The sequence below is a fragment of the Bufo bufo genome, chromosome 4, assembly GCF_905171765.1.
Source record: "Bufo bufo chromosome 4, aBufBuf1.1, whole genome shotgun sequence".
Lineage (NCBI taxonomy): Eukaryota > Metazoa > Chordata > Amphibia > Anura > Bufonidae > Bufo > Bufo bufo.
In genome coordinates, this window is record NC_053392.1 from 346921363 (window position 1) to 347175364 (window position 254002).

The window sequence follows — 254002 nt, forward strand, 5'->3', positions numbered from 1 at the left end:
ATATGTACATATATATATATATATATATATAAACATCTCATGATTTTCCCAAAAAGTTGTTGTTTGTCTGCAAAGCAAAGCCGAAGGTTTTTGATTTGCTTAGGATGAATCGCATAAAAATGGAGCCCAGCGCTATTTTACTATAGGAATTGGCATGGGGAAAACACGATGGAGGAAAAATAAAAATGGTTATGATAACACTGGATGTGGAGTAGAGGGCTTTCCCTGATTGGATCAGATGCCGACATACTGCTGATCAGATGCTGATCAGGCAATCGACAGTGGCAGCAGGTCGGGAGGCGCTTGGGCAGAATGCGCAAATGCCATACTGTGTTGAAGTGCTGATGAGGGTGGATAGGTTAATTGCATTCCCTGCCAAAAAAAAATATTTTGGAATATACAGAAGCACAATGTCACCGCCAGTTCTGTGAGAAGGTCTGGCAGACATCCTTCTCTACCTCTTGCATGATGTTCTTTGTTTTGGTTTCACTTTGTCATCTCCTTTACTTCTCCCAGGTGTCACCTATTTAGACTAATCGTCTCCCTTTATATTCCCTCCCATACTGCCTCACTTTGCGGTTTATACTACTTCCTGGATGAAGTGTTCACTGCTGGAGGCTGCTGCTGCTGTTTGCTCACATAAGTCTTTTCATGTATTGTGTTTCCTTGCTCGCTTGATTCTAGGTGACCCTGACTCCGTCCGTATTAAGTGCAGGGAGTCGGTGGTCGTGTCCCCTCACTATTATAGGGTTTTCAGGTGTCATACAGTCTTAGGTACGTGGGCATGCAATTGTCTACCATTGAGACCCTTGCATGGGCATAGCAGTCAGGGAGAGCTCTTAGGGTTTTATAGGGCTCACCTATATGCTCCTTAGTTTGGGATCAAGCCAGTCGGACGTTTATTCATAAGTTCCAGCTATCTGCAACATCATCCGTGACATTATAAACCGCCATAACCGTCTTAAGCATGGATCCGGTTTCAGCCTTGATTGACTGCATGCAAGGTCTTTCCCTGAAGGTAGTAGATCTCCGTAAAACTGTGTCTCAGTTTCAGGTGACCGGTTCTGCTGGCGTTCATGGAGTTTGTTCCGAGCCTAAGATCTCGCTTCCAGATACGTTCTCCGGGGGTAGTGAGAATTTTGATCTCTTTAGAAAGGCTTGCAAACTACATTTTCGCCTATTTCCCCATTCCTCTGGTGATGAGGCGCAGAGGGTGGGGATCATCATCTCGCTGCTCAGGGATAATGCTCAGTCTTGGGCCTTTTCGCTGCCGATGGGGGCACGGCCCCTCCGATCGGTGGATACATTTTTTGTAGCCCTGGGGCAGATATATGATGACCCGGATCGTATGGCTCTGGCTGAATCTAAACGGTGTCTTTTATGCCAGGGTAAACAGTCTGCAGAGATATATTGTTCTGAATTTCGGAGATGGGCAGCTGATACTGGTTGGAATGATGCTGCACTCCAAAGTCAATTTACCCATGGTCTTTCGGAAAGATTGAAAGATTCATTTGCTTTTCATGAGAGACCAGCCTCGTTAGAATCTGCCATGTCTCTAGCTGTTCGTATTGACAGGCGTCTTAGAGAGAGAGAGGAGACTACTCCTTCCTGTCATATTCAGCCCAAGGACAGTGGGGCTGTCTCATTCAGTGCGCAGGGGTCTCAGTCACTCTCAATCCCCTCTGAGGAGGAGGCCATGCAGCTGGGTTTGCTTGCCTCTGATAGTAGAGGATTCAGCTCTCAGAGGAGGGTTTGTTTCTGTTGTGGGGATATAAATCATTTGGCTAATGTTTGCCCCTCTAGGAGAGATTCATGGAGTTTTCTGAGGGTAATAAAAAAAAAAAAAAGAGAAAAAAAACCCTCTAAAAACTTTCCATTTGCTACTATTGGCAAGGTTGATGCGGAAATTGAAGGTTTGCCGTTTGCTTGTAGTTCCCGTTTTCTCCTACCTGCCAGGGTGGCGCTAGACAGCAAGAACATTGTTTGTGAGATTTTTGCAGATAGTGGAGCAGCTGTCAATCTCATTGATAATCAATTTGCAATAATGCATGGTTTCCAGGTATGCACTTTGGAAAAGGATATACCTGTTTTTGCTATTGATTCCGCTCCACTTTCTCAAAGATCGTTAAAGGGCATAGTTCACAATATCCGTTTGACTGTGGGTGAAGCTCATGTTGAGGATATGTTTCAGAGGTTTCTACCAAGACTGTACCATCTTTTCTCTCTGAATTTTCGGATGTGTTTTCCGAGAGTGGTGTCCAGGAGTTCCCCCCTCACCGGGAGTACGACTGCCCTATTAATCTCATCCCAGGCGCCAAGCTGCCAAAATCACATTTATACAATCTCTCCCAACCTGAAAGAGTCGCTATGCGTACTTATATCTCTGAGAGCCTGAGAAAGGGACACATCCGACCCTCGAAGTCACCTGTTGCCGCTGTTTTTTTTTGTTAAGAAAAAAGATGGTTCTTTAAGACCTTGTCAGCATTTCAGGGAGCTGAACCGTATTACAATATGTGACCCATATCCGCTTCCTCTGATCCCGGACCTGTTTAACCAGATTGTTGGGGCTAAAGTTTTTTCTAAGTTGGATTTAAGAGGGGCATACAACCTAGTAAGGGTCAGGGAAGGGGACGAATGGAAGATGGCCTTCAATACCCCTGAGGGTCTTTTCGAGAATTTGGTTATGCCCTTTGGTTTGATGAATGCTCCGGCCGTCTTCCAACATTTTGTGAAAAGCATTTTTTATCATTTAATGGGGAAATTTGTTCTGGTGTATCTAGATGACATTTTGATTTTTTCTCCTGATTTCAAGACTCATCGGGACCACCTATGTCAGGTCTTGCTGATTCTGCGGGAGAATAAATTGTACGCTAAACTGGAAAAATGTGTGTTTGCGGTTCCGGAGATTCAATTTCTTTGTTTTCTTCTCTTCGCTTCTGGTTTTCGCATGGACTCTGAGAAGGTCCACGCTGTGCTTGATTGGGAGCTTCCTGAGAATCAGAAGGTGCTGATGCGGTTTTTGGGTTTTGCCAATTATTACAGAAAGTTCATTTTGAATTATTCCTCTGTTGTTAAGCTACTCACTGATATGACTAAAAAGGGGGTAGATTTTTCCTCGTGGTCGGTAGATGCGCTTAAAGCCTTTTCTAGAATCAAAGAGAGTTTTGCTTCCGCTCCCATTTTGGTACAACCTGATGTTTCTCTACCTTTTATTGTTGAGGTGGACGCTTCTGTGGTGGGTGTGGGTCCGGTCTTATCTCAGGGTCCCTCTCCTGCCAAATGGCGACCGTGTGCCTTTTTCTCAAGGAAACTCTCCTCTGCAGAGAGAAATTACGATGTGGGAGATAGGGAGTTGTTGGCCATCAAATTAGCTTTTGAGGAATGGCGCCATTGGTTAGAGGGAGCCAGACACCCTATTACCGTGTTTACCGACCATAAGAATCTGGCCTACTTGGAATCGGCAAAGCGTCTGAACCCGAGACAGGCCAGATGGTCTTTGTTCTTTTCTAGGTTTAATTTTGTTGACACGTTCCGCCCTGGGGTTAAAAATGTGAAGGTGGATGCCCTGTCACGTTGTTTTCTGGGAGGGGGGAACTTTGAAGACCCGGGTCCCATTTTGGCTGAAGGGTGGTCGTCTCTGCTCTTTATCCTGATTTGGAGGCAGAGGTTCAGGCAGCCCAGGCAGAGGCTCCTGATCTTTGTCCCCCTGGGAGGTTGTTTGTGCCTCTCGCTTTACGACACAAGGTTTTTAAGAAGCACCATGATACTGTCCTTGCCGGGCACCCGGGGAGTAGAGCCACAGTGGATCTCATTGCTCGGAGATTCTGGTGGCCGGCTCTTCCTAAGACGGTTGAGGGTTTTGTGGCAGCCTGCGAGACCTGCGCTCGTGCCAAGGTCCCTCATTAACGGCCATCGGGTTCTCTCCTCCCGGTACCCATTCCTTCCCGTCCTTGGACGCATCTGTCCATGGACTTCATTACAGACCTGCCTTGTTCCTCGGGGAAGACTGTGATTCTGGTGGTAGTGGACCGTTTTAGCAAAATGGCACATTTCATTCCCTTTCCTGGGTTACCCAATGCTAAGTCGTTGGCGCAAGCGTTTGTTGATCACATTGTTAAATTGCATGGCATTCCTTCAGACATCATTTCTGATAGGGGCACGCAATTTGTTTCCAGATTCTGGAAGGCCGTCTGTTCTCGCTTGGGGATTCGGTTGTCGTTCTCTTCTGCTTTTCACCCGCAGTCGAATGGTCAGACCAAACGCGTCAATCAGAATCTGGAGACATATCTGCGCTGTTTTGTGGCGGAGAATCAGGAGGATTGGTATTCTGTTTTGTCCCTTGCTGAGTTTGCTTTAAATAACCGTCGCCAGGAGTCCTCTGATAAGTCACAATTTTTTGGTGTATATGGGTTTCATCCGCAGTTTGGGACATTCTCTGGAGAGGGCTCTTCTGGTTTACCTGATGAGGAGAGATTTTCCTCATCTTTGTCATTTATTTGGCAAAAGATTCAGGGTAATCTGAAGAGGATGAGTGAGAGATATAAGCGTGTGGCGGATAAGAGACGTGTGCCTGGTCCGGACCTGAATGTGGGTGATCTGGTGTGGTTGTCTACAAAGAATATCAAACTGAAGGTTCCATCCTGGAAGTTGGGTCCTAAGTTTATTGGGCCTTACAAGATCTTGTCCGTCATCAATCCCATTGCCTTCCGTCTTGATCTTCCTCAGACTTGGAAGATCCATAATGTTTTTCACAGGTCCCTATTAAAACCTTATGTCCAACCCACTGTACCCTCCTCTTTGCCTCCTCCTTCAATTGTTGTTGATGGTAATCTTGAATTTCAGGTCTCTAGGATTGCGGATTCTCGCATTATCCGTGGTTCTCTCCAGTACCTCGATCATAGGGAGGGTTATGGTCCTGAGGAGAGGATGTGGGTCCCAGTGGCGGACATTAAGGTCACTTGTCTCATCAGGGCTTTCCATAGGTCTCATCCTGAGAAGGTGGGCTCTGAGTGTCCGGAGTCCACCCGTAGAGGGAGGGGTACTGTCACCGCCAGTTCTGTGAGAAGGTCTAGCAGACGTCCTTCTCTACCTCTTGCATGACGTTCTTTGTTTTGGTTTCACTTTGTCATCTCCTTTCCTTCTCCCAGGTGTCACCTATTTAGACTAATCGTCTCCCTTTATATTCCCTCCCATACTGCCTCACTTTGCGGTTTATACTACTTCCTCTATGAAGTATTCACTGCTGGAGGCTGCTGCTGCTGTTTGCTCACATAAGTCTTTTCATGTATTGTGTTTCCTTTCTGGCTTGATTCTAGGTGACCCTGACTCCGTCCGTATTAAGTGCAGGGAGTCGGTGGTCGTGTCCCCTCACTATTATAGGGTTTTCAGGTGTCACACAGTCTTAGGTACGTGGGCATGCAATCGTCTACCATTGAGACCCTTGCATGGGCATAGCAGTCAGGGAGAGCTCTTAGGGTTTTATAGGGCTCACCTATATGCTCCTTAGTTTGGGATCAAGCCAGTCGGACGTTTATTCATAAGTTCCAGCTATCTGCAACATCATCCGTGACACACAAGCAACTATTCTAGTGTAACAGGGACAGTCTAGGGAAGAAATAGAAAGAAATCTTTGTGTAGATTTTTTTGGGACATTAAGCAGAGAAAGCTTTGAGGAAGTGAGTGGCTGAAGTGCTGGGCACACTGCTTTACACAGCTGATGCTGCTGCAGCACCTCATTCTAGCAGTCCTGCATTGCAAAACTAAAACTTTTTTTTTTTATTTAAACAGAGAAACAGCTTCTTCTTTTTTTTTTTTTTTTTAAATCTCAAGTTTCTACATACTGCCATATTATTTCCAGCACAGCACCCCAATAGCATTATGCTGCTGAGCAATTGCACTTTTTTTTCAGTCATTATTATTAAATGTGTTGCATTATAACAAAAGCATTTTATGTTAAAAACCCAATTTTTTTATGCCCATGTTATAGAATGCCTAGTTCACTGCATTTTTCTATCCATGTTAAAGGACAAACTGCTGCATCAGATAGTATTTTCATATTAGTCCAATAGTTTCATTGTTGAATAAGTGTTATTTCAGGCCTAGTGAAAAAATATATAATTTGCCACAAGCACAGTTTTTTTAGTGTTAGCAGACGGATTACTGTATCAGATGTTTTTTCCGACAAGTTAGTCCAATAATTTCGAGTTCACATATGCACCATGTCCATATTGTATAATGTGACATGCTTGTTTGAAAAAGGCTGTTTAGCTGAAATGTGTCACATCTGCCTGTATTGTGTTTATGGCAATAAAGTGAAGATTTATTAGCATCAAAAAGTGAGTGCTAATCCACTTCTTCTACCTGGATGTATGGGTCTGCAACCCAAGATACGAGCAGCACCTTCTTCTTGTGTTATTATTTCTACAAATGATTTCTGGTTTAGTGAAAAAAACTATTTGCTGGAAACACTGCGTTGTATTATTCGCATTAGGGAGGCATCAGAGATCAGATTGTGTGTTTCAAAGAAATTCTACTACAGCAGTTTTATTGTTGACCCAGATATTAAACACATAGTTGAAAGATATTTCACCACAAAAATTGCCTATTCGCAAAGTAAATTACCAGTGTTCAGTGTGTTTGTAGAAAGGGAGGGACATTTAATAGTGCCTGTATCTTTAAATTACTGAAAAAACATTTGCAATTTTGCTTGTACAGTTCAATAATCTGTGTGTACCAAACCCATGACTTTTCATTAATAGGAAACTAGTGACTTTTCATGTATAGGCCTCATAATAAAATGTTTGGAAAATAGAAGAGTGCAAAATGAAAGACCCATGCTTAGTCATCTGAGAGTCAGAATGTGTAGTAGCAGCAGTAACAGCACCACCCACCCAGCCAGAAGGAGTAGTAGTGGGTGATGAGGGTAGGGACAGTGGTAGCGACAGTTGCACTTGGAACAAATACAGAAAAGGGAGTAAGGAGGGAGCCAAGGAGCCCATGATGATATCACAGTCTGATGAAGGTGGCAGAGAAGGTGAGGACTATAATGATGATTTTGTGTTCCCAGGATCTGGGAGCTGGATTGGGGTGCTGAAGAGGAGGTGACAACAGAGGAGTAAGTTGGTGACTGTGGAGGCAATGAAGAACAGAGGCAACATACAGCCTAAACCTTCCAAAAAACTGGCAGGGCCAGATCTGCTTCTACTGTGGTCAGGTTAGGAACTGGTGATGCTGCTGATACTGTGGATGCAGGCTCAAAGCATGCCAGACCTGGGCCAACCTTGGCTGCCTCCATCTGTGCAAGCATCTCCCCCATAGCAATTTTTCTCCAGAAGGCTGACACACAAAACCACAGCTGTGGGTGTTCAAACACACATAGGTACCAAAGCTCTATTCCAGCACATGAGGCGGCATAACCAAATCCTGTGGAAAAATAGAACTGGCCAGCATTCCAAATCAGAACAAGTCTGTTCTTCTTCTCCTGGACTTCCTTTTGACAGCCAGCCCACATCCCCAAGTAGTATAGTGTCCTTGTCCTCATCATCTCCTGCTCAGAATCCTCCTTCTCCTGTGCTCCATTGTGAGACATCCATAACAGAATATGTGGCCATGAGAAAAGTATTATCAACCAGCAATTAGCTTGTGTGCAAATTGAACCCCCGCCTGGCCAAGATGTTGACATTGCAATAGCCGCTGTACAACTTATTAGTGGTAATGGTGGTGCAGTTCTGCGCCTTCACCAAAATTTAATTCTACTGTACGATATTCATACTTCTGCCCAGCTGGATATTTTTTTGGGAAAACATTTCTTTAAAATTGAAATTCTCACTGTGCGGCAAGGTGGTCATGCACCAGACCACCTCAGCAGGTGTTATTTCGAGGTATACTGAAGCCCTTTGAAGAGGCCTCAAAATTAGTCAGTAGGGACAATTGTGGCATAAATAATGTCGTCCCCCTAATATTTATCTGAGAACAGGTGCTCATGCGGGCTTCCTTGTAGTTGTTGGGGACCCACAAGGAGAAAGCCCCATGGAGGATGAGGAACTACCACTGGAGGTCCAGGAGGATGATGATGACCAATCATCTCAGTGGGAGACGAAGCCAGAAAGAACTGGTTACTCTGGCATGCTGGCCAGAATGGCAAGCTGTCTGCTTGCCCTCTTATGTAATGACAGGCATATCATTAACATTAAGTAGTCTGATGATTACTGGATAGCCATGCTTGTAGACCTTCACTAAAATGGGGGCATTTTTTATTTTTGCCAAAAGGGAGGCCAAATTATTAAATTACCAGGAAACACTGTGTACGCAGCTTGCCGTAGCTGTCAGCAAGCAATAGCCCACCACCCACTTGTCTGAGGCCCCTCTCTGCCCCCCAGAGTCACCAACCTCCTGCTGTCTCCACTGTCACAAACAGCAGAAGCAGCAACAGTTAGTTCAGTAAGATCAACACGATGAAGTAATTCTTTCATGTGCCACACCAGGCTGAGGCAAATCAGCAAATGGAGATGTTCAGTCTCAACACCCAAGTTCAGTCCTATTTGGACTCTGGCCTTTCTCCGGCACATACTGTGTTCCCTGACCCTGTGAACTTGTGGACAGGCAGATTTGAAAAAGTGTCCCGAACCTGCTCAGCATGGGTTTTCTGTTCTCTCTTGCAAAGCCTCCATGGCCACCTCATAGAGGATTTTCAGCATGGCGGGGGAATTGTTACTAAAGTTGAGCGAAGAGAGCTTCGGATGTTCAAAACTTCGGAATAATACTGTACAGAGATTCGCCTCCATACAGTATTAGAATGCATGGGCTCAGGTGAGCTGAAGTTAGTTATTCATGAAGTCGCGTGTGACTTCTTGAATAACTTCGGTAATTGATTTTTAAAGTGGAAATCCACTTTAAAACTTGAAACCAAACTTGTTTTTTTTTAACTTTTTTTGCTATATTTTAAATCACCCTTGGTGACTATAACTGGGAGTCATTAGATTGCCCATTGTGTTCTGTGATGGCTAAATAGCCATCATAGAACACTTAATTTACAATATACGAACATAGTGCTGCCACCTGTTGGCCTATATTTGTATACTCTAGTAATAGCTACCGAAGCGTGCTTGAGGTTTCTGACTATTACTATTACTATACCGCAACAGCAGTAGGGGCCCATAGAGCGCGCTCAGCTATAGGGGCCCATGTAACCATGTTTGCTATTGATGTCAATGCATTCAAGAGCTTGAGGAGAAGGGGGGGGGGGAGAAATACCAAAAAATCATAAACAATTAACAAAAAGAGATAACATTGTTCCATAAAAAATCTAGTTCTAGGAGATTAGAAGGTGTTATATACCTATTTCCAGGACAATTGGAGCAATTTTAATTCAATTATTTTTGCATTTACAGAATAGATATATACTGTAATTTTCAAATTATTCAAGCACAAAGTTTTTTCATTATTATTTTCCTCTTCCTCATTCAAATGAACATTTATTGGAAGTCAGGCATGATAATTGTCCCAGTCTCAAAGTTCTTGAGATTTTCTTTGTTGACAAAACAAAACCCTGTTTAATGTGATGATATTCAATTTTATGAGCAATTTTAGTTTGCATAAAGTTCATATCAACATTGTAAGCTGTTTCCATAACAATCGTGGTCATTGTGAAATAGGTATTGTTTGACATTTTGGATGTATTATAATCTCTCTAGTGTTTAAGTGAATTTCTCATTTAAAATGATAATGAATTATTAGTATTTTGTGTGAAAAATTCAGCTGCTAAATGCTCAGTAGTTATCATGAAGTATTGCTGCATGTGCTACATAAATGATTGTATTCTGAATAGAGTATTGGCTTGCCTCCTAAATTTGTATATTAATAAAAGGAGCCCTTGTTGCACGTCTCCTATTCAAATCAAGCATTGTAAAAAGAACACCTACACTAAATACAGAACCTTGTTCAGATTTAAAGGCGTTGTCCCATTACAAGAACTTATTGTCACAAACGTACCTGTCTGGGCTCCAGTGGCAAGATCTCTACTGCCAGGAAAGATGCGCTGTGAAGCCATCCCCCTGGTGACGCGACAGTGTCCTTAGCAACAGGATGCAATGCTCTGTTTCTCCCCACAGTGTTAGACGAGACTAGCAGTCGGTTGAAGGCTCAGCTGATCTATTCCTGTGTGCTAGTGTTCTGACTAAGGGTCCATTCAGACATCTGCAGTGTTTTGCGGATCCGCAAATTGCAGATCTGCAAAATACCGGGCCGGCACACCAATAGAAATGCCTATTCTTGTCCACAGCTGCGGACATGTTCTATTTTTTTGCGGAGCCGCGGACCGGAAATGCGTATGCGGACAGCACACTGTTCTTCTGCTGCACTGAAATTTGCAAGAGCACAGTGGCCTCCATATTTCTTAAATGGAAGAAGTTTGGAACAATCAAGGCTCCTACTAGAGCTAGCCACCTCACCATACTGGGACAAGGGCTTTAGTAAGAGAGGTGACCATGAATCTAATGGTCAATCTGACTAACCTCCAAAGATCCTGTGTGCAGATGGGGTAAAAACTTCCAGAAGGTCAGCCATCACTGCGGAACTCCACCAATCTAGGCTTTATGGCACAGTGGCCAGAAAGAGGTTTCTCCTCAGTAACACATGAAACACCTGAAGCCCACCTTAAATTGGCAAAAAAAAACACCTAAAGGACTCTCAGACCATGAGAAACAGGATTCTCTGGTGAAACCAAGACTGAACTTTTTGGCCTTAATTTAAGCACCATGTCTGGAGGAAACCAAGCACTGCTCATCACCTGCCCAAAATCATCCCTACAGTAAAGCAAAGTGGTGGCAGCATCATGCTCTGGGGGTGTTTTTCAGCAGCTGGCACAGGGAGACTGGTCAGAGCTGAGGGAAAGCTAAAAGGATTAAAGTACAGAAATAGTCTTAATGAAAACCTGATAAAGAGTGACCTGTACCTCAGACTGAGGCAACGTTTCACCTTCCAAAAACATAGTGACCCTAAGCACACAGCCAAGACAAAACAGAAGTGGCTTAGGGACAACTCTGTTTTTGAGTGGTCCAGCCAGAGCCCTGACTTGAACCCAATTGAAAATGACTGTCCACTGAGAGTTTCCTTCCAACCTGACAGAGCTAGAGAAGATCTGCAGGCAAGAATGGCAGAAAATCCCCAAATTCAGGTGTGCAAACCTTGTGGCATCATACTTAAGACTGGAGGCTGTATTTGCCGCAAAAGGTGCTTCAACTAAGTACTTAGTAAATTGTTTGGATACTTATGTCAATGCAATATATAAGTTTTTTCCTTTTAAAAAAATTTGCAAAGATTTTGAAGATTCTGTTTTCACTTTATCATTATGGTATGTTGATTTCAGAAAAACTTTATTTTATTTTTATTTTGTAACAAGGCCGCAACATAACAAAACGTGAAAAACATGAAAGAGTCTCAAGACTTTCCAAATGAACCTTATAGGGGAAGATAAAAGGTAACATAGTAGAGAGAAATTAAACTTCTAAACTTGGTACCAAAGCAGATGAAGCATGAACCAGATGTAATTTGTGCTTGTGAGAGATAAGTAATGAGATACGTATCACTAAATGTCTGGGATAATAGTGTATGAGGGCTTCTGGACTGGACCAAAAGATTTTGATCAGATTAGAAATCTAGGTTGTTGAATGGCAGACCCTGAGAAAAGGTATTAAAGGGGTTTTCTGGGATTTTAGGTCATCAATATCAGATCCCCACCAATCAGCTGGTTAACCCTTGGCCATACTAACACAGTGCTTGTACTGCGCTGACTGGGTCTTTAAAGATGGTGCATGCTCCTAAGCAGAGTGGGCAGCATAGCCACGCGGTGCCTGCTGTCTCATACAGCAGACACCCGCGGCTCATGTGCAGACAGCCGCGCCATTTCCACCGGTCGAGGACATTTACCACTTCAGATGCCGTGGTCAATCCTGACCACAGCATCTAAGTACTCTAAATACCAGAAGAGCGCGCTTTCTGTACTGCTCCGGCTCCCACGTGTGGCGATCAGAGGTGCCAGAGCTTGTGTGCAGCAGCCCCTGTGATAGTGAATGACAGGAGGCTGCTGCTCAGTATTTGCTTTGGAGCCTTTGCCTGTAGCAGGGCTCCTTGGAAAGGAGTCTATGAGAATAGCAACTTAACCACCTCCCGTCCGCCCATAGACTAAAAACGTCCGGGAGGTGGTCCCCTATTTCGCTAATCGTGCAGCTGCAGATCGGGTTGCCCGCTGTCAGTGACAGCAGGGCAACCCTTAGAGAAGGCAGGGACAGTGCCCAGGTGTCCCTGCCTTCTAGATCGCTGTATACACAGCGCTCGCCGAGCGCTGTGCATACAGAGCAGGAAGCGCTACGCGCTTCCTGTTCCGGCCCAGCGGTCATGTGATCGCCGGGACTGGAGAGTGCAGGAGCTGTGTGAGGTCTTTCAGAGACCTCAATCAGCCCTGCTCTGAGGCTGTACAGCGCTGTATTGCGCTGTACAGCCTCTCTGGGGGGATGGGGTGTATTTCTCCTGTAACTGGGGCTACTATGTCAGCCCCAGTTACAGGAGAAATCAACAGTGAAAAAAAAAAAGGGGAAGTAAATGTCCCCCAGAGGTCTTGTATGACCTTATGGGGGATGAAAAGTGTAAAATAAAAAAATAAAGTGTTAAAAAAATAAAATAAAATAAAAGGTTTCACATGTAAAAAAAAGAACATGGACACATTAAAACATAGCATTTTTGAAACCCAAAAAATTATTATTGTGTTAAAGTGAAATAAATAATAAAAAGTATACATATTAGGTATTGCCGCGTCCGTAACAACCAGCTCTATAAAAATATCACATGACCCAACCCCTCGGGTGAACACCGTAAAAAAATAAAAACGGGGTCAAAACAAGCAATTTTTGTCACCTTACATCACAAAAAGTGCAACACCAAGTGATCAAAAAGGCGCAGGTCCCACAAAATGGTACCAATAAAACCGTCACCTCATCCTGCAAAAAATGAGCCCCTAAATAAGAAAATCTCTCAAAAAATAAAAAAATATAGCTCTCAGAACATGGACACATTAAAACATAATTTTTTTGTTTCAAAAATGCTATTATTTTGTAAAACTTAAATAGATAAGAAAAAGTATACATATTAGGTATCGCCACATCTGTAACGATCTGCTCTATAAAAATGTCACTTGACTGAATCCCTCAGGTGAACGCTGTAAAAATAAATAAATACTGTGCTAAAACAACCAATTTTTTGGTCACCTTGCCCCATAAAAAAAAATCATATGTACCCAAAAATAGTACCAATAAAACTGGAACCTTATCCCCTAGTTTCCAAAATAGGGTCACTTCTTGGGAGTTTCTACTGTAAGGGTGCATCAGGGGGGCTTCAAATGGGACATGGCATCTAAAAACCATGTGGAGTTCCTTTTCTTCTGCGCCCTGCCGTGTGCCCATACAGCAGTTTATGACCACATGTGGGGTGTTTCTGTAAACCGCAGAATCTGGGTAATAAATATTGAGTTTTGTTTGGCTGTTAACCATCGATGTGTTAAAAAAAATTGGATTAAAATGGAAAATCTGGCAAAAAAGTGAAATTAAAAAATCTGTTAACCCTTTAGGCGTTCCACAAGAATTAAAGGAAAATGGAGATCAAAGTTTGTAAAATTGGTTTTAAGTAACTTGAGAGGTGTAGTTTCTACAATGGGGTCATTTATGGGGGTATCCACTATGTAGGCCCCACAAAGTGACTTCAGACCTGAACTGGTCCTTAAAAAGTGGGTTTTGGCAATTTTCTTAAAAATAAAAAAAATAAAATGACATTTCCAAAATGATGCCAACATAAAGTAGACATATGGGGAATGTTAAGTTATAAATATTTTATGAGGTATCACTTTCTGTTTTAAAAGCAGAGAAATTTAAATTTAGAAAATTGCTAATTTTTAAAAATTTTGGTAAATTTGGGATTTTTTCATAAATAAAGGTGAAATATATTGACTCAAATTTATGACTATCATGAAGTACAATGTGTCACGAGAAAACAATCTCTGAATGACTTGGATAAGTAAAGGCGTTCCAAAGTTATTGCCACATAAAGTGAGATATGTCAGATTTGCAAAATTAGGCCTGTCAGGAAGGGGGCAAATGGCCCAGATGGGAAGTGGTTAATGATTGCTTGATATAGTTCCCTATGGGATCTATAAAAAGTGCTAAAAAAAATGAAGTTAAAAAAACCCATAAACATTCAAATTGTGGCAGGCACAGCACTATGAAGTGCCTTGCGCTGTGGCATTAGAAGAATTTTGATATCTCTGACTTTTTAGTCTAACCAGACTGTCTATTACTCTGTAATTCCTCTAACGCAGTTCTATGGAAACAGTAGGTTTAAAGAGCACACCAAATGCTTGAAATAACTTCTTTATTAACGTCAACTTTTTTCATATATAACACTGCCACCTCTGCAGCAGATAGTCCATGTAACATAACATGTGTTGAAAAGATATCACAAAATGGCGTTATGCATAAGATGGTGGTTCAACTGTTCAATCTTGTCATTCAACATAAAATGGTGGATATATTTCTCTCTTCAGTATCTGTACTCTCACTTTAAGTTATTTAAGCACTTTATGATCTCTCTGAGAGGTACTGTATATCTGAGGTTAACCAATAGTTCACTTGCTCTACTTGGTTTGCAGTTTGCTCTATACAATTGCTTATGATCTGGTATGAGCAGTTCGCATTTGTATGCAATTTGTTTGGTAGTTCGTTTGTATGGTGGAACTGTAAGTAAACATATATATAACCAGTTCAGTCTGCAGTTCTAATCACTATATTAACAATAGGAACATTATATAACTGTTTTAAATAACTATTTTGGCCTCTCTGCTTCCATAAAACACAGCTCTTAGTGAAGTGAATGTCTGTTCAGCTTCTCTCCTCTGGTGTAATGATTCTAATTTCCCACACAGGCTGTGTGTGAGGCTGGCTGTGATTTGTCAAAACTCCTTCTGTATGTGAGGCTGGCTGTAATTGGTCAAGACTCCTGCCCAGCAACAACAGTTTAACTATACTTTCTGTTGTTTCTGATGTGTCATTGAGCTTACCTTACATTATATAATGAATCTTAAATGCATACTATCTTTTCTGCTTCTGTGAACACAAATTATAACCGTTATATGACATCCAAACATGAAGTCACTGTAAATAACTCTGCTTTGTCTTTAACACATAAACATAGGAACTGTATTAAGGTTATTGGTAGGTTTAGCTGTATAAACACACAAGCTATATTAGCAACCTAGGACAGGTTCTAGCTGGCCAGTTACACAAATCATCCCCCTTTCGCCCAAAAAAACTAGATAAGACATGTGTAAAAGCACCCATACTATAAAAATATATTCCCCAGACAGCGAAATCGGAAAAAAAACATCAAAATGGCTGATTTGCCGATTTTGGTCACTTCATTTCCCCCAAAAAAATAATAAAAAGTGATCAAAAAGGCATACACACCCCAGAATAAGGTATCAGTGAAAAATACTGATCGCCCCACAAAAAATTAGCCCTCACACAGCTCCATACACATATTTACAAAAAAGTTATAGGGGGTCAGAATATGGCGGCCAAAAAATAAAACAAATATTTTTTATTATTATTTTTATTATTTTATTAGTATCAAAATGCAAGAAAACTATACATATAAGGTATCACCATATTCGTACTGACCTGTAGAATGAAAGTAACTGGTCAGTTTTATCGCACATCGAATGTCGTAAATAAAAAAACATAAATGTGTGGCAGAATTGTTTTTATTTTCCAATTTCACCCCATTTGGAATTTTTTCCCACTCCCTACTACAACATATGCAATATTAAATGGTGGAGTTGGAAAGTACAACTTGTCTCACAAAAACAAGCCCTCATACGGCTATGTGAATGGAAAAATAAAAAGTTATGGCTCTGGGAAGGCAGGGAGGGCAAAAGGAAAATGCAAAAACAAAAATCCTCCGGGGTAGAAGGGGTTAAAGAGAAGGCTGCGCGCCATGCCAGAGCTGCCTTCTCTTCATTGTTTAATATATACACATGAATAGGAAGGAGCAGTCCCAAAGAAGTGAATGGCACAGCTTCTTGCAATGTCAATGGTGAGCAGGTAAATAATGAAGGGAAGGCAGCGCTCGCACAAGCACCGCCTTCTCTTTAAACAGCTGATCGGCAGGGGTGCCATGTTGGTGAATTTGTGAAATGTTGTTAGTGCAAGAGTGTTCCAAAAGAGAGGTCAAAGTAGTTCAATCCCAGGCGAGCAATTTATTTTAAGCATATTTTTGAAAGCAAATGTAATGTTAATATCTATTGACATAAACTGCATTTATTCCTGGAATAAATAATATTTTATTTGACTATATAGTTCATATATAGGTAAATACAATAGTAAAACACTTTAAAGAATATTACAATGAAACATATAAGACAGCATTTTTAAACTTTATTGGAACCATCCTATGCCTAGATAAGACAAGATCTATAATCGAACTGAAACGCAAACAACAACTAAAACACAGAGGAACCCAAGCACATTAAAGGGGACATGTCACATTAAAATAGTCTGTTCTGCATTCAGCAGGTAATAGAACAGGAGAAGATGAGCAGATTGATACGTAGTTTTGTGGGTAAATATTCAGCAGAACTTGTAGTTTATTGAGCTTAACCTCTGGTCATTTTTGGCTTAGGTGTCTATTGGTGGTCCTATTCAGTGATTGACAGTCTTACTTATAACTGTACATACAAAGATAGCTGTCAGTCACTGAGCAAGGCCACCCTCTGGAGCTGTAAGGTGAGATAAAGCAAAGGTTTAAATGAATACATTATAAACTATGGTAAATCTTTTCCCACAAAATAAGTATCATTCTGCCCAGCTTCTCCTGCTCAATAACATGCTGCCTTCAGATTGTACTGCATTTACATTGTGACATGCTCCCTTTAATAGCATATAAAAAAAACTGCATTGCTACAAATGTCTAATACATTGTTATCAAGAGCAGAGTAGTAGTAAATGGAATACCAGTTTTAGCTGTCTGAAGTGCTATGGCCTGCCTGCTATGAGCAGTAGTCCATATTCTACTGATGGGATGTTAAAGGGGTTGTCAAGTTTTTTGGACTTCGTTTTTACCTTTCAGACCCAGCCTGTTGTACCTTTTGAAAAATTCATACTCACCTGCTCCCTGCCAATCCCCGCCCTATTTGCTTCTAGATGCATGGGTTCCCATGTGCCACGGCAGCCAATAACTGGTCTCAGCAGTGACGTATCCCCAAGCGGCATGTGACCCAGGAGTGATTGCCCTCTCTTGGGGATACATCACTGCTGAGGGCAATCATTCCCCGTCGCAGCACGGGGGATCCTATCATCTGACAATTTACATGACGGGGACCAGAAGACTGCTGTAGAGGACCAGGGACTCAGGGAGTATGATTTTTTTCCCCAACAGGCTGGGGTTGAATGGTAACAAAGTTTATATATATATATATATATATATATATATATATATATATATAAGATGGACAGCACTCCAAAACTATAAAATATAAGAAAATGTATTCACCCATGTGGAACAAAATAGCAGCAGCGACGTTTCGGCTCATCTATAGAGCCTTCCTCAAGCAAATAACACATGTGTCTAGTGACATATACAGTATATAGGCAAATCAATCAAAGAGTATCACAAGTGCACTCTTAGGAAGGCTCTATGGATGAGCCGAAACGTCGCTGCTGCTATTTTGTTCCACATCGGTGAATACATTTTCTTATATTTTATAGTTTTGGAGTGCTGTCCATCTTTCCATTTATATATTGGGCTATCAGCCTATGCCCTAGGACAGTGATGGCGAACCTATGGCACGGGTGCCAGAGGCGGCACTCAGAGCCCTCTCTGTGGGCACCCGCACTGTGAAAAAAGTCTATGGTGTACCAATATGCCTTAGACTTTTCCTGCCATTCATCAGCGCAGGGCGCACTATGAACAGCACAGGCAGGGCACTGAATGTAGGCAGGCTTTAATAGCTAAATGATAAAGTACATGGAATATATACTATATTGAACTATAGTATTCAAGTTAAATTGCCGTGTTGGCACTTTACGATAAATAAGTGGGTTTTGGGTTGCAGTTTGGGCACTCGGCCTCTAAAAGGTTCGACATCACTGCCCTAGGACATAGCACCCGTCCAGTTTTCATTTTTATTTTTTTCGGTGCTGCCAACTTTTTCATTTTTTAATATAAATATATATATATATATATATGAAACTTAATCGCAAAAATGCTTGTCATACATTTATGACATTACTCTTTTGACTCTGTATGCTTTCTTTTAATTGTTTATCTCTTTTAAGTACACTTTGAACTGATGTTCTGTGATATAAAAAAAAAATAATCAAAGCAGAGGAAGTAACCATGTACTGTATAAACAAATAAAGTTACAGAATGTACACCCTATGCACTACTTAATTTTCCCATCATTCTAGCACAGTGATATTTTGTTGCTAAAGGATTTTTTCAAGTACAGCGTGTGTGTTATTGACATGAAACACATTGCAAAGAGGCAATGATCTCTTCTCACGTTATATTTGCAAAATAATTTTTAGGCTTCATTCATACGGGCGATGTTCCAATCCATGTGCCGTCTGTAAAGACTAGACTCTGACAACACATGGACCCCACCTATCCATTCCTGGCAGGGGGCAATGGTGCCCTGTCCTGGAGATAGGAGTGGGTCCCAGAGGTGGCGCCCACACCTATTGGATATTTATGACATATCCTGTCCCACGTGGGACAATATCCTAACCTGCATTGACAATGATCAGAATACCAACAACATATTGGCTTTAACATGTACCAGTAATTTCATAACATTTTGAATGTTGTTATAACATATCAAAGGTTTTGATTGTGGGGTCTGAGTGCTGAGAAAGAGGAGGTCACACAGGGCACTGTCTTTCCTCACTGCTGAAGATGAACTTGAGATGGGCTCATGGACTTTCTCTTGAGCCTGTTTTCAGCAGAGAGGAGAGACAGCATCTCTGTGTGATCACTTCTTTCTCCTCATTTTAACAATCGGCAGGGGTTTCAGCATTTGGGCCTTCACTGAAGAAAACCTTTGATACTGTAGGTCACAAATCAAAAGTTTTATGAAAGTACAGTTACAATTTAAGTTACACTTTGTTGCATTTACACATTTCAGATCATCCAACCATTTCTAATATAAGATAAAGAGAACACAAGTAAACACTGGATGCAGCTTTTACATGATCATTTCATTTATTGATGATAAAGATTTATTTAAAACCTATATCACACATGTGGAAAAGTAATTGCCCTCTTAAACTTAATTACTGATTGTGCCTGCAAAGAGGCAATGATCTCTTCTCACGTTATATTTGCAAAATAATTTTTAGGCTTCATTCATACGGGCGATGTTCCAATCCATGTGCTGTCTGTAAAGACTAGACTCTGACAACACATGGACCCCACCTATCCATTCCTGGCAGGGGGCAATGGTGCCCTGTCCTGGAGATAGGAGTGGGTCCCAGAGGTGGCGCCCACACCTATTGGATATTGGTCTAACAACTGCAATTAAAGGTTTGCAATAAGTTGCAATTAGTACATTGTTGTGGGAGAATTTTGGCCTTCTTGTCTTTGAAGAATTGTTTTAATTCCACATTGGAGGGTTCTCAAGCATTAACGCCTTCCTGACTAGTACAGCGCTGTCCGGGTCTTTAAAGATGGTGTCCGCTCCTGAGCGAAGCTGGCGCCATAGCCACTGGATGCCTGCTATTTCATACAGCAGACACCGACGGCATACAGCAGACCACAGCATCTGAGCGCATGCCAACCCAAAAGTATGCGCTTCTGGTTATGCTCTGGCTTCCTCTTATGGCGATTGGAGGAGCCAGAGCTTGTATGCAACAGCTTCTGTCATAGAGAATGACAGTAGGCTGCTGCATAGTGTTTCTTATGGAGCCCTTGTCTGTAGCAGGACTCCATAGAAAACTAGTACATTTGTCATAGACTCCAATATGAAAACATTGGAGTCTGTGACAATAGCAATCTAATGATTGCTTGTTATAGTTCAGTGTAAAAAGTGTAAAAAAATTAAATTAAATATATACACTCACCTAAAGAATTATTAGGAACACCATACTAATACGGTGTTGGACCCCCTTTTGCCTTCAGAACTGCCTTAATTCTACGTGGCATTGATTCAACAAGGTGCTGATAGCATTCTTTAGAAATGTTGGCCCATATTGATAGGATAGCATCTTGCAGTTGATGGAGATTTGAGGGATGCACATCCAGGGCACGAAGCTCCCGTTCCACCACATCCCAAAGATGCTCTATTGGGTTGAGATCTGGTGACTGTGGGGGCCATTTTAGTACAGTGAACTCATTGTCATGTTCAAGAAACCAATTTGAAATGATTCGAGCTTTGTGACATGGTGCATTATCCTGCTGGAAGTAGCCATCAGAGGATGGATACATGTTCTCATTCTGTTTACGCCAAATTCGGACTCTACCATTTGAATGTCTCAAGAGAAATAGAGACTCATCAGACCAGGCAACATTTTTCCAGTCTTCAACAGTCCAATTTTGGTGAGCTTGCGCAAATTGTAACCTCTTTTTCCTATTTGTAGTGGAGATGAGTGGTACCCGGTGGGGTCTTCTGCTGTTGTAGCCCATCCGCCTCAAGGTTGTGCGTGTTGTGGCTTCACAAATGCTTTGCTGAATACCTCGGTTGTAACGAGTGGTTATTTCAGTCAACGTTGCTCTTCTATCAGCTTGAATCAGTCGGCCCATTCTCCTCTGACCTCTAGCATCCACAAGGCATTTTTGCCCACAGGACTGCGCATACTGGATGTTTTTCCCTTTTCACACCATTCTTTGTAAACCCTAGAAATGGTTGTGCGTGAAAATCCCAGTAACTGAGCAGATTATGAAATACTCAGACCGGCCCGTCTGGCACCAACAACCATGCCACGCTCAAAATTGCTTAAATCACCTTTCTTTCCCATTCTGACATTCAGTTTGGAGTTCAGGAGATTGTCTTGACCAGGACCACACCCCTAAATGCATTGAAGCAACTGCCATGTGATTGGTTGACTAGATAATTGCATTAATGAGAAATAGAACAGGTGTTCCTAATAATTCTTTAGGTGAGTGTATATATATATATATATATGATGCAAAAAAGGGCAGCACTCCAGAAAGTAAAAAGTGAAAAAAAAAACTTTATTTACCCATATGGGACATGCAACGTTTCGTCTCTATGCAGGAGCCTTTCTCACTGCTTGAGAAAGGCTCCTGCATAGAGCCAAAACGTTGCATGTCCCATATGGGTAAATAAAGTATTTTTTTTCACTTTTTACTTTCTGGAGTACTGCCCTTTTTTGCATCTTTATCTATTTGGATTGACTTATATCCATATTGGGCCAGCTGCACCCGCCTCTACACCATTGACGGTGCTGCCACTGAACTTTTTGTTTTTATATATATATATATATATATATATATATACACTGCTCAAAAAAATAAAGGGAACACAAAAATAACACATCCTAGATCTGAATTAATTAAATATTCTTCTGAATACTTTGTTCTTTACATAGTTGAATGTGCTGACAACAAAATCATACAAAAATAAAAAAATGGAAATCAAATTTTTTAACCCATGGAGGTCTGGATTAGGAGTCACACTCAAAATTAAAGTGGAAAAACACACTACAGGCTGATCCAACTTTGATGTAATGTCCTTAAAACAAGTCAAAATGAGGCTTAGTAGTGTGTGTGGCCTCCACGTGCCTGTATGACCTCCCTACAACGCCTGTGCATGCTCCTGATGAGGTGGCGGACGGTCTCCTGAGGGATCTCCTCCCAGACCTGGACTAAAGCATCTTCCAACTTCTGGACAGTCTGTGGTGCAACGTGACGTTGGTGGATAGAGCGAGACATGATGTCCCAGATGTGCTCAATTGGATTCAGGTCTGGGGAACGGGCGAGCCAGTCCATAGCATCAATGCCTTCATCTTGCAGGAACTGCTGACACACTCCAGCCACATGAGGTCTAGCATTATCTTGCATTAGGAGGAACCCAGGGCCAACCGCACCAGCATATGGTCTCACAAGGGGTCTGAGGATCTCATCTCGGTACCTAATGGCAGTCAGGCTACCTCTGGCGAGCACATGGAGGGCTGTGCGGCCCTCCAAAGAAATGCCACCCCACACCATTACTGACCCAATGCCAAACCGGTCATGCTGGAGGATGTTGCAGGCAGCAGAACATTCTCCACGGCGTCTCCAGACTCTGTCACGTCTGTCACATGTGCTCAGTGTGAACCTGCTTTCATCTGTGAAGAGCACAGGGCGCCAGTGGCGAATTTGCCAATCTTGGTGTTCTCTGGCAAATGCCAAACGTCCTGCACGGTGTTGAGCTGTAAGCACAACCCACACCTGTGGACGTCGGGCCCTCATATCACCCTCATGGAGTCTGTTTCTGACCGTTTGAGCAGACACATGCACATTTGTGGCCTGCTAGTGGTCATTTTGCAGGGCTCTGGCAGTGCTCCTCCTGTTCCTCCTTGCACAAAGGCGGAGGTAGCGGTCCTGCTGCTGGGTTGTTGCCCTCCTATTGCCTCCTCCACGTCTCCTGATGTACTGGCCTGTCTCCTGGTAGCGCCTCCATGCTCTAGACACTATGCTGACACAGCAAACCTTCTTGCTACAGCTCGCATTGATGTGCCATCCTGGATAAGCTGCACTACCTGAGCCACTTGTGTGGCTTGTAGACTCCGTCTCATGCTACCACTAGAGTGAAAGCACCGCCAGCATTCAAAAGTGACCAAAACATCAGCCAGGAAGCATAGGAACTGAGAAGTGGTCTGTGGTAACCACCTGCAGAACCACTCCTTTATTGGGGGTGTCTTGCTAATTGCCTATAATTTCCACATGTTGTCTATCCCATTTGCACAACAGCATGTGAAATTGATTGTCACTCAGTGTTGCTTCCTAAGTGGACAGTTTGATTTCACAGAAGTGTGATTGACTTGGAGTTACATTGTGTTGTTTAAGTGTTCCCTTTATTTTTTTGAGCAGTGTATATATATATATATATATATATATATATAAAAATTCACCCGAGAAACCCATCAAAATGACCAATTCACGGTTTTTGGTTGCTTCATTTCCCACCATTTTTTTTAATAAAAAGTGATATAAAAAGTCATACACACTGCAGAATGGTATCAATGAAAAGTACAGATCGTCCTGCAAAAAGTGAATGCTCAGACAGCTCCGTACACTTAAAAGAGTTGTCCAAGTTATTTTTATTGATTACCTATCCTCAGGATAGGTCATCAATATCAGATCGGCGGGGGTCCGACACCCGGCACCCCCGCCGATCAGCTGTTTGAAGAGAAGGCGCGCGCTGTACCAGCGCTGCCTCCCCTTCACTGTTTACCTTCTAGCCGTTGCATCTGCAGTGGTGAGCAGGTGTAATTTCACCCAAGCCGTACCATTCATTTCAATGGTACGGATCGCTTCTATACACTTGTATAGGAGCGATCCGTACCATTGAAATGAATGGGATGGCTTGGGTGTAATTACACCTGCTCACCGCTGCAAATGCAACGGCTGGAAGGTAAACAGTGAAGGGGAGGCAGCGCTGGCATGGCGCGCGCCTTCTCTTTAAACAGCTGATTGGCTGGGGTGCTGGGTGTCGGACCCCAGCCGATCTGATATTGATGACCTATCCTGAGGATAGGTAATAAATAAATATAACTTGGACAACCCCTTTAACTACAAAAAAAGTTATAAGGGTCAGAATATGGCGACAAAAAATAAAACAGATTTTTTTACAAGGCTTTTATTATTTTATCAGTATCAAAACGCAAGAAAAACTATACATGTAAGGTATCGTTGGATTTGTACTGACCTGTAGAATGAAAGTATCTGGTCAGTTTTATTGAACATCGAACGCCGTAAATAAAAAAAACTTAAAACTGTGGCGGAATTGCTTTTTTTCCCAATTCCACCCCATTTGGAATTTTTTTTTCCTGCTTCCCACTACATCATATGCAATATTAAATGGTGATGTTAGAAAGTACAACTTGTCCCACAACAAACAAGTCCTCACACTGCAATGTGAACTGAAAAATTAAAAAGTTATGCCTCTGGAAAGGCAGGGAGTGCAAAATGAAAACGCAAAAATGAAAAAACCTCCGGGTAGAAAGGGGTTTTCCGAGACTTTTTTTTACTGATGACCTTATCCTCTGTATAGATCATCAGTATCTGTTCGGTGGGGGTCCGACGCCTGGGACCCTTGTCAGCTATTTGAGAAGGCGCCGACACTCGCATTAGTGTAGCAGCCTTCTCTAGCTTTGCCTAAGCCATGTGACCTCACGTTCATCGGTCACATGGCCAAGGCGCAGCTCAGCCCCACCGAAGTGAATTGGTTTGAGCATAATACCAAGTACAGCCGCTATACAATGTACAGGGCTGTGCTTGATAAGCTGAGAGAATGCTGTGGTGCTACTACAAGAGTAGTTGCATTCTCAAACAGCTGATTGGTGGGGATCCTGGGTGTCGGACCCCCACGATCATTGATCAGATACAGATGACTTATGCAGAAGATAGGACATCAGCAAAGAAAAGTCGCAGAAAACTCCTTTAAATACCCGTTTTAGGTCTTATCAGTACATCTTAATGGGACTCACTTTGACTTGGTCACTCCAAAATGTTAATTTTGTTTATTTTGTGTCGTTCAGAGGTGGAATTGCTTGCTTGCTTAAAAACATTATCCTGCTGCCTAATCCATCTGCCCTTGAGCCTTTATGGGCAGAATTAATGGCTTCATCAGTTATGACAATTCATTCAGGACCTGCAGAAACTGAGCAGCCCCATAATACCACCACCATGATGTCTGACATTTGGCATGAAATAGTGTAATGCGATGTTAGCTTTATTCCAGGTGTAATGGAGCCCATGTCTTCCAAAAAATTATATCTTTGTCTTATCAGAATATTATCCCAAAGGTTCTGGGAGTCATTTAGATGTTTTTTTTCTTGGCAAATGCAACACATGCTTTTGCTTTCTCTTTTCACAGCAGTGATTTGCCTTTTTTGCCGGTGTCTTTTTTTATTCTAGAATCATGTACATCAACTTTACTGAGGCAAGTGCAGCCTGCAGTTCTTTAGATGCTCGTCTGGGCTCCTTTGCTACCTTTTGGCTGAGTTATCAATACACTCTTGGTAAAATTTTGGTAGGAAAGATTCATCACTGTTCAATTTTTTCCGTCTATAGATACCAAGGTTTGCTGGAGTCCTAGAGCCTTAGCAATGGTTTTGAAACTCAGACTTGTAGATTTAAAGTACTTTACTTTGCATCTGACATCATGTGCTATTTTTTAAAAGCCTCTAGCTTGCTTCATATAGCCTGGGTGTGGACAGTAAAATCCAACCCAATTGTAAACTGAATTTGCTAACAGGTTGATTTAGTAGCTAACAAGGCAAATCCCTTATTTTATTTTATTTTTTTACATGGGGCAAGTGGGGCTGAACAGCATTTTTTCTTTCATAAATTAAATCATCATATTAAAACAGCACTTTGGTAATCTTAGTCGAATTTTAAAAGTAGTCTGATGATTTGAAACATTCAAATGTGACGCATATGCAAGGCACTGGAGATATGTAGTATTAAGTGACATTTAAAGGATTTTTTTTCAGGACATAAATATTGATGACCAATCCTTAGACTATCTCAACAATATCAGATTGGATGTGGTCTGACTCCTGGCAGCCCTGCCGATCATCTGTTTGGCAGGGCAGTGATTCTTGGACAAGCAATGCAGCCTTGTTGGAGTTTACCAAGCACAGTGACGCATATTACATGACAGCTGTGCTTAGTAATAGAGCTCAATCTTATTCATGTGAATGGGACCAAGCTGTACACAGACTTTGTGACTGATGAAAGTGACAACACAGGCCAAGGAAGAGGCTGCAGTGGTCGCCCAAGCCCTGTGGCCCCTACCAACAGTTGATCAACGGGGGTGCCAGAGGTAAGATGCCCACCTAACTGATATTGATGACCCATATCTGATAAATGTATGGGTCAGGTCCTCATTATTAGATCTGCTCTTTGTTAGCTGCCTTTCTCTATGGCTAATAGATCAGTATTATTTGCACAAGATGTTATCTAAAGATAACGATTACAAACAAACTGCAAAATTTACACATAAATAGATACACATTGTAAAAGGTTCCTTGTTTGTCAAAAGTTTCCTAAATCTTTGAAAATTATTGCTATGTAAATCTGGAGGTAGTAAAACAACTGGTTTGATTCATCTTGGTGACCCACTCCCTTATAAGCCACACATGGCTCTAATCGCATACAGTACTTCCAAAGTTAATAGTGTTATCAATAAGCATACTTCTAACACTAGATTTGTAAGAAGCAGGCATAAGTTAGCTAGACATTTGAGTAATGGGCTTCTTTAAAGTGATCCTCCAGTCCCAAACTGAAATTTGACTATACATTGAAAAGGTGTCAACGTACATAGTGCATTCTGCTGGAATTATAATGCCTTGTTGCCAACTTCTGGTCCCCAACTCATTCTTTACAAATTGTCCACCAGAGTGTTAGACCTGCAGATGGAGTAACTCTCAGCAAGTGGAGGCCATCTGCCTTAGAAGTTGGTTGACAGTTGAACAGTAGTTGAACAAACAAACATCTGGTGAATGTTTATTTCCAAGACATGGCCATACACATTCTAGACTATATTGGCTATTACAGTTGTTCAGACTACCCATACACATTCAATGAAACCACTTGATGGACGAAATATCTTTTTAAGAACGTTCTTTCAAAGAAAGATCTTTAGTTCTTGAATGATATAGTTGAAATCATTTGTATGACCACCTTAAGACATACTCCCCTCCATTGCCCTTGACCGATTATTTGCTGACGATGTTGGTGCTATGTCCACCCAATATGTGTCTTCTCCTGCAGGTGTAAGCATTGCTTCATCCTAAAGCAATCGAGTGGCAGTTCTAAGACTCCAGCGATGATTTTATGAAGTAGAAGTTGGGACATCAGAACTTGGCAATAGAAGTACCGTAATCTCAGAGGAAGCCACCAGATACATTAACTATACATTTCCAATGTTTTGTTTGGGACTAGAGGGTTATTTTAAGAATTGTCCATTCTACAATATAGTTGTCTTCTGTTTTCAAGTTGAAAAATGTACATTTTGTTACTGGTGCATCAAATACTAGACAACCTTTTCCTTGTGAGGGTTCTGTTTCTTGTAGTAGGGATGTCTGTTTTCACAAGCATCTCATGAAAGGAAAAGCTATTACTTATACAACTCACAGACGATATACCTGGTCTTTTTGTTTCATCTTGTATGGGACCATACCGCTCAGGTAATGCCAGAGAACTGGAAGGAATCTGACTTACTGTAAGAGTGCTAGCACTTTTGGAAGAATATTTATAGATCATTTTGAGGAAAGCAGACTTTGTATTGGTGTCCTGTTTGTATAAGATAATGTAACACTTTGGTAAAAATGTACATGACAAAATTCCATAGCTTGATATAAGTATTACTATCATTTCCACAGCTGGTAAGTAGATACCAAATGTAGTAACATATATTGGAATAAAGGTTATCCATGCAATGAAGTAAATCAACATACCAAATGTAATAAATTTAGCTTCATTGTAGTTTTCTGGCAGTTTTCTGCCTCTAAATGCAAAAATAAAACATGCAAAAGCCAAGACAGCAACGTATCCTAGCATTATACCAAATGCCACTGTAGAGCCTTCATCACATTCCAATATGATTGTTCTTGGAAGAGAAAAATTCTCTTTGATATAGGGAGACCAAAATACCAGCCAAGTGGTGCAAATAATCATCTGAATTCCAGTGCAGAAAAATACTAGAGTAAATGGTCTATATAGAAATTTTAAAATGCTGTGAACTCTTGGCTCAAACGTAAAAGCCAACAATATTTTGATTGACTTAAGTAAAATACATGCCACTACTACTGTAAAACTAATACCAAACATAGTTTGCCTCACTTTGCACTTGAAATCAACTGGTTCGCCAATAAAGAAGACTGCACTGACAAAACTTAAAAGGATAGAAATGAGGATGACATAACAAAGAATTCCTCCAGATGCCTTTACCACTGGTGTATTAAAGTTCTTAGCAAACAGGAATGCTATTGTGAAAATAAGAAAAATTCCAACAAATGAAATGATAAGCAGGATAATGGCCAAACCGTCATCCCAGCGAAGAAATTCTATTTTCTTCAAGAGACATACAGAGCTGTTGACTGGAGACCAGTGAGTCTTGTTATTACACTGGATACAAAAGTCCATATCTAGAATGATTACAAAATGGAAGACAATGAAACAAAATTTGTACTGAAATTAAAACTTTATTTTATTTATATTTGAAGCTTAAACGAATAACATGTTCTTCTAAACATACAGGTATCTAAGGGGGTGTTCCATCAGAGACAACCTTTATAATTTAGGAACCATGACAATAATGCACCGATCAATCGATCCTGCTCTGAAGACAATAAAATGTATGTAAAGAGGCAGTGTTGTAATCTACTGTGAGCTACCACAAGAGAATCAGTCTCTGTAGTCCAAGATGAAAAATAACTACATATAAAATCAGTGTTGCAGTGCTGTTTTCGTAACAAAATTACAGGGTTATTAAAATTCTCACCATTCCCTTTGTATGTGTTTAGATGCAGAGTAGTTTGGACGTGAAATAGTCCTTGGTGCAAGATTTCAGCTTGGGCCCTCCTTCCCTCGGTGCTTTGTGGCGAGGGGCAGTAGTGTACTTAGCCTTTCTGCTGCCTGAGGTAAAAATTTTAATGACACCCAGATTCTCAACCTTACCCCTTCCCACAAGCCCTACTGTTAGGAAATACTTGGAAAACTTAACATACAGTGATACAAAACTTACAGGGTAATACAGCGCCCCATAACTCTTACATCCAGTGATGTCTCCTCTGATGTTCTCTTTCCTCATCTTCTCCATTCAGACTAGACCGCCATGAAGATTTATTTTAGCTATATCTTGTCTCTGCAGAGTTTGACAAACAGACATCTTAGTTTCCTACTTTTCCATCATCATTCCACCTCCATAACACCTCAATACTGTTCCCACTGTGCTCCCCAATACTATTCTATAGAAACAGATAATCCCCCTGAAAATGCTAGTACCACACAGGTAGCGTTCCCTTCAATAATTATTGGCACATGGTGCCCTAAAAAAAGAAGTGCGGCCAGCAAACAGTGTCTCTGACACTAATAGTGTAAACATAATGTCCCCCAAAATAATGTGCTAAGCTGATACTGTGCCAGGGTGCCCCCACGGTAAAAGGTCTCCCGAAAATATCAACAATAGAAATAATTATCTCCCAGAGTGCATAGTGTTAACAGTGCCCCAAAAGTAGTAATGTCCCCATTGAGTTCATACTAATAATAATGTTCCCCATAGTCCACCAGTAGTAATACTTCTCTTTATAATGTGTGCCAATAGAAAAATACCACCTTATATTATGGACAGTACACAAAATACCCACCTACCTATCAGAACAGATCCCCATATCAGATCCTAAGATCAGACTTGAAATCAGACCCCCATATCAGACCTTAAATCAGAACCCCCTATCAGACCTCAAATCAGACCCCCATACTAAACCTCAAATTAGACCCCCATATCAGACCCCAAATTAGACCCCCATATCAGACCCCCATATCAGATCTTCAGATCAGACTCCTAATCAGACCTCAAATCAGATTCCCTGTGTCATATTTTAAATCAGACTCCCATATCAGATCCTCAGATCAGTCCCTCATCAGATAATCAGATCAGACCCCCATATCACACCTCAGATCAGAGCCTCATATCAGATCTTCAGATCAGACCCCCATATCGAACATCAGATCAGAACCCATATCAGATCCTCAAACCCCCATATCAGATCCTCAAATCAGACCCCTATATCAAACCTCAGATGAGACCCCATCAGACCTTCATGTAAGTTCCCCATATGAGGATCAGATCAGAACCCCTTTAGAACTGCATGTCAGACCCTCGCATTAGACCTCACATCAGGCTGCCATGTCAGACCCCCACATATCAAACCTCAGATCAGACCCTCTTTAGACCTCCCTATCAGACCTCATATCAGACATTAAAATAAATAAATTAACTTACTTCTCCTGCTCTGCCGCTCCTCTCCAGGCCTGACTTCCACTCCTACGATCTCTTATTTCTTCTGGCCAACATTGAACAGATCATAGTGCGCACACTACGTCCTGACGCTGTACACAGGACAGTGCAACATGGCCCGAAGTAGACCAGAAAGGAGGGGTGAGTACAATGATTCACTCCCCTCTCCTCCCATCTCTTGCATAATGCAGGAGTATCAAAGTATTGAAAGAGTATCGAGAGTTGCAATCCTACTAGGAGTGTATAGGACCTGTGATACTGCATACAGTGAAGAGACTATATGACATCCAAACTAGTCTGAGTCTGCACACATACAGAAGGAGGAGTAAGAACTTTTTAGCCCTTTAATTTTGTTATACAAAGAGCTCTAGGACATAGATTTTATTTCCCGCTTTCAAAACCCCTGGGAAACACCACTGACATTGCCTCAAAAAAAACAACACAGTTTGTAGTGTGTTTTATCTTTCCTTATTGAAAAAAAAGGCAGGAAATACAATGCAGAAAACATCGCATTTGGCATTTTCCAAAAAAAAAACACTGTGTGAAAACTATCCTAAGACTAGGCAATGGTTAAAAATTCTCACATTAGTGACATGGATGGACCTATTATGAATTCAACTGAACTGTATTTATAGCAGTATGGCACACTGTGTTAGGCCTTATTCACATGTCAGTGTTTGGTCAGTGATTTACATCAGTGATTGTGAGCCAAAACCAGGAGTGTAGGCTACACAGAGATAAGGTATATCTGCACCTGTTCTGTGTTTAGACCTGAACCTGGCTTTGACTCTCAATCACTGATGGAAATCACTGACCAAACACTGACTGGGTGAATAAGGCCTTAGGGTGACATTGCACAAGCACATAAGCGTCCATGGACAGTGCTCGCGATTCACCGTTAATTTCCAGCTGCACATGGATATCCCATGGCTACAGGTTGCAAGTCCAGTGATACTTGTGGCCACTAATGGTCATCTGATACCACCCTAATTCAAGCAATTATTGGTAATAATGGGAGCACTTGGCTTTATTAATTTCAGATGTGTTTTTTGTACAGTACCTGATTCTCTGGTATAGTGATTTTCTGGACATGCTACGCATTCATAACAACATGTATGTTGACTTGCTGATGTTTTCTTCATTTGCCCGGGTTTACATTCATCTGAACATCGAGATTGGATCTTCTGTAATATCGGGAAGGATTCAAAATCATCATAAAATCAGCTATTCAGGACTATTATTCACGAATATTCGAATTGCGAATTTTAATCGCGAATATCGGCACTTCGAGAATTCGCGAATATTTAGAATATCGCAAAATATATTCGTAATCGCGAATATTCAATTTTTTTTTTAAATACCAGTTTATGCGAATTTTATGCGAATTTTTGCAATCAAGAAAATAATGCCTGGAGATCATGAATTCGCGAATTCTCGAATATATGGCGAATATTCGCCCAAATATTTGCGAAATATCGCGAATTCGAATATTGCCCCTGCCGCTCATCACTATTCAGGACTAAGGCCAAATTCACACCACAGAGTTTATGAAGGAGTAGATAGAAAATATAGGAGTAATGTCTAAATCTTTCTTTTAGACTTTTTCTCCATTTTGGTCCAATCCTGTCCAGGGCCACAACTACCATCATGGCAGCCATAGCAGTTGCTATGTGGCCCGCAATGCCACTGCCTAGCAGATAAGACAGCATCAGGAAATTGTGTGCAGCTGCAAGACTGCTATTAGGGCAGTACTGCTGGTGCTGATTTATGGACCCCAAAACAAGTTAAAATAGAAAGGGGCCGTGAAATCCCAATCTTAATCGACACGCTGACCAGCTCAGCCATGCTGCATTCCTCCTCTCCACATGGACTTGAAAGAAATGCAGAATGGAGCTGAAAGGAGGAGAAAAGCACATGAAATCTGAGGCAGCGGTGAGAGTTTTGAGCCTGCCTTTCATAATTTGAACAGGATAGAAGCAGGCAGGAGCTGAGAAGCAGCAGTGCTGATACACTGAGTACACTAGGATAGTCGGAGGAAAAGTCTCTGAAGCTGCTGCATGCCTCTTTCCAAAATGCAGGCCACACCTTTAGTGCAATCTTATTTATGAATTATTTTTCAAGCATTACTTATTTTCAAGCTCACACCTTTCCCCATATAGCATAAGCTAGAAAAATTGTTTTTATTTTAGTCATCTTCTCTGCCCCCTCCTCCTTAACACAGTCCCTTTTCAACAAGCTATCCCAGTATCCCACATACCACCTCACATAGACCCAGCAGTGCCATGGTGTGTCTTCACTATACCGAGATCTGTAATCAAGTGTTTCTCCTTTGCTGTTTTCTAATATCAACTTCTATGCTGGCCCTTGGCACATGTGCAGGCCTCTTTTTAACTTTATATATTTACAAATGGTCCATAAGACCAATAATCGCCCGATTATTTACACATTGGCACATGAAATAATAGTGAGACCATTTGTAAATATATAAAATCTCTTTTGCTGTTGCTCCCCTTCTTGCTACTATGTTTTGGGGGTTCCCTGTAGAGCCCCTGCCACCTTATGCCCCTCCAGCTTCCTTTCTCCTACAGACCCATTGCTACTTTGTGCCTACCCTTCCACTCCTATAGAGGCCCTGATATTTCGTGAACCTCTGCTGCTGCCTACTTGCCCCCATCAACATCCTGCTACCTTGCAACTATAATAGTGCATTCAGAAAGTCTTCAGACCCTTTCACCGTTTTCACATTTTATTTTGTTGTGGCCTTGTGCTAAAATAAAAAAAGTTTAAAATGTTCCCCATCATTCTGCCCTCAGTGCCTTATAATGAGAAAGTGAAAACAGAATGTTCTAAATCTGTGCTAATTTATGGAAAGCGAAAAAACTAAAATATTGCATTGGCATAAGTATTTAGACCCTTTACTCAGTACTTAGTTGAAGCATCATTGTCAGCGATTACCGCCTCCAGTCTTCTTGGGTATGATGCTACAAGATATACACACCTGGATGTTCTGCCTTTCTTCTCTGCAGGTCCTCTCAAGCTCTGTCAGGTTGGATTGGGACCGTCGGTTGACAGCTATTTTCAGGTCTCTCCAGAGATGTTTGATTGGGTTCAAGTCAAGGTTCTGGCTGGGCCACTCAAGGACATTCACAGAGTTGTGCATAAACCACTCCTATTTAGTCTTGGCTGTGTGCTTAAAGAGGACCTTTCACCAGAGGAAAGCCTCTAAACTAACTATACAGGAGTGTAGAGCGGCGCCCAGGGATCCCGCTGCACTTACTGTTATCCCCGTGTGCCGCTCCGTTCGCCGGGTATAGCCTCCGGTATGTAAGAAGTTAGGCTCCACCCACTTGATCCTGCCGGCGTCTTCTTCTCCTATGCTGTAGCGCTGGCCAATGGCAGCGCTCAGCTCATAGCTATACCGGGCGAACGGAGCGGCGCCCGGGGATAACAGTAAGTGCAGCGGGATCCCTGGGCACCGCTCTACACTTCTGTATAGTTAGTTTAGAGGCTTTCCTCTGGTGAAAGGTCCTCTTTAAGGTCATTGTCTTGTTAGAAGGTAAACATTCAGCCCAGTCTGAGGTCCAGAGCATACTGGATCAGATTTTCATTAGGATCATCTCTGTAACTTTGCTCCATTCAGTTTACTATCAAATCTGACCAGTCTCCCTGTCCCAGCTGCTGAAAAACATCACCGCAGCATGATGCTGCTACCACCATGCTTCACTGTAGGGATGGTATTGGGCAGTGCCTGGTTTTCTCCAAACATGATGCTTAAAATTGAAGCCAAAAAGTTCAATCTTGGTTTCATCCGACCAAAGAATCTTGTTTCTCACAGTCTGAGAGTCCTTTAAAGGCTATGTACACCTTCAGAGGCAATTTTTTTTTTATTAGACTAAGGGCGGTGGCTCACTCTAGGCGGATTCTGGAATAGGTGCTGCTACCCCAAAGATAGAGGGACACCCACCCTCTGGTAATGAATAGTTAGTTAAAAGCCAAGATTATGGGCAAGCACACTGCACTTGGACTACAGTAAAATCTAATAGGATTATGAATAAAATTTTATTAAATCACAATTTAGATGAACACGTGTGTAATATGTAAAATGCAAACAATGCAATAAAATACAATAAAACCAAAAATAAAATGCAATACTTAGAAAATCCAAAGTTCACACAGATTGAGTTCATAGGTGGAATTGGTTCCTTATTGTCACAAAAACGCTGGAGTATGTATGTAACTGCACAGTGATAAAGTGCTCTGCAGTTACTGAACTCCTATATAGGGTGTGCGGATAAGCATACACAGAGAGATATAGCTTCGTACTCCTGCACAGTAATATAGTGCTATGTAAACACTGGACTCCAATATAGGCAATGTGGGAAACCGAGGTAAAAATCCTGCTGTATATAGTGTCTCGAGTAGCAGTCTTATTTCCCCTAATCTTGTGCACAATAAAATGGATATTACAATGGTTCTAATCCCATGCCAATAATATATATAGTTCCGCAGATTGGATCTTCTTACCTTCCGTTTACTTTATATCATGCATGTATGTCTTTTCAGTCGTTGGACGAGAGACGAGCGGCGCGGGACACTGCCGGCGTCTCGCTCTGTACTCCTCCAGCTCACTTACCCGAAATCTCGCGGGACTTGGAGCGATGTCTTGGTTTTGCCTGACATATAAGGAACCAATTCCACCTACGAACTCAATCTGTGTGAACTTTGGATTTTCTAAGTATTGCATTTTATTTTTGGTTTTATTGTATTTTATTGCATTGTTTGCATTTTACATATTACACACGTGTTCATCTAAATTTGATTTAATTAAATTTTATTCATAATCTTATCAGATTTTACTGTAGTCCAAGTGCAGTGTGCTCGCCCATAATCTTGGCTTTTAACAAAAATTTTTTATGATTGCATGTTACAAATTTTTGGCTAAAAATAACTTTTTCAATTGGTCTTTATTAACAATAATGAGCTGTTCTGTCACAAGAGGTTAAGGGCTGTTTCACACTCACTCGGCCGCTCGCTCCTCAATGCGCCTGCGCCGGGTGTAGATGTGACGTCATCGGCGCAGGCGCATTGAGGATGGAGCGGCCGAGTGAGTGGCCGCCTCTCAGTGCGCCTGCGCCGATGACGTCACATCTACACCCGGCGCAGGCGCATTGAGGAGCGAGCGGCCGAGTGAGTGGCCGCCTCTCAGTGCGCCTGCGCAGATTGAAGAGAGGTACGGCCGCGGCGCAGGCGCCAGATATTGAATCAAAACAGGCAGGGCCAGCACAGAACAATTCCGTTCCCTGGCCCTGTCAATCAACAAGCAGAGGGGGCGTCATTACCATCGGAGGATGCGGCTGCTACCAGCAAGTAGCCGCCCTACTTGCTGGTAGCAAGGTAATTTACATATTATAAAAATCGATTTTTAACAAATTCTACTGAACGAAAATCATTAATTAGCTTATGTATGATGAGATCGCAGTGTAGGGATTATTAGTAAAGAAAAAAAAACAAAACGGTTTAATGGGGTGACAGAAGCCCTTTAACATGACTGATAATGCTCCGTGCCTCTCTGTGATCTCTTTACTACGAAATCACAGTGACAAGTGTGATTTTGTAGTAAAGAGATCACAGAGAGGCACGGAGCATTATCAGTCATGTTAATGCTCCGTGCCTCTGCAGTCTGCATCGGGTCTTGGCACTCTTTCACTGAGTGGATGCCACGCACGGCATCCGCTCGTGTGAAACAGCCCTAACTGTTTTTCTTATTGTGTGACTGGTACTTTCACTTTGTGCCAGTCATCTAATAAACCTTATCTCTAAACTATCACCGAATGAGCGTGAGCCAATAAAATAAACCAATAAAATATTATATTGAATCACTGCCCCTTTGGATGCCCCCTTTCCCTGCACCTATTCTCTATGTATGGATTGTCTCTTATGTATTGTGTTAATAAAATTTACCTATATTGTATACGTTCTGGTAGTTTCTTGATAGGTCTTAGCTCTAAACTACTGAGAGGTCATAAACACTTATTTAAGCCATATTCTTATCAGTAAGAACTGAGCCATAATGAGTGTTTAGGAGGTCATAGAGCAGAGATAAGGAGTCCGTCTGCTCCTGGTTTGACAGAAACAACAGAAAATCCAAAGGGTGCTTCTAGAGCATGTCAGCTCTGTATAGAAAAAAAGGAGGCTATATTTTTAATAAAAAACAATAAAAAAATTACTTTTAGCTCAAAATGAATAAAAAAAAATGCCTCCAAAGGTGTACATAGCTTTTAAGTGTTTTTTTTTTGCCAACTTTCATGTGCCTTTTACTGAGGAGAGAGAGGCCTCTTTCTAGCCACTCTGCCATTAAGCCCAGACTGGTGGAATGCTGCAATGATGGTTGACCTTTTGGAAGTTTCTCCCATCTGCACACAGGATCTTTGGAGCTCAACCAGAGTGACTGATTAGGTTCTGGTCACCTCTTTTACCAAGGCCCGTTCTTTCAAACGTTTTCCATTCAAGAATTATGGAGGCACTGTGCTCTTGAAAACTTTCAGTGCAGCAGGAATTTTTTTCTACCTTTCTCCAGATCTGTGCTTCCACAAGACCATATCTCTGGGCTCTACAGGCAATCCTTTCCTCCTCATGGCTTGGTTTTGCTCTGATATGCATTGTCAGTTGGGAGACCTTTTATAGACAGGAGTGCATCTTTCCAAATCATGTCCAACCAACTGAATTTACTACAGTTGGACTCCAATCAAGGTGTGGAAACATCTGAAAGATGATCAAGAAAAACAGGAGACCCCTAGAGCTAAATTTTAAGGTGTCATAGCCAAGGGTCGGAATACAGTCCATGCAAAATGTTTTCCTTTTTAATAAATATGCAAACATTTCTAAAATTCTGTTTTCACTTTCTGATTAATGCATTATTCACACAGTCAGTGTGCAGTCAATGATTTCCATGAGTGACTGTGTGCCAAAACCTTGTGCGGTCAAAAACACAGAACAGGTACAAATCTTTTCATTATACCTTATGTCTGTGTAGGCTCCAATCCTGGTTTTGGCTCACAATGTGGTTTTGGCTCACAACGTGTGACTACGGCTCTAGGGGTATTGACCGCAGGTTGATGGGGAGAGTTTTTTTTTTTATTTCAGCACAAGGCCACAACATAACAAAATGTGAAAAAAGTGAAAGGGTCTGAAGACTTTCTGAATGCATTGCAGCTTTGCATGTTCTGCCGAACTAATCTGAAGTCTGGCCTGATATCTGTTGGCTTAATGTCTATGTAAATAACTTTCTTAGAGTGCCTCCACACACAACAGATTTTGTTGCAGAAATTCCTGTGACTGAAAATAAGTTCCATTAATATGAATGGGTCTTGCAGAAATCCATGAGCTTACCATCAAAATAACTCCATTCAAATGAATGGAATTGATTTATAGTCACAGAAATTTTCTGCAGCATAATCAGCTACATGTGAAGACACCCTTATTTTCTGGGTCACTCAGGGTTTGGATAATAAAGTGTTTTTGTGTGGCACAGTGTATGCCAGAATTCTGTCACATTGAAATCTAATAAAAAAATTTGAATTTTCTCAGTACCTTCAAATGTTTAAACTCATTCTTGTTATCCTGGCTGTTGAATAGGAAGATGTCGTTTTCGTTATCATATTCAGCAAATATAGTGAAATTAATCTTTCCATCAGGACCCACTTTCCAGATCACTACATCATATCCAGAATTTGCATCTCCTCTGGAATCAAAATTAACAGTCCTTCCCATATAGGTAAAGTTTACAGTCTTCAGTGACTGTAGAAGCTATGAGGTGGAGAAATATATAGAAAGATATTAGAAGACATAGAAAAACACCTGAGAAGTGACAACATGATGACATCAGTATGCGCTTACAGTTCACTATCCTTAGAATGAAACCAACTAACAATAATACTTTACTGTTTGATTCCTAGAAGCAATTTCTGATTTTAACAAATTTAACAAACTTTAAATGCAAATTGTACTATCAGTGAGGTTTGACTAGTTATTTATAGAGAAATAAAATAAGTTTTCATTCTATAACCTTATTATGCATACTTAAATTGTACAAACCGGATTCCCAAAAAGTTGGGACACTAAACAAATTGTGAATAAAAACTGAATGCAATGATGTGGAGATGGCAAATGTCAATATTTTATTTGTAATAGAACGTAGATGACAGATCAAATGTTTAATCCGAGTAAATGTATCATTTTAAAGGAAAAATACGTTGATTCCAATTTTCACGGTGTCAACAAATCCCAAAAAAGTTGGGACAAGTAGCAATAAGAGGCTGGAAAAGGTAAATTTGAGCATAACGAAGAGCTGGAAGACCAATTAACACTAATTCGGTCAATTGGCAACATGATTGGGTATAAAAAGAGCTTCTCAGAGTGGCAGTGTCTCTCAGAAGCCAAGATGGGTAGAGAATCACCAATTCCCACAATGTTGCGCAGAAAGATAGTGGAGCAATATCAGAAAGGTGTTACCCAGCGAAAAATTGCAAAGACTTTGCATCTATCATCATCAACTGTGCATAACATCATCCGAAGATTCAGAGAATCTGGAACAATCTCTGTGCGTAAGGGTCAAGGCCGTAAAGCCATACTGGATGCCCGTGATCTCCGGGCCCTTAAACGACACTGCACCACAAACAGGAATGCTACTGTAAAGGAAATCACAGAATGGGCTCAGGAATACTTCCAGAAACCATAGTCAGTGAACACAATCCACCGTGCCATCCGCCGTTGCCAGCTGAAACTCTACAGTGCAAAGAAGAAGCCATTTCTAAGCAAGATCCACAAGCTCAGGCGTTTTGACTGGGCCAGGGATCATTTAAAATGGAGTGTGGCAAAATGGAAGACTGTTCTGTGGTCAGACGAGTCACGATTCGAAGTTCTTTTTGGAAATCTGGGACGCCATGTCATCTGGACCAAAGAGGACAAGGACAACGCAAGTTGTTATCAACGCTCAGTTCAGAAGCCTGCATCTTTGATGGTATGGGGTTGCATGAGTGCATGTGGCATGGGCAGCTTGCATGTCTGGAAAGGCACCTTCAATGCAGAAAAATATATTCAGGTTCTAGAACAACATATGCTCCCATCCAGACGTCATCTCTTTCAGGGAAGACCCTGCATTTTTCAACAAGATAATGCCAGACCACCTTCTGCATCAATCACAATATCATGGCTGCGTAGGAGAAGGATCCGGGTACTGAAATGGCCAGTCTGCAGTCCAGATCTTTCACCTATAGAGAAGATTTGGCGCATCATAAAGAGGAAGGTGCAACAAAGAAGGCCCAAGACGATTGAACAGTTAGAGGCCTGTATTAGACAAGAATGGGAGAGCATTCCTATTTCTAAACTTGAGAAACTGGTCTCCTCGGTCCCCAGACGTCTGTTGAGTGTTGTAAGAAGAAGGGGAGATGCCACACAGTGGTGAAAATGGCCTTGTCCCAACTTTTTGGGGATTTGTTGACACCATGAAATTCTGATTCAACATATTTTTCCCTTAAAATGGTACATTGTCTCAGTTTAAACTTTTGTTCCGTGATTTATGTTCTATTCTGAATAAAATATTAGAAGTTGGCACCTCCACATCATTGCATTCAGTTTTTATTCACGATTTGTATAGTGTCCCAACTTTTTTGGAATCTGGTTTGTACATGCCGTGGCAAAAGACACCTGACACTGGCTATTTTTTACTAATATTTGTTCCATGTCAGTTTTACAGAAATGTACAGTTTACATACTGTGACAGCACCAGGGGGAAAGTGGTAGAAGGAGTCTACATTTCACCTAGGTTCCTGTCCTATATGTTCTAAAATGCAGCCAGGGAATTGACAGCAAGGAAAAGTCTACTTTCACACTAGCGTTCGGGGCTCCGCTTGTGAGTTCCGTTTGAAGGGGCTCACAAGCGGCCCCGAATGCATCCGCTCAGAATGCATCAGTCTGGCAGCGTTCAGCCTCCGCTCCGCTCAGCAAGCGGACACCCGAACGCTGCTTGCAGCGTTCGGGTGTCCGCCTGGCCGTGCGGAGGCAAACGGATCTGTCCAGACTTACAATGTAAGTCAATGGGGACGGATCCATTTGAAGATGACACAATATGGCTCAATTTTCAAACGGATCTGTCCCCATTGACTTTCAATGTAAAGTCTGGATGGATCCGTCTGAACTACTTTCACACTTAGAATTTTTTCTAAACTATAATGCAGACGGATCAGTTCTGAACTGATCCAAACGTCTGCATTATAGGAGAGGATCCATCTGTGCAGACACCAGACGGATCCTCTCTGAACGCAAGTGTGAAAGTAGCCAAACTAGGTTTTCTCTTTGCAAGGGTTTTGTTAGAAAACCTGGTTAGAAGGGCCTGGCTGCTTGGAGCAGGGAGAGTTGGGTGGGTCCCTGCTCCAATTAGCCACTCCAGGTATTCAGGGTAACTGTGGCTAATCACCTTGGAACCTGGGTGTGCTATAAAAGGGCAAACAGCTCCCTAGCTGAGCTCTCTGCTCCTAGGAAGAACCCTGCTGTGTGAGTAAAAACAAACATATGTTTTGTTGATGGAGCTAGGCACAAGGCTCAGTTTCATGTAGTTAGGGACTACTGCTTGTTTAGATGTAGTGGCCAGACGGCCAGGTATTTCATTTGTTTTGAACAGTTTTTGTTTAATACTTTTATCTGCAAAAGTCAATAAAACTGGCTGAGGCCAGTTGCACCATACTTGCTTGGACTGGACTGTGTTTTATGTGCCTATAGCACCCGTCTATCCCAGGAGACGGCAGTCCCATGAGATAATCCCGTTACATATGGTGGAGGATGCGGGCAAAACAATCCAGCAAGTTTCATGTCCTGGGTTAAGTCTGCTGTTCTGAAAAAAACAAACAGTGCAGATATGGAGGAAGTGCTGAAACAGCTGATCCAGGCTAACATACAGCTCCAAAAGGCGAATGCTAACCAGCAGGAAACCAATCGGTTGTTCATGGAGACTACGCAAGCTGGTTTCAGAGAACAGCAATCGCTTAATAAAAGTATGGTGGAGCAGATAGCGGTGCTGGCTAAAAGGCCCCATGTCAAGGAGGAATCCATCTCTGCAGGGAGGAGAGTGCAAGCTTCCCTTCAAAAAAATGGTCGCAGGGGATGATGTGGAGACCTACCTCACCATTTTTGAAAGAGCCGCTGAAAGAGAGAAACTCCCAGCAGAACAGTGGGCAGACACCCTTGCTCCATTTCTCAGTGGGGAGTCACAGAAAGCCTACTATGATCTGAGTGAGCAGGATACCAGAGAGTACCCTAAACTGAAAGCAGAAATTCTCGCTCGCTTAGGTGTAACATCTGCGGTCAGAGCCCAGCGAGTGCACAACTGGACTTTCCAAATGGATAAACCAGCGAGGTCGCAAATGTACGATCTTTTTCACCTGGCTAAAAAAAGGCTACAGCCAGAGGTATCTACAGCCACTCAGGTGGTGGAAAGAGTGGTCCGGGACCGGTTTGTTCGTGCTCTACCAGTTCGGATACAGCGCTGTGTGGGACAAGCGGACCCCAGGGATGTCAGCTTGTCGCCCTAGTGGAGCGGTATCTGAACACCAAGGAGTATCTCCAAGACCTCTGTCCTACTTGGCTGGCCCCAAGGAGCCAGAAGTCTAGGATCGCAGTAAGACTGTTCCTAATCTAAAGGGGGCGAGGGAGGGCCGTAAAGTAGAAACTGAAACTGACCTATTAGCCAGACTTCTTAGGCCAGTTAGCCCCAAATAGCCTTGGGCTGTCAAAAACATTGTTTGCTGGCGATGACAAGGACTAGGCCACGTGGCTGCCAACTGTCTTTTGGCTGATGAGCCTATGGAGTGTGACAGTGGGCGGAGGAGGTCATTGTCTGTGGGACCTGCCTACTCTGCCTTGCCGACCCCAGATATGGAGCGACAAACTTGCAGCTTGGTGATTGAAGGACACTCAGTTTAAGCTCTGTTGGACTCTGGTAGTCGAGTGACTCTTGTGAATGGCAGCTTGGTGGACACTAGGAAGCTGCAAAAGAGACAGATGGGGGTCATCTGCATACATGGGGATACAAAAGAGTACACCACTGCTATAGTCTCTTTTGAAACCCCATGCGGGAAAGTAACCTATGAAGTGGGGGTTGTAAACAGTCTGATTCATACTGTCATTGTGGGGTGTGATTTTCCTCCATTTTGGCAAATGTGGAATATGCTTGATAAGTGTTTAAGTGGGTCTGCTGTAGATCCTATTCCCCTGGCTGAACCTGAAAATGTGCAAACAGTAGGGGTGACCCAGAGTGAAACCGAGAGTTTTCCCTTAGCAGTGCTTCCAGGTAATACTGATGATGTTCCCGAAATTGGTCTCCCTGACTTGCCAGTCTTCAATGATAACTTTGGGACAGCTCAACTCCGGGACACTACATTAACCCACGCACGGCAAAGTGTGAAAGTAGTTAATGTGGTGTCTTAAGAAACCGGGGTAGAGAAAATATTTCCCCATTTTGCTTTAGAGAATGAACTCTTATATAGAGTTGATGAGCAAAATGAACAAGTTGTGGCACAACTTGTGGTCCCAAAATCACATCGCCAAAAGGTGATGGATCTAACCCATTTGTTACTGCTGTGTCATAATCTGGTGTAGTGGACCATGACACTTTTGCTGTGCATGCTTGTTGCTGGTTGCAACATGTTGTTTTGCATGTTTTGAAACTTCCCCTTTAAGTTGTGTGTCCCTTCCCATCCTGGTGTGTTCGGGGTTAAGATTTGTCTTCCTTGGTGTGGAACTGGGTGTGGTCTCTAGGCTCTATTTATCCTTGTGTTTTGAGCCTGAGTTCTAGTTTTGTCTCCAGCCTTGGTGTGTGTGTTGGAGTGTGGATGTTCCTGGATTCCATCTGTCCAGTCTTAGGGCCATCCTAGTTGAACATCTATGTCACCCCCTTGTTTCTATGTTCTATCCCCTACCCTTACCTGTTGTGTTTGGTGTGGGTTTATGTTATGGGTGTGTGGTGATGTCTTGTTTGGTGTTATGCCTGGCATGTTTGGTGTTATGCCTGGCATGGTTGCTAGACATCCCCTTGTCTGTCTTCGCCTTCGGAAGGGGGACCCATTGGTTTCCCAGAGGGGTGAACCTAAAGCTTAGGAGCAGCCTTGCCTGGAGCCAGCTTGCATCCGGTGTTCGCAGGAGGTTCCAGGTTGTTTGGTTGTCGTTGTTCCATCTTTGCTGCAGCAGGTAAATGTTTGTTGTTTTACCTGGTGCTTACCTGCCATTCAGTTGCAGCTCTATCTATCTTTTCCCTTCTGATACTAGGCCACTGGAGACTCCGGTTCGTCTGTGTCCTTGAGGAACCGGTTGTCTCCTATTCCTGACCCCTATGCAAGGGACCGTTAGGGTCAGCAGTATCTAGGTTCCAGTGTATGAGTCCTCCCACCTTTAGGGGGCAATCATACAGTCAGGAGATCAGGATAAGGATTAGGGCAACTGTAGGAGGTGACCTGCGCCATTTCCCTGTTTCCAGGCTTAGTATTAGCTCTCTTAATTACGGTGGGGAGTTTCCCCCACTCCCCACTGTGACACTATTCACATGTGCTAGGAGGGCACTTGGCTTATGAAAAAACCAAAGACCGGATTTTGCAGAGGTTTAATTGGCCTGGGGTACATAAAGAGATAAAAGAATACTGTGATTCATGCCCAGAGTGTCAATTACGCAACCCCGGCAGCGACCTTTAGGAGTCCGTTAGTGCCACTCCCGATTATTAAAACTCCATTTGAGAGGATTGCAATGGATTTGGTGGGACCTCTTGTTAAGTCTGCCAGAGGTCACCAATACATTTTGGTTGTCCTTAATTATTCTACCCGCTATCCTGAAGCAATACCTCTAAGGAAAACCTCTGCAAAGGTGAGTGGGCATACCTAAAGAAGTACTCACTGACCAGGGAACGCCCTTTATGTCAAAGGTTATTCAAGAGTTGTGTAAACTGTTGAAAATAACTCACTTGCGTACCTCAGTTTATCATCCCCAAACGGATAGACTAGTCGAAAGGTTCAACAAAACCTTAAAAGGGATGCTCAGAAAAGTGGTGGCACAGGATGGGAAAGACTGGGATTGTCTTTTACCATATCTTATGTTTTCTGTACGTGAGGTGCCTCAAGCATCTATCGAAACAAAATAATAGCTGATCTTAAGGAGACCAGCTAAAGAAAACACTGTGGAGCCTCATTTAAGAGTCTCCACACAGCAATCCAAAATGCAAAGCTCCCTGGGAAACAGTAATATGCAAAATAACTGTGGAGCCCCAGTTATGGGTCTTCAACACAGAGAAAGCCAGATATCCTTCAAAGGAAGGAAAACCGAGCAAAGGGGTGTCTCCATTACAGAGATCACCAGATCCATCATATTAAGTGGCCCCTGTGTCAAGATCCCGCTCTTTTACAAGCTTTAAGGATGTGACAGTGAAGACCTAAGCTGGCTTTCCATCCACAGACAGCTGTTTCGGGGTGTTGCCCCTCATCAGTGTGGAGTAGGATTCTGTCTAACCGGGAGCAATGCCTTGGAGACTACTGAAACAAAACAATAGCTGATCTTAATGAGACCAGCTAAATAAGATTCAAGCATCTATCGGATTTTCTCCCTTCGAGCTAGTGCATGGTCGGCACCCTCGGGGTCTTTTGGATATTGCCAAAGAGACCTGCAAGAGTGAGTCTACACCCTACAAAAGTGATATTGAACACTTGTCCCAAATGCAGGAAAGGATTGAAAAAGTAATGCCCATTGTAAAAGAACGCTTGCTGCAGGCCCAGGAGAGTCAGTCCCGGGTTTACAACAGATCGGCTAAAGTAAGAAACTTCAACCCTGGGGATAGGGTATTAATCCTTGTCCCCACAGTAAAAAGTAAATTTTTGGCCAAATGGCAAGGACCTTATGAAATAGTCGAGAAGGTCGGAGAGGTGAATTACCGGGTTCACCAACCAGGTAGACGTAAGCCCTACCAAATTTATCATGTGAACCTAATCAAACCCTGGAAGGACCGAGAGGTGTTAGCAGCTTACAGCAGTGGAAAAAAGGGATGTAGTGTTGAGATACCAGAGGTAAAAATTGCAGACACTTTGTCGGGATCTCAAACCCACGAGGCAAAGGAGTCAGAGTCAACCAAAAGCCTTTTAGAATACCTGTGGCTAGACGTAAAGCTGTCTCCCAAGAAGTCCAAACAATGCTTCAGTTAGAGGTTATAGAGGAGTCCCATAGTGACTGGTCTAGTCCTATAGTCTTGGTTCCTAAACCTGATGGCACCATACGTTTCTGTAATGACTTCAGGAAACTGAAAACTGTCTCAAAGTTTGATGCTTACCCAATACCTCGAGTGGATGAGCTGATTGATAGGCTTGGTAATGCTAGGTTCCTTACCACATTAGATCTTACAAAAGGTTACTGGCAAGTACCGTTGACAGAGGGGGCCAAAGAAAAAACATTCCAGAGGATGATGGACAAAATTTTAAAACCACATCGTAGATACGCAGCTGCCTTTTTAGATGATGTGATAATCCATAGCACGGATTGGGAAAGTCATCTACCCAGGGTACAAGCCGTCCTGAATTCTATTAGGGAAGCGGGTTTGACAGCGAATCCAAAAAAATGTGCCATTGGGCATGAAGAGGCAAAGTACTTGGGGTACACGATTGGGCGAGGGGTTATAAAACCTCAAAAAAACAAAGTGGAAGCCATCCAGAGCTGGCCAAGGCCTTTTAAAGGGTTTCTATCACTTCATATGACATAGTTAGCTGGCAGACACTAGCGATCTGCTAGTGTCTGCTCTGGCCAACCATCCTACTATAATCACTTGTGGGGCAGCGGTTTTGCTAAAAAACTAACTTTTATAAATATGCTAATGAGCCTCTAGGTGCTATGTGGGCGTCATTAGCACCTAGAGGCTCCGTCTACCTTCATACACAGCGGCCGCCCAGCACGTCCCTCCAGCCCGCCCATGTCCTCCTCCGTGTGACGCAGCGGCCGAATTCTCGCGCATGCGCCGTGCGCGGCTGTATTCGGCGCATTAGAGATGTCTGAGCTCGGAGCGGTCAGACATTCAATGCGCATGCGCGGCTGTTCGGCGCATGCGCATTGAATGTCTGACAGCTCCGAGCTCAGACATCTCTAATGCGCCGAATACAGCTGCGCACGGCGCATGCGCGAGAATTCGGCCGCTGCGTCACACGGAGGAGGACATGGGCGGGCTGGAGGGACGTGCTGGGCGGCCGCTGTGTATGAAGGTAGACGGAGCCTCTAGGTGCTAATGACGCCCACATAGCACCTAGAGGCTCATTAGCATATTTATAAAAGTTAGTTTTTTAGCAAAACCGCTGCCCCACAAGTGATTATAGTAGGATGGTTGGCCAGAGCAGACACTAGCAGATCGCTAGTGTCTGCCAGCTAATTATGTCATATGAAGTGATAGAAACCCTTTAACAAAAAACAAGTCAGAGCATTCCTGGGTTTAACTCGTTATTATAGGCGTTTTATTGAAACTTTTGCCAGCATTGCGAGCCCTTTAACAGACCTTACAAAAGGGAAGCAGGCTCTATGTGCCCACCCAGTGTTAGTCACACCAGATTTTAAAAAGGAGTGTTTGGCAATTAAATGGGCCGTAGAAGCTCTCAGGTATTATTTGGTAGGGGGAACATTCAAACTGGTAACTGACCATGCCCCCAAATGGATGTGCCAAAACCATGAGAAAAACAGGCGAGTGACCCGATGGTTCATGTCTCTTCAAGATTATAGTTTTACAGTTGAACATAGGCCAGGGCGCCAGCTTGAAAATGCTGATGCCCTGTCCAGGGTGTACTGTTTAAGGGCACAATGTGTTCCTAACCCGAGGTCAAAACAGGGGGGGAGGATATGTGACAGGACCAGGGGGAAAGTGGTAGAAGGAGTCTACATTTCACCTAGTTTCCTGTCCTATACGTTCTAACAAGCAGCCAGGGAATTGACAGTAAGGAAAACTAGGTTTTCTCTTTGCAAGGGTTTTGTTAGAAAACCTGGTTAGAAGGGCCTGGCTGCTTGGAGCAGGGAGAGTTGGGTGGGTCCCTGGTCCAATTACCCTCTCCAGGTATTCAGGGTAACTATGGCTAATCACCTTGGAACCTGGGTGTGCTATAAAAGGGCAAACAGCTCCCTAGCTGAGCTCTCTGCTCCTAGGAAGAACCCTGCTGTGTGAGTAAAAACAAACATATGTTTTGTTGATGGAGCTAGGCACAAGGCTCAGTTTCATGTAGTTAGGAACTACTGCTTGTTTAGATGTAGCGGCCAGACGGCCAGGTATTTCATTTGTTTTGAACAGTTTTTGTTTAATACTTTTATCTGCAAAAGTCAATAAAACTGGCTGAGGCCAGTTGCACCATACTTGCTTGGACTGGACTGTGTTTTATGTGCCTATAGTGCCCGCCTATCCTAGGAGACGGCGGTCCCATGAGCTAATCCCGTTACAATACTTAAAAGGGGTTGTCCAACCTAGGAGCCGAAAAAAAACACACTCACCTGACCGCTCCTTCACTGTGCCTGTGCTGCTGCTCCATACTGTTCAAGCAGATCTGACTGCTGAGGCCTAAGACTGGCTGCAGCCACTTCTTAGTCCTATAGGGACTGGAAGCAGCTGGGTATGGAGCAATGCCACAGGCATGTCGGACCTTGGACAGGTGAGTTGGGCCATATGTTTGGACCATAAGGATTGTCAGCTATTATTCTTTTAATGTTAGTTCTTTTTTATCTCACCCAAAGTACTGTACTTACATAGCTTTATAATTTATTTGCTGTTTCTATGTCCAACCTACCAAAATGTACAGTGTATATATCTGTCTATAACATATATCCAGAAAATTGCGGTGTTTTTTGGTACCCGTAATATTCCTGCAATTAGCTTTAACTCTCTAAACAATCTCTCCATGTTCAAGATCATAACTAAAATAGAAACAACACAATCTCAATATGATAATATTCGAAAGCTTTGAACACCTTTTTAAACATTTGTATTTTTAAAAAATCTATTTTGTGGAAGAAAAACTTTTTGCAATTTGTTTTTCCTTGAAGTCACTTTGTATTTTTATTGTCCATATTGCCTCCTTTGCTGGCTTGATTTGTTTTTCCATCACTTTATAAACTGCTTGTTTCCATGGTTATGACCACCCTGCAATCCAGCAGCGGTGGTCAGGCTTGCACACTATAGGAAAAAGCAATAGTCTATGTGCACTACCACAGTCCCAACCACCAGAGAGGCCGACGCTTTGTCCTATAGTGTGCTAGCACGACCACCACTAAATGGAATGTAGGGTGGTTGTAACTGTGGAAACAAGAAGTGTACAATGTGACTGAAAAATGAATCTATCCAGCAAAGGAAGCAATATGAATAATAACAACACAATAGTAAGTGGCTTGTATTAACTTCCTCTACATGATAAATGCCACTTACTGAAGTGAGACAACACCTGTAAGATCTTAAAGGGGTTGTCCGGGTTCAGAGCTGAACCCGGACATACCCATATTTACACCCAGGCAGCCCCTCTGATGTTAGCATCGGAGTCTTGTCATGCTCCGATGCGCTCCCTTGCCCTGTGCTGTATCGCGCAGGGTATTCGGTGACATCACCGGCTCTGATGGGCTGGCTTTAACGCTGCCCTAGCCGTTTTACAGGCTAGGGCAGCGCTAAAGCCCGCCCATCAGTGCTGGTGACGTCACTGCCTCCGCCTGGCAGCCCTATGAAGAGCTTGGTTTGTCACCGGAACTCCTGAAAATGCCTTTGCCCTGAGAGATTCAGCACAGGGCAAAAGAGAGCATCGGAGCATGAAATGCTCTTGTCAGGGGGGCTGCCTGGGTGAAATTCTGTGTATGTCCGGGTTCAGAGCTGAACCCCTTTAAAGCATTGTCATATTTTGTTCAGATGAGCTCTCTGACAGCTCGATCTCCAGTGCCTCCTATAATCTCCTGAATTCTCATCTAAGCTGAGTTCAGGAGAAGACAGGAGTGGCTGGAGATTAAGCCACCGGAGAGCTTGTCTGATTGGAACTGTCAATTGCATTCTGCAGCCTGCAAAGTATTGGAATACATGCAAGCTGCAATGGATGCTTCAAACTTTTTAATAAAAAACTGTTGCAAAAAATTTCTTTTTTAAGTGCAAAATAGCTAAAATGCAATCTGTCTGTTGCCTTTCAATAGTAAATTTTGTAATAATGGAAAGAATGTAGCCTACAATTACACACTGGTTTCTCATGTGTAACATCAAATATGCTGCTGCTCTGAAGACAAATAGGGACTGTATTGTCAGATCTTGGTACATCACCATTCCCAGTTGAATACTAATACTGTATATAGGCTAGTGTTAAAATGTGAATTAGATACAAAGAACTTTTGTTTTTAGGAAGAACCAGAGCATATGCATATCCTTTATATCTTGAAGTGAGGGTAGCTAACAGACTTTCACATTTTGTAATTTTATGTTTTAGGCTACGGCCACATGGTCAGGTTTATGCATGCAGTTTTGGAAGCCAAAGCCAGGAGTGAATTCAAATAAGAGGATAAGTTGTATCTGTTGTTTATGCTTTCTCTCTTTTTATGATTGACTCCTGATTTTGGCTTCCAAAGCTGCATCATGAAACCTGACCCTAAAAATGAAATGATTGTGGCTTAAAAAAAATCATAGTTCTACACATATTGCTATGTAACTATACCTCCCATGGTGCAAATGCATTAGGATTTTTGCAGTTCCGATATAAACATAGCTTCTGAATTGCATGTCCTATAGCAATCACTGCCAGCTGAGTACTGTAGACAAAGCCTGGGTGTATGGTAGCTGAAAGAAAATCAACTCTGAGAGACTTGGCTTTCACTGTGCGTGTCCTGAACATGGCTTCCTTGGAATAATTGGTAACACAGCCATAGAGATCGTTGTATTTCACTGTAGGACAATCAGACATAAGTACTGCATACTGGTCCAATAGACGATTCATCTCAAATTTTTGCTGATTTAGATTTTTGATGTAGTCCTGAAAGGATGTAGTATCTCCACTCTTAAATGTAAATCCAATGACTTGTCCAATGTTCTGAATGTTTGGTATGCTACTGACTCCTTTGGCTATAGACCAGCTGTCACTAGCTATCCATGTCCTTTGTATTTTCTTCTCCATGACCTTTATAAAAAGTTTTAATAAAAGTGAAGGTTTCAAAAAAGCCACAATGACATTTACTCTAGTTTCACTTAATATTTTATCGATGGTTTCTTCTATGCGGACTTGTACTGTGCCGTCAGATAAGTGAGCAGGGATTATTTCTTTGAAAGCAATGCAGACATTGATTTTATCAGCCTGGATGCTAAAGCTCTCTAGAGCTGATCGCCCATAGTCATCATCCATAACTATAATTCCAATCCAATTCCAGCCAGAGAAATGAATGAGCTTTGCCATGGCCCTAGTTTGGTAGGAATCATTTGGTATTGTCCTCATGAAGGCAGGAAAACGAAATTTATCACTCAGTATTTCAGCAGATGATGAATGGCTAATCTGTAGGAAAAAAATATTCACGTTTATTTTCTACAAAATCAAATAGTGCCAATTGGCCTCTTTCACACTTGCGTTGTCCGGATCCGTCGTGCACTCCATTTGCCGGAGGTGCCCGCCGGATCGGTAACACCGTAAGTGAACTGAAAGCATTTGAAGATGGATCCGTCTTCAAAATGCGTTCAGTGTTACTATGGCACCCAGGACGCTATTAAAGTCCTGGCTGCCATAGTAGTAGTGGGGAGCGGGGGAGCAGTATACTTACCGTCCGTGCGGCTCCCGGGGCGCCCCAGAATGACGTCAGAGTGCCCCATGCGCATGGATGACGTGATCCATGCGATCACGTCATCCATGCGCGTGGGGCGCCCTGACGTCACTCTGAAGCGCCCCGGGAGCCGCACGGACGGTAAGTATACTGCTCCCCCGCTCCCCACTACACTTTACCATGGCAAACAGGACTTTAGTGTCCTGGCAGCCATGGTAACCATTCAGAAAAAGCTAAATGTCGGATCTGGTAATGCGCCGAAACAACGTTTATCTTAAGGCCGAATCCGGATTAATGCCTTTCAATGGGCATTAATTCCGGATCCGGCCTTGCGGCAAGTGTTCAGGATTTTTGACCGGAGCAAAAAGCGCAGCATGCTGCAGTATTTTCTCCGGCCAAAAAACGTTCCGGTCCGGAACTGAAGACATCCTGATGCATCCTGAACGGATTTCTCTCCATTCAGAATGCATTGGGATAATCCTGATCAGGATTCTTCCGGCATAGAGCCCCGACGACGGAACTCTATGCCGGAACACAACAACGCAAGTGTGAAAGAGCCCTCAGGCTTTGTTCACAACTCCGGCAGCAGATACGGAGCAGCCTGCAAGATTTCTCAGTATCCAGTATTGCCAGATTCTATAGTTCACTGCTGGATTCCCTTTGACTGTAAAGAGGTCCAGTGGTGATATGGCCGCTTTCTGGCTTGCCACAGATGTGAATGCATCCTAAAAGGGGTTATCCAACCCCTATAGTTACCCCCACAATGCCTGGGGGCCTCATATATAATATACTTACCTGCTCCCAGGCACCCGTGGCACTCCAGATCCCTGCACGGTTGCTGCTGAATCTCCCGGGTGACGCTAGGGAAGCTCATCTCTGTTGCGGCCTACTATTGGCTGATCTCCCCGTTGCTCAGATCAAAACATCCAGCAACGGGTGGAGCAGCCAATAGTTGGCCGCAACAGGGATGAGCCTCCCTAGCGTCACCCGGGAGATTCAGCAGCAACCGTGCAGGGATCTGGAGTGCCGCGGGTGTCTGGGAGCAGGTAAGTATATTGTATACGAGGCCCCCAGGCATTGTGGGGGTAACTATAGGAAGTGTGCAGTAATCTGGAGTGACGCGGGTGACGGGGAGCAGATAAGTATAATTTATAGGAGGGGTCCGGGCATTAGGGGGGTCATTATAGGGGTTGGATAACCCCTTTAAAGTACTGCTTTTACACCATTTTGTTCTCCACTATTCACAATTTCTTTTACCCAAGCAACTACTCTGCAAATATCTCTCCCTCCCTTAGATTTTCTCGAATCAAATAACACAAAATTTGGGTTTGTTAGCATAAGAATTACGGTAGGTTGGAATTTAACAGTCGATTAGTTAATGTTTGTATATGATGTTAAATCTTTCTTTGTAGAGTTAAAGGGGTTGTCCGGGTTCAGAGCTGAACCTGGACATACCCTTAGGCCTCTTTCACACGGGCGTTGCGGGAAAATGTGCGGGTGCGTTACAGGAACACCCGTGATTTTTCCGCGCGAGTGCAAAACATTGTAATGCGTTTTGCACTCGCATGAGAAAAATCGCGCATGTTTGGTACCCAGACCGGAACTTCTTCACAGAAGTTCGGGCTTGGGATCGGTGTTCTGTAGATTGTATTATTTTCCCTTATAACATGGTTATAAGGGAAAATAATAGCATTCTGAATACAGAATGCTTAGTAAAACAGCGCTGGAGGGGTTAAAAAAATAAAATAAAATTTAACTCACCTTAGTCCACTTGATCGCGATGCCAGCATCTCCTTCTGTATCCTTTGTTGAATAGGACCTGTGGTGATCCATCACCATGGTAAAAGATCATGTGACGTACCATGTGATGACCGGAGTGACGTCATAAAGGTCCTGTTCCTGTATTTAATGCTCACCACAGGTCCTATTCAACAAAGGAGACAGAAGGAGATGCCGGGCTACGCGATCAAGTGGACTAAGGTGAGTTAAAATATATATATATATTTTTTAACCCCTCCAGCTCTGTTTTACTATGCATTCTGTATTCAGAATGCTATTATTTGAAAAACGCAGAATATAGAGCATGCTGCGATTTTCACGCAACGCATAAGTGATGCGTGAAAATCACCGCTCATGTGAACAGCCCCATAGAAATGAATGGGTCGGTATTCAGTGCGGGTGCAATGCGTTCACCTCACGCATCGCATCCGCGCGGAATACTCGCTCGTGTGAAAGGGGCCTTATTTTCACCCCGGCAGCATCCCTGAGGCTAGCATCGGAGCATCTCATGCTCCAATGCGCTCCCTTGCCCTGCACTAGATCGCGCAGGGTAAGGGCTCTTTTGTTTATCATAACACACGGCCGGGCGGAAACTTCTGCCCGGCAGTGTGTTCGGTGACATCACCGGCTCTGATGGGTGGGCTTTAGCGCTGCCCTAGCCATTTTACTGGCTAGGGCAGTGCTAAATAAAGCATGCCCATCAGTGCCGGTGACATCACTGGGCTTCCTGGCAGCCCCATGGAGAGCCCTGGTGTTCCGTGATATATTTCCCCTACCCATGAAATTTCCCTACCCTCGTCACTTCCTGGTGTGACGCGACCGCACTGGATATGACGTTCGCTTTGGAAGGAGGTGTGCCATGCCGCGCAGGCGCACAACGACGGGTTAGGGAAATTTCACACCAGAGTTGGGGAGAAGGGGCCACCTAATGCGCTTGCACCTTACCTCTCAGCTGGACACCGGCCGACACTGCGCATGCGCCGGGAGCCTCACCAGCGGTTAGAGGGTAGGGAAAAATTTTGGGCCAGTGCGCAAGCGCGGCTAACTACTCCCGTCGGGATACACCGCGCGTGCACACCAGCAGACAGGGAGATCTCTTATACCGAACATCCATCCGATCACCGCGCCAGCACAGTGTGGGGGTATGAGATCTGATGGCCATTTCTTCTGTTAAATCTCCCTACCACTCACTGCGCACTCGCAGTGTCTGATCATCTGGAGCCAGCTAAGAGGTAAGGCGCAAGCGCATTAGGTGGCCTTTTCTCCCCAACTCTGGTGTGAAATTTCCCTATCCCCTCGTTGTGCACCTACGCGGTGCGGCACACCTCCTTCCAAAGCTGTGAACGTCATATCCGGTGCGGCCGCTTCACAACAGGAAGTGACGAGGGTAGGGAAATTTCACGGGTAGGGAAATATCACGGAACACCAGTATGTCAACGGAACTCCTAAAATGCCTTTGCCCTGCGCGATTTAGAGCAGGGCAAAGGAGAGCATCGGAGCATGAACTGCTCCGATGCTCAAGTCAGGTGGGCTGCCTGGGTGAAAATGGAGGTATGTCCGGGTTCAGCTCTGAACCTGGACAACCCCTTTAAGAAATACTACTTAGTGATTCTGAATTCTCAGGATTATTTGGAATTTAATTATACTTCATCCCAAAATAAAACAATTAAAATAATCTCCCATTATGGTACTGAAGTCTTTTCAGATGTACACAATTTCATTTTATATCACTATTGGGATTAAGATCAGTACTGCTGCCAAATCAAAATTACATTTTGTGACTATTTTTGCCTTTTTCAGACTTTTTTTTCAGACCATTATTACAAGAGCTTGAAGAATTCCCATAGTTTGGAGAAAGCAACACAGAATATACAATGCTTTAGGAAGATTTTTTTTTGTAAATTGAGTTTAAATAAGAAATGACATATGCAATTTGAAGGGGTTGTCTTATTAGAGAAAACCACTTTCAAAATGCAGCCCCTGGGGACATCAACTTACCACACACTTTAACAGCTAATTAAAGGGGTTGCTAAGATATGTCATTAATGTCAGATGTGGGTCTCACCTCCGGAACCCACTTCTGTCTCCAGAATGGGGGCCTGAAGTGAATGGAGAGCACACAGCAAATATGCAGCATCCTTTACATTCATTGCTATGGGACGTCTGAAAATAGCACTGGCTAGGCTATTTTCTGAAGTGTCATTGCAGTGAATCGTGAGAAAGGCGCACAAGCATGGCCACTGCTCCATTCACTGCTATGGGATCTCTGTAAATAGGTGAGCCAGTGCTTGGCTTTTTTCAGAAGTCCCAAAGCTGTCAATGGATGGTGGCTGCCCATTCGTGGATTGCTCTCCCTTCACTTTAGGGCCCCATTCTGAACATAAGAGCAGAAGTGGGACCCACATTATAACATTCTATAAATTCTGGGAGTTCTATGTTATATCCCTCTCCATATAATAACCACTGATGCCCCATAATAACAGTCTTGGCATGCTGCAATTTGTAGTTCTCTCCTCTTATATCCCTCTCCATGTAATGGCCATTAATGCCCCATACTAACAGTCTGGACATGCTGGAAATTGTATTTATGTCCTCTTATACCCAGCGATGGACTGGCCATCGGGAGTACCGGGAGAATCCCGGTGGGCCGATCGAATTATGGGCCGGCCAGGGCCGCCATCAGGGGGGTAAAGCCGATACCCCAGTAAGGGGCCCGGACCCCGGGGGGGCCCGGCCGGTCCCGAGCCATTTTAATTTTTTTGCTGTCAGTGTGTTAACTAAGTTTAAAATCAGCGCTCATCTCTTTACTATCTTACACTGACTCAGCTCCAGTAACAGCAGGCAGTGTGGGGGCGGCGCTCACTCACTGACGTCACACGCCTGCTCCTCCCACTAGGCGGCGCAGGCGCGTGACGTCAGTGAGTGAGCGCTGCCGCCCGCACTTGTTACTGGAGGCTGGAGGCGGGAGCTGAATGTAAGGTAGTAAAGAGATGAGCGCTGTGTTAAAAAAAATTAAAGTTACTGTCTGCAGCCTGCAGCCAGGATACCGATTTATTAATGTATACTACTGTGAGTGGCGGGGAGGGGGATCTATGGATGACGGCACTGTTATAGGGAGGGGGAGATCTGTGGATGGCACTGTTATGGGGGGGGTCTGTCATGTGGATGACACTTATGGGGGGGGGGTCTGTGGATGACACTTATGGGGGGGATCTGTGGATGGCACCATTATGGAGGGGGATCTGTGGATGACACTGTTATGGAGGGGGATCTGTGGATGACACTTATGGAGGGGGATCTGTGGATGACACTGTTATGGAGGGGGATCTGTGGATGGCACCGTTATGGAAGGGGATCTGTGGATGGCACCGTTATGGAGGGGGATCTGTGGATGGCACCGTTATGGGGAATCTGTGGATGATACATACCGTATATAACATCTTATGCTATATGTGTCATCCACAGATCCACCCCATGACAATGTCATCCACAGATCCCCCTCCATAACAGTGTTCTGTGGATGACACTATTATGGGGGGGATCTGTGGATGACACTATTATGGGGGGGGGATCTGTGGATGACACTGTTATGGGGGGGATCTGTGGATGAGCATTTTTTTTTTTTCTAAATTAAGAGTAAAAATAAAAAACCTGTTTATACTTACAGTGGAATGTTTTTACTTATGTTTTTTTTTGAGTGTGTTTGGGAAAAATAAAGTGGGCCGGTCTGGCTGAAGTCCAGGGCCACTTTATTGTCCCAGTCCATCCCTGCTTATACCCCTCTCCATGTAATTTTTTAACAATCTGGACATACTAGAAGTTGTAGTTCTCTCATCTTATAGCCCTCTCCATGTAATTTTTAAGAGTCTGGACTTCCTGGGAGTTTTAGTTTTCTCCTGCTATACTTCATCCCTGTAATGTCCTCTGATATCACATAATAACAGCCTGGACATGCTGGGATTTGTAGTTCTCTCCTCTTATTCATCTCTCTTATGATGTCCACGGTTGCCCCATAATAATAGCCTTAGGCTACATGCACACGACTGTGTGCCCCCCGTGGCTGTATTGCGGCCCGCATACAGCAGGTCCACAATACATGGGCACTGGCCGTGTGCAATTCCGCATCACGGATCGCAGACTCATTCACTTGAATGGGTCCGCAATCACGGAGATGCGGAACGGAGGCACGGATCAGAACCCCACGGAAGCACTACGGAGTGCTTCTGTGGTGTTTCTGGCAGTGCCTCCGCACCGCAAAAAAGTAGTGCATGCACTACTTTTTTGCAGTGCGGACCGTCGGATGCGGATCGCGGACCCCATTCAAGTGAATGGGTCTGCGATCCGCATGCGGCTGCCCCACAGTCTGTGCCCGTGCATTGCGGACCGCAATTTGCGGTCCACAGCATGGGCATGGAGCCCTTACATTCGTGTGCATGTAGCCTTAACCCCTTAAGGACAGCCCTATTTCACTGCAAATCTGACCAGTGTCATTGTAAGTGCTGATAACTTTAAAACGCTTTGACTTATTCAGGCCATTCTGAGATTGTTTTTTTTTGTCACATAGTGTACTTCATGACACTGGTAAAATGAAGTAAAAAAAATTCATTTTTATTTATAAAAAAAAAACGAATTTACCCAAAATTTGTAAAAAATTGCAAGTTTCAATTTCTCTACTTCTATAATACATAGTAATACCTCCAAAAATAGTTATTACTTTACATTCCCCATATGTCTACTTCATGTTTGGATCACTTTGGGAATGATATTTTATTTTTTGGGGATGTTACAAGGCTTAGAAGTTTAGAAGCAAAAACCCAATTTTTAGGGACCAGTTCAAGTCTGAAGTCACTTTGCGAGGCTTACATAATAGAAACCACCCAAAAATGACCCCATTCTATAAACTACACCACTCAAGGTATTCAAAACTGATTTTACAAACTTTGTTAACCCTTTAGGTGTTCCACAAGGGTTAATGGCAAATGGTGTTAAAATTTCAGAATTTAGATTTTTTGGCAAATTTTCCATTTTAATCCATTTTTTACAGTAACAAAGCAAGGGTTAACAGCCAAACAAAACTCATTATTTATGGCCCTGATTCTGCCGTTTACAGAAACACCCCACATGTGGTTGTAAACTACTGTACGGGCACACAGTAGGGCGTAGAGGGAAAGGTGCGCCGTATGGTTTTTAGAAAGCAGATTTTGCTGGACTGTTTTTTTTTTTACACCATGTCCCATTTGAAGCCGCCCTGATGCACCCCTAGAGTAGAAACTCCCAAAAAGTGACCCCATTTTAGAAACTATGGGATAGGGTGGCAGTTTTGTTGGTACTAGTTTAGGGTACATATGATTTTTGGTTGCTCTATATTACACTTTTTGTGAGGCAAGATAACAAGAAATAGCATTTTTGGCACCGTATTTTTTTTTTGTTATTTGCAACATTCATCTGACAGGTTAGATCATGTGGTATTTTTATAGAGCAGGTTGTCACGGACGCGGCGATACCTAATATGTATACTTTTTTTTTAATTTATGTAAGTTTTACACAATGATTTCATTTTTGAAACAAAAAAAATCATGTTTTAGTGTCTCCATAGTCTGAGAGCCATAGTTTTTTCAGATTTTGGACGATTATCTTAGGTAGGGTCCCAGTTTTTGTGGGATCAGATGACGGTTTGATTGGCACTATGTTGTGGTGCATATGACTTTTTGATTGCTTGCTATTACACTTTTTGTGATGTAAGATGACAAAAAATTGCTTTTTTTACACCGTTTTTATTTTTATTTTTTTTACGGTGGTCATCTGAAGGGTTAGGTCATGTGATATGTTTATAGAGACGGTCTATACGGACGCAGCGATACCTAATATGTATAATTTTTTTTATTTATGTAAGTTTTACACAATGATTTCATTTTTGAAACCAGAAAAAATCATGTTTTAGTGTTTCCATAGTCTAAGAGCCATAGTCTTTTCAATTTTTCAGTTTTTGGGCGATTATCTTGCGAGATGAGATGACTGTTTGATTGGTACTATTTTGGCGTACATGCGACTTTTTTGATCACTTTTATTACCTTTTTGGGAAAGTAAGGTGGGCAAAATTTTTATTTTCTCATAGTTTTTATTTTTTTATTTTTGTGGCGTTCACCGTGCGGGGAAAGTAACATTGACCGTTTTATAGATCAGGTCGTTACGGACGCGACGATACCTAATATGTGTAGTGTATTTTTTTTAATTTTTTTTATTCAGTGATAAATGTGTTTTTTTTATCTTTACTTTTGTCACTTTTTTTTTACATTTTTTTGACCCAGACCCACTTGGTTCTTGAAGATCCAGTGGGTCTGATGTCTGTATAATACAGTACAGTACACTATATAGTGTATTGTACTGTATTTTACTTACACTTTGTCTGAACAGATCTATGCCTTTAGCACAGATCTGTTCAGCACCATGGACAGCAGGATGCCTGAGAAGGCGTCCTGTTGCCATGGGAACCTTCCCCGTCTGCTCAGTTGTGGCCACAACTGAGCAGACGGGGAAGGGTAAGGAGGGGGGCTCCCTCCCTCTGTCACCCCATCCTGTCTGGGGGCTGCAAAGGCACAGCAGCCCCTCGATGGGAGAGGGAGGGAGCTCCCTGACCCTGACTGTTAACCTTTTCCATACAGCGGTTCGTATGGACTGCGGTATGGAAAGGGTTAAACGCCTGACATCTGCACAGATGTCAGCCGTTTATACCAGAGTGTCAGCAATGTGCTGACACTCTGGTATACCCACTGGCAACCAATGATTATTCAAGAGGAGGCGGGCGGGGGAAGGGATCGCGATCCCGCCTGCCGCACCGCCCGCCTCCCGCACCACCCGCAACCCCCCCCCGCCCCCACGCACCACCCGCCGCCATAAAATCACTCAGGGGTGCAGGGGGGGTGAAAATCGATATTTTGGGCATGTTAAAGTTTCTGATCCCCGCGGTCAGGGACCGCGGGGATCAGAAACTGCAGAAAGCGCGGCAAACCGCAGGTCTGAATTTACCTGCGGTTTGCGACGATCGCCGATACGGGGCGGTCACATGACCCCCCGGCGTTGTGACAGGATGCCGGCTGAATGAATTTAGCCAGCATCCTGTTCGGATTAACCCCCGCGGCGCTGCAATCGCGATTTAAACTTAGGATGTACCGGTACGCCCTGAGTCCTTAAGGATTCAGGAAATAGGGTGTACCGGTACGCCCTAAGTCCTTAAGGGGTTAAAGAGGATTTTTATTCCTGCCAATTTACAATGGAAATTCTGGAATGAGCGCAAGAATGGACAGGACACTAGTGTTGAGCGTGAATATTCGAATCGTGAATTTTAATCGTGAATATCGCCACTTGTAGAATTCGCAAATATTTAGAATATAGTGCTATATATTCGCGAATAGTGTTGATCGCGAATATTCGAATCGCAAATTTATTACGAATATCGCCACTTAGCAACATCCCTAGCAACCAGTAGGAAAGTTGCCTACCCCTTAGTGTTGATCGCGAATATATTACATTGCCGATTTTCGCAATCAAGAAATTAATGACTTGAGATCACAAATTTTTGAATTTTTGAATTTATGGCAAATATTCTAATATTGCCTATGCCGCTCATCACTACAGGACACTTCTTTTTTCTACAGAGTGGCTTTTAAAACTGAAAGCGGAGAAAAAAAGCCCTGTATGTTTTAACATGGGGATTTCCCATTGAAATCAATGGGGAAGTTCTGCATGCATTTTTGTGCATATTTTTAGCATGGAATCTGTGCCCAAAATACCCCACTGTCAGGTGCAACCGTCTGGCCCCATTCACTACCTCTTGAAGCTCATCAAGAGAATGCCAAGAGTGTGCAAAGCAGTAATCAAAGCAAAAGGTGGCTACTTTGAAGAACCTAGAATATGACATATTTTCAGTTGTTTCACACTTGTTTGTTATGTATATAATTCCACATGTGTTAATTCATAGTTTTGATGCCTTCATAGTCATGAAAATAAAGAAAACTCTTTGAATGAGAAGGTGTGTCCAAACTTTTGGTCTGTACTGTATATATACAGTATATATACACAGGTTGTATGTGGTGTGGTGAATTAGAGTGTGGTGAATATCCTGACCTCACTCACTCCTGCTGTTTGTTGTCATCACCTCTAATATTGTCCCAATCACAGACTGTATAATGTGCAGTGACATGGTGATTCACTGCTAGAAGGGTTAATGCTGTATTGTACTGTTGTTCACTGCTAAATGGATTAATACCATACTGTAATGTATACCTTCCAACTTTTAAAAGACCTGAGGAGGGACATTATCAGGCTAATTTTATGACACTAAGCCATGCCTCTTTACACGCCCAATCCTGCCCAGTCCTCTTAGTGCCCCCACACAGTAGTTATGTCTCCTTAGTGCCCCATACACAGTAGAATGTCCCCTTAGTGCCCTACACATAGTTGTCATGCACCTTGTGAGTCCTCAAACACAATAGAATGCCCCCTTACAATGATAAAGCCCCCTTAGTTAGTGTCACCTTACAACAGTGAAGCAATAAAGTGACATCATCGCTCCTGATGAGCTGAGCATAAGAGTGGACAGGCCAGAAAATGATTATCTGTGCACTCCCTTACTCATCTCAGCAGACGTGATGATGTCACTTCCCTGCTTTACTATTGCATTCAACTATCTCAGCTTACTTCTGACAGAGAGACAGTTTAAATCGAAACATACCTCAGCTGTCCTGGATCAGATGAGGACGGAAAATATTTTTGTGTGCATGAGGCCATGCTCTGAAATGGTTCAGGACAGCACTGCTCTGTCGTTATGACAGCACATGCTTTAGTTGCATTCTAGTAGGGGACAGCAGGGGATCTCTGTAATGGCACCATTCAGGTCAATGAAACTTTGGGAGCATGTACAGTGCCATGACTTTGGCCAAAGGACTAATTTTAAGTTTTTGGCTGGAGTGATGACTTTATTGATTTGAGCCACTTTTCTGGCACAAATAACATCCATGTGTTTTTTGCACTAAAAAATTAGCAAATTCTGTTTGCAATTTTCAGCTGCGTAGTGGAACTATCCTAAGAATAGTATCATCAATATCTGTCAGTGGGATCCAACTCCCAGCATCGGAGCCTCTTCTTAGGCCAGGGACATCACGTTCATTGGTTACATGGCCTAGTTTCAGTGAATGGGCCTCCGCTGCAATACCAAGCACAGCCACTATACAATGTATGGCGCTGTTCTTGGTAAGCTAAGTTATGAGGAGGTTGCGGCACTCACCAGAGCACCACGATCAAACAGCTGATCGGCGGCGAGATTTACTATTGAGCACATACAGTACACCATATTTATCAAGAGATATAGACAATTTTTCTTTTGCATCCAACAAGGAGGTGTGGCCAGGTAGATTTACTAATACTATCTGAAAACATATGTAAATACAGTGCTTCCTGTTTTATTGGTACTGTCAAAAATTAGCAGTTTCTGGAAATCTATGCATTTGGGAATTCTTGGAAGTGATTTTATAAAATAATCGACCTAGAGGAGAACGGGCTAACCCGTTATCTGTAGCCTGTACCTCACTAAATTCAATATGGCCGCTCTCATGGTGAGACCCTGCTTGTGATGTCATCATTAGAATCCTGCAGATGACTCACTTACTTGTAGTATCATGATGGGGGCCATGACTCATTTACTTATGATGAAAACATCGGAGGTGGGTATAAATTGAGGTGACGCACTGACCCTAGCCTCAATCTAGAGGGCTGGCTCTCACCATTAGGGGGTATTTGATGAGCAGTAAAAGAACAGATTGGGTAAATTTGACTGCTTTTCTCCTCATGTGTTTGGGAATTGTTTTTCTGATCTTTATTTTGTTCTGTTTCAATACCGTGTGAGAGTTGCATCTGACCCTCTCTGGCCCCCGAAACTCTGTCTGAGGAGCAACACTCTACCTCCTCCGATTGAAGAATCCCAAGAGAAAGATAAGATGGAGCCTTCACCTCACTTAAAGGGCCAGAGCCACAGAAATCCAAGACCATTTTATAATAAATAAACGTTTTTGTGTGTGTTTCTTTAAAAAATGCAATTGTGTTTTTTTTTCTTAAATATTAAATTGCAACATTTCTTCAGTGATCCTGTTTTCTATAAGTATCCTAGGGGTGTATTGACCGGGTATAGGAATGAACCCTTGAAGGATTGGTAGCCAATAAACTCCTAGTGCTGTGCAGTGAAAAGAAGGTGTACCCTTTCAAGCCTTGGGACACACTCTGATTCTGGGGCTCCTGCCTGATGGCAGTTGGGGTATCCTTTATGTTAGGTGTCTGGGTGGGTACAATGCAAGGCCTGTAGAGCATAATGGCCAGTGTATGGAGATAGGAATCTGAAAAATAGGCCAGAGGTAGAAAAATAAATGTCTTACTTTACTATACAGCAAAATGGGAGTTGTAGTACATCCAACTATAGCAAAACCAAGTCCCAACTGTACACAGTGCAATGTGGATTTAGGCAAGGTCATGAATCTCTTTGTACATTATCTTACTAGTCTCTCTCAGTAGAATCTATGGCTGGCAAAAGTAGCTTGGTAGTAATGGCTGTAATGGCGCTGTGGGATAGAGGGTTTTCATGGCACATCGTTCAAGGAAGTGTCTGTACCCTATTACATTCAATATGGCCGTTCTCATGGTGAGACTCTGCTTGTGATGTCATCATTAGAATTGTGGCAGATGACTCACTTATGTGTGGTATCATAATGGGGGTCATAACTCATTTATTTATGATTTAATAATCAGAGGTGGGTATAAATTGAGGTGATCCACTGACCCAAGCCTCAGTCTCCTGGGCTGGCTCTCACCATTAGGGTAAGTTTGGCCTCTTTTATCCTCATGTTTGGAAATTGTTTTGCTGATCTTTATTTTCTTTCTCTTCAATACAACGGAAGAGCTGCATTCTCTCCAGCCCCCAAAATCTGCCTGAGGAGCAACACTCAACCTTCTCCAATGGAAGAATCCCAAGAGAAAGTGAAGCAGGAGCCTCCCCCTGCCTATAAGGGCCAGAGCCACAGCATTCCAAAACCACTTTATAACACAGTGCTCAGCAACCTCAGGTGCTCCAGGTGTGGTAAAACTACAACTCCCAGCATGCTCCATTCACTTCTATGGGAGTTTTAAAAACAGCTAAGCAAGTGTGCATGCTGGGAGTCGTAGTTTCGCCACAGCTGGGGTGCCAAAGGTTGTTGATCCCTGTTATAATAAAAGTTTGTTGGTGTGTTTCTTAAAATTTTTTTTCAGTAATATTATCTCTTAATATTTCTCCTGCGCACCTTTTTTGGTATCCTAGGGGTGTATTGAATGGGTACAGGGCTAAATCATTGACGGATGGCTAACCAATGAATCCAGAGAGGAAATTTATTAAAGGGATATTTCTATCTGGGACATTTATAGAATACCGCTAGGATATGCCAAAAATGTCAGATAGGTGTCGGTCCCACCAATGGGACAGACCCTGAAGTAAACCCAGAGCCATTCACTGCTATGGGACTTCCAAAAATTGGCAAGCAGGTACGATATGTATTTAATCCCATCATGTATGATATTGTCGGCTGAGATGCTGTATCTAATCCTCTCATATGTGATACTATCTGCTGAACTGTGTATCTAATCATCTCCCAGAGTACCATCATTAGTAATGGTGTCCACATTAGATATATTCTCCATTGTAGTGCCCCAGTATTTATAATACCTCCTGCAGTTTCCTCAGTATTTATAATGACGACATGTAGTGCAGTGAATAGTTATAATGCCACAGTAGTTCCCCCAGTATTTATAATGCCCTCTTAGTGCTCCAATAGTTATACTGTCTCTTGTTGTACCCCCAGTATTTATAATGCCCCTTATAGTGCCCCCAGTATTTCTACAGATGCGCTCACATCTTTGCTCCATAGGGCCGTGCAATGAAAGGAGGGTGTACCCTTTCTTCTTCCAGGGCACACCCTTATTCTGAGGCTCCTGCCTGATGGTATCTGGTGTCTGGATGAGTTTAAGGCAGGGTGTGTAGTGTGCAATAGCCGGCATTTGGTGTAGAAGTCAGAAAAATAGGCCAGAGGTAGAATAGGAAACCATTACCAAGAGATTTCTATTGGACATTACAGGGAGGAGGTATAAGAGGAGGGGACTACAACTCCCAGCATGCTCAGTACATTATTATGTGACATCAGAGGACATTGCAGGGAGGAAGTATAAGAGGAGAGAAGTACAGCTCCCAGCATGTCCAGACTATTATGTGATATCAGAGGACATTACAGGAGGAGGTATGAGTGGGGAGGACTAAAACGCTCAGCATGTCCAGAATGTTCTTATGTGATATCAGAGGACATTACAGGAGGAGGTATAAGAGCAGAGAACTACAACTCCCAGTATGTCCAGGCTGTTATTATGTTATATCAGAAGATATTACAGGGTGGAGGTATGAGATGAGAGAACCATAACTCCAAACATATCCAGACTGTTTATGTGATATCAGAGGACATTACAGGAGGCTATATGAGGAGAGAACTATAACTCCCAGCATGCCCAGTCTATTATGTGATATCAGAGAACATTACAGGAGGAGAAATAAGAGGAGAGAACTACAACTCCTAGCATGTCCAGGCCATTATCATTTGATATCAGAGGGCATTACAGGAAGAGGTAGTATAAGAGGATGGAACTACAACTCCTAGCATGCCCAGGCCATTATTATGCTATATCAGAGGATATTACAGGAAGGAGGCATAAGAAGAGAAAACTACAACTCCCAGCATCTCCCTAGCTCTTACATTGAGTCCATGCATCTTGACTTTCTTCTCCACACATAGCTGGGCCCCTCCTGTCACATGACACCACCTTCCTCACCTCTTGGTCTTCTGCACTGCTGAGTTCTTCCCCCTCCTGCACTGATCACATGATGCTGATGTTCACAGGTCCTTCAGCTCTTCCTAATGGCTGTTATCAGCCATTAGCAAAGCCCTCTTACTAATAAGGGCTCATTCAGACGGCCGTATGCTGTCCGCAAAAATACTGAATGCTATCCGTTTTTTTGCGGATCCGCAAAAAAACGGATCTGCAAAAAAACGGATAGCATTCAGTATTTTTGCGGACCCATAGACTTCAATGGGGCCATGTCCTGATTTTCACGGACAAGTATAGGACATGTTTCATTTTTTTTGCGGATCCGCAAAAAAACGGATAGCATTCAGTATTTTTGCGGACAGCATACGGCCGTCTGAATGAGCCCTTAGGGACAGGCGGGCATACTGGGATATGCAGGCAACTGCCAAGGACAGTGGTGAAAAACCGGGACTGTCCTGCCAGACTCAGGAACATTGGGACATATGCTTTTATGTGGTTCGTTGCAAAATGGTTAATGTGACTTTACTGTATACTGTTTCTCACAGGCTGTGTATAGGAGAAATAGTTATTTTTTTCTTGTCCTGGACTGGCTTCACCCCTCTGAGCTAGGAGATGTAGTGTGGAGAGTGTACAGCTAGCAGCTGGAGAGTGAGCAGCTAGTTTTGTGTAGCTGGTGCCAGAGAAAAGCGACAGGCAGTTTACACCAGCCCTGCAAGCTGATAGATTCCAGAAAAATACTGTGTCCCCTTGGTCAATTTGGGAAGTGTTTGGATTCATTGGAAATAGACTCAGAGAGGTATTTATTGTGAGGCTTATATCACCATATACAGCGTTGGGAAATCTGTGCCTGTAACCTGAGACTGAACTTATAGGGGTTCACCGGGAATTGAAAAAACAAAAATACTTAATTACGTTATTATAAATATATTCCTAAATACCTGTCATTAGTTATAATGGTTTGTTTTGTCGAGGGAACAATAATTAAGAGAAATAAAATGGCTGCGGTCCTATTAATATACACAAAACCTGTCCAAATTTTGCAAGTGCCTGTGTGTGACATATTTATTAACTTTATTCACTTATATAGTGCTGACAAATTCACCAGTGCTAAACAGACACTATCATTGCTTGCCGTCTCCAGTGGAGCTCACAACCTAAGCTCCCTATCAGTATGTCTTTGGAATGTGGCAAGAAACCAGAGTAATTGCAGGAAAGCCACGCAGACACGGAGAACATACAGACTCCATGGAGATATTGTCCTATGTTGGAATTTGAACCCAGGACTCCAGCGCTGGAAGTTACCATTGCTAACTACTGAGCCATTCTGCTGACCCATATGTCCAAAGTACAGTGGACTTGATACTTCAAAAAACTGGCCTCCTCATTACCTTGCATCGCTTACCTGCACCCTATTGCCCCACTTTTCCGTTACTTCAAGGGAGCACTGCCTTGTACCCAGAAATCCACCAATATATTCGTAATGACGAATATTTTTTTAACACAGTACACATCAGGTGATCATACCTCACTTCTTCTAGCTTGTGGGCCAATGAGAAGGCTTTGTCACAGCTTAGCAACATCCCTAGAAACCAATAGAAAAGTTGCCTGCCCCTTACTATACAAGTTGCACGTATTGCGAAAAAATATGCACATCATTAATTGCCGAAAATTCGCAAGCGCAAATATATTGGAGCACTCTATCTGCATTTAAAGCTATTCTAATGTTCTGCCGTGCCAACCATTTTCTCCAGTCTTAGGAAACTTATAGCAGCTTGAAAAATGTAGCATAAGTGACCCACGCCGGTATTTCGCGCGCATTGCGCAAATAATACATTGCCGATTTTCGCAATCAAAAATATGATCTCGAATTCCCGAATATATGACAAACATTCTACAAAATATTCGCAAAATATTGCGAATTCGAATATTGCCCCTGACGCTCATCACTAGGAACTTGACACTGCCCACTTCACAGCATCTTGAGCACACCTGTGGAAAGAGCAAGGGTGGAACCACACTTGGCAGGTCCACTGCAGCTTTTCTGTAAAGGAAAATGTACATCGGCAAATCGTGAAGATTTTGCTGTAGATTACAGTGAGGAAATTTAGTAGATTTGCCACAGATGCATTGCAAAAGGTTATCGCATCAATTTTTAAAAAAACGGATAAGACCTTTAGGGAATATTTATGCTGAAGCAAGTTTTTTCCCACCCAGGTACAAAGCAGCCTAAACCTCGCTCTTTTTTTCTAAATGTATTGTTCACATAGCTGTAGCACTACACTGCAGTAGGGATAAGGAAGGTAAAAATGTCTCTATGTCAGCCCTAATAGGGATATATTCACAAAAAGTTCTATAATGTTTCATTAAGTACAGTACTTGAATGAGGATTGCAGAAATGCATGCATATACTGCAGAAACAACCCCAAACTATTTAGCCATGTGTTATTATACCCTAATAGCATGATTGCAGTATGGTTCCATTATATGCTTTCTGCATAGCAATAATTATGCAAGTGCTGTATGGCAATATTATTTGAGTGGTATTTTGGCAGTATTACTCTCCATTTCCAGGTATATACCAATACCAGTACAGGTGTAAAGGCTATGCCAGGAGATGGTAAAGAGATATTGGATACCATTGATATAAGGTAATGTCGCACTCGAATGGGGTGGTGATCCAAGTAGAGGTGCTCCCACTAACAGACAACACCCAGTCTGAAAAATGTGAAATAAATATAAAAATGGAAGTGGGGCACTCTCTTAAGCAAGGGATCTTTAATACATATTAAATACAATAAATTGACAATATAAAACAAATACACGATTTTTCTATGATAGCAGCCAGTAAAAATGGGGTGACAATCCTAAAGATTATTGATTAAAAAGTTATTGATTAAAAAAAAAATTTGATTGAAAATTTTTTTACATTTTTTTTATAATCAGCATAAATGTAGATCCCAATTTGCGATAAAAAATATTAATATTCCAATTTTCGAATATATATAAATATTAGTATTCGTCACATAGGAAATATTGAAGAGGTGAATGCTCATATAATTCCGAATTGTAACCAGTCTCTAATATACATCAATTGATGGTTGATTCCAGAGTTCTCATATTATAAATAGTCGCAAGCTATGAGTTGGTAAGCTTACAATTTATATCAGAAGCGTATGCATATAGTAGCCAAAGTTCCAAGCAGGTGTAACTTTCAATGGTTTATACAGACAATGTGGTAACTGTTTTGCGATTTGTAGCAAAAGCATATGCGTGTAATAGCCAAAGTTCCAAGCAAGTGTAACTTTCAATGATTCATGCAGACAATATGATAGCTGCCAATGCGTACAGCGGCGTCCCGCTGTAATAGAGACAGAGCGATCGCTTGTATAGGATATATGTACTCTTACCCGGGGGTCTTAAAGCTGGACGGTGAGCCCTCGGTTCGGCGAGTTGGATTGGTAAGCTCCCGGTCTCAAGGGCTGTTGCTTCAGGTTTGAATTGTGGCGCCAGAAGAATTGTTTGTTCTACGTGGTCTCAGTATCACCATTAGCGTGGTTGGTTAGCTTGACAATTCCTTATTCTTATGGCGATATCCAGGCCTGACCGGAGTTACAGTATCCTTTTCTTCCTTAAGGGGGGGATTCACACCAGACGCGTTTCGGGGATTTTAAAGCATTGACCCCTTCCTCAGTGGTACTGAGGAAGGGGTCAATGCTTTAAAATCCCCGAAACGCGTCTGGTGTGAATCCCCCCCTTAAGGAAGAAAAGGATACTGTAACTCCGGTGAGGCCTGGATATCGCCATAAGAATAAGGAATTGTCAAGCTAACCAACCACGCTAATGGTGATACTGAGACCACGTGGAACAAACAATTCTTCTGGCGCCACAATTCAAACCTGAAGCAACAGCCCTTTAGACCGGGAGCTTACCAATCCAACTTGCCGAGCCGAGGGCTCACCGTCCAGCTTTAAGACCCCCGGGTAAGAGTACATATATCCTATACAAGCGATCGCTCTGTCTCTATTACAGCGGGACGCCGCTGTACGCATTGGCAGCTATCATATTGTCTGCATGAATCATTGAAAGTTACACTTGCTTGGAACTTTGGCTATTACACGCATATGCTTTTGCTACAAATCGCAAAACAGTTACCACATTGTCTGTATGAACCATTGAAAGTTACACCTGCTTGGAACTTTGGCTACTATATGCATACGCTTCTGATATAAATTGTAAGCTTACCAACTCATAGCTTGCGACTATTTATAATATGAGAACTCTGGAATCAACCATCAATTGATGTATATTAGAGACTGGTTACAATTCGGAATTATATGAGCATTCACCTCTTCAATATTTCCTATGTGACGAATACTAATATTTATATATATTCGAAAATTGGAATATTAATATTTTTTATCGCAAATTGGGATCTACATTTATGCTGATTATAAAAAATGTTTAAAAAAAATTTCAATCAAAATTTTTTTTTAATCAATAACTTTTTAATCAATAATCTTTAGGATTGTCACCCCATTTTTACTGGCTGCTATCACAGAAAAATCGTGTATTTGTTTTATTTTGTCAATTTATTGTATTTAATATGTATTAAAGATCCCTTGCTTAAGACAGTGCCCCACTTCCATTTTTATAGATATTGGATACCACTGTATGGGGGAACAACTTATTATTTCTTTGGAAGTAGGGAATAGCTGTAGTTCAAGAGGAGGTGACTTTGGTGTCTCTCCAAAGCCTTCTGACATATGCCTATGAAGAGCTGCCCTTGTACACTGGTGAGGGAATGAAGGCCCTCCAATGGTGAGGAGAGACCCTAAAAGCCATTTCCAATAAAGTCCAAGGGAAGAGGGTGTCAGTAGGATGTTAAAGAGAGCTGCAGAGGCAAAACAGCCAGAAACTGGTTCCTCTGGACCAACACACAACATTTAGGTCTTATCCACAATGAAGTTTCTACTTTCATAATATGCCTGTGATTAGTAGAAATAGCAAACATATTAAAATAATATTTTACATTTTATCTACCTGTGGGATGAGTTGAGTGTTAAGCAACCTTGCAACAGCAATAGAAACTTCTGAATAACTATCTCCAATGACGGCTTTAACCTTGGGTGTATAATCGGAATAATTGCACTTGAATGTCAACAGTTCCACAGAAGAGTTGTATGTAGACAGGAAACGTAGTGCTGCTGATACTGCCAATGTGGCTTCCGAACAAGTATCATAAATTTCATATCCAAGTTTTATTCCAGGTATGAGTGATGAATTGTTTACCATATCTATAGCATGAGCCATGGCCAGTAATTGTAAGAACCCCTGCATCTCAAATCTGAAAAAAAAAGAAAATAAATATTATTATGACCAACAGAAGTGCGCAAATGTGACTTTGAGAGATATTCACAATGGGAGTACAAAGTGATTTTAGTACCCTCATTAAGAGCTCTATGAAAGAGCCTCCATTATTAATATAACAGGACTAATAGAAACATTATTTTCCGATTCCTCCTATTATGTTATGACCCCAGCATGCTCATCTGTTATTGCATTCATTGCAGTGTATAGTAATACTCTGATGAGCAAAAGGTTAACAATGTTTTGAACTTTTGATTTTCAGGCTCAATATCTCACCATCCACTACAGCTTTGAACTTGAGACTACCATCATTTTATAGACAAAGGTGGCTATCTCATACATAGGCCTCATGCACACAACCGTTGTGTGCATCCGCGTCCGTTCCGTCATTTTTCACAGTTTAGCAGAGATGCCATTCATTTCTATGGAGCTGTGAAAAAAAAATGATAGTCCTCAGTTTTTTCTCCGCGTCAGTGATCCGTGATTCCAGTCTGTCAAAAAAATATAACCTGTCCTATTCTTGTCAGTGGAAAACGGAGGACGGACCCATTCAAGTCAATTGGTCCGTCAAAAAAAAACGGATGCACAACTGCTATGTCATCCGTGTCCGCGTCCGTGTCAGTTTTTTTCTACAAGACCTTGGTGCGATAAAATTACACTTTTCATTAACCTTCCTTTTTTTCCCCCTGTCAGACAAAAAAAAAGGAAGACACAAGGAAACACAACTGAAGCAAAATCGGACACGGATCACTGAAGCCAAATCACTGACAGTGAAAAAACACTGTCGTGTGCATGAGGCCATTAGGTGGCTATCTCATACATAAGTTGGACTTGCAACTATTTAGCATATGATTAGTTATGCAGATTCTTGTCATGTAACTGCATCGTTACTGTTCTTCTCCTGGTGGTGGAACTATTTTTTTCTTCTTGTATACTACAAATTACAACCTGTTCTTTACATTGCAACTTTACCTAATAGCTCAGTTTATTAGGTTGATTCCCAAGCGAAAGGTCATTGGTTGAAATCCAGGAGCAGCTGTGAAGAAGATTTTCCAAAAAAAGAGAAACAGCATCATCCAGCTCATCGATAGCGGTATCTCAGCCAAGAAAATTGTCAAACTGCATCAAGTGAGTGCAATGACAGTTGGAAGAATATGAAAGGAAGCCTGTCTATACATTCTAAAACCAAAAGGTGGACGTTCAGGCAAAATTTCGGAGTCATTAATTCAGCTCATCACAAGTTCTATCAGTTCTGGTGTGGCACGGCAGTGGAGGTGGCTTGTATGCTTTGTAACAGTGAGATCACACAAGTCTGGTATGGTGGTCCGAAAAGAGGTGAAGAAGCCTCTACTTCAATATCATCATAAGAAGCGTTGGCTCGAGTATGAACAGTGGACAGTAGAAGATTGAAAATGGGTGATTTGGAGTGATGAGGCAAAGTCAATAGACTGGGGTCTGATGGGTGCAAATGGGTCTGAAAAAACAAGGGAAAAGGGGGCTAATGGATCAAGAAATTGAAGGAACTGTCAAGTTCTGTGGAGGAAGCCTGATGATATGGGGTTGTAGCCAAAGGCATTGGATACTTCACCAGAATCGATGGTGGTCTCAATGCTGAGTGTATGTGAGTATCCTACAAGAAAAGTTACTTTGTACAGTCGAGTACTATGGGTATGAAAAGGACAACAAAGTGTTTCAGCGGGACAATGACCCAAATCATATGTTGAGATTGTCGAATAAATGGTTCAATGACAATGAAGTAGAGGTGCTGGATTGTCCCCACAGTCCCCAGACCTCAATCCAATCGAACACTTGTGGGTAGAGTTGAAGAAAAAGATGTATTCGTGCCCAAGTGAGTCTACCAGTATGCACCAACATTGGGAATGTATAGAAGAGACCTGGGGACAAATTTCAGTCGAGACATGCTTGAATCTGAGAGCATGCCCAGAGGGATTCAGAGTGTTGAAACCCAAAGGTGGATTTACAAAATAATAAAAATAAAAATTTAGAATTTTAGGAGCAAAATAGTAACAATCCAGTTACATGACAATAATCTGTATAACTAATCATATGCTAATTAGTTACAAGTCCAATTCATGTATGAGATAGCCAAGATGATTGTCTATAAAATGATGGTAGTCTCACATTCAAAGCTGTAGTGGATGGTGAGATATGGAGCCTGAAAGTCAAAAGTTCAAAACATTGTTACCCTTTTGCTTGTCAGTGTATCTAAAGGTTACAACTTAGTTAAATTAAAGTTGTTTTCCCAGGAAAGTTAAATTCAGGCGGCAGCTGCTTGTGGGAGGAATTGGACCCGAATAATGCACATTTTTAAATAATTTTTCATGGCAGTTTTTATGACATGAGTTGTAGGTGGCAGTCCTAGGAATTATTAGAATGTAGGTGAATTTGATAAATGTTGTCCAAATTAGTTGACAAAAATTCAGTGTTTTTGCCATCCTGAAGAATGTATTATTCAAAGTAGCAAACAAAACAATTTTAGAAAGCAAGAAGAAAATCCATAGTAATGGAATTTAGGTGATATGTTGAAATAAATAATAAACCAAATAATGTGGGTATAGGCGCTAAAACAAAATAACAATAACTTTATTATATGTTCGATTAAAATAAAGGGTATCACCTGTCAGTGTAGCAGTCAGCAACTGACTAATACTAAATATGTGAGAATGAAATAATGTCTCCAAACAGCGCAACCATCTGGAGCACTAAATCAGTCTCACAGACTAAACCCACCAACACATAAGGGGGCTCAATACACCACAGGGTACAGGGTGTGTGACCCAGGGTGAAGACTACTATCCAGGGGATGTCTGGTGCCGGGAAAAACACCAAACAACACTCCTAACAGTGAGAGTCAGCGCGCAGACTCTCACTGCACTAAGATAGTCATGGTGCAGGACTATGGCAGAGCATATAGAGCGTATGCTCTGCCATAGTCCTGCACCGTGACTATCTTAGTGCAGTGAGAGTCTGCGCGCTGACTCTCACTGTTAGGAGTGTTGTTTGGTGTTTTTCCCGGCACCAGACATCCCCTGGATAGTAGTCTTCACCCTGGGTCACACACCCTGTACCCTGTGGTGTATTGAGCCCCCTTATGTGTTGGTGGGTTTAGTCTGTGAGACTGATTTAGTGCTCCAGATGGTTGCGCTGTTTGGAGACATTATTTCATTCTCACATATTTAGTATTAGTCAGTTGCTGACTGCTACACTGACAGGTGATACCCTTTATTTTAATCAAACATATATTAAAGTTATTGTTATTTTGTTTTAGCGCCTATACCCACATTATTTGGTTGATTGTGTAAATAGGCGTATATTCAGTACACCACTTCAGCTTTTTGAAATAAATAATAAGGCACATTCTGCACAGGTAATGTTTTCCAGTAACTAAACAAAACCTCACTGCAATGACAAGACTGCCTTATTTGTAATCTCCCTAATTAATTAGTGCTAACCACTAACTGGTATACATACTGAAAAAGCATTCAAAAGATGACATAAAAGCTAAGGCTACATTCACATGATTATATTTATTTGGTGGTCTACAAACCACTGATCCTGGCCATGTGCATGCCGTATTTTCCCAATAGAACTGCCTATTCTTGACCACAAAAACAACAAGACTAGGAAATGTTTTATAAACTGTGGAACGGCTGCATGGATGTGGACCCATAGAAATAAATGGGTCCGTGTGTGATCTGCAGAAAATACGGATTGGACACGGACCAAAACAATGGTTGTGTGCATGAGGCCTAATTGTAAGAATATAGCAATAGAAAGATAAAAATACAAATTATTGGATTTCTATTCTTGGAATAGAATGTTCATAAAGTGGAGTTTGTAGGAGTAAAATACACAAAAAAATCTCCTGGGCAAACTATGAAACATATATCTGATAAAAGGTATACATAATGGAACACTAAGCTTGGTGAATAAAAGGCATAAAAACTGTGACCATTAACAGTTCTCATGATATGTATCTGACTACTAGTAAAGTCCATGGCTCCTGTTGTTCCAACTTCCAACCTAAACTAAGTCCGTTTTACACGGAACCTGTGTACACGCATGTACAGTTATGGTTGTCTTTTTATTTTTTAAAAAATTGTGCAATTTGAATGGACATATTTATATTTAATGATAATACTCACCCTTCACAGTTCTGGATAGCAGGCTTTTGGGGATATCCCTTAGCAGAGTTGACCATTTTACCATGTACTGCAAACAGACCACCAATTATAATATCACCATGGGCTCTAGCTCCTACAAAATCATCAGGAATCAGGCAGCAGTGTAATCCACTGATCAGTATCCCAAAGGTAATAGTCAGTCCATATAGTGCCATGTCTGTGGTTCATACTCCTGCTTCTGGATGTGAATTGAGATTAGGACTTAGTCAACTTGAGCTCTAGTAGTATGTCAGCTGCTAGCAAGCAGTACGAGCCGGATGCACCTTGCTGAAGTTAATTCTCTCTGTTATGGTCACAGCTGCTTCTGGGTTTCAGTGTGGCTCGAACGATTCTAGATTAAGATAACTCACGCATAAAAGGCTCTATTTACAAGTACCAGGACTACAGGAACGTCATAATGGCTATTGAATATTACGGCATCTGTTGCATCTTCTGGACATTGCAGACAGTATACTAAAAACGTTCATCTCTTCTGTTATCTCTTTCACATTGATTTTTTTGAGGATTTTTATGCATGCCATAAATGTTAGTATTAGTTAAATGCAGAGCTATAAAACAGTATCTGCTTAATCCTTGGAAGCTAACACCGTGTCAACAATGATCAAGCAATGACAGGTACCAAATCAATAAGTATATATATTTATGATCTCCTTACCTATGGCTTTCATGGTATGCCATATCATACCTATCACTAGAAAAAAAAAAACTTGCCAGACATTTTGTAATCAAGACACAACATATTTAATTATATATCCATACAGAATAGTCTTTTTAGTTTATTGTAATTTGTTTCATAAATGGATTTTCCAGCAGTAGAATATTATAATTATAATATACTATCCTTAGAATATATAATCAATAGTGATGAGCAAATATCTTGAAATTCGATTTGGGTTTCCATTGTGGCGGATGTCTTTTATGAGATTGCTCTTCAACATGGGCTTACTGCTTTTTTAATGCCTATCAATAAATGTCATTAATTGGTTGTATAAAACAAGAGGGCAGAGATTAATATCAAGCACAGCCACAATACAATACAACTGACGAGCAAAAGGGTAACAATGTTTTGAACTTTTGACTTTCAGGCTCCATATCTGACCATCCACTACAGCTTTGAACGTGAGACTACCATCATTTTATAACCAATCATTTTGGCTATATCATACATAAATTGGACTTGCAACTATGTAGCATATGATTAGTTATGCAGATTCTTGTCATGTAACTGCATTGTTACTGTTTTGCTTCTTAAATTCTTAATTTTAATTTTTTGTTATTTTGTTAGTATTTTGTAAATCCACTTTTGACTTTCAATACTGCCTGAATCCTTCTAGGCATGCTCTCGATCAGATTCAAGCATGTCTGTCCCCAGGTCTCTTCTACACGTTCCCAATGTTGGTGCATAGTGGTCGACTCAATTGGGTACGAATACAACTCTTTCTTCAACTCTACCCACAAGTGTTCGATTGGGTTGAGGTCTGGGGACTGTGGGGGACAATCCAGCACCTCTACTTCATTGTCATTGAACCATTTCTTTGCCAATCTCGACATATGCTTCGTGTCATTGTCCTGCTGAAACACTATATCATCCACTATGTCGCCTATAGCAAAGGGCTATTTAAACCAACGTTTATTAGTAGAGATGAGCGAATTTTTGAAAAGTTCGATTCGGCCGATTCGCCAAATTTTACCAAAAAATTTGCTTTGTGACGAATAACTTTATCACAAAGCACATCTTTTTGTAAGTAGTGGGTGCAATGACAGGGAGCAGCTATAGCGTCGCCCCCCATTATTGTACCCCTCAGATGCCGCGTTCATACATGATCTCGGCATCTGAGTGTAAAAACAGTGTGAAATGAACATAAAAAAATATTAAATCAATATTACCGCCTACATTTGCTCGTGACGGGCTGGCCGCCGCCATCTTGCTTGAAGATCTGAAGCGAAATCTCGCACGGCGCGATATTACATCATACGTCACCACGCACAGAATTTTGGCCGAGATCTTCACTCAAGATGGCGGCTGGCTGCCCGTCGTGATCAAATGGAGGCGGTAAGTATGATTTTTGTTTAGTTTTTTACACTATTTCAGGTTAATTCGATTCGCTGACATGAAGCACAAGGAAATTTGGCTTCAAGGCGAATTGAATTTATCCTGAAATTCGGATCGAATTCCACTTCATGGGATTCGATTAGCTCATCTCTATTTATTAGCTTAGAATGTTTTGTCAGAGATTTTCATAGATTTGAAAATCTAGTACAGTGATACAAGCTTTGGGACTTCTGCTTTGATACTGTCACGAGGGTATCGAGAACCACGCCTGACTCCGTTATACCCGGGGTCATGAAGTCGCAGCGGTTGGCTGCACGCTCTATTTAAGATAGGGCTGTTTTCCTTATGGTAGCTTTCTGGGTTTGCTTTGCAAACCCTTTTGGCTCACTCAGGGATCCGTAGCTCCTTCTCCTCAGCTGTTCCTTGTCCAGCACTCCCAAACCTCCTTATATTCCTCTCTCACACTTCTCTGGTTGCCAGAGATAGAACTTCCTGCCTGGACATCTATTCTGACCTTCTGGAGCTGTGTTGCTGCGTTCTCTGGTAGTTGGTCCAGAACGCTACCCTCCGGATCCCTGTTGGACCTTTGTGGTCTATTGTGATCGCCCACCTGGGTGTATGTGTTTGTCTGTTTTGTCTGTCCTCTCCCTGGTGTTTCCCTCTTAGTGATAGTGGTGCGACTATCGATCCCATCAGCCCGTTCACTATCTAGGGCTCATTTTAGGGAAAGCCAGGGTTTAGGCACGTGATCGCCGCACGGGTGAGGAACCCGTCTAGGGACGTCAGGGCAGCAGGTGAGTTAGGGGTCACCACCTTTCCCTCTCCCTTGGGCAGGGCTTTCCCTTTTATCCTCCCTGAGCGTGACGTCGGTCATTACATTATCTCTGGCCCTTATTTGGTGTAGGTAAAAAAAAAAAATATATATATATTTTTTTTACCTACTTAGAATCCAGTATGGATCAAATTGCTGCTCTGTCCAATCAATTTCATGGCCTGTCTTGTGAGGTGGCAGGATTGAAGGCGTCGGTCCTCCAGCAACAGCAGCGATTACAACTGACCGCAAGCCCAGCGGTTGCTACTGGTAACCAGGTTTTTGCGGAACCCAAGGTCCCTCTCCCTGACAGATTTTCTGGGGGAAGGGACAAGTTTTTGACATTCCGTGAGGCCTGTAAGTTATATTTTAAACTGCGCCCTTACTCCTCAGGTAATGAAGAACAGCGGGTGGGGGTTGTTATTTCCCTGCTGCAGGGAGACCCGCAGTCCTGGGTGTTCTCTTTACCTACTGATTCCCAGGCTCTTCGGTCAGTGGATGAGTTTTTCGGGGCCTTGGGTCTCATATATGACGACCCTGACCGAGTCGCACTGGCTGAATCAAGATTACGGAGACTCTTACAAGGAGAGCGGCCGGTAGAGGAGTATTGCTCTGAATTCCGTAGGTGGGCTACGGATACCCAATGGAACGACCCGGCTCTCAGGAGTCAGTTCTGCTCTGGGTTATCCGAAAGGGTTAAAGATGCGCTTGCATTATATGAGACCCCCTTTTCCCTTGATGCGGTTATGTCCCTTTCTATCCGTATAGAGAGACGCCTTAGGGACAGGTTGAAAAACCGGAGCAATTGGTAACCCCTCCCAAGCAGCAGTTAGTCTGTACGGACTTAGACGAGCCTATGCAGCTAGGAGGAACTACTCGTCAGGTCCGTCCCCCAGAGGCTAGCCGTAGGCGTGGGTTTTTTTTTTTTTGTGGGGAGAGGGGTCATTTTATTAATGTCTGTCCTTCCTTCCTCAAAAACAAAAGACCGTCGGCAAAACTACTAACCCCAGGCTGTGTGGAGGATGTCAGCCGGGGGGTATACGTTTCCTCCATACGTACATCGCAATTTGTGTTGCCAGCGGTTATTATTTTTGGTGATAAGACGGAGACTATTTCTTTCTTTCTAGACAGTGGAGCAGGGGTAAATTTGATAGATGCCCATTTTGCCCGCACTATGGGTTTGTCTCTCTGTACGTTACAGAGACCCATTCCCATATTCGCTATTGATTCTGCTTCCCTGTCTCAGAGAAACCTCACCCACATTGTTCATAATTTACACCTTCGGGTAGGGGACCACCATAACGAGATGCTTTCAGGTTATGTTCTGGAGGGGCTTCCCACTCCGGTAGTGCTGGGTCTTCCCTGGTTGGTAGCGCACAATCCAGTGGTGGATTGGCAGGCCAGGGAGATATCGGAGTGGAGTGAGCAGTGCAGAGAAAATTGCTTAAATAGCAATTGCTTAGTCGCCTCCATAACTACCCTACCTACATTTATTTCGGATTTTGAGGATGTTTTTTCTGAAAAGGGTTGTCAGAAGTTACCACCTCATCGTCCTTATGATTGCCCGGTTAACCTTGTTCCCGGCGCAAAATTACCCAAGACCAGGTTATATAATCTTTCGGGTCCAGAGAGACAAGCCATGAAAGATTATATCTCCGAGAGCTTGGCTAAGGGACACATCAGACCCTCTTCTTCACCCGTGGCTGCAGGGTTTTTCTTTGTTAAAAAGAAAGATGGGGGCCTGCGTCCTTGCCTAGATTTTCGCGAATTAAATCGGATAACCATCCGAGACCCATACCCTCTTCCTCTCATTCCTGACCTGTTTAACCAGATTGCAGGTGCTAGGTGGTTCTCCAAACTTGATCTTAGGGGGGCCTACAATCTGATTCGTATTAAGGAGGGGGATGAGTGGAAGACAGCGTTTAACACCCCTGAGGGGCATTATGAAAATCTAGTTATGCCTTTCGGTCTGACCAATGCTCCTGCCGTCTTTCAACATTTCGTTAATGACATTTTTAGTCATCTAATCGGCAGGTTTGTGGTAATATACCTAGATGATATTTTAATTTATTTGTCTGATCTGAAAACACATGAGGTGCATGTCAGACAAGTACTGCAGGTCCTACGGACGAATGAATTATATGCTAAAATTGAAAAATGTGTCTTCGCCGTTCAGGAGATACAATTCCTAGGTTATTTTTTATCTGCTTCAGGTTTCCGTATGGATCCTAGGAAGGTCCAGGCAATTTTAGATTGGGATCTTCCTGAGAACCTCAAAGCACTACAACGGTTCTTGGGCTTCGCAAATTACTATAGGAAATTCATTAAAAATTATTCACTTATTGTAAAACCGCTTACTGACATGACTAGGAAGGGGACTGATTTTTCTAAATGGTCTGACGCCGCTAAAGTTGCTTTTTCCTCTCTAAAAGAGAGGTTTACCTCAGCACCTGTACTAGTCCAACCTGATGTCTCTCAGCCTTTTATTGTTGAAGTCGATGCGTCAGAGGTGGGAGTGGGGGCGGTGCTGTCTCAGGGTCCGTCTCCTGGCAAATGGCGTCCTTGTGCTTTCTTTTCTAAAAAACTATCTGCAGCAGAAAAGAACTATGATATCGGCAATAGGGAACTATTAGCTATTAAACTTGCGTTTGAGGAGTGGCGTCACTTCTTAGAGGGGGCAGTCCACCCCGTCACTGTGATTAGGGACCACAAAAATCTTCTGTACCTCGAATCAGCTAAGCGTCTCACCCCTAGACAGGCTAGGTGGTCGCTATTTTTTACCAGGTTTAACTTTGTGATTACCTATCGTCCTGGGGCAAAGAACACCAAGGCTGATGCACTATCTCGTTGTTTCCCTGGAGGGGGTAATGTGAGTGATCCGGTGCCCATTCTTCAAAGAGGAGTGGTTGTTTCTGCGGTACACTCTGTTCTGGAGGGGAAGGTGTTAGAGGCCCAGGGGGACGCCCCGGTCTCTTGCCCCTCAGAGAAATTGTTTGTACCGTTGAACCTACGTTTCGATTTATTAAAGGAACATCATAGTTCGGCACTTGCTGGGCACCCGGGTAGTAAAGCAACCTTGGAGCTATTGTCTCGTCGTTTTTGGTGGCCAAGGTTGCGTCAGGATGTATTGGATTTTGTGTCTTCTTGTTCTACCTGTGCGCGCGCAAAAGTTTCACATACACGTCCTGCAGGGTCTCTATTACCACTCGTCATTCCCAATAGACCGTGGACACATCTGTCAATGGATTTTATCACTGACTTACCTTTGTCTGCGGGTAAAACAGGTATTTTGGTAGTAGTGGACAGGTTTAGCAAAATGGTACACTTCATTGCGTTGCCCGCACTACCTAATGCCAAGAGTCTTGCTCAGGTATTCGTCAGTGAAATCGTGAAGCTTCACGGGGTCCCCTCCGATGTTGTTTCGGATCGGGGTACCCAGTTTATTTCTAAATTTTGGAAAGCTTTTTGTTCCCGTTTGGGGGTACACTTGTCCTTTTCCTCAGCTTTCCATCCTCAGTCGAATGGACAGACTGAGCGTACCAACCAAAACCTTGAGACATATCTAAGATGTTTTGTGTCTGAAAACCAAGAGTTGTGGTCATCATATTTACCGTTAGCTGAGTTTGCCATAAATAATCGTCGTCAGGAATCCACTGGCAAGTCACCATTTCTTGGTGCATATGGTTTTCATCCCCAATTCTGTACTTTCAAAGAGGGGGGGTCTTCTGGGGTTCCCGAAGAGGAACGGTTTTCGTCATCTCTTTCATCTGTATGGCAGAAGGTGCAAGCTAACTTGAAAAATATGGGAGGTAAATACAAATGCATGGCTGATAAGAGACGGTCGCCAGGTCCGGACCTAGGAGTGAATGACTATGTGTGGTTGTCTACTAGGAATATTAAATTGAAGGTTCCCTCTTGGAAACTGGGTCCTAGGTTTATTGGCCCTTACAAAATTGTAGCCATCATCAACCCCGTGGCTTTTCGCCTGGAGTTACCTCAGACTTTTAAAATTCATAATGTTTTTCATAAGTCGTTACTCAAAAAATATGTTCCACCTCTAGAACCGTCACCGCTGCCACCCCCTCCTGTTGTCGTGGATGGTAATCTAGAATTTCAGATATCCAAAATTGTTTATTCTCGTCGGGTCCGCCGCTCTCTTCAATATCTGGTGCATTGGAGAGGTTACGGTCCCAAGGAAAGAATGTGGGTTCCTGCGTCTGAGGTAAACACCGACAGGCTAGTTCGGGTTTTTCATGCCTCTCATCCTGAGAGACCTGGTCCTGAGTGTCCGGAGGCCCCTCGTAGAGAGGGGGGTACTGTCACGAGGGTATCGAGAACCACGCCTGACTCCGTTATACCCGGGGTCAGGAAGTCGCAGCGGTTGGCTGCACGCTCTATTTAAGATAGGGCTGTTTTCCTTATGAAAAGTTGAGGAAGGATCCCGGAGACAAATAGAGTCCTCTTTCAGCTCTTCTTTATTATTCATAAGCAGTTGACAGACAAAACCATCAGGTACACGGCAGGAACATTGACGCGTTTCGGGTGAGTACCCTTAGTCGTAACAAATTGCTGAGTGTGGCCCCTCGATATAAAGGAGTTGAAAACACCCCTCCTCCAATAGGGAGGAACTGGTTTCAAGCAACATAGGTTGCAACACACCTTGACACACCTTTTTTCTTTTTTGCATCAATCAGGTTGTAATTGATGACACACTGTGTGGACATGCCTAAGGCTTGTTAACACCGGGTTGCCCCGTGTCTTCATTTATTAGCAAGCAAGCCGCACAGTGTGAATGCTCCATTGGTTCATCAATTAAAAACATATAGTATATGTAAAACCAAATACAGAAAAATACAAAAAAAAAAATTATACAATAACAAACACAAATGGCCCCTTGCCACCCGACATATTCAAATCCATTATCTGGTACCAGCAACCCAAGTCAGACTTATCTGAACATTGAGAAATAAGTAGCAATAGCAGAAATGCAATAACCCTACAAACCAAATAACAGGCTGAGAATGTTGCCACCTACAAATGCTACAGATTGAATATATGTATCAGATAGAGGTAGCTGGTTGCCAGAAAAGATTACCTGGGTGCGCTATATTGAAGATTATCATGCACAACTAGAATGAATGGGAGAAACCGCCCTGTCTGACCAGCGTTCCTGAGAGCAGATGAACAGAGATGCGTGCAAATCCAGATAATATAGACAACCAAGCATTGCATGATATTGCTTGGATCATGGTAAACTATCCTATCACATTAGATATTAATGTCATGTACATTGGGAGCAACCCCATAAAATATAAATATAATAAACAGAAAATGTTAAAGTGATAGACAGTAATTGCACACCACTAGGTGTACCAAGTACATTTACTGATAAATATATATAAGTTCTTTTTTCAGGTTTAGACCCACTGGAACCCTAGTGCCCAGTCTATAGATCCAGTAGGCCTCACGAAGAAGAATTTTCTTCCGGTGGTCTCCGCCCCTTTTAGGGGCCAAAACTCGCTCAATGGCGTAAGCCTGAAAAAATGATACCTGGCGGGCATGTGCTTGTATGAAATGCCTCGCTATATTTGAAATGTTTAGAATATTAGGGTTACTGATATAATTGAGATGTTCGAGAACCCGGCTTTTGAACCTGCGAGCTGTGCTTCCCACGTACATCAGATCACAGTGGGTGCATCGGATGACATAAATGACACCCTCCGTATTACAATTGATGTACGTACGGATCGGAAAATTACATGAATGATCTGCATTATCAAACGATCTCGTAAGGAGCACATAGTCGCAGGTCTTACAGCGATTATTTCCACATTTCGTAAATCCCTTGTAAATGAGCCAACTTGGCCTAAAGCTTGTTCCACTGCTGCTGGCAGTGTAAAGAGACGGGGACAGCGAACAGGACAGGGTAGGAGCCCTTCTAGAGACAATTCTGCAACCTGATTTGAGTGCTTGATATAGGATATCATGATCAAACAAAATAGGTAAGCACTTCTTTATTGCAGAACTGATTGTATTAAATTCATTGCTGTATGTCAAGGAAAGGGTAGGAACACTGTCCCGGTCGCCGTCTGGCCGTGTCTCCACACTGCCAGCAGGAGTTTTCATATTTGACCTATATTTAGGTTTCCCAAACAGCATATCCTTTCTCTCTTTTTGCAAGGCTATCTCTCTTCCTCTATTTATCATCATCATGATAAATAGAGGAAGAGAGATAGCCTTGCAAAAAGAGAGAAAGGATATGCTGTTTGGGAAACCTAAATATAGGTCAAATATGAAAACTCCTGCTGGCAGTGTGGAGACACGGCCAGACGGCGACCGGGACAGTGTTCCTACCCTTTCCTTGACATACAGCAATGAATTTAATACAATCAGTTCTGCAATAAAGAAGTGCTTACCTATTTTGTTTGATGATGATATCCTATATCAAGCACTCAAATCAGGTTGCAGAATTATCTCTAGAAGGGCTCCTACCCTGTCCTGTTCGCTGTCCCCGTCTCTTTACACTGCCAGCAGCAGTGGAACAAACTTCAGGCCAAGTTGGCTCATTTACAAGGGATTTACGAAATGTGGAAATAATCGCTGTAAGACCTGCGACTATGTGCTCCTTACGAGATCGTTTGATAATGCAGATCATTCATGTAATTTTCCGATCCGTACGTACATCAATTGTAATACGGAGGGTGTCATTTATGTCATCCGATGCACCCACTGTGATCTGATGTACGTGGGAAGCACAGCTCGCAGGTTCACGAAGCCGGGTTCTCGAACATCTCAATTATATCAGTAACCCTAATATTCTAAACATTTCAAATATAGCGAGGCATTTCATACAAGCACATGCCCGCCAGGTATCATTTTTTCAGGCTTACGCCATTGAGCGAGTTTTGGCCCCTAAAAGGGGCGGAGACCACCGGAAGAAAATTCTTCTTCGTGAGGCCTACTGGATCTATAGACTGGGCACTAGGGTTCCAGTGGGTCTAAACCTGAAAAAGAACTTATATATATTTATCAGTAAATGTACTTGGTGCACCTAGTGGTGTGCAATTACTGTCTATCACTTTAACATTTTCTGTTTATTATATTTATATTTTATGGGGTTGCTCCCAATGTACATGACATTAATATCTAATGTGATAGGATAGTTTACCATGATCCAAGCAATATCATGCAATGCTTGGTTGTCTATATTATCTGGATTTGCACGCATCTCTGTTCATCTGCTCTCAGGAACGCTGGTCAGACAGGGCGGTTTCTCCCATTCATTCTAGTTGTGCATGATAATCTTCAATATAGCGCACCCAGGTAATCTTTTCTGGCAACCAGCTACCTCTATCTGATACATATATTCAATCTGTAGCATTTGTAGGTGGCAACATTCTCAGCCTGTTATTAGGTTTGTAGGGTTATTGCATTTCTGCTATTGCTACTTATTTCTCAATGTTCAGATAAGTCTGACTTGGGTTGCTGGTACCAGATAATGGATTTGAATATGTCGGGTGGCAAGGGGCCATTTGTGTTTGTTATTGTATAATTTTTTTTTTGTATTTTTCTGTATTTGGTTTTACATATACTATATGTTTTTAATTGATGAACCAATGGAGCATTCACACTGTGCGGCTTGCTTGCTAATAAATGAAGACACGGGGCAACCCGGTGTTAACAAGCCTTAGGCATGTCCACACAGTGTGTCATCAATTACAACCTGATTGATGCAAAAAAGAAAAAAGGTGTGTCAAGGTGTGTTGCAACCTATGTTGCTTGAAACCAGTTCCTCCCTATTGGAGGAGGGGTGTTTTCAACTCCTTTATATCGAGGGGCCACACTCAGCAATTTGTTACGACTAAGGGTACTCACCCGAAACGCGTCAATGTTCCTGCCGTGTACCTGATGGTTTTGTCTGTCAACTGCTTATGAATAATAAAGAAGAGCTGAAAGAGGACTCTATTTGTCTCCGGGATCCTTCCTCAACTTTTCATTGCCTGCCACGGGAACACTTCCCCAGGGCCTCTGGAGCCGGGACTATACACATGACCAGAAAGGTGAGCTGGAATAATTTTTCTCTGTTTTCCTTATGGTAGCTTTCTGGGTTTGCTTTGCAAACCCTTTTGGCTCACTCAGGGATCCGTAGCTCCTTCTCCTCAGCTGTTCCTTGTCCAGCACTCCCAAACCTCCTTATATTCCTCTCTCACACTTCTCTGGTTGCCAGAGATAGAACTTTCTGCCTGGACATCTATTCTGACCTTCTGGAGCTGTGTTGCTGCGTTCTCTGGTAGTTGGTCCAGAACGCTACCCTCCGGATCCCTGTTGGACCTTTGTGGTCTATTGTGATCGCCCACCTGGGTGTATGTGTTTGTCTGTTTTGTCTGTCCTCTCCCTGGTGTTTCCCTCTTAGTGATAGTGGTGCGACTAGCGATCCCATCAGCCCGTTCACTATCTAGGGCTCATTTTAGGGAAAGCCAGGGTTTAGGCACGTGATCGCCGCACGGGTGAGGAACCCGTCTAGGGACGTCAGGGCAGTCAGGTGCCAGCTGCAAGGTGAGTTAGGGGTCACCACCTTTCCCTCTCCCTTGGGCAGGGCTTTCCCTTTTATCCTCCCTGAGCGTGACGTCAGTCATTACAGATACTCTTTCATTGCCCTAGACTTCCAAGGATTGGGACATTACGTCTTTCACAATAACCTTAGCTTCCTCCACTACCCTGTTCAATGTTCTATGCCAACAAGGAAGGCTCCATTAAGTGTTTCACTCGCCTACAGAACTAAGAAAATCACCATTAACCCTTCATTGCTTTCAGGCACCAAAGTGGAAGTGTTTAGGAACCACAACAAATTGACCCCGGAGTGACAGACCACGTAAAATTAGGTGTGACCGAGTGCTGAGGCACACAATGCGATGAAAGATCACATATGGAATTAAGTAGTAAACAAAAAAACTGAATGTTTTTTTTTTTTTTATATTATCTCTTTATTGAAGAAAAGAGACATGCTACAGTTGCATTTGTGAAGCATAATGACATCAGAAATCTAGGATGCATCGTAGACATGCCACCATTCATTTTCTATTTAAAGTTGTACAAACAAAAAGCCAAAAAAAAGCCCAAAACATCCCCCCCTCCCTTCCCCCCAACAGTAGAGAACTTATCAGGATGACGCCTTATTTCTGCACCATTCCAATGGGTCATAATAAGACAAGAAAACATAATTCACCAGGAGGTCCTCTGGGGTATCAGACCTCCAATTTGCCTAGCTTTCCCCCTAATTGCGCCTCTAAATACCATGTGGTTTGAGGGAAGGGAGACATCAGTTCCTTAATCTCTCCCGGTGACAAGGCGGCTTCTATGAATTTTCAATTTTTTTTGACAAAGTTGCTTATTTTATTTAAGTGGAGCACTTGTTTCATGGTCCCTAATACTTATTCCCATGCGGGGGATGAGCTCTGTAGCCAATGCCTTAAAATGGACTTCTTAACTGACATAAGCAGTTCCTTCTGCTTCTGTTCGGTCCCTTGCTATTTACTGAAAGATACATTGTTGTGGCTTGAGTGATACTTGTACCCCCCAAAGAGTATCAATGTATTTCACAGCCTGTTCCCAAATGGGCCTTAAGTTTGGGCAGTCCCACAAACCATGTAAAAGTCCCGCTTTAGGTAGGGAGCACTTACCAATCTCTTTGGGCTGGGTGTGGAGGACTCCCACCCTATCTTTCAGGGGATGTAAATGGGGGTGGTTTGCAAAGATTTTTGACAAGTTTAATAGCAGTTTACCCGCCTTATTTCCAAATCGGAGAAGGTCCGCCTTTTTACGTTCACCAAACCATTTAGCCCTGTTCTCTATATAATAATCAAAATTATGTTTGTCCGTTAACCAGAGCAGTTTATGTGCCTCTGTTGGGTTCTGGACAAATGGAGTGTATGTTTCTCTCAAGGACTTAACAGCTGCCTCATAACTCCTCTGCACATCCCTCTTTTTCCCTGCTGAGTATGCTATTATTTGTCCTCTTAACACCACTTTGGCTGTGTCTAGAATAGTTGAGGGTTATTTTTGTGGGATTCATTATCTTGGGAAAATTCCCACCACCAGCCCTTTAGTCTGTTTTTAAAATCTTCGTCCATTGTCAAGTGATATATATATATATATATATATATATATAGTCAGTACCTTTCTGTACTTCGTCTCTCACTTCCATTATCACCGGGGCATGGTCTGATATTACTAGGTCAGAAATCTCTATATGTTGGACCCGCGATAAAATATCAGGAGTCGTTAAAAAATAATCTATTCTAGACCAAGATGATTGGTCATGGGAAAAGTGTGAGTATTCCCTCCCCACTGGGTGTTGATGTCTCCACACATCTATCAGGCCTGTTGATTGCAAGAGTGGGTAGAGAGTATGTACACCCCTGGGTTTAGGGCATGATCTGGGAATCTGCTGTCACCTGTCTTCTCTTTCATCATGTACCCGATTAAAGTCTCCTGCAATTATCAGTCGACTTGTCCCCTCTTGTATTATAGTTGTTTCTAGCCTGCGATAAAAAACTTGTTGGGTTGTTATAGGAGAGTAGATGTTATATATTGTAATTGGTCCAGGCGGTGAGTCTAGTTGTATTTTCACCAGCCTGCCTTCGTCATCATTAGTAGTCGATTTAACCTCACTTTGCAAGTGTCTGTGTAATAGAATGAATACCCCTGCTTTCCTATCTTGTGATGGAGAGCCTATCACTTGTCCCACCCATTGTTTCCTGAGCCTCCAAAAATCCTGTTCCCCTAGGTGCGTCTCCTGGAGAAGGACCACATCAATCTTGAGTTTTTTTAAGTGTTTAAATACATTTATGCGTTTATACTGGGAACGCAGACCTTTAACATTCCATGTGGCTATTCTCATGTTGTTTAAAATTTAAAGGTCTTTACCAGAGACGCTCCCCAGAGAGAGAGGATCCGTTCTTGGTGTTTCTTTACAGGTGTAACCCCTACGGTGCAGATCAAAGACATATCTCTTTTCCCATCCCCCCTTCCCAAATTTCCCCCCTTAAACGTTAAACAATAAAGTCTTAACTGCAACGATAGCATACATTTTCTGAACTTCTCTTTTTTCGCGCAAGTCATGGTGAAGTCATTGTCGCTTCCCATAACTTTTACCTTCGTTATCTCCTCCACCCTTAAGTTAGATTCAAAAAAGCTGCTAACCCGGCACCACACGCTGACAGTGGCTTTGGTTGGGTTTCCCTCACAGCCATTCCCTTATTTAAACTCTGTATAAGCCCGTAGCCCTTTGAGAAATGCCCTAACATAAAAGGCACCCAACAAATAGAAGCAAAAACATTAACATGCTCCCCCTTTTGTATCTCACATGTCCTTTCTGGGGTTAAGTCCTCTGTCAATCCCACTCTGAACTTTGGCTTGGAGGATTCATCATTGTTGGTCCCGGTGGTCTTCATCGGGGGTCCGCGGTGTCCCTGTGTCTTTTCTCTTCGTCCCCTGCCTGAGAAGAGATCTCTCTGTGATGGACTTGACTGTGACGGGGGGAGCTCACTTTCTAGGTTCAATGCTTCAGAGGCCCCTTTGGGGGTAAGGAAGGTCTCTATAGTTCCATCTGGCTGGAAAACTCGCAGTGTGGATGGGTAAATTAGCGCAATCTTGGTTTTCTGTCTGACCAGAGCGGAGCAGATGTTTGAAAAAGCTCTCCTATGCTTCGTTACCTCTGCAGAGTAGTCGCTGAACAGCAGAAGTTTATTTTCCCTGACTGTTAATGGCAGCTTGCTCTTCCTATAATTACGTAGGATGTCCTCTTTTGCCGCATAATTAAGATACTTCACAATGACTGCACATGGCCTATTGAGGCCTGGAGTTTGATCAGTCCTCCTTGGAGGTCTCAGTCTATGGGCTCTTTCTACTATGAACTGGCCTTGTAGCCCCAGGGCCTGCGGTATTTCTGTAGCGCATATCTTGGCCAAATGGCTTGGCGGTACTGACTCTGGTATGCCCACAATTCTGAGATTACTCCTTCTGGAGCAGTTTTCTAGGTCATCAATTTTTTCCTTCAGGGCCTGGTTGGATTGGAGTGCCTCTCGGGTTTGATTATGGACATTCTCCAGATCTTCCTCAACTCTGCACAATATAACTCTGCAACTCTGCACTTATATTTTAGATTCTTCAGAGTAGCCCATTTTGCTTTGATCTTTTGCTTTCTCTCAATTAGCTTCAGGAGGAATTTGCCTGGAATGTTTTTACTTACGAGGTACAGTATGCCTTGTCAAGGGTTAATTTGTGGATTTTCTTCCCTTTATCAGGTGTTTGGGACCATCAGTTGTGCTGTGCAGAGGTAGGATTGGTACATCAAATGCTATGATGAAACTGGCTCTCATGAGGACTGCTTCAGGGAAGGAAGAGCAAGAGTTACCTTTGTTACAAAGAATATGTTCATTTGTGTTACCAGCCTCAGGAACCCAAATTAATAGCACCTCAAATTAGATCCTGCATAAATGCTTTACAGAGATCAAGTACCAGGCACATCTCAACATCAACTGTTCAAAGGACACTTTGAGAGCTTTAATTGTCCCAGAGAGCACCAGAGGGAGGACCGCCACAGTGATCTGTGAGTATGACTACCAGTCTCAGAGCCACAACCACCATTTCCATCTGCTCTGCACAGTGCTCCCACTCCAGGTCACTAGATAGAAACATAGAAACATAGAATGTGTCGGCAGATAAGAACCATTTGGCCCATCTAGTCTGCCCAATATACTGAATACTATGGATAGCCCCAGGCCCTATCTTATATGAAGGATGGCCTTATGCCTATCCCATGCATGCTTAAACTCCTTCACTGTATTTGCAGCTACCACTTCTGCAGGAAGGCTATTCCATGCATCCACTACTCTCTCAGTAAAGTAATACTTCCTGATATTACTTTTAAACCTTTGCCCCTCTAATTTTAAACTATGTCCTCTTGTAGCAGTTATTCTCTCCTCTTTTACCTTGTTGATTCCCTTTATGTATTTAAAAGTTTCTATCATATCCCCTCTTTCTCATCTTTCTTCCAAGCTATACATGTTAAAGTCCTTTAATCTTTCCTGGTAAGTTTTATCCTGCAATCCTTGTACCAGTTTAGTAGCTCTTCTCTGAACTCTCTCCAAAGTATCAATATCCTTCTGGAGATATGGTCTCCAGTACCGCGCACAATACTCCAAATGAGGTCTCACTAGTGCTCTGTCGAGCGGCATGAGCACCTCCCTCTTTCTACTGGTAATTCCTCTTGCTATACACCCAAGCATTCTGCTGGCATTTCCTACTGCTCTATGACATTGTCTGCCTACCTTTAAGTCTTCTGAAATAATGACCCCTAAATCCCTTTCCTCAGATACTGAGGTTAGGACTGTATCACTGATTTTATATTCTGCTCTTGGGTTTTTACGCCCCAGGTGCATTATCTTGCACTTATCAACATTACATTTTAGTTGCCAGATTTTTGACCATTCCTCTAGTTTTCCTAAATCCTTTTCCATTTGGTGTATCCCTCCAGGAACATCAACCCAGTAGATAGATAGATAGATGCATATATAAGTGTGTGTAGCATATATATGGTGTATGTGTAGCATAGGTAATGAAAAGTATGTGGGCAGACTGCTGAGTAAAATTCATAGCATATATTCCAGAATTTAACAGTAGCTATATCCACATCAAAATTGGTGTGGAAATGCTGATTTTTTTAAGCTGTTTTCACCTACTGCATTGCAAAGACTGCAATTCAATGCAGAAATTGACATAAATTGACATGCTGCAGATTTAAAATCTACACTTCAGTCATCAGGCAATTCATGTAGGAATTTTGCTGCAAAAGTTTTCCAGAGCGTGTTGATGAGATGTCTTAAAAACACATTCACTCTGCTGTTACTGTACTTTAAATGCTCTAACATCTCCTAGTTGAAAGAAAGAGAGAGGAGGAATAAGGAGAGAGAGGAGAGCGATAGAGAGAGAGAGGAGAGCGATAGAGAGGAGAGAGAAGAGAGGAAGAGAGAGAAAGAGGAGATAGAGATGGAAGGAGAGAAGAGAGGCAAGCGATAGAGAGATGGAGAGGAGAGTGATAGAAGAAATAAAAAGGGGGAGAGAGACATAGGAGAGTGATAGAGATAGGAGACAGAGTAAGAGAGGGAGAGATAGTGATGAAGAAAGGGAAGTGAGGGGGAGAGAGATAGAGAAAAAAGAGAGATCCACAGCTATTCAGGGCAATTGAAGCATTTTCGATTTAGGTCCAATCAGACCCAAATCCAATTTACAGAAATGTGCTCATCCATATTCTCTAGTTATGCTACTGAGTATATTGTAAGAAAGTACAATGAATCATCGTGGATGATAGGTACGTGTCAACGAGGTTCCTGGCCTCGGTGGAGTAAGAGACGGTTTTTATGTGTCAGCAGCAGTCGCTGTTTTACACCTTAATACTTAGTATGGATGTATAGCTAATTCGGGACGGCTCTTACTGGGAGTAGTCAAAGTGCTGGGTGGGTGACTACTCCCCATGTTCCAGGCCGGTTTTGGCCAGGCCTAAAAACCAGCCAGCACTGCCAGGTGAGAAGGATTACCTCAGTCGGACAGTGGAGCTCAGGAGGTGTGTGTGTGCTGGGGTCTGAGGCTTGGGCCGTGCTGGAGGGCTAAGACCCATCTGTAAGGGAAACGGGCCCCCTAAAAGCCTGCTATGGACTGCTGGAGGCAGAACTGCCAGCAAGGTGATTTTTTGCTATGTGGACTTTCCATTGTGTGTGAACTAACACCAAGACTGCAAAATGACGTTTTGTTTTTGCTTTATGTGTGAATAAACACGGAAGTTTGATTTAAGAACTGGTAATCTGCCTCTGTACTGCGTCCGCACACCCTGTCTACCAGAGCGAATCCCCACAATATGTAATGAGTTATATAATGCAGGATGCATAACAATTGATGTATAGTTTAATATTATATCTTCAACTGTGGATACAAGTCTAAAACTGGTGGGAAATAAAAGGAACATTAGTCCTATACTTTACCCAAATGTGTAATGGTGATACCTCCTCTCTAAAAGTGCAGGCTATTGATCTGGTCACTCAACCTTCAAGAAGTGGCAATAATTAGAGTAAACTGCTCCAATAGTTAGAGATCCAATTTTCTATCTTTGAATATGTTTGTGTATATTATCCATGTATTTTATATATTTTTTGTATTTCAATATGTAACACGATTTCCAATAGGATCTTTTTCATTTCATATTGGTCTATGCAGTTATGTAATTACTATCCAATGTTTGATGCTTTTATCAGTTGCTAGATTTCCTCTTTTCCATATCACATACCGTATTTCAAGTGCATCTGGTGCCTGTCACGGACGTTCCCGCGACAGGTGTCAGGAGATCGCTGAGACTAGCAACACGTGGTTTGATCTGACATGTTTTCCGTTTGGATCAAATGACATCTGTGTTGTTTCTTGTGCTTTTCACACATTATTTCCCCAGGTGTGGCTATTATGGTCATTTAACCTTCTCTATTTATTGTTGTTTCTCCCACTATGCTATGCAGTTTATAGCTTCAGTTGGAGTTGTGGATAGCTTGTGGTGGATAGCTGATGTGTGGATCTCGGCTGAGTTCCTGGTGCTGCCGTAGCCACTTGAAGTTAAGTGTTTTCTTTCCCTTTTGTATTTTGTTTGGGTTATTTTGTGTGTTGTATTTCCCTGTCATTTGTATTAAGGCCTGAGGGAGACTCCTGTTCGTCCTTCCTTTTGGAGGAACAGGTTGTCCCAGTCCTGACATTAGTACCAGGGACCTATAGGGTGAGTTAGGACACTAGTTATTCCTGTGTATGAACTCACCTACCTCTGGCGTCTGTTCACACTAGTAATTAGTCAGGACTTTGATTAGGGTTTTACTAGGAGGTGTCCATCTCCTTTCCCTAGTTTCCAGGCCTTATTCCCTCACCCCTTTCCCTCCTATGTTCGGTGTGGTGTTTCCCTCCCACACCTGAATGGGACAGTACCGTTTTGATTCTGTTTCATGTATGGACAAGCTGGACTTGGTTTTCCATGTTTGGAATAGCTACTTTTGTGATCTTCAGTTCATGAAGGTATATGGTATGTAGTAATGTCTCTTTATGTAATCATCAGGAATCCTGCCAATAAATACATCCTATTAGTGACCTATAAACATACCATGAATTTAAATCTTGATATACTTCCTGAATGACAGCAAATAACCTTAGAACTTGTACGATGAGGCTAGACATAGTCATGTCAACTTTCAGCTTGCTGATTTTTGCAGTGATTTCCACAAACCTGTGGAAACTCATTTTAACCTGTGATACTCATGATCATGCCGTAGCACGTCTCTCTGGTGACTATATCATAGGAGGCCTCTTTCCAATTCATGAAGCTGTTTCCAACTTAAAAACCCGCCAATATGCAGATGACTTTCACTGTTCTGGGTAAGTTGTTTTTTTCTTTTTACTCTAGTTTGGTGGGTGACTTAATTTCCATTCAATTTGTTCTATCAATGACACTTTTTCTCATGACAATGTGGCATGTCTCTATTGAAAAGCTCTGCAATATTTTTGATACCCTTTGTGTTTTAATTTAGTATTTTTAAGATCTTTGCTTGCTATCAGGTGAGTGAGCCTAATGCGGCTCCTCCAAACTGAAGGCTTGTTATATGGTGTCATCTTATATGATTGTGGAATATGTAGTGTAGGGTAGGAAGAAGCTGTCAGCTTGGACTCTAGAAAATTAGAAATGGTTTGTGCTGCTGCTGGATTACAGATCCTGTAACAGAACTGTGTGAGCAGTTTAGTGAAAAGCAAAAATCTTGAAAATTATCTAACTTTGGAACACAATTGACTAATTTTCTGTATTGTGCAGTGATTAACCTTCATTTTTGTTAAAACCAGATGTCCCTAACTGTTTGTCCATTCCAGCATAATTAATAATAGTCATATATACAGTATGCTAATGTTACAACTACAAAATGTTATAGCAGCCCAATCACTGTCTTTAAAGGGGCTGTCCAGCCTTTAGTAAGCGATAGTCTATCCTGAAGATAAACCATCACTTAAGCTACTTTCACATTTGCGCTTTCCCTTTCCACTATTGAGATCCATCATAGGGAAACGCTTCAGTTTTGTTAATAGGGACAAAACTGAACTGAAGGGAATGGAGTGCACCAGAATGTAAGTCAATAAAGACGGATCCGTTTTCTCTGACATGGCTATGGCTGTTTTAGAGATAACACAACCAGATCCATTCATAATGGATGCAGACGGTTGTATTATCGTGATGGAAGCGTTTGCACCGGGGCCCATAACACTCTAGTTATGCCACTGATTATGGTGTTACTTGGTTAGCGCTGCTGGGGGTAATATATATATGAACTGCACATTGGTGTTTGGTGGGGTTGTACTACTTCGGTGGTGAGGTCCAAGCATCCCCATGGATGGATGGGTGAGGCCTGAGTAGCAAAAGTTTCATAAGCCCTGATCTATTGGATTTATCGAACGGATGACAAACTAATGACACATTCTCTATGCTACTCTTTAGCTCAGAGCACTGATGCACCGAGTCTTAACACCATCCAGTGTCAGAAACATGATCTGGTCTCAATTTATTTAGGATTCTGGTTCTGAAAGGGTCATGTCTGGTGTAAGCAAAAAGTTCTACCATATAAAATAACAGTAGGTGGTTGTCAGTGGATAAATTAGGTTATGTATGTTGTATTTTTGCATGGATTTTGATATAAAAAAAATACAAACAAGCAGCATAAACTATTTGCTTTCTATGTTATTGTGCTGACACATATTCAGTTTTTTTTTAATGCCAAACAAGGAGTGGATTGAAAAAAGTTAATACTATCTCTCCTCCTATGATCCACACCTGATTTTCGCTTCCAAAACTGCATCAAAAAGTCTGAGTGTACGTCAGCCCCCTTAGGTATATAAGGCTGTGTTAGGTATTATTGCTGATTGCTAGCCTATTAGCAATACACACATCTTTACTCTAAACTTATCTGACTGCTAAACTAGCCATATAAGAGCTATGTTAGAAATGTCAATAAAATGCTTTTTTTTGTGTTGTGTAAAAGTAGTAAAACGTAAAAAAATTTAATAAAATTATAAAATTGGTATCTCTGTAATCGTACTGACCAGCAGAATAAGGCTACATGCACACGACTGTTGTTTTGGTCCGCATCCGAGCCGTAGATTTTGCGGCTTGGATGCGGACTCATTCACTTCAATGGAGCCGCAAAATATGCGGACAGAACTCCGTGTGCTGTCCGCATCAGATGCTCAGTTCCGTGGTCCGCAAAAAAAAATAACCTGTCCTATTCTTGTCCATTTGTCTTGTTTATATTAATGGCTGTCCGTGCCGTTAATGCAAATTGCGGATTGCACGCAGATGCCATCCGTGTTGTGCAGATCCGCAATTTGCGGACCGCAAAACACACAATGGTCGTGTGCATCTCCGTGTCCGTTCCGTTTTTTTTTTGCGGATTGGATGCGGACCCATTTATTTCAATGGGTCTGCAAAAAATGCGAACAACACACCGGGTGCTCTCCGCCTCAGTATGTCCGTTCCGTAGCCCCACCAAAAAAATAGAACATGTCCTATTCTTGTCCGTTTTAGGCATTGTTACGATGGAGCCGCAAAAAAAACAAACGGATGGCAAACGGATGTCATCCGGTTTTTTTTGCGGATCCGCAATTTGCGGACCGCAAAAAACACATATGCATGCTGCCTAAGGATAACATGTCAGTTTTCCAGCATGGTATACGCCGTAAAAACAAACTTCAAAAAGCAATGGAAAAAATTGTTGCATTTCCTTTATCCTGTTTCACAACAAAAAGCAAAATAAAAAGTCATATGTACATCAAAGTGGTACCAATACTAATGGCAGCTCATCCTTCACAAAATAAGCCCTTACAAAGCTCCGAAAATAAAAAAAAAGTATGGTTGCCAGAAATAGCTGTACTTACTGGTATGCCCCAGAGGCTATTCAAAAGCAACATGGCACCCGTAAACCAGTCCATCAAAATCGGTGCAGAAAAAGTCAAAAGGTGGATTTCTCCTGCAGTCTACCCAAACAGCAGTTTACGTCCACATTTATGGCATTTCCGTTCCCAGTAGAACTAGCCTATCAATTCCAAAAGAGTCTCAGATGGCACCAGCTGGACACAAATTATTGGGCACTGAAATGCCATATCTGTGGAAAACTTGCAGTCCACTAGGCATTCATTTCTGCAAAATACCTGTGGCGTCAAAATGCTCACTTGACCCCTTAATACCATGAACAATGGAGTTTCCAAATTAGGTCACTTCTCTGTGGTTCCATTTATTATTTCACTCAAGAGCCTCTACAGTTGTCAGCAGAAGCCTGGTAAAAATGTAACTTTTTCATTTTTATAGCAAAGTGTATCTAAATTCTTCTATACAACACCTGTGTGGATGTAGCTTCCAAATTGGAGTCAGTTTTTGAGGTTTTCCACTGTAGGGATATCTCAAGGTCTCTTCAATTCCAGCAAAATCTGCTCTCCAAAAGCCTTATGGCACCCCCTCCTTTCTGAGCCCTAAAGTGTGCCCATACAGTAGTCTACAATCACATATGTACTATGTTACTATGTTACTATGTTACATACGGAGTATTGCCGTGTTCAGGAGAAAATGGGGAACAAATTATGGTGTCCTTTTTCTGCTGTTGCCCCTTTTGAAAATGAAAAAATCTGTGGCTCATGCAATATTTTATTGTAAAAATTATTGTATGTAATTTTTCATTTTCACGGCCAAGTGTTTCTACATTTTATATTATAGTACTTCAGAGTGTGTTCAAATGCTAACGTATTCAGGAGAAAATGGCTAACAAATTGCTGAGAGCATTTTTCCTGTTGCCCCTTGTGAAAATGAAAATGTTGGGGCTTATGCAACATTTTATTAAAAAGAAATAAAAATTTTCATTATCACATCCAAGTGTTTCCAAGTTCTGTAAAACATCTATGAGGTCAAAGCACCCAGTTCACCCCTCCATAAATTTATCTAGGGTTATAGTTTCCAACATGAGGTCACTTTTGGGGGATTTCTACTGTGGGCGATACCTCAGAGTCTATTCAAATGTGATATGGCACCCAAAAACCATGCCAGTAAAATTATATGGCACTGCTTCCTTTCTGTGCCCTGCTGTGTGCCCATACAGAAGTTCATTTTGCTGTTAAGTCTTACTGTGTTACATAAAAAAAATACATTTTTCCTCCATTTTCCTTTCATTTTTGTGGAAAGGGTTAACAAACTTTGTAAAATCAGTTTTAAGTAATTTGAGGGGTGTAGTTTTTCAAAATTTAGGGGTGTATCTATTATGTAAGTCCCCTTCAGAACTGAACTTCTCCGTAAAGTGTAACTGTTTTTTTTTTGTAATGTGTAGAGGAAGTAACAAGGAAAGTTTTTCTAATACCATTAATTTATAGTATAATAAGTTAATTTGTATATTTGTATAAAAAAAAATTAGCTCTGGTGTCCCTTAGCAGCACTCTCTAAATGAGTGTTGCTACAAAATATCCATCTTCACAGATCTATAGAGTATACAGTCTCCCTATTTTTACACTGTCAGTGTGGCGAGTACTGACAGCGTATGATCCTTCTGTATCCCGCTTCTGTGTGCGCTGACTAACTAACCAGCCGCCAAGAGATGCAGGAGCGCGAGCAGTCATTACTCACTATTGTCAGTAAGTACAGAGACAGGGAGACAGGGAGAAGCTACAGCCTGCCTGTGTGCAACGTGTGCTTGGGCGCCATGTGCCGAGACTCTGCACCATCTAGGACATTTGCTAAACTTGGAAGGGTCGTTGTTGTCAGTGCCACCTTCCTTCTGGTAGAACATCTGGTTCCAAGTGTCTTTTTTACTTTTGAGATACCAACATGGTGAACTGAGGCCTGCACTACCTACTGAGAGTTGCTCCTGCCATATAATCATTGTCTAACCAGCCAACTTCAGTAACATTCATACTGTTAAGTGACACTGTCCCTTCCCACTGCCTGAAACTATCCAACATTACACATCCCCCCAGAGAACAAGGAGAGAAGATGTGCCCAATAGTTGCTAACCCTGTGTTATGTTTGTTTCAGTTGTCTCCTGCTCTTCTTGGGTATTTCTTCTTTGCATACTGTCATTCAGTATTTCTGGTGTTGCAGCTCCACCTGCTGGCCTTAACTGGAAATTACAAGACCAGTATACATTACTATTAATCGAGCATGCTGCCATCTGGATTTTTATTTTATTTTATAACTAATTTGCCCAATTGGACTATTTTGCCATTGGAAGTCTCCCAGACTATGCATATTACGGAACTTAAATCTTACCAACATGCCCAGACACATCCATGCCTACAAGTCACATAAAAAGACATTCTGTCACCAACTTAGGCTACTTTCACACTAGCGTTCAGAGAGGATCCGTCTAGTGTCTGCACAGACGGATCCTCTCCTATAATGCAGACGTTTAGATCCGTTCAGAACGGATCCGTCTGCATTATAGTTTAGAAAAAATTCTAAGTCTGAAAGTTGTTCAGACGGATCCGTCCAGACTTTACATTGAAAGTCAATGGGGGACGGATCCGTTTGAAAATTGAGCCATATTGTGTCAACTTCAAACGGATCCGTCCCCATTGACTTACGTTGTAAGTCTGGACGGATCCGTTTGCCTCCGCACGGCCAGGCGGACACCTGAACGCTGCAAGCAGCGTTCGGGTGTCCGCCTGCTGAGCGGAGCGGAGGCTGAACGCTGCCAGACTGATGCATTCTGAGCGGATCCGCATCCACTCAGAATGCATTGGGGGCTGGACGGATGCGTTCGGGGCCGCTTGTGAGACCCTTCAAACGGAGCTCACAAGCGGACCCCCGACGCTAGTGTGAAAGTAGCCTTACTTGTCCAGGCTCCAGTGCTGCGGTCTGGGGCTTAGGCATGGCCGCACTGTGACAGAAGCGCTGCTGGGCCATGCCCCCCTCCCCGATGCATTACCTGACTACTCCCCCTGGTGATCCCAGCGCATCCATAGTAACAGAGCGCTTGCTCACCTCCTCCACATTCTGGGGTAGATAGGCGTTCTAATGGAGTTCCAAGTCCCTGTACCTATCAGGTTCTGATCCAGGGACTCGGTGCTCTATTTAAATCCCCTGCTGGCTATACATTCTTGCCAGTTATAGGTTTATCTCCCTTGCTGTGCTCCTGGTTCTGTCTGTGTGTATTTGGATATCTTGTTATATTGACCTCAGCTTGCCTTTTAACCTCCCTCTGTCTTGTGATTCTGTACAGTGATACCCATCTGCATTTGACTTTGGCTTGGCTATTTTGACTGCCCTCTTTCTCCGATTTTGTACTGTATGGTCCTCTTTGCTTTTGACCTTATTCCATACGACCCTTCATTGTGTGGTTGCATTCTGTCTGTCTTGCACTTTAGCAGTACAGGGAATGTTGACCAGTTGCAGACTTGCTGCTTACGACTTGCACTGTAAGTAGGCAGGGAAAACGGGTTTGGTTCAGGCAGGGATTACTGTGCCTGTGTGTTTTCCTGCCTACTGTGCTGACACATTCAAAGAGAAATGTTGCGACTGTAGATGGGCTTGTATTTTTCAGTCCTCTTATTTTTTATATAAATAAATCGCAACAATGCATAGTAATTCTGAGAGCGCTGATTAAGGGGGCATGACCCCCGAAACATCGCGCATCATGGGGTAGCAATCAGTTCAGTGCTCTCAGGATTACTATGCATTATAGCGATTTATTTATATGAAAAATAAAAGGACTGAAAAGTACAAGCAAATCTTCAAAAGAGTGAGTATTATTTATACCTCATGAATAACCTTTTTAATAAAACTAATATGACTGAGTGGATTATGTGGATATAATTGTGGAGCCTGAGTGAAGTTCTGAATCAGGTCGTGGTATACTACAGGTGAAGCAACAGTTGATGATTAAAACAAATGTAGGTAGGGACAGACAAGAACAGTGAGCCCTAAGGCTAGAACACAGCCCACTTTCCCTACCTACTTGCAGTACAAGCCCTTAATAGCTAGACCGCAACTGGTTGACGGACCCTATGCTATTTAAGTGCAGAGATGGACTAACAAATAAAGACAGACAAAAACAATACCAGAATCATATGAAAATGGGTCAGAACCAGATGGCTATGCAGTACCAAGTGAGAGACAAAGAGTGGTCAGAAGAGAAGCCGGGGTCAGAAGCACGAGCAATCCAAATAAACACAGAAGCAAGAAATAGGAACACAGCTAGTGAGTCAAAAATGATCACTGGCAATGGTGTATAGCCAGGAAAGGATTTACATAGAGTGCTGAGGTCCCTGGATCAGATAGGTCCATTGACTCGGCTATCCATTAGTGAAACATAGAGCAGCTGAGCAATCAGCCCACTGATAATCTCCCCCAGCACACACCCGCTGCGGGGAGAAAAAGGGCATTGTATACTGTTACTAAGGATGCTGTCACATCACCAGGGAGCATGACTAAGCAGCACATCTCTCCCGGGGCAGCTGTGCTGAGGCTGAGGATCAAGTCGATGGAGCCCGGATAGGTAAGTTTGTTACAAGAAATTCCCCTCCTGGCAACAGCTTCCTGAGTGTTTTTGTACACCGCACCCATCTGAAATGGAGCAGAAAACTTCCCAAGTGGTAAAACAAGTTAATTGTTACCTTCTGAACCTGACCCAGCCATGAGATCCCAAGCCCCAGTGTTTAATCTCGCTGTGTTTTTCACTATTTGGCTAAAGTAATCAAGGCAGTTGCTGACTTTACTAAACAAATACAGAAATTAGAATCCCGAGTTTCTGACCTAGAAAATAAAATACATGAAGTGGCAGACACCATGGCAGAGGATAAATCTCACTTGGATGACCATGTGTCACGAGGGTGTCAAGAACCACGCCTGACTCCGTTATACCCGGGGTCAGGAAGTCGCAGCGGTTGGCTGCGCGCTCTATGTAAGATAGGGCTGTTTCCTTATGGTAGCTTTCTGGGTTTGCTTTGCAAACCCTTTTGGCTCACTCAGGGATCCGTAGCTCCTTCTCCTCAGCTGTTCCTTGTCCAGCACTCCCAAACCTCCTTATATTCCCCTCTCACACTTCTCTGGTTGCCAGATATAGAGCTTCCTGCCTGGACATCTATTCTGACCCTCTGGAGCTGTGTTGCTGCGTTCTCTGGTTGTTGGTCCAGAACGCTACCCTCCGGATCCCTGTTGGACCTTTGTGGTCTGCTGTGGTCGCCCACCTGGGTGTATGTGTTTGTCTGTATTGTCTGTCCTCTCCCTGGTGTTTCCCTCTTAGTGTCAGTGGTGCGGACTAGCGATCCCACCGGCCCGTTCACTATCTAGGGCTCATTTTCGGGAAAGCCAGGGTTTAGGCACGTGATCGCCGCACGGGTGAGGAACCCGTCTAGGGACGTCAGGGCAGTCAGGTGCCAGCTGCAAGGTGAGTCAGGGGTCACCACCTTACCCTCTCCCTTGGGCAGGGCTTTCCCTTTTCCCTCCCTGTGCGTGACGCCAGTCATTACATTATATCTGGCCCTTATTTTGTGTAGGTAAAAAAAAAATATATATCTATTTTTTTTTTTTACCTACTTAGAATCCAGTATGGATCAAATTGCTGCTCTGTCCAAACAATTTCATGGCCTGTCTTTGGAGGTGGCAGGATTGAAGGCGTCGGTCCTCCAGCAACAGCAGCAATTACAACAGACCGCAAGCCCAGCGGTTGCTACTGGTAACCAGGTTGTTGCGGAACCCAAGGTCCCTCTCCCTGACAGATTTTCTGGGGGAAGGGACAAGTTTTTGACATTCCGTGAGGCCTGTAAATTATACTTTAAACTGCGCCCTTACTCCTCTGGTAATGAAGAACAGCGGGTGGGGGTTGTTATTTCTCTGCTGCAGGGGGACCCGCAGTCCTGGGCGTTCTCTTTACCTACTGATTCCCAGGCTCTTCGGTCAGTGGATGAGTTTTTCAGGGCCTTGGGTCTCATATATGACGACCCTGACCGAGTCGCACTGGCTGAATCAAGATTACGGAGACTCCTACAAGGAGAGCGGCCGGTAGAGGAGTATTGCTCTGACTTCCGTAGGTGGGCTACGGATACCCAATGGAACGACCCGGCTCTCAGGAGTCAGTTCTGCTCTGGGTTATCCGAAAGGGTTAAGGATGCGCTTGCATTATATGAGACCCCCTTTTCCCTTGATGCGGTTATGTCCCTTTCTATCCGAATAGATAGACGCCTTAGGGACAGGTTGAAAAAACCGGAGCCATTGGTAACCCCTCCCAAGCAGCAGTTAGTCTGTACGGACTTAGACGAGCCTATGCAGCTAGGAGGAACTACTCGTGAGGTCCGTCCTCCTGAGGCTCGCCGTAGGCGTGTTTTTTTTTTTTTTTGTGGGGAGAGGGGTCATTTCATTAATGTCTGTCCTTCTTTCCTCAGAAACAAAAGACCGTCGGAAAACTACTAACCCCAGGCTGTGTGGAGGATGTCAGCCGGGGGGTATACGTTTCCTCCATACGTACATCGCAATTTGTGTTGCCAGCGGTTATTGTTTTTGGTGATAAGACGGAGACTATTTCTTTCTTTCTAGACAGTGGAGCAGGGGTAAATTTGATAGATGCCCATTTTGCCCGCACTATGGGTTTGTCTCTCTGTACGCTACAGAGACCTATTCCCATATTCGCTATTGATTCTGCTCCTCTGTCTCAGAGAAACCTCACCCACATTGTTCATAATTTACACCTTCGGGTAGGGGACCACCATAACGAGATGCTTTCATGTTATGTTCTGGAGGGGCTTCCCACTCCGGTAGTGCTGGGTCTTCCCTGGTTGGTAGCGCACAATCCAGTGGTGGATTGGCAGACCAGGGAGATATTGGAGTGGAGTGAGCAGTGCAGAGAAAATTGCTTAAATAGCAATTGCTTAGTCGCCTCCATAACTACCCTACCTACATTTATTTCGGATTTTGAGGACGTTTTTTTCTGAAAAGGGTTGTCAGAAGTTACCACCTCATCGTCCTTATGATTGCCCGGTTAACCTTATTCCCGGCGCAAAATTACCCAAGACCAGGTTATATAATCTTTCAGGTCCAGAGAGACAAGCCATGAAAGATTATATCTCCGAGAGCTTGGCTAAGGGACACATCAGACCCTCTTCTTCACCCGTGGCTGCAGGGTTTTTCTTTGTTAAAAAGAAAGATAGGGGCCTGCGTCCTTGCCTAGATTTTCGCGAATTAAATAGGATAACCATCCGAGACCCATACCCTCTTCCTCTCATTCCTGACCTGTTTAATCAGATTGCGGGTGCTAGGTGGTTCTCCAAACTTGATCTTAGGGGGGCCTACAATCTGATTCGTATTAAGGAGGGGGATGAGTGGAAGACAGCTTTTAACACCCCTGAGGGGCATTATGAAAATCTAGTTATGCCTTTCGGTCTGAACAATGCTCCTGCCGTCTTTCAACATTTCGTTAATGACATTTTTAGTCATCTAATCGGCAGGTTTGTGGTAATATACCTAGATGATATTTAAATTTATTTGTCTGATCTGAGAACACATGAGGTGCATGTCAGACAAGTACTGCAGGTCCTACGGACGAATAAATTATATGCTAAAATTGAAAAATGTGTCTTCGCCGTTCAGGAGATACAATTCCTAGGTTATTTTTTATCTGCTTCAGGTTTCCGTATGGATCCTAGGAAGGTCCAGGCAATTTTGGATTGGGATCTTCCTGAGAACCTCAAAGCACTACAACGGTTCTTGGGCTTCGCGAATTTCTATAGGAAATTCATTAAAAATTATTCACTTATTGTAAAACCCCTTACTGACATGACTAGGAAGGGGACTGATTTTTCTAAATGGTCTGACGCCGCTAAAGTTGCTTTTTCCTCTCTAAAAGAGAGGTTTACCTCAGCACCTGTACTAGTCCAACCTGATGTCTCTCAGCCTTTTATTGTTGAAGTCGATGCGTCAGAGGTGGGAGTGGGGGCTGTACTGTCTCAGGGTCCGTCTTCTGGCAAATGGCGTCCTTGTGCTTTCTTTTCTAAAAAAACTATCTGCAGCAGAAAAGAACTACAATATTGGCAATAGGGAATTATTAGCTATTAAACTTGCGTTTGAGGAGTGGCGTCACTTTTTAGAGGGGGCAGTCCATCCCGTCACTGTGATTACAGACCACAAAAATCTTCTGTACCTCGAATCAGCTAAGCGTCTCACCCCTAGACAGGCTAGGTGGTCTCTATTTTTTACCAGGTTTAACTTTGTGATTACCTATCGTCCTGGGGCAAAGAATACCCCTGGAGGGGGTAATGTGAGTGATCCGGTGCCCATTCTTCAAAGAGGAGTTGTTGTTTCTGCAGTACACTCTGTTCTGGAGGGGAAGGTGTTAGAGGCCCAGGGGGACGCCCCGGTCTCTTGCCCCTCAGAGAAATTGTTTGTACCGTTGAACCTACATTTCGAATTACTAAAGGAACATCATAATTCGGCACTTGCTGGGCACCCGGGTAGTAAAGCAACCTTGGAGCTATTGTCTCGTCGTTTTTGGTGGCCAAGGTTGCGTTAGGATGTATTGGATTTTGTGTCTTCTTGTTCTACCTGTGCGCGCGCAAAAGTTTCTCATACACGTCCTGCAGGGTCTCTTTTACCACTCGTCATTCCCAATAGACCATGGACACATCTGTCAATGGATTTTATCACTGACTTACCTTTGTCTGCGAGTAAAACAGGTATTTTGGTAGTAGTGGACAGGTTTAGCAAAATGGTACACTTCATTGCGTTACCCGCACTACCTAATGCTAAGACTCTTGCTCAGGTATTCGTCAGTGAAATCGTGAAGCTTCACGGGGTCCCCTCCGATGTTGTTTCGGATCGGGGTACCCAGTTTATTTCTAAATTTTGGAAAGCTTTTTGTTCCCGTTTGGGGGTACACTTGTCCTTTTCCTCAGCTTTCCATCCTCAGTCGAATGGACAGACTGAGCGTACCAACCAAAACCTTGAGACATATCTAAGATGTTTTGTGTCTGAAAACCAAGAGTTGTGGTCATCATATTTACCGTTAGCTGAGTTTGCCATAAATAATCGTCGTCAGGAATCCACTGGCAAGTCACCATTTCTTGGTGCATATGGTTTTCATCCCCAATTCTGTACTTTCAAAAAGGGGGGGTCTTCTGGGGTTCCCGAAGAGGAACGGTTTTCGTCATCTCTTTCATCGGTATGGCAGAAGGTGCAAGCTAACTTGAAAAATATGGGAGGTAAATACAAATGCATGGCTGATAAGAGACGGTCGCCAGGTCCGGACCTAGGAGTAAATGACTATGTGTGGTTGTCTACTAGGAATATTAAATTGAAGGTTCCCTCTTGGAAACTGAGTCCTAGGTTTATTGGTCCTTACAAAATTGTAGCCATCATCAACCCCGTGGCTTTTCGCCTGGAGTTACCTCAGACTTTTAATCTTTTCAATCCATAATGTCTTTCATAAGTCGTTACTCAAAAAATATGTTCCACCTCTAGAACCGTCACCGCTGCCACCCCCTCCTGTTGTCGTGGATGGTAATCTAGAATTTCAGATATCCAAAATTGTTAATTCTCGTCGGGTCTGCCGCTCTCTTCAATATCTGGTGCATTGGAGAGGTTACGGTCCGGAGGAAAGAATTTGGGTTCCTGCGTCTGAGGTAAACGCCGACAGGCTAGTTCGGGTTTTTCATGCCTCTCATCCTGACAGACCTGGTCCTGAGTGTCCGGAGGCCCCTCGTAGAGAGGGGGGTACTGTCACGAGGGTGTCAAGAACCACGCCTGACTTCGTTATACCCGGGGTCAGGAAGTCGCAGCGGTTGGCTGCGCGCTCTATGTAAGATAGGGCTGTTTCCTTATGGTAGCTTTCTGGGTTTGCTTTGCAAACCCTTTTGGCTCACTCAGGGATCCGTAGCTCCTTCTCCTCAGCTGTTCCTTGTCCAGCACTCCCAAACCTCCTTATATTCCCCTCTCACACTTCTCTGGTTGCCAGATATAGAGCTTCCTGTCTGGACATCTATTCTGACCCTCTGGAGCTGTGTTGCTGCGTTCTCTGGTTGTTGGTCCAGAACGCTACCCTCCGGATCCCTGTTGGACCTTTGTGGTCTGCTGTGGTCGCCCACCTGGGTGTATGTGTTTGTCTGCATTGTCTGTCCTCTTCCTGGTGTTTCCCTCTTAGTGTCAGTGGTGCGGACTAGCGATCCCACCGGCCCGTTCACTATCTAGGGCTCATTTTCGGGAAAGCCAGGGTTTAGGCACGTGATCGCCGCACGGGTGAGGAACCCGTCTAGGGACGTCAGGGCAGTCAGGTGCCAGCTGCAAGGTGAGTCAGGGGTTACCACCTTACCCTCTCCCTTGGGCAGGGCTTTCCCTTTTCCCTCCCTGTGCGTGACGCCGGTCATTACACCATGTTCGTAGGTTGGAAGATGCCTGAATCAATTATGACTTTGCAACCGACTGTCCTTAACCTTTTTAAAGCATTATTACCTCAAGCAGGTCCTAATATTTTAAGAATAGATCGTCTTTATAGAGCTCTTGGTCATCCCAGAAATCTTCAGGACATTGTGCTCTGATTACAATATCCAGAAGTGAGGGACCAACTCCTAGCAACTGCTCGTAATTTACATCCTCTTCTGGGTGTAGATTCCTTTATTACATCTGTTTGCTGACCTAGCTCCTGCTACTCTAGAATGATTTAGAGCAATGCATCTGCAACGCGTCTCCCCCCAGGGCCCTTTCGCGTCCCAGGTTTAGTGGAATGCCAAGTGGTTTGGTGCGGCCTATATGTCTCTTTAGGTGCTCCTACCTAGATACAGTGGGATCCCAGGTTTTGGCTCCTTTAAAAAGGGGAATAATTGAGGGATGAAGGAAAATAACTTGAGTCCAGACCTTGATATGAAATTCAACGGCAGCTTTACTTGAATAAACTTTCATCTGAATGGTTTGCAGGCTTTAGCATAAACTGGCAGGCAAACTCAATAAGGATACTTTCACACTTGCATTGTAGCATGCTGCGATATTTTCTCCATCCAAATACCGTAAAAGTGACTAAACTGAAGACATCCTGATGCATACTGAACAGATTGCTTTCCATTCAGAATGCACTGGGACAAAACTGATCTGTAAAACTTTAACACTAGTGTGAAAGTACCCTAACTCTGCTTTTTCTGTTTCTCTGCTGTCCTGGCAGGCTTGCTTAAATACTTCACTTTCTTGCTCTGTGCTGCACTAAACTCTGCTTAAGTCTGGTTTCTGTACTGTAGGTCTGTTCTGGTATCCTTGGATGGGGTGCTGTCGACTGTTATTCCCCTCCTGACACTCAGTAAAACTTATCTTAAGGGTCCATTCACATGTCCGTGAGTGCTTTTTTAACAAAAACGGCTGCAGGGACTAATGTTAGAAACATACTGTTATGTAGTGCTGACATTAGCGCATCGCTAATGTCAGTCAGCTACATAACAGTATTTCTGGTGGTAGAAGCCCTTTAAAAGTTCAGATAGACGGAAGACTCAGGAGTCTATCTGACAGATTTCTCTTGTTTTCATTGTTGCTGACAGGTTTCCACCCCTTCGCAGATACTGCTCATTATCAGTCAGGTGGCTCTTTATATGTTCCGCCTCTCACTTGTTTCCCTGTGGCTAATATTTTTTCTGTGGATTGCTCTGCTTGTGTGGTGGTTCTCCTGTTCCAGTTTCATCTCAAGCTAAGTCCTTATCCCTTTTCTTGGTGTGTCTATTTTGACTAGGCCTCAGGGAGAAACTGGCTCCTTCAGTTTGGAAGGAGCCGGTTGCCTCTTTCCCTGTTCCCTAAGCTGACGGTTTGGTGCAGTGTTTCAGCAGTCTCAGGTTCCTGTGCATATGCATTTCTACCTTTGAGATTTGCATATGTTGTTAGCAGCTTAGGGAGAGTATCAGGGATTGCTAGGAGGTGACCTCTTCGTTCCCTAGGTTGGGGGCCTAGTCTGTTGTTGCTTAGTTGTGGTTCCTTTTGGTTGTCTGTCCTTCCCCGTACTTCCCGAGACACATATATTTCCTCTTGTGAGGTCTTATTGTTAATAATTTCATTGGAAGTGTTCTCCTCTAGCCGAAACTATCTGTAGTTCCTAGGGTTTAGCTTGTGACTTTGTACTTGAACATTTCTAAGGTTTGCAGTGTTCCCCAAGTTCCCTGCTCTTTTTTTCTACACTTTGGCTGTTTTACACAACCAGGATGTTGATGCTATTTTGAGGGATGTGGGGGTCCATTGTAAGGCGACTTTCACACTGGCGTTTTGGTTTCCGCTTGTGAGATCCGTTTCAGGGCTCTCACAAGCGGTCCAAAACAGATCAGTTTTGCCCTAATGCATTCTGAATGGATAAGGATCGGTTCAGAATGCATCAGTCTGCCTCCATTCCGGTCTGGAGGCGGACACCAAAACGATGCTTGCAGCGTTTTGGTTTCCGGCTGACGATGAGAAGGCAAACGGATCCATCCTGACACACACTGTAAGTCAATCCGTTTTCACTGACACAATGCAAAACAGATACGCCCCCCATTGACTTTCAATGGGGTTCAAGATGGATCCGTTTTGGCAATGAGTTTTGAACGGATGCATGCGGTTGTATTATCAGTGCAGCAACAAACGCGAGTGTGAAAGTAGCCTTACTTGTACCTCTGTTTATCTTTGTATTTTTAGTGCTGCATATCCCAGCTATATATGCTGGATTTTTTGTAGTCCCATGAACGGTGCTTGAGGGCACAATATTGATGAGTACAGCCCGATACATGGTCCCTGACTGTTTTTGTACATGCATTTCTGGTGTTTCTGTTTCTTTGGGTTACCAACTCATGAGTTGGAAGGATTGTCCATGGCTCTCTCATTCTTTGGCTCTCCTGGTCTTCTTATCTCCACTTCTATTAGATTATGTCTTTTCTCTCTGGAATAGCTCCGGACGTGAACCTTTGTCCCTGAATTTAATGTATAATAGTAGCGATACCGCGCTCTAAGGAGTGATGAAGAACAGCGTCTGTTCGAAACGCGTTGGAGAGATTTCTTTGGCACCTGTGGTCATTGGCGACCACGGAAGTGACGTCACTCGCTGCTCCTAGTGAGCACAAAAAATTTCTAAACTCCTACCTGCTGCAGCATCGCGCCACCGGCCGGGGCGCGAGGCAGCATGCCATCTATAGCGGATTACAAACAGGCTTACATCCCGGACTTCGGCATCAGCGAATCAGCGATCCCTGACTTCAGTGAGGCGTGATATCTGCGTCCAGCAGGAATCCACCAACGAACATACAGGTACACTGACTATGTAGGTGATAGCTGTGCTGGTTTCTACCTGTGTGCAATACGACGGGTAGCACGGTGCTTAACCCTGTCTTTCTTTATAACATTAAACCAAACTTACAGTGGGATGCGAAAGTTTGGGCAACCTTGTTAATCGTCATGATTTTCCTGTATAAATCGTTGGTTGTTATGATAAAAAATGTCAGTTAAATATATCATATAGGAGACACACACAGTGATATTTGAGAAGTGAAATGAAGTTTATTGGATTTACAGAAAGTGTGCTATAATTGTTTAACCAAAATTAGGCAGGTGCATAAATTTGGGCACTGTTGTCATTTTATTGATTCCAAAACCTTTAGAACTAATTATTGGAACTCAAATTGGCTTGGTAAGCTCAGTGACCCCTGACCTACATACACAGGTGAATCCAATTATGAGAAAGAGTATTTAAGGGGGTCAATTGTAAGTTTCCCTCCTCTTTTAATTTTCTCTAAAGAGTAGCAACATGCAGGTCTCAAAACAACTCTCAAATGACCTGAAGACAAAGATTGTTCACCATCATGGTTTAGGGGAAGGATACAGAAAGCTGACTCAGAGATTTCAGCTGTCTGTTTCCACAGTTAGGAACATATTGAGGAAATGGAAGACCACAGGCTCAGTTCAAGTTAAGGCTCGAAGTGGCAGACCAAGAAAAATCTCGGATAGACAGAAGCGACGAATGGTGAGAACAGTCAGAGCCAACCCACAGACCAGCACCAAAGACCTACAACATCATCTTGCTGCAGATGGAGTCACTGTGCATCGTTCAACCATTCGGCGCACTTTACACAAGGAGATGCTGTGATGCAGAGGAAGCCTTTTCTCCGCCCACAGCACAAAAAGTGCCGCTTGAGGTGGGCTAAAGCACATTTGGACAAGCCAGCTTCATTTTGGAATAAGGTGCTGTGGACTGATGGAACTAAAATTGAGTTATTTGGCCATAACAAGGGGCGTTATGCATGGAGGAAAAAGAACACAGCATTCCAAGAAAAACACCTGCTCCCTACAGTAAAATATGGTGGTGGTTGCATCATGCTGTGGGGCTGTGTGGCCAGTGCAGGGACTGGGAATCTTGTCAAAGTTGAGGGACGCATGGATTCCACTCAGTATCAGCAGATTCTGGAGACCAATGTCCAGGAATCAGTGACAAAGCTGAAGCTGCGTCGGGGCTGGATCTTTCAACAAGACAACGACCCTAAACACTGCTCAAAATCCACTAAGGCATTTATGCAGAGGAACAAGTACAACGTTCTGGAATGGCCATCTGAGTCCCCAGACCTGAATATAATTGAAAATCTGTGGTGTGACTTAAAGAGAGCTGTCCATGCTCGGAAGCCATCAAACCTGAATGAACTAAAGATGTTTTGTAAAGAGGAATGGTCCAAAATACCTTCAACCAGAATCCAGACTCTCATTGGAACCTACAGGAAGCGTTCAGAGGCTGTAATTTCTGCAAAAGGAGGATCTACTAAATATTGATTTCATTTCTTTTTTGTGGTGCCCAAATTTATGCACTTGCCTAATTTTGTTTAAACGATTATAGCACACTTTCTGTAAATCCAATAAACTTCATTTCACTTCTCAAATATCACTGTGTGTGTCTCCTATATGATATATTTAACTGACATTTTTTATCGTAACAACCAACGATTTATACAGGAAAATCATGACGATTAACAAGGTTGCCCAAACTTTCACATCCCACTGTAGTCCTAGAGTGCGGTATCGCTACTATTATACATTTAGTGCCTCCTCTAGTGCAGCAGATATTGTGGTTCTGCTGCGATACCGCTGCCACACTATAGTGGAACACACAGAGCGCCATTGAAGTAGTTTTATTGTAGTGTCCCTGAATTTAGTTTATTCTTCCCACTGTCATGTCAGTAGATACGGACAAGGACAGTAAGGCCCTGTACTGCAACCCCCCAGTGTCTCAACCTACTTGCAGTACAAGCTCTAGATGGTTAGACCGCAACTGGTCAACAGTCCCTATGCTATTTAAGTGCAGAGACAGACAAACAAACACAATACCAGAGTCGTTAGAAATGGGTCAGAACCAGACGGCCCATCTATGCAGTACCAGAATAGGAGATGGAGAATGGTCAGAAGACAAGCTTAGGTCAGAAACACAGGATATCAATAAGAGGCACAAGGAACCCAGCTAGTGAGTCAAACAAGACTATAACTGGCAATGGTGTATGGCTGGGAAGGGATTTTAATGGAGCACCGAGTCCCTGGATCAGAACCTGATAGTCCATGAATCGGTGCTCCATTAGTTAAAAACAGTAGTACACAGTAATAGAGCAGCTGTGCTAATCTCCCCAGCACACTCCCGCTGCAGTGAGTAACAGAGCATTGCATTCTGTTACTACATTGCCTCACCAGGGGACTAGTGTTGAGTGCGAATATTGAAATTACAAATATTTATCGCGAATATCGCAACTTTTAGAATTCGCTAATATTTCGAATATAGTACTATATATTTGTTTTTTGAATATTTGTCTTTTTTTTTACTCGAAAAATCGGCAAGGTAATGATTGCGTAATATGCAAATATTACGCTATCAATACAGGCGTGGGTCAAAAACGAATATATAGCACTATAAAAGATAGTGCTTGACAAGCAACTTAAGCACGGAGGAATCATAACTTCAGATGGAAAAAAATGACGAATATTCTAAAAAAACTAATATATAGCACTATATTCTATAGTGCTATATATTCGTTTTTAACCCACGCCTGTATTGATCAAGTAATATTCACATATTACGCAATCATAACCTTGCCGATTTTTCGAGTAATTTTTTTTTAGAATATAACGAATATTTGAATTCCCGAATATTCAACGAATATTCTACAAAATATTAGCAAAATATTGCGAATTCCAATATGACCCCTGCCGCTCATCACTACAGGGGACGTCTCTCTCGACGCGGACTTGCCGAAGCTGAGGATCACAGGTACGTTTATTACACACACATTATGTGTTAATCACATAATGTAAGTGAGTTTAATTCACCTCATAAGAGGCGCAAAGCAGCATGATTGTTTCAAATCTGATATTATTTATCAGGAATCCCATTTTACTCAGACCTCCTGTCCCAGATATTTCCATAGCAAATATACTCTACTAGCTCACACCCCAAACTATATGAAGAGCAGAGTTCGTTTAGAATAGATTCTCTTTCTCTAGACTCTCAGAGGCGATATATTATCTTATTAGGATTTTTGTAGGGCTGTGACATAACAGAGGATGGCTAGCTGCTGATTGGCTGGCTGCACGGCATTATGGGGCATATCTCCTTCCCGAGCTTCTTACTTTCACTTTATAATATGTGCACTAGCCATTTTGGAAAAAAATACTCTTGATTATCACAAAACGCAAGAAAATGTGGATTTGTGGTGAAGCGAATGTTTCCTGAAATTCGGATCGAATTTATTTCACTTCGATTCACTTAACACTGGTTTTAATCCCCTTAAAAAGTTTGAAGGGCACATTCCATAAAGGGATAATCTCATAAATAATGTAAAAAGTGAAAATCTGACATATTACAGTACATAACCCCTTTCTAACACATCTACTGTAGAAACAAACAGCCCTGTACCTCACAGGGATTCAGAGATCTCCCGTTTTGTGTCCTTTCTCAGAGGCATGTCCTTTCTGCAGCAGCTGGTGGCAGTTTAAGGATGGAACTGAGCATGTGCCTCTGTCTCAGTGAGCAGGATAGAGAAATTAGAAAAATAGCAAACAGCAGGTGGTGCTATACAGATACATTTTATTGAATAACTCACACTTCCATACAATTACAAAAGTATTCAGATCCAGGTGCTGGTTTGAAACCTGTATAATATTTTTTGTGAGACAACCCCTTAATAGTGTCCTCTGTGTATTTTTTTCCTTATTAGCACAACATATTTATTTATATCTAGGGCTGAGCGAACCCGAACTGCAAAGTTCGGGTTCGTACCGAACTTTGCGAGTTCAGGTACCCGGACCCGAACCCGGACTTTTCCACTGAAGTTCGGGTTCGGTGTTCGGGTGATTTAATTATTTTATGTTATAACATGGTGTAAGAAGGTACAAGGAATCATCGTGGATGATAGGTACATGTCACTGAGGTTCCTGGCCTCGGTGGAGTAAGAGTCGGTTTTAATGTGTCAGCAGCAGTTGCTGTATGACACCTTGATACTTAGTATGGCTGTAATAGCTGATCCGGGACGACTCTTACTGGGAGTTATCAAAGTGCTAGGTGGGTGACTACTCCCCATGTTCCAGGCCGGGTTTTGCCAGGCATAAAAACCAGCCAGCACTGCCAGGTGGAGAGGATTACCTCCGTCTGACAGTGGAGCTCAGGAGGTCTGTGTGCTATGATCTGTGGACTGTGTTGGGATCCGCGGCTTGAGCTGGGCTGGATGGCTCAGACCCCTGTGAGGGCGAACAGGCCGCCTAACGCCTGTCTGTGGACTTGACAAAGCAGAACTTCCAACAGGGTGTGAAGTAATACCCAGGAGAAAAGGTGATTGTTTTGTATATGAACTTTTCAAGTGTGTGAAAGATCAGCAAGCAACTTGCGTTTTTGTTTTGCTTTCACGTGTGAATAAACACTCATGAACTTGTACTTTGCCTCTGTGCTGCACCCACTAATCCTAACTACCAGAGCGAATCCCCACATTTGGTGGAGGATGCGTGCAAGCGCAGTGAAGCTGGTGTGAACGTCGGTATATTTTTTTGGTTTGCATTTTTGGGCACGGTTGTATGTCGTACATCTAACCTGCGGTATTACAACCCATACCCGACGATAAAATGGAGGCTGTTGTGAAGGCCCTCGTGGAAGCTAATCTACAGCAGCGAGAGACCAACCTGCACCAACGGGAGGCTAATAAGCAACACAAGAGACCAACCAGTTGCTGCTACAACACATGATGGCTTTGCAGACAGCAGGAGCAACCCGAAGCGTCCATGATGCCCGGAAAGCAGTCCGTGCAACGATCCATAAGATGACACCTGCAGACGACATCGAAACCTACCTGGCGATGTACGAGAAAGTGGCCACCAGGGAAAAAGCTGCCCCAAGACCAGTGGGCTGTCACCGCTACTTTTCTGGCATCAGATTCCCAGCGCGTATATTTCGACTTGCCGGATGATCAAGCCGACTACCCGAAGGTAAAGTGTGAGATTTTGGCAGGACTGGGGGTAAATGTGTTGGTCCAGTGGGTACATCAGTGAGGGTTTAAGCCAGCTGAGCCCATGAGACCACAGTATTATGACTAAGGATGAGCGAACCCGAACTGTATAGTTCGGGTTCGTACCGAATTTTGGGGTGTCCGTGACACGGACCCGAACCCGAACATTTTCGTAAAAGTCCGGGTTCGGGTTCGGTGTTCGGCGCTTTCTTGGCGCTTTTTGAAAGGCTGCAAAGCAGCCAATCAACAAGAGTCATACTGCTTGCCCCAAGAGGCCATCACAGCCTTGCCTACTATTGGCATGGCTGTGATTGGCCAGTGCACCATGTGACCCAGCCTCTATTTAAGCTGGAGTCACGTAGCGCCGCACGTCACTCTGCTATGATCAGTATAGGGAGAGGTTGCAGCTGCGACGTTAGGGCGAGATTAGGCAGATTAACTCCTCCAAAAGACTTCATTCTGTGATCGATCTGCAGCTGTGGATCATTGAAGTGCTATTATTGACTTGCTCACTTTTTTGAGGCTGCCCAGAGCGTTTTTAGATCACTTTTTTTCTGGGGTGATCGCGGCCATTTTGTGACTTGTGGTGCGCCAGCACGAGCTATCACCAAGTGTATTTAACCATCGATAGTGTGGTTATTTTGTGCTATATCCTACATCAGCTGCAGGCTGAGCCTGTGTCACCGAAGTGCATTTAACCATCAACAGTCTGGTTATTTTTTGGCCATATACTACATCAGCTGCAGGCTGAGCCTGTTTCACCCAAGTGCATTTAACCATCAACAGTCTGATTATTTTTTGGCCATATACTACATCAGCTGCAGGCTGAGCCTGTGTCACCGAAGTACATTTAACCATCAACAGTCTGGTTATTTTTTGGCCATATATTACATCAGGGGCAAGTTGAGCCTGTCACCCAGCGCCTAAAAAATAGACCTGACATTTCTATTCAACCAAATCTGCACAGTTTTAGCTGGTCAAGTTATTTGTAGTGACCGTCAAAGCAGACTTTTTGTTCTGGGTTGAAAAAGCATTCCCAAATTTGCCATTCTGAAAATAACTAGTTTGTGGTATTTCAGGCCTACTTGAAATCTATCCCAAAAAGAAAATCTTCCATTAAAGTTATTGATAGTATCATTCAGAAAAACCTAAGACACACGCTAGCGTGCTGATAGAAGTGTCATTCTGTAATTAAACCTATAACTGTCACACAGCGCAAAAAAAAACAGGTCTCACATCTCTATTCAACCAAATCTGCACAGTTTTAGCTGGTCAAGTTATTTGTAGTGACCGTCAAAGCAGACTTTTTGTTCTGGGTTGAAAAAGCATTCCCAAATTTGCCATTCTGAAAATAACTAGTTTGTGGTATTTCAGGCCTACTTGAAATCTATCCCAAAAAGAAAATCTTCCATTAAAGTTATTGATAGTATCATTCAGAAAAACCTAAGACACATGCTAGCGTGCTGATAGAAGTGTCATTCTGTGATTAAACCTATAACTGTCACACAGCGCAAAAAAAAACAGGTCTCACATCTCTATTCAACCAAATCTGCACAGTTTTAGCTGGTCAAGTTATTTGTAGTGACCGTCAAAGCAGACTTTTTGTTCTGGGTTGAAAAAGCATTCCCAAATTTGCCATTCTGAAAATAACTAGTTTGTGGTATTTCAGGCCTACTTGAAATCTATCCCAAAAAGAAAATCTTCCATTGAAGTTATTGATAGTATCATTCAGAAAAACCTAAGACACACGCTAGCGTGCTGATAGAAGTGTCATTCTGTGATTAAACCTATAACTGTCACACAGCGCAAAAAAAAACAGGTCTCACATCTCTATTCAACCAAATCTGCACAGTTTTAGCTGGTCAAGTTATTTGTAGTGACCGTCAAAGCAGACTTTTTGTTCTGGGTTGAAAAAGCATTCCCAAATTTGCCATTCTGAAAATAACTAGTTTGTGGTATTTCAGGCCTACTTGAAATCTATCCCAAAAAGAAAATCTTCCATTAAAGTTATTGATAGTATCATTCAGAAAAACCTAAGACACACGCTAGCGTGCTGATAGAAGTGTCATTCTGTGATTAAACCTATAACTGTCACACAGCGCAAAAAAAAACAGGTCTCACATCTCTATTCAACCAAATCTGCACAGTTTTAGCTGGTCAAGTTATTTGTAGTGACCGTCAAAGCAGACTTTTTGTTCTGGGTTGAAAAAGCATTCCCAAATTTGCCATTCTGAAAATAACTAGTTTGTGGTATTTCAGGCCTACTTGAAATCTATCCCAAAAAGAAAATCTTCCATTAAAGTTATTGATAGTATCATTCAGAAAAACCTAAGACACACGCTAGCGTGCTGATAGAAGTGTCATTCTGTGATTAAACCTATAACTGTCACACAGCGCAAAAAAAAACAGGTCTCACATCTCTATTCAACCAAATCTGCACAGTTTTAGCTGGTCAAGTTATTTGTAGTTACCGTCAAAGCAGACTTTTTGTTCTGGGTTGAAAAAGCATTCCCAAATTTGCCATTCTGAAAATAACTAGTTTGTGGTATTTCAGGCCTACTTGAAATCTATCCCAAAAAGAAAATCTTCCATTGAAGTTATTGATAGTATCATTCAGAAAAACCTAAGACACACGCTAGCGTGCTGATAGAAGTGTCATTCTGTGATTAAACCTATAACTGTCACACAGCGCAAAAAAAAACAGGTCTCACATCTCTATTCAACCAAATCTGCACAGTTTTAGCTGGTCAAGTTATTTGTAGTGACCGTCAAAGCAGACTTTTTGTTCTGGGTTGAAAAAGCATTCCCAAATTTGCCATTCTGAAAATAACTAGTTTGTGGTATTTCAGGCCTACTTGAAATCTATCCCAAAAAGAAAATCTTCCATTAAAGTTATTGATAGTATCATTCAGAAAAACCTAAGACACACGCTAGCGTGCTGATAGAAGTGTCATTCTGTGATTAAACCTATAACTGTCACACAGCGCAAAAAAAAACAGGTCTCACATCTCTATTCAACCAAATCTGCACAGTTTTAGCTGGTCAAGTTATTTGTAGTGACCGTCAAAGCAGACTTTTTGTTCTGGGTTGAAAAAGCATTCCCAAATTTGCCATTCTGAAAATAACTAGTTTGTGGTATTTCAGGCCTACTTGAAATCTATCCCAAAAAGAAAATCTTCCATTAAAGTTATTGGTAGTATCATTCAGAAAAACCTAAGACACAAGCTAGCGTGCTGATAGAAGTGTCATTCTGTGATTAAACCTATAACTGTCACACAGCGCAAAAAAAAAACAGGTCTCACATCTCTATTCAACCAAATCTGCACAGTTTTAGCTGGTCAAGTTATTTGTAGTGACCGTCAAAGCAGACTTTTTGTTCTGGGTTGAAAAAGCATTCCCAAATTTGCCATTCTGAAAATAACTAGTTTGTGGTATTTCAGGCCTACTTGAAATCTATCCCAAAAAGAAAATCTTCCATTAAAGTTATTGATAGTATCATTCAGAAAAACCTAAGACACACGCTAGCGTGCTGATAGAAGTGTCATTCTGTGATTAAACCTATAACTGTCACACAGCGCAAAAAAAAACAGGTCTCACATCTCTATTCAACCAAATCTGCACAGTTTTAGCTGGTCAAGTTATTTGTAGTGACCGTCAAAGCAGACTTTTTGTTCTGGGTTGAAAAAGCATTCCCAAATTTGCCATTCTGAAAATAACTAGTTTGTGGTATTTCAGGCCTACTTGAAATCTATCCCAAAAAGAAAATCTTCCATTAAAGTTATTGATAGTATCATTCAGAAAAACCTAAGACACACGCTAGCGTGCTGATAGAAGTGTCATTCTGTGATTAAACCTATAACTGTCACACAGCGCAAAAAAAAACAGGTCTCACATCTCTATTCAACCAAATCTGCACAGTTTTAGCTGGTCAAGTTATTTGTAGTGACCGTCAAAGCAGACTTTTTGTTCTGGGTTGAAAAAGCATTCCCAAATTTGCCATTCTGAAAATAACTAGTTTGTGGTATTTCAGGCCTACTTGAAATCTATCCCAAAAAGAAAATCTTCCATTAAAGTTATTGATAGTATCATTCAGAAAAACCTAAGACACACGCTAGCGTGCTGATAGAAGTGTAATTCTGTGATTAAAACTATAACTGTCACACAGCGCAAAAAAAAACAGGTCTCACATCTCTATTCAACCAAATCTGCACAGTTTTAGCTGGTCAAGTTATTTGTAGTGACCGTCAAAGCAGACTTTTTGTTCTGGGTTGAAAAAGCATTCCCAAATTTGCCATTCTGAAAATAACTAGTTTGTGGTATTTCAGGCCTACTTGAAATCTATCCCAAAAAGAAAATCTTCCATTAAAGTTATTGATAGTATCATTCAGAAAAACCTAAGACACACGCTAGCGTGCTAATAGAAGTGTCATTCTGTGATTAAACCTATAACTGTCACACAGCGCAAAAAAAAACAGGTCTCACATCTCTAATTCAACCAAATCTGCACAGTTTTAGCTGGTCAAGTTATTTGTAGTGACCGTCAAAGCAGACTTTTTGTTCTGTGTTGAAAAAGCATTCCCAAATTTGCCATTCTGAAAATAACTAGTTTGTGGTATTTCAGGCCTACTTGAAATCTATCCCAAAAAGAAAATCTTCCATTAAAGTTATTGATAGTATCATTCAGAAAAACCTAAGACACGAGCTAGCGTGCTGATAGAAGTGTCATTCTGTGATTAAACCTATAACTGTCACACAGCGCAAAAAAAAACAGGTCTCACATCTCTATTCAACCAAATCTGCACAGTTTTAGCTGGTCAAGTTATTTGTAGTGACCGTCAAAGCAGACTTTTTGTTCTGGGTTGAAAAAGCATTCCCAAATTTGCCATTCTGAAAATAACTAGTTTGTGGTATTTCAGGCCTACTTGAAATCTATCCCAAAAAGAAAATCTTCCATTAAAGTTATTGATAGTATCATTCAGAAAAACCTAAGACACACGCTAGCGTGCTGATAGAAGTGTCATTCTGTGATTAAACCTATAACTGTCACACAGCGCAAAAAAAAACAGGTCTCACATCTCTATTCAACCAAATCTGCACAGTTTTAGCTGGTCAAGTTATTTGTAGTGACCGTCAAAGCAGACTTTTTGTTCTGGGTTGAAAAAGCATTCCCAAATTTGCCATTCTGAAAATAACTAGTTTGTGGTATTTCAGGCCTACTTGAAATCTATCCCAAAAAGAAAATCTTCCATTAAAGTTATTGATAGTATCATTCAGAAAAACCTAAGACACACGCTATCGTGCTGATAGAAGTGTCATTCTGTGATTAAACCTATAACTGTCACACAGCGCAAAAAAAAACAGGTCTCACATCTCTATTCAACCAAATCTGCACAGTTTTAGCTGGTCAAGTTATTTGTAGTGACCGTCAAAGCAGACTTTTTGTTCTGGGTTGAAAAAGCATTCCCAAATTTGCCATTCTGAAAATAACTAGTTTGTGGTATTTCAGGCCTACTTGAAATCTATCCCAAAAAGAAAATCTTCCATTAAAGTTATTGATAGTATCATTCAGAAAAACCTAAGACACACGCTAGCGTGCTGATAGAAGTGTCATTCTGTGATTAAACCTATAACTGTCACACAGCGCAAAAAAAAACAGGTCTCACATCTCTATTCAACCAAATCTGCACAGTTTTAGCTGGTCAAGTTATTTGTAGTGACCGTCAAAGCAGACTTTTTGTTCTGGGTTGAAAAAGCATTCCCAAATTTGCCATTCTGAAAATAACTAGTTTGTGGTATTTCAGGCCTACTAGAAATCTATCCCAAAAAGAAAATCTTCCATTAAAGTTATTGATAGTATCATTCAGAAAAACCTAAGACACACGCTAGCGTGCTGATAGAAGTGTCATTCTGTGATTAAACCTATAACTGTCACACAGCGCAAAAAAAAACAGGTCTCACATCTCTATTCAACCAAATCTGCACAGTTTTAGCTGGTCAAGTTATTTGTAGTGACCGTCAAAGCAGACTTTTTGTTCTGGGTTGAAAAAGCATTCCCAAATTTGCCATTCTGAAAATAACTAGTTTGTGGTATTTCAGGCCTACTTGAAATCTATCCCAAAAAGAAAATCTTCCATTTAAGTTATTGATAGTATCATTCAGAAAAACCTAAGACACACGCTAGCGTGCTGATAGAAGTGTCATTCTGTGATTAAACCTATAACTGTCACACAGCGCAAAAAAAAACAGGTCTCACATCTCTATTCAACCAAATCTGCACAGTTTTAGCTGGTCAAGTTATTTGTAGTGACCGTCAAAGCAGACTTTTTGTTCTGGGTTGAAAAAGCATTCCCAAATTTGCCATTCTGAAAATAACTAGTTTGTGGTATTTCAGGCCTACTTGAAATCTATCCCAAAAAGAAAATCTTCCATTAAAGTTATTGATAGTATCATTCAGAAAAACCTAAGACACACGCTAGCGTGCTGATAGAAGTGTCATTCTGTGATTAAACCTATAATTGTCACACAGCGCAAAAAAAAACAGGTCTCACATCTCTATTCAACCAAATCTGCACAGTTTTAGCTGGTCAAGTTATTTGTAGTGACCGTCAAAGCAGACTTTTTGTTCTGGGTTGAAAAAGCATTCCCAAATTTGCCATTCTGAAAATAACTAGTTTGTGGTATTTCAGGCCTACTTGAAATCTATCCCAAAAAGAAAATCTTCCATTAAAGTTATTGATAGTATCATTCAGAAAAACCTAAGACACACGCTAGCGTGCTGATAGAAGTGTCATTCTGTGATTAAACCTATAACTGTCACACAGCGCAAAAAAAAACAGGTCTCACATCTCTATTCAACCAAATCTGCACAGTTTTAGCTGGTCAAGTTATTTGTAGTGACCGTCAAAGCAGACTTTTTGTTCTGGGTTGAAAAAGCATTCCCAAATTTGCCATTCTGAAAATAACTAGTTTGTGGTATTTCAGGCCTACTTGAAATCTATCCCAAAAAGAAAATCTTCCATTAAAGTTATTGATAGTATCATTCAGAAAAACCTAAGACACACGCTAGCGTGCTGATAGAAGTGTCATTCTGTGATTAAACCTATAACTGTCACACAGCGCAAAAAAAAACAGGTCTCACATCTCTATTCAACCAAATCTGCACAGTTTTAGCTGGTCAAGTTATTTGTAGTGACCGTCAAAGCAGACTTTTTGTTCTGGGTTGAAAAAGCATTCCCAAATTTGCCATTCTGAAAATAACTAGTTTGTGGTATTTCAGGCCTACTTGAAATCTATCCCAAAATGAAAATCTTCCATTAAAGTTATTGATAGTATCATTCAGAAAAACCTAAGACACACGCTAGCGTGCTGATAGAAGTGTCATTCTGTGATTAAACCTATAACAATCACACAGCTCAAAAAAAAACAGGTCTCACATCTCTATTCAACCAAATCTGCACAGTTTTAGCTGGTCAAGTTATTTGTAGTGACCGTCAAAGCAGACTTTTTGTTCTGGGTTGAAAAAGCATTCCCAAATTTGCCATTCTGAAAATAACTAGTTTGTGGTATTTCAGGCCTACTTGAAATCTATCCCAAAAAGAAAATCTTCCATTGAAGTTATTGATAGTATCATTCAGAAAAACCTAAGACACATGCTAGCGTGCTGATAGAAGTGTCATTCTGTGATTAAACCTATAACTGTCACACAGCGCAAAAAAAAACAGGTCTCACATCTCTATTCAACCAAATCTGCACAGTTTTAGCTGGTCAAGTTATTTGTAGTGACCGTCAAAGCAGACTTTTTGTTCTGGGTTGAAAAAGCATTCCCAAATTTGCCATTCTGAAAATAACTAGTTTGTGGTATTTCAGGCCTACTTGAAATCTATCCCAAAAAGAAAATCTTCCATTAAAGTTATTGATAGTATCATTCAGAAAAACCTAAGACACACGCTAGCGTGCTGATAGAAGTGTCATTCTGTGATTAAACCTATAACTGTCACACAGCGCAAAAAAAAACAGGTCTCACATCTCTATTCAACCAAATCTGCACAGTTTTAGCTGGTCAAGTTATTTGTAGTGACCGTCAAAGCAGACTTTTTGTTCTGGGTTGAAAAAGCATTCCCAAATTTGCCATTCTGAAAATAACTAGTTTGTGGTATTTCAGGCCTACTTGAAATCTATCCCAAAAAGAAAATCTTCCATTAAAGTTATTGATAGTATCATTCAGAAAAACCTAAGACACACGCTAGCGTGCTGATAGAAGTGTCATTCTGTGATTAAACCTATAACTGTCACACAGCGCAAAAAAAAACAGGTCTCACATCTCTATTCAACCAAATCTGCACAGTTTTAGCTGGTCAAGTTATTTGTAGTGACCGTCAAAGCAGACTTTTTGTTCTGGGTTGAAAAAGCATTCCCAAATTTGCCATTCTGAAAATAACTAGTTTGTGGTATTTCAGGCCTACTTGAAATCTATCCCAAAAACAAAATCTGCCATTGAAGTTATTGATAGTATCATTCAGAAAAACCTAAGACACGCGCTAGCGTGCTGATAGAAGTGTCATTCTGTGATTAAACCTATAACTGTCACACAGCGCAAAAAAAAACAGGTCTCACATCTCTATTCAACCAAATCTGCACAGTTTTAGCTGGTCAAGTTATTTGTAGTGACCGTCAAAGCAGACTTTTTGTTCTGGGTTGAAAAAGCATTCCCAAATTTGCCATTCTCAAAATTGTGGTGAACGGGAACAATGAGGAAAACATCTAATAAGGGACGCGGACGTGGACATGGTCGTGGTGGTGTTAGTGGACCCTCTGGTGCTGGGAGAGGACGTGGCCGTTCTGCCACAGCCACACGTCCTAGTGAACCAACTACCTCAGGTCCCAGTAGCCGCCAGAATTTACAGGGATATTTGGTGGGGCCCAATGCCGTTCTAAGGATGGTAAGGCCTGAGCAGGTACAGGCATTAGTCAATTGGGTGGCCGACAGTGCATCCAGCACGTTCACATTATCTCCCACCCAGTCTTCTGCAGAAAGCGCACAAATGGCGCATGAAAACCAAGCCCATCAGTCTGTCACATCACCCCCATGCATATCAGGGAAACTGTCTGAGCCTCAAGTTATGCAGCAGTCTCTTATGCTGTTTGAAGACTCTGCTGCCAGGGTTTTCCAAGGGCATCCACCTAGTCCTTCACCAGGGGTGGAAGAGATAGAATGCACTAACGCACAACCACTTATGTTTCCTGATGATGAGGACATGGGAATAGCACCTCAGCACGTCTCTGATGATGACGAAACACAGGTGCCAACTGCTGCGTCTTTCTGCAGTGTGCAGACTGAACAGGAGGTCAGGGGTCAAGACTGGGTGTAAGACGATGCAGGGGACGATGAGGTCCTAGACCCCACATGGAATGAAGGTCGTGCCACTGACTTTCAGAGTTCGGAGGAAGAGGCAGTGGTGAGACCGAGCCAACAGCGTAGCAAAAGAGGGAGCAGTGGGCAAAATCAGAACACCCGCCACCAAGAGACTCCGCCTGCTACTGACCGCCACCATCTGGGACCGAGCACCCCAAAGGCAGCTTCAAGGAGTTCCCTGGCATGGCACTTCTTCAAACAATGTGCTGACGACAAGACCCGAGTAGTTTGCACGCTGTGCCATCAGAGCCTGAAGCGAGGCATTAACGTTCTGAACCTTAGCACAACCTGCATGACCAGGCACCTGCATGCAAAGCATGAACTGCAGTGGAGTAAACACCTTAAAAACAAGGAAGTCACTCAGGCTCCCCCTGCTACCTCTTCTGCTGCTGCCGCCTCGGCCTCTTCTGCTGCTGCCGCCGCCTCAGCCTCTTCTGCTGCTGCTGCCGCCGCCTCGGCCTCTTCCTCTGCCTCTGGAGGAACGTTGGCACCTGCCGCCCAGCAAACATGGGATGTACCACCAACACCACCACCTGCGTCACCAAGCATCTCAACCATGTCACACGGCAGCGTTCAGCTCTCCATCTCACAAACATTTGAGAGAAAGCGTAAATTCCCACCTAGCCACCCTCGATCCCTGGCCCTGAATGCCAGCATTTCTAAACTACTGGCCTATGAAATGCTGTCATTTAGGCTGGTGGACACACACAGCTTCAAACAGCTCATGTAACTTGCTGTCCCACAGTATGTTGTTCCCAGCCGCCACTACTTCTCTAAGACAGCCGTGCCTTCCCTGCACAAACAAGTGTCCGATAAAATCAAGTGTGCAATGCGCAACGCCATCTGTGGCAAGGTCCACCTAACCACAGATACGTGGACCAGTAAGCACGGCCAGGGACGCTATATCTCCCTAACTGCACACTGGGTAAATGTAGTGGCGGCTGGGCCCCAGGCGGAGAGCTATTTGGCGCACGTCCTTCCGCCGCCAAGGATCGCAGGGCAACATTCTTTGCCTCCTGTCTCCTCCTACTCAGCTTCCTCCTCCTCTTCTTCCACCTGCTCATCCAGTCAGCCACACACCTTCACCACCAACTTCAGCACAGCACGGGGTAAACGTCAGCAGGCCATTCTGAAACTCATATGTTTGGGGGACAGGCCCCACACCGCACAGGAGTTGTGGCGGGGTATAGAACAACAGACCGACGAGTGGTTGCTGCCGGTGAGCCTCAAGCCCGGCCTGGTGGTGTGCGATAATGGGCGAAATCTCGTTGCAGCTCTGGGACTAGCCGGTTTGACGCACATCCCTTGCCTGGCGCATGTGCTGAATTTGGTGGTGCAGAAGTTCATTCGCAACTACCCCGACATGTCAGAGCTGCTGCATAAAGTGCGGGCCGTCTGTTCGCGCTTCCGGCGTTCACACCCTGCCGCTGCTCGCCTGTCTGCGCTACAGCGTAACTTCGGCCTTCCCGCTCACTGCCTCATATGCGACGTGCCCACCAGGTGGAACTCCACCTTGCATATGCTGGACAGACTGTGCGAGCAGCAGCAGGCCATAGTGGAGTTTCAGCTGCAGCACGCACGGGTCAGTCGCACTGCGGATCAGACCCACTTCACCACCAATGACTGGGCCTCCATGCGAGACCTGTGTGCCCTGTTGCGCTGTTTCGAGTACTCCACCAACATGGCCAGTGGCGATGACGCCGTTATCAGCGTTACAATACCACTTCTATGTCTCCTTGAGAAAACACTTAGGGCGATGATGGAAGAGGAGGTGGCCCAGGAGGAAGAGGAGGAAGAGGGGTCATTTTTAGCACTTTCAGGCCAGTCTCTTCAAAGTGACTCAGAGGGAGGTTTTTTGCAACATCAGAGGCCAGGTACAAATGTGGCCAGACAGGGCCCACTACTGGAGGACGAGGAGGACGAGGATGAGGAGGAGGTGGAGGAGGATGAGGATGAAGCATGTTCACAGCGGGGTGGCACCCAAAGCAGCTCGGGCCCATCACTGGTGCGTGGCTGGGGGGAAACACAGGACGATGACGATACGCCTCCCACAGAGGACAGCTTGTCCTTACCTCTGGGCAGCCTGGCACACATGAGCGACTACATGCTGCAGTGCCTGCGCAACGACAGCAGAGTTGCCCACATTTTAACGTGTGCAGACTACTGGGTTGCCACCCTGCTGGATCCCCGGTACAAAGACAATGTGCCCACCTTACTTCCTACACTGGAGCGTGATAGGAAGATGCGCGAGTACAAGCGCACGTTGGTAGACGCGCTACTGAGAGCATTCCCAAATGTCACAGGGGAACCAGTGGAAGCCCAAGGCGAAGGCAGAGGAGGAGCAAGAGGTCGCCAACGCAGCTGTGTCACGGCCAGCTCCTCTGAGGGCAGGGTTAGCATGGCAGAGATGTGGAAAAGTTTTGTCACCACGCCACAGCTAACTGCACCACCTCCTGATACGGAACGTGTTAGCAGGAGGCAACATTTCACTAACATGGTGGAACAGTACCTGTGCACACCCCTCCACGTACTGACTGATGGTTCGGCCCCATTCAACTTCTGGGTCTCCAAATTGTCCACGTGGCCAGAGCTAGCCTTTTATGCCTTGGAGGTGCTGGCCTGCCCGGCGGCCAGCGTTTTGTCTGAACGTGTATTCAGCACGGCAGGGGGCGTCATTACAGACAAACGCAGCCGCCTGTCTACAGCCAATGTGGACAAGCTGACGTTCATAAAAATGAACCAGGCATGGATCCCACAGGACCTGTCCATCCCTTGTGCAGATTAGATATTAACTACCTCCCCTTAACAATATATTATTCTACTCCAGGGCACTTCCTCATTCAATACTATTTTTAATTTCATTTTACCATTATATTGTGGGGCAACCCAAAGTTGAATGAACCTCTCCTCTGTCTGGGTGCCGGGGCCTAAATGTGTGACAGTGGCCTGTTCCAGTGGTGGGTGACGTGAAGCCTGATTCTCTGCTATGACATGAATACAGATTCTGCGCTGACATAAGACCAGATTCTCTGTTACGGGACCTCTCTCCTCTGCCTGGGTGCCTGGGCCTAAATGTGTGACAGTGGCTTGTTCCAGTGGTGGGTGACGTGATGCCTGATTCTCTACTATGACATGAAGACAGATTCTGTGCTGACATAAGGCCAGATTCTCTGTTACAGGACCTCTCTCCTCTGTCTGGGTGCCGGGGCCTAAATGTGTGACAGTGGCCTGTTCCAGTGGTGGGTGACGTGAAGCTTGATTCTCTGCTATGACATGAAGACAGATTCTGCGCTGACATAAGGCCAGATTCTCTGTTACGGGACCGCTCTCCTCTGTCTGGGTGCCGGGGCCTAAATGTGTGACAGTGGCCTGTTCCAGTGGTGGGTGACGTGAAGCCTGATTCTCTGCTATGACATGAATACAGATTCTGCGCTGACATAAGGCCAGATTCTCTGTTACGGGACCTCTCTCCTCTGCCTGGGTGCCTGGGCCTAAATGTGTGACAGTGGCCTGTTCCAGTGGTGGGTGACGTGAAGCCTGATTCTCTGCTATGACATGAATACAGATTCTGCGCTGACATAAGGCCAGATTCTCTGTTACGGGACCTCTCTCCTCTGCCTGGGTGCCTGGGCCTAAATGTGTGACAGTGGCCTGTTCCAGTGGTGGGTGACGTGAAGCCTGATTCTCTGCTATGACATGAAGACTGATTCTGCGCTGACATGAAGCCAGATTCTCTGCTATGGCATGAAGAGACTGATTCTCTGCTGACATGAAGCCAGATTCTTTGCTATGGCATGAAGAGACTGATTCTCTGCTGACGTGAAGCCAGAATCTCTGCTATGGTACCTCTGTCCAATTGATATTGGTTCATTTTTATTTTTTAAATTTTTATTTTAATTCATTTCCCTATCCACATTTGTTTGCAGGGGATTTACCTACATGTTGCTGCCTTTTGCAGCCCTCTAGCTCTTTCCTGGGCTGTTTTACAGCCTTTTTAGTGCCCAAAAGTTCGTGTCCCCATTGACTTCAATGGGGTTCGGGTTCGGGACGAAGTTCAGATCGGGTTCGGATCCCGAACCCGAACATTTCCGGGAAGTTCGGCCGAACTTCTCGAACCCGAACATCCAGGTGTTCGCTCAACTCTAATTATGACTTACTCCACCTTTTGCAAAAGTGGCTACAGCCTGATGTGCTGAGTCCCGTGGCTATGCTGGATAGACTATTGACTGACATATTCTGGAGGGCGCTGCCACCCCCTCTCCAGCTCTGGATCGGCCAGGTGTCTCCTGGAAATGGTGGTCCTGGTGGAACGCTATGAGACCACTAAGAATCTTAAGGGGCGTTCTTTCAGGAGGGGGGCAGGTAAACCCCAGAACTCCCCACCCCAGGCCCAACGGTATGAGCTGTTGAAACCCACCTGGGAGTTTCCCACTATGGGCCAGACCCAGGAAATCTGCTGGCGGTGTTAGGAACCTGGCCATATAAGGGCTGAGTGTCCCCATCGGGTTGAGCCCATGGACACTAATTGTGGTTACCGTCAGTCACTGTATGCTATGAAACTGTGTGCCACAGGTACCCCGGAGGCTCTAGACCACTTGTGCCAGGTGGAAGTGGGGGACACTCAAGCTGAGGCGCTGCTGGACTAAGGGAGCTTGGTGACCCTAGTAAGGGCTACCCTAGTGCGGTCCGCTGAGTATATTGGCAGGAAAGTTAGGGTGATGTCCATTCACGGAGACTTAAAAGACGTAGCCGGCAGGTGGACCCACGAAGTGGCAGTCGCCGCAAACTTGCACTACGAACTCATAATAGGGAGAGACTTTCCTGGTTTCACGGCCCTATGGCCGGTTGTGAGAGTGACTGGCACCCCTGAGTCAGGGGTGAGCCCAGGAGATTGGCCTTGTTCAGGAGAATGGCCAGAACCCTGGGAACCTGAAGCTGAAGTGCCAGCAGTAGGGGTGACCGCCACCTCGGTGGAAGAGGGGGAGACAACCCTGCGTAGGGTAATGGTGGGAGACATTTCAGTACAGCCCAAAACCAAGACCCAACCCTATCCCGGGAGAATGTGGTAATAGTTGATGGGGTACCCCAACAACCTGGGGTCGAGTCAATGTTTCCCCGTTTTGTGGTCAACCAGAATATGCTATATCGGGTAAACCAGCTGCGGGGTGAACCCATTGAACAGTTGGTGGTGCCCCGGGCTTATCGAAAACTTGTGTTCTCAGGGGACATCTGGGACTGCAGAAGACATAGGATCGAATACTACAATAGTTTTACAGGCCCAGTGTGTTTAGAGAGGTGGATGACTTTTGTAAGTCTTGCCTGACCTGCTCAGTACCAAAGTCCGCTAGAGGACACCAACATATCTTGGTAGTCCTAGACTACGCCACTCGGTACCTGAAGGTGGTGCCTCTGCGACATACATTGGCCAAACTCATAGCAAAGGAGTTAATGAAGATGTTCTCCAGAGTGGGGCTACCTAAAGAGGTTCTGACTGACCAGAGGACCCCTTTTATGTCCAAGGTCATGCGGGAACTCTGTAAGTTGCTGAACATCAAGCAGATATGGACGTCCGTCTATCAAACTGACGGCCTAGTAGAAAGGTTAAATAAAAACGTTAAAAACCATGTTAAAATGAGTAGTGTTTACGGATGGGAAAGACTAGGACATCCTTCTGACCTATATTATGTTTGCAGTGCGAGAAGTGCCCTAGGCCTCTACTGGGTTCTCGCCCTTCAAGCTCCTATATGGCACACATCCACGTGGTCTGTTGGATATAGCCAAAGAGGCGTGGGAGCAACAACCCACACACAGTGCCATCCACACCCCATAACAGTGTTATTGAATATGTTACCCAGATGCAGGAACGTATGGAAATAAACATATGGAGGCAGCTCAGCGAGCTCAAAGTCGGGTGTATAATCGGCAGGCTCGGGTCCGGATCTTTAACCTGGGAGATCGGGTTTTGGTTCTGGTACCGACAATGAACAGTAGGTTACTGGCTAGGTGGCAGGGACCCTACGAGGTACTCGAAAAGGTTGGAGAAGTAAACTACAAGGTACAGCAACCAGGGCGGCGGAAGCCAGAGCAGGTGTACCATGTGAATTTGCGCAAACCTTGGAAAGATAGGGAGACCAGTACTGACGGTAGCCAGTGGCTGAGTTTTCTAGTAGGAGAGGATCCGGCCACTCAGTCTAATGTAAGGGAAGCGGTTGCCACGGTGAAGATTGCTGACAGCCTCTCTTCTGAACAGACTCAGGACGCCAGTGAGTTCGACAGCAGGAACACGGATGTGTTCTCAGACCTCCCTGGATGCACTTCCATAATCCAGCATGACATTGTCACTGAGCTTTAGGCCAAAATCCGGTTGAAACCATACCGTGTACCTGAGACTCGGCAACAAGCCATCTCGGAGAAAGTACAGCTAATGCTGCAACTAGACGTCATTGAGGAGTCCAAAAGTGAGTGGGCCAGTCCGATAGTCTTAATACCAAAGCCAGACGGGTCGTTACAATTCTGTAACGATTTCCAGAAACTAAACAAAATATCCAAGTTCGATGCGTATCCCATGACCCGGGTAGATGAGCTGATTGAGAGATTAGGACAAGCCCGGTATTTTTCAGTTTTGGACCTCACCAAAGTGTACTGGCAGGTACCCTAACGGAGGCTGCCAAAGAGAAAACGGCATTCATTACACCGGAGGGGCTATACAAGTATAAGGTGTTACCCTTTGGTCTGCATGTCGTCCCCGACACTTTCCAAAGGCTAATGGACATTGTGCTGCAACCACATCGTTGGTATGCTTCGTCTTACCTGGACGATATTGTCATCCACAGTACCGACTGGGAAAGTCCCCTGCCCAAAGTGCAGGTTGTAGTAGACTAGAAAAACCGCTAACCCCAAAAAATGCACAATAGGGTTAGAGGAGACAAAATACCTGGGGTATGTCATTGGGCGCGGAGTGATCAAACCCCAAGTAAACAAAATAGAGGCGATAAGAAATTGGCCCTGACCTGTCACCACTTAACAAGTAAAGTCATTCCTAGGAATGATAGGCTATTACATTAGATTTATTCCCCACTTTGCTACTGTATCTGAGCCATTGACAGGGTTATTGAAGGGTTATTGAAGGGACGCAAGTCAGTGATGGTTCACTTGAATGATCGGGTGGAAGAGGCTTTCTACGCTTTGAAGTTGGCCCTGTGTGGGTCAAGCGGGAATTCATAATACAGACAGACGCCTCCGAAGTAGGCCTCGGTGCTGTACTGTCTCAGGAAGTCAACGGGGAGGAGCATCCCGTTGTCTTCCTAAGCCGCAAGCTCACCCCAGCCGAGACCAGGAACAGTATAGTGGAGAGAGAGTTCCTGGCTATGAAGTGATCAACACTATTAAAGAGTCATAGAGCCTCCTAGCACATATGCGACGATTACTTTAATAGTACACATATAATGGTCCATTAGGACCTATTTACTTCTTTTTTCATGTGCTATGATATTTAAAACTTCACTTTTATTACGGTCTATTTATTAAAATTTCTTTAACAACAAATACTGGAACAGTATTCGGACTGAGCACAGCTATAATTCTGCTATTGGAAGTGAGCCACCTAAACTACAAATACTGGAACAGGTTAAAATTCCCCAGTGGTTGCAGATCATCTCCTTCACTTGGAAGCTTGCTACTGTTAATTATCCTTCACAGCAGCATGCCTAGCTATCAAGTGGGCACTCGAGTCTCTCCGCTATTATTTGATGGGGAGAACATTCCGCCTGGTTACTGACCACTCTCCTCTCGATTGGATGAGCCAGGCAAAGAGAGAAATGCTCGAGTCACCAGGTGGTTCCTGTCCTTACAAAACTTTAAGTTCTCCGTAGAACACAGGGCAGACCAGTTGCAGGGAAACGCAGATGCCCTGTCCCGAGTATACTGTATCGCATGTGTTCACCCTCTCAGGGTTAAACAAAGGGGGGGTATGTAAGAAGATACAAGGAATCATCATGGAATCATCATGGTACATGTCACCGAGGTTCCTGGCCTCGGTGGAGTTAGAGACGGTTTTTATGTCAGCGGCAGTTGCTGTTTGACACCTTGATACTTAGTATGGCTGTAATAGCTGATCCGGGACGGCTCTTACTGGGAGTAGTCAAAGTGCTGGGTGCGTCACTACTCCCCATGTTCCAGGCCCGGTTTTGCCAGGTATAGAAACCAGTCAACACTGCCAGGTGGAAAGAATTACCTCTGTCTGACAGTTGAGCTCAGAAGGTCTGAGGGCTGTGTTGGGATCCGCGGCTTGAGCCGGGCTGGAGGGCTCAGACCCCTGTGAGGGCGAACAGGCCACCTAAAGCATACCTGTGGACTTGACAAAGTAGAAAAAAATGACTGTTTTGTATATGAACTTTTCATATGTGTGAACGATTAGCAAGCAACTTGCGTTTTTGTTTTTGCTTTCACGTGTGAATAAACACTGATTTTTTGAACCAAGAACTTGTACTTTGTCTCTGTGCTGCACCCGCTAATCCTAACTACCAGAGCGAATCCCCACAATGGTTATAACGAAAAATAATAGCATTCTTAAGACAGAATGCTAAATAAAATGGACATTGAAGGGTTAAAAATAATAAAAAAACCTCACCTCGTCCGCTTGATCGCACACGTCTTCTTTCTTCAGGACCTGCAAAAGGACGTGGTGAGCGCAGTGACGTCACCGCAGGTCCTTTTGCAGGTCCTGAAGAAAGAAGACGTGCGCAATCAAGGCTGCGCAATCAAGTGGATGAGGTGAGTTTTTTTTTATTATTTTTAACCCCTCAATGTCCATTTTATTTAGCATTCTGTCTTAAGAATGCTATTATTTTTCGTTATAACCATTGTGGGGATTCGCTCTGGTAGTTAGGATTAGCGGGTGCAGCACAGAGGCAAAGTACAAGTTCTTGAACGGTTGGGGGTTAGTGGGGCTGGGTGTTCGGGGGCCAGCCGGTCGTCGGGGGCATCGCCACATGGTTAGGCGGATAAGGACGGGGTCAGGGAGTCTGGGGGTGGTAAGGAAAAAGACGGGGGGGGGGAGCCGCGTTTAGATGATGCGGCGAGAGGGGAGGTTTATGTTTGCTTTGAGGGGCCTCTGGGGGCCCACTTGAAGTTGGAGGTGAAAGAAAAAATTTGGAAAGGGGAGTATGTGGAAATTTTTTCTTTACTCCCGCTAGAACGATTTAATTTAGATAGGGAGAGGAAGGATGATGAAAAAAAGGACCATGAGGATAAGCGGTGGAACCATTTGACTCCGCTGACTTTTTCCAACTAGATGCAGGTGTTTGTGATCCTGGCCAGTGTCATTGGGGAGAAGGAGCTGGAGAATTGTTTTGCGCTTTTCTGTTACCTGAATGCGATAGGAGAGGCGTATCGGGTATATGGGGGGCAGGGGTGGTTGAGGTATGATGAGCAATTTCGGCAAAGAAAAGCGGCTCGAGCTAGTATTCGGTGGGATCATAAGGATATTGGCCTGTGGATGAGGGTGATGGCTCCGGTTAGGATGGGGCAATCCTTTCTGGGGGGCGCGGGGGTTCTGGGCAATCAGAGCGCTCGGCGGCCTCGCAAAAGGGGTTATGTTTCTTGTTTAATGAGATGTAAATATGGGGATAGGTGCAAATTCAAACACAAGTGTTCCTCATGTGGTGGGAATCATGGAGCACAGAGTTACTTCAAAGGTCGTAAAGGAAAGGGGTAGAGTGATGGGGCTTGAAAAGGGATGGGCGCCAATTTGGTTAATTGAGATGGTGCCCTTTCTAAATAGGTACCCGGATGCGGAGGCGGCAGAGTTTTTGTTGATGGTTTTAGGGACGGTTTTCGTATCCAGTTTGTTGAGGGTGAGTTTTGGCAAGGGAAGAAGAATTTGAGGTCAGCAAATGAGCTTCCAGGGCTGGTTACGGAAAAATTGCAGAAGAAAGTGAAGTTAGGTCGCATGGCAGTCCCCTTTTGGGACTTGCCGATGCAGGATCTGCGGGTGTCACCGTTAGGGGTCGTGCCGAAGAGGGAACCTAATAAATTTCGCCTTATCCATCACCTTTCATTTCCAAAAGGTGGTTCGGTTAATGACGGGATTGCGCCAGAAGTGTGTTTGGTGGTGTATACATCGTTCGATGAGGCGGTTCGTTGGTTTCGGTCTTATGGACGGGGAGCGGTGTTGGCTAAGGTGGATATTGAGGTTGCGTTTCGTCTTTTGTCGGTACACCCGGATTGTCAACACTTGCTGGGTTGTTTTTGGGACTTTTTTTTTTTGTTGATTGGTGTTTGCCCATGGGTTGTTTGGTTTCGTGCACTTACTTTGAGATGTTCAGTACGTTATTGGAGTGGGTGGGGCGAGAATGGTCAGGTTGGGGTTTGATGATCCACTATTTGGATGATTTTTTGTTCATTGGGCCGCCAAGTTAAAATGGATGCTCCGTGATGTTGCATTCTTTCGAAGCTATGTCGATACTTTTTGGGGTTACATTGGCGTCGGGAAAAAAATGGAGGGCCCTACGTTGGTGTTGAGTTTTCTGGGTATCGTCATAGATACTGTGGCTATGGAGTGCAGGTTGCCTGTGGACAAACTTGAGGATCTACGACGGGAAGTAGCGGCTACATGCGGGCGGCAAAAGATGCGGCTACGCGAGTTGCAGTCTTTATTGGGGAAACTTAATTTTGCATGCCGTATTATGCCTATGGGGCAAATCTTATGTAGGAGGTTGGTCCAGGCGACAGCGGGTGTCTGGGCTCTTCATAATTTTGTGCGGCTTAATCGAGAACTGCGGGATGATTTGAGGGTGTGGGCTGTCTTTTTGAAAAGGCATAATGGTCGGTCCTTGTGGATGACGGATGGGGTGTTGGCTGCGGAATTGGACTTGTTTACCGACACGGCAGGCGGGTACGGTTGTGGGGCATATTTACAAGGTCATTGGTGTGTAGGGGAGTGGCCAGCGCAATAGCAGGAAGAAGGCAAACTGAAGAATTTAGTGTTACTGGAGCTTTTTCCCATTGTGGTGGCAGTGTCTATTTGGGGGGATTTTTTCAGAAATAGGAAGGTGCGATTCTATTGTGACAACTTGGGAGTGGTGGAGGCTATTAATCGCATTTCGGTTTCGTCGCCACCGGTTGTGTGTTTGCTTCAACATTTGGTGTTAGGTTGTTTATCGTTGAATGCTTGGATAGTAGCAAGACATGTGCCTGGGGTAAGTAACTCAATTGTGGATGCATTGTCTCATTTTCAGTTTTAGGCACTGGCACCGGAGGCGGACGATCAGGGAGCAAGCTTTCCTAAGTTGTTGTGGAATCTTCCATTTGGTCGATTGGCGAGTTGGTGAGGGGATATTTGGCGGAAAGGACTTGGGCGGCATATGATAAGGCATGGGGGTTATGAGAGGACTGGAAGCAGCATTTTCTGGGGAGCGGATTAGATGAGGAGGTTTTTCTGTTGTTGTGGGTGGGGCATTGCAGAGAAGAGGGATGGTTGGTGTCCAAAATGAGTCAATTTATGGCAGGGGTGGCTCTTGGTTGTAAGTGCCGGGCCTCACCAGATGTGACAAAATTGTTTTGGGTGATGCAGACATTGAAGTGTTGGAGGAGGCGGTTGCAGGTGGAGGATCGGCGGAGGCCTATTTCGTTCACTTTGTTGGCAGAGATTATGGAGCAGTTGGGGCAGGTTTGTGTATCAGATGGTGAAGTTAGGTTGTTTAAGTTGGCTTTTTCATTGGCTTTTTTTGGGGCGTTACGAATTGGGGAATTGGTTAGCCGGAGTAAGAGCCGAGCAGGTGGCCTTCAGAGAGTTGATGTGGATTTATTTAATGATAGGGTGTAATTTTGCATTAGGCAATCAAAAACGGATCAGCTGGGTCGTGGTTGTCGGGTGGTTTTATACCAGGTGGTGGGATCGGTCGCGTGTCCGGTTCGGTGTCTTAGGGAATTCTGGGGCCGAGAGGTTGTGGGTATGGGGCCGTTATTGGTGCATGAGGATGGGTCGTTTCTTCCTCGTTTCCAGTTTATCGTGGTACTGCGAGCGTGTTTGGCAAGGTTCGATAGAGACCCCTGGTTGTTTGGGGGTCATTCTTTTTGGATTGGCGCCGCCACGGAGATGGCTAGGAGAGGGTTGGGGGCTGTCATTTGTCGCATTTGTCGAATGGGAGTCTATACGGTTCCGGTCCTATGTTAGGCCGGCGTTGTCATAAAAGGGGGTACTGGTGTTATGATAGGGGTGGGGACATGTTGAGGGTAGTTTTTGGTGATGTGTTGTCTTTGTGTTCTTTACAGGGGGTTCGGCGTGCCTGGTGTGGATCCTGGGGCACTCATACGTATTTTGGGGAGCATTGCGTGCAGCGATTAGGCAAGACGGAAGACAGCTGGGTTTTCCAAGCGAGGTGGCGGTGAATCGCTGGTTGGGGATGAGAGGAATGCGGTGGAGTCGAGTTCTTCCGGAGTTCCATAGATTTGCGAGGTTAGCTATGTCCCCGGGGGTGTTGGTGTTACATGTAGGGGGGAATGATTTGGGGGTGCGCCCCTTCAGAGAGCTCACAAAGGACATTAATTTTGATTTGTTGCTTTTGTGGGCTCTGTTTTCAGGTTTGGTGACGGTCTGGTCTGATATGGTGCCGCGGAAGCAAAGGAGAGACGCTAGTTCAGTGGAGAGGCTTAACAAAGCAAGGATAAAAGTTAATAGGACTGTTGGTCGTTTTGTGGTGCGGAATGACGGAATTGCGGTTCGTCATAGGGAATTGGAAACTGGTGAGGGGGCGTTTTGGAGGGGGGATGAAGAGCATCTGAATGCGGTGGGGATCGACTTATGGTGTTCAGGTTTGCAGGACGGGATCAAGTTGGCCTTATTGGAGTGGCGGGATGCAAGGAGGTGAGGTTTCACCCCCTTGTGTCGTGGGCGGTGGTGGGTCCATGGAGTTGGTGGTTATTGTGGATCTGGCGTGGTGGGAAGGGAGCCAAGTGGGGCTCTGGACTCCCCAGGTATTGGAATTTGGGGTGTGATGTGGAGGGTATCAGCCCACGTTTGTTGGCCATGGTTACCATTTCTGCCTCTGAGCTGGTGTTTACCGGCTAGAGGTAATTTAGTTTAATGGAGGGGCGGGGCAGTTACCAGTCAGGTTTACAGGGCTCCAAGGACGCTCCTCATGGCTTATGTTTTCTGGGACGGGGCCTTCAGGTGGGAAGGCCTGGTGGTTGGTTATTTATGGTATGTTTGTTATTTAAAAAAATGGCTGCTGTGGCCAATAAAATCTAAAAAGCTTATTGCGTTGTGTAAACAGGGATGTGCTTCCAACAAAGGAATAAACTGTATAAAGACTAGAGATGAGTCAATTTCCTGAAATGCAATTTGTGTCTGTAAAGGGGGAATAATAATCACCAATATTTATGCCAATATCGATAATTAGTATTCATAAATGGGAGGAGCCATCTAGTGATAACTCCGCCTATTTATGCCTTTATATAATAATAACAATACTTTCGCTATGCTCTACACTGATCACTTATGCTAACTGCATGCGCCTTACTAACTCGCTACCGCTAACAAGTACACGCTACACAAAAGGGTACAAATATAACAGTATTTATTACACCAAGCAATACACTAACAATACACTACGCACGCAGTACACTACAATACACTACGCACGCAGTACACTACAATACAGCACTAAATATACAATCTTAAACTACACTACACATTCCCAATTCCACCCATCAACTAACTAGACAATTCACACATACAAGAATATTAACAATCCACCCCACCTGACTATACACTGTCCCTACGGGGTATGACGAAGGGTTAAAAGGATTGTTTGCAGAGCAGAAGCATGCTCTACAGGACCAGGGTAACCACCAGGGGTTAATCAGGGTAGGGGCAAGGGTCAGATCATGGGCCAGGGTGTACAGTAGGCAGGGACCAGGGTCCATCAGGGGTTACCAGCACACAGGGGAAATCAGGGAACAGGAAGGGGTTAATGCTAGCAGGGGATCAGGGAACAGGAAGGGGTTAATGCTAGCAGGGGCTCAGGGAAGGAGTTTTGGGCAGGACAGGAGAACAGGGCATGGAAGGGGTTAATGGGGCAGTGCTACTTAGCCATCCAGCAGGAGCAGGACTCAGCACACTGCCCGATTCTTCCTCTGGAGCAGATCGACTGCTCGGTCTTCCACTCCTCTGGTCTGGTGGAGAATGCAGGGCAGCTAGTGTGGACTGCCTGCATTCCTCTCTGTCCTGTCCCGATCCTCTCTCCTCTCCAGGTCAGCGGGGGTAGGTGCGGCTGGGTCCGGTCAGTGGAAGGGGGGGGGGGCCGCGTTTGTCCTGAGCGCCGATGCGCTCACCAGGTGGGGGGGGGGGGGGGTCCGGTCGTGGCCTTGAGCCGGAGTGGGGGCCGCGTTCTAAGCGCCGATGCGCTTCTCAAGGTGGGGGCCCTCTCCTCTCAGACAGAGTGCCGGGGCCGCCGGATATTTATCCCCCGGCGGCCCGCACTCCCGCGCCACCAGGGGGCGCACGCGCGCACCCACACCACCGTGCAGGACACGTGGGCCGGCGCGGTGAGATGACGTCACCGCGCCTGCCCGCGCGCCCCTGCACGCGTGTCGCAGGGCCGCGTGCACTTGATGACAGGCGGGAGATCCTTTGATCTCCTGCCTGTAACTCTAAGCATTCCTGGACATCGCAATGGTAATTGCGATGCCAGAATGCACATAATAGAGTGAGCGGAGGTATCTCCTCTCTCTCTATTATGCTTAATTATCTCCAGCAGGACTGCAGATAATTAGAACAAAAGGATTCAAATTCTATTGAATTTGAATCCTTTTGAGTTCACCAGAATGACCGGACCTTGTCCAGTCATTCTGGCGCCTTCACCCAGATTACATCAATGTAAATGCTTGGGGCACATTTACATTGATGCATCTGTGTCCATGTAGGGAGGGGGGGGTTTATATATATAATATACATGTGTATTGATGCTTGGGGCACATCCATACACATGTATACATAAATCATATCTAAGGGGGATTATATAAGGGGATATATAAGGTGGCACAAATAAGGGGGCACAAGCCCCTACACTATAAGGGGGCACAAGCCCCTACACTATAAGGGGCCACAAGCCCCTACACTATAAGGGGGCACAAGCCCCTACACTATAAGGGGGCACAAGCCCCTACATCATAAGGGGGCACAAGCCCCTACATCATAAGGGGGCACAAGCCCCTACATCATAAGGGGGCACATATTTCCTACAGGGGCCACCATGAGCCCCTGCGGATCACGATGGGCAGACGTGCGCAGATGCTGGGCACATTTGTCTAAATGTCTAATGTATGCACATATATACCATACATGCCCGCACGTGTTTGCAGGCATGCATGGATATATATGCATACATCTCAACCGTTCCTCAACAATCCCCCTGTTGTCGGAATATAATACGACAATATAATGGGGGAACGGGTTGAGCTATATTTGCCCCCCTTCAACCCCATCTTTGGTGGAAGTTCAGGAAGACCTGTAGTGCACACTGATCTTTAGGTACTTAGACATCCCTCATCCAGCTTCCTCCGACCTGCCCTTCACCGTAACCTCCTCCTCCGTCCACAGGATACACCGTCTTCTTCTTGACATCTTTAGGATACCATACACCCACAGTCTCTCGGTTATTCTGCCGATCTTCAGGTATCTTCGTCCCCCCCAATTCTGGAGCTGGTTCACCCTTACAGTCTTTAACTGGCCTTTCTATAACAGTCTCTTGGTGTCGGCCACCCCCACTTTGGAGTGACCACACCCCCACAGTCTCTCGGTAATTCTGCCGATCTTCAGGTATCTTCGTCCCCCCCAATTCTGGAGCGGGTTCACCCTTACAGTCTTTACCTTTCTATAACAGTCTCTTGGTGTTGGTCACCCCCACTTTGGAGTGGCCACACCCCCACAGTCTCTCGGTAATTCTGCCGATCTTCAGGTATCTTCGCCCCCCCCAATTCTGGAGCGGGTTCACCCTTACAGTCTTTGTCCCAACTTTCTTCTATCCAACGTCTGTTTCCATCTTGATGGGTGCAGTTCTCCCGTGGACAGATTAATAGGTCTTTACAAGGCAGGTCAAACTCTTAAGCGGTGATGTCATGGTACCTAAATTCTACTGCGGAGAACACCTCCGCCACACTACACCTCCAGCCCTTCCCTTAAGAACCTCACCGTTCCAGGGTTCAAGGTGGCAAATGAATGATGCCTGTCCCTATCGTGACCTAACCTTATCCCCATTCACACAAAATACATGTCACATCCCTCCCAACACCACCAAAATCATTAAATGTGTGTACCCATAGAGACTCATGCAACCTGGCATATCTCTACACCTCCAAAGACACAGGTAGGTCGCAGACCCCTGTGTCAATGGGAAACGACTATAGGATGCAAATGTGTACAGCCGAATATAGGCTGTCACACATTTGTACCTAGAGTGTCCATGGGTACACCATCGAGCAACAAACACAATCAATCAATAAATACAATGTGCTATGGGGTTTCAGGGTAGTACAAGTTATACGTCCCGAACCCTCATAGGAAACAAAGTGTCCATAAAATATTTGGCTACAGGAACAATGTTTATGTCCTGAGCCTCCTCCTTTGGTTAGTTCGGTAAAGTTCTGTCTGGTTCTGGTGTATTTGGTCAGTAAGTCCCTTGACCCTCCGATTACGATGACCAGAACCAGAAGAAGTTTCACTGGGTTAAACAAGTGATAAGTTCTTCCACCCGAACGTCTCCCAAGTCTTCCTCCAGAGCCTTAAATAATGCTCCCGCTGGATTGTGGCAGTCTTCTATAACACCTCTAGGCAGAGGTCGCTTTGTTGCCAAAATCCAGTGGGATCCTCTGGAGCTTCACAACAGTGTCAGGGGGAATAGCTGGTCTCTTCTGTGGCATCTCCTGAGTTTTTCTTCCGCTCCATATAAAATCACACCTATGGCAGAAGAAAATACCAGGCGCTCCCAGGGGAATTTCTCCCCTAACAGTGCAATTAATGTGAAAATTTCCAGCACCAATACCTTTGACCCATGGGTAGAGAAAGGTATTGAGCTGCCCTTTATCTCACAGGACCCCTCGTTATCCCAACACTGGTGTCTGAACACCCTACCTTCAGAGGATTGCATCCTCTGCTGCACATCCCTCTGCACAAACAGATAAGGATGGCCACCCTACTAGGTTGGGATAACTGGAGCTCTGTGGACAAAGCACCATCTTGTTATTGATGGCACCGCATCCCTGTCCACTCACGTGTACCCAGGCTGATTTCCCCCTGTGATCCCGCCTTGTGGAGGCCCGCAGAATCCATGGCATAGTCATGCCCTGGCTCCCCAGGACCCCACAACACAAGAACACAGTCCACACTCTGCTGCCAAACACTCTGCGTCCAATCCCTATCAGAGCTGTGCTACCTGACCGGACTAGAATTAAGTGCGCAGCACAACATTACACCAATGTTGTCTGTCCGCCTCAGTCCCCAGCGCAACACAGCCCTACCGAAAACCTTGAGCACAACAGTGTTACCCGTATCGATCTGAGACCCTGGTTGCCCAGAATAATATCACATCATCCTTTGTGTGCTGCATGGAGAAGGTCCATGCCTTCTCCCGACCAGCAGGATTTCCCGTGTGATATTATCTGCTCGCAAACCTATACGTTCTCGATCCACAGTATAACACTGTTCCACTCCAAGGGGACACAGAATGAAACAAAGACAGCAGACGGGACTTACAACACTACATAAATCAGCATGGTGGAACACATCCGTAGACAAGGACTACCACCATCAACATCAAGAAGAACGTACAAACAGATAACAAAAACACACAACATGGACATACACAGGGAACAAACGGTGTAACAAATAGTACAGGGGTGTCAAATGTTGCCTAGCCTAGCCTGGCCACTCTGACCCCTCAGCAGCTGGTGATGCTGCCGAGAGGTAACCCTGTTATGGCCAGGCTGACTAGACCCCACTGCACAATTTGTTACCTGGCTGATACTGTTGGACACATTGCAATTACTTGCACAAGGGCAATTCCTTGCAATGTGTCCTTTGTTCCCACACCTGAAACACGTGACTTGGTTTCCTGTCCTGTAAGTTTTGCAGTGTCTCGCTATGTGACCTAGGCCACCACATGCAAAACATCTGATGTTTGCTCTGCATGGCCCAGGTCCATCTACACTGCAGCCGTGCTCCCTTCTCCTGAATTGTACCATCCTCAGGGACGCACTCTTCACAGTTCTTTTTCCCAAAGTCAGGGAAAAATCTCTGTTAGTCTGGACCGGCTTGACCTGATGATCAGACCGGTCACAGACTACTCTCCCCCCTTGTGGCCCTGCACAGGGCAACATTTTGGGAGATTCCGACCCTGGCTTTACTGAAAAAGAAAGGGTCGGCACCAACTTGGTGATTACCTGTTGCATGCCAGACATTAGCTGGGACCTTACAGCAACCTGAGCCTTCAATTTGGCTACCGTCACGTCAGTAGAGGCAGTCCGCTCCTTGAAGGCTTTGACTTCAGTATAAGACTGAGTCAACTTAGCCTCAATTTCCTCCTTCTGCCTCTGCAGCTCTACCAACTGTGACTCTATCCTAGCCACCTGCGCATCTCGGTCAACAGTAGACTGCACATTCTCTGCCAGCTGCGCCTGCAATGTCGAAACCTGGTCCGAATTACTGGCACAGCACTGGCAGTGAATGGCCGGAGGAATTGTCTCCGTTGACCGAGACACCAGCGCCACTTCCTTTGGCTTACAGATGCTAGCCTAAAACGTATGAACGAGTTTGGCTAGCATCCGAAGCCGTTTGGTGGCCTTGTTCAAAACCGTCCGTTTGTTAACACAAAGCTTGTCGTAAGTACAAGCCTGTGCTAACAAATCGGACCACAGCATTTCTGCTGACTTGTATGTAGTGGGGAGGATGGGGTTAAATGTGCTGTGTCTGCTCAAGTGTTGCAGTGTGGGGAAGTCCATACTCACCGTTTGATGAGTGTCCATCTTCTCCTTGGCGCCGTATCTCGCAGCTGCTTGGAAGAAGTCCATTTTCCCGGATCGCCTCTTCCCGACCAGCCTGACTTGTACGCCGCTCCCCCGAAGATGGATCTCCTTCAGTGACGTGTGCTCTTCTCCCTTGCAATCACTTGAGCGATGCTTGTTGGTGCTGTACTTTTCCGTGTCTTCTTCTCTTACCCCAGCGACGGTGACCGTGTAAAGCAAATACAAAAATATTAATTCACAGAACAATTATAGATTCTCTGCAAAAGGTTTTGTTTCATTTCTGGTACTCTAAGGGAGGTATCGCTTCTCCTGTACGAATTATCGGGTCCTAGACGCTCAGACAGTCCGCTGACCGCGTCTCTCCTGCCCGCTAATTCACAGTACCAGCGACCCTCAGCCCTAATACCAAAAATAAACGCAAAATCCACGCAGTGGGCCTGGCTCGCCAATGTAAAGGGGGAATAATAATCACCAATATTTATGCCAATATCGATAATTAGTATTCATAAATGGGAGGAGCCATCTAGTGATAACTCCGCCTATTTATGCCTTTATATAATAATAACAATACTTTTGCTATGCTCTACACTGATCACTTATGCTAACTGCATGCGCCTTACTAACTCGCTACCGCTAACAAGTACACGCTACACAAAAGGGTACAAATATAACAGTATTTATTACACCAAGCAATACACTAACAATACACTACGCACACAGTACACTACAATACACTACGCACGCAGTACACTACAATACAGCACCAAATATACAATCTTAAACTACACTACACATTCCCAATTCCACCCATCAACTAACTAGACAATTCACACATACAAGAATATTAACAATCCACCCCACCTGACTATACACTGTCCCTACGGGGTATGACGAAGGGTTAAAAGGATTGTTTGCAGAGCAGAAGCATGCTCTACAGGACCAGGGTAACCACCAGGGGTTAATCAGGGTAGGGGCAAGGGTCAGATCATGGGCCAGGGTGTACAGTAGGCAGGGACCAAGGTCCATCAGGGGTTACCAGCACACAGGGGAAATCAGGGAACAGGAAGGGGTTAATGCTAGAAGGGGATCAGGGAACAGGAAGGGGTTAATGCTAGCAGGGGCTCAGGGAAGGAGTTTTGGGCAGGACAGGAGAACAGGGCATGGAAGGGGTTAATGGGGCAGTGCTACTTAGCCATCCAGCAGGAGCAGGACTCAGCACACTGCCCGATTCTTCCTCTGGAGCAGATCGACTGCTCGGTCTTCCACTCCTCTGGTCTGGTGGAGAATGCAGGGCAGCTAGTGTGGACTGCCTGCATTCCTCTCTGTCCTGTCCCGATCCTCTCTCCTCTCCAGGTCAGCGGGGGTAGGTGCGGCTGGGTCCGGTCAGTGGAAGGGGGGGGGGGCGCGTTTGTCCTGAGCGCCGATGCGCTCACCAGGTGGGGGGGGGGGGTCCGGTCGTGGCCTTGAGCCGGAGTGGGGGCCGCGTTCTAAGCGCCGATGCGCTTCTCAAGGTGGGGGCCCTCTCCTCACAGACAGAGTGCCGGGGCCGCCGGATATTTATCCCCCGGCGGCCCGCACTCCCGCGCCACCAGGGGGCGCGCGCGCGCACCCACACCACCGTGCAGGACACGTGGGCCGGCGCGGTGAGATGACGTCACCGCGCCTGCCCGCGCGCCCCTGCACGCGCGTCGCAGGGCCGCGTGCACTTGATGACAGGCGGGAGATCCTTTGATCTCCTGCCTGTAACTCTAAGCATTCCTGGACATCGCAATGGTAATTGCGATGCCAGAATGCACATAATAGAGTGAGCGGAGGTATCTCCTCTCTCTCTATTATGCTTAATTATCTCCAGCAGGACTGCAGATAATTAGAACAAAAGGATTCAAATTCTATTGAATTTGAATCCTTTTGAGTTCACCAGAATGACCGGACCTTGTCCAGTCATTCTGGCGCCTTCACCCAGATTACATCAATGTAAATGCTTGGGGCACATTTACATTGATGCATCTGTGTCCATGTAGGGAGGGGGGGTTTATATATATAATATACATGTGTATTGATGCTTGGGGCACATCCATACACATGTATACATAAATCATATCTAAGGGGGATTATATAAGGGGATATATAAGGTGGCACAAATAAGGGGGCACAAGCCCCTACACTATAAGGGGGCACAAGCCCCTACACTATAAGGGGGCACAAGCCCCTACACTATAAGGGGGCACAAGCCCCTACATCATAAGGGGGCACAAGCCCCTACATCATAAGGGGGCACAAGCCCCTACATCATAAGGGGGCACATATTTCCTACAGGGGCCACCATGAGCCCCTGCGGATCACGATGGGCAGACGTGCGCAGATGCTGGGCACATTTGCGCACATCGTCCCATGATACTATGTCTAATGTATGCACATATATACCATACATGCCCGCACGTGTTTGCAGGCATGCATGGATATATACAGGGAGTGCAGAATTATTAGGCAAGTTGTATTTTTGAGGATTAATTTTATTATTGAACAACAACCATGTTCTCAATGAACCCAAAAAAACTCATTAATATCAAAGCTGAATATTTTTGGAAGTAGTTTTTAGTTTATTTTTAGTTTTAGCTATTTTAGGGGGATATCTGTGTGTGCAGGTGACTATTACTGTGCATAATTATTAGGCAACTTAACAAAAAACAAATATATACCCATTTCAATTATTTATTTTTACCAGTGAAACCAATATAACATCTCAACATTCACAAATATACATTTCTGACATTCAAAAACAAAACAAAAACAAATCAGTGACCAATATAGCCACCTTTCTTTGCAAGGACACTCAAAAGCCTGCCATCCATGGATTCTGTCAGTGTTTTGATCTGTTCACCATCAACATTGCGTGCAGCAGCAACCACAGCCTCCCAGACACTGTTCAGAGAGGTGTACTGTTTTCCCTCCTTGTAAATCTCACATTTGATGATGGACCACAGGTTCTCAATGGGGTTCAGATCAGGTGAACAAGGAGGCCATGTCATTAGATTTTCTTCTTTTATACCCTTTCTTGCCAGCCACGCTGTGGAGTACTTGGACGCGTGTGATGGAGCATTGTCCTGCATGAAAATCATGTTTTTCTTGAAGGATGCAGACTTCTTCCTGTACCACTGCTTGAAGAAGGTGTCTTCCAGAAACTGGCAGTAGGACTGGGAGTTGAGCTTGACTCCATCCTCAACCCGAAAAGGCCCCACAAGCTCATCTTTGATGATACCAGCCCAAACCAGTACTCCACCTCCACCTTGCTGGCGTCTGAGTCGGACTGGAGCTCTCTGCCCTTTACCAATCCAGCCACGGGCCCATCCATCTGGCCCATCAAGACTCACTCTCATTTCATCAGTCCATAAAACCTTAGAAAAATCAGTCTTGAGATATTTCTTGGCCCAGTCTTGACGTTTCAGCTTGTGTGTCTTGTTCAGTGGTGGTCGTCTTTCAGCCTTTCTTACCTTGGCCATGTCTCTGAGTATTGCACACCTTGTGCTTTTGGGCACTCCAGTGATGTTGCAGCTCTGAAATATGGCCAAACTGGTGGCAAGTGGCATCTTGGCAGCTGCACGCTTGACTTTTCTCAGTTCATGGGCAGTTATTTTGCGCCTTGGTTTTTCCACACGCTTCTTGCGACCCTGTTGACTATTTTGAATGAAACGCTTGATTGTTCGATGATCACGCTTCAGAAGCTTTGCAATTTTAAAAGTGCTGCATCCCTCTGCAAGATATCTCACTATTTTTGACTTTTCTGAGCCTGTCAAGTCCTTCTTTTGACCCATTTTGCCAAAGGAAAGGAAGTTGCCTAATAATTATGCACACCTAATATAGGGTGTTGATGTCATTAGACCACACCTCTTCTCATTACAGAGATGCACATCACCTAATATGCTTAATTGGTAGTAGGCTTTCGAGCCTATACAGCTTGGAGTAAGACAACATGCATAAAGAGGATGATGTGGTCAAAATACTCATTTGCCTAATAATTCTGCACGCAGTGTATGCATACATCTCAACCGTTCCTCAACAGTGTCCAATGTAACAAATTGATTGACATATTCGGTACAGGTACAAATACTTTTTTTCTGAATCAAAAGTGCTCAGATTGCCCTGAAAAGTTGTGTATGACACTCTGAGGTCTCCTAGGACTCTCTCAAACCACTTTCAAGCTCTTTAACGCCAAGCCAGCAATGTAATGTAACTGCAGCATATATGGCTATGGGTAAACACATGGTGGCTGGTGATAATCACTAGCCTCTTTAATAACACAATACACTGTTGGATTTTTTAAATTAAGAAATGGCCCGCAAATGATTCCATTTTGGAGGTAGATGCCTTCTTTGTCTTCTGAAATATAAAATGGTGGCCACCATTTTAAGAGATTTCTCCGAATCGAATCACAAAATATTTGGATTCTTCTAGAGTCCAAATTTTTTGAAAAATTCAAAATGAATTTGATTTATTTAGAATTGATTCGCTCATTTCTATTGGAGACCATCGATCATAGTAATTATTGTTCATCCACACATAAAAGCAATGGTTTCTATATGTAAATGCAAATGAGTGGGCAGTAATCAGGAGCAAACAGTTTATTAAAAATCATTGCCTTGTGTACTCATTTATGTAAATGGGCCCTAAGGATATTTTAAGGGACTTCCTAATTGAAAATCAGGTAGGTTCAATAAACAGATTGTAATGGTGCAGAACCCCAAGCAACCAGACAGAGGTTAAACAATAGTGGATTTATTAAATAAACGACAGTGTAGTCCAAACCAGTAAGCATATACAGGTAACCAACCCAAATAATAACCTGTGCAGGGAAACACCAAGGCGACAGCCAGTGACCAGGCCAAAGTTCATATGCGCAGTATTAGTCCGTGTAACGTGGTACCTAGGGATGAGACATCAGGATTTCCAGGGTCCGATCCAAGATCATACACGAGACAAACTGTTCAGCAAAGATGAGGCATCCAGAGGCAGTCTCTAGAGATAAATCGAGGAAGGCAGAGGTCATGCACAGGTAAGTCCGGGAGAATATGAACCGCAACATACACCCCGGTTGTCAAAACAACAGTGGGCACTGACCAGCTAGGGAGATCAGCTTTTAAGTACCTGCTAGCCAATCACAAAGTGCCATGTGTCTATTCCTCATAGGTCATATAATGATCCTGACACTTGTGCGGCCTAGGCTGGTCCTTCACTTAACCCATGCCTTCCCTCTAATATACTAGAATTTACGTACAGGTATTTTCCCCGTCAGCGAACGGCCTAACAAATAAGATGCGTGTATGTTCAGCCGTGTATCCTTTTGCGAACCTCCTCCCGAGCGTGCACGCAGACGCTCGAGCGGCCCAGCATTAATACAGGATCGCGTCGGCACGGACGCCGGAACGGAACCCGCAGGAGATATCGGAGACAGGACCGGCCACTGCGTGCCGCCACCAGTCAGGTCAATTTGCCTCCGAGACCCAGGCGGTCTTCCCCTCCGACGACCATGCGGACGCACTACCGTGTCTGCCCGCAAAGGGGTCGGAACCGAAGATTCCCCAGTCACATGCGTGACCTGTCCCGCTACTCCAACGGGGTCCCCCGCAGGCCGAGCCCCACGATGACCCCTGGGGGCCCCAGTGGATCGCGGAACAGGAGAGTGTCTTACACAGATGAGCTCAGAGCAACTAGAATGTCATTGAGTGACAATCCTTGAGTAACAAGTGTGAGGTTGGTTTTAAGTGTTTATACGTTATAATATGACCACACTTTAACATCTGTATTACATCACAATGAGACCTCCCTGAACTGATAGAACCACAATGTTCCAGGTTACAGATAAGCAAATATTAACATTTTGGACTATCTACTTAGGGAAAAAAGCATTGTTTGAACTGTAAGAAGGTATCAGCACTCAGCAATCACATGTTTTTGATACAAGGTTGAATTAAAATATGTATATTGGGAAAATTTACTTTTTCACTTTGTCATTATTTGTATTTTATATGTAGGCTACAGATACAATTCATTTCTCAAGCCCTTTCTATGATCTATGCAATTGAAAATATTAATAACTCCACACTCCTGCCAGGAATCACATTGGGCTATGAAATTTACGATACATGTTCTGATGGACTAAAAGCTGCTAAAGCAACCCTTCAAATTATTTCTAACTCTGTTACAAATAGCTCGGCAGACTGTAACCACACAGAATTAATACCCAATATCAAGGCTGTTGTTGGAAGTGCATTTTCTGAACTCACCATTATCAGTTCAAGGATCCTGAGCCTGCATTTTATACCCCAGGTAAGTGTTACATAGTTTTATCTATTATAAATAGAGATGCATTTTCAGAAAAATTTGCTTCGATCACATTTTATTTGCAGCGAATTGCATTAAAAAACTGCTATTTCCGGGCTGCAGAGAGCCTTTATAGGGGTGCAGTAACACACATAGGGAGTCTGCTGTGGTAGTAAAACAATACTGTGAGTCAGTATGACAGGCACATAACAGGTGTCGCTCTTAGGCCCCTTTCACACGAGCGAGTATTCCGCGCGGATGCGATGCGTGAGGTGAACGCATTGCACCCGCACTGAATACCGACCCATTCATTTCTATGGGGCTGTTCACATGAGCGGTGATTTTCACGCATCACTTGTGCGTTGCGTGAAAATCGCAGCATGCTCCTCTTTGTGCGTTTTTCACGTAACGCAGGCCCCATAGAAATGAATGGGCTTGCGTGAAAATCGCAAGCATCCGCAAGCAAGTGCGGATGCGGTGCGATTTTCACGCACGGTTGCTAGGAGACGATCGGGATGGAGACCCGATCATTATTATTTTCCCTTATAACATGGTTATAAGGGAAAATAATAGTATTCTGAATACAGAATGCATAGTAAAACATCGCTGGAGGGGTTAAAAAAAAAAATTAAAAAAAATTTAACTCACCTTAGTCCAGTTGATCGCGTAGCCCGGCATCTCCTTCTGTCTTCATCTGATCTCTGTGCAGCAACAGGACCTTTGGTGACGTCATTCCGGTCATCACATGATCCATCACATGATCTTTTACCATGGTGATGGATCATGTGATGACCGGAATGACGTCACCAAAGGTCCTGTTCCTGTAATTAATGCTCACCACAGGTCCTATTCAACAAAGGAGACAGGAGGAGATGCCGGCTACGCGATCAAGTGGACTAAGGTGAGTTAAATTATTATTATTATTTTTTTAACCCCTCCAGCGCTGTTTTACTATGCATTCTGTATTCAGAATGCTATTATTTTCCCTTATAACCATGTTATAAGGGAAAATAATGCAATCTACAGAACACCGATCCCAAGCCCGAACTTCTGTGAAGAAGTTCGGGTTTGGGTACCAAACATGCGCGATTTTTCTCACGCGAGTGCAAAACGCATTACAATGTTTTGCACTCGTGCGGAAAAATCACGGGTGTTCCCGCAACGCACCCGAACATTTTCCTGCAACGCCCGTGTGAACCCAGCCTTAGAATTACTGCATACTTCACTTATTTGGGCAGTCATGGGGCCAAAACTGACAAAATAACTCATGTATCAACTCAGCCTTACAGGTAGATGTTAGCGTCAAGAAGAAGTGCACTCCTTTTACACCATCGTCAGATGATTCCACATAGATGTATACAGAACCTGTTCAATTAAACGCTTATAAAAATAGAGCCCCCCGGACAGAATGGAGAGAGTGTCAGCAGTAAGTTTGTGTTGACGTCACTGATTATTTTGCCCTTCCTCTGATCCATCAGAACAATAACACCCCAAAAAAAATTCCTGTCTGTGGAGCATTTGCCTTCACTCGGCCAGCATTTGGTCAGTAATCTATCAGTTTTGCTAAAGCCAAAAAAAACAGGAGTGGATCTAAAACAGAGATGATAAGTGAACCGAATATTTGCATGTCTTCTGTGTTTTCTACCCACTCCTGATTTTGGCAACCAATTCATAAGCCAATTCTGATGGGACCATACAAGCTGCTACACAGACAGGATCCATTGTGCGTCTCATTTTTCCTTCGTTCTACTAGATCAGAAGAAGTGTCAAATAAATGATGATGTCAGCCAGGCCGAAAACTAAATTAGTGGACCAGTCATGAAGTGGGGAGGGGTGGGAACAGCATGAGAAGTCCACAGAGTGGACCTATGACATAGTGGTGAGGTGGAAGCAGCATGAGGAGATCACAGAGTGGCCCAATGACAGATTCTGGAGGTGGCGGCAGTATGAGGATGCCACCGAGTGGCACAATGACCGAGTCTGCGGTTAGCAGCAGCATGAGTAGACCACAGAGTGGTGCAACAACCGAGTCTGGAGGTGGCAGCAGCAGCATCAGGAGGAGACCACAGAATGGCACAGTGACAGAGTTTGGAGGTGGCAGCAGAATCAGGAGGCCCCAAAGTGGCACAATGACAGAGTGTGGAGGTGGCAGCAGCATGAGGAAGCCACAGAATGGCACAATGACAGAGTGTCGATAGGCCAAGATACTTCTGGGGGAATCTGCCTGGCATGAACAGGCCTCTCTCTGGTAGCTACAGACAATGACAAATCAAAGCGTCAAGATAGCTTTGAGCCCGGAAGTGTCGCGAAGTTCGTCAAGATACGTCACTAAAGATTTTACCGCATATAACTGCAGCGCTGACCGCAGAATAAATTTAGTTTTTCGACTGAAACACTTCAATAAAGATTTTACCGCATATAACCGCAATGCTGACCACTGAATTAATTTTGTTTTTCGACCGACATACTTCAATAAAGATTTTGGCACATATTACTACAGCGCTGAACAAAAAAATTTTTCCCACCAAAATACGTCAAAAAAGATTTTACCACATATAGCCGCAGCACTGAACGCTGATTACTAGTTGCAACAATGTAGAAGAAATCACAGAGAGTATGCGGCACTCACCAAAGTATCAAAAGTGTTGCTCTTTATTATTCCTTCATTCAGGACAGAGTAGGTGGGGTGCTGGGGCGGACAGGCTCCTGCAGATGATTAGCGCAATACGGCGCATTATAAAGGCGACGCCCCACAGCCTGTATCATGTGCAACAGCTGTGCGCCGCCAATGAGTGACGTTAAAAAACATACATGTGACGGGGGAAAAGAAAAAACAAATATACAAATAAGCACCAAAGGTTGGATTAATCGCATTAGCAATACAATCATTCCACATGCAATGTTTGCTTCTATATAGTGACATTCTTAGTTTATGCAGCGCTATAAGATGAAAGCTAGGCGCGAGGGGGTTAATCTCTTAACCACTTCCCGCAACTGTAACGCCGAAAGGCGTCATTGCGGCGGCTCCCCCAGACTACGCTAACGCCAATTGGCGTCATCTCGCGTGAGCCGAGATTTCCTGTGAACGCGCGCACACAGGCGCGCGCGCTCACAGGAACGGAAGGTAAGAGAGTTGATCTCCAGCCTGCCAGCGGCGATCGTTCGCTGGCAGGCTGGAGATGTGATTTTTTTAACCCCTAACAGGTATATTAGACGCTGTTTTGATAACAGCGTCTAATATACCTGCTATCTGGTCCTCTGGTGGTCCCCTTTGTTTGGATCGACCACCAGAGGACACAGGTAGCTCAGTAAAGTAGCACCAAGCACCACTACACTACACTACACCCCCCCCCGTCACTTATTAACCCCTTATTAGCCCCTGATCACCCCATATAGACTCCCTGATCACCCCCCTGTCATTGATTACCCCCCTGTCATTGATCACACCCCTGTAAAGCTCCATTCAGACGTCCGCATGATTTTTACGGATCCACTGATAGATGGATCGGATCCGCAAAACGCACACGGACGTCTGAATGGAGCCTTACAGGGGCGTGATCAATGACTGTGGTGATCACCCCATATAGACTCCCTGATCACCCCCCTGTCATTGATTACCCCCCTGTCATTGATCACACCCCTGTAAAGCTCCATTCAGACGTCCGCATGATTTTTACGGATCCACTGATAGATGGATCGGATCCGCAAAACGCACACGGACGTCTGAATGGAGCCTTACAGGGGCGTGATCAATGACTGTGGTGATCACCCCATATAGACTCCCTCATCACCCCCCTGTCATTGATCACACCCCTGGAAAGCTCCATTCAGACGTCCGCATGATTTTTACGGATCCACTGATAGATGGATCGGATCCGCAAAACACATACGGACATCTGAATGGAGCCTTATAGGGGGGTGATCAATGACAGGGGGGTGATCACCCCATATAGACTCCCTGATCAACCCCCTGTCATTGATCACCCCCCCTGTCATTGATCACCCCCCTGTCATTGATTACCCCCCTGTCATTGATTACCCCCCTGTCATTGATCACACCCCTGTAAAGCTCCATTCAGACGTCCGCATGATTTTTACGGATCCACTGATAGATGGATCGGATCCGCAAAACGCATACGGACGTCTGAATGGAGCCTTCCAGGGGCGTGATCAATGACTGTGGTGATCACCCCATATAGACTCCCTGATCACCCCCTTGTCATTGATTACCCCCCGTCATTGATAACCCCCTGTAACGCTCCATTCAGACGTCCGCATGATTTTTACGGATCCACTGATAGATGGATCGGATCCGCAAAACGCATACGGACGTCTGAATGGAGCCTTACAGGGGCATGATCAATGACTGTGGTGATCACCCCATATAGACTCCCTGATCACCCCCCTGTCATTGATCACCCCTCTGTAAGGCTCCATTCAGACATTTTTTTGGCCCAAGTTAGCGGAAATTATTATTTTTTTCTTACAAAGTCTCATATTCCACTAACTTGTGTCAAAAAATTAAATCTCACATGAACTCACCATACCCCTCACGGAATCCAAATGCGTAAAATTTTTTAGACATTTATATTCCAGACTTTTTCTCACGCTTTAGGGCCCCTAGAATGCCAGGGCAGTATAAATACCCCACATGTGACCCCATTTCGGAAAGAAGACACCCCCAGGTATTCCGTGAGGGGCATATTGAGTCCATGAAAGATTGAAATTTTTGTCCCAAGTTAGCGGAAAGGGAGACTTTGTGAGAAAAAATAAAAAATATCAAATTCCGCTAACTTGTGCCAAAAAAAAAAAAATTCTATGAACTCACCATGCCCCTCATTGAATACCTTGGGGTGTCTTCTTTCCAAAATGGGGTCACATGTGGGGTATTTATACTGCCCTGGCATTCTAGGGGCCCCAAAGCGTGAGAAGAAGTCTGGTATCCAAATGTCTAAAAATGCCCTCCTAAAAGGAATTTGGGCACCTTTGCGCATCTAGGCTGCAAAAAAAGTGTCACACATCTGGTATCGCCGTACTCAGGAGAAGTTGGGGAATGTGTTTTGGGGTGTCATTTTACATATACCCATGCTGGGTGAGAGAAATATCTTGGTCAAATGCCAACTTTGTATAAAAAAATGGGAAAAGTTGTCTTTTGCCAAGATATTTCTCTCACCCAGCATGGGTATATGTAAAATGACACCCCAAAACACATTCCCCAACTTCTCCTGAATACGGCGATACCACATGTGTGACACTTTTTTGCAGCCTAGGTGGGCAAAGGGGCCCATATTCCAAAGAGCACCTTTAGGATTTCACAGGTCATTTACCTACTTACCACAAATTAGGGCCCCTGGAAAATGCCAGGGCAGTATAACTACCGCACAAGTGACCCCATTTTGGAAAGAAGACACCCCAAGGTATTCCGTGAGGGGCATGGCGAGTTCCTAGAATTTTTTATTTTTTGTCACAAGTTAGTGGAAAATGATGATTTTTTTTTTTTTTTTTTTCTTACAAAGTCTCATATTCCACTAACTTGTGACAAAAAATAAAAACTTCCATGAACTCACTATGCCCATCAGCGAATACCTTGGGGTGTCTTCTTTCCAAAATGGGGTCACTTGTGGGGTAGTTATACTGCCCTGGCATTCTAGGGGCCCAAATGTGTGGTAAGGAGTTTGAAATCAAATTCTGTAAAAAATGACCAGTGAAATCCAAAAGGTGCTCTTTGGAATATGGGCCCCTTTGCCCACCTAGGCTGCAAAAAAGTGTCACACATGTGGTATCTCCGTATTCAGGAGAAGTTGGGGAATGTGTTTTGGGGTGTCATTTTACATATACCCATGCTGGGTGAGAGAAATATCTTGGCAAAAGACAACTTTTACCATTTTTTTATACAAAGTTGTCTTTTGCCAAGATATTTCTCTCACCCAGCATGGGTATATGTAAAATGACACCCCAAAACACTTTCCACAACTTCTCCTGAATACGGAGATACCACATGTGTGACACTTTTTTGCAGCCTAGGTGGGCAAAGGGGCCCATATTCCAAAGAGCACCTTTCGGATTTCACTGGCCATTTTTTACAGAATTTGATTTCAAACTCCTTACCACACATTTGGGCCCCTAGAATGCCAGGGCAGTATAACTACCCCACAAGTGACCCCATTTTGGAAAGAAGACATCCCAAGGTATTCGCTGATGGGCATAGTGAGTTCATGGAAGCTTTTATTTTTTGTCACAAGTTAGTGGAATATGAGACTTTGTAAGAAAAAAATAAAAAATAAAAAATCATCATTTTCCGCTAACTTGTGACAAAAAATAAAAAGTTCTATGAACTCACTATGCCCATCAGCGAATACCTTAGGGTGTGTACTTTCCGAAATGGGGTCATTTGTGGGGTGTTTGTACTGTCTAGCCATTGTAGAACCTCAGGAAACATGACAGGTGCTCAGAAAGTCAGAGCTGCTTCAAAAAGCGGAAATTCACATTTTTGTACCATAGTTTGTAAACGCTATAACTTTTACCCAAACCATTTTTTTTTTAGCCAAACATTTTTTTTAATCAAAGACATGTAGAACAATAAATTTAGAGTAAAATTTATATATGGATCTCGTTTTTTTTGCAAAATTTTACAACTGAAACTGAAAAATGTCATTTTTTGGCAAAAAAATCATTAAATTTCGATTAATAACAAAAAAAGTAAAAATGTCAGCAGCAATGAAATACCACCAAATGAAAGCTCTATTAGTGAGAAGAAAAGGAGGTAAAATTCATTTGGGTGGTAAGTTGCATGACCGAGCAATAAACCGCTAAAGTTGTGGAGTGCCGATTTGTAAAAAAGGGCCTGGTCTTTAGGGGGGTATAAACCTGTGGTCCTTAAGTGGTTAAAGGGACCTAAGGCCTATTATCCAAAAACAGGCTCACACCAAAAAATGGATTTCCTGGCATCCCACTCTTAAAGGAACACAGACATGTCATTCCTATCGTTCAGCCCTGCCGCGCCAGTGGCTTTGGTGAGAAGAATCCACCTTGCTTCCCTCTGCAGGAGCAGCCGGTGACGATCCCCTCCCCTGGGGATGGATTTAACCTGTTCCACTCCCGCAAAGGAAAAACAACGCGGACGGCCGCCATGCACGGCCCTGATGTGCTCAATCAGGCGGGGACATCCTCTACCTGAACGAACGGAATTGACATGTTCCCGTATTCGCTCAAAGAGTGGGCGGATTGTTTTGCCGATATAAAATCTATTACATGGACAAAACACGGCATAAACGACATAGGGTGTCCGACGCGTTATGAAGTCCCGTACCACATGTTGGACTCCTCCTATTTGTAACCACTTACTACTCACATTTAATGCACAAAAGGAGCAATGCCCACACTTGTAATTGCCTTCAGGTTTTTTACTGGTGAGCCACGTCTCCACCTGTAATGTGTGGAATACGCTGTTCACCAGCTTATCTTTAAGAGTTGTGCATTTTCTAAATGTGACTAATGGTCGCTGACTGGAGAGGTTGCTCAAAGCTGGATCCCCTTTTAAAAGGTCCCAATTCTCATATATTACCCGCTTAATGATATCTGCGGCGGGACTGTACTTAACCACTTAAGGACCACAGGCTTATAACCCCCTAAAGACCAGGCCCTTTTTTACAAATCGGCACTCCACAACTTTAGCGGTTTATTGCTCGGTCATGCAACTTACCACCCAAATGAATTTTACCTCCTTTTCTTCTCACTAATAGAGCTTTCATTTGGTGGTATTTCATTGCTGCTGACATTTTTACTTTTTTTTGTTATTAATCGAAATTTAACGATTTTTTTGCAAAAAAATGACATTTTTCACTTTCAGTTGTAAAATTTTGCAAAAAAAACGAGATCCATATATAAATTTTGCTCTAAATTTATTGTTCTACATGTCTTTGATAAAAAAAAAATGTTTGGGTAAAAAAAAAAATGGTTTGGGTAAAAGTTATAGCGTTTACAAACTATGGTACAAAAATGTGAATTTCCGCTTTTTGAAGCAGCTCTGACTTTCTGAGCACCTGTCATGTTTCCTGAGGTTCTACAATGCCCAGACAGTACAAACACCCCACAAATGACCCCATTTCGGAAAGTAGACACCCTAAGGTATTCGCTGATGGGCATAGTGAGTTCATAGAACTTTTTATTTTTTGTCACATGTTAGCGGAAAATGATGATTTTTTTTTTGATTTTTTTTTTCTTACAAAGTCATATATTCCACTAACTTCTGACAAAAAATAAATGCTTCCATGAACTCACTATGCCCATCAGCGAATACCTTGGGGTCTCTTCTTTCCAAAATGGGGTCACTTGTGGGGTAGTTATACTGCCCTGGCATTCTAGGGGCCCAAATGTGTGGTAAGGAGTTTGAAATCAAATTCTGTAAAAAATGGCTGGTGAAATCCGAAAGGTGCTCTTTGGAATGTGGGCCCCTTTGCCCACCTAAGCTGCAAAAAAGTGTCACTCATCTGGTATCTCCGTACTCAGGAGAAGTTGGGGAATGTGTTTTGGGGTGTCATTTTACATATACCCATGCTGGGTGAGAGAAATATCTTGGCAAAAGACAACTTTGTATAAAAAAATGGTAAAAGTTGTCTTTTGCCAAGATATTTCTCTCACCCAGCATGGGTATATGTAAAATGACACCCCAAAACACATTCCCCAACTTCTCCTGAATACGGAGATACCACATGTGTGACACTTTTTTGCAGCCTAGGTGGGCAAAGGGGCCCATATTCCAAAGAGCACCTTTCGGATTTCAATGGTCATTTTTTACAGAATTTGATTTCAAACTCCTTACCACACATTTGGGCCCCTAGAATGCCAGGGCAGTATAACTACCCCACAAGTGACCCCATTTTGGAAAGAAGACACCCCAAGGTATTCGCTGATGGGCATAGTGAGTTCATGGAAGTTTTTATTTTTTGTCACAAGTTAGTGGAATATGAGACTTTGTAAGAAAAAAAAAAAAAAAATCATCATTTTCCACTAACTTGTGACAAAAAATAAAAACTTCCATGAACTCACTATGCCCATCAGCGAATACCTTGGGATGTCTTCTTTCCAAAATGGGGTCACTTGTGGGGTAGTTATACTGCCCTGGCATTTTCCAGGGGCCCTAATGTGTGGTAAGTAGTTAAATGACCTGTGAAATCCTAAAGGTGCTCTTTGGAATATGGGCCCCTTTGCCCACCTAGGCTGCAAAAAAGTGTCACACATGTGGTATCGCCGTATTCAGGAGAAGTTGGGGAATGTGTTTTGGGGTGTCATTTTACATATACCCATGCTGGGTGAGAGAAATATCTTGGCAAAAGACAACTTTTCCCATTTTTTTATACAAAGTTGGCATTTGACCAAGATATTTCTCTCACCCAGCATGGGTATATGTAAAATGACACCCCAAAACACATTCCCCAACTTCTCCTGAGTACGGCGATACCAGATGTGTGACACTTTTTTTGCAGCCTAGATGCGCAAAGGTGCCCAAATTCCTTTTAGGAGGGCATTTTTAGACATTTGGATACCAGACTTCTTCTCACGCTTTGGGGCCCCTAGAATGCCAGGGCAGTATAAATACCCCACATGTGACCCCATTTTGGAAAGAAGACACCCCAAGGTATTCAATGAGGGGAATGGCGAGTTCATAGAATTTTTTTTTTTTTGGCACAAGTTAGCGGAAATTGATATTTTTTATTTTTTTCTCACAAAGTCTCCCTTTCCGCTAACTTGGGACAAAAATTTCAATCTTTCATGGACTCAATATGCCCCTCACGGAATACCTGGGGGTGTCTTCTTTCCGAAATGGGGTCACATGTGGGGTATTTATACTGCCCTGGCATTCTAGGGGCCCTAAAGCGTGAGAAGAAGTCTGGAATATAAATGTCTAAAAAATTTTACGCATTTGGATTCCGTGAGGGGTATGGTGAGTTCATGTGAGATTTAATTTTTTGACACAAGTTAGTGGAATATGAGACTTTGTAAGAAAAAAAAAAAAAATATTTCCGCTAACTTGGGCCAAAAAAATGTCTGAATGGAGCCTGACAGGGGGGTGATCAATGACAGGGGGGTGATCAATGACAGGGGGGGTGATCAATGACAGGGGGGGTGATCAATGACAGGGGGGGTGATCAGGGAGTCTATATGGGGTGATCACCCCCCTGTCATTGATCACCCCCCTATAAGGCTCCATTCAGATGTCCGTATGTGTTTTGCGGATCCGATCCATCTATCAGTGGATCCGTCAAAATCATGCGGACGTCTGAATGGAGCTTTACAGGGGTGTGATCAATGACAGGGGGGTAATCAATGACAGGGGGGTGATCAGGGAGTCTATATGGGGTGATCACCACAGTCATTAATCACGCCCCTGTAAGGCTCTATTCAGACGTCCGTGTGCGTTTTGCGGATCCGATCCATCTATCAGTGGATCCGTAAAAATCATGCGGACGTCTGAATGGAACTTTACAGGGGTGTGATCAATGACAGGGGGGTGATGAGGGAGTCTATATGGGGTGATCACCACAGTCATTGATCACGCCCCTGTAAGGCTCCATTCAGACGTCCGTGTGCGTTTTGCGGATCCGATCCATCTATCAGTGGATCCGTAAAAATCATGCGGACGTCTGAATGGAGCTTTACAGGGGTGTGATCAATGACAGGGGGGTAATCAATGACAGGGGGGTGATGAGGGAGTCTATATGGGGTGATCACCACAGTCATTGATCACGCCCCTGTAAGGCTCCATTCAGACGTCCGTGTGCGTTTTGCGGATCCGATCCATCTATCAGTGGATCCGTAAAAATCATGCGGACGTCTGAATGGAACTTTACAGGGGTGTGATCAATGACAGGGGGGTGATGAGGGAGTCTATATAGGGTGATCACCACAGTCATTGATCACGCCCCTGTAAGGCTCCATTCAGACGTCCGTGTGCGTTTTGCGGATCCGATCCATCTATCAGTGGATCCGTAAAAATCATGCGGACGTCTGAATGGAGCTTTACAGGGGTGTGATCAATGACAGGGGGGTAATCAATGACAGGGGGGTGATGAGGGAGTCTATATGGGGTGATCACCACAGTCATTGATCACGCCCCTGTAATGCTCCATTCAGACGTCCGTGTGCGTTTTGCGGATCCGATCCATCTATCAGTGGATCTGTAAAAATCATGCGGACGTCTGAATGGAGCTTTACAGGGGTGTGATCAATGACAGGGGGGTAATCAATGACAGGGGGGTGATCAGGGAGTCTATATGGGGTGATCAGGGGCTAATAAGGGGTTAATAAGTGACGGGGGGGGGGGGTGTAGTGTAGTGTAGTGGTGCTTGGTGCTACTTTGCTGAGCTACCTGTGTCCTCTGGTGGTCGATCCAAACAAAGGGGACCACCAGAGGACCAGGTAGCAGGTATATTAGACGCTGTTATCAAAACAGCGTCTGATATACCTTTCAGGGGTTAAAAAAAACACATCTCCAGCCTGCCAGCGAACGATCGCCGCTGGCAGGCTGGAGATCCACTCTCTTACCTTCCGTTCCTGTGAGCGCGCGCGCCTGTGTGCGCGCGTTCACAGGAAATCTCGGCTCACGCGAGATGACGCCTATTAGCGTTAGCGTAGCCTGGGGGAGCCGCCGCAATGACGCCTTTCGGCGTTACAGTTGCGGCAAGAGGTTAAATGCAAAAGCAAAGCGGGGCCGCTCAGTATTTCTGTTCCTCTCCACTAGCAATGCGTTACGGTCAAGTGCAGCAGCCTTCCATAGGGCCGCTGAGACTACTCCCGGTGGGTAACCCCGATCCATAAGTCGGTTGCTAAGCTCTTCAACTTGCTTGTGGAACCCGGCCTTAGTGTCGTTAATCCTCCTCAAACTGACAAATTGTCCGTATGGGACGGCTTTCTTCACCGATGGCGGGTGGAAACTGGTCTGGTGAAGCAGCGAGTTAGTCGCTGTTCGCTTGCGAAAGCCCGTGGTGTGTAATGAACCATCCCTCACTGTAACACGCACATCCAGAAAGTCAAGCTACTCACCCCCAAAATTGAGGGTGAATCGCATGTTCATCCTGTTGTGCGTGTTGAGGTGATCCACAAACTTGCGGCACGACTCCTCGCCGCCTGACCAGACCAGAAAAATATCGTCCACATAGCGTAAAAATAAGTGTATGAACCGCAGGAAGGGGTTATCCACCGAGAAAATATAAGTCTCTTCAAATACCGCCAGGTACAGGTTCGCAAATGTGCACGACACCGGCGTGCCCATTGCGATACCTAGCACCTGGCGGTACCATTGACCATCAAACTGAAACACATTGCTGGTGAGGACCAGGTCCAGTGCCTCCAGGATGAAGCTGTTAAACATGGCATCCTTATCACTCCTACTCAGTACTGAATTGACAGCCCGGAGTCCTAGGTCAGGAGGGATCCTGTTATACAGACTCTCGACGTCCAAGGGCACCAGGCAAAACTCCCTCCGCCACTCAAGATGCTGATTACTATTTGTTTTAGCACCGAAATAAGTCACAAGAGATTTTACCGCATGTAACTGCAGCACTGAACGCTGAATACAATTGGTTTTTCCACCAAAATGCATCAATAAAGATTTTACCACATATAACTGCAGCGCTGAACGCTGAATACAATTTGATTTTCCACCGAAATACATCAATAAAGATTTTACCGCATATACCTACAGCACTGAAAGCTGAATAAAATTTGTTTTTCCACCCAAAAAAGTCAAGATTTTACTGCATATAAGTATAGCACTGAACGCTGAATAAAATTAGTTTTTCCACCGAAATATGTCTAAAAAGGTTTTAACACATATAACTGCAACCGAAATACTTCAATTAAGATTTTACCACATATAACGGAGCACGGAGATGGTGTTCTGATTCCCTTTCCCCCCCACACTATACGGACGTCTCAGAAATGAACCGCTGCTCCCGACAGCAGCTCCTGGGAAGGTCAGAGAGCGTCCCGGTCATCCAGCATCTATTCACTCCGCTGAAGGATGATTTTGAAAGTGTGTAGAAGCCACACGGGGGCCCCCACGCTGCAGATTTATCATGGAGACATAATAGAGATTTTACCGCATATAACCGCAGCACTGACCGCTGAATAAATTTAGTTTTTCGACCGAAATACTTCAATAAAGATTTTACCACATATAACCTCTGCACTGACTGACTGCTACCGCCGCTACTTCTGTGAACCCCTGCACCACTACTTCCTGGGTGGGTAGGCTGCTGCAAAGCAAGTGCTCTACCTCGGGCACGTTTGGCTCCCGACCTCCCACTGCTGCCACCCTGCTGACTCCCAGCCATGCTTTCAACACATATAACCGCCGCCGACGTGAACTGAGAATGTATTTTTCTGTTTGTACTAAAATAGGTGTGGGCATTCGCTCTGGCATACAGGGTATGCAGACGCAGTACAGAGGCAAATTACCAGTTCTTAAATCAAACTTCCGTGTTTATTCACTCATAAGGCAAAAACAAAATGTCATTTTGCAGTCTTGGTGTTAGTTCACACACAATGGAAAGTCAACATAGTAAAAATCACCTTGTTGGCAGTTCTACCTCCAGCAGTCCATAGCAGGTTTTTAGGGGGCCTTTTTCCCCTTCCCCGGGTCTCAGCCCTCCAGCACAGCACAAGGCTCAGATCCCAGCACACACACCTTGCTGCTGATCCCAGCTGTCTTTTAAGGACAGCTAGTTGCTGCCAAAACCTGGAACGGCACTTAAAATCCAGTCTGTTGTTTGACCCCACCTGGCTGCAAATCAGCCCAGCAGCGCACGCTGGGAGGAAAATACCTGTTTTCCCAGACCATACCCTTCACTGTGTCACAAGGCCACTAAACGCTTTCAACACATATAAGCTGCCGACGTGAACTGAGAATGTATTTTTCTGTTTGTACTGAAATAGGCCACTATACGCTTTCACCAGAATTAACTGCAGAATTGCACTGAGAATATATTTTTCTTGTTGTACTGGAATACGACCCTATACGCTTTTACCAGAAACAACTGCAACAGTGCAGTGCGTATATATTTTTCTTTTTTTAATGAAATACGCCCCTATATGCTTTCACCAGAAATAACTGCAACAGTGCAGTGCATATACACTGCTCAAAAAAATAAAGGGAACACTTAAACAACACAATGTAACTCCAAGTCAATCACACTTCTGTGAAATCAAACTGTCCACTTAGGAAGCAACACTGAGTGACAATCAATTTCACATGCTGTTGTGCAAATGGGATAGACAACAGGTGGAAATTATAGGCAATTAACAAGACACCCCCAATAAAGGAGTGGTTCTGCAGGTGGTGACCACAGACCAATTCTCAGTTCCTATGCTTCCTGGCTGATGTTTTGGTCACTTTTGAATGCTGGCGGTGCTTTCACTCTAGTGGTAGCATGAGACGGAGTCTACAACCCACACAAGTGGCTCAGGTAGTGCAGCTTATCCAGGATGGCACATCAATGCGAGCTGTGGCAAGAAGGTTTGCTGTGTCTGTCAGCGTAGTGTCCAGAGCATGGAGGTGCTACCAGGAGACAGGCCAGTACATCAGGAGACGTGGAGGAGGCCGTAGGAGGGCAACAACCCAGCAGCAGGACCGCTACCTCCGCCTTGGTGCAAGGAGGAACAGGAGGAGCACTGCCAGAGCCCTGCAAAATGACCTCCAGCAGGCCAAAAATGTGCATGTGTCTGCTCAAACGGTCAGAAACAGACTCCATGAGGGTGATATGAGGGCCCGACGTCCACAGGTGGGGGTTGTGCTTACAGCCCAACACCGTGCAGGACGTTTGGCATTTACCAGAGAACACCAAGATTGGCAAATTCGCCACTGGCGCCCTGTGCTCTTCACAGATGAAAGCAGGTTCACACTGAGCACATGTGACAAACGTGACAGAGTCTGGAGACGCCGTGGAGAACGTTCTGCTGCCTGCAACATCCTCCAGCATGACCGGTTTGGCATTGGGTCAGTAATGGTGTGGGGTGACATTTCTTTGGAGGGCCGCACAGCCCTCCATGTGCTCGCCAGAGGTAGCCTGACTGCCATTAGGTACCGAGATGAGATCCTCAGACCCCTTGTGAGACCATATGCTGGTGCGGATGCAAGACAATGCTAGACCTGTGGCTGAAGTGTGTCAGCAGTTCCTGCAAGACGAAGGCATTGATGCTATGGACTGGCCCGCCCGTTCCCCAGACCTGAATCCAATTGAGCACATCTGGGACATCATGTCTCGCTCTATCCACCAACGTCACGTTGCACCACAGACTGTCCAGGAGTTGGCAGATGCTTTAGTCCAGGTCTGGGAGGAGATCCCTCAGGAGACCGTCCGCCACCTCATCAGGAGCATGTACAGGCGTTGTACGGAGGTCATACAGGCACGTGGAGGCCACACACACTACTGAGCCTCATTTTGACTTGTTTTAAAGACATTACATCAAAGTTGGATCAGCCTGTAGTGTGTTTTTCCACTTTAATTTTGAGTGTGACTCCAAATCCAGACCTCCATGGGTTGAAAAATTTGATTTCCTTTTTTTTTTTGTGTGTGATTTTGTTGTCAGCACATTCAACTATGTAAAGAACAAAGTATTTCAGAAAAATATTTAATTAATTCAGATCTAGGATGTGTTATTTTTGTGTTCCCCTTATTTTTTTGAGCAGTGTATATTTTTCTTTTTTTTACTGAAATACGTGCCAAAATGCTTTCACCAGAAATAACTGCAACCGTGCAGTGCGTATTGTGACACAGCGAGGGGTTTTGTCTGGGAAGGCAGGTATTTGCCTCCCAACATGTGCGATTGGGCTGGTTTCCAGGCAGGTAAGGTCAAATACTGGACCGGAGTTTAAATGCCAGTCCAGGTTTTCGCAGCACTTGGCTGTCCTTCAATAGGCAGCTGGGCTCAGCAGCTGAGTCTCTGTTTTTGGGATCTGAGGCTTTGCGCCGTACTGCAGGGCTGAGAGCCACACGCTGGGGAAACAGGCCCCCTAAGGCCTGCTGTGGACCGCTGGAGATAGAACTGCCAACAAGGTGATTTTTTGTTCTGTGGACTTTCTATTGTGTGAACTAACACCAAGACTGCAAAATGTCGTTTTGTTTTTGCCTTATGTGTGAATAAACACTGAAGTTTTGCTTTACAAACAGTTTTTTGCCTCTGTATTGCGTCCGCTTACTCTGCCTACCAGAGCGAATCCCCACAGTATATATTTTTCTTGTTTTACTGAAATACACCCCTATATGCTTTCAACAAAAATAACTGCAGAAGTGAACTGAGAATATATTTTTCTTGTTGTACTGAAATACGCCCCTATACGCTTTCACCAGAAATAACTACAACAGTGCAGTGCGTATATATTTTTATTTTTTTACTGAAAAAATCCCTATATGCTTTCACCAGAAATAACTGCAACAGTACAGTGAGTATATATTTTTCTTTTTTTACTGAAATACACCCCTACACGCTTTCACCAGAAATAACTGCAACAGTACAGTGCGTATATATTTTTCTTGTTGTACTGAAATACGCCCCTATACGCGTTTAGCAGAAATAACTGCAGAAGTGAACTGAGAATATATTTTTATTTTTGTACTGAACTACGCCCCTATATGCTTTCACCAGAAATAACTGCTGAAATTACCTGAGAATATATTTTTCTTGTTGGACTGAAATAGGTCATTATACGCTTTGACCAGAGAACAATTAAAGGGTGAAGTGCGCATATATTTTTCTTGTAGTACTGAACTACACCCCTATACGCTTTCACCAGAAATAACTGCAACAGTGCAGTGCGTATATATTTTTCTTTTTTTTTAAATGCGCCCCTATACGCTTTCACCAGAAATAACTGCAACAGTGCAGTGCGTTTATACTTTTCTTGTTGTACTGAAATACGTCCCTATACGCTTTCAACTGAAATAACTGCAGAAGTGAAATGCGTATATATTTATCTTGTCGTACTGAATAAGATACTAAGATATAAGCCACTAAAGGATTTTCAACATAACACTTGCAGCCCAATAACAAAAAGCTGGAATGACAGAGATGTCTAATGACTATTTCGTTCCCCAAATACGCGTTCCCTGCACTTGTAAATCACTTTCCTATCAATGTCCCTAGAGTCTTCTGACGTCTCTCCCTGCACTAAGATGCTGTGAAATGATTCCTATCCTTTCCCTGCACTTATAAATCGTTTTTTCTGTCTTTTTTTTCCACAATCGTTTTTCCACTTGCTGTCCCTAGCACCTTCACACATCTGTCCCTGCACTCTGAACGCTGGAAAAATGGCAGAATCTAAAATGTCTGGCGTATTTATAGGGCTGTGACATCGCAGGGCTGGCTGCTCATTGGCTACATACAGGCATGTCAATCTGGGTGATCCCGCCTTTCCAAAGTTCCTTGCCCCATGTCCTCAGTCCTCACACGTGTAGCCACCATTTTAGGAAAATTGCGATTCGCTACCACGAAGTTCGAGGAAATTTGCATTCATTGCGAATCAAATTTTTTCTGAAATTCGGATCGAATTCCACTTCGTCAGCTTCGATTCGCTTATCTCTAATTATAATGAATGAATGAATGAAGTTCATGTAATACTAAGATGATTTCAAATTTAATTATCATATCCTCTTGGCAAATTTTGCTGGGTATATGTATAGGAATTATTTATGTTAGTGATAGTTTTCTCTAAACAGGTTGGGCTGCAGTATAAAGTATGGAGGCACGATGAGATTATAATTCATTTTCCAGTGCCATAGACAATGATAAACAGCATACATTTAGAAAAAAAATACATGTGCTTATAAACATCAGACATGCTAACAGTAATGTTGCAGGATAAAGCATGGAGGAGCAGCAGAGCTTTTGGTGAGATAGGAGATTGATTCACACTTGACTACTAAGAGACAGTGATAAACACCAGCATATATGGTATGTGGAACATGCATCTTTATTTACTTGCAGTTTAAAATACAGGTGTTTAGTTCTTGGGACATTTTCATACTAGCGTATCCAGTCCATGAAATATGCTCCATGTAACAGAGGTATTTCCTGGACTGAACACTGCTGCTGTGACACAAAGCCACAGCATTATAATGATTTATGCCCAATTCAGCCCAAGAAATACCTCTGTCACACTGAGCATATTTCATGGACTGAATATGCTAGCGTGAAATTTCCCTAAGAACTACGTACCTGTGTTTTAAACTGTAATTAAATGGGCTATAATGTAAAAAATTAAAATCAGACATCATATAGTACATGACACCCTCTTTCTAAGAACCAGCCCTGTACCTCACATGGATCCAGAGATTTCCCCATTCATTGCTCTACTAGATTCTTATCAAGCCGACAGCTCAATGGGAGTGTCTTTTCTGCTGAAGCTCAAGAGGCGTGTTCATGTTCTCCCTATCACAGCTCAGGAGGCAGTTGAAAGATGAAACTGAGCATGTGCGGCCATCTCAGTGAGCAGGTCAAAGAAATAAGAAAAACAAACAAACAGCAGGTGGCGCTACACAGATACATTTTTATTGAATAACTCAGTAGCTATGCTAAATTTCTAATTACATGCAATTTCAAAAGTATTCAGATCCAGGTGCTGGTTTCAAAACTGTAGAGTATTTTTTGTGGGACAACCCCTTTAAATAAATAAGTATTTTCCACATATGTGCTGATGTTTATCACATTTTAGTAGTCAAAGGCAGTGTGAATCAATCTCAAGTCTCAAAAATCACATCCTGCACGATATGATAACTAAATAAGCGGATGTACATGACTACATTTGTAAAAGGAAAATCACAGAAAATAATGCACTCATAGAATAGATACAAACATTATATATGGACTAAGCCCTCACTCTGATATGATAAAATCTAAAACTCTCAGCCAATATATTTTGATTAAAACACATCTGTGCTCGCTTATCCTTGTCTATGGCACTGGAAACCTATATCTAATCTCACCAGAGATACAAGCTGCTACTCCATACTTTATAGATCACAAGCAACTATCACTAACATAACCTAAAAAAGCCATGCATGTTTCCTCCTGTCCGTGACGATCCATATCCATACTATATTGCTATTGCTCCCAGAAAAAAGTTGAAAGTTTGTTCACTTGTTCAGAACAAGCTACTGCTTCCTCCAATATTACAGTGTGTGTGTGTGTATATATATATATATATATATATATATATATATATATATACAGTACAGACCAAAAGTTTGGACACACCTCATTCAAAGAGTTTTCTTTATTTTCATGACTATGAAGGCATCAAAACTATGAATTAACACATGTGGAATTATATACATAACAAACAAGTGTGAAACAACTGAAAATATGTCATATTCTAGGTTCTTCAAAGTAGCCACCTTTTGCTTTGATTACTGCTTTGCACACTCTTGGCATTCTCTTGATGAGCTTCAAGAGGTAGTCCCCTGAAATGGTCTTCCAACAGTCTTGAAGGAGTTCCCAGAAATGCTTAGCACTTGTTGGCCCTTTTGCCTTTACTCTGCGGTCCAGCTCACCCCAAACCATCTCGATTGGGTTCAGGTCCGGTGACTGTGGAGGCCAGGTCATCTGCGCAGCACCCCATCACTCTCCTTCATGGTCAAATAGCCCTTACTTTCAAAGTTTTCCCAATTTTTCAGCTGACTGACTGACCTTCATTTCTTAAAGTAATGATGGCCACTCGTTTTTCTTTACTTAGTTGCTTTTTTCTTGCCATAATACAAATTCTAACAGTCTATTCAGTAGGACTATCAGCTGTGTATCCACCTGACTTCTCCTCAACGCAACTGATGGTCCCAACCCAATTTATAAGGCAAGAAATCCCACTTATTAAACCTGACAGGGCACACCTTTGAAGTGAAAACCATTTCAGGGGACTACCTCTTGAAGCTCATCAAGAGAATGCCAAGAGTGTGCAAAGCAGTAATCAAAGCAAAAGGTGGCTTCTTTGAAGAATCTAGAATATGACATATTTTCAGTTGTTTCACACTTGTTTGTTATGTATATAATTCCACATGTGTTAATTCATAGTTTTGATGCCTTCATAGTCATGAAAATAAAGAAAACTCTTTGAATGAGAAGGAGTGTCCAAACTTTTGGTCTGTACTGTATAAACACAGGCAGGAATCTGCTTCCATTAAGGCATAATTTTGGACTGCTTATTCAGAGCAAGCTACAGTTTTTTTTTCTGATACCACCACGTGTTTAAACACCCTCTGCCCCATGAAGCGACAAAAAGCATGCCATATTAGATTGTGCAATGTGTTTTTAAAAAGATTGCCTGATAACAATGTCACCCATGGGCTTACACATTGATATATATGTCAGTGTTACTCTGACATTAATTAATATGGCTATCTTTGCATTTAAGAGCTTGAAAGGGGAAGGAAAAATAAAAATAAAGAGGAGAGAAAAATATGAGACCTAGGAGAACTCATGGCATCATACATCAATTTTCAGGCTATTTACAACAGTTTTAATTTGGACAGGATCCATTTGGCCCCAAATCAAATTTTTTACAAATTTTTTACATTCGGACTCAAAACTAATTTCAAGAAATTCACTCATCTCAAGTGTAGTTTTAGGGAAAATAATGTTCCAGAATTGTTTATTATGGGGAATACAAGCATGTACTAGAATGGACATGACTAAATACCTGACAGATCCTTTTTAAATGAAATATTATTGTGAAATATTAGACAATAAAACTGTTGAGTTATTTTTTACTTAAAGGGGTTATCCACTCTCCCTCGCTCCCCGTCACCCGCGTTAGTTCTAATGGCTGCACGGCCACCGCTGCATCTCCCCATCGCTCGGATGAAAACATGCAGCAACGGAGAGGGGTACAGCCAATAGCAGGCTGCGATGGAAACGAGCCTCCCTAGCATCAGCGGCGGCCTTGCGCGCATCAGAAGCGACACGGGTGCTGGGGAGCGAGGTAAGTACAACCTGTATGAGTGGCCTGAGTATTTGGGGGGGGGGATTATAGAGGTTGGATAACCCCTTTAAACACAGTGAAATAATTTAATATGATCTAATATATAATTATTCATATTTATAGATAAGTCCTACATCATCGGCTGTTACTCTCCTAGACAGACTGAAGTTTCCATCTCTTTTGCGCACTGTACCAAACGATAATCATCAGACTAAAGCTATAGTTACTCTTATCAGAAAATTCGGGTGGAATTGGGTCGGAGTTATTGCATTAGATGATGCCTATGGGCATTCTGCGTCCTCTAGTTTAGATTCTCTTTTTAAGAAGTATGGAATATGTATGGCCTTTTTCAAAATAATTTCACCCCATGTAAATAATTTTGATCTGCAAGACTTAACAGATGAACTCATCAACAGCTCCACAAATGTTGTGATCGTCTTTTTGAAGCCTCCTATTGTTAAAACATTATTTGAGAGAGCAATTAGACTGAACATATCCAAAATCTGGATAGCGAGTGACAGCTGGGCAAATTCAAAATATATTTTACCTATTGAAAATATCAGAAAATTAGGAACTATTATTGGTCTGGACTTTAAATTTGAGCAAATTACAGGCTTTTCACAATATCTGAGGAACTTGAAGCCTCCAGAGAAGGGTGCTACAAATAAATTTCTTGAAGAATATAAAGAGTTAAGATTTGGATGTGATGATCAATCGATACTGCCGAAGTCACCGCTGGATTGCCATGATAATGTGACTAATATCTACATGAAAAACGACGACTTCTTGGTGCAAAATATACGCTGGAGTTCAGCATACAGTACGTCATTGGCAGTTACTGCCATAGCCCAAGCTATTGGAAATATTGTGTGCAAACATGATATATGTGACAAGTATAATACATTTACCTCCAAAATGGTAAGTCAGTTTATTCATTAGAGGTAAATAAAAAATCTATCATACAATATTTGTATTTGTATACATTATCTTTTTTAAATGGAAAATGTGGCTTATAATAGCTAAAGGCTAAGGAAACATTTGGGTTTGGCCTCATGCACAAGACCATTGTTTGCTTCCGCGTCCTTTCCGCCGATTTTAGCGTTTCTGGTGCGGACCCATTAATTTCTATGGAGCCATTGAAAATGCAGATAGTGCACCGTTTGCCATCCGCGTCTGTGATCCGTGGTTCCAGTCCGTCAATAAAAAATAACCTGTCCTATTATTTCTGCGGAAAACGGTTCGAGGACCCATTCAAGTCAATGGGACCGCTAAAAAATGTGGAGGCACACAAGATTGTCATCCGCGTCCGCACGTCCGTGTCCGTTTTATTCCTATCATTTGCATGGCAAACCTGTCTTGGACTTTTTTTTACATTCCTTTATGTCTGGTGATCCTCCAAAAATAAAGGAAGACACACGGAAACAAAAATAGAAACGGATCACGGAACAACGGAACCTCATTTTCCGGAACGGAACACAACAACGATAGTGTGCATGAGGCCTTAAGGATGAGCAAATCAGTTTGGACTGGACCAGGTTCGGTTCAAACTTTGCTATTTTTCAGACGGCAGACGAACCCGAATATTTTCAGTTTTGTTTCGAACTAATCCAGTAAAACGACGTGTAGTGCCATTTTAGTGCACATGTTGGTGGGGAAAAAAGCACTAGGGAGGAAAAAGAAGGTATCTCACATGTCCCCAAGAGGATTGTGGGGGAGGGCTTGCCCTGATTTGCTCCCAGGCTGACAGACAGCCTGGATGAGCCAATCAATGCTGTAGCCAGCAGGGAGGGGCCCGAGCACAACCCCATTCTGTGCTGGGCTATGAATAAAGGTGGATGGGTCTTACAGTGTTTGCCAGAGAAACGATGTTAGGGAGTCAGGGACAGTCAGAAATCAATCAGGAACAGTCAGAAATCAACCAAGCTTGTATCATACTGTCAGGAAGACTGAAGAGAAAGGTCAGGATTACAAAGAATAAGAAAAATTGTGTGTGTAGCATAAGAAAGCAGGGAAGCTGACAGCCAGGGTGGAAGGAGAGAGGCTCTATGGCCGCCGTGCCTCCTAGCAGAACTGAAGTTGCTTCAGTGCAAAAAGCAGCTACCTGCAAAAAAATACTTTTTTCCACGTCAGGCATTGGCAGCTCATGACGTTCATTCTGCAGTTGACCTGTATCCCCCTGTATGTATTTACGAAGCTAAATTCTTATCAAACGGAGAAGAATATGGCTTACATGAGGGCTTAAAAGCTGTCAGGGATTTTTAGATTTCGATTGACCTTTATTCCCATCAAAAATATTTATAGCATATCCACAGGCTATGCCATAAATATCTGATAGATGTGGGTCCAACCTCTGGGGCCTGCACCTAATTTCTAAAACAGAACCCCCTACCATCTAACCCGGGTGTAACAGCCAGGAGTGGTTTGAACTATGGAAACAGCCAAGGGGGCTGTGTTATGCTATTTCTGTAGGTCCCATACAAGTGAATGGGAGTTATGGATACAGCGCAGCATGGTGAACTACACTACAGAAGTTATGGAACCAGTGTAGAGTTCTGTGCTACACGGTTTCTGTGAGCCATATTGATGTGTATTGGAGCAATGGAAACAGCTGTTACCTCTGGTCATTCTGGCAGGACGCTCATGCTGAAATGGGAATACACTGATTAGTACTGTGATTATGTCATGATACTGTCATGATAGAGTGTTTGTATTAATTTTTGCTCTGTTGGGATGATGTCAACAACCCTATTCAGATAAGTAGAATTGATTTTCAGTCAGAAATTTCTGCAACAAATCTGCTAACATGAGGAATAACACTACTTCTGGTTACTGCTGTATATGACTTGCATCTTACAGTTTAGCAGTTTTTTTCTGTGCATAGTGAATGTCCAGTTTGCAGTTCTGTTAGAGGAGGTGGGAGAAGACTAGCTGCCATCCACTGCACACAATAAGTAGAGATGAATCTGCTTCCTAACCTTATATTATTCACTCAGAAGAAGTCCCAGGAGGACATTATAGAGAAGTAAGACAGGTCCTGTCCTGTACGATTGTGCAAAATGCACTTCTGCTGAGATATAAACTTCCTATTCAGCTCTTTGTTCTTGTCTCCTCTGTCTCACTCCTTCTGCTGATTACTTCTCCCCACTCTCCTCTCCATAGACTTGTATTAACATGTAATGTGATACTTCAGAAGAACTGGTCATGGATGATATTTAAGCATATTTCAAAGTGAAACTCAATAATGCAATTAGCAAGAGAAGGAGGTGTGGTGGTGGTGGGGTTGAGTAAAACTCTGAGTACATGAGAACTAGCCATTATTTCTTAATCATAATACATTACAAAGTTTCTTGTTGTCATTTGTACTATTGATATGTGAAAGGTTGTGTGCAAAGTTAGTGACCATTCAAAAATTTAGTTCTTTTGGATCACGTCACAACAGTATTTGTTTTTATTTTTATTTATAGTCTATACTTTATAGAGATTATATAACATTTGTCTACATGAGTTTATGCTATGATGGTAGCCCGTGCACACCACCATCCTCTCTTGGGTAGGCAGAGGCGATGCTCCACTCACCCTTCTTCTCCTCCTACTCTAGCGCCATGGTCTTTCCGGCCTTCTGCTACTTCCTATTTTTTTAATGGGTTAGGCTCTGATATATTAATGTTATTGCTTGTCTTATTACTACAGAATTATGAATTTAGACAATTATAATGTGAATTCCATTCAAAGTACAGATGAAGGACTGAGAAGTAATTATGTAGAAGAAATGTTTGTCCACAATGTTTTGAGTATGTCACCGTATATATACATTTCTATTTGTATTGATATGTCTGCTCTGTTTCAGCTATTGGATGAAATAAAGAGGGGTAACTATTCCTTCAATGGTATGCCATTCTACTTTGATCCATCTGGTGATGTTTTGACAGGCTATAACATCATTTACTGGAGTACAACAAACAATACCTTGGACACCCATGTAATTGGTGCTTATGACATAAAAGGACACACCTTTACCATACGAGAAAATGCTATTTCTTGGAATACAAAAAACAACAAGGTACTTTAGAAATTATTTTATTAATGCAAATCATATTTCAGATTTAGGAAATACTATCACTTGCTCTTTCCACACATACTAGTGTGACTACAAGGTAATAATTTAATTCAAATAATCTCACACATGCATTTCTCACAGATTACAAATAGAGTTCAAACAATCAGACAAAGCATACCATACCCTCGGAGAAGACCTAGCTATTACCTGCAATAAGAATTTCTGGTTCTCCATTATTGTAGTTAGCATATATGTGTTTTTCTAGCAGACAAATCAGCAGCCCATTGGTCACTGACTGATCTATTAGATACTCCTCTGTTTCTTGTTTAAACATTAAAAAGGTAATGGTCAGTTTAATCATTTTTTATATTAAACCTATTATATTTAATTATAAGTACTGTACAGGCCTACTTATGTATAGCACATTATTGTAAAGCAATCAGCAGCCTTTTGAGAAGATTTGAAAAAAACAGACTGCCAATTAGAGATTAATGAATCACTATAAATTCGATCTGGATCCAAATCGATTCTATCATTAAAAAAAGTGCTCCAACTGGCCTGAAAATGTTTGTTTCCTAGAACTATTTTTCTCTGTAGTCTCTCAATTTCTATTTTAATTTTTTTAATTATTTCTTCCTCTCCAAAATCCATTCAAATCTAAATCACCAAAAATTCAGATTTGGATGCAACAAGAGTTTTTACAAAATTGGGGTCAAACTCAATTTGTTTAGAATTGATATGCTCATCTCTACTGAGATATCCCAGACAGAAACTCTTCAGGGTGAAGCTTGATTTTTATGTTGGAAAGAAATATTAGTAAATATCTAAATCACACTAATATCAATTTAAGGGGAGAAAAATAAATACGTTTTACTGTTTGATGCTTGTGATGTTTTTACTTTTTAATACTTTGGTTACCTAACAAGTGTAAAAACTTGTAAAGTAAACAAAGCAATAAAATATCTAATGTTTAACAGGATGCATGAGTGAGTGATATAATTTGTAAATGTCCTGCTGGAATGACCCAGAAACATAATACTACAGATCTCTTCCCATCTGCTATAGACCTTATACTTCAAAATATAAAACCAATTGTAAAGTAGAAAGAATAATAAAGCTGTATGGAAACTTTTACCCATATGTTTTCATACCTCTGCTACTGCCAAAAAGGGTATTGTAAAAAAAAAAGTATATTTAACAATACTAGGTGTATGCAAAAATGGACCATACATCTGCTCTGTAGAATCTTAGGGCTTTAGCATCAGGGCTGTCCGGCGGCACGGCGAAATAGCGGAAGGACGGATCCGACATGGTGAACAGCATGTCGGATCCGTCCTGCCGCAAGTGTGAAAGAGCCCTAAGATTCTACAGAGCAGATGTATGGTCCATTTTTGCATACACCTAGTATTGTTAAATATACTTTTTTTTTTACAATACCCTTTTTGGCAGTAGCAGAGGTATGAAAACATATGGGTAAAAGTTTCCATACAGCTTTATTATACACATTTAGAACCTGTCAAAAGAAAAAAAGGCTATAAAACATCACTTCCCTTTCTTAACAAAATAATTTGTCAAACAGATGGTAAGTGTATGGAACTGCATAACAGTTTTGATTAAGTTGTTAGAAGAACTGTAATTTTAGCCAAGCCTAAAATATCTTTAGACATCACTTCAATAGAAATGTATACCATATTTTTCGCCCTATAAAACGCACCTGCCCATAAGAAGGTTTTGTGGCAGGCGCAGCACTATGAAGTGCCTTTTGCGCTGTGGCATTAGCAGAATTTTGATATCTCTGACTTTAGTCTTACCATACTGTCTATTACTCTGTAATTCCTCTAGCGCCGTTCTATGGAAACAGTAGGTTTAAAGAGCACACCACATGCTTGAAATAACTTCTTTATTAACTTAAACTTTTCTTCATATAACACTGCCGCTTCCGCAGCAGATAGTCCATGTACAAAACACGTGTTGAATAAAGTATCACAAATAGTGGTATGCATTCAATCTGGTCATACAACATAAAATGGTGGATATATTTCTCTCTTCAGTATCTGTACTCTCACTTTAAGTTATTTAAGCACTTTATAATCTCTCTGAGAGTTGTATCTGAGGGCTAACTAATAGTTCTACTTGCTTTGGAGCTTGGTCGCAATTTGCAGGATGCAGTTAGCAGTAACTATTTGCAGATTGGTTGAGTATGATCTGGTATGGTTGTACGCAATTTGGATTGCAATTGGAATTGGAATTTGTATGGTAACAACTCGTTTGGTGGAACTATTTTGGCCTCTTACTTCCATAAAATACAGCTCTTAGTAGATTGAATGTCTGATCAGCTCCTCTCTCTGGTGAATAATGATTTCTAGCAGCTCCTGCTAGGGGAATTTTCCACACAGATTCAGTGTGAGGCTGGCTGTGATTGGTTAAGACTCCTGCTGAGTGTTAGGCTGGCTATGATTGATGAAGACTCCTGCCCAGCAACAAAAGTTTAACTCTATGCTTTCTGTTGTTTCTGCTGTGTCATTGAGCTTACCTTACATTATATAATGAATCTTAAAGGCATACTATCTTTTCTACTTCTGTGAACACAAAATATAACAGTTATATGACATCCCAAATAATTCTGCTTTTGTCTTTAACACACAAACATAGCAACTGTATTAAGGTTATTGGCAGGTCTAGCTGTTTAAACACACAAGCTATATTAGCAACCTAAGACAGGTCTTATCTAGCTAGCTACACTCCCACCAAAATTAGCTATAATTCTATGTTCTTAGTGGTAGGACTTAAACATGAATTTGAGGAATTTTCCATCAGGTTATGAACTTCCAAGTGTCTTTTATCTCTCAGGTAAAACAACTAACTTCTGTATAGGACGTTCCAACTTGAGTGGAGTAATGAGACGTTTTCCTTTTTTGTCAAGTTTTGAGTCTCCAACTCTTCCACCTTGGCCTCAAATTTTCAGGGCTTGTCCCATCCCAGCTTCTGTCTGCATAAGTCTTGTAGTTCTTATCTTGCTCTGATGATTACTGGGGCCAAGAATGCCAATGGATCATATACAGAGTTGATCGGACACTTGGATGTTCGGGTTCGACGGGTTTGGCCGAACTTCACAAAAAAGTTCAAGTTCGGAACCCGAACTTGACCCCGAACCCGAACCCCATTGAAGTCAATGGGGACCCAAACTTTGGAGCACTAAAATGGCTCTAAAAAAGTCATGGAAAGGGCTAGAGGGCTGCAAATTGCAGCAAAATGTGGTTAAGAGCATGGCAAGTGCTCTGCAAACTAATGTCGATATGAAAATGACTTAAAATAACATAAAATACATGCAAATAAAAAATAATAATCTTGATCTTGCAGGACGAGGTCCATATGGAGTAGTAGGTTGAGGAGGCGGTGGATGTGGTGGTGTAGGAGGAAGTGGCGGTGGAGGAGGAGGGGGTAGCCAACACAGTTTTTTGGTTATAATTTATTTTATTTTATTTTTTAAATTAGGGTACACCCCAAAACATTGTGAAATATAACATGTGATAACCCCCTCCAGCCGTGCTAAACAAACATTCAGACAATACACTGGCTGCAGGGCAGGCCAGCACCTCCAAGGCATAAAGGGCAAGCTTAGGTCATTTGCCCAATTTAGAGACCCATAAGTTGAAGGTGGCAGACCCATCAGTCAGTACGTGTAGGCGTGTGCACACATACTGCTCCACCATGTTGCTGAAATGCTGCCTCCTGCTAAGACGTTCCATATCAGCTGGTGGTGCTGGTTGTTGTAGCATGCTGACAAAGCTTTTCCACATTTCGGCCATTCTAACCCTGCCTTCTGAGGTGCTGGTGGTGCCCCAGCTGCGTTGGCGACCTCTTCCTCCTCCTCTGCCTTCGCACTGTGCTTCCACTGTGCCCCCTCTGTCAGGTGGGAATGCCACCAGCAGGTCGTCTACCAGCGTGCGCTTGTACTCGTGCATCTTATAATCACGCTCCAGTGACGGAATTAAGGACGGTACGTTGTCCTTGTAATGGGGATCCAGCAGCGTGGCCACCCAGTAATCAGCACAAGTTAGAATGTGGGCAACTCGGCGGTCATTGCGGAGACACTGCAGCATATAATCGCTCATGTGTGCCAGGCTGCCCAGAGGCAACGAAAAGCTGTCCTCTGTGGGAGGTGTAATGTCTGTGTCCTCTGTATCCCCCCAACCACGCACCAGTGATGGCCAAGAGCTGTGCCCTGGCTGGACAATTGTGTACCTGGCGTTTGTGGGTGCAGGAACCCACCCTCGGAGCCACTTGTGAATGACTGGCCTGAAACCCTATGAAATAATCCTTATTCCTCCTCCTGTGCCACATCCTCTTCCATCATCACTCAAAGCGTTTTTTCAAGGAGGCATAGAAGTGGGATAGTATTGCTGAGAATGGAGTCATCGGCACTGGCCATGTTGGTGGAGTACTCAAAACAGCGCAACAAGGCACACAGGTCTCGCATGGAGGCCCAGTCATTGGTGGTGAAGTGGCGATGTTCCACAGAGCGACTCGCCCGTGCGTGCTGCAGCTGAAACTCCACTATCGCCTGCTGCTGCTCGCACAGTCTGGCCAGCATGTGCAAGGTGGAGTTCCACCTTGTGGGCACGTCGCATATGAGGCGGTGAGCGGGAAGGTCGAAGTTATGCTGCAGCGCTGACAGGCGAGCAGCAGCAGGGTGAGAATGCAGAAGCGCGCACAGACGGCCCGCACTTTCTGCAGCAGCTCTGACATATTGGGGTAATTTTTAAGGAACCTCTGCACCATCAAATTCAGCACATGCGCTAGGCAAGGGATATGCGTCAAACTGGCTAGTCCCAGAGCTGCTACGAGATTTCGCCCATTATCGCACACCACCAGACCGGGCTTGAGCTCACTGGCACCAACCACTCATCGGTCTGTTGTTCCATGCCCATCCACAGCTCCTGCGCGGTGTGGGTTTTGTCCCCCAAACAGATAAGTTTTAAAACTGCCTGCTGTCATTTACCCCTGGCTGTGCTGAAGTTGGTGGTGAAGGTGTTAAGCTGACCGGCTGAGGAAGCGGTAGAGGATGAGGAAGCGGAGTAGGAGGATGAAGCAACAAGAGGCAAAGAGAAACGCCTTGCAATCCTCGGTGGTGGACGGACATGCGCCAAACTGCTATCTGCCTCAGGCCCAGCCGCCACTGCATTTACCCAGTATGCTGTTAGGGAGATATAACATCCCTGACCGTGCTTACTGGTCCACGTATCCGTAGTTAGGTGGACCTTGCCACAGATGGCGTTGCACAGTACACGCCTGATTTTGTCCCCCACTTGGTTGTGCAGGGAAGGGATGGCTCGCCTGGAAAAATAGTGACAGCTGGGCACGACGTACTGTGGGACAGCCACCGCCATAAAGCTTTTAAGACTCTCCGTCTCCACCAGACGGAATGGCAGCATTTCAAAGGCCAGTAATTTTAAAATGCTGGCATTCAGGGCCAGGGATTGCGGGTGGGTAGGGGGGTACTTCCTCTTCTGCTCCAGTGTTTGAGAGATAGAGAGCTGAATGCTTCCATGGGACATTGTGGAGATGCTTGGTGACCCAGGTGGTGGTGTTGCTGCCAGATCCTCTGTTTGCGGGGTGGCAGGTGCCACTGTCACTCCAGAGGTGGATGAATAGGCCCAGACTGCAGCAGAAGAGGAAGCAGGAGGAGCCAGAGACCTTTCTTGGTTTTTGAGGTGTCTACTCCACTGCAGCTCGTGCTTTGCACTTAGATGCCTGGTCATGCAGGTTGTGCTCAGGTTGAGAACGTTTATGCCTCACTTCAGGCTCTGATTGCACAGCGAGCAAACCACTCGTGTCTTGTCGTCAGCACATTGTCTGAAGAACTGCCACGCCAGGGAACTCCTTGTAGCTGGTTTTGGTGTGGTCTCTTGCTGCGTTGGGCAGTAGCAGGCGTACTGTCTAGGGGACGGCCGCTCCGCTTTTGCACCCTGCTCCCTCTTTTGCTGTGCTGGTGGCTCTGTGCGACCACCGCCTCTTCCTCCGAACTACACAGGTCACTCTCATGACCTTGATTCCACGTGGGGTCGAGGACCTCATCGTCCTCCACATCATCTTCCACCCAGTCTTCACCCCTGCCATCCTTGTCGGTCTGCACACTGAAGAAAGCCACAGCAGTTGCAACCTATGTTTCGTCATCATCCGAGACGTGCTGCGGTGGTCCTCCCATGTAATCCTCCTGAAACATAAATGGTTGGGCATCGGTGCACTCAATCTCTTCCACTTCTGGGGCAGGGCTATGTGGATGGCCCTGGGAAACCCTGCTAGCAGAGTCATCAAAAAGCATAAGAGACTGCTGCATGACTTGGGGCTCAGACTGCTTGGCTGATTTGCAAGGGGGTGAGGTGAAAGACTGATTGAACACGGCTGCAGGTGTCAACTCTGATCTTTCTGCAGGAGACTCGGTGGGAGACAATGTGATGGAACTGGAGGCACTGTCAGCAACCCAATCTACTATCGCCTGTACTTGTTCTGGCCTCACCATTCGTAGAGCCGCATTAGGCCCGACCAAATACCGCTGAAGGTTCTGTCGCCTACTCGCACCTGAGGAAGGTGTTTCACTTGTGCGTGTGGCTGGCACAGATCGACCACGTCCTCTCTCTGCAACAGGAGCTCCACCAGCAGCCCCACGACCGGGACCACGTCCCTTATTTGACGTTCTCCTCCTTCTCCGCAAATTTAGCATCTTGCCCAAAATGGGTGTTTTTTTAATAACAGAATATAACAGCAGTATCTAACACGTGTATTTCACACTGACAGATGCAGCAAAGGCCGAAAATTTTGTATTTTGCCAAAAATGGGTGTTTTTTTAAACCCAGAATATTATTGCAGTATTTCAAGCTTGTATTTCACACTGACAAATACTGAAAAGGCCGCTGATGTTGGGTATTGCCAACAATGGGTGCTTTTTTAATAGCAAAATATTATTGCAGTATTTCAAGCTTGTATTTCACACTGACAAATGCAGAAAACGCCCCTGATGTAGGGTATTGCCAACAATGGGTGTTTTTTAAAACCCAGAATATTATTGCAGTACTGTATTTCAAGCTTGTATTTCACACTAACAAATGATGCATAGGGCCCAGATGTAGGGTATTGCCAAAAATGGGTGTTTTTTAAGAACAGAATATTTTTGCAGTATTTCAAGCTTGTATTTCACACTGACAAATGCTGAAAAGGCCCCTGATGTAGGGTATTGCCAAAAATAGGTGTTTTTTAAAACCCAGAATATTATTGCAGTATTTCAATCTTGTATTTCACACTAACAAATGCTTCATAGGCCCCTGATGTAGGGTATTGCCAAAAATGGGTGTTTTTTAAAACACAGAATAATATTGCAGTATTTTAAGCTTGTATTTTACACTGACAAATGCTGCAAAGGCACCAGATGTAGGATGATACAAGATGAAAAGATAAGCCGCACTCACCATCCGTGTTCACGCTTTTATTGCAGAGTATATTCCAGGGGCAGACTCACATAGAGCATCAATTTAGAGCGACGGCCGTTTCGCGGTGCGACTGCTTCTTCCGGCTGTTTAATCCATTCTGAGAATCGTGCGTGCGCTGACTTATAGCATCATATGGGGGAGGGTTCAACCGACCCATCACTCAATGACCCTTAACGCTGCAACAGCAGCGCACGCACAAGACACAGGTGCATAGATACATTAGTGCAAAATTTAAAAACAGTAATGACATAAATGGAACAAAAGTTACAAAGAAGTGACACAAAGCTGACATGTATACCAGGAGTGATATCTATGCCCACAAAGGGTGAGCTAAGTACAAAATTCGCTGCTAATTCCCTGTAATAAATAATATATTTCAAAAAGAGACACATTCATATAACACCCTATTCAATGAATACCGATAGATCATTACGCTCGTTCAGACCCAAATAACCGGTAGCATCGGTTTTAATAATAAACCGAGCTTCCTTCCGGAGCAGGGTACGGTGTCTATCACCTCCCTGAATTAATGGGGGAACATGCTCCAAACCCGCAAATCGCAGAGCGCTCGCATCCCCTGCTCGATTAGGCGAGTGCGTCCCTTGCCTGTTTTAATTGACTTACGGTGTTCTCGTACCCGCTCCATTAAGGATCTTTTGGTCTTTAAAAGGATCCACACACGCAGATCAAAACATAAACTACATTATGTTGTTCTACAATTGATGAATTGGTGCACGCTATGTTCAATGCCTCCAAAAAAGAGATGGCGGCCTTGAAACATATAGCCGCACAGGGAGCAGTCACCGCAGCGATAGTTGCCAACCGGCTTACCGAGTGACAACCAATCACACGGTTTCCGCTTGCTGTAGCAGCTACGCACCAAAATGTCCCTAAATGTGCGACATCTTTTAAAGCTAATATAGGTTTCTGATCTACAAGTTTACCCAGATCTCCTTCTGCTTTTAAAATCTCCCAGTTGTTCAATATTGTTCTCTTTATACAGTTTGCCATAGGACTATGTTTAAACACAAACACAAATCTGTCCTTTTTCTCTGCATATTCCACCTTACATTTTCTGCGTTTCATCAATGATCGGGTTCTCGCCCTTTCCAAAGCTGTATCCAATTGTTCTGGCGGGTACTCACGTTGGATCAGTCTATCCCTCAGTTCATTCGCCTGTCTCAGGAATGCTGTATCCTGACTGATTTGTTACAGTCCTGTAGTACAAGGACTTTAGAAAACAAAGTTACACAACTTGCTGACAAAGAAGTGCGGCTTTTTTGGAACATAAATTCATTAATGTCCTATAATGAAAGTGGACGGGTTCCACGCGGACTCCGCATCTATAAAGAGCTGGCACAGTTTGAGGAGGATATATCGTTTGTGAATAAATGGAAAGAGCTGCATAAGGACTTTTCAATAAAAATCCTACAAGCTGTTATGAACAGAAATGAAAGAGAATATGATACAGTTAATACGGAGCTAAAAAGAGCAAAAGATGAATTAAAATCACGTCTATATGAGATCCAATTTGTTGCATTTGAAAAACGCCTAAACAGAAAGCTCGTTGTAACACAGACCGAGATCAAAGAAAAGAAGAAGGACAAATTCCTACGAGACAAAGCGGATTATGACACGGGGCGAATCTTTGATTGGCATAAAAAGAGGTTTAAGAAACGTCGCCCATTCCGGAGACCTAAAAGTGACTATTGGATGACAGAATCAGAATCTAGTGCGTCCGATGATTCAACAAACCAACCCATGAAACCCCGCAGTAACCTCCCTTTAAGAGGAGAACTAGGAGAGGGGGGCGGGGAAGAAGAAGGCGTGCGCAGATCGGCACGCAGGAAGAAACAGGTCTCGTGGAGGAGTTAATGGAAGGGAATAATGTTTCTTCTAACCTCGTAATCAATATTAGTGGTGTCGAGTTGCCCTCGGACTGCACCTCGGTCCTCAATTTGGGACTGGGGTTCAGTCCGACAGAGCAATTCGATAGGACCACATTCGAAACTGATTTGTTCAAAAATGTTCGTAAATTGTATCTAAAAAAGCCTTTTAACAATGCCTCGGCCTCCCATAATGTTAGTAGAGAAGGTGATAAACCTGTGATTTTAGATCCTTTAGGGTACATTATCTCCGAACCCTTTAATATACAAGAAGTAGCCTGTTTGGAATTTTTGGCAGACATAGATTTGAGTCCCGACTTTGTACCAACCACCACACATAGCGACTTCAGAGGAGGTATTCCATCCTCCTTTTGCCCCCCTATGCCCGCCGGCTCGATAATTGATGTATTCTATAAGAGGATTCTGAGAGACACAAAAGCCCTGTTATATCCGAAAGAGAAGGAGAATTTGAATAAAAGGCAATTTACTACCATACAATGGCTACGGGACTCAGACCTCAATATCAAGCCGGCGGACAAGGGGGGTAACGTTGTTGTAATGTATCGCAACTTTTATGTCACTGAGGCGGAGAGGCAGCTGAAAGATGCCTCCACATATGAGAAGTTACCCTCGGATCCGGTTCCTGAGATCAGGTCCAATCTGGTGGACCTGTTGCGGAGGTACATTGAGGCAGGTGTGCTCCATTGATCAACCATTGACAAATTGGTTCCTCTCTTCCCCAATAGACCCTCCTGGTATTTTCTCTTTAAGGTGCACAAGTCACTGACCCATCCCCCTGGACGACCTATTGTGTCGGGGGTTGGGTCAGTGAATGAACCCTTATCGAGATACCTGGACTGGCTACTGCGTCCTATTTTATTTAGATTCCCCACATACCTTGGTGACACCAACGACTTCCTCCTGGCCCTTGAGGGCTTTCAGTGGCAGGATGGTTGGAGTTTGGTGTCCCTCGATGTGGTTAATCTTTACACCCGGATTCCACAACGTGGAGGTGTGAACGCAGTTCTTGAACTCATTGAGCATTCAGGGAGAAGTCCTTTATTTAGTGAATTTGTAGAAGAGTCACTGCTGTTCATTTTGGAGAACAATACGCTTCTCTTTAATGATTAGTGGAATAGGCAAATTTTTGAGACTGCCATGGGGACACCTGTCTCATGTACCTTCACTAACATATTTTTGGGCAGATTCGAGGATAGATACGTCTTCTCGACGTCCAATCCATTCCTCAGTTGCATACGTCTATTTTTGCGCTACGTGGATAATATCTTCATGGTGTGGTCGGGGACACAGGAGCAGTGCGAGCAATTTGTGGCCCATCTCAATGGCGCGAACAACATGAACATGATGTTCACCCTCAATTTTGGGGGGTCGACCATCGAGTTCTTGGACGTTCGCGTCGTTGTGGAAGATGGTGCCCTACATACCGAAGGGTATCGCAAACCCACTGCTATCAACACCCTACTGCACCATGAGAGCTATCATCCACGTAGCGTAACAGAGTCAGTCCCTTATGGACAATTTTTAAGACTCAGACGAATCAACAGTCAGGATACAGCATTCCTGAGACAGGCGAATGAACTGAGGGATAGACTGATCCAACGCGGGTACCCGCCAGAACAATTGGATACAGCTTTGGAAAGGGCGAGAACCCATACCCAACGATCATTGATGAAACACAGAAAATGTAAGGTGAAATATGATGCAGAGAAAAAGGACAGATTTGTGTTTGTGTTTAAACATAGTCCTATGGCAAACTGTATAAAGAGAACAATATTGAACAACTGGGAGATTTTAAAAGCAGAAGGAGATCTGGGTAAACTTGTAGATCAGAAACCTATATTAGCTTTTAAAAGATGTCGCACATTTAGGGACATTTTGGTGCGTAGCCGCTACAGCGAGCGGAAACCACGCGATTGGTTGTCACTCGGTAAGCCGGTTGGCAACTATCGCTGCGGTGACTGCTCCCTGTGCGGCTATATGTTTCAAGGCCGCCATCTCTTTTTTGGAGGCATTGAACATTGCGTGCACCAATTCATCAATTGTAGAACAACATATGTAGTTTATGTTTTGATCTGTTGGATACCTTTATGTAGGAAAGACCAAAAGATCCTTAATCGAGTGGGTACGAGAACACCGTAAGTCAATTAAAACAGGCAAGGGACGCACTCGCCTAATCGAGCATATACACTGCCAACATGGAGGGGATGCGAGCGCCCTGCGATTTGCGGGTTTGGAGCATGTTCCCCCATTAATTCAGGGAGGTGATAGACACCGTACCCTGCTCCAGAAGGAAGCTCGGTTTATTATTAAAACCGATGCTACCGGTTATTTGGGTCTGAACGAGCGTAATGATCTATCGGTATTGATTGAATAGGGTGTTATATGAATGTGTCTCTTTTTGAAATATATTATTTATTACAGGGAATTAGCAACGAATTTTGTACTTAGCTCACCCTTTGTGGGCATAGATATCACTCCTGGTATACATGTCAGCTTTGTGTCACTTCTTTGTAACTTTTGTTCCATTTATGTCATTACTGTTTTTAAATTTTGCACTAATGTATCTATGCACCTGTGTCTTGTGCGTGCGCTGCTGTTGCAGCGTTAAGGGTCATTGAGTGATGGGTCGATTGAACCCTCCCCCATATGACGCTATAAGTCAGCGCACGCACGATTCTCAGAGTGGATTAAACAGCCGGAAGAAGCAGTCGCACCGCAAAACGGCCGTCGCTGTAAATTGATGCTCTATGTGAGTCTGCCCATGGAATATACTCTGCAATAAAAGCGTGAACACGGATGGTGAGTGCGGCTTATCTTTTCATCTTGTATCATGTTATAAATTCTGTTCAAGCCTCGCACCCCGCTTTCCTGGATGGTCGGAGGAGGCCAGGACTGTGTTCCCTGATATTTCAGGTGGGAGGACGGTGCCCTCAGTACCTCTCATTATATTTTGCACCAGATGTAGGGTATTGCCAAAAATTGGTGTTTTTTAAAACCCAGAATATTATTGCAGTATTTCAAGCTTGTATTTCACACTGACAAATGCTGAAAAGATCCCTGATGTAGGGTATTGCCAAAAAACGGGTGTTTTTAAAAAATAAGAATATTATTGCAGTATTTCAAGGTTGTATTTCACACTGACAGATGCAGCAAAGGCCGCAAATTTTGTATTTTGCCCAAAATGGGTGTTTTTTAAAATAACAGAATATAACAGCAGTATCTAACGCTTGTATTTCAAACTGACAGATGCAGCAAAAGCCGCAAATTTAGTATTTTGCCCAAAATGGGTGTTTTTTTAATAACAGAATATTATTGCAGTATTTCAAGCTTGTATTTCACATTAACAAATGCAGCATAGGCCCCAGATGTAGGGTATTACCAAAAGTGTTTTTTTTTTTAATCCAGAATATTATGGCAGTATTTCAAGCTTGTATTTCAAACTGACAAATGCTGAAAAGGCCCCTGATGTAAGGTATTGCCAAAAATGGGTGTTTTTTTTATAACAGAATATTATTGCAGTATTTCAAACTTGTATTTAACACTGAAAAATGCAGCAAAGGCCCCAGATGTAGGATATTGCCAAAAATTTGTGTTTTTTTAAGCCCAGAATATTATTGCAGTATTTCTAGCTTGTATTTCACACTGACAAATGCTGCAAAGGCACCAGATGTAGAATATTGCCAAAAATTTGTGTTTTTTTTAAACCCAGAATATTATTGATGTATTTCAAGCTTGTATTTCACACTAACAGATGCAGCATAGGCCCCAGATGTAGGGTATTGCCAAAAATTGGTGTTTTTTTAAACCCAGAAAATTATTGCAGTATTTCAAGCTTGTATTTCACACTGACAATTGCTGCAAAGGCACCAGATGTAGGATATTACCAAAAATGGGTGTTTTTTTTAAACCTAGAATATTATTGCAGTATTTCAAGCTGTATTTGACTGTCACAAATGCACATATGCTGTGCTGGTGCACTGAACTTGCATAAAATGGCTGCCGACGCCCACCTAACTAACAGACGGATAAAAGTTATTTTGCTGTGTCACTGGGCTCTGGGCAGGGTAAAAAGATTGTGCACTGCACCCACAAAACAAAATCTATGTAGATCGCTGAGTTAGCAAGCACTTCTGATTAAAGATCACATGCTGCACTGGCCAATCACAGCCATGCCATTAGTAGTGTGATGGCATATTACATGTGATGGCTTCTATGGGCACATGAGTTAAACACTTGTTTATTGGCTGCTCTGCAGCCTTTCAAAAAGCACTATTAACTAGTCGAACTTTTCAGTAAAAGCTTACTGAAAAGTTCAGGTTCGGGTCCGGGGTCCAAAAATCCTAAAGTTCGGTACGAACCCGAACTTTACGGTTCTGGTTCGCTCAACTCTAATCATATATAGAAGCCACTGCGGAAAGAATGCTACAGAGTACTCCAGGCAGAGTGTTTTTAAGATCTGGTCCTTTTAGTAGATGATCATTCAATGCAACACCATGATACTTTGCTGAGCAATCAAATACTACTCTAATCTTATCTGGTTTATTTGAGTGGTAGACACCTTGATGTAAGAAGTACCACACTTCTCCTTCTTTAGGTTGATTATTAGCTTTCTCTGCATGTCCTTCTTCGAGGATGCCTTCCATGAATTTCAAATAATCATTCTTGAGTTTGGGATCTCTTCCCATCCTTTTCTTCAAACATTTTAATCTTGCTAGGGCAAGATTTCTGTTATTTGGCAGACAAGGTCGTTCTCTAAAAGGTAAGGGCATTTCAAGATGACCTTGTTGATTCTGCTTAATCTGTACTTTCTTCTAGAGTGTGTACGAACTTTATGTCTTCTTGGGATACACTCTTTTCTTTAGAACTTATGTCTGTAAAGTCGGATTCAAGGATCTTGATTACTTTTGCTGGACTTACAGTTGGTAACTCTTGGACAGATATTTAATGACACAATCCTGTCACCTGTCTTGAGTTTGCGATCTGCTGTTTTCCCCCATCCTAGATCAGTTTAAACAGCGTAGGGTTCACCCTTTCCTCCTGTGATTACCTTTTGTGGTACCAAGGCTTCGGGACAATCATAGCCTATCAACAGTCCAGCACCAAACTCCTTCAGTGGGGACATTTCATGAGATATGACAGATAGGTGTTCTCATTCATTGGCTGTTTCACAGGTAGGTATGCGATCTCGATCTAGAGGTATATTGTATTTTGTATAAGCTGGAGGTAGATCTAATGTGCAGTTTGAATGAAGTCCTCTAACTCTCAGTCCTTTGACCCTTTGACTGTTCACTAATGTGTCTCTCCCCGTCATTGTGGTGAGTTTGAGCTTCACTGGTTCTGTAGCCACTTGTAATTTCTTGCAGATTCCTTGATCAATGAAGGTGACGTCACTCTGGGCATCCAGTAGCGCATAGGCGTATACCTTCTTGTTCCTCCTTTTTGGATTTGAAATGCAAACTGGTAAAACCATTGATGTGCCGTTGCTTTCTCCTTCCCTCCCTGTGCAAGAGAATACCGATACTTTCCTTCCTTCCTCAGTATCTTTAGGTATTGAGGATTTATCCTTCTGTGCATATTCTTCATGTAGTGGTGTAGGATGGCGTCCTTTGCAAATGCTGCATGTGGCCTTTTTCTTACAATCCTTAGTAACATGGCCTTTTCTTAAACATCCAAAACACAGTTGGTTCTCTAGTACATACCTTTTCTTTTCTTCTGGAGACTTCTCCTTCAATTGTTGGCACTTGTGTATGGAGTGGTTCTGTCCACAGAACATACATTTGAAGGTAGCCTGAAGATTTGTCGTTTCTGTCTCTCTTCTGATCCCAGTAGTAACTTTGGACTTGCTTTCGTAGGTATCTGGACCTTTTAGCTGCTGTTTTGGTTGCAAAGCTAGTTGCTCTTGCGTGTCTTATACCTCTCACAGGCCTTTCTTCTAAGGATTTTAAGACGTAAGATGCTGTTACTGGATTTCATGCTATCCATGCTTCCTTATTAATGACCTCAAAGAACTCTTTAAAATTTGGGAAGTCCTTACCTAGATCTAACTGTTCAGTCACATAGTGATTCCATCTAGAAGCCACTTCTTCAGGTAGCCTAGTTAGCATCCTGTGGTTTTCTAGATAATCGTTCAGTACTTCTAGTCCTCGTACATGTGGGATAGCATTGCTGCATGCTTGCAGAAAGTCACCATACTTTTGGAGTTTGAAGTGCTCTTTAGGACCTATTTTAGGCCAGTTATTCAGTTTATCTCTAAAAGCTCTTTGTATTAAGAATGGGTGACCATATCTTGCATTCAATTTTTCCCAAGATTGCTTGTAGGCTTCTTCGTCTTTTCTATAGAAGTTACCTTCAAGAACTTCCTTGGTTTCTCCACCAACATATCTTTGAAGGTAGAATAACTGAAACAATGATGCTCAATGACCATCTCAAAACTTCCACTCTATGAACTTCAGTACATCTCCCGAAAATACAGTAGGTTCCGGAACGGGAAGTCTAGCTAGGACTGTTCTCTGTGGTTTTGCTGGGACAATAGTTGTAATATTCTCCTGAGCATTGCCGTGGCATCTAGGAATAGAATCATCCGGTTCTATTTCTCACTTAGTTCTGAATTAGGCCAGTCCCTATCTTCATCTTTTCCGGTACAGATGGAGGGTAAATTCACACATGTTTTTCCTAACATTGGACTAGGCCTCTCTTTGTTTTTCTAAGCAGGGATGGAAGGATAATGACTTATTTCCTCACTACAAGCTGGAGATTTCCTTCCATTCTCTTGGGTGTATAAAGGAAAGTAGGAGTCTGTTTCCTCACTTAGTACAGATTTGAACCTATGACTACTCTGACTCATATCCTCCTCATGTACTCTGAGTCTGGCTTCTATGATCTTAACTTCTTTCTGCCTTTCCAGACTTTTCATCTGTTGGCGCTGTGCTTCCATTCCAGCTTCCATTTGATGGCGCTGTGCCTCCATTTCAACTTCCATCTGATGGCGTTGTGCATCCATTTCAGCTTCCATCTGATGGCGTTGTGCATCCTTTTTAGCTTCCTTTTTAGCCATAAGTTGGCGCTGTGCCTAGATGACAGCCTTCATCTCAATCTCTGCTCTCTAGACAGCAAATTGTTCAGCTAATTACTTTCTTTTGGCTGAAGTATTTGAGGACTCTGATATGTGTGTGGCACTTCTGCTAGCGAAGGAAGTCAAACTTGAGATTGTCGTACCACCTAAGGACCTAGCATAGTCTCTCATAAAAAGCTCATTTATTCTACTTCTTGCTTTTCCTTCATCATAGTTTTCTACAGATGATAGTGGGGCCAGGGAGGCAAAGCCAAGGGGGGAATGCAGGCAGTAGGCACAGACATGGATGGACGATGGAAGGATGACGATGGACAGGCCTGAAAAACTGTATTAAAGAGGACCTTTCATGGGTCCGGACTTTGTTAACTAAGTAGCAGGACATGTAGAGCGGCACCCAGGGATCTCCCTGCACTTACTATTATATCTGGGCGCCTCTCCGTTCGCCCGCTGTGGCCCCCATTACCGTCTCCCGCGCTGTATGATAATTACTACTATCAGAGCAGGGAGGAGGAGACTGCCCTTTTTCTCAATGGGCGTTCCTTCTCCCTGGCTGTAGCACTGTCCAATCACAGCACAGAGCGTCACAGCCAAGGAGAAGGTGAGTTTTTTTTTCTCCTCCTCGATAGTAGTAATTATCATACAGCGCGGGAGACGGTAACGGGGGCCACAGCGGGCGAGCAGAGCAGCGTCCAGATATAATAGTAAGTGCAGGGAGATCCCTGGGCGCCGCTCTACATTTCCTGCTACTTAGTTAACAAAGTCCGGACCCATGAAAGGTCCTAGTCTTTAAATAATCTGACACGCTGCCGGGCCCCGGGCCCCGAAGCAGCCGCTTCCCCTGCTTCCACGTAGTTACGCTACTGGCATACAGGTCTCTGGCAGACTGCACGCAACGGTTTTGTGTGGCCGAATACCAGAATATTTATATATTTTAGTTAAAGGGGTATTCCCATCTTAGACAATGGGGGCATATCACTAGGATATGCCCCCATTGTCTGATAGGTGTGGGTCCCAGCGGTGGAACCTGCACCTATAAGACAATGGGGGCATATCTTAGCGATATGCCCCCATTGTCTGAGATGAGAAAACCCCTTTAATGGGGCACTGCTGTAATATCTGAATATGCCAGATCCAGAGATCTCCAGCAAACTGTTCTCTTCCGACATAGCTTTCCGGATGTCTGTATTGCTAGTGCGAAACCAGCCTAATCGGAACTAGAGCCATTTGTATCATGGACGTATGACATAAGTCCTTGTTTACTAAAGTTATTCTTGAGAGTATGTATAGTATGAAAAATCTCCTTGGCAAGAATTGGATTAAAGGTGCCCAACAATTAAAAGCTTAACCCTATTATATACATTTGTGATATATTGCTGTAGTGTCCCACTATGTAAAGGTGGGCACTACTCAAGGGTCAATTGGGTCATGTTGTTCTCCACCTCCTGTGGAACATGGTCATGGTATTTTGTATTACATTATAATGTGTATTTTAATGTTATTTCCTGTGTACCAGGCCTGTTAGGGGTGTAGTTTCTCCTCCCAAACTGTAGAGGGAGCTAGGGAACCCCCTAGTATATATAGTCAGGTCCAGTCCAGGGAAAGTGTGTGTTGTTGAGAAGCCAAGAGTCACTTCAGCCAGGCAGTAGCTGAGGTCCAGCTTCTAACATGCAGCTAGATAGCCCAGGTTCCTAACCTGCGTCCAGGAGAAGAAGTTTCCTCCTGAAGTTGTCCTGCATCAAGCAAAGTACAGAGCAGTGCTAATTGTATCCAGCCAAGCAGAAAGCTGAAGGGCAGAAGTTTATTGTACAGCAAGTGTATTTATACCAGAGGAAGGTTTCCCTACCCAAGAGTAAAGCCAGCTGTTAGGCATTCGGGCCTTGGAGAAAGTCAGACTGATTCTGCAGAAAGTACAGCCTGATCTGTGAGTTTATTCCCTCTGAGTTATCTTGCTAGGAATTCTACCTGCCATTTATGTAAAGCCTGCCTGTTACCAAATCTACTTCACATGGAACTGTCTGAAACTTGTATATAGTTGAACTGTTCAGTAAAGAGGAATTCTAGTTCACTACAATCTTGTGTACCTCCATTATTCCTCCTAACAAATTGGTGTGCCACCGTTACCGGCACTGGCATCACGAACTGTAAGGGATCTTGCCACAGGCACGCTAAACTTTCAACACCCAGGGCACCCCACCTATCACCTGGCCTGGTCCCTATATCCAAAGAGTGCCCCAGAGGATCTACGTGCCAGCCTCTTCATCACTGCTGTACGCCTGCCCAGGGTATACTACAAACTGTGAGTACTAAGAGCAAACCTCGGTCTGTTAACTCACCCCCGTGACCTCACATTCGCTCACCCTGAAGGACTGGCGTACTGCATTGCCATGATAAATCAACACTTTATAATCAATCATATATCCAAGCTCTGGAACCCCACTGATATTAACAATAAAGAGGTTACACTTCTGGTTTAGTGCTCCGCTGACTTCCAAATTTTTCGTGTACCAGCTGCCAGCTGTGCATAGGACTGCAGCATGGACCCTTTCTATTGATAACTTTAAAGGTGACACTCCACTAAACAAGTAGTGCAGCCCCTTTATATTGAGTATTGTCTTGTGGAATATTCTAGCAATATGCCGTAAGTTTATAAGGCGAGAAAAAACATTAAGATGACTGTTGGCCTGAATGCTCCTTTAGCTGACACCTCAAAACCTCTCAAAACCACTATAAACATACAATTTTTTTTCAGCTGTGCATCCATGCATTTTTTAGTGGGCAGATTTCCTCCCCATTTGCTGTCATCTTTCAAATCCTATAATTCATGTTTCTGAAACGCCAACAGGTCTTTTGGCTGTGTGGTACAAAGGTGTGTTATGAGATGACCATTAAAAAATAAATAAAACCGTTTTTTCCATATTCTGCCGTGAGATATCTTAGCTATATGTGCTTCTATGTGTGGCCACCCAGTGGTTATGATGTTTGTTGCAGCCTGTATTATAATGATTTTTTTTTTTAAAGGCAGCAAAGCTATTGTAATTGAATTTAATACATTAATCAGGTTTTTTAGGACTCATCTGCTGATGACCTATCCTTGAGTGGGAGCAGAACTGCAGTAACCAGGCACGACCACTAGGCAGTGCATAGATCTGTGTGATTGGGGTGCCTGGTTCTGTCACTGCAGCTAGTGAAAACAAGTGAGCGGCACTGGTGCCAGGTATCAAAACTTTGTCGATCGGATATTGATGGCCTTTCCTAATTATAGGTTATTGATAAGTAAGCCCTGGAAACTCCCCTGTGAAGTAATTTCAGCACTATTTGCATCTGTAAATGCACTCATTTTACATTTCTTCCAGGTACCTTTTTCAAACTGTTCAAAAACATGCCCACCAGGAACTTACAAAAAACACTCTCAAATTACCTGCTGCTATGAATGTGTTTTATGTGGCGAAGGATATTACGCTCCTACAAGTGGTAGGTAAAAGTTATGTAAATTAAAGGGTTATAAAAGGTCTGTTATGTCACAATGCTGTTGCTGTGTTTCATCACATAAATCTTGATATATACAGAATATATTGGGAATTTTGAATTTATTGCACAACTTGAACATATTATTAACTTCCCTTTACAGAAATGCTAATTATAATACTATAATACTATACTATACTATAATACTATTATGACAGGACTGAGTGGCCTACTTTGCCTATACAAAACAATTGCATTTCCTAGCTGCAAAGACCATACTCTTAATACCCTATTGTATGGCAGGTCCAATTAGGATTCCCAAACTTGCGCTCACCAGAGGATCCTTGTCCAACCTTGCAAACTAAGCATTCAGTAACATATTCTGTGATATTTGGCATTATGGCCGACTGCAGTAATTCTGTGGTCCTTTGTATTTGATTTCAATACAGTTCCTTACCTTTGCTCTTTGCTCAAAATACCACATATGGGGTGAAATTAATAGGTTTGTAAAAAACATGATGTCACAATACAATGTCATGAGGTATCTAGATACAGATCGACACAATTGAAACATTTTTGGCTCTATACACCACCACAATGGATTTGAAATGAAACAAACAAGTTGTGCTTTAGGCCGAATGCACACGGCCGTGTTCCGCGGCCGAGAGCGGTCCGTGGTATGCCGGGCTGGATTCCTGTTCAGAGCAGGAGCGCACGGCGTCATTGGTTGCTACGATGCCGTGCGCTTCATGCCGCCGCTGCTGTACAGTAATACACTCGTATAGTGTATTACTGTACAGCAGCGGTGGCATGAAGCGCACGGCGTCATAGCAACCAATGACGCCGTGCGCTCCTGCTCTGAACAGGAATCCAGCCCGGCATACCACGGACCGCTCTCGGCCGCGGAACACGGCCGTGTGCATTCGGCCTTAACTGCAGACTGTCAGCTTTAATTTGAGGGTAAGAGGTTATCAAGGTTACAATATTGTGTGGCTGTCATGGCCCATGAACAGGTAGGAACTAGTGATAGGGACCACTCAAATGGAGGCAACCTTGACGCGGTGAGTGGCTTATTACGCTTTGGCCAAAATGTACACCAATGTCTCATCCAGCATGGAGGCAGGGCAGAATGCTGGATATAGAGTGCGATCACATTTGTATTCTCCGTTTGTAAAGGTTACAATATTGCTACAAAAAATACATAGACCCAATATAGGGTAGCCTATAATGATCTCCTCAAAAAAATGCAGACTCACCCATAACAGATAAACCTACAACGAAACAAAAGAGTCTAGGATGTCAATGTATACAAAAATAAAAATACTTTGAGTACATAAATATAAAAAATATAGAGGTGACAAAACACACATAAAATGTGTGATACCTCCCAGCAGACAGGGTATACAAAAGCTAATTAGTACAAGGTGAGCAAGGCGCCCACAGAAAAAGGTGTTTCTGCCGAAACGCGCGTCGGGGAGTGTGATCCTCCCAGTGGTAACAGCATCATTATGGGTAAGGTACAATCATAGTATGTGCATATGTGTCATTTAATGTGCGTGCCATTATAAAACTTTGACTAGTCTCTATCCTCTGTAAGCTATACACTGCTGCACTTAGCACTTTACTATGTTTAATAGATAGCCACCTGCAGTTCCTTTATACATGCATCTACTTCATGCCTATTGGTATGCATATACTTTGTGTGGGTACCATTATAGATCTATGTTTGATTCCTGCTTCATATGTTGCATGGGTATTGCACTCAGCACTTTACAAGCTAAGTGATATTTAGTCTTTTGCAGGCTCTTTTCTTATGTGCTCACCTTGTACTGATTAGCTTTTGTATACCCTGTCTGCTGGGAGGTATCACACATTTTATGTGTGTTTTGTCACCTCTATACTTTTTATATTTATTTATTCCATAAAGTTTATTTTTATTTTTGTATACATTGCCGTTCTAGACTCTTTTGTTTTGTTGTAGGTTTATATATTTAATTTGAGTGTATTTACATCCAAATCAGGTGAACGGTGTAAGAATTACAACAGTTTGCATTTGTGCCTCCCACTTGTTAAGGAACCAAAAGTAATGGGACAATTGGCTTCTCAGCTGTTCCTTGGCCAGGTGTGTCTTATTCCCTCAATATCCCAATTACAATGAGCAGAAAAAAGGTCCAGAGTTCATTTCAAGTGTGGTATTTGCATTTGGAATCTGTTGCTGTCAACTCTCAAGATGATATCCAAAGAGCTGTCACTATCAGTGAAGCAAGCCATCATTAGGCTGAAAAAACTAAACAAACCCATCAGAGAGATGGCAAAAACATTAGGCGTGGCCAAAACAACTCTTTGGAACATCCTTAAAAAGAAGGAACGCATCGGTGAGCTCAGCAACACCAAAATACCCGGAAGACCACGGAAAAAAACTGTGGTGGATGACCGAAGAATTCTTTCCCTGGTGAAGAAAATACCCTTCACAACAGTTGGCCAGATCAAGAACACTCTCCAGGAGGTAGGTGTATGTGTGTCAAAGTCAACAATCAAGAGAAGACTTCACCAGAGTGAATACAGAGGGTTCCCCACAAGATGTAAACCATTGGTGAGCCTCAAAAACAACAAGGCCAGATTAGAGTTTGCCAAACGACATCTAAAAAAGCCTTCACAGTTTTGGAACAACATCCTATGGACAGATGAGACCAAGATCAACTTGTACCAGAGTGATGGGAAGAGAAGTTTATGTAGAAGGAAAGGAACTGCTCATGATCCTAAGCATACCACCTCATCAGTGAAGCATGGTGGTGGTAGTGTCATGGCGTAGGCATGTATGGCTTTCAATGGAACTGGTTCTCTTGTATTTATTGATGATGTGACTGCTGACAAAAGCAGCAGGATGAATTCTGAAGTGTTTCGGCCAATATTATCTGCTCATATTCAGCCAAATGCTTCAGAACTCATTGGACGGCGCTTCACAGTGCAGATGGACAATGACCCAAAGCATACTGCAAAAGCAACCAAAGAGTTTTTTAAGGGAAAGAAGTGAAATGTTATGCAATGGCCAAGTCAATCACCTGACCTGAATCCGACTGAGCATGCATTTCACTTGCTGAAGACAAAAAACTGAAGGGAAAATGCCCCAAGAACATGCAGGAACTGAAGACAGATGCAGTAGATGCCTGGCAGAGCATCACCAGGGATGAAACCCAGTGTCTGGTGATGTCTATGAGTTCCAGACTTCAGGCTGTAATTGACTGCAAAGGATTTGAAACCAAGTATTAAAAAGTGAAAGTTTGATTTATGATTATTATTATTATTATTATGTCCCATAACTTTTGGTCCCTTAACAAGTGGGAGGCACATATGCAAACTGTTGTAATTCCTACACTGTTCACCTGATTTGGATGTAAATACCCTCAAAATAAAACTGACAGTCTGTAGTTAAAGCGCATCTTGTTCGTTTCATTTCAAATCCATTGTGGTGGTGTATAGAGCCAAAAATGTTAGAATTGTGTCGATGTCCCAATATTTATGCACCTGACTGTAACTATCCTACAGTAGGTGAACCCGATTTTGTGTCAATCTCGCCGTATTTCTCGGCGAGATTGAGCACATACGAGCCCCATCGCGGGAGCCAGCGCCGAGCTGGCTTGCCGCGATGGAGAGCAAGCGCGTCATAGAAGAGGCGGGAGATCCGACTTGGATTCCCGCCAATTCTACACGTGTGCGGCGTTTGTTATGAATCCTGAGGGGGAAGTCCCCGCCGGATTTTAAATAAAAATCCGGCCTGGGTCCCGCCCTCAGGAGCATACCGGGCCCTTAGGTCTGTTATGGGTTGTAAGGAGAGCCCCCCCTACGCCGAAAAAAACGGCGTAGGGGGTCCCCCTACAATCCATACCAGACCCGTATCCAAAGCACGCTACCCGGCCAGCCAGGAAGGGAGTGGGGACGAGCGAGCGCCCCCCCCCCCCTCCTGAGCCGTACCAGGCTGCATGCCCTCAACATGGGGGGTTGGGTGCTCTGGGGCAGGGGGCGCACTGCGGCCCCCCCACCTCAGAGCACCCTGTCCCCATGTTGATGAGGACAGGGCCCCTTCCCGACAACCCTGGCCGTTGGTTGTCGGGGTATGCGGGCGGGAGGCTTAACGGAATCTGGGAGCCCCCTTTAATAAGGGGGGCCCCCAGATACCGGCCCCCCACCCTAAGTGAATGAGTATGGGGTACATCGTACCCCTACCCATTCACCTGCAAGAAAAGTGGTAAAAACACAAATAAACCACACAGTGTATTAAAATATTTTATTTTTCTGCTCCGGAGGCCGCCCCCTGTCTTCTTTATTAGCTCTTTTACCAGGGGGGGCTCTTCTTCTTCCGATATCCCGACGGGTCTTCTCCGCTATCCGGGGGGGGGTCTTCTCAACTCTCCGGGGTTCTCCTTCTGTCTTCTCCTTCTGTCTTGTTGTCTCCTTCTGTCTTCTGTCTCCGGGGGGGGCTCTTCTTCTTCCGATATCCCGACGGGTCTTCTCCGCTATCCGGGGGGGTCTTCTCAACTCTCCGGGGTTCTCCTTCTGTCTTCTCCTTCTGTCTTGTTGTCTCCTTCTGTCTTCTGTCTCCGGGGGGGGCTCTTCTTCTTCCGATATCCCGACGGGTCTTCTCCGCTATCCGGGGGGGTCTTCTCAACTCTTCGGGGTTCTCCTTCTGTCTTCTCCTTCTGTTCTTCTGTCTTCTCCTTCCTTCTTGTTGTCTCGGCGCACCCCGGTTCTTCGTCTCGCGAGACTCGGCGCACCCCGATTCTTCTCTCTGTTGTTGACTCGGCGCACCCCGGTTCTTCGTCTCGCGAGACTCGGCGCACCCCGATTCTTCTCTCTGTTGTTGACTCGGCGCACCCCGGTTCTTCGTCTCGCGAGACTCGGCGCACCCCGATTCTTCGTCTCGCGAGATGAAGAACCGGGGTGCGCCGAGTCAACAACAGAGAGAAGAATCGGGGTGCGCCGAGTCTCGCGAGACGAAGAACCGGGGTGCGCCGAGACAACAAGAAGGAAGGAGAAGACAGAAGAAGAACAGAAGGAGAAGACAGAAGGAGAACCCCGAAGAGTTGAGAAGACCCCCCCGGATAGCGGAGAAGACCCGTCGGGATATCGGAAGAAGAAGAGCCCCCCCCGGAGACAGAAGACAGAAGGAGACAACAAGACAGAAGGAGAAGACAGAAGGAGAACCCCGGAGAGTTGAGAAGACCCCCCCCGGATAGCGGAGAAGACCCGTCGGGATATCGGAAGAAGAAGAGCCCCCCCTGGTAAAAGAGCTAATAAAGAAGACAGGGGGCGGCCTCCGGAGCAGAAAAATAAAATATTTTAATACACTGTGTGGTTTATTTGTGTTTTTACCACTTTTCTTGCAGGTGAATGGGTAGGGGTACGATGTACCCCATACTCATTCACTTAGGGTGGGGGGCCGGTATCTGGGGGCCCCCCTTATTAAAGGGGGCTCCCAGATTCCGTTAAGCCTCCCGCCCGCATACCCCGACAACCAACGGCCAGGGTTGTCGGGAAGGGGCCCTGTCCTCATCAACATGGGGACAGGGTGCTCTGAGGTGGGGGGGCCGCAGTGCGCCCCCTGCCCCAGAGCACCCAACCCCCCATGTTGAGGGCATGCAGCCTGGTACGGCTCAGGAGGGGGGGGGGGCGCTCGCTCGTCCCCACTCCCTTCCTGGCTGGCCGGGTAGCGTGCTTTGGATACGGGTCTGGTATGGATTGTAGGGGGACCCCCTACGCCGTTTTTTTCGGCGTAGGGGGGGCTCTCCTTACAACCCATAACAGACCTAAGGGCCCGGTATGCTCCTGAGGGCGGGACCCAGGCCGGATTTTTATTTAAAATCCGGCGGGGACTTCCCCCTCAGGATTCATAACAAACGCCGCACACGTGTAGAATTGGCGGGAATCCAAGTCGGATCTCCCGCCTCTTCTATGACGCGCTTGCTGGGATGTGCTGTCGCTATCCCAGTGAGTGCGAGATCTCGGCACCACGTCGCCGAGTATCAGCGCGACGCTGTCGTGCTGAAAACACAATGTCACAAACACCTACTGTATATGTAAGTATCTGTGTGCGGCCGTCCACTAGTTGTAAGTTGTAATGCAGCCAGGGCCGTCTTTAACAAGTGGCAAAAGGGGCAGCTGCCCCGGGCCCAGTTGCTCCTGGGGGGCCCAAGGCAGCTGCCTCTTGAGCCCTGCTAGCCACTGCCCCGGGTGTCAGGCTGTCAGCTACACAGGGGGTGCTGCCATGCCATGCCTGCCGGCACTCCAGGCAGTGTACTGTGCGAGCTGTGATTCTCTAGGACCTTAGATGACATCATCACCATGTGACCAGAAACCTAGCAATATTACTGGTCACATGGCTATGAGGTCACAAGGTCCTTTCTACCAGGAGTGTTGCTGTAGAAGTTTGCCTTAACTGTGGAGCTTTTTTTGTGAAGATTACATCAGAAAAAGGTGACAGGGGCTGTTATGCTAATATACTGTAAACTACTGTATAGAGGGGTGCTGTATAGTGTGGGGGCCTGTATACTGTGGGGGCATGTATACTGTGGGGGGCTGTATACTGTGGGGGGCTGTATACTGTGGGTGCTGTATATTGTGGAGTGCTATACTGCTATACTGTATACTGTGGGGGGCTGTATACTGTATACTGTGGGTGCTGTATATTGTGGAGTGCTATACTGCTGTACTGTATAGTGTGGGGTGCTGTATCATGTATAGTTTGGGGTGCTGTATACGGTGAGGTGATATACTGCTCTACTGTATACTGTGAGGTGTTGTATACTGTGGGGTGCTGTATACTGTGGGCTGCTATACTGCTCTACTATATACTGTGGGGTACTGTATAGTGTGGGGTGCTATACTGCATACTGTGTGGTGCTGTATACTATAGGGTGCTATACTGCATACTGTGGGTTGCTGTATACTATAGGGTGCTATACTGCATACTGTGGAGTGCTGGGGTGCACTGTAACGCTAGGGTGAGCCAAGCCCTGGTCTCCTTCCTGCAGAGCGGTGCCCACTTCCAGCCTGAGCCCAGCTGCCCAGAGCACTGATCCTGAGCCGCTGGAGTCTTCAGAACTGGTATTACAGTCATTCACTGTAGTCTACCAGATGTGTGGATTTTTTGTGTGTGTGTTGTGGTGGAGGTGCGTGATTGCCTGCTAAGGTGTGGGAAGGCTGGATCCAGGGGGCCCAAGTAAATTTTTGCCCAGGGTCCAATCAATATTAAAGATGGCCCTGAATGCAGCCTGCCCAGCGCTAGTCATTATATTTTATTGAATTTGTTTTGCGAGAAATTGGACTCCTTAAAAATCTTGTACAAGAGTGAAAAAGGCTTTAAAAAAAAAACATTGTATACTCACCCCTCTCTCCAGCACCATTCTTTGCATAGCTGGTCCATTTCTTCTGGTGCTGTATGTTTGCAGATTTACAGAAGAGAGTACTTGCAAATTGTTCTTGTCATTAAAGTGTTTTTTAATGTTGTAATGTTTTGTACTACCCAGTATAGTTTTGTATAGATTAGTCAGGGTTAACTATCCTGACTCAACCCATACAGCAAAATAGGAGTTGGACTTCGGTCCGCCTCTAGCTCAGTCGTGTATTAGCTGAGGAAGTGAAAGAAGCTAAATATGCTCGCTCCTCAAATGACTATTCCCACATCCCAGAGAATCACTATCCCTGAGAGATCCACAGAGTGAAAACCACCTCTACTTCTCAGTACTCCAGAAAGAGAGAGAAATGCTCGTTCCACAGGCAATTCATATTTCTAAGCATGCTTAAAACCACTAGACAGTATGGCGACGAGCAATGGCATAGCTATGCTTCCCCCCATGTTGTGAAGGAGATCACTGCATGTAATAGCTCGCAAGCGATTACCAGGAGGTAAATGCTTCCCTCCCGACAATTGCTTGCTAATCTGCCAGTGTAATACAGGCCATAGGACTGACATCTACTACATTATCTATACTCAGAGAGTTATCACTGTGTTATCTGTGATGTTACATGGGACTGCAGGTGCAGCAACCCCCTGAGAAGACGGTGTAGAGGATAGGAGTGGTAGTGGCGCTAATGAAGTTTTATGTCACTGTGTACTCCCTCAGGCCATTGCTCCCTGGGGATTGGTGCAGTGGATTATAGTACTGAAAAGGAAGTCAAATGTATCACTTTTTTTTATCTATAGTGTTTCACAAAATACGGTTAGGTTTCAGTTGTGATGTGGCTGTATGAAAAAAAAATATATATGGGCAGAACACAGAAGGGGGGATGGCCAGGGTGAAAATGGAGCGAGGGGACCCAAGTTGGGTAAACAGCCCCGGGCCTATGATGCAATTAATAAGATCCTGCTCATACAAAATGGAAACTTTTTTAAAAATGATGGGTGTCACAATACTGTTAATACTTTTTTGTTTGAAAGCACCTCATGAATAGATACAAGTAGCGACATGTATCATTTGTTTGGCTATAAGGTTGCATAGACAGCAGTTGCATCTGGGATCTGGTACTAAAGGGGGTCAAAAGTCTTCTCTGCCATACAAATAGAGTATGATAGGTGGGGGGACCCAATAGGGCCTAAGAGCTTCAATATATGCTTCTGATCATGTGCCATGTCCTCTTAAAGGAAATGTGTCATCAGAAAATGATATTGTATGAAGAGTAACTAAACCTTTGACTAAAATTTTTATAAGCTGTCCCTAATGCCCTAATAAAAGTTTTTCTAGTATACTTTATTAATGGATTTTGAATTTTTATCACAGTTTCCCCTCTATAAAGTGGCACCATTCACTGTGCGCGTAAAATTAAAATTTCTGTACACCACTGACAGCATAGCGGTGTACAGAGTACAGGCTGTTGACACTTTATGAATGAATCGCAGCAGTGTGTACAGGTAGAAGCGCATATTGCTGCTCCTGCCTGTGCCCCCCTGGTGGTTTACTAACTACTTGCATAGAACAGGGGTACCCTGTACCCCTGTGCTATGCCTGGATTAGCTAAGCGGAGCGGGCTCCTGCTTCTGCCTGCTCCACTAAGCTAAGAGAACTGCATATCAGATCTTAGCTTAGCGGAGCAGGCAGAAGCAGGAGCCCACTGTGCTCAGTTAATCCTGGCATAGTACATGGGTACAGAGTACCCATGTGCTATGCCAGGAGTTAGTAATCCTCCGGGGAGCACGGGCAGGAGCAGCAATATGCGCTTCTGCCCGTACTCACTGCGCTGCAGCCCCAATCATAAACTTCACAGTCCGTACTCTGTACACTGCTGGGAACTGAATATTAAGCGCACAGGGTATAGTGCGCTTTAGGTAGGGAAAGTCTAATAAAAATACAAAATTCATTAAAAAAGTATATTATAAAAACTTTTATTAGGGCATTAGGGACATCTTATAAAAATTTTAGTCAAAGGTTTAGTTACTCTTTAACCACCTCCCGTCCGCCCATAGGATATAAACGTCTGGGAGGTGGACTCTATTTCTGAATGGACGTTCCAGAACGTCCGTTCAGAAACTGCAGCTGCACGCTAATTGTGCAGCTGCTGATCGGGTTGCCCGCTGTCAGTGACAGCAGGGCAACCCAGAGAGAAGGCAGGGACAGTGCCCAGGTGTCCCTGCCTTCTGGGTCGCTGCATACACAGCGCTCACCGAGCGCTGTGTATGCAGAGCAGGAAGCGCTATGCGCTTCCTGTTCCGGCCCGGCGGTCATGTGATCGCCGGGACCGGAGAGTGCAGGAGATGTGTGAGGTCTTTCAGAGACCTCGATCAGCCCTGCACTGAGGCTGTACAGCACAGTATAGTGCTGTACAGCCTCTCTGGGGGGTGCATTTCTCCTGTAACTGGGGCTACTATGTCAGCCCCAGTTACAGGAGAAATCAACAGTGAAAAAAAAAAGAAAAAGTGAAGTGTCGTCCAGAGGTCTTGTATGACCTTATGGGGGACAAAAAGTGTAAATAAATAAATAAATAAATAAAGTGTTGAAAAAATAAAATAAAAAAAAGGTTTCACATGTAAAAAAAAAATTCCCCAAGTAAGGAATAAATATTTTTTTTTTAAAATAGAAAAAATAAAAATAAAATAGACATATTTGGTATTGCCGTGTCCATAAAAACCAGCTCTATAAAAATATCACATGACCTAACCCTTCAGGTGAACACCGTAAAAAAAAAAAAAAGAAAAACTGTGTCAAAACAAGCAATTTTTGTCACCTTACACCACAAAAAGTGCAACACCAAGTGATCAAAAACGCGTATGTCCCACAAAATGGTACCAATAAAACCGTCACCTCATCCCGCAAAAAATTAGCCCCTACATAAGAAAATCTCTCAAAAAATAAAAAAAACTATAGCTCTTAGAACATGGAGACACTAAAACATCATTTTTTTGGTTTCAAAAATGCTATTATTGTGTTAAAGTGAAATAAAATAAAAAAAGTATACATATTAGGTATTGCCGCGTCTGTAAAAAGCAGCTCTATAAAAATATCACATGACCTAACCCCTCGGGTGAACACCGTAAAAAAAAAAAACTGTGTCAAAACAAGCAATTTTTGTAACCTTACACCACAAAAAGTGCAACACCAAGTGATCAAAAACGCGTATGTCCCACAAAATGGTACCAATAAAACCGTCACCTCATCCCGCAAAAAATGAGCCCCTACATAAGAAAATCTCTCAAAAATAAAAAAAACTATAGCTCTTTGAACATGGACACATTAAAACAATTTTTTTGTTTCAAAATGCTATTGTGTAAAACTTTAATAAATAAGAAAAAGTATACATATTAGGTATCGCCACGTCCGTAACAATCTGCTCTATAAAAATGTCACTTGACTGAACCCCTCAGGTGAACGTTGTAAAGATAAAAAAATAGAAACTGTGCTAAAACAACCAATTTTTTGGTCACCTTGCCCCATAAAGTGTTATAATGAATGATCAAAAAATCATATGTACCCAAAAATAGTAGCAATTAAACTGGCACCTTATCCCCTAGTTTCCAAAATGGCATCACCTCTTGGGAGTTTCTACTGTAAGGGTGCATCAGGGGGCTTCAAATGGGACATGGCATCTAAAAACCATGTGGAGTTCCTTTTCTTCTGCGCCCTGCCGTGTGCCCATACAGCAGTTTATGACCACATATGGGGTGTTTCTGTAAACCGCAGAATCTGGGTAATAAATATTTGGCTGTTAACCATCGATTGTGTTAAAGAAAAAATTGGATTAAAATGGAAAATCTGCCAAAAAAGTGAAATTTAAAAATTTGATCTCCATTTTCCTTTAATTCTTGTGGAACGCCTAAAGGGTTAACAAAGTTTGTAAAATCGGTTTTAAGTAACTTGAGGTGTGTAGTTTCTACAATGGGGTCATTTATGGAGGTATCCACTATGTAGGCCCCACAAAGTGACTTCAGACCTGAACTGGTCCTTAAAAAGTGGGTTTTGGCAATTTTCTTAAAAATTTGAAGAATTGCTTCTAAACTTCTAAGCCTTCTAACGTCCTAAAAAAATAAAATGACATTTCCAAAATGATGCCAACATAAAGTAGATATATGGGGAATGTTAAGTAATAAATATTTTATGAGGTATCACTTTCTGTTTTAAAAGCAGAGAAATTGAAATTTAGAAAATTGCAAATTTTTCCAAATTTTGGGTAAATTTGGGATTTTTTCATAAATAAAGGTGAACTATATTGACTCAAATTTATGACTATCATGAAGTACAATGTGTCACGAGAAAACAATCTCTGAATGACTTGGATAAGTAAAGGCGTTCCAAAGTTATTACCACATAAAGTGAGATATGTCAGTTTTGCAAAATTAGGCCTGGTCAGGAAGGGGGCAAATGGCCCAGATGGCAAGTGGTTAAATTATGTTTTAAAGTTTAACATATTTTTAAAGAATTTTGGTGATGTTATTTTTAATTTTCAATGTCAATATCAAATAAATAAAAAACATAAATCCTGCAGTTTTAGCACTGGCCACTAAGAATAATAATTGGCGACACTTCTTGCTCTGTATAGATCACTTTACTGCAGTTCCCTCCTTATCTGTATACAGAGGAGATATCATTACAGGCAGAATTGGAATGACAGATAAGACAGGATCCACCATTCACAATGGGTGATTGTCAAAGCTCATCTATTCTTTCCTTGTACAATGACCTCTGCAATGGTCCCACAGCATGCCTAGAAAACTCTCCCGTAGAAGTCAATGAGGTCCCCTGTACATTGTGCCTAAAGACCATGTGGCTGCTGTAAAGCAATTTTTTAAATGTTGTGTAAATACCGTTAAGAACAGCTCAGGGAAGATGGCCGTCCCCCTAATCATGTTCAGATAATAGAATAAAGAAATCTGGAATCAGAAAATAAAAACAGATGAGATAAAAAAGATGTGTCACTATCTGGTTTTAACTGGCAGATAAAAGAAATGTGTCACCAAAAATGTTAAGTATTGCTAGTCACTCTGAATTATTTAAATCCTGTTAATGTGTTCTCATGACAGGTTTCCATGCTCTTTTATCAACTTTATCAATTGTGTTGGCTTACTTTGCATACTTATGTTCCAATTCCATTTTTTCTTTTCATAGATCTGGCTGAATGTCTAAAGTGTTTAGAACATCAATGGTCACGAAATAGAAGCTCTCAATGTGAGAACAGGACAGAGGAATATTTTCAATGGAAAAACCCATTTGCTATAACATTGATGACATTTTCTAGTATTGGATTTCTACTAGTGTCAGTAATTGGAATTTTATTCATAAAGTATATTGACACCCCAGCAGTAAAAGCAGCAGGGGGTACTTACACCTACATACTAAACATATCGCTACTGGTGAATTTAGCAGGCACTGCACTTTTTATTGGTAAACCAGTTGACATTATTTGTCGAGTCAGACAACCACTCTTCGGCATTAGTTTTACCATTACTGTTTCTTGCATTTTAATCAAATCTTTGCGAATTATTTTGGCATTTGAGTCAGGGAACAGAGGTCAGAAGGTAATAGGTTCTGCCTTTAAACCATTAGCTATTATTATTTTTTTAACCAGCATCCAGTTGATTATTTGTTTAATATGGCTCTTGTTCAAAAGCCCTCTTGCTATTGCCATTGATAAAATACCACAGCTCCGAATTTGGCAATGTGATGAAGGGTCCTATGTGGCCTTTGTCATCATGCTTGGCTACATTGGGCTTCTGGCATTTATATGTTTCCTTCTAGCTTACAGAGGTAGAAAATTACCTGAGAAGTACAATGAGGCACAATGCATCACCTTCAGCATGCTGGTCTATATATTTGTGTGGATTCTCTTTATCCCGATCTATATAAATAATACTAGTAGCACATATCTGCCTTCTGTACAGATAGTAGCCATATTAGCTTCAACCTATGGCGTCATTGGTTGTCACCTGTTTCCCGTTTGTTACATAATTTTATTTAAAAATGAAAGAAACAACAGAGAATCGTATCTGAAAAGTATTCAGACTTTTTTCGAAGTCCACAGGTCTGCGATTTTTCCCTCACAGAGGAGCTCAAATTTTCGTGCTCAGTCCGATTTAACTGAGATTTGTCATTGTTCAGAGACATGGTCAAAGAATGAAAGAACCTCCAGTAAAATAAGAAGGAGACACAAAAGCTGTTAACGCTTGTGCCATTGGACATTGATAGTATGGGAGCATTTGCAATATACAAATCATCATGATGTTTTTGAATACTATGCCGCACATAGTTACCCGGCTGAGTGTGAACCACACTGGAAAGCAGTTATATGTTCTATCACAGTTAAATAGAAGAAAATATATAGGTAAACAGGGTGAAGACTGAAAAAAAGATTTAGTATTATATTGGAATACTGTAGATAAGGAAAGAGAGGTTGTCCAGCCTTTTCTTGTGAAGTTCCAAAAAGCACTTTATTTAATATCCATTGATAAAAACATCCAGGTACAGTTTACATCAGTCTACACGTTTCGGGCTGAAAACAATTTTAGCCCTTACTCATGACCAAGGGCTAAAATTGTTCTCAGCCCGAAACGCGTAGACTGATGTAACCTGTACCTGGATGTTTTTATCAATGGATATAAAATAAAGTGCTTTTTGGTACTTCACCAGAAAAGGCTGGACAACCTCTCTTTCCTTATCTACATATTGCTCCCAGTCCGGGTGAGGGAGCGGTCCGTGTCCTTATGGTTGGAGTCTCCAGGCAGGTGAGAGCTGCTCTAATCTTGTTTTACCTATACTGGAATACTGTACAATGAATAAGAAAAGTAGGACCATATTCATTCACTATGTATACAGAAGCATACAGAGTCCCTATTGGATTGCTTTGAGGACCCCTCTGACATTTCATGACTCAAAAGCTTATTCTCTCCTAGTGTCATTGCTATGTTGTGGGACTAATGAAGCATGCAGAAAGAAAACCCTATATAAAAGTCAAAAGTACACAAAGATACAATATGGACACATACCACATTATGAATCCATACAAAAGAGATCCATAATGCATAATAAATGAGCCCTTAGATGAAGTATGGGGTACAAATGAAATATCTACGTATGTTAACAGAAGCAACCGTGTGCCACAAAAATGCAATCTTCAGTAAAGTAAACCACAATGAAGTAAAATAGGAATATTTTTTTTTTTTTAATACATAACATGAGCAAAGCTTCAGACTCTCGCTCAGCTTGGCTCATTTGTTAAAAGACCAGGTCCAATCATAGCTAGAAGACATTACCTGAAAGCTTTTGAAAAGTCTCAGTATCAATATTTCATAATATTTATTCCTTAACATCTACTCCTAGCTGAAAACTGTAAGGCCTCCTGCACACATTCCATTTTTTTTCATTCAGTATACGGAACCATTCATTTCAATGGATCTGTAAAAAAACGAAAGGTACTCCGTATCCCTTCCGTTTCCGTATTTTAGTTCAAAGATAGAACATGTCCTATTATTGTCCGCATAACGGACAAGGATAGTACTGTTCTCTTAGGGGCCAGATGTTCCGTTCTGCAAAAAACAGAATGCACACGGATGTCATCCGTATTTTTTGCAGATTCGTTTTTTGTGGACTGCAAAATACTGAAAAATCCATACAGTTGTGTGAAGGAGGCCTAAAACAGCACAAAAACATATCTTTTTGGAATAACATATTTAAATTATTTATGCATTGTCTAAAGATACTGTAATATTTAAAAAGAAAAAAAGTATTATTTTCCATAATAATAATAATAATAATTTCTGATATTGCTATTGCTTGTACTGTCAACTTTATATATATTTTAGTGTGACTGATATTATAGTTTTACATGAGAAAAAAAATGTAGAACTAACTAAAATAAAAGTAAATAGTAAAATGTCTATAATTATATTTTTCGTCTCATATTATATGGTGGCTAACAAGCTCAAATATAAAATACCTCTTATTACTATTGTTATTATTAATACAAAATAAATTGCATTATTTTACATAATATATTGATGTTTGGGAGTCATATTTAAGAAGAATATTGGGATTATGGCGTGCACACTGACTTCTTTGGAGTGTCTTGTGCTCAGTGGTAAGAAACATTCCAAATACTGTAATTTCAGAAACCAAGGCACACAGAAATGTGGTAATTATTTATTCTTTATCCATTCAGCAAATAAGTATAACCTTGGCCAACATGTTGGTCCAATCCCTGGACCTTGTTCATGGCCTGTAGAGTAAGCAGAAGGAGTATATGGTCATTGCGCTACTGGAGAAAGCGTGAGATGCTAACTGCACAGCATGCTTCATCCAGCCGTGTGATCACTATATATTCCTTCAGCTTGCTCTCCAGGCCATGAACAAGGTCCAAGGATTGGACCAAATTTTGGTCACAAAAATGTTGTCTGAGTTTGTACTTATTTACTGGATGTATAAATAAAGAATAAATTACTACATTTGTGCCTTGGTTTCTGTAATTACAATATTAAGATAAGTGTCACAGCTAATCTATAATCAAGTCGAGGTTAGGGCTACATGATAGCTGTTGGTCACACAGAACTAGCAGTAAAATTGCAACAACAAAAAAAGTCATTGTTTCTGGAAAATGATGCAAAATTCGCAAGCTCATCAACATGCTTCCAATGGGGAAACTTTCAGGATGTCACTGCTATATAGGTTTAATGTGACTGGCTATTGTGTAGTTCTGTGGCCATAAACAGGGCTGCATCTACCAAGAGGCAGCTTAAGGCCCCTTGCAGACGAGCGTGTTAGGATTAGGTCCGGATGTGTTGCGGATGTGTTCAGTGATAACTGTGCGATTTTGAAGGCAAAGTCATTCAGTTTTGTCTGTGATCACGTTCAGTTGTTCAGTTTTTTATCACGCGGGTGCAATGCGATTCAATGAGTTTTGCATGCGTGTGAGTTTTGCATGCTGCGATTTGCACGCAATGCAGAAGTGATGCGTGCAAACCAACGCACATGTACACAGCCCCATTGAAATGAATGGGTCCGGATTCCGTGCGGGCGCAATGCGTTCGCATCATGGATTGCACCCGCGCGGAAACATCACTTGTGTGAAAGGGGCCTAACAGAGGGGGTGCCACTACCAAGGGCTCCTCTGTGTTAGTCTTCACCACATGACAAAATATTGTAAAATCATTTTTTTTTTCTTTTTTTTTTTTCTTTTTCAAAGCTAGTCATCTCGCTCCACACATCTCTGGTTATATTGAGGCAAGAACATAGGTGAGGAAGGACATATACATATAATAACTGTAACGCTTGTAGGTAGGGACAGATATGGACAGTAAGCCCTGACTTAGAACCCAGCCCACTTTCCCTACCTACTCACTACTACTACTACTACTACTAAACGAGATAAACGAGGCGGCAAATCATAATGAGGTGGTTATTATGGGGGACTTCAACTACCCAGATATAGACTGGGAAACTGAAACTTGTATATCTCATAAAGGAAACAGGTTCTTGGCAATAACCAAAGACAATTACCTCTCCCAACTGGTTCAGGACCCGACTAGAGGGACAGTCATACTGGACTTAGTATTAACCAATAGGCCTGACAGAACAACAGACGTGCAGGTTGGGGGACACCTGGGAAATAGTGACCATAAAGTAATAACCTTCCAATTATCATTCAAAAAAGCGTTTCTACAGGGAGGAACAAAAATACCAAACTTCAAAAAAGCTAAATTTAGCCAACTAAGAGACTGGGACTAACTAACTGGGACAAAGTCCTCAAAAATAAAAATACAGCCACAAAATTGAATATCTTTAAAAGCATCCTAAAATCTCATTGTGAGAGGTACATAGCATATGGGAATAAAAGGTTAAGGAACAAAAAGAAACCAATGTGGATAAATAGAACTGTAAAGAAAGCAATAAATGACAAAAATAAAGCATATAAATCACTAAAACAGGAGGGTAGCACGGAAGCACTGAAAAACTATAAGGAAAAAAATAGACCATGTAAAGAAGAAATAAAAGCGGCCAAACTAGAGACCGAGAGATTAATTGCCAAAAAGAGTAAAACTAACCCTAAAATGTTCTTCAATTATATAAATGTTAAAAAGTATAAATCTGAAGGTGTCGGCCCTTTAAAGAGTAATGAGGGGGGAGTCGCAGAGAGCGACGAGGAGAAAGCAAAGCTGTTAAATATTTTTTTCTCCAATGTATTCACTGAGGAAAATAAACGGTCAGATGACATGCAGAATGTAAAAATAAATTCTCCATTAAAAGTGTCCTGTCTGACCCAGGAAGAAGTACATCAGCGACTTAAAAATATTGAAATAGACAAATCGCCAGGACCGGATGGCATACACCCCCGTATCCTAAGGGAATTAAGTAATGTCATAGCCAGACCCTTATTTCTGATATTTGCGGACTCTATACTGACAGGGAATGTCCCACAGGATTGGCGCATGGCAAATGTGGTTCCAATATTCAAAAAGGGTCCAAAAACAGAGCCTGGAAACTATAGGCCGGTAAGTTTAACATCTGTTGTGGGTAAACTGTTTGAAGGTTTTCTGAGAGATGCTATCTTAGAGCATCTCAACGGAAATAAGCAAATAACGCCATATTAGCATGGCTTCGTGAGGGATCGGTCATGCCAAACTAATTTAATCAGTTTCTACGAGGAGGTAAGTTCTAGACTTGACAGCGGCGAATCAATGGATGTCGTATATCTGGACTTCTCCAAAGCATTTGACACTATACCACATAAAAGGTAAGAAAAAGTCTGTATGTGGGTAAGTAACTGGCTGAGTGATAGAAAACAGAGGGTGGTTATTAACGGTACACACTCAGATTAGGTCACTGTCACTAGTGGGGTACCTCAGGGGTCAGTATTGGGCCCTATTCTCTTCAATATATTTATTAATGATCTTGTAGAAGGCTTGCATAGTAGAGTTGAGCGGACACCTGGATGTTCGGGTTCAGCAGGTTCGGCTGAACCTGAAAAAAAAGTTCGGGTTCGGGACCTGAACTTGACCCCGAACCCCATTGAAGTCAATGGGGACCCGAACTTTTAGGCACTAAAATGGCTCTAAAATAGTCCTGGAAAGGGCTAGAGGGCTGCAAAAGGCATCAAAATGTGCTTAAGAGCATGACAACTGTTCTGCAAACAAATGTGGATAGGGAAATGACTTAAAATAACATAAAATACTGAAAAATTAAAAATAACAATCTGGATCTAGGAGTAGGAGGTTGAGGAGGCGGTGGATGGGTGGATGTGGCGGTGTAGGTTGACGTGGCGGTGTAGGTGAAAGCGGCGGTGAAGGAGGAATAGGTAGCCAACACTGATTTGTGTTATTTTTTATTTTTTAATTGGGGTATCCCCCAAAATATTGGGACATATAACAAAATAAAACAAAGAATAAGTGCACTTGAGTACAAGAATGGATGGTTGAGGCTGGTAGAAATGTCTATTCTGCACAAGGTACGGACAAGTCCTGTGGGATCCATGCCTGGTTCATTTTAATAAACGCAAGCTTGTCCACATTGGCTGCGGCCTGTGATAATGCTCTCTGCCGTGCTAAACACACGTTCACACTCCACACTGGCTGCAGGGCTCGTCAGCTCCTTCAAGGCTGACAAAGCTTTTCCACATTTTGGCCATGCTAACCCTGCCTTCTCAGGTGCTGGTGGTGCCCCAGCTGCGTTGGCGACCTCTTCCTCCTCCTCTGTCTTCGCCTTGTGCTTCCACTGTCCCCCCGCTGTCAGGTGGGAATGCTATCATCAGCGTGCGCTTGTAGTCGTGCATCTTCCGATCAGTAACAGATGTTTTTACTAAATTTAGTTCCCTGTCAGCAATGCAGAGCAGGTGTTCATTCACGGCAAAAGGGGGTTCATGTCACCCAGCAATAGAACAGAGGATTTTGAGAGATTTAGGCCCCTGTCAATAATGCAGAGCAGGGGTTCATTCACGGCAAAAGGGGGATCATGTCACCCAGCAATACAACAGAGTATTTTGAGAGATTTAAGCCCTAGTCACCCAGGCACAGTAGGGGTTCATTCACGGCAAAAGGGGGTTCATGTCACCCAGCAATAGAACAGAGGATTTTGAGAGATTTAGGCCCCTGTCAGCAATGCAGAGCAGGGGTTCATTCACGGCAAAAGGGGGTTCATGTCACCCAGCAATACAACAGAGGATTTTGAGAGATTTAGGCCCCAGTTACCCAGGCACAGCAGGGGTTCATTCACGGCAAAAGGGGGTTCATGTCACCCAGCAATAGAACAGAGGATTTTGAGAGAATTAGGCCCCTGTCAGCAATGCAGAGCAGGGGTTCATTCACGGCAAAAGGGGGTTCATGTCACCCAGCAATTTAACAGAGGATTTTGAGAGATTTAGGCCCCTGTCAGCAATGCAGAGCAAGTGTTCCTTCACGGCAAAAGGGGGTTCATGTCACCCAGCAATACAACAGAGGATTTTGAGAGATTTAGTCCCCTGTCAGCAATGCAGAGCAGGGGTTCATTCACGGCAAAAGGGGGTTCATGTCACCCAGCAATAGAACAGAGGATTTTGAGAGATTTAGGCCCTGTCAGCAATGCAGAGTAGGGGTTCATTCACGGCAAAAGGGGGTTCATGTCACCTAGCAATACAACAGAGGATTTTGAGAGATTTAGGCCCCTGTCAGCAATGCAGAGCAGGGGTTCATTCACGGCAAAAGGGGGATCATGTCACCCAGCAATACAACAGAGGATTCTGAGAGATTTAGGCCCCAGTCACCCAGGCACAGCAGTGGTTCATTCACGGCAAAAGGGGGTTCATGTCACCCAGCAATAGAACAGAGGATTTTGAGAGATTTAGGCCCCTATTAGCAATGCAGAGCAGGGGTTCTTTCACGGCAAAAGGGGTTCATGTCACCCAGCAATAGAACAGAGGATTTTGAGAGATTTAGGCCCATGTCAGCAATGCAGAGCAGGGGTTCATTCACGGCAAAAGGGGGTTCATGTCACCCAGCAATACAACAGAGGATTTTGAGAGATTTAGACCGCTGTCAGCAATTCAGAGCAGGGGTTCATTCACGGCAAAAGGGGGTTCATGTCACCCAGCAATACAACAGAGGATTTTGAGAGATTAAGGCCCCTGTCACCAAGGCACAGCAGGGGTTTGTATACAGCAAAAATGGTAAAATATCACCCGACAATTGAAAATCAGATTTTTTTCAATTTAGGGCACTAAAATTGGCATTTTTTTATTTATTAAAATGCTCTAAAATAGTCCTTGAAATGGCTAGAGGGATGTATAAGGCATTAAAATGTGCTTAAGAGCATGGCAACTGCTCTGCAAAAAATATGGATAGGGAAATAACTTAAAATGAAATAAAATAACTAAAAATTACAAATTATTTACCTGCAATTCAGAGAAGGAGGTGGATATGGAGTCGGAGGTTGAGGAGGCGGTGAATGTGGTGTTGTAGGTGGAGGCAGCAATGGAGGAGGAACAGGTAGCCAACAATGTTTTTTTTTATTTTTTATTGGGGTAGGTAGCCCCCAAAATATTGGGACAAATAAAAAAAAGAAAACAAAGAATCATTGCACTCGACTTGAGTACAAAAATGTATGTTTGATGGTGGTATAAATGTCTATTCTGCACAAGGTACAGACAAGTCTTGTGGGATTCAAGCCTGGTTCATTTTAATGAACGTGAGCTTGTCCACGTTGGCTGTGGACAGGCGGCTGCGTTTGTCTGTAATGACGCCTTCTGCCGTGCTAAATACACGTTCAGATAGTACACTGGCTGCAGGGCAGGCCAGCACCTCCAAGGCATACAGGGTAAGCTCTGGCCATGTGGACAATTTGGAGTCCCAGAAGTTGAATGGGGCAGAACCATCAGTCAGTGCGTGTAGTCGTGTGCACAGGTACTGTTCCACCATGCTGTTCAAATGCTGCCTCGTGCTAACACGCTCCATATCAGCAGTTGGGGCCGGTTGTTGCGGCGAGGTGACAAAGCTTTTCCACATGTCGGCCATGCTAACCCTGCCTTCTGAGGTGCTGACACAGCTGCGTTGGCGACCTCTTCCTCCTCCCCTGCCTTCGCCTTGTGCTTCCACTTGTCCCCCGGCGTCAGTCGGGAATGCTCTCAGGAGTGCGTCTAACAGCATGCGCCTGTAGTCGCGCATCTTCCGATCACGCTCCAGTGAGGGAAATAAGGACAGCACATTGTCTTTGTAACGGGGATCCAGCAGGGTGGCCACCCAGTAGTCAGCACACGTTAAAATGTGGGCAACTCTGCAGTCGTTGCGCAGGCACTGCAGCATGTAGTCGCTCATGTGTGCCAGGCTGCCCAGAGGTAAGGACAAGCTGTCCTCTGTGGGAGGCGTATCGTCTGCGTCCTCCGTAGCCCCCCAGCCACGCACCAGTGATGGGCCCGAGCTGTGTTGGATACCACCCTGCTGTGAACATGCTTCATCCCCATCCTCCTCCTCCTCCTCATCCTTCTCCTCCTCCAGTAGTGGGCCGTGGCTGGCCAAGTTTGTACCTGGCCTCTGCTGTTGCAAAAATCCTCTTTCTGAGCCACTTCTAAAAGATTGGCCTAAAAGTGTTAGAAATGACCCCTCTTCCTCCTCCTCGTCCTGGGCAACATCCTCTTCCATCATCGCCCTAAGTGTTTTCTCAAGGAGATATAGAAGTGGTATTGTAACGCTAATAACGGCATCATCGCCACTGGCCATGTTGGTGGAGTACTCAAAACGCGCAACAGGGCACACAGGTCTCGCATGGAGGCCCAGTCATTGGTGGTAAAGTGGTGCTGTTCCGCAGTGCGACTCACCCGTGCGTGCTGCAGCTGAAACTCCACTATGGCCTGCTGCTGCTCGCACAGTCTCTCCAACATGTGCAAGGTGGAGTTCCACCTGGTGGGCACGTTACATATGAGGCGGTGAGCGGGAAGGCCGAAGTTACGCTGTAGAGCAGACAGCCGAGCGGCGGCAGGATCAGAACGCCGGAAGCGTGCACAGACGGCCCGCACTTTATGCAGCAGCTCAGACATGTCGGGGTAGTTGTGAATGAATTTCTGCACCACCAAATTCAGCACATGCGCCAGGCAAGGGATGTGCGTCAAACCGGCTAGTCCCAGAGCTGCAACGAGATTTCGCCCATTATCGCACACCAACAGGCCGGGCTTGAGGCACACTGGCAGCAACCACTCATCGGTCTGTTGTTCTATACCCCGCCACAACTCCTGCGCGGTGTGGGGCCTGTCCCCCAAACGCATCAGTTTCAGAATGTCCTGCTGACATTTACCCCTGGCTGTGCTAAAGTTGGTGGTGAAGGTCTGTCGCTGACCGGATGAGGAGGTGGTAGAAGAGGAGGAGGAAGCCGAGTAGGAAGAGGAGGCAACAGGAGGCAAAGAATGATGCCCTGCGATCCTTGGCGGCAGAAGGACGTGCGCCAAACAGCTCTCCGCCTGGGGCCCAGCCGCCACTACATTTACCCCGTGTGCAGTTAGGGAGATATAGCGTCCCTGATCGTGCTTACTGGTCCACGTATCTGTGGTTAGGTGGACCTTGCCACAGATGGCGTTGCGCAGTGCACACTTGATTTTATCCGATACTTGGTTGTGCAGGGAGGGCACAGCTCTCCTGGAGAAGTAGTGGCGGCTGGGAATTACGTACTGTGGGACAGCAAGCGACATGAGCTGTTTGAAGCTGTCCGTCTCCACCAGCCTGAATGACAGCATTTCAAACGCCAGCAGTTTAGAAATGCTGGCATTCAGGGCAAGGGATCGAGGGTGGCTAGGTGGGAATTTACACTTTCTCTCAAAGGTTTGTGAGATGGAGAGCTGAACGCTTCCGTGTGACATGGTGTAGATGCTTGGTGACGGAGGTGGTGTTGTTGGTGGCACATCCTCTGTTTGCTGGGCGGCAGGTGCCAACGTTCCTCCAGAGGCGGAGGAAGAGGCCGAGGCAGCAGCAGAAGAGGGAGCAGGAGGGGCCTGAGCCCTTTCTTGGTTTTGAAGGTGCTTACTCCACTGCAGCCCGTATCTCGCATGTAGATGCCTGGTCATGCAGGTTGTGCTAAGGTTCAGAACGTTAATGCCTCGCTTCAGGCTCTGATGGCAAAGCGTGCAAACCACTCGCGTCTTGTCGTCAGCACATTGTGAGAAGGAGTGCCATGCGAGGGAACTCTTTGAAGCTGCCTTTGGTGTGCTCGGTCCCTGTTGACGGTGGCCAGTAGCAGGCGAACTGTTTTGGCGACGGCTGCTCTGCTTTTGCACCCTGCTCCCGCTTTTGCTACGCTGTTGGCTCGGTTTCACCACTGGTCAGTGGCACGACCTTCATTCCATGTGGGTTCTAGGACCTCATCGTCCCCTGCATCGTCTTCCACCCAGTCTTCCTCCCTGACCTCCTTTTCGGTCTGCACACTGCAGAAAGACGTAGCAGTTGGCACCTGTGTTTCGTCATCATCAGAGACGTGCTGAGGTGGTATTCCCATGTCCTCATCAGGAAACATAAGTGGTTGTGCGTCAGTGCATTCTATGTCTTCCACCCCTGGGGAAGGGCTAGGTGGATGCCCTTGGGAAACCCTGCCAGCAGAGTCTTCAAACAGCATAAGAGACTGCTGCATGACTTGAGGCTCAGACAGGTTCCCCGATATGCACGGGGGTGATGTGACAGACTGATGGGCATGGGTTTCAGGCGCCACCTGTGCGCTTTCTGCAGAAGACTAGGTGGGAGATAATGTGAACGTGCTGGAACCACTGTCGGCCACCCAATTGACTAGCACCTGTACTTGCTCAGGCCTTACCATCCTTAGAACGGCATTAGGCCCGACCAAATATCGCTGTAGATTCTGCCGGCTACTGGGACCTGAGGTAGTAGGTTCAGTAGGACGTGTAGCTGTGGCAGAACGGCCACGTCCTCTCCCTGCACCAGAGGCTCCACCAACCCCACCACCACGACCACGTCCCTTATTAGATGTTTGCCTCATAGTTAGCGTTAACAAAGCAAAGTAAAAAGTGGTTAAGTATGTTAAAAATAATTAACCGCCAATATAAACACTGATGTAGGGTATTGCACTCTATTATTATTTTTTTTAACTCTATATGACAGCGGTATTTGTTGCCTAAATGTGACACTCACTTATGCACGTCTTATCCCAGATGTGCAGTATATTCGTTTTTTTTTTCTCCCTAACCAAAAAGCTGTATTTCTGTCCTAAATGTGACAGTGACTTACGCATGTGTAATCACAGATGTGCAGTATATTAGAGGCTTTTTTCACCCCAGTATGCCAAAGCTGTATTTATGGCCTAAATGTGACAGTGACTTATGCATGTGTAATCCCAGATGTGCAGTATATTAGAGGGTTTTTTCACCCCAGTAACCAAAAAGCTGTATTTCTGTCCTAAATGTGACAGTGACTTATGCATGTGTAATCCCAGATGTGCAGTATATTAGAGGGTTTTTTCACCCTAACCAAAAAGCTGTATTTCTGTCCTAAATGTGACAGTGAATTATGCACGTGTAATAACAGATGTGCAGTATATTAGAAGCTTTTTTCACCCCAGTAACCAAAAAGCTGTATTTCTGTCCTAAATGTGACAGTGACTTATGCACGTGTAATCCCAGATGTGCAGTATATTAGAGGGTTTTTTCACCCTAACCAAAAAGCTGTATTTCTGTCCTAAATGTGACAGTGATTTATGCACGTGTAATAACAGATGTGCAGTATATTAGAGGGTTTTTTCACCCCAGTAACCAAAAAGCTGTATTTCTGTCCTAAATGTGACAGTGACTTAAGCACGTGTAATCCCAGATGTGCAGTATATTAGAGGGTTTTTTCACCCTAACCAAAAAGCTGTATTTCTGTCCTAAATGTGACAGTGACTTATGCACGTGTAATAACAGATGTAAAGTATATTAGAGTGTTTTTTCACCCCAGTAACCAAAAAGCTGTATTTCTGTCCTAAATGTAACAGTGACTTATGCATGTGTAATCACAGATGTGCAGTATATTAGAGGGTTTTTTCACCCCAATATGCCAAAGCCATATTTATGGCCTAAATGTGACAGTGACTTATGCAAGTGTAATCACAGATGTGCAGTATATTAGAGGCTTTTTTCACCCCAGTAACCAAAAAGCTGTATATCTGTCCTAAATGTGACAGTGACTTATGCACGTGTAATAACAGATGTGCAGTATATTAGAGGGTTTTTCACCCCAGTAACCAAAAAGCTGTATTTTTGTCCTAAATGTGACAGTGACTTATGCACGTGTAATCCCAGATGTGCAGTATATTAGAGGGTTTTTTCACCCCAGTAACCAAAAGCTGTATTTCTGTCCTAAATGTGACAGTGACTTATGCACGTGTAATCCCAGATGTGCAGTATATTAGAGGGCTTTTTCACCCCAGTAAACAAAAAGCTGTATTTCTGTCCTAAATGTGACAGTGACTTATGCATGTGTAATCCCAGATGTGCAGTATATTGGATGGATTTTTCACCCCATTAACCAAAAAGCTGTATTTCTGTCCTAAATGTGACAGTGACTTATGCACGTGTAATCATAGATGTACAGTATATTAGAGAGATTTTTTACCCCAGTATGCCAAAGCCGTATTTATGGCCTAAATGTGACAGTGACTTATGCACGTGTAATCACAGATGTGCAGTATATTAGAGGCTTTTTTCACCCCAGTAACCAAAAAGCTGTATTTCTGTCCTAAATGTGACAGTGATTTATGCATGTGTAATCACAGATGTGCAGTATATTAGAGGGTTTTTCACCCCAGTAACCAAAAAGCTGTATTTCTGTCCTAAATGTGACAGTGACTTATGCACGTGTAATCCCAGATGTGCAGTATATTAGAGGTTTTTTTCATACCAGTAACCAAAAAGCTATATTTCTGTCCTAAATGTGACAGTGACTTATGCACGTGTAATCCCAGATGTGCAGTATATTAGAGGACTTTTTCACCCCAGTAACCAAAAAGCTGTATTTCTGTCCTAAATGTGACAGTGACCTATGCACGTGTAATCCCAGATGTGCAGTATATTGGATGGATTTTTCACCCCAGTATGCCAAATCCGTATTTATGGCCTAAATGTGACAGTGACTTATGCACGTGTAATCCCAGATGTGCAGTATATTAGAGGCTTATTTCATCCCAGTAACCAAAAAGCTGTATTTCTGTCCTAAATGTGACAGTGACTTATGCACGTGTAATCCCAGATGTGCAGTATATTAGAGGGTTTTTTCACACCAGTAACCAAAAAGCTGTATTTCTGTCCTAAATGTGACAGTGACTTATGGTCTCTCTTCAGCATTGCACTAAATGTGACAGTGACTTATGCACGTGTAATCACAGATGTGCAGTATATTAGAGGGTTTTTCACCCCAGTAACCAAAAAGCTGTATTTTTGTCCTAAATGTGACAGTGACTTATGCACGTGTAATCCCAGATGTGCAGTATATTAGAGGGTTTTTTCACCCCAGTAACCAAAAGCTGTATTTCTGTCCTAAATGTGACAGTGACTTATGCACGTGTAATCCCAGATGTGCAGTATATTAGAGGGCTTTTTCACCCCAGTAAACAAAAAGCTGTATTTCTGTCCTAAATGTGACAGTGACTTATGCACGTGTAATCCCAGATGTGCAGTATATTGGATGGATTTTTCACCCCAGTAACCAAAAAGCTGTATTTCTGTCCTAAATGTGACAGTGACTTATGCACGTGTAATCATAGATGTACAGTATATTAGAGAGATTTTTTACCCCAGTATGCCAAAGCCATATTTATGGCCTAAATGTGACAGTGACTTATGCACGTGTAATCTCAGATGTGCAGTATATTAGAGGCTTTTTTCACCCCAGTAACCAAAAAGCTGTATTTCTGTCCTAAATGTGACAGTGATTTATGCATGTGTAATCACAGATGTGCAGTATATTAGAGGGTTTTTCACCCCAGTAACCAAAAAGCTGTATTTCTGTCCTAAATGTGACAGTGACTTATGCACGTGTAATCCCAGATGTGCAGTATATTAGAGGTTTTTTTCATACCAGTAACCAAAAAGCTATATTTCTGTCCTAAATGTGACAGTGACTTATGCACGTGTAATCCCAGATGTGCAGTATATTAGAGGACTTTTTCACCCCAGTAACCAAAAAGCTGTATTTCTGTCCTAAATGTGACAGTGACCTATGCACGTGTAATCCCAGATGTGCAGTATATTGGATGGATTTTTCACCCCAGTATGCCAAAGCCGTATTTATGGCCTAAATGTGACAGTGACTTATGCACGTGTAATCCCAGATGTGCAGTATATTAGAGGCTTTTTTCATCCCAGTAACCAAAAAGCTGTATTTCTGTCCTAAATGTGACAGTGACTTATGCACGTGTAATCCCAGATGTGCAGTATATTAGAGGGTTTTTTCACACCAGTAACCAAAAAGCTGTATTTCTGTCCTAAATGTGACAGTGACTTATGGTCTCTCTTCAGCATTGAGCCTGCGGGCCAGGATACTCCCTCTCCATCCACACACATTCTAAGACCTTACCCTGCGGCTGTCTCTCTTTCTTACAGCTCTTTGCACTGGGATACTCAGCGAATCCTCCGCTCTCTTTACTTTGTAGCGCTCAGAAGCCTTACTCTCTGAAAAGGACTACCACACAACACACTCCTGTCTTGCAAAATCAGCTACAGACTTAACTCTCCTTCTCTTCCTTTCTCACAGCCTTGCTTGCTTCCACCTCTCAGACTTCCTGCTTCTCTGGCCACACTCTTAACTTGGGTTCTAGCACCACTGGACAAGAGGTCACACAGCAGTCCCTTGTTACACCTCCTCCTTAGGGCTTAAGGGTTACTGTCCCATTAACTTGAGTTTGCATGACATAGTCCTCAAATCAGCTGGCCTTCAGCTGAAGTTGGGATGTTGGGAATGCCAGAGTGGACCAGATCTCTCTACTGTAGAACCGTTTTAGTTTTGTCCCATCTGTTTGGGAGGCACACTGGTGCCGGGGTTCCGATGGTGGTGAGTCAATAGCTGGGGAAAAGTACCACTGTCCATCAACAACTGGGTTAGGCGGAGGGGGCTGGAACTCTCACTGGTGACAGGGGGTCTGGTCACTAAGATGCATGGCCTCAACACATTCTGGTGCACCATCCAAGTGAGCTCCTGTTGCCCTTCTGGCTTAATCTTGAAGACTGGTATACTAGGGTTTGGTTGGTGGACCACTTTGTAAGCCTATGGTTCCAACCACCACCATAGCTTTCCCATTCTCCGGGCAGCCTTGTTCCTCACCATCATTCAGTCTCCAACCTGCGAGGGGAGCTCTCTCAACCCTTGGTTCACCACCAGATCATGGGCATCCATGGGATGGGTGACTAGGTTTTATGTTTCCTGCAATGATTCCCCATCAAGAAGCTGATCCATTTCTCCCAAACATTAGCATATAAGTCGAGCATCCTGTTGTAGAGTCAAAGGTACCTTTTTATACCCACACCAATTCAGCTACAAAGTCTGGCCAACTTTCTCTTTTTTTCTCTACTAGTGCACGCAACATCTGTAACAGTTCTATTTATGCATTCACAAGCACCATTCCCTTGGATTCCCTTGGGGGTGATATTGAGTGGTCCATGTCTTTCTTATCTGGTAGAGGCAGCATAGCTCCTCGGTCACCTTCACCTCAAAACAGGCTCCTTGGTCAGAGTGCAGTTGGGTGGGGCAGCCATACGCCAGAATGAAGTTCTTTCAGGAGACCAAGGCGGCAGTCTTGGCTGTTTGATCCCAGGTGGGAATATCAACTGCAAACTTAGTGAAGTGATCAATAATGAGCAGCCAATAGCAGGCGGGGACGGGGACGGGGACGAGCCTCCCTAGCATCACTCGCGATGCAGTCCTATGTAACACAATGAATAACAGAGTAAAAAGTCTCTGAGGACATTGAAAAAACTGGGAGATGCTGCAAAGGGGAATTATAACTGCATTATTATTAGTGGGGTATTGTGGGGCATTATTACTACTGGGGATACTGTGGATGCATTATTACTATTGGGCACAATATAGAGGGCATTTCTACCTATAGGGGCACCCTGGAGAAAATTATCTCTGCTGGGGGTGCTGTAGGGGCACTATAACTAATGAGGGTGAATAAGAGAATTATTATTGGTGGAACTTTTGGGAGCACTTTGGGGACTATCTGCATACTACTATTATTTTGTAAGTATGGCATTGGGGAACACAGCAGGCACAGTTTTACACGTTGCAGCAGGATAACACTGTTGGGGCATCAGGAGGGGGAGGATGATGGAAAAGTAGAAACCTAAGATGTATGTGTGGCAAACTCTATAGAGACGAGATATGGATGAAAGAAGTCATCATGGTGGTCTGGTCCGTATGGGGAAGATGAGACATCACTGGATGTAAGAGGTATGTGGTGCATATTCAAATATACCTTTAGGAGTAGGGTGGGGGGGGTAAGAATGGATTTAGAATTTCAATTATCATCTCTGGCAGCAGAAAGACAGAATTGGCACTGACCACAACTTTCAGTTGTGGATAAACAGCTAACCGCTGCCATAAATAGTGCTTCCTGGCTTGCTGTTCTGGTTGGGGCCCCCAGAAATAACTTTGCTTAGGGCCCCAGAAATGCTAAGCCCCCCCAAATGATTAACTGTGTGGCGATCTCTGAAATCCCAATTACAGCATTAGAGGGATGAGCAGCACTCCTTGACATCAATGTAGTGGGTGCACGTCTCCAGGGGGTGGTAAAAAGCCCCCAATACATGCTTGACAAAGGCTATCTAAGCCGAAACGTTTCATCTGCATTAAATTTGGATGTTCTGTCTCCACTCTCCAGTTTTTTATTTTTGTTTTTTGACCTATATGAAATCCCAATTAATCGGCACAATGAGGGCCTTCTGACATCTGTGTCACACTACAGTAAGAAGTAGATGATATGGTGAGGGGGTCATGCATGCATGTGGCTATCTTCATTATATTTTATGGGTGTAATAAGATACCCAGATGTGTCAGGGCTCAAACTCCAATGAAGATTGCCATGCATGACATTCATACCAGATAATCTACTCTAGAGATGAGCAAATTTCTTGAAATACATTTAGGGTCCTATTCGTCCAATATAAAAAAAAAATGATTTGTGTCCAAATTAATTCTACATGAATAAATATGCTCCAATTGGCTTGAAAATTGGTATATGGGGAAAGGTGTCTGACCTTTAGATCACTTGGTGACCAGCAAAGGTGTTTTGATAGTAATGTGCTATTGCCATTTACCTATGTTTAAAGGGGTTGTCCGGGTTCAGAGCTGAACCCGGACATACCCTTATTTTCACCCAGGCAGCCCCCATATGGCTAGCCTCGGAGCATCTCATGCTCCGATACGCTCCCTTGCCCTGCGCTAGATCGCGCAGGGCAAGGCCTCTTTTGTTTATCATAACACATTGCCGGGCAGAAACTTCCGCCTGGCAGTATGTTTGGTGACGTCAATGACTCATGGGCGGGCTTTAGAGAGCCTCGGTACATCACCGGATCTCCAAAAAATGCCTTTGCCCTGCGCAATTTAGCGCAGGGCAAAGGAGAGCATCGGAGCATGAACTGCTCCTATGCTCAAGTCAGGGGGGCTGCCTGGGTGAAAATGAAGGTATGTCTGGGTTCGCTCTGAACCCGGACAACCCCTTTAACCTGTGTTATTTCCTGCCTGTGTTTCTGCAGTGCTCCAAGTCCTGTTATTGCTCTGCCTGTGTGCTCCAGCACTTTTAAGTCAAGTTTTAGTTCTGTTTTTTATGCCATGTCTGCATTTGTGCCAAACATCCAGCCCGCCCTGTTGGTGTCTGCATTGATACCCTGCCCGCCAGTCCATACTGTGTCTGCATACATCTACATACTCAGTGTGCTTCTTGGATCTCACAATCAGCATTCAAGCCTTAGTGACTGTTCAGATTGCTGTTTTGGTGCATTTATGATGACCTTTTTGTTATTCTGACCTTGCACCAGAGCTTCTGACCCCAGCAAGCCAGCTGCCAACTACTCCAGGATTATCCCAGGAGTGAATGTTCTATTTTGTCCATTTTCACTGATTGATAGCCTCCATACTGTTGAATGGGAACATTTTTAACATCCGTTTCTCAGAAAGGCACCAGTGAAAAAAATATCCATTAAAAACCATTTTGCAGTTTCCAACTCTGTTTTTTTCATGTGAATATCGCCTTACTCGCAGCAAAGTCCAGATCCCTTTTACACCTTGATTGGATTCCACCTGTGGTAAATTCAGTTGACTGAACATGATTTGGAAAGATACACTCCTGTCTCACAGCTAACAATGCATATTGGGACAAAAACAAGAAGGAAATAAATTGGCTGTGGAGTTTAAATTCAGGATTGTGTTACGACACGGGGTCATTTATCAAACTGGTGTAGAATCGGCTTAGTTGCCCAAAGAAACCAATCAGATTCCTCCTTTCATTTTCTAAAGGAACTTTCCAAAATGAAAGGTGGAATCTGATTGGTTGCTATGGGAAACAAATAAGCCAGTTCTCCTTTACACCAGTTTGATAAATGACCCCCACAGATTTGAAGGAGGGTACAAACAACTTCTACTGCACTGAAAGTTGCCAATAGTACAGTGTTTTACATAATTCTTAAGTGGAAGAGGTTTGGAACAACCAAGACTCTTCCTAGTTCTGGCTGCCCCACCAAACTAAGTAATTGGGGGAGACGTGCCTAGATAAGAGAGGTGACTAAGAACTCAATGGTCACTCTGGCTGAGCTCCAAAGATGGCTCCAAAGATCTTGTGTGTGTGCATAGAGAAGAAACCATCACTGCAGGTCTCAATCAATCTGGCCAGGGGCGTAACTACCATAGCGGCAGACCATACGACTGCTATGGGGCCCAGGGCAAGAGGGGGCCCAGTCTTAGTTGGGATTATCTCCTCTTCTACTGGAGATGAAAAATTGGTTAGGACTCTACCCTCTAAAGGAACAACTTTTAGCAAATGAGGCAGTGGAAAAATTACCAAAGGGTCATTGAAAAGGGTTTAGGCAGAAATCCTTCTGTCCTGTGTGGGGGGCCTGGTTTGATCCTTGCTATGGGGCCCTTACTTCTCTATGTACGAAACTGATCTGGGCTTTATGACAAAGTGTCCAGAAAGAAACCTCACCTTAGTAGAAAAAACATGAAAGCTTGCCTGAAGTTTATAAAAAAAAACACCTAAATGACTCTCAGACTGTGAAATACAAGATTCTCTGGTCTGATGAAATCAAGATTTAATTTTTTGGCCTCAATTCTAAGCATCATGTCTAGCGAAAACCAGGCACTGCTAATTACCTGCTCAATACCATCCCTACAGTGAAGCATGATAATTGCAGCATCATGATGTGGGAGTGTTTTTTCAGTGCCTGAGATAGGGAGACTGGTCGTGGTTGAGGGAAAGCCAAATAGAGTAAAGTACAGAGAAATTCTTATAAAAAAAAAAAAAAACTCCTATAAATAGAAACTAATAGCCCAAACTTAAATATACAGAAAATACTATATAAAATACAGTTGCAAGAAAAAATATGTGAACCCTTTGGAATGATATGGATTTCTGCACAAATTGGTCATAAAATGTAATCTGATCTTCATCTAAGTCAAAACAATAGACAATCACAGTCTGCTTAAACTAATAACACACAAAGAATTAAATATTGCCATGTTTTTATTGAACACACCATGTAAGCATTCACAGTGCAGGTGGAAAAAGTATGTGAACCCCTAGACTAATGACATCTCCAAGAGCTAATTGGAGTAAGGTGTCAGCCAACTGGAGTCCAATCAATGAGATGAGATTGGAGGTGTTGGTTACAGCTGCCCTATAAAAAACACACACCAGTTCTGGGTTTGCTTTTTACAAGAAGCATTGCCTGATGTAAATGATGCCTCGCACAAAAGAGCTCTCAGAAGACCTACGATTAAGAATTGTTGACTTGCATAAAGCTGGAAAGGGTAATAAAAGTATCTCCAAAAGCCTTGCTGTTCATCAGTAGAGATGTTGCGAACATTAAATTTTCCGTTCGCGAACGGTGAACGCGAATTTCTGCAAATGTTCGCGAGCGGGCGAACCGCCATAGACTTCAATAGGCAGGTGAATTTTAAAACCCACAGGGACTCTTTCTAGCCACAGTAGTGATGGAAAAGTTGTTTCAAGGGGACTAACACCTGGACTGTGGCAATGCGGAGGGGGATCCATGGCAAAACTCCCATGGAAAATTACATAGTTGACGCAGAGTTGGATTTTAATCCATAAAGGGCATAAATCACCTAACAATCCAATTTTTTTTTTGAACAACGTGGTTTAAAACATCCAGTGTGTGTATACGATCAGGTATGATGTTGTATCGATCAGGTAGTGTAAGGGTTACGCCCGCTTCACAGACATTGACAGACCAAACTCCCCTTTTAATGCACCGCAAACAACCGCAAACAGTCCATTTGCCCAACCGCAAACTTCCCATTTGCACAAGGTTAGATACCAAGCTAGCCATGTCCCGTTGATGTCATTGAAGGTTTCTTCCTCCACCCAGCCACGTACAACACCAAGGGTCCCCAAAAGGTGAATTGAATTGATTTTTCGAACGGGGAGATGGTTAAAAAAACGCTGACTCCCTCCCCTTTGTTTGAATCCATGCCACGGTCACTGCGACTGCGCCGTGCAATTTACTCTCACACCCGATATGAGTGTTATTTTCTGTATTTCTCTTCTCATCAGTTTAATCCCTGTTACGTCCCCAATCTGGGGTCCATTTATTGAATAGATTTTTCGAACAGGGAGATGGTTAAAAAAACGCTGGCTCCCTCCCCTTTGTTTGAATCCACGGTCACTGCATCTGTGCCGTGCAATTTACTCTCACACCCGATATGAGTGTTATTTTCTGTAGTTCTCTTCTCATCAGTTTAATCCCTGTTACGTCCCCAATCTGGGGTCCATTTATTGAATGGATTTTTCGAACGGGGAGATGGTTAAAAAAACGCTGGCTCCCTCCCCTTTGTTTGAATCCACGGTCCCTGCGTCTTCGCTGTGCAATTTACTCTCACACCCGATATGAGTGTTATTTTCTGTAGTTCTCTTCTCATCAGTTTAATCCCTGTTACGTCCCCAATCTGGGGTCTATTTATTGAATAGATTTTTCGAACGTGGAGATGGTTAAAAAAACGCTGGCTCCCTCCCCTTTGTTTGAATCCACGGTCACTGCGTCTGCGCCGTGCAATTTACTCTCACACCTGATATGAGTGGTATTTTCTGTAGTACTATTCTCATCAGTTTAATCCCTGTTACGTCCCCTATCAGGACGTGTATTGAATGGATTTTAGACAACCACAAACAGTTGTCAAAAGTTGACAAACTCCTTGCAGAAATGTGATTTATCTGTGTGCGTCCTTCTTGTTACTTCCAATTTGGGTCACTGCGCGTGCGCCGTGCAATGTACTCTGCCACACGGTATGAGTGGTGTGTTAACTATTCTTATCAGTTTAATCCCTGTTACGTCCCCTATCCGGGGACTTGTGTTGAATTGATTTTAGAAATCGGGAGATGGAAAAAGCAGCTTGGTCGGTCCTCTTACTCCCAAGTTGGGGCACTGCGCGTGCACAGAGCAATGTGCTGTGACACCCTATATGAGTGGTGTCTTAACCACCTCAGCCCCCATAGCTTAAACACCCTTAATGACCAGGCCACTTTTTACACTTCTGCACTACACTACTTTCACCGTTTATTGCTCGGTCATGCAACTTACCACCCAAATGAATTTTACCTCCTTTTCTTCTCACTAATAGAGCTTTCATTTGGTGGTATTTCATTGCTGCTGACATTTTTACTTTTTTTGTTATTAATCGAAATTTCACGATTTTTTTGCAAAAAAATGACATTTTTCACTTTCAGTTGTAAAATTTTGCAAAAAAAACGACATCCATATATACATTTTTCTCTAAATTTATTGTTCTACATGTCTTTGATAAAAAAAAATGTTTGGGTAAAAAAAAAATGGTTTGGGTAAAAGTTATAGCATTTACAAACTATGGTACAAAAATGTGAATTTCCGCTTTTTGAAGCAGCTCTGACTTTCTGAGCACCTGTCATGTTTCCTGAGGTTCTACAATGGCCAGACAGTACAAACACCCCACAAATGATCCCATTTCGGAAAGTAGACACCTTAAGGTATTCGCTGATGGGCATAGTGAGTTCATAGAACTTTTTATTTTTTTGTCACAAGTTAGCGGAAAATGATGATTTTATTTTTTTTCTTACAAAGTCTCATATTCCACTAACTTGTGACAAAAAATAAAAACTTCCATGAACTCACTATGCCCATCATGAAATACATTGGTGTGTCTTCTTTCCAAAATGGGGTCACTTGTGGGGTAGTTATACTGCCCTGGAATTTTAGGGGCCCAAATGCGTGCAAAGTAGTTTGAAATCAAAATCTGTAAAAAATGGCCGGAGAAATCCGAAAGGTGCTCTTTGGAATGTGGGCCCCTTTGCCCACCTAGGCTGCAAAAAAGTGTCAAACATGTGGTATTGCCGTATTCAGGAGAAGTTGGGCAATGTGTTTTGGGGTGTCATTTTACATATACCCATGCTGGGTGAGAGAAATATCTTGGCAAAAAACAACTTTTCCCATTTTTTTTATACAAAGTTGGCATTTGACCAAGATATTTCTCTCACCCAGCATGGGTATATGTAAAATGACACCCCAAAACACATTGCCCAACTTCTCCTGAGTACGGCGATACCACATGTGTGACACTTTTTTGCAGCCTAGGTGGGCAAAGGGGCCCCCATTCCAAAGGGCACCTTTAGGATTTCACCGGCCATTTTTTACAGATTCTGATTTCAAACTACTTACCACACATTAGGGCCCCTAGAATGCCAGGGCAGTATAACTACCCCACAAGTGACCCCATTTTGGAAAGAAGACACCCCAATGTATTCCGTGAGGGGCATGGCGAGTTCCTAGAATTTTTTATTTTTTGTCACAAGTTAGCGGAAAATGATGATTTTTTTTTTTTTTCTTACAAAGTCTCATATTCCACTAACTTGTGACAAAAAATAAAAACTTCCATGAACTCACTATGCCCATCACGAAATATCTTGGGGTGTCTTCTTTCCAAAATGGGGTCACTTGTGGGGTAGTTATACTGCCCTGGCATTTTAGGGGCCCAAATGCGTGCGAAGTAGTTTGAAATCAAAATCTGTAAAAAATGGCCGGAGAAATCCAAAAGGTGCTCTTTGGAATGTGGGCCCCTTTGCCCACCTAGGCTGCAAAAAAGTGTCACACATGTGGTATTTCCGTACTCAGGAGAAGTTGGGCAATGTGTTTTGCGGTGTCATTTTACATATACCCATGCTGGGTGAGATAAATATCTTGGTCAAATGCCAACTTTGTATAAAGAAATTGGAAAAGTTGTCTTTTGCCAAGATATTTCTCTCACCCAGCATGGGTATATGTAAAATGACACGCCAAAACACAATGGCCAACTTCTCCTGAGTGCGGCAATACCACATGTGTGACACTTTTTTGCAGCCTAGGTGGGCAAAGGGGCCCACATTCCAAAGAGCACCTTTAGGATTTCACCGGCCATTTTTTACAGATTTTGATTTCAAACTACTTACCACACATTAGGGCCCCTAGAATGCCAGGGCAGTATAACTACCCCACAAGTGACCCTATTTTGGAAAGAAGACATCCCAAGGTATTTCGTGATGGGCATAGTGAGTTCATGGAAGTTTTTATTTTTTGTCACAAGTTAGTGGAATATGAGACTTTGTAAGAAAAAAAAAAAATCATCATTTTCCGCTAACTTGTGACAAAAAATAAAAAATTCTAGGAACTCACCATGCCCCTCACGGAATACCTTGGGGTGTCTTCTTTCCAAAATGGGGTCACTTGTGGGGTAGTTATACTGCCCTGGCATTCTAGGGGCCCTAATGTGTGGTAAGTAGTTTGAAATCAAAATCTGTAAAAAATGGCCGGTGAAATCTTAAAGGTGCTCTTTGGAATGTGGGCCCCTTTGCCCACCTAGGCTGCAAAAAAGTGTCACACATGTGGTATTGCCGTACTCAGGAGAAGTTGGGCAATGTGTTTTGGGGTGTCATTTTACATATACCCATGCTGGGTGAGAGAAATATCTCGGCAAAAGTCAACTTTTCCCATTTTTTTATACAAAGTTGGCATTTGATCAAGATATTTCTCTCACCCAGCATGGGTATATGTAAAATGACACCCCAAAACACATTCCCCAACTTCTCCTGAGTATGGTGATACCACATGTGTGACACTTTTTTGCAGCCTAGATGCGCAAAGGTGCCCAAATTCCTTTTAGGAGGGCATTTTTAGACATTTGGATCCCAGACTTCTTCTCACGCTTTAGGGCCCCTAAAAAGCCAGGGAAGTATAAATACCCCACATGTGACCCCATTTTGGAAAGAAGACACCCCAAGGTATTCAATGAGGGGCATGGCGATTTCATAGAAAAAAAAATTTTTGGCACAAGTTAGCGGAAATTGATTTTTTTTGTTTTTTTCTCACAAAGTCTCCCTTTCCGCTAACTTGAGACAAAAATTTCAATCTTTCATGGACTCAATATGCCCCTCAGCGAATACCTTGGGGTGTCTTCTTTCCAAAATGGTGTTATTTGTGGGGTGTTTGTACTGCCCTGGCATTTGAGGGTCTCCGCAATCATTACAGGTATGGCCAGCATTAGGAGTTTCTGCTATTCTCCTTATATTGAGCATACGGGTAATGAGATTATTTTTTTTCGTTCAGTCTCTGGGCTGAAAGAAAAAATGAACGGCACAGATTTCTTCATTCGCATCGATCAATGTGGATGAAAAAATCTCTGCCAAAAAAAAAAAAGGAGGGGAAAGGCGTCTGCCAGGACATAGGAGCTCAGCCCAACATCCATACCCACTTAGCCCGTATGCCCTGGCAAACCAGATTTCTCCATTCACATCAATCGATGTGGATGAATAAATCATTGCCGGGATTTTTTATTTTTTTTTATATATACAAAGTGTTTGCCAAAGCATATGAACACCGCAGCCTCCTCAGCTCATATGCCTCGGCAAACGTATCTTTTACCGCAGAGGAGAAATCTCGTCTTGCAGCGCCGCATACACCGACTTGTGTGTAATCTGACAGCAGCACAATGCTTCTGTCAGAATGCACATCAGTGCTGCAGCTAGTCGATCGGTTGGTCCACCTGGTAAAAAAAACAAAACAAAAAAGAAAAAACCAGGCCGCAACGCAATAAATTTTATTAACTTTATAATAACTTTTGAACAGAACATATACACTTTTTTAAACTTTTTTAACTGAAAGTTAACTTTTTTGCTTACTGGTGTTTTTTTTTTTTTTTTTTTACCTTTTATAGGACAAACCTCTCCTTCCCCATGGGACAATGTGCAAAGCGCAAATCGCCCTAAGATGTGGCGAAGTACATTATGCACTTTATTCCAGGTGAAAGGAGAGGTTTGCAGCAGCTGTGAGAGAAAGGGCCCTAATAGCCCTGTGTGCCTGTCCTGTGAGATGCAATCTCTATGCTAAGTGTACCTGTGTGTGGTACTTCCGGAAACACTCTCCAAAGCATAGGGCAGGGTGGTCAGGACAGAAATAGCGGGTGTCACGCCTTATTCCACTCCTGCTACAGACACGACATCTTTTTCCGGGTGACGGTTGGGTTGAGGTACCAGGAACGACACTGGGGAAATGTCGCTCGTGTAGACGGCTAACTACACTGGTGGATGGGGCCACGGAACCTTCTGGATACAGGAGGTTCTCGATGATCTCTTCCTGAAATTTGAGGAAGGATCGTGTTCTCCAAGCCTTACTGTAGAGAACAAAACTATTATATGCAGCCAATTGAATTATATATACAGACACCTTCTTATACCAGCGTCTGGTGCGTCGGGAAACTAAATACGGAGACAACATCTGGTCATTGAAGTCCACCCCTCCCATGAGCAAATTATAGTCGTGGACACAGAGGGGCTTTTCAATGACACGGGTTGCTCGCTCAATTTGTATTGTCATGTCTGCGTGAATGGAGGAGAGCATGTAAACGTCACGCTTGTCTCTCCATTTCACCGCGAGCAGTTCTTCGTTACACAAGGCAGCCCTTTTCCCCCTTGCAAGACGGGTGGTAACGAGCCGTTGGGGGAAGCCCACGCGACTAGTTCGCGCGGTGCCACAGCAGCCAATCTGTTCTAGGAACAAATGCCTGAAGAGGGGCATACTTGTGTAAAAATTGTCCACATAAAGATGGTACCCCTTGCCAAATAAGGGTGACACCAAGTCCCAGACTGTCTTCCCACTGCTCCCCAGGTAGTCAGGGCAACCGACCGGCTCCAGGGTCTGATCTTTTCCCTCATAGATCCGAAATTTGTGGGTATTGCCTGTGGCCCTTTCACAGAGCTTATACAATTTGACCCCATACCGGGCGCGCTTGCTTAGGATGTATTGTTTGAAGCCAAGGCGCCCGGTAAAATGTATTAGGGACTCGTCTACGCAGATGTTTTGCTCTGGGGTATACAAATCTGCAAATTTCTGGTTGAAGTGGTCTATGAGGGGCCGAATTTTGTGGAGCCGGTCAAAAGCTGGGTGGCCTCTGGGATGGGAGGTGGTGTTGTCGCTAAAGTGCAGGAAACGCAGGATGGCCTCAAATCGTGCCCTGGACATAGCAGCAGAGAACATGGGCATGTGATGAATCGGGTTCGTGGACCAATATGACCGCAATTCATGCTTTTTGGTTAGACCCATGTTGAGGAGAAGGCCCAGAAAAATTTTAATTTCGGAAACTTGGACTGGTTTCCACCGGAAAGGCTGGGCATAAAAGCTTCCCGGGTTGGCGGATATAAATTGAGTGGTATACCGATTTGTTTCTGCCACGACTAAGTCCAAGAGCTCTGCAGTCAAGAACAGCTCAAAAAATCCCAGGGCCGAACTGATCTGAGCTGTCTCAACCCGAACTCCAGACTGGGCGGTGAAAGGGGGAACTAATGGTGCGGCTGAAGTTGGGGACTGCCAATCAGGATTTGCCAGCACCTCAGGGACTCTAGGGGCTCTACGGGCCTGTCTGTGCGGTGGCTGCGACGGGGTAACTACTGCACGTGCCACCGTACCAGCTTCAACTGCCCTTCTGGTGCTCGCCACTTCACCATGTTGTACGGCAGTGCTGGTACTAGGTCCAGGGAGGGCTGCGCTGCTGGTGTATGCCTCACCACGTGATCCGACAGAGCCAGCCCCACTCTGCTGCTCTTGAAGCGGATCCTGCGCAACCTGTGGTCTAGCGACACGGCGCCTGGTACGCCTGGTGCTATTAGGGACCTCAACCTCCTCGTCCGAACTTTGGGTCAGACTGCCACTGCTTTCTACAGGTTCATATTCTGACCCGCTAGATTCGTCAGATGAGGGTTCCCATTCCTCATCCGACTGGGTCAGAATCCTGTAGGCCTCTTCAGAAGAATACCCCCTGTTTGACATTTGGACTACTAAATTTAGGGGTATTCCCTGAGACTACCCAAGAAAAAAAGCAAGCCTGTCTTACAAACGGGAGGCTAGCGAAGTACCGGAGGCTGCTGCGATTGATAAAAAATATCAAAACTGATTTTTTTATCGCCGCAGCGCTTGGAAAGTGATTGTGCAGTGATCAAAAAAATATATCTTTTTTGTCACTGCGGCGGGGCGGGTGTGGGTGAACGCACGTGTGGGCGACCGATCAGGCCTGAAGGGGCAAACACTGCGTTTTGGGTGGAGGGCGAGCTAAGGTGACACTAATACAATTATAGATCTGACTGTGGTCAGTTTTGATCACTTACAGATACTATAAAAGTACAAATGCTGATTAGCTATAAGCTAATCAGCGAATCAGTGACTGCAGTGCGGTGGGCTGGGCGCTAACTGACGCTAAACTACCTAACCAAGGGGCCTAAACTATCCTAAAACCTATCAGTCAATACCAGTGGAAAAAAAAAGTGACAGTTTACACTGATCACTTTTTTCCTTTCACTAGGTGATTGACAGGGGTGATCAAGGGGTTAATTGGGGTGATGGGGGGTGATCTGGGGCTAAGTGTAGTGTTTGGTGGCTACTCACTGTGATGTCTGCTCCTCTGCTGGAACCAACCGACGAAAAGGACCAGCAGAGGAGCAGACAAGCCATTTAACACATCATATTTACAAATATAATGTGTTATCTGGCTTGTGATTAGATTTTTTGAAAATCGCCAGCCTGCCAGCAACGATCATTGGCTGGCAGGCTGGTGACAAAATACTTCTTTAACTTTTGCCGGCCCGCGATGCGCATGCGCGGGCCGGCTTTGAGCGAAATCTCACGTCTCGCGAGATGACGCATATATGCGTGACTGTGCGCAGGGCTGCCGCCTCCGGAACGCGATCCTGCGTTAGGCGGTCCGGAGGCGGTTAACTAGTACTATTCCTATCAGTTTAATCCCTGTTATGTCCCATATCAGGGATTGCCTTTTGTGAAAAAAATTTAGGCCGGGTACCTTCGACTGCCTTCACAGTGACAGACCAAACTCTGATACACCAAACTGAATTGATTTTAGGAACCGGGAGATGGAAAAAGCAGCTTGGTCGGTCCTCTTACTCCCAAGTTGGGGCACTGCGCGTGCACGGAGCAATGTGCTGTGACACCCTATATGAGTGGTGTCTTAACTAGTACTATTCCTATCAGTTTAATCCCTGTTACGTCCCCTATCCGGGGACGTGTGTCGAATTGATTAACCATTGTCGAATTAGCGAACCATTACGACATCCTGAAATAATTTAGTTCTGAGCTCTGTACTTGCTTTGTATTGAAATTGATGGGGATTTTTTAAATTGTCTGCATTATTTCTAATAAACTATTAAGAGACTTTATTATGATTTTTTTATTTTATGTATTAAAAACCCATACAACTTTAAAAAAAAATAATAAAAAAAAATGTATGTTTTTTCTATGAAAAATTATTCAGCCGATCGTTTTTGGTCTGATCATAATGAAGCAACATTGCCAACACACTCATAGAGGTGATGATTGCTTCATTGTGATACGCAAGCCCCTTCACCACAACAAGGTAACGATCACGAAGGGGAATTGACACTTGTATGTGCCATTTTTTGTTTTGTTTTGTTTTTGCAGCCACAGAGGACAGAAAAATTAGGCATGTACACATGCCTGAAAAATAATGGCATTGTTGCATCTGCTGCTGTAGCAGCGGTCGGAAAAATTTATGTTTTCCAGGCAGAAAGGTGACTAAAACATTGGGGCTTGAACCCTAGTTGGTGGCGGAGAATTCACGAAAGTCATCCGGTATGCAGACATTAAATACAGCAGCGTGGGGACCATTTTGAGGCCAAGGCATGTCATCAGGCCTTTTGTTAGTCAAACGTATCCCCCACTGTCAGTCCCTTCGGAATCCATGCCTCATTCATCTTAATGAAGGTGAGGTAATCAACACTTTTTTGACCGAGGCGACTTCTTTTGTCAGTGACAATGCCTCCTGCTGCACTGAAGGTCCTTTCTGACAGGACACTAGAAGCGGGGCAGGCCAGAAGTTCTATCGCAAACCGGGATAGCTCAGGCCACAGGTCAAGCCTGCACATCCAGTAGTCAAGGGGTTCATCGTTCCTCAGAGTGTCGATATCTGCAGTTAAGGCGAGGTAGTTTGCTACCTGTCGGGTCATTCTCTAAGGATGGATCCCGAAGGGCTGTGGCGATGTGTAGGACTGAAAAAGCTCTGCATGTCCTCCATCAACAACACATCTGTAAAGCGTCCTGTCCTTGCCGCTGTGGTCGTGGTAGGAGGAGGATTACTTTCACCTCTTCTCCAGTTAGATTCCCATTGTGCTGTGACATCCCCCTTATAAGCTGTGTAAAGCATATTTTTTTGTTTGGTTTTGAACTGCTGCATCCTTTCCGACTTTCGGTAATTTGGTAACATTTCCGCCACTTTCTGCTTATACCGGGGGTCTAGTAGCGTGGCCACCCAGTACAGGTCGTTCTCCTTCATCCTTTTTATACGAGGGTCCCTCAACAGACATGACAGCATGAAAGACCCCATTTGCACAAGGTTGGATTCCGAGCTACTCATTTCCCGTTCCTCGTCCTCACTGATGTCATTGACGGTCTGTTCTTCCCTCCAGCCACGTACAACAACACGGGTCCCAGATAGGTGACAACAACGAGCACCCTGGATGCCTGCTGTGGTTGGTCTTCCTCCTCCTCAAAGCCACATTCCTCCTCTGACTCCTCTTCCTCATACTCCTCTTCCAGCGTTGCCGCGGGTCCGGCAAGCGATGATGACAAGGCTGTTTCTGGTGGTGATGGTGACCACAACTCTTCCTCTTCCTCTTCACTCTCATCTACAGCCTGATCCAGCACTCTTCGCAGGGCACGCTCCAGGAAGAAAACAAATGGGATGAGGTCGCTAATGGTGCCTTCGGTGTGACTGACTAGGTTTGTCACCTCCTCAAAAGGACGCATGAGCCTACAGGCATTGCGCATGAGCGTCCAGTAACGTGGCAAAAAAATTCCCAGCTCCGCAGAGGCTGTCCTAGCACCCCGGTCATACAAATACTCATTGATGGCTTTTTCTTGTTGGAGCAGGCGGTCGAACATTAGGAGTGTTGAATTCCAACGTGTCGGGCTGTCGCAAATCAAGCGCCTCACTGGCATGTTGTTTCGCCGCTGAATATCGGAAAAGTGCGCCATGGCCGTGTAGGAACGCCTGAAATGGCCACACACCTTCCTGGCCTGCTTGAGGACGTCCTGTAAGCCTGGGTACTTAGACACAAAGCGTTGTACGATGAGATTCAACACATGTGCCATGCACGGCACATGTGACAACTTGCCCAAATTCAATGCCGCCAACAAATTGCTTCCATTGTCACACACCACTTTGCCGATCTCCAGTTGGTGCGGGGTCAGCCACTGATCCACCTGTGCGTTCAGGGCGGACAGGAGTGCTGGTCCGGTGTGGCTCTCTGCTTTCAGGCTAGTCAACCCCAAGACAGCGTGACACTGTCGTATCCGGGATGTGGAATAGCCCCTGGGGAGCTGGGGGGATTCAGTTGATGTGCAGCCAGACGCCGCAGCAGAAGAGGACTCAGCCGAGGAGGTTATCGAAGAGGATGGAGTAGGAGGAGTAGAGGAGGTGGCAGTAGGCCTGCCTGCAAGTTGTGGCGGTGTCACCAACTCCGCTGCAGAGCCACGCATTCCATGCTTGTCAGCCGTCAGCAGGTTGACCTAATGCGCAGTGTACGTGATATACCTGCCCTGACCGTGCTTTGCAGACCAGGTATCAGTAGTCAGATGGACTCTTGCCCCAACACTGTATGCCAGAGATGCCATGACTTCCTTTTCAATAACAGAGTAGAGGTTTGGGATTGCATTTTTTTTAAAAAAATTCGTCCGTGTACCTTCCACTGTGGTGTCTCAATAGCGACAAATTGTTTGAAGGCCTCAGACTCCACCAGCTGGTATGTTAAAAGCTGGCGGGCTAAGAGTTCCGTCAAGCCAGCTGTCAGACGCCGGGCAAGGGGGTGACTCTGTGACATTGGCTTCTTACGCTCAAACATTTCCTTGACAGACATCTGACTGTGGGCAGATGAGATGGAACTGCTGAAGGTGAGAGGCGGAGTGGCGGGTGGTTGAGAGGGGGCAAGGAGGACAGCAGTGGTTGACGTGGCTGAAGATGCTGGACCAGGAGGAGGATGGTGGCTTTGAGTTTGTGTGCTGCTTGTACTCATGTGTTGATCCCATTGGCGGTTGTGATGTGAGATCATGTGCCTTCGCACAGCAGTTGTACCTAGGTGGGTGTTGGACTTCCCACGACTCAGTTTCTTTTGGCACAGGTTGCAAATGGCATTGCTGTTATCAGAGGCAGACACACAAAAAAAATGCCACACTGCTGAGCTTTGCAATGACGGCATTCTGGTGGTGGCAACAGCATGCGTTGATTGGCGTGCTGTCTGGCTGACCCCGGGTGCCGATACATGCTGTCTGACTGTGCCACTAGCTCCTTGCGACGACCTCCCCCTGCTTCCAACTCGTCTCCTCCTTCTCTCTGTCTCCCCTTCTGAAATTTCCCCCTCTTTTTCTTCTCTTTGAGCCGGCACCCACGTGGCATCCACGGACACATCGTCATCATCAACCACTTCACTTGTATCTGACACCTCAGCAAAGGAAGCAGCAGTGGGTACAACATCATCATCATCACACTGTACGTCCATGTGTGTAATCCTGCCTGACTGAGACATATCCCTGTTATCTACATCCTCTGGCAATAATGGTTGCGCATCACTAATTTCATCCAACTGATGTGTAAATAACTCCTCTGACGGATCAAGTGAAGCGGCTGTGGTGGCTGTGGTGGTAGTGGTGGTGGTGGCGGCGGGCGGGAGAGTGGTAACTTGAGAGCAGGTGACCGAAGCTGAGCTGGAGGAGGATGGTACGTCAAGGTTCTTAGCGGAAGCTGTTGAAGATTGGGTGTCCTGTGTAAGCCAGTCAACTATGTCCTCAGAATTTTTCGGGTTCAGGGTATGTGGACTCTGAACACTGGGCATTATTCCAGGGCCAGTGGAAATCACAGCACCAGGACCACAACGGCCCCTGCGGGGTGTCCTGCCTCTGCCTGTTTTTTAGATAAGTGGTACTATGCGTGCAAGGTACTGTGCCACCCTATATAAGTGGTGGGCAGTGGGCACAGTACAGTCTGTGTGGGCCTGACACACGCTGGCTTGCAACTGCGATTATATTTATTACAGAGAAAAAATTAATTGACTTTAGTTTTATCTGCAAGGTATTGTGACACCCTGTAACGGTATGAGTGGTGGCCTGGCCAGTGGCCACAGTACAGTCTGTGGGCCAGACATTTACTGGCTTGCAACTGCGATTATATTTATTACAGAGAAAAAAACAATTTACTTTAGTTTTATCTGCAAGGTATTGTGACACCCTGTAACGGTATGAGTGGTGGCCTGGCCAGTGGCCACAGTACAGTCTGTGTGGGTCAGACACTCACTGGCTTGCAACTGCGATTATATTTATTACAGAGAAAAAAATTAATTGACTTTAGTTTTATCTGCAAGGTATTGTGACACCCTGTAACGGTATGAGTGGTGGCCTGACCAGTGGCCACAGTACAGTCTGTGTGGGCCAGACACTCACTGGCTTGCAACTGCGATTATATTTATTACAGAGAAAAAAAAATTGGACTTTAGTTTTATCTGCAAGGTATTGTGACACCCTGTAATGGTATGAGTGGTGGCCTGGCCAGTGGCCACAGTACAGTCTGTGTGGGCCAGACACTCACTGGCTTGCAACTGCGATTATATCACAGAGAAAAAATAAATTGACTTTAGTTTTATCTGCAAGGTGTGACACCCTGTAACAGTATGAGTGGTGACCTGACCAGTGGCCACAGTACAGTCTGTGGGCCAGACACTCACTGGCTTGCAACTGCGATTATATCACAGAGAAAAAATAAATTGACTTTAGTTTTATCTGCAAGGTGTGACACCCTGTAACAGTATGAGTGGTGGCCTGGCCAGTGGCCACAGTACAGTCTGTGGGCCAGACACTCACTGGCTTGCAACTGCGATTATATTTATTACAGAGAAAAATGCAAGGTACTGTGACACCCTATATGAGTGGTGTGCACACAGTACAGTCTGTGGGCCTGCAGCCTCTCACACACGGGCAGGCAACTGCAATATATATATATATATATATATATATATATATACACACTCACCTAAAGAATTATTAGGAACACCTGTTCTATTTCTCATTAATGCAATTAACTAGTTAACCAATCACATGGCAGTTGCTTCAATGCATTTAGGACAATCTCCTGAACTCCAAACTGAATGTCAGAATGGGAAAGAAAGGTGATTTAAGCAATTTTGAGCGTGGCATGGTTGTTGGTGCCAGACGGGCCGGTCTGAGTATTTCACAATCTGCTCAGTTACTGGGATTTTCACACACAACCATTTCTAGGGTTTACAAAGAATGCTGTGAAAAGGGAAAAACATCTAGTATGCGGCAGTCCTGTGGGCAAAAATGCCTTGTGGATGCTAGAGGTTAGAGGAGAATGGGCCGACTGATTCAAGCTGATAGAAGAGCAACATTGACTGAAATAACCACTCGTTGCAACCGAGGTATGCAGCAAAGCATTTGTGAAGCCACAACACGCACAACCTTGAGGTGGATGGGCTACAACAGCAGAAGACCCCACCGGATACCACTCATCTCCACTACAAATAGGAAAAAGAGGCTACAATTTGCACGAGCTCACCAAAATTGGACTGTTGAAGAATGGAAAAATGTTGCCTGGTCTGATGAGTCTCGATTTCTGTTGAGACATTCAAATGGTAGAGTCCGAATTTGGCGTAAACAGAATGAGAACATGTATCCATCCTCTGATGGCTACTTCCAGCAGGATAATGCACCATGTCACAAAGCTCGAATCATTTCAAATTAGTTTCTTGAACATGACAATGAGTTCACTGTACTAAAATGGCCCCCACAGTCACCAGATCTCAACCCAATAGAGCATCTTTGGGATGTGGTGGAACGGGAGCTTCGTGCCCTGGATGTGCATCCCTCAAATCTCCATCAACTGCAAGATGCTATCCTATCAATATGGGCCAACATTTCTAAAGAATGCTATCAGCACCTTGTTGAATCAATGCCATGTAGAATTAAGGCAGTTCTGAAGGCAAAAGCTGGTCCAACACCGTATTAGTATGGTGTTCCTAATAATTCTTTAGGTGAGTGTATATATATAAAAAAAAAAAAAAAAACAGACTGATGTACCAGCCCTAAAAAGGGCTTTTTGGGGTGCTGTCAGGACGCTGTCCTTACAGCAGATGAGTCTGTGGACACAGAACACTGCCCTAGCTAACGCTTTCCCTGTTAAATCAGCAGCACTGTCCCTCCTCTCACTAAGAATGCAGCTTCCGAATGAATCTAAAATGGATGCTGTCCAGGAGGTGGGAGGGTCTGGGAGGGAGGATCTGATGCTGATTGGCTGGAATGTGTCTGCTGACTGTGAGGTACAGGGTCAAAGTTTGCTCAATGATGATGTATAGGGGGCGGACCGAACATCGCATATGTTTGCCTGCCGCTGCGAACGCGAACAAGCCATGTTCGCCGTGAACTGTTCGCCGGCGAATAGTTCGGGACATCACTACTGACTAAGTCTCCTGCTCTATGTCCTACCACAGATTAGCACCGGTGCACACTCACAGTTCTGCATGTAGCTGCTTGTCTTGGTCTGGCTTGTGAAGGCAGGTGCAGTCTGGTCCTGATTCTGTCGCTTGCTTGTCCCAACGCGGTCTTTTCCTCTCTCTCTCTGGATTGTAGGTGCCGGCATCCACATAGTCCAGCTCTGACAGGAGTAACTCGTCCTGTCACAGGTCTCTGAATTTAACACTTTGCTCCTCTGGAACACACTTTGCAGTCTCTGTTGATCTGTCCCCCAGCAGCCAGGAAAAATCACTTTATAGTCCCTGTAGCTCTGTCTTACAACAGCAGACTCTCTCTGTACACCTCAGCAAGAACGCAGCCTCCAGCTCTCTCTGCCCAGGAACTTCAACTCCTCCTACATCCTCTGGAAGCAACAACTTTCATTTCTCTTACTCAGCGACACAATGGCCTCTTGTGGCCGGAGGAAGACATCACAGACATCACAGACTGTGGTCTGTGTGAAACCTTATCATTTGCAATACAGTGCAATGTAAATTGGTGTTTCTAGGGGCTGAAAAATTTCTTGAGGAAAATAAACGTGCTTCTAAAATTACCTTTTAATTAGACTTAGGGCGGGGTAACAGGGCAAATACCCTAGTGATAAACAAAAGAAATACAGGCTCTCGCCTAACAAAACAAAATAGTCACTGGTTTCATAGCAGGGCTGATGCAGGAAAAGGATAATGGTAGGTATGTCTGGGGTAGCAAAGTTGAGCCTCAGGGTAGAAAATTCTATCCCTATTATTGGCCCTAAATTGTAGTCTCTGCCCAGGGAAGCCCCCTGATGGTGGAGGCCCACTGTCCCCGTGCCTAAAGCCTGACTGAGCCCTATTAAAACCCTTCATTCATGTACGTATCCGATATGTACATGCTTGCATGGGTACAGGAATCAACCTTATACACATATATAAACAATGGAAACCCCAATGCGTTTCCTCCGCATCTGGCGGTTCATCAGGGGGTGATAATAGTGAATGTTCGTAGGGATTAATATAATCATATAAAAGAGAGGATAAATAAATGATAAGGTACTTATCAGTTCACATGTGGGATCAAGGTGTGTATGAGACCATGTCAGCAGATACCTAGAAAAGAATCATTTAGATAGATGGAGATTGTCACTCAACGCTCACATGATATCGGTAAATTATCCTGATATAGTTGTAGTTACTGATATATAATGCCTACAGTGCCTGGCACGCTGATGTATGGGGAGTGTTAAGCAGCTAGTGTACTGAATTTAGCGCTCATACAGAGCTTCCGGACTCCGGGGAGATACTTCCGGCCGGTGGAACGCATGAATGGAGCGCAAACATGTGACTTCCGGTATTTGGAGCGCACATGTGAATCGCAAAGCTCAGAAACCGGAAGTAATAGGGTCAAACATCTCAGATGGAAAAAACTCATAGAGAGAAATGCCATAAGGTTATAATTAACATGATAATATTACAGAGGACCCCTTGTTTTTATTGCCACAAGGACATATTGGTGAAAATATACAACTAGCCGAAGTATATTGTTAAGAAGGGAGAGATTTACAAAAAATCTGATGGTAGGGATATATAAAGAAAGTGAGAGGGACATACCTACCGTTATCCTGTTCCTGCATCAGCCCTGCTATGAAACCAGTGACTATTTTGTTTTGTTAGGCGAGAGCCTGTATTTCTTTTGTTTATCACTAGGGTATTTGCCCTGTTACCCCGAAGTCTAATACATGTTGTACTTCCATAATTTCTACTATAAGTATTTTTTCTGTTTCTAGGGGCTGACCCTTACAACGCGGTGGGTCAAGAAATGGACCCGCCATTCATCCCAAGGTCACCTCCTTGGCTAACTTATCTGCCACCACATGACGGTGCTGTCGGGCTGACTTCAGTTTCCGAGGACGAAAAACCAGTGTGTTGGGCACAAAAAGGATTTTAAAACCAAAACAAAAACCTTCCTCCAAAAACTGGGCCGAGTCCCTGTCTGGATAATAACTTAGAAACTGGAGCATCTCTTCGAGTCTCACCGGCGGCGTCCCTTTTTCCCACAGAATCGCCGGGACGAGACCTCGCGTTGCGCCTAAAACACTTTGCTTGAGCGTGCATTCCTCCACAGGTCGCACACTCGTGCTTAAAATGACACGAGGCCCCGAAGCGGCAATGCCCCTCATTGAACTGCCAGGAATAACCGGGTCACTGGTTAGCCGGGGACCCCTCAACCCCCCCATACCTTAACAAAAAGGCTGTGCAGGAGCCCGCGCAGCCACCATCAAACGCATCCACGAGGAGATATACTTGTGGTCCGACCGTAAAGAGGGATGGACTGCCTTGCGCTGCCGGAATTGCTCATTATACTGGAGCCAGGGCACACCACCATAAACCTGATAAGCTTCGCCTATCGAGTCCTGTAACAAAAAAGGGGCAAGCAATTCTGTGGAGCACGTTCACCAATAACACTGGCCAGTATGACGAACGCCTGAAGCCATTTGGAAAAAGTGCGCGGTATCAAACGATACCGATGCCTTTCCTCCTCCTCTTTCTTACTCTTGTTCGGTTTTCCTCTGTCCAAATTAAATTTTTCAAGGGGGAGCCGGGTAAATATCTCGTCTTTCCATATCTTCTCCCGCACTTCCTGCTTTAAATGGGCCCTGAACGGACTGTCAAAACAAACATAAACTTCGCCATGGGCGGCATCCGCCATACGCACCGAAGGGTTACTCACTCCCTTCGAGGCCCTTACCGATTCAAAATAAGGCTGAACCTCTCCACCGACACCCGCAGCAACTGCCGGAACATTAACTTCCGCGGCAGCCCCCGTTCTAAGTGGTTCCGATAGCACCTCACCTGGTGCCGTACCCACCCACGCCGACACCGGAAAAATCTGAGGCTGGAAAACAGGGGGCCTAAAGCTCGAAATTCTGGCAAAAAATTGTGCAAAAGCCTCCCCAGTCTCACGCCAACTCCCCGTTAAGTGCGCCGCAAGCGACGACCCTAACATATTCAACAAAGACACAATAGAAGAGGATATAGAAAGGGGAAGAGACACCGCAGTGGACTCACCTGGCTGACTCGGGACAGGATCCCGAGTCAGGCCGGACGGCGGATGTGAAGTTCGCAACTCTCCATTTTCCAGACTGGCGTCGTCAGGTGACTTTGTCTCCACAGCAACCACGTGGCGCTTTCCCACACACCCCTGCACACACCCCTGCGTTACATGTTGCATTGGAGAGGCAGATTCAGGTATACTGGCAGCAAGTTGTGGTTCCAGACGCCCTCTAGTGGTCTGTGCTGGTATTTCCACCTCTCGTGCACAGGAAACTGAAGAAGGAGGAGCCAGCATTCCCCCTGCTGTGCCTGCTCAATCTTCTGCCCTCCAACGGGCTCTGGGAGTAGAGGCATTGCAAGCTGCCCCCGAACAGGAATGTGGCTGGGGGGGGTGCCGGTGATGCAGAGGCAGCACATGGAGCCAGCCCCCGCCATGTATGATGAATCCTCCCGATCCTGGCTCTGGTGGAATCGCGCTGTGCACTTTCAGAGCGGACCAGAGGACGGCAAGCTGGAGCTTCTGATACGGCGGGACCGACATGGAACATTGGGGCTGAGGCGCTCTGGTGGTCGGCTTCGGCGTGAAGGGGGCGCACGAATGGGAGCCTGCTGAATGACCTCTTCCTCACCTATTGCCAGGCGAAACTGCTCCTGTAGCCATGCTTCCCTGTGCTGAGCCGCTGCCTCCCGCAGAGAAGAAAGAAGATCCCTGGACGCCATCACTGCCGGCAAACAGGTACGTCAATTTCCAGGTCCTGCTGCAGACGACTAACTGCCCTTTTGGCCGGATGTCACATACCCCTCTCCTACTAAGGGCTTATGCGGCCGTGTGCATTCCGCATTCACTTGAATGGGTCCGCAAATCCGGAGATGCGGTGCGCAACGGAATGGAACTCTACGGAAGCACTACGAAATGCGTTCCATGCCTCCTCACCGCAAATAGATAGAACTTACTCTATCTTTTTGCGGAATGGACAGATCGCAAACCCATTCAAGTGATTGGTTCGGCAATCTGCATGTGGCTGCCTCATGGTCGGTGCCCGCAGCATGGGCACGGGCAGCACACGGTCGTGTGAACAAGCCCTAACTCCTCCCAGGCACATGTGACCCTGCTTGACCCAATCCCTACCCCCATGGCCCTAACACCATTTCTATCAAACTATTAACCCTTTCTGTTGCTACTCTCCCCTGCAAACCCTGTCATGTCGGGCCTGCAGTAGCTTCACCCTTTTTGGCCCTCACTTATGTGATATTCAGTTTCTATTAACTAGTATAGCACATGTCTAACGTTGTCCTTCATTACATAGCACGTTAAGCCTCATGCACATGTCCGTGAAAACGGACTGTGTGATACCGGCCTGGATTTCTTCTGAGTGCAGGAGCGCACGGCGTCATTGGTTGCTATGACACCGTGCGCTTCCTGCTGCCGCCGCAGTACGGTAATACACTGGTATAATCTATAACATTGTTTGACATATGCTATGCCACTGACGACATTGTTTGACATGTGCTATGCTACTGAAGACATTTTTTGAGATGTGCTATGCTACTGACGACATTGTTTGACATGTGCTATGCTACTGATGACATTGTTTGACATGTGCTATGCTACTGATGACACCCCTAGCTTAGCACATGGTAGTGATACAGTATTTTATCTTGAATTTTTTTTTAAATTAAATTGTTTGTAGTTGAAAAAGTAAAGCATAGATGGAGGAGCTGCCGGGACCAAGTCCGAAAATAAATGACCTATCAAGGCAACAGTGGGCCGGGCCCACTTATAAAACAGGCCCTATATATTTAATGGATGTGATATAATGGATGTGCGACCGTAAGTGTATAGTATAATCATATATGCTTGGTAATGTATAGGAAATTATCGGATTGACCAAAATAAAATTTGTAATAAAAAATTTTGTAATGCTTTCTCTATTGAAGAACGGAGGACAACGACTATTATGAAATGTATGGTCGTAGTCTGGGCCCTCTTTTGAAGAGAGTGCCTGAGGATCTTTACTTGAGGACCCAAGGCGCACTTGGGATTGTTCTGGAGGCAGCCAGTAAACTGGCGCCTATATTGGAACATCCCTGGGCCACCACCTAGGCCTCCCCACTACCCTCCTCCTTGGCAAACATTTGCCCCTGCACCCCAACAATATAGGCTGCAATAAATTGGTGACAAATCATATATGCACCAAGCTTTCTCCCCATCGGCCGAACACTGACCGTGGGGCAGCCACAGCGGATCGCGGACCTATTCACTTTAATGGGTCTACGATCCGGCCGTTCCGCAAAAAGATAGAACATGTTCTATCTTTTTGCGGAATGGAAGTACAGGACAAAACCCCACGGAATGCGGTCCGCAATACGGCAACGAGCAGCACACGTTCGTGTGCAGGAGGCCTTATAATGTAAGAAATTATCATTACATTGTCAGATCAGACTATTGTTTTTTATTTGTTTATTTTTAAATAAAAAAAAATAAAGACAAAAAAGGTAATTGGTTCTTTAAAGAAATATACACTGTAATTGAATTTAAATATAAATGTAAAGATGACTTGTTATATTGTAATAATAAGGGATTAGTTTATATTTCACACACATTTCAACTTTATGTATTTAGAATATGTAAGCTTGCAACCCACATCAAGGGTCCTCATCATTTTGCGAGTCTCTAACTAATAAAAATCAAAAATACTAACTAAATAAATTATCCATCCAGGATACATACACTGTATAGTCAGCTTGAGGGGAAGGAAAAAAATAAAATGTTGCTCCACGTGAAGAGTGCTGTTGCTGAAAAGGGAATGAACCAACTGGAGATAAAAAATATTCAGAAAATAATTCCTTCACTCTCAGACCTGCTGAACCAGCTCTTCCAACTTGAAAGGGGTTTCCATGGACTGTTGCTGTAACTACGTCCGCATCTTCATCAGGAGTGGCCTCATACATGCGAATGTAATTATGGAGAACCACACATGCTTTTATGACATTATTAACATTTTCCAGGGTCAGCTGGATGGCCGAAAGAAATATACGCCATTTGCTGGCTAAGATCCTGAAGGCACACTCCACAAACCTTCTGGCCCTGCTTAAATGATAGTTGAATGTGTGCCTTTTCTCATTTAATCCTCGCCTGGGGAAAGGACTCATGAGGTTTGGCGATAGGGCAAACCCCTCATCGACAACTATGACATATGGTGCAGGTGGGCCAGTGGAGCTGGCTGGGGAATGTCCAGAATGTCCAGTTGGTTTGACTGAAGCCACCGACCCATTCTGGAAGCCCGGAAGATGCGAGCATCAGCCGAACTTCCATAGGCCCCGATATCTACAATTATAAACATGTAGTTTGTGTCATTTAAGGCCAACAAAACAACAGAGAAAAACAGTTTATAATTATAGAATCGGGACCCTGAATTCGGTGGCTTCTTCACCCGTATGTGATTCTCGTCAAGGGCACCAATACAGTTGGGGAATTGTGTCCTCTCCGGGAAGCCCTCGGCAATCTGAAGCCACTGCTGCCTTGTTGGTTGTGGCAGCAGAGCAGCTCGCAGTCTCAACCAAATGGTGGCACAGGTTGCTCTCACTATCCCAGCAATTGTGGAGGTCCACATTCGAAATTCAAAATGTAAGGATGAAAAAGAATTTCATGTGGCCAAAAATCTGTGAACGAAAAAAAATACGATCAGGTGACTGTCAAAACACTATCACCACTATATGTATTTAATATGCAACATCAAACCATCTATATATCGGAAATAAATTACATTTATGTGTTTATAAGTGCACAAATATTTACATAACTCAGAGTTATAATTAGCTGTTCCTCAGCTGAAACAGTACGCCACATGTCAGTCTCCATGAAGGTTAAGCCAGTCCTCAACTTCGCCAAAAGTCAATCAAAAGTAGTGATAATTATAAAATTTTGCAGGGTGCTCACAAAGGTCTGCATACAGACTCGTAAACTGACCTTTGCAAGCCCTCTGCGAAATAATAGGATGAACCCACATCCTCTTCCTCCATGGTACCTCCTCAAGCATTTCTCTCCGCTCTCCAAAGCATCGGTACACCAGCCAGTGCAAAAGCACGTGGTTAGGATTTGATAACGGGAAAGCGGACATCCTGCAAAGGAACAAATGCAAACACGCCACACACTAAATTATATTCTCACAAAATTAAGCTTTCCAAAACTGGAGAGCATGCTGGGGGTTTTTATATGTGTTTCAAATGAAAATGTGACTATAGAGGATGGTTGCTTTTTTATCACATGCGTTAAAAACGCATGCCATTCGGATGTCATCCGCACAGAAAAAACGCAAACACTGAACGCAATTGCAGACAAAACGGACTTAATTTGCTAGCAAAATCGCACATTTTTAACTGAACGCATCCAGACCTAATCCGTTACGTTCGTGTGAAAGAGCCCTTAGGGTTTGGCCCAAAGTTAAAATGGTCACTTGGCACAGTGGTTCCACATCAGCCACTTAGGCCCCTTTCACACAAGCGAATTCTCCGCGCGGGTGCAATGCAAGACGTGAACGCATAGCACCCGCACTGAATCCTGACTCCTTCATTTCAATGTGTCTGTGTAGATGAGTTTTTCTTTTGCACGCATCAGTTCTGCGTTGCGTGAAAAACGCAGCATGTTCTATATTCTGCGTTTTTCACGCAGCCCTGCCCCCATAGAAGTGAATGGGGCTTCAGTGAAAAACGCATTGCATCCATAAGCAAGTGTGAATGCAATGTGTTTTTCACACATGGTTGCTAAGGCTGGGTTCACACTTGAGCGCATTTTATATGCGCGTTTAACGCGCGTTTTTGTCGCGCGTTTTTATGCGTGTTTTTTGCAATAGTAAACGCGCGTTTGACGCGCGTTTGTGTGATTGACTGCAGTGTCTTATGGCCACAAACGCGCGTCAAAACGCCCCAAAGAAGCTCAAGAACTTGTTTGAGCGTAGGGCGTTTTTCAGCGCGTTCAAACGCGCTGTAAAACGCTCAAGTGAGAACCAGGGCCATAGGGAAGCATTGGTATTCATGTGTTGAGCGTTTTACAGCGCGTTTGAACGCGCTGTAAAACGCTCAAGTGTGAACCCAGCCTAAGAGATTGTTTATAAACCTTCAGTTTTTTATCACGCGCGTGAAAACGCATCAAAACGCATTACACCCGCGCGAAAAAAACTGAATGCAATTGCAGACAAAACTGGCTGAACTTGCTTGCAAAATGGTGCGAGTTTCACTGAACGCATCTGGACCTAATCCGTCACGCTCGTGTTAATTCTACCTAATTCATAACAAAAATCCCAAAATCTTTGGATTTTTTTGGCAGACAAATTTTTGTGAAATTTGTAACAAATCTGTGTGTGCATATATATATATATAAAAGTAACAAAAAGGGCAGCACTCCAAAAAGTAAAAGAAGAAAAAATCTTTAATTACCCATATGGGACAAGCGACGTTTCGGCTCAATGTGTGAGCCTTTCTCTAGGCTCACACATTGAGCCGAAACGTCGCTTGTCCCATATGGGTAATTAAAGATTTTTTCTTCTTTTACTTTTTGGAGTGCTGCCCTTTTTGTTACTTTAATCTATCTGGATTGGCTTATATCCACACTGGGCCAGCTGCACCCGTATTTTTTTCATTGACGGTGCTGCCACTGAACTCTTTTGTTTCTTTATATATATATATATATATATATATATATATACACTCACCTAAAGAATTATTAGGAACACCTGTTCTATTTCTCATTAATGCAATTATCTAGTCAACCAATCACATGGCAGTTGCTTCAATGCATTTAGGGGTGTGGTCCTGGTCAAGACAATCTCCCGAACTCCAAACTGAATGTCACAATGGGAAAGAAAGGTGATTTAAGAAATTTGGAGCGTGGCATGGTTGTTGGTGCCAGACGGGCCGGTCTGAGTATTTCACAATCTGCTCAGTTACTGGGATTTTCACGCACAACCATTTCTAGGGTTTACAAAGAATGGTGTTAAAATGGAAAAACATCCAGTATGCGGCAGTCCTGTGGGCAAAAATGCCTTGTGGATACTAGAGGTCAGAGGAGAATGGGCCAACTGATTCAAGCTGATAGAAGAGCACCGTTGACTGAAATAACCACTCGTTACAACCGAGGTATGCAGCAAAGCATTTGTGAAGCCACAACACGCACAACCTTGAGGTGGATGGGCTACAACAGCAGAAGACCCCACCGGGTACCACTCATCTCCACTACAAATAGGAAAAAGAGGCTACAATTTGCACGAGCTCACCAAAATTGGACTGTTGAAGACTGGAAAAATGTTGCCTGGTCTGATGAGTCTCGATTTCTGTTGAGACATTCAAATAGTAGAGTCCGAATTTGGCGTAAACAGAATGAGAACATGTATCCATCCTCTGATGGCTACTTCCAGCAGGATAATGCACCATGTCACAAAGCTCGAATCATTTCAAATTGGTTTCTTGAACATGACAATGAGTTCACTGTACTAAAATGGCCCCCACAGTCACCAGATCTCAACCCAATAGAGCAGGGATGGCCAACCTGAGGCTCTCCAGCTGTTGCAAAACTACAACTCCCATCATGCCCAGACAGTCTACAGCTATCAGGCTACAGCAGGGCATGGTGGGAGTTGTAGTTTTACTACAGCTGGAGAGCCGCAGGTTGGCCATGCCTGCAATAGAGCATCTTTGGGATGTGGTGGAACGGGAGCTTAGTGCCCTGGATGTGCATCCCTCAAATCTCCATCAACTGCAAGATGCTATCCTATCAATATGGGCCAACATTTCTAAAGA

General features: G+C 43.8%; 2 protein-coding genes across 2 annotated transcripts; one reads left to right on the forward strand and one right to left on the reverse strand.

Moving 5' to 3' along the window:
• Positions 1 to 27291: 27291 nt before the first annotated feature.
• LOC120996971 (G-protein coupled receptor family C group 6 member A-like) lies at positions 27292 to 75461 on the reverse strand. The gene is made up of 6 exons (XM_040426845.1): positions 75302 to 75461; positions 70809 to 71112; positions 50009 to 50836; positions 37877 to 38092; positions 31347 to 31470; positions 27292 to 28412 (listed from the first exon to the last, which is right to left on the reverse strand). Exons 1-6 carry the CDS (start codon positions 75355 to 75357, stop codon positions 27292 to 27294), a joined length of 2649 nt encoding a protein of 882 aa, XP_040282779.1. The 5' UTR covers positions 75358 to 75461.
• A 15567-nt stretch (positions 75462 to 91028) lies between these two features.
• LOC120996972 (G-protein coupled receptor family C group 6 member A-like) lies at positions 91029 to 209352 on the forward strand. Its single transcript, XM_040426846.1, has 7 exons — positions 91029 to 91070; positions 94514 to 94665; positions 150208 to 150502; positions 171588 to 172382; positions 175312 to 175524; positions 195341 to 195458; positions 208043 to 209352. Exons 1-7 carry the CDS (start codon positions 91029 to 91031, stop codon positions 209092 to 209094), a joined length of 2667 nt encoding a protein of 888 aa, XP_040282780.1. The 3' UTR covers positions 209095 to 209352.
• The last annotated feature ends 44650 nt before the right edge of the window (positions 209353 to 254002 follow it).

What these genes read in the sequence shown, in the direction of transcription:
- LOC120996971 (XM_040426845.1), bottom strand. Translation starts at nt 75,357, where the DNA reads ATGGTCAACTCTGCTAAGGGATATCCCCAAAAGCCTGCTATCCAGAAC. An exon ending in ATGCATTTGCACCATGGGAG is followed by an intron (nt 38,093 to 50,008) that starts GTATAGTTACAT and finishes TCCACCTCATAG; the next exon opens with CTTCTACAGTCACTGAAGAC. An exon ending in ATGAGTTTAAACATTTGAAG is followed by an intron (nt 31,471 to 37,876) that starts GTACTGAGAAAA and finishes CCGATATTACAG; the next exon opens with AAGATCCAATCTCGATGTTC.
- LOC120996972 (XM_040426846.1), top strand. Translation starts at nt 91,029, where the DNA reads ATGCTTAAACTCCTTCACTGTATTTGCAGCTACCACTTCTGC. An exon ending in ATACATTTACCTCCAAAATG is followed by an intron (nt 172,383 to 175,311) that starts GTAAGTCAGTTT and finishes GCTCTGTTTCAG; the next exon opens with CTATTGGATGAAATAAAGAG. An exon ending in GGAATACAAAAAACAACAAG is followed by an intron (nt 175,525 to 195,340) that starts GTACTTTAGAAA and finishes CATTTCTTCCAG; the next exon opens with GTACCTTTTTCAAACTGTTC.